We start from the raw sequence: 266,242 nt of genomic DNA, 5'->3' as shown, positions 1-266,242 counted from the left end.
GGTTTCAAATCCTCTTCCCCTTTCATCCTTTCCCAAGTGGGGATTGCTTTTCCTTCACCGATGGTATAGTCAATCATATTTAAAGAGCATTTTTTTGTTATATGATCCACCTCTCTACAGGAGGAACATGGTCGTTTTAAAGGGACTTGTGTCTTTTGTTTCCTGTAGAGGTATCGTCTCATCAGTATGGGTGTACATTATACTGGTACCAGTTATTTCTGGTTCAGATTCTTTGGGGTTTGAAGGAGGTTGGGGGGGGCAGCAGATGTTCCCTTCTTATACTCCAGGGAAAAGAACTCCTCCTCTTCCTGTTCTGAAGGAAAATATCCTAAAGACGGTTCGATCCATTCTCCTAAAGAATCGGATTCGTGTTAGTGGGAGATAAGGATCTTACAGATGGTGTTTCTGGGATGGGAGATTCATACACAGTTCTCTCTAGGGCTGAGATTTCTACTCCCTCCTTTGTTTGTGCCTCCATTAGCTCTTCTTTGCTATTTTAAACTCTATGCTAATTGTCCCAGTCCCCACAAAAATAACAACACTCTATATGGGAGGATTCTGACTTTTCAAAAGAAGTGGTAGAAACCACAGAAAGTGATTTTCTCCTCTTTTCTTGTCCTAGAGAATCATGCGATGGTTTATCCTGCAGAATCATTTCCTCCATCTGGGTTGTTGAGGAGATGGATGCTAGTGAATAAAACAGTAACTCTGACAGTACTTCATTTGAACCTCCTAGAGGAGAGTTCCCTATGACTGCTATTTCTATCTCTTCTTTCAGGTGGCAAAAAATTATTTTGGGACGTTGTCATCCTCCATTTCTCCCTTATTTTTCCAGTGGTTAGTTCCCATGGTATATTATTCTCTAGACTTTCCACATTCTTGCTCCTGTTAACTCACACAATGTTCAGGATTGGTACTCTAGCCACACACCTAACTTCCCTTTTTGTTTCTAAGGAAGGGGGCTTGTGTTCTTTGTGCTCAAGAGGATAGTTTCCCCTAGGGAATTTCAACTCCTGCCATGAGGGATATAGCTCTTCTAAGGAAATTAGTGGATGGTCAGGTGGTGCCTTTTTGTCTGATAAAAGTGTTAACTTAGAGACCTATCCCTCTTAGGGTAAGAAAACTCCTCTGACTTTAAACCAGTTAAGATGATAATTCTGGGGGTAGATCTGGACTTTCCACGGTCCTCTTGGATAGGGGTTCCCAAATGCTCTCGTGCTCTCGTACACAAGGTTTACCACTATCTCTCCCCTATTAATCCCTATAGGAGCGGAAGAGAAGTTGAGCAGAATCAAACGCAGCTCATCGCCACAAGAAAAAAGGGGTATTATTTTTAAGGTTCTCTTTCTGCAGGGTATTGCGGGGTACTACATAGATGGCTGAGCTGATGGAAAAGCTTATTTGTAAATCAGAGAGTTAAGGATCTTGTCTTTCCCTGGTACCAAATAATCTTGGGGACACCAAAGATGATAGATATTATCTTCCATCACTTTCCTTTCAAGAGGAATCGCCTGTGGGGTCAAAGGATGAAAAGTAACCCCCATTCTATAGGTAATTTCTCCAGAGAGCTGATTTATTTATTTAAGTGTTTGGTTTATATAAACCTTTAATTTCTCAAAATAAATACATCAAAAAACAGAAATCATCCTTCACTTAAAAAATGTAAACTAAATTAAAAAAACATCAATCCAAGAAAATACAGACTATCACACTACAAAATAAAAACATAAGACCCAAAAGCATAAAGGCATACTTATAACAATGCATACTAAAAGTTTCAATTTCTTTTGACAATTGTAACATAATATATCTCAGAGTGGACAACCCCGCTATCTACCATCTTTGCCTGTCTTCCATGTATCATCCAAATTTCAATGTTGGGGGCATTCTACAAGGGTCGCGCTTTTCACTGTGAAGGTGCTTTATGTTTAACTTTAGGCAGCCACTAGACTGATTCTGAAAAGAGCTCTTCCATGAACCCAAGTAAGGAGATGGTTTGAGCCAGATTATCACCACTTATGAGCTTGAAATTCAGCTGTTAACTATTGTACCCAAGTCTCTTCGTCAACCCTTCGCATAGCAATGTTAAATGGTAGTGTGTTTCGCTATTATCTAGCTTGTGACAGAATTGACAATTAATGTCCAATTCTTGCCATTGATTCCTGTTTAGGAGTACTTATTTTGTGGGGAGGAGGTTCAGTCTGAACCTTAACAGTTTTGCACGCTTGAGTGGGCATGGGAACAGTCCAAGGTAGGTTGGTATGGAATTCCTTCGTCTACATTAGAGCTTAAAATTTGTGTAAGATTTGTATCGATCTCTTGCTGTAATAGTATTGATCCAATCTTGACTCAATAACTTGATTTTAATTGCATCCGGATTGGACAATAGGTCTAATGCTGAAGAACCAAGTGTGTTCAACCTTTTATTACATGCTGCAACCCAGCTGTTTAGGCTAGGCTCGCCAGAGCTATTCAAGGCATCTTTCAAGATCTTAAACCCTCGGACTGGGGGTGGGGGGGTCAGTAAGGCACTTTCTGTACAATGACAGAGTGTTCTACTCCATCATTCCGCGTAGAGGGGTTCGACCCAATTCGTACCCAATTGCAGGTATTGGTGTACACATAGGTATGTTCAGCACTCTCCTCCAGAACCTACCCTCAAGAATTGGCCACCAGGTACCGTTCATAGCCATAAAGACCTCTGCACCTAGGTGACTATTGCCATCACTTTGGCTTTATAAAATTGAATGACCGGAAGCATAGAAAATGTGCCAAATCTCTTAAGCAAAATTCGAGCTTGTAAGGCTAAATGAGTGATATGATATGGCATTTATAACGTGCCTATACACAAGTGTTTCGAGCGATTTTCATATTCAGTTGGGCGCTCCTTGGGGCACCGTTCAGGCTGGTGTTTATCGACATCCCCAAATACACTAAGGTAGTTACTACCTCTACACGTTCTTTATTTAGGTGCCACAGTGGGCTGGATTTTTTTCTCCCAAGAGCCGATTCCAAAATTAGAATTTTCGTCTTTGCAGCACTGATCCTAAGTTTGTTTCTTTTGATATACTCCTGAAGTATGTTTAGCTGTCGTTGGAGACCGATGGGGGTTTGGTTGACCAAAACCAAGTCATCTGTATAAAGCAGGTGGTCTAGACGTTGCTCGCCGATTTTCAGTGGAAAAGATCTTACTTCAAGTAGTGAAGAGCCCACATCCGAAATATAAAAGTTAAACAACTCTGCTGCTAAAGGACAGCCTTGTTTAAACCCAAAACATGTTTCAATACTTTCAGAGAGATGGCCTTGGTTGTCGAGTCTAACTCTCAGACTGGTGTCAGAGTAAAAGGATTTTAGAGCTGAGAGTAGGCCCTCAGGGCAACCACGTGTCTTTAGTTTGTTCCAGAGCAACTTGCGGTCAACCGAATCAAACGCCTGTTAGAGATCGACGAACGCCAGAATGATGCATTTTTTGCGCACGAGTGCCCTAGATTTCAAAATGTACAATAAAAACACATTCAGGGAAGTCCCAACTTGTTTGACAAAACCGGCTTGGTGGAGGTCGAAACTTTCTGATTCCGAAATCCAATGCATCAGGCTCTTCAATACCAATGACGTGTATATTTTAACAATAACTTTGAGCAATGTGATGGGCCTATAATTGGAAGGGTTGACCCGAGATCCTTTCTTAAAGATTGGTACAATTATAGATGTTTTCCACAAACTTTGAAACCTTCATTGTATCTGAATTTAGTTAAATAGGATCCAAAGAAAGTCTGCCCATGCCCACGAGTCAGCTTTAAGCATTATATTAGTCAGACTGTCTGGCCCTGTGGCTCTAGAATTGCTCACTTTACTTATGAGCTAAAAGATGTCATCTTTATCAAAATCAAGCACCCATGGGATTGCTTTTAAAGTTTGGGCTGGGTCTCTTTCTTTGCCCTGGTTTCCAAACAGATCAAAGTAATGCTTCACCCATCGGTGTTCTGGGACTGCGTTGGTTTGGATCGCTCTTGGATCTGTCCCTGCAGAATTTATTCGTTTCCACATTTCAGCCACGTTTTATTTGTCATTTGAGCTAGCATGAGTTCAGAATCTCCCAGGCCCAACCTCCATTTGTACCTCTTTAGCCAATTGCGTTAAATCTGGCGACGCTTCCTCAAGGCGTCTTTCATTCCACAACTCCCAACTTTACAAATGGATCTCACATCCGCTCGCAGAAGTTTTTCTCATTTTGGATGGCGCAGTTAAACAAGTGTTTTGGGAGGAAATCTGGTTCGAATGATCGACCACCTGCTGCGACAAAGTGTAACAGCAATCTGGGGTAGCCAAGATCTTCTTTCTCAGACTATTAGTTTGAGTCCCGGTTGCCCCTTGAGTCTTGAGTGAAGACTCATGATATTATTAGAGGTCCTGCTCAATCTATTACGCCCTGTGGTAACCTCCAGACCAGGCGTAAACTTTTCTTTGGGTGGGTTATGCTCAGGTGGCCAATGAACATAAAAGATATTGTGGTCACTAGTTGCAGTCTCTCACTTCGAAAGTTCTAACAGACTTCAAGAGCCTCTCAGTGATGAAAACATAATCAATTGTATTGCACTTCCCCAATCCTTTCCATGTATGTCACCCTGGAATGTCACGAAGTACGTGGCCATTAGGTTTGTGGACATTTCTATCCCAGATCTCTTGTGTCCACAACCCCCTCTTGGAGCTCTCGCTCTTTTTTCTACCTCCAAGGATCTTGAAATCAGGCAGATTAAAATCTCCACAAACCACGATCTTGGTGTCCGGGTATGCTTCAAGGCATATATTTAAGGTGTCGGTGAATGTATCCATGAACAGTTCAACCCCCTCGACTCCAGGCTTCCAACAGAGGTTGCAGACAATAAAATGGTCATACCCTAAACCATTAACAAGTTTCAGAACTGCTATCTGAATATAGGGATCGGGGTGTTTGTGCCTTATGATATTCAGGTTGCTATACATATCCACCGCCAAGAGCAACTCTGAGGAGGGTCTCCCCTTACAGCTCTTAATCGGCGAGTTCAAAAAAACGGAAAAGCCCTCCATAATTGGTGGTGAACACAACCATATTTCTTGTAGACAAATAATAAAATAAAATTGTTTCATCTGCATAGGGAATGCCAATACCAAATAAGTGATTAAAACCCTGGGTGTTCTACGAGATTGTGTGCCTTGAAACACTTGTGTATAGGTGCGTTATAAATGCCATATCATCTCATTAGGGTGATACCTTCCTCTCCAACTACAACGTCATTCTAGTTCTTAGGCTTTTGGACAAACAGGGCTTCCGGGAGCCAGGCCCAAGGTGTTATATGTTCAAGCCCTCTATTTGATGTTTTCTCTGTGGACACCTTCCGCTGATTGACTAAACCTTTACCCACCGTTACGGTGCAGGTTAAAGGACAGGGCTTGTTGGCAGTCTGCGATTTAGGGGCGAAATTCAACTGTGGAGCTACCTTGGGCTTGACAGTACTCACGCACTCGAGAAAAAAGCTCATAATAGAAAGTTAAATGATAAATTAAAATTCATTTTACATATATTTTTGAGTCATGTGTTTAGCATCAGCAAGTATGTTGTTTTTCTTAATGGTTGCCCAGAATGATATGTGTTCCCATTAGGGTCTAAATAACCAGTGTACACTGAATTTTCCCTGTACACCTCCTAGATTTATAGAGGGGAGGACAACCCCCTTGTTATAAGTACTCATGCACTCAGCAGCAGGATGGGCTCCACGAATAGACGTCATGTCCTCCCTCACCTCCTGACCCAGAGCCCCCGCAGCTCCCACACCTCCCGCTTGTACAGCCATTTTATCGAGAGTAGGGCCGTCGTCTCATCCAACAATAAACATTTTGCATGGCTAGTTGCCAGATGTATATGCACTCTGTCCACACAATTATCATAAGGAAAGGCCACAAGATCGATATCCCAAGTTTCGATAGTTCTTAATTTTGGGATACAATGGAGAAGTCTCAGGATATTGTGTCTATTCAGGATGAGACCATCTGGCATCCCGAACAGGCATTCTAAACACTCCCCATGTTTAAAAGCTCTCAGAGACTTGGACTGATCAACATTCAAGCCATCTTGCTGCTTCTGTTGAAGAGGTTGATCTATCCCACCAACCACCGTTACATTCGCATTTAATACAGAGGAAGGAGGGCTAGGGTCATTGATCAAAATACATGTAGGTGCTTTTGTTGCTAGGGCTAGATCAATTGGCGTCACAGAGGGTTCAATTAACCGATATTTTTTCGTGCTCGATAGATTTAACTGTGTGGTGACTTTGGCAACTATGGCTTCTGAGCTAAATTATTTAGAAGCTTCAACACGTGATTTTGCCAAGGCGTGGCATTTCTGCTCCAGGGTCATGAAAGGTTTGTCATGAGGTGTTGGAGTGATTGAGTGATGGCCATGGTTACAATGTCCACTTCAGAAATTACACCATCTTTCTCTTTGTTGTTTCATTTCGATATGATACTCTTGGTGGTTACTAGAGTGACGAGAGGATTTAATCACCAAGGACTGGTCCTCTGCCACTGGACTACTCTTATTAGTAGCAAGGTACTGTACAGCTAAAGATGGCGCAACATGATCAGAGATGACATACTCTTCATTAATTTGCGGGATGATAGCACGGATAGTGTGCAAAGCTTATAAGCAGCTTGACAGAGTCTGTTGGTGATAGTTCTGCATTAATGTTTGTTTCTGATTGATCAGCTACAGGATCAAGGCGGTACGATCGACCAATGGTCTTTCTTGCCTCACCTCTGTCAGATATATTCTTCTGTGTCAAATAAAGGTAGCTGGGCAAGGATAAGTTCCTTAAGAATTTTCTAGTTCCATTAGATTTATTTTTCCTACCTAGGATTTCGTTTTTTGGATTTTTCCTAAAACAGAGCTGGGAGCGATTCAAAGGTTGTTTTGTCTACAAAGATGGGATATTCTTTCTGAGGGAAAACAGTTGATGCCAGCCTAGGAGAGTTCAAGACTATAAGCAGCTTGACAGATTCTGTTGGTGATAGGTCAGCATTAATGTTTGTTTCCGATTGATCAGCTACAAGATCAAGGTGGGTGATCGACCAGATCGACCAATGGCCTCTCTTGCCTCACCTCTGCCAGATATAGTCTTCTGGGTCAAATCAGGGGAGCTGGGCAAGGATAAGTTCCTTTAGAATTTTCTAGCTCCATTAGATTTTTTTTTCCTACCTAAGATTTCGTTTTTTGGATTTATTCCTAGGACAGAGCTGGGAGCGATTCAAAGGTTGTTTTGTCGACTTTTTGTGTACAAAGATAGGATATTCTTTCTGAGGGAGAACAGCTGATGCCGGCCCAGGAGAGTGCAAGACTTCAATATGATCAACAAGGTCACCCACAGTTGGCTTTGCAGTCGGGGCGGTAAACAAACTGCTCTTGGACCAACTTCTAGATCTTAGAGCTACTTCAATCCTTCTAGTCACACTGATCTGCTCACAGGAACAGCTCTTACTGGGCCGAGGAGTATCAACGATGGTTGGAGCTACGTGAGTGCTCGGGTCCTGTCCCTCACAAGAAATCGCAGTTCCAGGTGATGAGCTTTTTTTCTTCTCTTCAGTAGCATCAAGGCAACAGGACACTTCAAGATCTTGCCCGAGTAGTTTTTTCTTGTTGTGTTCTTGGAGTAAGGATTCTAGTGTGGTTTTAAGTGAGGTTGCTTTTGCTTCTATGCTTTCTCATAGGCCCCCTCGGCAGAGGTCAAAAGTCTTTATAAAAATCAACTTGTAATGCAGCATAGCCAGCATTGTAGACTGATCCTTTAGGGTATCATTCAAGGCCTTGTACAGTTTTATAAATGGCGCCAGCGAGATATTCAAAGCTGACATCAGGACCATATTGATGCCGCCGACACCTATTTCACCTTTTGGGTTAGACTTGCTAGTGTTGGGAGTTTGTCCTATTTCGCAGTCTTTTGCAATTTGGAATTCTCAAAGGAATGACAGGTTCGGAGTATTCAGAGCTGTCAGAAGAAGAAGATGTCGTTTGGAGTGGGGTCGTGACTGTCGGCCTTTCCTCATTCAAAATATCTAACGACTTTGTTGTAATTCATCTGCTTGTGTGCCCTCAGTGGTACTGTTCTTAACAAACTCTGGGTGCAGAACACCCTCTTCTGCATGCGGATCTTATGGGGAAGGTAGAGCTTCTCCAAGTTGACCATCTTTTTTGTCATTCAAACTGCTTGTAAACTGACCCACAACCAATCCCTTCACGGGAAGTGCTGGTGGATCATAGGCATGAACAATTGAAGTTTCAAATACTTCATTCGAGATGCCCATGACTCGAGATGCTATTTGTTCTTCACCATGAGAGAGTGAGGGGTTGTCACTGGGCAGTCCATTTGTGACATTCGCAAGGGCAGTTACACGATTAGTCAATTTAGAGCCACCTTGCCATTGCGCAACCTCCACTGTTCATACAGTGTGAAGGTTGAAGTTAGGTGGCAAAGAATGAACTTTATTTTCTTCTAAAGGAAGATCACCTAGACACAGAAGAGGAGCGTCATGATTTAGGTCCTGCTCCACCCTAGCAACAGACTCTAGCAGGATCCGATCAGCTATTTCATCATTCATGCGTTCTGTGGTGGTTTCAGCAGGTTTCCTAAAGAAAAGAATGTTTCTTTTTTATCCAATTAACTCCCTCAGAGAGGGTAGAGAGCTTTTGCTTCAGATGTTTCACTTGATTTTCTTGGGACACATTTCACGACTTGAAGTCAGCAGGGACCTCCTCCAGTTTCGGAGCTGGCTCTGGGTCTTGCTTCATGGACATTTCGATTTGAGAGTTTACTAATAAAGTTGCTAGACTCTGTGGACTCCGGTACAATGGCTAGCAGCGACATGCAAGGCAGTCTTGCCAGACCTTTTGGAGAGGTATATACAAATGCCGTGATTGTGGGTAAGGTCTCCAAGGCTGCCAAAGTCTCTGAAGTAGGGGCAGGTGGTTGCTGTGCAATATCTGCTTCATGAGAAACAAACTGAGGATCATTTTCCGTTTGATCTCCGTGTAAATACGTGTCAATAGGCAGTTTTGATATAGCACACCATGTAAAAGGGGCCACATCCCTTTGCAGTGAAATAACGCCCAATTCTTTCATAAGCGCTTACTCACTTTGTATGCGTAACTTGCCTCTTGTGTGTGGGGGAGGCTCATCAGCCATATAAAGCGATGGTTGGTTTGAAAAACTACTCTGCACACACACGGTCAAGGTGCGTGGCGTGGCGAGGCAGCTAGCTAGATGACTAAGTTGCACACTCAGGGTTATGTATGAGCCGCAACTCATTCAGTTGAGGAGGGAAGCCAGCTGGCATAGAATTCTGCAAGACCTCAGGAGGCAGGCGGGGAAAGGAACAGCAAACTGCTCAGTATCAAAATTGTAGTGACGAATTACAGTAGAATCAAGTGTCGGAAGGGGTTCAAAGACTAGCTGGCCGACAGTCACCCCTGTTTAACGTGCACCACTATAACAGATACGCTGATAGAGGAAGCACTCCTTCAACGATCGAATAACCGGTCAGAACATGAAGAATGAAACACAGCATTCCTCCCACCTCCGATTACTCACTGTTCTTAAAGTTGACTCCCGGTGTCAACTGTCCGCAGCCCAGCCCACAGTAACACAATAATACACGGTGCACACTGTGCGCTCCGCGCTGTGCAGGTTTATTAAGGAGCAGGTCACGCTGATTGAGGGAAAGTGTAGAAAAGACTCTGCTCCTTCCAACTTGGTGAAAAAAGGGTCCTCCAGCACCAGCAGCCACAGCACAATAACACACACCAAATTTCCTTCTCACAGGAAAAGGATCTGTGAGCGGAGAGGAAGATTGTGTCTGTTTCCTTATGGCCTACGTTTGTCAGTGGGCTTGGTTTTAAGAAATGGTGTTCTCTAATCTGGTGGGATCCCCAACTTTTATCAGTTGAGCTGAATCGCACCCTATGTGAGACAGGCATGGTATCGAGACACACAGACTCAAAGATGTTAGTTTCAAAACCTTTATTTACTACGGTTCCTGGGTTGGTGTAATGCCTAACAGGCCCTAACTCTAAAGGGACGGTTCCCATAACTGATGTTTCTATGGGCCGTCGTCGTCTGAAAGTCCAAAACAATAATCCATCTGTGTCTAAACCTATTCTTGCCCTCACTCTTTACCAAAATGTTTTAGGAATGCTTTCAAAATGAAAGATAGTGGTTCAACAGAACATAGGAAACCAAGGTTGGTTTCAGGTGGTGGTCTCGTCAGGTATGGTTTGGTCCATGTCACAAAAACGAGTCCAATCAAAAAGGGCTGTTCATAAGACCTTCTCCAGAGGGCCCTTACAATATTCTCAAATACTTTCAATGTCTTCGGTTCCTTGGGATTCCCTTCCCCAAGCTTGAACTTGTCCAAGTTCAAACACAACAGTGCCTCTTTCACCTTCTCAGGGTTCCCTTCCCCATGCTTCAATTTCTTCAGTATCAAAATTGTTTGGTCTCTCAGGGTTCCCCTCCCCAAGCTCAGGCCCCTTCTGTTTCAAAAACAAATTCAGTTTAAGAACACAGTTCTTAGGCCTATCAGGGTTCCCTTCTCCAAGCTAGGGCTGCTTTAGTTTCAAACACAAAATTCAAACTTGTTAGGATGTACCTTTTCTTCTATATACAATTCCTTTCTCAAATAACCTTCTCATGGGGTAGAATCAGAGACTTTTGAACACACCGGGTTCCTTTGCTCCTCCTAAGCGCAACCACTCTGATCTTTGGCCCCTCTCTATATTTCCTGAACTTGCTTTTCTTCTATCCCTCCATCTTCAAGTGCTTCCTGCACCCCTTGGCTATCCTTCACTTCACTGTGCCCACTGGCACATTCTTTGGCTTGCTCTTCTATAACCTTGTTGTGCCCCTGGCACCTTCCTTTGATTTACTTTACTTTCTTGCACCCTTGCACCGGTCCTTTTCCTTATCGTTCTTCTTGCATACTTATTTTGCTTTTGCACCATTCCTTTACTTTCGGGTCACTCGCACCCTTCTATTCACCTTCATGCCTTTCCTTGAAACAATACTGTATTCCTTTTGGCTGAACCAATGCTTGTGTTTCAAATATTTCTTCTTATTTATTACACGGGTCCCAGACCCCTTTAACTTTCTCATATATGCAGGTCACAGACCACTTTGGCTTTTTCATACAACTTGGCTCTTCACTACAAGTCCCACATTGCCCTTCTTCGTATGGACAATAGTGGACTTTAAGTTCACAAAAGGATGATTTTCTCTTGCGTTCCTGCTTCATGTCGGCTTAACACTGTTTTCACTTGCTTTCTGTTTCATGCCTCTTTGCAATCTATCACTTGTGTTCATTCCATGCCACTTTACAGTTTGTGCCTTTCTCCCTCTGCGCTGCAGTCACATGCAGGTGCCCGAGTTTCTCGCTCATTGACTTTCACGAAACTCACCAGGCAGCGTTGTATTGACAGGCGGTCCCATCAGGATACACAGGGTTGAGGTCAGGGTCTCACCATCTGCCCCTAAGGCACCCTTGGGGCCGTGACAGGTCCCAAGGGAATGAGCATTCCACTGAACGTCGCCAGCAGGAAGCCTCACTCCAGCTCCTTGGAGACACGGCTCCCTTGCCACGCTGCAGCCCCTCACAGACACCGGGCCAGCACGCTGTTCTCCTCCTGCCTTTAGCTTCTGCCACTCACTGCTCCTTGGCTTTTCTGGTCCAGGCAGCATCCCCAGCTTGCTCTGCTTCTGACAGAAATTGGACTGGGACTGAGCAGGGATCTCCTACTGGACTCAGCCTCAAAGCCTCCTTTCTGCTCTCACAACTGCTGCTGCCTCTGCTCTCTCAGCAGTCTTGTTTTTAACACCTGTGCTATATCAAAGGGCTGCAGGTGTGTGGTCAGGGCTGGGTTTGCCTGAGCTCCAATAAGCGGGACATGCCTGTCCTTCAGTCCTGAGTAAGTGAGTTCCTAAAGCTACAGTGTACCTTTTCCTTCCATGCTCTTTCTTTGTGATCATCTGTAGGGGAGAGTCAAGTAGAGTCAAATGGGCACAGTTGCAGTCAAGTGCCTGACCTTGCCTGACTCTATTAATGGGACAGCCTAATGGTGTAAGTAGGCCTCTTTTTCCCCTCTCCATGTTGTTCCTATGCGTAATCTTCATAGCCTTCGGTCGCCTCTTCCTCGTCCCAGTATTTACTGGAAATTGGGTGGGAGGGGGCTCATGGGATGAGATTGAAAATACCCCATAAAGGTTGAGGGAGTTTGTGATGATGTATAACTGGGAAGGGGGCGGGAAAGAGTACTGGGTCTCTGTAGTCATAGATGTTACATGTAGGAAAATGAGGGAAGGTGTTTTACCGCAACATAAAGAGGTCATGGGAGGGTTAAGGGTAGACTGTCCATCAGTAGGTAAAGGGGGAAAACGCATCTCGCCCGTGGATACCTCACTCCTGTTCCCCAAGGACGCTCCACCCAGGTGATCCTCCCTCACTTGCCACCCCCAGGTCCTGGATCCAACAGCAATGGCCTCTCCCTGGCCACCTGAGAAGATACAGGGGGAATAGGAGTGAGAATATCCTCAGTTGTCTCACATGGGGAGGTCCCATTAGCTACAGCTCGCTATGCCAGCCAACCAACTTGGGTATGTCTTTTTGGTCCAGTCCCACAAGGTCAGTCTCATCAACAGGGTGCAGATGTTCAGCAAGGGGGTGGCTAGGACAAGCCACCCTCCCCACCCTGGCAAGTTATTAGCACATTTTCCTAATGCCTTCGGGTCAGTGAATGACACCACCTTGCCCTCGTGGACGATCCTGAATTTAACCGGATAGAGCACTGTGTAACAGACTTCCTTTTTAAGCAGTGTGTTGTTGATCGCCTAGAAGGATTTCCTCTGGTCCTGAACTTGGGCACTGAAATCAGGGAAGATTTGTATTGTCGTGGATCCAAACGCCAGGTTCCCTTTCTCTCTGGCAGCTTTGAGGATCACATCTCTGTCCCTGTACTCGAATAGTCTCACAATGATGGCATGTTCTGGCTCCTCAGGCGGTGGTTTTGTGGCCACAGATCGATTGCACCCTTTCTACAAAAAACATGTTGGAAACTGGAGGGCCATCCAAAATGTCCAACAGTAGCTTCTCAGCACATTTTTCCATGCAGTCTATCGCCGTGGACTGAGGCACCCCTATTATAAGCAGGTTATTCCTCCTGGACCTCCTCTCAAGGTCGTCATTCTTTGCAACCACCTTTTGACCGTCTGTTGGAGGAATGACATCTCCTATTATAGACTTGCAACCTGATCCTCCCAATCACAGATTCTTTGTTCTGCTTCTGTCATATGACCACACAGCTTCTCAATCTGCACCACAGATATGTCCACTTTACATGTAAGGGAATCAATCTTTGTGCCAAGTTTCCCGTGCTGGCTTTCAGGGCCATTAGGGTCTGGTTCAGAGCTGCAACATCAAGGTGGTTGGGACCAGGCAGGGCCTCCGTCGTTTACGCTTTACCATACTCACAGGTCCACCAAAACACAGTCTTTTTCTGTGCTGTGCGCACCACTACCATGTCATCTGCTGTTTTACAGATCACGGGACACTATCCCACGCACTGATGAGGGACACAGCCGCTGCTCCCCTGCAGATTGCTGCACTCGCCTTGGTGTGATCACAGGTATGACACTATTTTACACCACTCTTATTTGGGGGTACACAGATCCAGCAGCCCGTAGCCCCTTGTTGTCTGTGTGCCACCTCCCAGTACCTATGGCCCTCACCTGCACCAGGCCGTGCAATACCCGCTTAACTGGAGTCAGTCACTGCAGGGGCTCCTTTTACAATCCACACTGGGAGCAGTCAGGGCCCGTGCCGCACACCCTGTGCGTACTCCACACTTTTAGGTCCTCCTCTGTGGGCCTGCTCATGCGGCCCCAGGCTAATCTCCTCACTGCGTTGCGCTGGCTCACTGCCTCTGCCCGATGGAGGCACTAGGGCACCAGGCCATACTTCAGCCACTTGCAGCAGCACCACAGCTCTGATACAGTCAGGGCGTGTAAATGTGCCCGCTTGCAGTTCCACCTCTTGCTCTACACCACTGGTGCACAACATACAGCCCACATTTTTGGCCCCCCAAATCACCCAAGTTTAATGTTGAAGTGTTGCGTGTCCTAAATGTGATGTTTATAAACACCAGAGTCACGTGAGCGAGGGGGAGCCCGCCTCACATGACAAGGGATGAGAGAGCGGGAAATAAATTAAGGAAGCCCGGAAGGGATTCCTGGTAAACCACTACAGCGACTGGCCGTGTCTTCCTTGAGGTCCGGCTCGAACAGTATACCGGCACACATACTAGGGCAATCCCAAACCCGAAGCCCCACCGGAGGTCAGTATCTCACACAACAAGGATCTAACTAGCCCATGTGTGCGCTCGCCATTCCCACTGGGCCCCGTGTCAGAAAAGAAAACAGCAACGGACAGGTGCCAGAATGTCCCCCCCCCCCACTCACACGGCAAAATAGAGGTGACGTGCAGAGGGGGAGGGGCGCATTTCCCACGGAAAAAATAAATATATAAAAAAAGGGAAATATTAAGCACAAACACAGTTAAAAAAAAAAAACACTGAGAAACTACGCAAGATAGGCGCACCACCTCCATGGCAAGCCCTCAGAACAGCCCAACAAGGGGTGAGTGCTAGCAGCAGCAGAAGCCCCAGAGACATCTCAGTGGGACTAGGAGGCCTAGGCCCAGAAGCTTCTCAAGCAACTTTCATGAGGCCTTTCGACCTATGCACCTCAGGAGGCGCCCTAAGGTCGAAAATATGGTTCCAACAGTTGAGCTCAACATACAAGCCAGGGAGATAACAGAAGGGAAAAGACAACGCACCCTACTACTACTAAACATTGGTGCCCTCGCGCTAAGGCTGTTTAACACTCTGCCAAATAGAGGAGCAGCGGACAAATATGATGCTGCAAAACTGGCGTTTAACAAATTTAAACCAGAATTAAACCCAGATTTCCCTGATGAAGAGTTCACCATCTGCCTGCAGAGCAGTGTTGTCAGAGAAAAGAATATTGCTTTAGACCGCATTCTGGCCCTGGGCAGGCTACAACAACGTACAGATGATCAAGTAGCTGTCATGGAAGCTGCCATGCAACGACTTCCACTTGGCAACATCGAGAAGGATGAAGAAATCGCCACAGTCTGACGGAGACCAGAAGGGAGACGACCCACCATCACTGCTGCAAGGCAAGCACCAAAGCGCTGGGAGTCCTGCAAGTGGTGTGGAGGGCCCTGGGATAGAGGAGAGCCATGCCCAGCCTTAGGGGTTACCTGTAGAAAGTGCAAGAGGCTGAACCACTTTGCAGCAGTTTGTCTAACTCCCTCCCACCCCCGAAAAGAACTGAACAACCAGAAACCGCAAACCCAAGGCGTAAAAGAAAAGACAAAGCAAGGGCCATCACCACTGCACAACGATCACGCAGCAGTAGCAACTCTGAGGATTCCTCCGAGGAAGAGATGTCCCCAGAAAGATGCCGCAGGAGACAGCAAACGGGTCCACATGATCTCTGCCTTTCAAGCCAGGGAGGAACAATCGGAAGAAGGAGACATGAAATGACCATCATGCACCATCCTAGCAGACGGGACACCCACCAAAGTTGTTATAGATACCAGTGCAACAGTGAACGTCTTGGCCCTGCGATTATTCAAGAAAATCGATCCTAAGCCACAACTTAGAAACAAGTGGGTACAACTATTTGCGCATGGATGTAAAAAGCCACTACCCGTAACAGGATCTTTCTGCTCCAACCTAACGTACAATGGAATTACACGTCGAGCGAGAATATATGTGGTGGACGCAGGTCTGGAGAAGCTAGTCAGCTGCCGCACAGCAGAAAGACTAAAATGTGTCTATTTTGCGTTCAGCATTAATACACCTGACATCGACGACATAAAGCAAAGCAAAGTATTCTAAGGCATCGGATACCTCAGAGGAAGAACAAGGAGGCTACATATCGACCCTACAATTGACCCCAAAGCTGTACAACACTGCAGAGTTCCCTTCCACATGCGGGAAGCAGTCGAGAAAGAACTAGAAATGCTAGAGCAACAAGGAATCATCAAAAAGACATTGGGGCCAACACCGTGGGTATCGCCCATGGTCGTAGCACAAAAACCATGTCAATCCAACGCTGTGAGGATCTGCATCGACATGCAGTTGCCCAACGTGACAATCGGCCAAGAATGACATGTTACGCCGACAATTGATGAAGTGATTGTAGATCTCACAGGGGTGAGGATTTTCAGCAAGTTAGATCTATGCTCCGGTTATCATCAGATACGCCTGGCCCACTAGTCACGCTACATAACAACGTTCTCTTCCCACCTGGGACTCAGGAGATATGAGACTCAACCTCGGGATATCATCAGCTGCAGATGTTTTCCAAAATGAAATACTCTGTGTATTGAATGGCCTGGCGGGCACCACAAATATCAGTGATGATATCCTGGTCTACGGAACAAATACAGAGGAACACCATGAATGGCTGGCAGCAGTCCTACAACGTCTAGAAGAGTCTGGCTTCACCTTGCATGCAGAGAAATGTGAGTTTGGAAAGAGCGAACTTAACTTTTTCGGATATGTGTTCAATGCAGAAGGGGTTTCTCCTCAGCCCGCAAATCTATCCGACATCAAAGATGCTGAACCCCAATATCAGCCTCAGAAGTAAGGAGCTTTATGGGGAGGCTACCTACTGTGCCAGATTCATTCCAGACCTAACCACCATCCCAGCACCCCTACGAAAGCTAACCCAGAAAGAAACAGTGGGAATGGTCTGAACAACACCAGGACGCCTTTCAGCGGATCAAAGACTCCCTATCGAGCACCACCAGAATGGCATTCTTCGACACAAATCTCGCCACAGAACTGCTAGTGGATGTGAGGACTCGGGGCATTACTGAATCAGACCGACCGGGAAGGTACAGTGTACACAGTCGCATTCGCCAGCTGATCATTGACCAAGGCGGAACTGAACTACACCCACATTGACAAAGAGGCTCTGGTGATACTGTGGGGTTGCCGCCACTTCCAAGTCTATCGCCTGGGACAACTGGCGAAGGTACTCATGGACCACAAACCCCTAGTGCCAATCTTCAGACGATGCGCTCCACATCTTCCAGCACGCCTGGAAAAGTCGATGTTTCAGCTGCAACCTTTCAACGTCGAAGTGCTATACAGAGCCAGAGCAGACAATCCAGCGGATTACCTGTCCCGCCTCTCTCGACCGGCCACTATCCAGGAGGAAGAACATGCCATTGAAACAGAAGCCCATGTATGCCAGGTGGTGGCATGAGCCCGGCCAAAGGCAATGACCCTACATGAGATAGCATAAGCGATAGAAACGGATGCGTGTTTGCAATGCACAAAACACACCATTCAGTCGGGGGACTGGAGAAACCTTCTATCAGCAGTGGCACATCAGAAGTTACAGGGCCTGTTTGGAATCAGACACAAGCTCACCATATCCAAAGAGGGAGTTATACTGAAGGGACATCAAATAGTTCTACTAGAGACACTAGAAGAAAGGGCCATACGGCTGGCACACGAGGGGCACCAGGGCAGCGTAAAAACTCAGGTGTCCCTGAAGTCAAGATCGTGGATGCCGAGAATACAGAACCGAGTGACAGAACTGAGAGAGCTCTGCACCGTGCCAGTCCTCACGGAGGCACGCACCGCCCAGACCCATAACAAGTGCAACCAGAAGCAACACGAGATGGGAGTCAGTTAGTATTGACTTCTGTACCATCACCGGAGAGGGATACCTGTTTGTCCTGATTGACGAGTTCAGCAGATATGCAGAGGTCGAGCACATCAAATCTGCACTATGTATGATAATGGCCCTAGAAAATGTAATCACCATACACGGCATACCGCGAAAGATAAAGAGTGACAATGGGCTGCCATTTACCAGCCGTGAGCTACGGCAGTTCCTATCCAACCTCAAAGTCAAACATCGGGAGATCAACCCCTTGCTGGCCGCAAGCTAATGGAGATGCTGAAAGAGGGTCCCTGAACAAGACTATCAGAATTGCAAAAGACCAACAACAACCGTGGTTACCAGCTGTGTACCGGTTCCTCCGGTTTCACCAGCAGACCCCACATACCTCCACAAGAGTTAATCTAGCTGCATTGATGTTTGGAGTGCCCATCCAGGATGAACTGCCACTGCACCCAAACTGGGTAAGTCCAGGACCCGACACACCACTCATCGAAGAGAGAAACGAAATGACAAAGAGAGCCAAGTCCGTCGAGCACAGCATAGAGAACTACACATCGGGGACACAGTCCTGATGAGGAACAGAGCACCCCCAAAGAAGATGACGCTATCTTATGAGTCCCGCCCCTGGACAGTGCTCAGGTCCAACCACAGCATATTGACAGCAGCCAGGGGGCATGAAGTGGTAACAAGAAACATATCCCACTTCCAGAAGGTACCCTCTGGAAATAACAGGCCGCACCCGGGACAGGAGGAACCGACCTGCCTGGATTGCCAGGGGACACACAGAGACAAGCAATGCCACAACCCCACAAGAGGGGGTACTGACACTTCTACCTTTTAGCGACGACGATAAAGAGAACCAGAACGACCCAGACATTCAAGGAAGAGCAAATACCAGATATGGACTCGTAGAAAGACCACAATCATCGACCCGGCTAAGACGGTACGTTCTACATGGCATATATTGCCGAGGAACAAGATGAAGTGACAGCCCACCAAGCAAGTGACGAATCATAGAGACACTAACAGTAGAGAACGACATTCATGTTCAAAAGATCTATGTTTGGGAGGAATGTGATATTTATAAAACAACTGAGTCACATGAGCGAGGTGGAGCCCACCTCATGTGACAAGGAACAACAGAGCGGGAAATAAAGTAAGGAAGCCCAGAAGGGATTCCTGGTAAAACCACTACAGCGGCTGGCCGGGTCTTCCTTAACCTCTGTCCCAAACAGTATACTGGCACACACACTAGTGGGATCCCGACCCCGGAGAGCCACCGGAGGTCGGCATCTCGCACGACATCACACTAAGGTCAGTTTTCCTTTGCATCCAGGCACCAATATAAAATATGATTTAAGTTTCATAATGCAAATAAATAAAAGTGGTACTGCAGTGCATCACAGTGTACAATAAAAAAAAAAGAACAATAAATAAAAATTGCCTTTCAAAACCCATGTTTTATGGTTGTTTACTCAAATGTACACACTGACACCACAACCATCTCCTCATCGCCAGTGACAGTCCGGACCACTGTATGAGACTTGTGTGGTACATTCGGGCCTCAAGATAAATCAGTTGTGCACTCCTGCCCTACACTCATATGGTGTCGCCGTCATCCACCACAGATGCCATCACGCCCCGCCTCACAGACCACTAGCACTGCGTTGTTGTGCCGAGGCAATAATGCAGGATCTCTTGCTTCCCGCATACCCAGACTGCCGCATATGAAGAATATATTAGGGTGTCTGATGGGTCCTTTTCAGGCCGCCCCGCCTGGGCCTGTACTGTTAACAAAGACCCCACAACATACATTACATTGTTGGCAACTGTCTTCATATGCATACATTTTTACACATTTGAAATGGTCATGGGATGCTAGCACTTGGGATATCACTTGGATATCAGGGGAGTGATTAGGGGAGGGACAGGAGACCGCTCATTCTCACAGCAGTCCTTCAGTGTCTGGTTTCAGAAGCTGAGGATTGAGTTAACTGCATTTAATATTGAAGCTTCACCAGAAGAGTCTCTTTAGAATGTGTACAGAAGTTAGATGCCCCCACAAAACTAAGTTTGCAGCTCCCCCACAGTCTCTGAATCCACCCACAGTCTCTGCAGTTACCCCCCCGTTTCCCAACTTTTGAAGTGTTTGCCGCCCCCACCAACTCCCGAAATGATAGTCTATAGTCATTGCACCCCGGTCTAACTGGCAGGCATAAGAGCAGAGGATAATGCAAACATTTAAAATGCGCTTTATTTTTCACCATTTTGAAATACCTTTTCAAGAAGTGTCCAGCCTTAAGCTTCTCGTGCATGCCAACATTATCCATTCCTTTCGGAGATAGTTCAGTCCTGGTGGTACGTGTAGTCCTGGATTTCCCCATTATAAACCCAGGAATACAAGCTCCAGAATGCAACTGTGAACAGACCACTCTTCTCCCGAATCAAGCCAATGGATAATGTTATCATGTATGCCCGCTTGGGTCTACCACAAAGAATTTCAGGTGGACCTTTTTTGGTCCTATTAAGGACAAACTGGTCTGCCGCCTGCTTCAAAGGCAATACAGACTTGCCATCCATGCAAAGAAAAGAGGCCACATTCATGAACGAGTCTCTGGTGCATCCAATAACACAGTTGAACTTTTCAAAATCTGCAGAGACCTAGCAAACCCATCCGCAGTCTACTCCTCCGCAGGCTCTCTGCAATGCACTGGGCTCACACTTTGCCACCGAAACCCAGGACATTCTAACCTGCCTCTCTAAATTTCCCTCACAACCCTTTGCACTCCCCCACCCTCCCTCGTCCTTCCTCTTTCTCTCCTGTCACACCTGAAGAAGTCACCAGAGATTTCCGTTCCATGAAGGTCTCTTCTAAACAGATCACCCCTGCTCTTCCAGGACCATCAAGGATAACTAACTCCCTTGCCCCTGCTCTCGCTGATTTCTACAATCATTCTTCCCCTCCTCCCTTAAGCACTCCCTGGTGCTGCCACTCCTAAAAAAGTGACCCTATCTGCCCTGGCAGCTATCGCGCTATCTCCATCACCCCTTCCTGTGGAAGCTACCTGAGAAGCTGGCTTTGTCCCAACTTAACTCTCACACTGAACTTGTTGGCGGCCTCCACGACTATCTATCTGGATTCCAAGCATCCAGAGTCACGGAAACTGCTTTTCTGAACACCTGTGAAGAACTGCTTGCATCACTTGACTCCACCTCCCTAGCTGTCCTTATCCTTCTCGATCTTTCTTCTGCATTTGACACAGTTAACCACTCCATTCTCATACAAAGGCTCCACGATACACTTAGTATTCAAGAGCGGGCACTGGATTGGATGTCCTCTTTCCTCCCTAACCGCTCCTCCCAAGTCATCCTGGTCACCTTCTCTTCTCCTATGTCCATCTCCACCTGTGGTCTCTCTCAGGGCTCCATACTCTCCCCCTGGCTTTTTAACATCTACCTTGCTCTCCTTGCATGTCTCATCTCCTCTTTCTCCTCCAACTTCCAGTGTTACGCAGATGACACACAGCTGTTCTTCAGACTCCCTGCTGACCTTCTTACACCCTCCATCATCGCAGACTGCCTTTTTGCCATCCAGTCCTGGTGCGCCTCTAACGATCTTTGCCTCAAAGCCTGTAAAACTGAGATCATTCCCATTGGGATCCCTGCTCCCTCCTTTTTCCCTTCACTCTGGCCTTCCTCTTTGGGCTCTCCCCATTGCGCCTTCAACTGAAGCCAGAAACCTTGGAGTCATCTTCGACTCCTCCCTTTGCTTCCTCCCTCACACTCAGGACATTGCCAAGAAGTCTAACTATCAGCTCTTCCTTCTCAAAGGAATTCTACCCTTTCTCACTTTCCTTCAGAGGCTCATTGTTACTCAAGCCCTTGTTCTCTCTAGACTGGACTACTGCAACAGCCTCCTCCTGAACTTTCCTTCTGCCACTCTGCGAACCCTCCAGTTTATCCAGAATAGGGCAGCAAGACTTATCATTGGCCTCAAGCCCATGGACTGCATCTCTCCTGCACTAAAAAGTCTTCACTGGCTCCTGTTTGCTGCACGGATTAAATTCAAATCCCTCTGCATCATCCACAAGGCTGTCTTGGCCGGGGGCCCACCATCTTCAACTATGTCTGTCTAAATACTCTCCCCATAGACCAGGTTTTTTGTCATTTCTCTGGGTCTCCGGGGAAGACCAGGGAGTCTCCGGGTTTTCGGGTTTGTCCAATCTTCCATCCGATTGGCTACCGGCAGCGGTCTTTTGCAGCCAATCGGAAGGAGGATTGGACGGGATCCGGAAACGGCGCGAATACAGTATTACTGTGTTTATTTTGCTTACACTTTTATTCTTTTTGGCCAGTTTGCCTTATGTTTTAGTCGCCCTAAATTGAAGGGTGACTAAAATATAAGATTCCGGATTGAAAGCAGCATTCCTATTTTTTCAGCTTCCATTCTTTTTGGCCAGTTTTCCAGCGCTCAACGTGAGGGTACACGCAGGTAGACAGAGTCCACCCACTTTTTTCAGAGGTTGGACTCACCACCACCCCAACTAAAATGAGAAAAATTGAAGGTTCTCTTTGAATGCATGAATTAGCCGACCTCCGGGATTAAACCACAGCCATCAGGTTTGCAGGCTGAACACCTCACCACCGCACTATATAACCTCATGAAAAATAAACACCTACGGTGAACTGTCCAATTTTGGTACTGCAAGTTCCAAGGAAAACCTTTGTATTGGTTTTTGGATTTTCAAACATGCACACATGTTAACGTTTTCAAAAACATCATGTGAAGAAAATATCCTCTCTTGGTTTTGTGTGTGTATTGCTTTTATGGAAGGCGAATGCCATTCGTCCTATGCAATTTGGTTGGTTATGCATGCCCTTGGACATTCACACTTATTGCATTCCACTGTAAAGCACAAACTGCAAACGTGTTTCTAGAAGACTACAACAGCCGAGTTTACCTTTTTGACAGATGGGCGGGGCTGTGTGCAAATGGAGGCAGGTATGTCTCAGACTCCCCAGCACTTAGCCCATTCCCTCTTTCTGCACATTCTGAAGTACTCACAAGGCACAGTAGGTTCGTCCTCCCTACCCCCTTAAATATGATATTGCAATGCTTAATGTATTTCCCTCTCTCATTCCCTGTGGGCGCTTTGAAACAGTATGTTTTCATTGTATAAGCGCCCAGCAAGCAAACAGTAAATACATATGGAATGTGGGGAGTTTGTAGACTAAATGCTCGCAACGCTGAACCAACCATTGCACGGTTTACACTTTTAAGCTTTGTAATGTCAAGGTCGCCATGTGATTTGAAGATTTGCGCGCGGTTATATAGCTTTCGCATCAGAATGCAGCTGCTCTTGTGGATGACACGGCATTTCATCATACATGAGTCACTAACTACGGAAGACCGCACACTTCCAAACTCCGTAACAGCAGCACAACTCACAGCCTCTCTCCCCACTGGTAATATCGTTTCAGAGAAATTCGTCCTTGGTCGTCTGTAAGATTCAGACGACTATCATGGCAGCTCCCAACAATCGAAGCGGCGCGTTGGGCTCAAGCGAGTCTTTGCGTTATGCTGAATATACCCGTGGCTCTGGAGAAGGAGGGGAAGCCGACATCGACCGGCGACTGGTAAGGGCGATACAGTAAGAGATTGGTTTAACTATAACACCAAACGGTCCAGACCTATTTTCTCGGAGATAAAAGTCACGTTGTGCCCGGAAATAATGGCATTACTCGGTCCAAAACGTACTTCAAAGATCAGGCTCTTGTTCATATAGTTACAGCTGACCGTTTTGCCTGACCTCAAAATGGCCACTAACGTCAAGTAGTCATGAGCATGCGCTATAAAGCAGGTTTCTTGGCTACGCTCACTTGTGGTTATACCCAATCAGATTTCAGTGCATTTGGGTTGTTGCGTAGGCTTGCGCACCATGGATTGTGTAATACTGATATTGATAACCATTTTACACTGAGCAAGCGGTGGTTCGCTCTGTGTCGTTTTTTTTTTTTTAAAGCACACGTTCTCAGCATCCACAAGGTCAAAATACTTCTGCGCAGTGCTTGGGTGAGGAGGGGAGGACAGGAAAACTCATTTATTTTCACCTTTGAAAAAGTGTTACTCTATTTTCAACAGAGATAACAGTAGACTAGACATTACATATCTAATGCCAAGACTGTTGTGGCCTCTAAGGACGACAGGACGCCAGAGTAATTGTAACTGCTTTTATTTGCTAACAGAATGCGGGATTGCAATAGTCCATGCATGGGGCGGGGCAGGTACTCACTGTCTTGACTAAGCCTTCCAGTTAACTGCACTGGAAGCAGGGTGTGCATTTGTACTGCATGCTGTGTACTTCCAGGGCCCCCAGGAGGCCTCCTATGGCATTGGACTTAAGCCCTGGAAGTGAGCTGATATTGGCTTGGGCCTTCAGTCACGTTGGCTCCTCATATGGAGCAGCGCTGTCCAGACCGACTTGTCTGGCGCTCCACCAGCCTCACACTCGCTCCAAAAGTCCCCGCTCGTGGAGCGTGGGTCCGCGAGATCACGTTGGGCCGAGATCTCACGAGACCGCGCTTCCGCGATCATGTGATGTCCCCACAAAGACCCTCCGTGAGATATGTCAAAATTCAATGACAAGGTGAGAAAGTATATACTACATAAGTAAAGGACAAGGCTGCAAGTACACAGCAAGGAGCCACAAAATACTAAGAAAATGATTAGAATGTTTAAAAAAAAGCACATTAATTATGATCTGTTGAACATAGACAGGCTCTATTACATAGTGTTGGTAAGGTCAATCAAAATACATTATTTAATACAGAGAAGTGTATTGATTATTACAAAAACATTAAAGATGTTATTTATATCTGAAAGTGCGCTTCAGTGCATACTAACAATAGAAGGTACATTGAAAACTGACTAATGTTACTACTGAAACGAGGCTTAAAGAAAGAAGAGAGAAAGAAAGGGAATAAAGTAGGAGTGGAAAGAAAGGAAAAGGGAACCCAACCTATGTGAATTACAATATGGTTCAGCTACTGACTCTAGAAGGTTCTTCCATAGCTCTCAACCATTTCTGTTGCAAAGGCGGGTGAAAACACCCAATTTTGTTTTTGGCGGGTGAGAGCCCATTGATATGAATGGGCATGCAGTAGGCTTGGCGGGTGAGTCAGCCGTTTACAAGGCGGGTGACGCCCGCCAAAAGCATGTGAGTTGAGAGCTATGGTTCTTCTGAGGTGGCAAAGGTGTGTGTTATATTAATAGGCTAACTATAATTTATTAAACCAGATGTGAGTAGCTCAAAGATCCATGTAGCTGATGTTCCAAGGGATGCAACATTCAGAGAGTGAGGGGGCAAGGGGAGCCCAGCCAGGATTGGTTACGGAATAGCCCAAGCTCTAGAAAATGTTGTGCTAGATGGAACTGTCAAGGGATCTCTATCTAGAACTTTTACTAGTTTTTAATTACAGAGGTTTGCAGACTTCTAGGAATTCGCTATTAGATGCGAAGTCGGGGAGGGACTTGATCACATATGCTGAAACTATTGCATTAGATTACACCTATGGAGAAATGGCATATGAGGAGGGACACAAAGCTTGTAGCTGTTTTTTTTATTTTTTATTCACCCATTGACTGCCTATGGCCATGCTAATCCATGTGGCCAATCCCACTCACTTCCTGTCCATCCACATCCTCCCGGGTTCTCTTAGAGCTACCTTTATCAAGCCTTACCATCAACCTTTGTGCTCCAAGGATTGCCAGTGTTCTTTCAAAGCAGTCTTCTGAGAGTTAATGACTTGATTGGAGCAGTAAATGCGTTACTGGTGAATAAAATGTCTTAACCAATCTGCCTTTATCCCAGGGCTTTAAGTGGGCTGGGGCAGAGCTCCGGCAGACTCTGAAAAATGGTTCTGAGACAGGGGCCCTGCAGGGGATCCCTAATGTCCCCTGGCTGCCCCATTCGATGAGGCTGCTGGAGGCCAAGGATTGTTTTCTACAGTCTGAAACTCTTGCTCATGTGTGAGAACTTCAGGCTTTAGAAAAATATGCTCTTTCTCCATAATGGTGGTACCGGCACCTGCCAGGCATCCCTTTAACCAAGCAATGCCCGTGGGCTAGCGCCACCATTATGGAAGAAAAGGTGAGCCTGCTGGAAGCCCAGGTCTTTTTTCCTAAAACCTGAAGCTCTTGCTCATTAACGGGAGCTTCAGGCTTTAGGAAAAAAGACCTTGCACATTCATCGTTAATGGGCATTCCTTTAACTAAGAGATGTTGTCATGCATGGTATTAGGCATTTGCCAGGCACTGCTATTATATGCCCAGGTACTGGCACCAGTGTGCAACTGCCTACCATTGATGGCACGTTAATACCACTACAGGAGTACCTGGCAAATGCCTTTCCCATGCCTACACAAAAGCAACAACTGTTGGCATTGCCAATGCTTGTTGATAGGGCATCTGTTTCTCTCAATGTCTGGTCAAAGAAGAGTGGAGCAAGACTAAAGAGCAATCTTCTTAGGCCTCCATCCCTACTACATTACCACTGCAGTCTAGTGGTGGCTGGTAAATTTGTAAGTGCCGGGGCATACATTTACCAGACCAGGGTAGTTTTAAGAACATTTGAAAAGAATGGATTGAAACCATGCATTATGTCGCACACATTTCTATAGAAGAGGGTAAAAGCCATAGAATTAGCACTTGGTTCTGTAGGGCAGCACATTTAATACTCCCAATAAATTCTAGGTCATGTTATAAAGTAGCATTTTGGAATACTTGTTCACGCTCGCTCCCTCGACCCAAAGAAAAACCATGAGGTTCAAAACAAATAATGAGGCATGTAAACAAAATATGGCAGCTCCCCCCAATTTCCCACATCTACTTTCATGCTACTTTTGTATTGTATTGTAGTCTACATTGATATAGCGCCATTTCCACATTTGTATGGCCTCAATGCACTTTTTGGTTGGAACGTTCTCGGGGACCGAAGTTCAGGTATGGGAAGTTCTAAGAGTTTAGTATAAGATACATGTGTGCATTCTGCCCAGATTAGGTTTTAGGAGGGCTGACTAGGCTCCAGTAAGCCCCCCTGAGGCCAGGCACATGGATAGGTGCTGTTGGTAGCTGAGGTAGAGTGCTAGTGCAAGAGACTCAATGTGTGCCCACCTAGACCGTAATTTGTCATAGGTTGTCGCTGCATACTAATGGCAGAGGTGTTGTGGCACGTCAGGGGTTTCAATGCGGACAGCTTTGCGTGTAGCTAGACCGGATTTGTCATAGCCGGATTTGTCGTAGCCGTAAGCTGTATTCTAGAGTGCATGGATGTGAGCCGTGCCTGTGGCATGTGCCCACATTAGTGCGATTTATACCTACCTTGAACGCCGATGGAGTTCATTTTCGATGTCGCTTTCCTAGGTCCAAGAGATTGGCTGGTCTGGCAAACAGAAAACTCCCTAGATTTGAGGACTTGAGCAATGGGAGAGACGCCTAAGTCTGAGGCAGAGCAGCAAGTGGAAGCGTGCCCAAATATGAGACACAGCAGTAAATAGAAAACAAGCCAGATTTGAGACAATTGAGCAGTGGGAGAAATGCCTACGTTTGAGACACAGCATTGGATGGAGAGAAGCCTAAAACATGAGGTACAGCAGTGAATGGCGGACCACCCAGATTGAGAACTTGAGAAGTGGGAAAAACTCCTACATTTGAAAATCAACAGTACATGCAGAAATGCCCAAACCTGGGACACCTGGTATTCGACACCGGGTTTGTTTTCCTCACATCGACACAAAGGTTGAGCAAATCATTGCATCCTGCCTCCCTTGTCAAATCACAGCAGCACCTCCAAACCCTGAACCTATACAGTCGGTGGAGCGTGGGTCATCAAGGTGGGACATCATCAGCGTCGACTTTTGCACAGTACAGGAAGGAACATACCTGCTGGTGGCCATCAACGACCACTCGAGATACCCAGAAGTGGAGATCCTATCCTCGACAGCAGCGGAGACCGTGATACCTGAACTTGAGAAGATGTTCGCTACACATGGCCTGCCAAGATGCATCAATAGTCACAATGGACTGCCATTCCAGGGGACGTAGCTCAAGAAATACTTGGATGACTTGCACATCAGACATCATCACATCACGCCCAGGTGGCCACAGGCGAATGGCGATGTGGAGAGGTTCATGTGGACCATAACCAAAGTGCTACACATATCCAGGGCTCAAACCAGCCCCTGGAGAGTGGATCTATAGATTCCTATGGAACTACTGAGTGAAGCAACCAGAGCTCCACAGGTCTACCCCCGGCAGACCTCATGTACGGGACATTGGTAAACTCTTCGATACCACACCACCCAGGCAGAGGAGTCGACACCTTCGACAGTGACCGCACTCAATGAAGGACAGTGGCAGCGAACAAACATATGAGTGTCAGGAGGCACGCAAGACGGTCAGGACACAAGGTCAGAGATCATGTTTTGGTGTTGCGAAACCCCACAAATGCCAAGCTTGAAACACGGTATGACTGTGTACCCTGGACAGTGACCCAAACAGAAGGAACAATGGTGAAAGCGACACAAGGGCACCAGTCGATAACCAGGAATGCTTTGTGGTTCAAGAGGGTGTCCCGACAAATGTGGACTGATGGAGACAGGCAGTCCCAGGTGGAGGCAGAGCCGCCACCAGACACTTCGAGCGCCTGGAACGAGGGAGAGGCGACCACAAGTCGAGAGCCAGAGGAGCAACCTGAAGGATTTGATGAGACGTCTCCAGAAGATGAAGGTGAGTCAGAAGGGGGACCTGGCCCAGAGACAGTTCCCCGGTCAAGGCCCGGCCAGTATGACCTAAGGGCAGCCTCGAAGGCTCCGTAGTGGCTAAGAGACTATGAATGGTAAAGTGACATTGGAGAGTGCGAAACTGTGCTGGACTAGATTGCACAGCAAAGTTAGCCATGCTGTTTGATGTGGTTATGTGTTTCGTATTGTTGTGTTTGGTTGGAAAAAAGAGCAATGTTACGTACGCCTAACGTTCCGCAAGTGCAGTGACGTGAGGCGCACAAAGAATAAAGGGTCCGCCCTGGCGGAAGGCAGGCAGCTCCGGGCATGAGCCAGAGAGAGTGTGTCGTTATTCCGCTCCTCGGCCTGGCCCGACGCAGGCCCTGAGCTTCTCTCCCTCCGCTGGCTGCACCCGCAGGGAGGGATCTAACAATTTTTTTTACATTATGGCATTCTATATTTGCACTGGCGGAAAGTGAGTTGCTGTGCACTGGCGGAAACTGAGTTGCTGTGCTGATCCTATTTAGTATTGAAGAATATTAAAGTAGGTGTATATTGGTGTCTGGAGCATCATTGCTGGGTGGGTAGATATCTCGTTGAGCACACGCTCTCAGCTTGGAAGGAACATGAATTCTAGACTCGCTCATTGATTCTTTGTGATCTCATGTAGTCAGTATGCAGGGCCTTTAAGTGGACGATGCATATCCTCACAGGGCTGTCGCTGGCAGGACTAGCTGATTTGTTAGGACTTGTGGGGGCCCATTCCAACATGACCTTTATGGGCCCACTTTGCCTTATATCTGAGAGGCACCTGTAGAGTGTATACATTCTAATGAAGTCAACAGAATGCAGTATGTGATTTAAAGTCTGCAGATTATCGTGGGACAGAGACTCAGCAGGGAGTGGAAACACTAAGGGCCTGATTCATGGAACGTTTTCCTATGGGATTGAGCCGTTATAAAATACTTCCATGAATCGGGCCCTAAATGTCAGGCTGAAAAGCTGTGAGTCGATCTATGAAAGGAAGGTTCTAACTGTAAGGGGAAAGTAACGGCCTGAGGTTGCCAGCAAAGGCAGACTGTAACGTGGGTACTGGGCACGTTTAATTTCCTGAATTAAAGTAATATGTTTTTGTGACAGTCAGCCGGGGGCTGCTGCTCGTGCCCACCACCCCCCACCCTCACACAGAGCCCCGGGCTAGTTTCAACTGAGAAGGTTGAAAGGCCCTGATAGTGGGCCACATTACAAGGTTGCCGCCAACCCTGTAACACCGAATCCGGCGCCTGACTTCCCGGTGCCACCTGGACATTACAAGCACCGGCGGCGCAGGAAGTCGGGCACCAGATTTTTTTCCCATAGGACTCATGGGGATGGGGACTCGGAATCACTGGCACCGTTGCTGATGGTGCCGGTGCTTCCATGGCAACTCTGCCTGCCGAGGTCGCTGCGCCCGGCAGGGTCAGACCTGTTGGGCGCAGCGGCCACGGCAGGCAAACATATAGTGTGGCGGTCCGGAAACAAGGGTGCCGGTGAACTTACCAGCACCCTTGTTTCCAGACCGCCACACTTGTAATGAGGCCCACTGTCTCTTGTTACAGGGTTTGGTGAAGCCTGGGGCAATAAAATTAGATAAGTCCCCCTTACTATTTTTTGTACGGCACCAGCGGCACTGTGAATAGGATATGAGAATACTCTCCCTTTGAGTTTGCGTGGAAGACATAGATATGTTGATGAGGCCCTCCAGATGCAGCTGTGCCTAGTAAAATATACATTGTTAAAATCCCTTACCTTCAGCATTAATAGGATCCTTTTAAAAAGAGTCTAATTAAAAAAGCCCAAACTTTGGCAGTTTTAAAATATACCAACACAAGGTTCTTGTAATGTACATGTTACGATTGTAAGAAGTGCCCAAAACGCGAATGATTGTTGTGGCACTGAGGGTTAGGGTCCACTGACAGGTAGAGAGGCCGAAACAAAAGTGAACTGGTGATGGAGGGCAGTGAAGAGTCACGTTGGTGCTTTGTGCTGTGACTCTGCAACAAGGTGTTGCAAAGAACGCTGGGTGACCAGGAGGGTAGGCTGCAGGCAAAGTCCATAGACAAGACAGGGAAAAGACAGGAAGGAGCCCTTAAAGGCATGGTCTAGTAAAAAATGTTATTTAAAAAAATAGATAGGCAACATAAAAAAAAAATACTAGCATTCTCTTTTTTCAAACTTCCTATGTAAAATTTTGAGCTATTCAAGCTCAAAATTCGCAAAAGCAAGCACATGGGCGCATCCATTTTGTGAAATGGAGGCCCTCCTGTGCTGGCTTTTGCTTTTGCGGCACTAATGAAGGAAAAGCCAGCCAGCTGTAGTAAACAAAAGCTACCGCTGGGTGGCTTTCCCTTCATTAGTGCTGTACGTGGAGGACGGGGACCGGAGACCAGAGCAGGAAAGCTGCAGCTGAATCTCGGTAAGTGCTATTTATTTATTTTTAAAAAAAATAAGCACTAGATGCGTTTTCTTTTCTAAGTTTTCCGGGCTGGAGGAGCCCGGAAAACTTAGAAATAAAACCACAGCTTTAAAAATGTTGTATTTATGTTTGCGGTCGCTTTTGAAGCGACCGCAAACATAAATACAACGTGATTGTGTTGGAAAACGCTGCAGTTTTTCTTTCCAAGTTTCTCAGGCTCCTTCCGAACTCGGAAAGAAAAACCGCAGCGTTTTCTAACACAACCGCGTTGTGTTTCTGCCTGCTGTGGCTATCACTTTGGGTCTCCGGTGCTCCCCTTGGAGCACCGGAGACCCAAAGTGATAGCCACAGCAGGCAGAAACACAACGCGGTTATGCTTACATGCCGCGTAGTGTTTCTACCTACAGCTGATTTCCCATTTGGGTCTCTCAGGCTCTCCGTGGGGAGCCCGAGAGACCCAAATGGGAAATGCTAAATGCTGCGTTGTTTCTGCCTAAATCTGCTCTCCCATTTGGGGCTCTCGGGCTCCCCGTGGGGAGCCCGAGAGCCCCAAATGGGAAAGCAGATTCAGGCAGAAACAACGCGGTTGTCTTGGAAAACGCTGCGGTTTTTCTTTCCGAGTTTCTCAGGCTCCTCCGAGCCAGAGGAGCCTGAGAAACTTGGAAAGAAAAACCGCAGCGTTTTCCAACACAATAACGTTGTATTTATGTTTGCGGTCGCTTCAAAAGCGACCGCAAACATAAATCCAACGTTTTTAAAGCTGCGGTTTTATTTCTAAGTTTTCCGGGCTCCTCCAGCCCGGAAAACGTAGAAAAAAACCCACAGCTAGTGCTTATTTAAAAAAAAAAAAATAGCACTTATCGAGATTCAGCTGCAGCTTTCCTGCTCTGGTCTCCGGTCCCCGTCCTCCACGTACAGCACTAATGAAGGGAAAGCCACCCAGCGGTAGCTTTTGTTTACTACAGCTGGCTGGCTTTTCCTTCATTAGTGCCGCAAAAGCAAAAGCCAGCACAGGAGGGCCTCCATTTCACAAAATGGATGCACCCATGTCCTTGCTTTTGCGAATTTTGAGCTTGAATAGCTCAAAATTTTACATAGGAAGTTTTAAAAAAGAGGATGCTAGTATTTTTTTTTAATGTTGCCTATCTATTTTTTAAATAACATTTTTTACTAGACCATGCCTTTAAGCGCTGCCCTTAAATGCGCGGACCCGGCTTCGCCTCACGGCTAGGTCGGGTCTCTGCATTTGAGGAGGGCAGGGGCCAATCAGGAGGCAGTAGAGGGGGACGTGCCTCCAGCACCGAGGACGGTGCAGAAACGAAGAAACGAAGAAGGAAGCACAGCGGCCATCTTGGCATGGCCTCGTCGGATGCTGCAGAGATGAAGAAAGCAGCATTCCGGGTCCCACGGTGGTCGAGGGGGCCATTCTTCCAGGTGGAGGGCACAGGGAAATAACATGAATACGTGCATGTACTTGTTGAAAGTCTTTCTACATATCATAATGAAAATCACCTGAAATGTACATAAAAGTATACTTATGTTATTAATTCGTCAATGTGTTATTTTCAATGGTTTTTTATATATTTTTTGTGTTGTTCTAGATTTTAATTTATAAAGTATAATGTAATTCTTTTTAATTTGTAGGATTGCCTCCAGATCGCTCCTTATGTCCGTCTCTTGCCCCTGTATTAATAAGGCTATTTAAAAATGTATTTCATTGAAAAAGCCAAACTTTTAATTGCCAAAACCTCAATTGTGTAAGCTTGATGTACATTGGATTTGGAGGAAAAACAATGAAAGGTTCTTTTTCTCTACATGTTATAGCATACTCTTATGCACTTGTTCAAAATAGTTCTGGTTATCTGTTATATATAGCCATAGAACTTGTAAGCCGAGGGCGAAGTATAAAGGCAGTTTCAGCTGGGAGCAAAGGAATAAAGGGGTAGCTGCTGCCCTACTAGATCTCCAGTGCTGAGAAAAAGGGGAGGAAGAGTGGCCGTTTGGTAACCCTCAGCGAAGGAAAGGGGGATCTGCAGTTCATATGAAGGAAAGGGGGAGATGCAGCCCATATGATAACCCTATAAATGCCAGGGTCCAAGTGCGCAGTGGTCCTGTAGAATAACTAGGGCCAAGAAATAGTGTTCAGCACCCAGTATATGCTAAATATGCTGACATGAAGTGGGTTGCCCAAGGAGAACGAGGAACTAAAGGGGGGCACTCGTGGCAAATGGTGATCGGGTTGGGTTGCCAGTGGAAGTCATTGGGAGATGAAACTCCGTTGGGCTCCGTGGTCGGAGTAGCTGTGATGACGTCACTGTAGCAGAAAGGAAGTATGGTGCATCAAACAGTAGGGTGGAGCTTGGAATTCTCCAGGGTGATGTGGCCGTTCCAGGAAGTTTCGGTGCTGACGAGGAAAGGAACCTCCAACATGCGAAGGGCGTCCCAGGTACGCCAGTAACCGGTTGCATGGGAACTGTGCGACCTCCTGGAAAAAGGAGGGATCACGCCAGTCGGGCCATTGTTGTTTATCTCCACTCATGAATAAAGTTGGGCAAGGAATTGCGTTCGTTTTGCAGGCACAATGGTTTCGAAAAGAGTGATGAGTCAGCGAGGAAGTGTGAAAATGACGGTTGCATACAAAGGGACAATGAGGAGCTGACTTGGAAGTGTTTGTTTATCTCTGTTGGTGGTGATCATCAAAAGAAGGTACATAGTCCCAAGGAGAAGGGGGACGTTTTGGATAAGTGGCTGATTGTAAGGTACTGTGTTCAGCTGGATTAGTGCTTAGTTCCCCGAGCATCGTATAACAAAGAGGTTGTACTGCCTGGTGTGTTTTATGCGATTAAGGCTATGGGCTAAACGGTTTCGGGGGAGTGATCAAATGGTAGTTATTGTCATTTATGCCTTCATGAAAGTAAAAGAGGTGATGGCCAACCTAGGTGCTGATTACTGGAGTCGGTCTGAAGTAGGCAGACAGAGGTACGGGATGGAGTTAGAGTAGCTCAGAGGAAAAATGTTGTCCAGAATCGGGTTCCACCTGTCATTTATTTATTTATTGCACTTATCAACAGCGCCAAAACCTGTAAGTATCACAGCACTTGTATAACTTACTTAGAAGAACAACAAGCAAGATACAACACATATGAATATACAAAAGTCAGTCACGGAGGGTTAAGATCAGGGAAGTCATCCAATGTCAGATTAGTCGTATTTGTCGAACATCCATGTTTTTGTTTTTTTCTGAAATGTAAGTAGGAAGGTTCATCTTGGCTGTGGGAAGGTAGGGTGTAACAAAGAGTAGGGGCGATGACCGTGAAGCTGGCTCCCTCTGCTCTTTTCCTGGTGAATATGGGGATGGCTAAAGTCAATGTGTGTTAACTTTAGAGTTAGTTGTAACTGTGGGAACGTAATGGCTCACTCAGTTTCCCCCAATACCACACAACAACTGGAGATTTCCTACCTTGTCTTCAATTGAGGCTATCAGGAGTTCACCTGTTACACCCTCCCTTCGCCTCTAACTCGGCAAATGAAGGATGCGGCAGGGAAACCCTTTGTAAAGGGGAAAAAACCCTGTGCCGCTTGAGAGCGTTGAGTTAATGGGATTTGACAAGACTTCTGCTGCAGCCTCGAGGTGGAAATGTTTCAGCGTGCGGGTTTCTCCCGGAGGTTCTCCGATAGTTCACCGATTGCTATGCCGATTCTCGGAGGTGGGTTTGTTGAGAGGTTCGGGACCGGCGGGAACTTTGGGAGAGGAAGAAAACAAGGTCAGTGATGTTTTAAGAGAAGACAGGTTATAGGAATATGTAAAGGATTTGGCTCCACCTACCCAGTCTGAGTACGAAGGGGGATGTGAGTGGAGATTCCCGGGATGAATGATGGGAGATGTAGTCCGGAGATTCCTAATGAATAGACACGAGGGGGAAACAATGAAAGGTAAGTATAGAACGAGGCTTCCTGTGTGATGAAATGTAAATCGAAGGGAGAGGGGAGGTAACCTACGGACTGTGAGCAGGTCTGAAGGCGACTTCACCGGTAACGAGCTCTTGAACGCTATGAAGCGACAGTGATTGGTCGCGGTCAGCCTGGGAAAGAGAAAAGAGGATAGACAAGCAGGTTTCAATAAAGGGAGGAGGTGGAAAGTTAGAACCAATTCGGAAACGAAATTACAGTATTTCTCCTAAGCGAAGACTTACGGAGCGTGACCACTAACAACAGTAGCAACGCGCTGAGTCTTCCATTCTGGCGGTTTAAGTAACGTGATCAAATCACCGGGCGGAGTTTCCTCAATGGATGGAATGGGTTCTAGACCGTCCATTTGATTCCGCGACGCCATCTTGGGAGTGACGGCGTGAATAGATGGCATGAAGCGCCACCGGCGCAGAAAAGACCACCGTTGGGAACGGTTCATAACAATGTGGATGCGGAGCGTAGTCTGTGGAGGTTTGATCTTTTGGAGATGCGTTGGGTGAGAGAGGATGGTGCGGTGGTGTGGAAGCTTCTATGTGTTAATGAGAGGATCCTGAACACAATGCAAGCTCTAATTGGCAGCCAATGGGCCTCACATCTAACATGAGGGATATGGTCCGAGAGTTTTAGGACCCAGATGCCCCGGATTGCATTGTTTTGAATCAGTTGCAGTTTTGAAAGGTTTTTTGAGGAGGTGCCTGCAAGAATGGCGTTGCAATAATGCAATCTGCTGCCTATAATGGCTCTGGCGACAGAAAGGCAATTGTTTGTGGATAGAAATGTCCTGCTGAGGTTGATGAGCTTAGTGGTGTAAGCTGCTGAAGAGGCGAGGGCCTTAATATGTTTGTACATGGATAGTTCTGCATCTAAGTAGATGCCCAGTGTTTTTGCGTGGTTCAACACGCTGGTAGGGTTACCATCTATGGAGAATGATGCAAATGTGGGGTCCAGGCATTTGAGACGGTGTGAGGAGTCTACTATGAGGATCTTAGTTTTGTCATCATTGAAGCCGAGATGGTGATGAGCCATCCAGGCCTGAATGATGCTGTAGACTCGATTGATGTTGGCGGAGTCAGTGGTTACCAGTACATTTTAGCAGGATTTGAGTGTCATCTGCAAAGTTTTTGTAGAGGATCCCAAGATTTTAAAGGTGGTCAAAAGGGGGTTTTGTGTACATGTTGTACAGGGTGGGTGAGAAGCAGGAGCTCTGAGTGATACCAAACGGCACAGGAATGGGTTTGGTTGCTGCTGCGCCAGCAAAGACCCTAGAGGATTGCTTGCTGAGAAAGGATTTGATCCAGCTAGTGGCTTCTGTGGAGAAGTTGAATTTAGTGGTGAGGTGTTGGCAGAGTATGTCATGGTCGACAGGATCAAAGGCAATAGACAGGTCGAGAAGGAGGAGGGTGGCTACTTCACTGGAATCGCAGCTACCATCGAGTTGGATCTTAAGGTCGAGGAGGGCAGCCTCAGTGCTGTGCCTGGGTCTGAAACCAGATTGGCGAGAGCCCAGCAGGCAATTGTCTTCCAGGTGGGCTTGGAGTTAGGTGTACACAGTGCGATCTAGGATTTTGAGGAGGTAGGGAACCATAGTGATGGGGCAGTAGTTGGTGAGGAGAGAGGGTTTGAGTGACGGTTTCTTGCGTAAAGGAGTGACCCATGCTTCCTTGATGGCCATGGGGACTGAGCTAGACTCAAAGGAGGCATTTATACATTTAGAGATGGTGGGTGCCAAGGGCGCAGCACACATTTTGATGATATGGGAAGGGCCTAGTTCACCCCTGCAATTCAAGGGTTTAAGTTGTTGGATGATGGTGTGGACATCAGAGGGCAGAGATTTGGGTGAAGTGGAACAGGGATGGTGGAGAGGGGAAGTTCTTCTGGGAGAGTAGAAGAGCCATCTTTGGCAGCAAGCAGGGTTTTCTTGAAGATGGTTTTGTTTCCCAGTTTGTTAGTTTTGTCAGTTACTGCAGATTGGACAATGGTGCATCAAGTTGTGTCCTTGGGGAAATTGATGATAGGAAGTGCTAGAGCTTCAAGTTCCTTGAAAATTATATCGAGCTTCTTGGTGTTGGAACTGACCTCGTGGATTCTGGTATTATAGATCGAGGATTGAAGGCTTCTTTGTCATAGATGGCGGGGTTTTTCCTCCAGAGGTGTTCTTGGGCCCATTTGTCTTGCATAGGAAGATAGGTTCTTCAGTGAACCACTTGTGGATGGAGGATTTGAGGTCAAGAGTGTTAAGTAGCAAGGTTATGAGGAGATGGTATGTTCGAGCAACTAGGCTGTGAGTTTGCCAATGTGTCTGGAGGTTATGGGGAGGTGAATTGTGTCTTTGCAGGCACTCAAGGGCTCCAGTGGAAGGAGGAATAGGATCAGGGAGTGGTCGGTCCAGGGCATAGGGACAATGGTAGTTACAGTGATGGATAGACTGAGGTGTGTGACCCAGTTAACGGTCCGGCCCTTGACATTTGTGGGGGAGCTGACTGCTTGCGCAAAACTCATCTCTTTTAAAGAAGTAGCAAGGGTTGTAGCTTTGGTGTCAGCCATATAGTTCAGAGGTTGAAATCACCAAGAAGTAGGAATTTGGTTTTCGGTTTGATGAGGGGTGTGAAGAGAAGGGGAATCTCGGTTTACGGGGAGTTGGCATGTTTGGCCTGGCGATGGTGGAGGAGGAGCTTGATGGTGGTGTGGGGGTTCGGTTCTAATTTTGTGATTTAAAAGTTCGTAGCCTGGCAGAGTCTGCATGGGGGATGCTCTGATAGGAATGGAGGAGGTAGTGATGATGGTGACTCTGCCACCTTGTTGAGCTGATTTGTCAGATCTAAGGATGTGTACCCTGGGGGGATAGCTAGAGATAGCGCGGGGGTGGCAGCATTGTGCAGCCACATTTCAGTGATGGTGAGGATGTTGAGGTTATTTTCCAATAGCAGGTCGAATATGTCTTGTGCATGAACACAAAGAGAGCGCGCATTAATGAGGGCACAGGAGAGGGTGTTAGGTCGTGGAGGGGGTGTTGGGGCTCATAAAGTAAGGACTTCTGTGGGATGGGTGAGGACTGAGGGGGAGCACTGTGCTTGAGGAGATGGTGGTGGACTGGTGCGGGCAAATAGTCGCTAATTTCTGATGGGGTCACATCATGGTGGGTCAGTGGCAGTAGGAATGCAAGTGCGTAGACGCTCAAGTCTGGAATGGCCTCGGCAGGGTGAGGTACTGATGGTGGCATGGCAAGCAGTGAGCTTGGCAGGTGTGGGGGTGGTATGCCTTAGAGGTCCTAAAGCTGTTAGGGCACTTGGTGCATGAAGTGACGCAAGTGGAGGGTGGAAGTAGCCAAGGGAGTAGAGGTGGGAGCAAGGTGGTGGGCATGGTAGTGATAAGGGATAGGGGAAGAGAGGGTAACTGCTGGGCATCAGTGTTAGGCAAGGCAGATGTGAGCCTCAGAGGAGGGCGTGGTCTGTAGTTGGTGAATTGGCAAGAATACATCCCAAAAAGCGTTGGGAGTTTTTGCCGGATGTTTTTGAGGCAGTTAACTCTAAAGCCTGGTGAGGAGGGTGTGTCCAAAGTATTTTTACAGTGGGGGAGGGAGGGGAGTGGCAGTAGAGGGTTGCAGACCTTATGTGTTGATGTACATGGAATGGCAGCCATGCTTTAGTAACATAGCCATGCTGGTGTTGTATGCTATCCTGCATCCCATTGTAGCTTGTGAAGGCAAGTGTTCGGCAATCTTCGCAGCCAGCTCACTTAGATGCCCCACCCACCCACGGATGGCTAAAGCCATACAAACAGCATAAACATGAAAAATGAGAAAATACAGCCGCCTGAAAGCCCACCCTCCAACAGCTCCGTTCCTGGGATTGGCCAGTGATGCTATTAGACATTATGGGTGTGAACACATTTTAAAAGGGTGCTTTTATTGTGTTGCTCACTTTAACTGTAACTGTTGCCCCAATAACCACTCCAGCAGGATTTCTTAAGTGGTTTATTGGAAATTAAAATACATCTATTAAAGACCCCCAACCAGTACAGCAGCCCACATCAAACTGATAAACTTTGAGCAATAACAAACAGGCTGGGAATTCTAACTCTGGAATACTCTGACCTCATAAACTCAACCAGATAAAGAGCATTCTACAAGGAATGACATGCCATATTGTAAACATATAAAGCATTTACATAACACACCCCCCTCCCTTATTTAAATAAAAATAAAAACATATAACTGAACAGGTTTTCCAGAAAATGTTCAGACCAGTTGTGACATCAGGATGAAACCTTAATAACAAATGTCACAGTACATTTACATTTCCCTTACCCTTTTAAATTTGCAACTCTAGACATATTCCAAACTTGCCCACTCTCCAATCTTACAGCATTTTCAAACACTTGAGTAACTCTAACCGGATCAGAATAAAGAATAAAGAGGATCACCTTTCTTAGGTATCACGGCTCTCCTTATCCTAATGAGATCTCCTACTTCAACCATGTTTTTTTTTTAGGAAATCTCTCATTCATCTTTTTCACCCATTTGTCTTTTCGAGCATCCATCCTCTTTCTTACATCATCCACAACAATGTCAGTCTCTCTTGCCCTACCCAGCCAGGCAGGTGACAATAGTGTGTTGCCCTTACGACCTCTCATAAGTTCGAAAGTACTAACTCCAGTTTCGGCACACGGTGCCATTCGCAAAGCATATAAGCGTTCCTTCACTGCCGCCTTCTTATCAGTGCCACACGCGCTTGGCCCTCTGATAGCTTCCATTATGGACCGTTTTACTCTTTCAATCATACCATTTCCCTGAGGATAATACAGCGCAGACCTTTTGTGCTTTATCCCACACTTTATTAAATACTCTTCAAATAATCTCCCAGCAAATTGTGGACCATTGTCCATAAGCACACTCGTGGGTAGTCCTTCCCTCTCAAATATATCTGACAGGAATTCCACGATATGCTGACTTGTTACTTCTCTAAGTACTTTAAATTCAGTCCATCTTGAAAATGTGTCTACCAAAGCAAGAACAAATCTTCCTCGCCCCATTCCCAGATCAACTGGACCCAGAATATCTATTGCAAGATCTTGCCACACTCCCCTGGGTCCCTGAACCTTCTTCACTGGCTGAGACACAGCCGACAATTTTTTTCCCGATTTGATACAATCGACACAACCTCCAACCATTTTCTCAATTTCACGATCTAGGCCTGGCCACCACTAGTCAGCTTTTATTATTTCTTTAGTTTTGTACACACTTATATGACCTTGATGTGCAGTTCTTATTAGTTTTTCCCTCAAACAATGCGGAACAACCAACTTGTCCCACCGATACACTAACCCATCCTTCACAGACAGTTCAAACCTCACTTTCCATAATGCTCTCTCTTCACCAGACAATAACCTTTTTTCTGGCCATTCCTCCTTAACAAAACTCGCTAACGTTTCCACATTTCATCAGACTCCAATACTCGTGTCCATTCATCTTTCTGTGTAATACCTTCTACAGTTGCAAAAACCATATTTCCCATCTCAACAAGCTTCTCTCTTTCTTCACAATTAACCTCTTCCATTCTCACTCTGGATGCATGATCGGCCTGCACATTTTCTTTACCAGAAACAACTTCTATAACGAATTTGTGACATTTTAACCCAGTCACCCAACAGGCAACCCTCCTTGACACTTTATCAAGTCCCTTGGATTCAAATATAGCCTTCAGAGGTTTATGGTCGGTTCTCGGTGTAAATTCTTGTCCCCACACAAAGTTTTTGAGCTTCTCTATGCCCCAATGACATGCAAAGGCTTCTTTCTCTAGGACAGAATAGTTAAGTTCCGCACCTTTCAACATATGAGAAGCATGTAACACAATTACCTTAGTTCCATCTGCTTCCAATTGTGACATCACAACCCCTATGACTGTATCACTGGCATCTACAGCAAGAATAGTCCTCCTTCTTGTGTCATACATGGCTAAGGGCTTTGCCATGTCAATCTTCTGTTTAATTTCATTGAACTCTCGCTCACACTCTTCGCTCCACACAAACTCTACTCCTTTCTTCAAGATTGCCCTTAAACTGGTCACACTATCAGCGTAGTTTTCCACAAAGCGATGGTAAAACTCAATTTTTCCCAAGAACGATCTCAATTCCGCCTTATTCTTTGGTGGTTGCATCTTCACAATACCATCCACCAGATTTCTTTTAGGCCTCAACCCATCCTCTGAAATTTCATGACCCAAATATTCTACCACACGGGTTGAGAAGACACACTTTTCCCCTCACAATGTTATACCTCTTGCTTTGAAAATGTCCAACACCACCTCAACCCTATCTTTCAATTCCTCCTCACTCTTCCCGCATATCAGGACATCATCCTGAAAACACCTTACACCACTTACATCCTTTAACAGTTTATCCATAACTTTTTGAAATACAGAAGACGCTGAAATCAGACCAAAGGGCTTGCAGCGAAACTGGTAAATTCCCTCGTATGTAATAAAAGCAGTGTGTTTTCTAGACTCCATATCCAAATTTATCTGGTGATAAGCACTCGTCATATCTAATTTGGCGAAGAACTTTGCATTTCCAATACGACTCAATAGTTCTCCCATATTTGGAAGAGGGTGTCGATCAGCTACCACACACCGATTGAGTTCTCTTAAGTCAACAGAAACTCTCAAGTCCCCATTGGTTTTCTTCACCACTACAACCGGGGAAATCCATTCAACAGCTTTGGCGGGTTCAATTATTCCCGCTTTTTCTAACTTGCTTAATTCTTCGCGCACTGCCATGCGCATCGACAACGGCAAAGGTCTAAGTTTAGCCGCAACCGGCACACTTCCCTCTTTTACTACTATTTTGTGCAACATCCCTTTAAGAAATCCTACACCCTTGCTAAAGACTTCAGGATATTTTACTATCATGTCATAACCCTTGTAGGCATTTTTATCTAACACAGTTGTGTTGGCTACATTCAGAACCTGTTCTTTAGTGTTAGGGCCAAGTTTGATACAGAGCCCACTCTGCTCCCTCCACCCAAGTAAAGTCTCACCCTTCTTAGTGACATACATTTTCCCATAAATTACCCACCTCTTGCAAATGCTGCAGTTGGCCCGTCTCCCCGACAAACGGGAGACGTGGATAGATGGCGTGCACTACCACAACGGAAACACAATCTATCATCCCTCTTAGCACCTCCTTGCATGCTATCTTTTTGAGACCGCTTATTACCCAGTTCATTCACACCCCCTCTGCCTCGATTGGGATTATACTGCTTGACTGGTTTGACCTTATATCTCTTTTTCTCTTTCATACCTTCTTTCTTTTTGTCACCCACTCTCAGGACTTCTGTGGATTGGGTCACTTTAGTTACATTAACAGACAACTTAGCAACACATTGCAAAGTGTGTTCAATTCTTTTGGCTATACCAATAACTTCCTGTAAACTAGGATCATCTTTGAGCCACACCTCCTCACGAATTTTGTCGTTAGAGCAGTGCAACATAAATTGGTCCCTTATATGTTCATCCAACCCCCCGCCAAATCTACAATGTAATGACAAAAGTCTCAGGGCAGTAACGTAATCCTCCACCGACTCACCTTCATGTTGGTATCTCATACCAAAATGGTACCTTTCAAGCACAGTGCTTATTTTGGCTTCAAAATGCTTATCTAATTTAGCAAGAGCCACATCGAAATCATTTGCTCCATCTTCCAAATCCAGCTCTACGGCACTAGGGAGAGTATCGTAGATCCTTTGGCCTTCATACCCAAGAAAGTGCATTAACATTGCTACTTTACGTTCCACCGACATGCCATTACCACACGTGGCCTTGACATAATGTAGGAAACATTTTTTCCAGGGGGCCCACTTGATTCTAGGTGGGCCTGGTGTGGGCATGAACACTTGTGGGCCAGGTACTGCTGATAGTGCCATTTTCTTGCTCAGCAGTCAGTTGACTGCTAACTTCCACTGGTTCCCTAGATGCCTTTAAATAAATCCGCATGAGGAAGCTATAGGCAAACAAATGGAAATGATACGCTTCCCTCTCCACATTAAACTGGGCTCTACCAACGTGAGAAATTATATTTTCAGCACCCTTCAGAAAATTCTCACCTGTGGTTTGATTTAATCCACACACTATTATGCAGAACGTGCCTGTGCACAGCTTTGTGCACAACGCGCAGGGAAGGGAGAGGCTGCGGATGCCCATGTTCACACCGCCTTCCCGTTAGGGCCCCGGGCGGGTAGCACAACAAGTGACTCTCTCTGGGCTCCACCTAGATGCCACTTCCTGATTGCAAACAATTAGGCGTACGCCCGACAGCAGGACGCGGCGCCGGACACGTGACTCCGCTCACGTGACGATCGGGAGGAGGGGGCGGAGGCTCTCTTTGGGTCGCGAGAGAGCTCCTTACCTCCAAATGCGGCACAACTCTGTATTTTCACTTCTGCCTTGGAGCTGACAGAGATACATTCCAGTCTGCTGTGCACACACCGGCTTTCCTGCTTCCAAGCTGGATGTCTGGCTGTCGCCGCTTGCCGTCCGTGTTTTGCTACGAGAGGGTCACTCGCTCGAGGAAACAGCTGCTCTCCTTCTCACTCCGTGAATTCGGGCATCAGGGCGACACAGCGGCAATCTGCAATGCAGGAAGGCGGCACCCTCTCCTTGCCCGCAGGTTGGGGGTCTTCGGGATCTCGACTGACCCCAGATGGGAGGCACTGGCATTAGCATCCCATCCTCGTCGCCAATGCTGCACCAATAACCACACCAGCAGGATTTCTTAAGTGGTTTATTGGCAATTAAAAGATATATGTTAAAGACCCCCAACCAGTACAGCAGCCCACATCAAACTGATAAACTTTGAGCAATAACAAACAGGCTGGGGATTCCAACTCTAGAATACTCTGACCTCATAATCTCAGCCAGATACAGAGCACTCTACAAGGAATGACATACCATATTGTAAACATATAAAGCATTTACATAACAGTAACAGATTTGCAAGGTGCCTGGTGGTCTTTCAGTTGGAAAGTCACCATTATGAATAAGCAAGCCGCGGCTGCCCATGACAAAAGAAAAATAAACGTGTTGTGTTTATTACGCATACTGTGTGTCTCGGAGGGGCTGTGACACTGTGAAGAAACAAAATGCTCCCATGTTTCTGATCCTTTTGTTAGCAGCTAACATTTCGTTGCGTGCCTGTCCTTTTTATGATATTCTGCATCCCCACAGATGACAGGAATGGGCAGGGGCGGAGCTACAAAGACATCACTGGCCAATCCCAGAAACGGAGCAGTTGGAGGGCAAGCTATCAGGCTGTATTTTCTCATTTTTCATTTTTACGCTGTTTGTATGGCTGTAGCCACCTGTGGGTGGGCGGGGCATCCAAGTGAGCGTGGCTCCAAAGATTGCCGAACACTTGCCTCCCACAAGCCACCATGGGATGCAGGATAGCATACAACACCGGCAGGCGAGGCTTTGCGAGTAGCAGTATTCAGCAGAGTGCCTTGTGCCTGGGATCCGGCGCAGCGTTGATACAGAGATCCGGTAGCATTGATACAGGGAAGTGGGAGTAGAAAGTGGGTGGGCGCCAGAAGGATGGAAGCATTTAGGCACTCAGGACGGCTATCCCAGGGTAGCGTGCACAAGATCAGAGGGCTCATTACCTTGATTTTTGCCGTCATGATTACATCTCGACACCTTGGTGTCCCAGGAGGGTACAACTTCACCAGGCTGGGCTACCGTGCTGCGAGAATGGAGGAGAGCCCACAACTTAGCCCCTCTCAGCTCCAGACAACACAGCAGCCAGGAAACATGAAATCCCATGAGATTACGACCTCTCGTAGGGTTTGCCAAATCACAGTGGCATCTGGGTTGAGCAGGGCTTTATAAACTCTGCCCAACCCAATGCACTTGCTCAGCGTTCGGAATCTAGACGCTGCACCTGCTATCTGCATTCAGCTGCTCCTGCATTGAAACTTGTCTGGACCACGGCACAGCACGAAACAACATCTCTCCTGCATCTCACCCAGAGTCTTTATTCCTGGAATCCTGGTATCTCTCAAAATAAACAAGAGACATTAGTGATGCACGTTAACAACAGGCAAGTGTCACAGCAAAGGGGGTCTTACCTCCACATCTGCGCCAAAATCCTGGACATAAATTTCCTCCGGGAGCGGTCTTGCAAAAAGAGAGGCAGAATTAAGACCAGAACTCGGAAACAGACACAAGAATAGCATAACGAGGCTTGTAAACACATATGGGCCTATGCAACACTGCATCCCACTGCATTTAGACACTGGAACACAGAAGTAAGACGTTTTTGGACACTTTTTTGGAAGAGGAGACAGAAGCCGACCACACCGGGACTGGATCGTTCGCACCAGTGACGGAACTGGGCTATGCAGCTTCCAGGCATCCATTTCTCGCACAACGGTAATCCCCCAGCCTGCAGGGGTCAGGAGTGCTGCGAAGGAAATGTGGGAGAGTAGATATTGATGATACCCCTTGTTTTCTAGACAATCTCCTGTCATGGATTCCGGGAAGAGATTTGCCACTATACTCAATCCATACAACCACACTTCTTTCATTATGTCCGTGTAAGTGCCTACTTAAGTGCCATACGTGGTCAGGGTGAGAGTGGTGGGGACAGACATTGGAGGAACCACAGTGCCCCTGCAAGACCCAGGCAGGTAAGCATTAGAGTATCTTAGATTTTGCTGGGGCTCCCTAAACTTCCTTTCCCCTGCCCACTTCTTCCAGACAGAGCACTCTGTGTACGACCTCCACAGGCAAAGGACACTTGTTAGAGCAGCCAGGATTGTACTGATTAACATCAGTCTTGATGTGGACCAATCCACTATAGCATCCTATAATGGTGGAAACCCTCTCCTTTGTTGCTTCATCTATGGACATCAAGACAAGAAGTATTCACCTTCAACGTTGTTGGGGATACAATCTATTCAAATGCCCTCTGCTATAGAGTTGAAGACAGAAGGCTCCAGCGAAGAGGAAAGATCTTCTCCCTACCTACTAGGCATCCCATGGTCACCTTTGGGGGTGAAACTGCTTTGTGGGCAAGGCATATTGCAACAGACCCACTGGCACCCAGGACTGTGCCACTTGAGGTGACAGAACCCCAGCATTTGCCCTCTACAAACTTTAATGGTTGGGAAAGGCCGAAGAAAGGACTATAATGTATACTAGATTAACTGACTGTACTAAGACTTTTTTGTGCATGTTGGGAATTTCTCCTGTGTCACACCTGAGAACTATATCAACTATAACGATTCTTTGGGTGTGTTGTTATCTCATCTATGTGTTTTTGTAAAAAAAGATGTTAGCATTGTATTATACCTTGTTCTACCTGTCACATGTATTTAGCACAACTTTGTGTGCACTACAATTTGTGAATGTTCTCTTTGTCAGGTACATTTAATTATACCAAATAAATGTTAATTTGACAAACTCTGGAGACATAGCACAGCGTGCTCTGTTCTGGTAAATACAGAACTAATAGGACCCTCATGTTTACTAAGGTTCTAGAGTGTTAAATCGTATTACCAAATGTTTACACTGATTTGCACACACAAGTGATCCAGTTAGCTGGAACTAATTTGTAGCCTTACCTGTCGGGACACTTTTGTTGCATTTAGCGAAGAAAGAACTCACCTTACCCTTGAGATGCTGGACTGGGTCCCCCAGCAACCACTGAATCAACCTAGGCAGCAACCCATAGTTCTTCCTGCATCTCCGAACTACATCTATTCCTAATTGGGCACCTTCATAGCTGTCCAAGGTGCTTCAAGGGAACCGCTAGAGTCCTCTCCAAACTCTATGCTCAATCGCCTTGCATCTTCGAATTTCCCCTGACCCTGAAGCTGTGCTGTTTTCACATCTGAGACCTGCTGAGTCTGTTAATGTCCCAACCCTACATGTCCCCTGGTGCCCAGCTTCTTCAAGCTCTAAGCTATTGCTGCTGTAGTGCCCCAATGGCATGTTGAGCCAGCAGAGCCTGCTTGCTGCTGGAGGCCAGTGGATGCGTCTCCACATCCCAGGCCGCAAGTCCTCCAGAGCCACTTACCTGACGACATCTGCCATCCCCAGTGTCTCCGATCCACAAGCTGTCACTGCTGCCAATTAGCTTTGCATCTTTATAACCTGTGGCCATCACTCCTCAACTTGATTCTCACTTGGACTCCGAAAAGCCTTGCTCAATGCTGTTAAGCCACAAAAACAAGAAGATAAGCACTTTGAAACACATTGTGTATAGGCGCTATATAAATAAACCATCATATCATATCGTTTGAAGTGTCCCTGTCTCCGTGGTCTGCTTTAAAGGACCTTATTGACATTTACACCCCCTTTCCTACCTTTTGAAATACATCACCTTCATTTTGCTGCTGAACTATTTGCCTGAGCACCCCTGTCTTCCAATCCAGAGTGTCCTTTACTTTAAAGTCTGCCTTCTGTGTGTTTTCCCATACAGGTGTGGGCTGCTAGTGCTTGTATTGTAGTGTATTAAATGTGTGAATTTGTGTTAGTTTAATGAAAGACCCTATTTATATAGAACACTGGTTGGACATTCTGTTATTTTGGTACCATCATACTGTTATTGTTTGCGTTGGATCTGTGATAGATCAGGCTACCACTGAAGAGTATGGTCTGCCCTTGGGTCATGTTACCAAAAGATGGGAAGGAGGTATACCTGTTGCACTGTGCCCGTTTCACTCTTATGATTGGGATTACGGTTGGTTTAGTAATAGTGTGGGAGTACGCAGGCTTTTAGCCAACTACTCACCCCTGTACTTGTGCATAGCAGTAGTCATTTAGTCATAATGGGCATTACTAGTATTAAAATATATCTATCACAGATATTAAAAACTCTGCTTCCCCTGATGGACAAATAGAACAAGTTTGGTAAACCCCAAATAGCACTTGAGCTGAATACACATATATACCTACATGTTAAAAACCTTACCTGTGTAATGTACCACTATAAATAACAATAAATATTACCAGGAATATTGCAATAAATATCACAAATACAACCTCCCTTATGTAAACGCAAGTGTTAAGTAAATGATCTCCTTTGTGTCGGACCCTTTAAATACATGACACCCCCCCCATAAAGAATGTTTACATGGGTCTTATTTCCTACCACTGCCCACTAAAACCCACCAGTCTGCTCCCTAGGACGTCTCTTCCTCTTTACTCTCTAATGCTCCACTGAGCAGTTTTCTAATGTTTCTATGAGATATGGGGGCACTACTCAGTATTTTATCAACCAACACCCTCCCCTGGATCAGGACTGTAGGAGGGGCTTGTTGATTTGAGGGAGAATGAATGAATCCTGTGTTAGATTAGATACCCATAGAGTAATGTAAAGTGGTCTCACATATCACCCTTCTTCTATTTTAGTTCCCCTTGCTGCACGTGGCTCTGTAAGAAAAGTAGGGTGTGGGAGTTCAGTGGAATAGCAGGACAAACACCCTAGTTCTGGGATTGATCTGTTTCTATGGATTTGACAGAGAACCTTGTGGATGTGTTATCTGAAGGGGAAACCCTAACATCTTGTAGGTCGAAGGGCTTTGGGTGTACCCAGTAATGTGAAGGAATGTAATAGGACTAGTCATTATGTACCCTGCTTTCCCTCTACACTACAATTTGTGCTGTACTGTGATTTTGCTCACTGATGCCCCACATTAATTTGACTCTCTTGAATCCCACAGTAATTTTGCCTATACTCTGATTGTTTACTCTTGGTGCCACACTGTAATGTGTGCCCTATTGTGATCAGCTCCCTGGTGCGAAGGGCCATTAGTGCCCTACTTTGATTTGCTCCCAATGTATTTACTTGACTACCTCTTAGATATCACACCTGACCTCGTAGTATGCTGAGTGATTTCAATGGTCCCCACCATGACTCTACCATCTCTGGAAATGTTGCTTTAAACTCTACTTGCAAATAATTCTCACCCACTTGCTACTTTGCACCCAATGCTGCATGCTCTCCATGCCCCCTCACATGCCCGTGTTGCAGCACTCTCATGCAGGACGCTGGCAACTCCAGAGATATCAGCCACACTTGAGTGCCTCAGGGCTATTTCTCATAAGGTCCTTACCAAATGACTTCACCCAAGCCCCCCCCCCGCTCCCCGACTGATACATTGCCCCTGATGCATTGGATGTCACACATTGCAATTATTGTCCCTTCCAACAGACGTCAACATCTAAACTCGACACAAGGGGTTTGAAACGGATAGCTCGCCAGGTGCTTCGGACCATTATCAAATACCATTCACTATAGACAGTAAGGCTGATGAGAATTGTAGTGCAACACATCTGGCCAGCCTTCTTCCATACAATTCTACAACCAACTTACATACCACACCCCATGTCTTTGCATCCTTGCATCAAGGGCACTCAAGTCCTCCTCCTGGACACATATGCCCCTATGTTCTTGACAGAGAACACCTAAGGAATAAATCTGCACAGAAAGCTCAGGGTACTTCTAGTCTGCATGCATCAACGCAGCAGCAAAGCTATGTTGTTTTTTTCCCTTTTCCCCACTAATGTAACCCACGCACATCTGCTTCAGACCTGCCAGAGCACTTGGAACCCATTTAAATAGCATCCGCGCCCTGTATAAAACCCAGTAACATAACATAACACAGCAAAACGAAAACTAGCAGGGATGGTTCTCACCCAATTAAGATGAGTCTGTCACAATCTACACTCCTCTACACCAAGTACCAAACACCCACAAATAACGGCAGCCTTTATCTGAGAAACATTTCCAGGACTAGGCTAATCAATTTGTAAGCCATGTGACATAGGAAATAATTAGCCCTGCATAAGCCACATTTTAGATGGGCACCCCAACACTGTTGATGGGCGATACCACAAACATGTTAACAGCACATGCTTTGCTGTTTGCACAAGCTATTGGTGTAGTAATTATTCGAGTTAGTTAATGTTTTGTTAGTAGCATTTTAACCTTTGCTTGACCACTGTCGTAAAAGGGGAGGGCTCACTTTAACTGTTAAAGTGGATCTGGTCCTTTTTCTGTTCCTTTTGTAAATCCTCCAAAGGATGTCTCTTTAAGGGCTCATAAGGATCTTTTAAAAAGGCAATGCGGGCCCTACCAGGAGACCCCTGAACCCATGGTCCCATATTTCCCTTTAACATGCACAGTCCAGGTAAGCATGCATGCACAGTGCTTTTTGAGAGATGATGGCATGGGGTGATGCACATTTGGACTCAGAACCGGACGTGGGGTCAAGATCACCGTACCACTCACTGCAGTGTGCCCTAGTTCTGTTTGTGCCATCTCCAACATGTTATAAAGGGAACACCAAACACTGCTACAAAAATGTGTGAATCCTTGCCTAATAGGGGTTACTTCCTTTCTGTTCCCCAAGACTCTGGTCTTCTATAATGCATACTATTTCTAGTACTACTCATTTTAAGCATGTTTAGCAATTAAACCCTATGCCTTTCTCTTTCAGGGTGGCACTCTGGTAGCAGTTGGATTGGGTGTTGCTGCAGCAGCCTTTGCGGGTAAGTTGATTTAAAGTAGACGGTTTAGTGGGTATCGTACAAGAGTTCCAGGCTTATAACTGAGTCAAGAGTATGTTCACTTTACGTGTCACTGAAGAACATATACGCTTTACTTAACTTAGCTAAATTAGTGTAAATTCTTCTGTAGTGTGGTGTGTGTCCCTGTAACATTTGTGACGTGGGAAGTCATGAGGTGTTGTGAATAAATAGGAGCCGCCCCTGCTGGGAGTTAGTTAACACAGGGGCCTAGTGAGTACCACATCTGTCTTTGTGTATCTGTTATTACATGGGGAGGCCCAGCCCTGGACCGGGCTGTCCACTTCACTTAGCGTGAACCCGCTTCTGCTCCGTGAGGGTGGGCCACCTCCTCCCCTTAGAGCACGCTTCCAGAGCCCACATCGAGGCTTGGCGCCGGTGACGGCTCCACAAGGAATGAAGGCCCACCCCGTCATAATCCAAGCTCGCCGGTGAGGCAAGCTATAATGAGGCCTGCTCCCAAAAAAGAACAACAAATAACGTTGGAGGCAGTGTTATAGAGACCACGTGTAGACCTCCATCCCCTAGCATATACATTTTGTCCTGAGGACAATCATCTGCACCACCTGCAGCAACCAAATACAAGGTACGGCCAGTACACAAACACCTATAAAACTGGGAACCCAGTTTGGGCACCAAGGACAAAACAGAAGCGTGGGTTGCATCTCCCAGTCTGGAGTGCTTGCGTGCCCTTACCCTCTGAAAGGGAAGCCTGCCCCACATATGTTAGTAAACCATGACAACTGCACTACTCAGAACTATCACTGCCCGAGCACGAGTGCTTGTATGCCTTACTGGCTGAGGTCTGCATGTGCACGGCATTAAAGAGTTTACAGGCCAACGACCTGCCTATTTCATTCTGCCCACGATCACTATGCAATTGACCGTTTACAATGGTGGACAAAGCTGCTGCTGCAGCCTGAGTGCTTTGCACATCTCTATAACTCGCACCTTTGCAGGAATTCGACGTGTCCAGAGCTTCGTTGGCCCATGGTCCTATATGGCCCGCCTGGGTGAAACGTCTGTACATGTTTTTATCCACCGCCGGCAAAGATAACGATGAGACGAGGAAATCAATTGTGCTGTACTCAGCTGGCCCTGCGGTCTGTAACATTTTCTAGACCCTCCGATCTTCTGATGTAAATTTGACCAAGAAGGCACTGCAGGAATACTTTGCTTCCATGGCAAACTTCGATTGTGAGAGGTCACTGATGAGAAATGATCTACAAAAAGAGAGTGAGTTCCTTGACACGCATCACTGCAGACTAGAGAATGGTGACAATGTGCACGTGGCCAAAATACACCAGCAGTTGATGAATAGTTGCTCGTCGGTCAAGCTACATTGACAGATCCTGCGGGAACCTGGATATAACACTGGTTCACATCCTGGAACTCGGGCGCTACCACGAATTGACAGATGTAAGAGCAGAGAAAATGTGTGCCGCTATTAAATCTGTGAAGCTAGAAGATGGCTGAACCATAGGAAGACAACAATTTTGCAAGCCAGAGAGGGGCAAAAAGGAGCAACGTGGGGCGGAAGTCATGCCATGTCCCAATTGTGGCTATGACCTGCCTGACACTGCTGACTGCCCAGTTAAGGACCTCACCTGCAGGAGATGAGTTGTAGAAAATCAGTTTGTCAGGGTATGTTGCCAGGGTATGCTGCACACCGGCACCCATCTACACGCACACAGGGACCCGCAGCATCGAAGCAGTACTCACAAAGACAACCCCGGAAGGTGGTGATAGCGGATCAAAATACCCCAAACTGAGGAACAACAAGCCGAAGAGGAAACCAACGAAGAGGATATATATTTTATTTCCATTGTGTCAGTGATGAAAGCATCAGGAGGACGGCAGCCGAAATGCACGATCGAAATATGTGGATCCCATATACCAGCATTACATGACACCAGAGCATCGGTTAGTGTCATGGTGGACAATCATTACCGCAGTCTGACGGAGCACTGCCACTGGAAGGTGTTTTCATCGCACCAGTCCGTCATGAGGACACCACGAGGATACCACTATCAAAGCGAGGTTCTTCGTTACCAAACTGAGTAAGGTCACACTGCTAGGGTGTGCAGCAGCAGATGTGCTGCATAACGTGAACTTTGCATTTGGGGTCTATGTACAGGGCATACAATCCCTACTGTCCAGGTTTCCTGGTGTCTTTTTGGGTATAGGACGATTCATGAGTGAGCCGGTTTAACTGCACATCGATCTGACAGTACAGCTTGTGGCGCTAAAGCACAGGCGAGTGCGTTTTCACCTTTGTGTGATGGTCGAGAAAGAACTAGACAACCTAGTCAACATGGACATCATTGAAGAGGGAGAAGGCTCGACCCCGTGGGTTTCACCCATCGTCATTGCCAATAAACGGAGATAACCAGACTCCATCCGTATTTGTGTAGATATGCGCCTTCCCAATAGGGCCATAGAAAGGGAAGGACGCATCACTCCAAAGCTCGACGATATTCTGGCCAAGTTCTTTTCAAAGCTAGACCTAAGGTCTAGTGGTGGACCCTGCCTCCCACAACATCACTATGTTCACCACCCACAGAGGACTTTATAGATACAAGCGCCTTAACCTTGGCATATAATCCCCAGCGGAGGTCCTTCAAAATACGATCTGTGGTGCTCTTGCTGGTCGGAAAGGAGCGATCAACATCAACAATGATATCATGGTATATTCAAGCTTTGAGCAAGAGCATTTGGAAAGGCTAGTGAAGGCACTGGGCCGTACCCAACAACTCAGACTCCCTCTGCACAAGGACAAGTGTGCATTTCTACAGAAGAAAATCAAAAACTTTGTCATATTTCAAGAACATGGACTCTCTCCAGACACAGAGAATGTAAAGGACATCCAAACGGCAGGACCACCCTGAACGCCTCAAAAGTGCACAGTTTCCTGGGTATGGTTACCTACTATGGGAGGGTCATTCATAATCGGGCCAACCGTTCAGAACCTCTTGGCAATCTCACCAAGAAAGGGGGGAGCTGAAAATGGAGTGCTCTGGAGAAAAACGCTTTTGATGACATTAAGAGTGTGCTCCCTGCAGTGGACACCATGGCATTCTTCAACCCAAACAGTACGGCAGAAATAATCGTGGATGCCAGTCCGTTTGGCCTAGGGGCAGTGCTGTTACAGCCGGATGAGGCAGTGGTGTTGCACGCCTGGTTGCCTTTGCGAGCAGAGCTCTCTGGAGCATGGAACAGCGATATTTGCAGTTTGAGCAGGAGGCGTTGGCTGGGCTGTGGGGCTGCAGGCACTTTCACCTCTCTGTGTACAGCAAATCAGTGGCTGTGGTCACTGACCAAAAGCCTCTCATCCCAATCATGGTTGGATCGTCCTCCTAAACCCCAGCGAGCATCAAAAGTTGGCTGCTGGCCCTGCAGGAATATGACCTTAATCTGGTCATCCGCCCAGAGAACACCAAAGCAGCACACTACCTTTCCCGACATCCAGAGGAGTCAAGGTCCCAGGAGGAAGACGACACAGAACATGAGGTTGAAGAGTTCCTGCACACCTTGTCAGAGGCAACCGCCGCCATATCCATGTCACTCGAAGACATTCAAGAGGCGTCAGCCAATGACGCATGCTTCTGACTGCTGAAATCGTCTGAAACCAACGGTGCGTGGAACCGCTTCCTCGACAAGTTGAACGGGCGTACACAGGATGTAAAGAGAGTTCTGGAGAAATTGTGGCATGTGCAGTCCGAACTAACATTCCTTGACAGCAGACTGGTCCTGAGAGGATCAAGAATGGTCTTTCCCTCCTGCCTGATGCCACGGGTGCTGGACCTGGTACATAGAGGACATCAAGGAGTGGCAAAAACTAAGACTTCACTCAGAATGAAGGTCTGGTTTCCTGGCCTCGAGGAGAAAGTGGAAGAGTTCGTACATAACTGTGTGTGGTGTCAGGCAGCATTGCCCCACCAGAGGGAACCATACATATACTCCATGGACCGAAGCAATGTTCCCTGGGGCACAGTGCACATAGATTTTGGATCTACCTGCCGGGAAACCCATTTCCTAGTGCTAGTGTACCAGTGGTCGAGATACCTGGAAGTGGCGTTTGTGGAGTCCACCTCGCTAGAAGATGTAGTGCCTATTCTCGAGAAAGTTTTCAACTCTCATGGACTCCCTGACAAAGTGTGCATGGATAATGGCCCGCCATTTCAGAGCGGAGGGTTCTCGGAATACCTCCATGCTTTAGGGATCTGCCACTGGAATATAACGTTGGTTTGGCCCCAAGCAAATGGAGAAGCAGATAGGATGATGAGGACACTTAACAAAGTATTTTGCATCGCACATGGACAGGGGGAGTGCAAGCAACGGGCCCTGTACCAATTCTTGTATTGGTACATGGCCACACTGCTCGACTAGGTGCCACCAGCAGAGGCCATCTCCCAGTGATGCCCGAGGGGACTGCTACCTGATCATTCCAGTCGCACCACAGGGTTGATCGATGAAAGACAGGTACTCGAACGGAGGAGGTAGTCAGTTATTCCAGAAGTAAGATAAATCCAGATGTTTCTGGTAGTAACACAGTCTGGACATTCCAATTTTAAAACACATTGCTACATTTATTTCAGATGCAGCTTTAGTCCCATTGTATGAACTCCGGTTTTGCTACCGCCATTGGTTCTGGTATAAAAATCCATGCAAAGGTGATGGAGGGGTGGTGAGTAACTGATCATAGGTAAAACATCTATTTGTTGCACACCTCAGTGGATTACTTTGTCTTCTTATTTTTACTTGATAACACAATCTTACTTTTTGGTGTTTGTGTCCCTTGTGCTTCATAACTTTGAAAACGATCAATCATAAATACTGACAAATTGTAAACACGTCAGCCGTGTCTATACTGTCTGAACATCTTTAAGAGAATACTGTCAATGGAAGATGCTGTTTCTGGGGTGATGCATATTTTCTAGATGAGGCGTTTATCGCTGCAAAACTTGTGGTTACTTCCAGCCCCTCCCAGTCTTAGCCTCTTAGACTAATCATGTTCATAGGACTTTCCCTGAGATATTGACGTTGCCATAAGCAAATAAATGGTGAACTGGCGTTGACTGGACTGTTTGCTTTGGACTAATTCCTTTGCAGCATGCAATCAATCACTTATGTGTAAATCTGTAACGCTGCAATCAGAAGGATGGGCTTAAATACTGCATAGGCTTATCTGTCACCTTGCACTGCCCTTATCTGTGATCCAGACATAGCTGTACTGTTGGGGTAGACGTTTTAAGTCCCAACATGGGAAAGAGGTACACACTGCATAAATTGTACTAGGCCATGGTGCGACTGGGTTAGATGCAATGTTGCAACTAATTATGAATTCAATGTAGTTAGAAGAATTGAAATGAGTGTTACTTTGTGTTTTAGTTGGGTACATTTTAGTGTCACATTAGGCAGCAACATGATTAGTGGTAGCATGGATAAAATGTATTGTGCAATGTACAATTTGTAGCTCTGATAAGTATGTAATGGGGAGCTTTATGCATGTGATAGGGGAGTTGATTGAAGGGGAAACTAACATGTAGGAATTCGACAATGGTTTAGATTGCACACACATTTGGGGCATTGGAAAATATGGGGTTCATTGTGGGTACATGGAGACATCGCTTAATGCAAGTTTCACCTATTTGGAGTTTTAGCAGGCCGAAGAGCCCCTGGATTCACAAGAATGGGATTTTACCAGATGTGAAGAGCTTGATGACCGAGGTCATAGAAGGAGTAGGAAGCAAACCACATATGGGCAATTGTGATAACATTGCAGGGGGCTGAAGGCGAGAACGGGTTGTAAAGCCATTTGTTAGATTTTTATGGCCGGATTGGTTTTTTTAATGCATAGGCTAATTTTCCTGGGAGCACCAAGGCTTGTTCTTTGAGGACCAGAAAGGTCCAGTTACATGGAGGGTTAAAATGAGAGCTGATGGTTTGTGGGCTTTCAGGGAAATTAGTAGAATGTATGCCGAGGGCTATATGACTTGAGATGGATTACGTGAGGGAATGCAGGACAAATAATATGGGACACCACAGCATCTGGAAGGATAAGGATTTGCAGGAGTTGCAGGTGAGCAGCAGTGACCCTCTTCCCTTCCCTTGTGTCCCCTCACCCACCTTCTTTCTTCCTTCTTTCCTGGTTGTTTATTTTTATTTTTTGCACCCCTGCACTCTTTCTCCCCCTCCTGTCCTGTTTCTTCCCTATATTGTTTCTTTCGTTTTCCTCCCCCTCTTTCCGCCTCCCATTGGCTGCCGACCTCACCTCTGCGAGGGTCTGGCTTCCTGTAGGCCCACCTGCACTCCACTTCTATCTCGGAGTTGCAGGTGAGTGGCAGTGACTCCCTTCCCTTGTGCACTCTCTCCCCCATTCTTTCATCCTTCTTTCGTGGTTGTTTCTTTGTATTTTCTGTGCCCTTGCATGCTTTCTCCCCTCCTGTCCTGTTTCTTCTCTCTATTGTTTCTTTCGTTTTCCTCCCCCTCTCCCCACCCCCCATTAGCTGCCGACCTCACCTCTGCGAGGGTCTGGCTTCCTGCAGGCCCACCTGAATGCTTCTTCCATCTCGGAGTTGCAGGTGAGTGGCAGTGAACCCCTTCCCTTTGTCCCCTTTCCCCCATTCTTTCGTCCTTGTTTCCTGGTTGTTTCTTTTCGTTTTCCGTGCCCCTGCTCCCTTTTTCCCCCTCCTGTCCTGTTTCTTCTCTCTCCTGTTTCTTTCATTTCCCCCGCACCCCCACTCCCATTAGCACCCCAAAAAGATGGCCCATAATCAAAAATATATCTAAAAAATATTTTTAAACAAAGTCCGTATGTAAAGTATTGAGCAAATGAAGGTCAAACTCAAAAATGTGAAGCACTAGGAGGCATCCATTTTGTGAAATGGATGCCTCCTGTGCTTGACCTTGTGGCACTAATGAAGCAAAAGCCAGCCAGCGGTAATAAACAAAAGCTACCACTGGGTGGCTTTTGTTTCATAGGTGCCGGAGACCAGAGACTGCAGGCAGGAAAGCTGCATTTGGGTAAGTGCTTATTTCTTTTTTTAAATAAGCCCTAGCTGCGGTTTTCTTTCTAGGTTTTCCAGGCTGGAAGAGCCCGGAAAACTTAAAAAGAAAACCGCAGCTTTTATAACCTTGTATTTATGTTTGTGGTGGCTTCAGCTTGGAGCCCTCTGGGCTCCAAGCTGAAGGTACCGCAAACATAAATACAACGTTGTTGTATTTAAAAATGCTGTGGTTTTCTTTCTAAGTTTTTCGTGCTCTGAGCCGGGGGAGCCCAAGAAACTTAGAAAGAAAAACCGCAGCATTTTTAAATACAACAGCGTTGTGGTTCTGCCTGCAGCGGCATTCACTTTGAGTCTCCTGGGCTCCCCCAACACATGGGTGTGTTTTGAAATGCCGCAGTGGTTCTCACTACGGTGGCTTTCGCATGGAGTCTCCTGGGCTCCCCCAACCCTGAGGGAGTCCAGGAGACTCCAAGCGAAAGACGCCTTAGTGAGAAATACAACGTTGTTGTATTTGTAAATGCTGCAGTACGAGACTCCACGCGAAAGCCGCCGCAGTCAGAAATACAATGTTCTTGTATTTATGATTTCCGTGGTTTTCCAACCACGGCAATCACAAATACAACAACGTTGTATTTGTAATTGCCACGCCCTTGCTTTTTGCCTTCATTTTACGTTTTCTGTGCTTCCCTGGGCTTGGGGAGCACCAAAAACGTAAAATGAAAGTGAAGGCAGCCCCCTCAGCTCATGCAGCTCTGCTCTGGCTGCAGTAAGCAAAAGCGCCCATTAGGGGGCTTTTGCTGCTTGTTTAGTGCCGCCAATGCAGAGCTGAGGAGGCTGCCGGAAATGGCAAAATGGATGCTCCCATGTAAACGCTTTGAGCCTCGTTTGCTCAAAGGTTTACATAGGAACTTTCATTAAAAATATGTTTAAAGTATGTTTTAGACTATTGCCCATCTTTTAAGGCAATAATATTTTAGAGCGCACTATTCCTTTAATTATTTCCTGCCTCAGTCAGGAAACAAAAGTGAAATGGAGGTAGTTTATGTGTAATCCCATTTCTCTCACTTGTGTAACCCTTCTTCGTTTACTTAGCTAGAAAATCAACTTTGTGATGAAGTAAAAGAAATGCCCAATGTTTTTGGTTAGAACTCTGAATGTAATTGATAGTTTAATTCTTTCAGGTCGCTATGCATTTCACCTCTGGAAGCCTCTTGGGCAAGTAATCGCAGAAACAGCAAAGAAGTTTCCTGCATCTGTAAGTGTTTTTTTACTACCATAAAACATGTGCATAAATTACTTCTAGTAACCACAACAAACCCCACTGAATATGTAAAGCCCAATGTAGATTGTGTGTCTTTAAAATTCAGGACTATTTACAATCTAGAATTAGGTTTTGTTACTGCTAATGGCAGCTAAATTACCTCATAGAAATATGAAGCTTTAGTTATTTCTGGGGGCGACCCATCCTGAATTTTATATTTTGAAAGGCCAGTGGTTGTTTCTGCTTCTCTTCCTGATAGAGAACAGAGTTCTGCTTTCCTCTCCACCGTGGCCTGAGTCCATGCACGCTGCACAGACCATAGTCCTTGCACAATATCCCATTTTTGTGGAGGTCCATTCTTCTCCACTCTAATCGAGTAAATGTACTGCATTTCCAAAAATACTAGGATCCATGGAAGAGGGTTTGGAACCACGCAGTGGCTTCCATGGTCATTGTCCCCTATAGGCAATGAGCAGGAGAACATGTCTGCCGTGCAGGCCGCTTAATGTTAAACTGAGTTCTGGATGCTTACTGTCCATGGTCTGCCCAGTTGTGTTCTTTGGGAAAGAAACCTATACAATCTTAAGTAGTCTGAGTGAATGCCTGCTGTGTTATGAAGTATCTTTCATTTTAGTTGTTATTCAGACACTTATCTACTAAAGAATGCAACGTTTTGGGGAGAACTCCAGCCACAGAGACCTATTCCGTTTCACTGTATTTCTACCAAGTGTTTTTTGTACCCAAACAGAGTCTTTCATCATACTATAAGGGAGGATTTGAACAGAAAATGAATAGACGAGAAGCAAGCCTCATTTTGGGTGTAAGGTAGGTTTCAAAATACATGCGGTTTGTTCCTGTGTACCTGTTTTAGTGTTCCACTCTTTTGGTCTAAGAGAGAAAACTTCAAGTGCACCGCTGAAGCTCTTTTTCAGTTTTTGATGTTGTCTGTTGTGGGATCTGTGCTTCACATTTCATCTCAGGTGTTTTTAGGCAATAAATCACTGCTACAAGCCTAGTACTAATTAACGGATTACTGTGGATTGCCTTTAATGGGCGGTTAGTACCCACATTAGTGGGTGGGCTTGGCCGTTATCGGGCTGCCAACACAATCCAAGGCTTTGGGGAGGCATGAGGGCCATTAACTGCCAAGACCACTTGCAAACGTGGGTATTTATTAACGCTATTATCATTCCATGTATTTGTGGGCTCAGATGCGGATAATTGTGTGGCTTCTATTTTGTTTTTAAGGAAAGCAGACTTTGCGTGACTCACACACACCTGTTTCCCTTCAAACCAAACTCTGAGGTGTTTTATCCGATCTCTGATAGCATGCAGGGAGGTCGGGATGGCGCATACACACTTTCACTCGTACCGTTATACGGAGCTCTAAGAAATCATGACCAGCCAGGAGTTGTGACAGTGAGTAATCCCCTTCCGGGCATTGCTGCTTGCTTTATTGTGCTTCATCCTGTCCCTTGGCTCTGCAGGTTGCAAATGCGACCCCTTCAGGAATTCCTGATGCCTGCTGGGTACAGGTGTCCGGGAGCTTCACAGACAAGATCTTGCCCAATGACGAGTTCTGTCGGGCGATAGTATGGTGGGGTGTCTGCTCCAACATCGCTCAAGGCACAGGATTTCAAAGCCCTCCATACCAGGAGACGGTCACCACGGACACCTCCCTAGAGGAATGGGGAGCGCACACCAAACATCTGCATGCCAGAGGCCTGTGGCTCTTGGAAGGGAAGGATCTTCATATCAACATCCTGGTGTTACGGGCAGTGTTCTGGGCCCTCAAGTCATTTCTACCGTCTCTGAAAGGCATGGTGTTGATGATCTTTATGGACAACACCACCACCATGTTACACATCAGGAAGCAGGGGGACACTCGATCCCCGGCGCTCTCCAAAGAAGCGCAGGACTTGTGGCGCTGGGCCATGGAATAGGGGATGTTCCTTGTCCCCCTCCACCTGGCGGGAGTCAAGAATACCATCGCAGACTCCCTCATCCGGGAGTTGCACTCCTGCCATGAGTGGGAGCTTTGTCAGGTTCAGGTGGACTGCCTGTTTGTCAAGTGGGGCAGGCCCCAGATAGATCTCTTTGCAACCGTGGCAAACTCCAAGTGGCAGAAGTTTGCCAGCAGGTTCCACCAGCTGAGGAGCCTTGGGGATGCATTCTCCTTCCTGTGGGAAGGGCCACTCCTGCACGTGTCCCCCCCCCATTTCCTCTCCTGCTATTAGTCATCATCACATTCAGACAGTGTCCATGCAAGATGATACTCATCGGCCCGGCGTGGCTGCAGCAGATTTGGTATCTGGACCTTCTCAGGGTCACCGCCAGTCAAGCTGCCAGTGGTTCCAGACCTTCTCACCAGAGAAGGAGGCACATTCGTGCATCACAACCCAGGTTCGCTGAACTTCAGGGCTTGGCTCCTGCAGCTCTAGAATTTCGAGGATATGCGTTGCCTGCAGACTGCAAGGAGGTCCTTGCCAAGGAAAGGGGGTCGTCGACTTTGAAGTGCTACGGTCACAAGTGGAAGTGTTTCGCTACGTGGTGCAGATCTCAGAAGATTACCCCTTTGAGGGTCACGGCCCCACAGGTCCTTTCATACTTGTTATCCTTGGCCTAGGCCAGACTGGCGCACGCCTCTATCAAAGTATATCTCGTGGCTATCTTCCGCTACACCAGATCCCCAAGAAGATTTTCACTTTGGTCCCATCGACGCATCAACGAGTTTCTCAGAGGACTTTTTTGATTTTTCCCGTCAGTGACTGCTCCTACCACGGCGTTGTAACTCAACGTGATTCTGACGAGGCTCATGGGGCCCCCCTTCGAGCTTATGCATCAGGCCCCTCTCAAGTTCCTCTCATGGAGCAGCGGCTTTCCTGGTGGCCATCAACTCTGCCAGAAGAGTAGGTGCGATCCAGGCCCTATCCTGCAAGCAACTATACATGACTTTCCACGAATTGAGGGTGGCCCTGTGTACGCACCCCTCTTTCATGCCAAAGGTTCAGTCGGAATTCCACCTCAATGAGCCTTTGGTGTTACCTGTGTTTTTTCCGAAACCTTTATCGCCGACGGAAAGGGCCTTGCATTCGCCAGACGTTGCTTGTGCCCTGAAGTTCTACGTGACACGCACAAAGAGTTTTCAGAAGAGCTCACAGCTGTTTGTGAACTTTGGTCCTATGAACCATGGGGAGGCCTTGTCCAAGGCTTCCATTTCAAGGTGGCTCTCTGGCTGCATCACGCACTGTCATTGGTTGTCAACCGACTGCTGCCCGCCACCGAGTGCCCACGAGCGGTCACTGTGACAACGGCGTTCCTGTCTGGTGTGCCCCTGCTCTGCAGGGCTGCTACATGGAGGTCCACGCACACCTTCACAAAGTTCTACTGCGTCAATGGGAATTCCAGGGCAGAGTCCAGAGCCGGCCAAGCAGTGCTACGCAACCTGTTCGCTTGAGGTGAGACTGTTCCAGAGGTAAGAACGTATTGCTTCTGTTGAGCCTTGCCACCACCCGTGGGTTTGTAATGTTGTACTGCTATGTATTAGTTATTCATGAGCATGTGAGTCCATGCCAGACCCCATGCTGGAGAAGGTTTAAGCTACTTACTTGTAACTATTGTTCTCCATCATGGGTATGGCATGGATTCACATGCAAACCCTCCCTCCATCCCCTCTGCAGCTCTTCTTGATCATACTTCCACTTTACGTGCTTGCCAAATCTGAAGATGGCTGCCAGAAGAGGGGCTTAGGGAGAGGACTGTCATTGGATGGGGGCAGTATGACCCAGAGGACAGTGATTGGTTTAGAGGAGAAATACAGTTTTTAAGTGAAAGTGGAACTGTTTTTTCTTTTACCAAGGATTCCCAGCCTGACGACAGGGAATATTCATGAACATGTGAATCCATGCTGGACCCATGCTGGGCAACAATAGTTACAGATAAGTCACTTAAACCGTACACACTTTTTTCTACAAGAGATAGGGCAGGCAATAGGTTTTGTTAGCATAGGCCATTTTGATTTGACGGACTCCAATAGGACTGTTTTGTTCATCGTTTGATGGTTGAGACTACTCCCATCTTAGTTATAGGGCGAAGTAGGAATTTTTCCAAACCCGGAATCTTTACTAAAGGTTTTACAAATTGTACCTTTTTTGTCAGTGTCATACTTGTGATACCATGCCTCCTCTACACAACATTATGAAACCTTGTCTGTTTAGATCTGCAGTTTTATCTAGCATGCAACAATCACATAATAAGAACCACTGTGGGCTATGCCATTGGGCCTCATTACGACCCTGGCAGTAATGCAACAACAGCGCCGGTAGTGCTACCAGTGCTGTTGTTGCCTCACCGCCTCATTGCGAGTTCTGCTCGCGGGGCCGCCCTGTACGCCTGGTCAGACCAGACGTGCAGAGCGGCACCCGCTAGCAAAACAGGATGCTAATAACAGTGCCGTCATTAACGGGACCGTTGTTAGCATCCTCCCCATTCCCATTGAGCTCTATGGGGGCTGGAATGGGAATGGGGATGTACTGGGTCCGGGTCCCGCGAATGGGAATTACCAGGCCCGCAAAGGTCGGAATGGCCCGGTAATTCTCATTTTTCAGGACCCGGACCCAAGTTTGAGGGTAGCCATGCCGCTAAAAACGGCATGGCTACCTCCAAACTCGTAATGAGGCCCATAGACTTTAATTAGCCCTGCTTTTTTTTTCTGTGTATCCATTCCTAATCCATTGAGATTAAGAGTAGTTTTGAAATATGCACCATCCCGTAACCACTCAGTAATGGCCCGGATATTGAATAGCCTGCATCAATATAGGATCAGAGTGGTCATATGAGGCTATGTACGTGCACTAACACTTAATTTCATGGCACTTGGTACTGCATACTAGAAAGTAAAGGCAGCACTGGAAATAGAGAGAAAAAATACTCAGTTCGACCTACAGGGTCCATTGGCTTTGCTCCATCAGAGTGCACTGGTAAGGACTCCTCACCCTGCTTTTCGTCCCAGAATGACAGTGGTGTTTAAGAGAAGGACCTGATAAAAAGATGTCGGACCTCATTTGTTTTTGTTCGGGCATTTGCCCGTATAATTATAATTGTTCTTGTATAATGCACTTAATACCAACAAGTAGTTTCTAAGCACGGGATCAGGATTTGAACCTGTGTTGCGCTGCATTGTCTTGCTTCCAAGACAAACAGGTTGCCCCTGAGCTATCCTTCCTCCCCAAGATCACGGGCACTGCAGAATACACTAATGTTGTACTTAGTTGGTAAGTGATAAACACATATCTCACTCGAATAGTTAAAATAGCAGCAGCTTGGGCATTAATTATACTATGTATTGTCTAAAATATAACATTTAAGAATCCTTTTGGGTTTATATTTGTAAGTTGTTAGGCATAATGGCAGCTAAGGACCAAGAGGCCTACTAATGAGAAAGTAGATGAGTATGGTATGTAAAACGATAATGCAGGATTCACATAAAAGCTGAATGTTTCTAGCAGGTTGTTACCAGCAAATATTATGTTATGAGTCCTCTCTGCAGGTACCTGACAGCTGCTTGTTAATTGGAGAATGGACCCTGCAGCAGCCCGGTAGGCAGATTCTTCCAGGAAGCGCCAGTACCGTTAGTAAAGAGTCCTATCGGAACCTATGGGAATGGGAAGTTACAAAAACCTGGGCCTGACCTCGCGCGCCGCCGGGTTTTGTAATGTCCACGGTGGCGCCGGGAAGTCAGGCACCGGATTCAGTGTTACAGTGGTTGGCAGTGGCGGGTAAGCACCAACCTCCTTTGAAGCAATCGCAGCACCGCCTTATTTTAGAACTAATTGCTTAATAGTGAGTCGTGAAGAAAGCAGCGCTAATTCGTTGGAGCGTCTGCTGAAATCGGTTTACCAATAAGAGCCTACGGTTTATATCTAGACTCTGGACATCAAAGAGTATTGTGGTTGTCTCAATAGAAAGACAATGGGCCTCATTACAAGTGTGGCGGTCCGGAAACAAGGGTGCCGGTAAGCTTTCTGGCACCCTTGTTTCTGGACCACCACACTACGAGTCTGCCTGCTGGGTCTGCTTTGCCCGACTGGTCTGACCCTGCCGGTTGCAGCGGCCCTGGCAGGCAGATTCTTCATGGAAGCGCTGGCACCATTAGCAACGTGCCAACACTTCTGTCTCTCCACTCCCATAGAGTCCTCTTGGACTCTATGGGAATGGGGAGTCACAAATTCCGGGGCCTGACTTCTCGCTGGGAAGTCGGGCGCCAGATTCAGTGTTATGGAGTTGGCGGCAGCAGTTAATCGCCAACCTCGTAATGAGGTCCAATCTATTAAACTTGACTTTACCTACTTACCATGGGTTTTTTAGGAGACATACAAGAGGGAGCAATACAGTTGTTAATTTTACCTCCCCATTGTCAAAATTCTTTACACATTGTGAAGCTTTTTCATGAATTTTTGCTTTATTCATCACCAGTTGATGGTCGGGTTTCAGAGAATGTTTAAGTTCTCCTGTGCAAACATATGTTGCAATTATAGGCTGAATTGAAGAATTAGGGTCCGTGTCTTTAACTATCCCCTAACCTAGATAAGCTGCACACCAGCACTGCCTAGGGAAACATGATATATTATAGGAGGGATAGTTATTGATCTGAGTGAGGGTGACATAATGAGCATAAGGCTGAATTAAAGGAAGACATTTGAAGCACAGATTGTCATCCTTTTTGTGTTAAAAACTGCTGCAGAAGGGATGTTTTCTGACCGCTCATGTGGCCTTTTTTGTATTTTGTTAGAGCTGCCACTACTACACAATGGACTAACGTCAAGACAAACTGCCCTTCAAGGTTACTCTGGCTACCAAACAATCTAAATCGGCCACACATATCTCCAGACCATTGTGGTAGGGCGACAAGTAGGCAAATGGTTGCTGACCCCTCATCCAGTCTAAAAGAGTTAATGATACAATTTCAAGCTGGGATTTAACAAGCTGGACTCTAAGATGGATGCCCTTGCTGGTAAGGTAGACCTACTGCAAACGGCTCAATAAGCATAGGACTAGGCTAGATAAAAGCAAAAACAGAATCTCAGAGTTACAGGACGTATCTGAGTTAACGACCTCCAAACTTAAACGTTACCTTGAGAGTGGTGGCGGCCAAAAATTAAGATCTGGTGAACTGTGCAAGGCGGAGCAACATACGGACAATTGGGATATGTGAAAAACAGATACAGGGGCAGATGGAGCGGAATGTTGAAACTTTATGTAACAACCTGTTTGGCCAGGAAGAGCTTTCAACAATGTTTATCATTGGAAGTGCCCACAGAGTGCCAGTGACCAAACTAATCCCAGGCACACAAATAACAATTGGCAGTTAAAGTCAGTAATATCCACAGCGCTTATACAGGTGACTTTCAGTTAGAAAAGAGGCAGAGGGTGTCAAGGAAGTTTGGGTGGACTGCCAATCCACTGCCACGTAGTAGGATGCAGACTAAGAATTGCCCAGACACACTGCGCCAAAGATGCAAAGGTCTTTGGAAAATACAGAGTTGTATTTATTGATGTAGAATAGTCAGCCTGACACGTGTTGCACATGCTGGAAAACATCCACACTTACGAAATCCATTAGTACGAGCTAAGTGTAACCAAGTTGATAATCATCCCTTCATAATTTTAATAGGGTTGCATCCCTTAGATCAACACTTGGATATTCACTGTCTATAAAACTGGCATTATGTGAGGGTTAATTGGTAATTGCTTGGTCTTGTCCAATTACTTTGGCTATACATGGCTATGATTTACCTTTCTTCTCCATAGTTTCCCTTGCCGCAATTGTGAAGCTTTAGAGGTATGATTTCTTTACTGTTTAAATCTTACAATTGAAATTCTTTACGTGTATTTTTGGCACTTTACTCACTGGGGCTTAGCGCTCCCTTCTAATTTGGTTTTTCTTCCTCTCTTCCTTTTCTGAAGTACATTGGCAATTCATGCCTTTATGTTTTGCATCCATCTTCCTCCAAACAAGGTACCTTTAAATTAATCCACATTCCTTGGTAATTGGCATTAAATGACACTGCTCGCGCTGTATATCTTATGTCTTAATAACAGATTGTTGTATTTTTCCCCTTTTTTTCCCCCTCCTTGTTTTTCTTGTCAATTCCCCCTTCCTTAATTCCATTTATTTGCACCCTATTCTTTCCCTTTGTCCATTTCTATTTTTTAGTACTTCATTATGTTGTGTAAACTGTTTGCTGCACTAATTTAATTTGGAACCTGCTGTTCAATTGGAATTTTTGAATGGCCTTGTTTGACTTACTGCCCCCTGTGCCTCTTTGTACCTGTTGTCATGGCATTTATGAATGTTTGTTTTACATTATTCTCTGCTGCAATATGTGCAATGTAAATTTGATTTGATATTTATCAGCCTCAGATGAAGAGCCGGGTTTGACTCGAAACACGTGTCAGGCTGACTATTCTACATCAATAAATACAACTCCGTATTTTCCAAAGACCTATGCATCTTTGGCGCAGTGTGTCTGGGCAATTCTTAGTCTGCATCCTACTACGTGGCAGTGGATTGGCAGTCCACCCAAACTTCCTTGACACCCTCTGCCTCTTTTCTAACTGAAAGTCACCTGTATAAGCGCTGTGGATATTACTGACTTTAACTGCCAATTGTTATTTGTGTGCCTGGGATTAGTTTGGTCACTGGCACTCTGTGGGCACTTCCAATGATAAACATTGTTGAAAGCTCTTCCTGGCCAAACAGGTTGTTACATAAAGTTTCAACATTCCGCTCCATCTGCCCCTGTATCTGTTTTTCACATATCCCAATTGTCCGTATGTTGCTCCGCCTTGCACAGTTCACCAGATCTTAATTTTTGGCCGCCACCACTCTCAAGGTAACTTACATTGGTTTAAGTTTGGAGGTCGTTAACTCAGATACGTCCTGTAACTCTGAGATTCTGTTTTTGCTTTTATCTAGCCTAGTCCTATGCTTATTGAGCCGTTTGCAGTAGGTCTACCTTACCAGCAAGGGCATCCATCTTAGAGTCCAGCTTGTTAAATCCCAGCTTGAAATTGTATCATTAACTCTTTTAGACTGGATGAGGGGTCAGCAACCATTTGCCTACTTGTCGCCCTACCACAATGGTCTGGAGATATGTGTGGCCGATTTAGATTGTTTGGTAGCCAGAGTAACCTTGAAGGGCAGTTTGTCTTGACGTTAGTCCATTGTGTAGTAGTGGCAGCTCTAACAAAATACAAAAAAGGCCACATGAGCGGTCAGAAAACATCCCTTCTGCAGCAGTTTTTAACACAAAAAGGATGACAATCTGTGCTTCAAATGTCTTCCTTTAATTCAGCCTTATGCTCATTATGTCACCCTCACTCAGATCAATAACTATCCCTCCTATAATATATCATGTTTCCCTAGGCAGTGCTGGTGTGCAGCTTATCTAGGTTAGGGGATAGTTAAAGACACGGACCCTAATTCTTCAATTTAGCCTATAATTGCAACATATGTTTGCACAGGAGAACTTAAACATTCTCTGAAACCCGACCATCAACTGGTGATGAATAAAGCAAAAATTCATGAAAAAGCTTCACAATGTGTAAAGAATTTTTACAATGGGGAGGTAAAATTAACAACTGTATTGCTCCCTCTTGTGTGTCTCCTAAAAAACCCATGGTAAGTAGGTAAAGTCAAGTTTAATAGATTGGACCTCATTACGAGGTTGGCGATTACCCGCTGCCGCCAACTCCATAACACTGAATCTGGCGCCCGACTTCCCAGCGAGAAGTCAGGCCCCGGAATTTGTGACTCCCCATTCCCATAGAGTCCAAGAGGACTCTATGGGAGTGGAGAGACAGAAGTGTTGGCACGTTGCTAATGGTGCCAGCGCTTCCATGAAGAATCTGCCTGCCAGGGCCGCTGCAACCGGCAGGGTCAGACCAGTCGGGCACAGCAGACCCAGCAGGCAGACTCGTAGTGTGGTGGTCCAGAAACAAGGGTGCCAGAAAGCTTACCGGCACCCTTGTTTCCGGACCGCCACACTTGTAATGAGGCCCATTGTCTTTCTATTGAGACAACCACAATACTCTTTGATGTCCAGAGTCTAGATATAAACCGTAGGCTCTTATTGGTAAACCGATTTCAGCAGACGCTCCAACGAATTAGCGCTGCTTTCTTCACGACTCACTATTAAGCAATTAGTTCTAAAATAAGGCGGTGCTGCGATTGCTTCAAAGGAGGTTGGTGCTTACCCGCCACTGCCAACCACTGTAACACTGAATCCGGTGCCTGACTTCCCGGCGCCACCGTGGACATTACAAAACCCAGCGGCGCGCGAGGTCAGGCCCAGGTTTTTGTAACTTCCCATTCCCATAGGTTCCGATAGGACTCTTTATTAACGGTACTGGCGCTTCCTGGAAGAATCTGCCTACCGGGCTGCTGCAGGGTCCATTCTCCAATTAACAAGCAGCTGTCAGGTACCTGCAGAGAGGACTCATAACATAATATTTGCTGGTAACAACCTGCTAGAAACATTCAGCTTTTATGTGAATCCTGCATTATCGTTTTACATACCATACTCATCTACTTTCTCATTAGTAGGCCTCTTGGTTCTTAGCTGCCATTATGCCTAACAACTTACAAATATAAACCCAAAAGGATTCTTAAATGTTATATTTTAGACAATACATAGTATAATTAATGCCCAAGCTGCTGCTATTTTAACTATTCGAGTGAGATATGTGTTTATCACTTACCAACTAAGTACAACATTAGTGTATTCTGCAGTGCCCGTGATCTTGGGGAGGAAGGATAGCTCAGGGGCAACCTGTTTGTCTTGGAAGCAAGACAATGCAGCGCAACACAGGTTCAAATCCTGATCCCGTGCTTAGAAACTACTTGTTGGTATTAAGTGCATTATACAAGAACAATTATAATTATACGGGCAAATGCCCGAACAAAAACAAATGAGGTCCGACATCTTTTTATCAGGTTCTTCTCTTAAACACCACTGTCATTCTGGGACGAAAAGCAGGGTGAGGAGTCCTTACCAGTGCACTCTGATGGAGCAAAGCCAATGGACCCTGTAGGTCGAACTGAGTATTTTTTCTCTCTATTTCCAGTGCTGCCTTTACTTTCTAGTATGCAGTACCAAGTGCCATGAAATTAGGTGTTAGTGCACGTACAGAGCCTCATATGACCACTCTGATCCTATATTGATGCAGGCTATTCAATATCCGGGCCATTACTGAGTGGTTACGGGATGGTGCGGTCAAGAAAATCAATTTTGGATTGGCTGCAAGTAGATGTGAACTGAATCCCCCAATCATTGTTATTCAGAAAATCTACAAATTGTTGGAGAGTATTAGACGTACCAGACCAAATCAAAATGACATCATCGATGTACCATTTCCAAAGGCGTATATATGGACAGTAAGTAGAATTTCTGAATATAACAGTTTGTTCAAAATGATGCATAAAAGCATTTGCCAATACTGGCGCAAAACTAGCCCCCATTGCAATGCCTATCACTTGCTTGAAGTACACATTATTGCAGAGAAACACATTATTTTACAATGTAAATAAAGAAATTCTTTGACCATTTCCACATGATCGAAATGAGATGCTGAAGATTCTCGAAACAAATAATCAACAGAGTCAATTGCTTTTTGATGGTCAATAGACGTGTACAAGGCTTTCACGTCAAGAGTTACAAGCCAACAGTTAGAGTCAAAATCCAGTTTGTGCAAAATTTCCAGAACATGCATAGTATCTCTAATGAAAGTAGGAGTCAAGAGTACATCTGGCAGTTAAAACGTATTGATCTAAATAGAAATGGGTTCCAAAACGCCACCCCCTCCACTTACAATTGGTCTCCCTTCCGGAATATCCACGAAACATTTATGTATTTTAGGAAGGAAGTAGGCTGTGGACATGGTTGTACCATCCACCATAAGGAATTCTCTTTCAACATCAGTAAGCATGCCAATTTTGTGCCATTTAAGTATAAGTGAGTTAGCCATGGATTGAATTTCATGTAAGGGATTATGCTGAAGTATTAGGTAAGAATTGCCTGACTGTAAGTGACGCATACCCATGGTAATGTAGTCCAAACAGTCCATCACAACCACATTGCCCCCTTATCTGCTTCTTTAATAATCAATGCAGTGTTGGTAGCCAAATCTTGCATAGCCTGGAATTCCGGTTTGGATAAGTTATAAGTAGGTGGAACAGACTTATAAGATCTACTATCGGATAGTTTATGAACATCTTTAACTACCGCTTGATAGAAAGTATCAATAATGTTATCTTGTGGAAAGACAGGCGTGAACTTGGATTTTTTTAAGTTCTTTAATATTCACATTATGTTGAACAATGTCCAAATCTGATAGAATGTCCTTGACACAAGAATGTGGTTGAAGATCTGTGTCTTCCAAAGTCATAAGAACATGAGTACTTAACAATGTTTGAATAGAAATTTGAGATGGTGTAGGTGTAGGGGGTGTCGGTTTGAATTGTTTAACTTGTGTAGCAATTTATTTTTTAAATTTAAGTTTACGGACAAATTTGAATAGATCGATTTGGATATCCACATAATTATTGAGGGCAGAGGCTACAAAAGAAAGTCCTTTATTGAGGACAGCTGTTTCAGCCGGTGAGAGTATGTGACTGCTAAGGTTTGAAATAAGGTTCAACAATTTTGATTCGACAGTTGTTGCTGATAAGTTGCTCGAGTGAGCCTGCGAGGTGGAGGTGCGTTTCCGCTGCCTTGGCCTGACACTCCTTGTGCCCCTGACTGTGTGCCTGGGGTTACAATATTTGTGACTATTGGAGTCTGGAATCAAACCTTTTTTGCTGCTATTCGGTTCCCCTTTTTGTAGCGCCTTAGTTGCTCTAAAAAAGGAGAAGGTCCAGCGAGGACCGGTTGGTCAGGTTCAGGAATTTCCGAATCATCTTGTAATTCCTCATTAGGTAGACTGGAATCACCAGTGGTTAAGTTAGAGGTGCCTGGGGTTGGTCTATCAGAGTCACTCTCAACATCAGAGCTAACAGGAGTTGAAGCAATGCTGCTTGAACACGATCTAGATACTTCATCGTATTTGGCCTGATATGTGTAAATACGATTATCACGATAGTCTTTGTCATCTCGTGAAAATGTTCCTGACTTGCGCATTTTTACCTCATCTTGGTGTTTTCGCAAAATCTCATATAGTGGGCCTGATCACGACTTTGGCGGTAACCCTTAAATCCGGCGGTAGCGCTAATACCGCCGGATTTAAGGGTCCGCCGAATCAGGGCTTCGGCGGATTTCGCCCCAGCTCTGAGCATTCCAGCATTGAGCATGGGGCATTCCCGAATGGGCTCAATGGGGAATGGGGAATTACTTTACCGCTGAACTCGTGATCCGGCGCTATTAGCGCCGGGGAGTTCAGCGGTAGGGCTATTACCGCCGGCGGTAATACCGCCGGCGGTAACGTCCAAGTCGTGATCAGGCCCAGTGTCTTGTAGTTTTTATCGATTGTAGCACTAGGTGCATCGAATAGGTTAATTTCTTCCTTTACTTTATATATTTCTACAATCGTACGTGCATGTTCACGGGTTGCATGTTCGACAAGTAATTGTAACATATTGTTGGAACTGGTAGTAAGGTTGGTTTCCCATTCCGAGACAAGATCAATATCAAGTGGTTCTTCAAAATCCGGTAATATCAATATTCTCAGACCACGTGGGATTTTATGTTCTTGTAGATAGTGACTCAGGGTAGTTTTTTCCCAGAATGTATTCATTTCTTTCACACTAAAATTCTCTAATTTGAAAAACAAAGATCTTCAATTAGCTTTTGCTGTGCTGATCCTTTTAAATGGATTGAGGGTAGAACCGCGTGGGGCGAAAAGAGCTTTAATATCATCTTCTCTAGCTGATAGATACTCTGCGGAGTCTGACATAGTACAGCTGCTGGGAAGTATGACAATAGATGCAAGCAAATAACAATTGGCAGTTAAAGTCAGTAATATCCACAGCGCTTATACAAATGACTTTCAGTTAGCAAAGAGGTAGCGGGTGTCAAGGAAGTGTGGGTGGACTGCCAATCCACTGCCACGTAGTAGGATGCAGACTAGGAATTCCCCAGACACACTGCGCCAAAGATGCAAAGGTTTTTGGAAAATACAGAGTTGTATTTATTGATGTAGAATAGTCAGCCTGACACGTGTTTCGAGCCAAACCTGGCTCTTTATCTGAGGCTGATAAAATATAAAATTTAAATTGCACATATTGCAGCAGAGAATAATGTAAAAGAAACATTCATAAATGCCATGACAACAGGTACAAAGAGGCACAGGGGGCAGTAAGTCAAACAAGGCCATTCAAAAATTCCAATTGAACAGCAGGTTCCAAATTAAATTAGTGCAGCAAACAGTTTACACAACATAATGAAGTACCAAAAAATAGAAAAGGAAAAAAGGAAATAATAGGGTGCAAATAAATGGAATTAAGGAAGGGGGAATTGACAAGAAAACCAAGGAGGGGGAAAAAAAAGGGGAAAAATACAACAATCTGTTATTAAGACATAAGGTATACAGCGCGAGCAGTGTCATTTAATGCCAAGTAGCAAGGAATGTGGATTCATTTAAAGGTACCTTGTTTGGAGGAAGATGGATGCAAACATAAAGGCATGAATTGCCAATGTACTTCAAAGGGTTAAAGTAATTTTCGGCCATCGCATTATTCACGTAGATCCAACCAGACATATATTAATGTATATGCGCAGGCACAACATTAAAGTCACATTTTTACAAGAAACACACCTCACCCACCAGACGAAAACCAATTTTGCCCACCAATGGGGATGTCACAGACATTATTCCTCCAATTTGTCGCATGTTCAATAGCACTACCCGAGCTAGACTAAGGGCCTCATCAGCAGAATTAGCGTTACCGCCGGGTCGTGGGGCGGTATTAGCGCTGCATAACAACCTGACATGAAAGTGTGCCCCACTCCGGCGGTAACACTAATACCACCCAGCAGAAACTGTGCTGAAACAAGGTACACTGCCGAAATATTGGTGCTAATAGCACTGCTGCCGCTGTCCACGGCACTATTAGTCCTGGTGCAATTAGTGCTGGCAGAAGTTGGGTCATCGCTGCAGCAGGAAGGATGGCAGCTGCTATCTTTAAAACATCTCAAACCAACCAGAATCACCCACTTCCTGTAGCCATCCGGACCTGAAAGACAGCAAACATGTCACAGGAGAGTACCCGTGGCAAGGTGCCTGAAAATCGTCTGCGCAAACCTAAATTCAGTGAGGGGAAAACTGGTGGTACTCACTGGTGAGGTTGTGGCCCACTGCGATGAACCGTACGGCAGCAAAAACACTGGGCCAGCGCAGGACTGCCATCTGGCATGCCATCAGCCAGAAGGGAAGGTGAATGCGGTGTCCAGCATCCCTCATGATGGCGTGGACTGCAGAAAGCAGTGCAACGACCTCAGGGTCAGGGTGCGGGGACTCCTGTCCCAACACCACCAGAAGTCCCTGGCAACTGGAGGTGGCACCGTCGATCCACTGGTCTTGACAGCCTGGGAAGAAAAGTGCAGCACAGTCCTTAATATGGAGGGCATTGAGAGAGTCAGAGGTGCGGAGCGGAGTGCCAGCAGCCAGGAGGTAGGAGGTGAGTGAACCCCCACAACACAGCAAAAGACCATGCACAATTGTCAGCTTAGCACAAGACGCCATAGTGGACAGGAATACATGTCAGCAGACCCAGCAGCTGGACTGGCCAATCAGGGTGAAGTGACGGTGTGTCACATCAGCCACCCTCCACTGCAGCCACGGGGCATGGCATCAAGTGCACCCCCGAGTGGTACAGCAGTGTGAAGGGGTGGCAAATCACCAATCCAAGTGCCATGCACACCACATCCCTGCTGGTGCAACTTGTGAAAGTGGGATTGTGGTGCATGAGTTATAATGAAACCGTGCAGCAGTCACACATGTTGCGAACCCAGTTGGCCTGCCCCATTTTGGTATGGCAGACGAGACCCATGGAAGTACATGTCCCCCTACACTGACATGGGCACAGCTAGCCTATCACTGAACACCACAGCCCAACACTGCTGGCTGCACAGAAGCGCCCCAAAGACCCATGGCAGTGCCATAGACGAAGCCACCACACCCACTCCCACAAGGTGCATGCCAACTGGGGAGGAGATGTGGGGGCACAAAGGACCAGAAGCATGTATGCTATACATCAGCTGCCCCAGCATGGACACCCTTCCTCCCTACACACAGGCCAAAGGCCACCTGGCCATGTATCACACACACGGCTGCAACCCCATCCCCAAAATGCTGTGCCCACATGCAATGTCCCCTGACCAACCATGCCCATCTGCCCAAATGTTTCGTGTGCCACTGTGAACCATAGCAAATGTGTCTTGTATGCCAACATGCGTGAAAGAACCATACCTGACAACATTTCCTGTGTCTCCTACAGGCACTCACGCATCACCAGAAGTATCGGAGGAGGACGAGGGGCAGACCCATTGGGAATTGGCACCACCAGGCCCTCAAGGTCAGCCACCACCACCCCACTAAGGCGCACACAAGCCACGCCTAGGCACATGGACCGCCATGAAACACCTCGACCCAGCAAGGCCAAGCCTGCAGGTGGCACCGAAAGACCCTGCGCCAACACCACAGGTCACCAGGAGCACCTCCAACCCCAATGCAACCACTTCTGCAGCTGCAGTGTCAGACACAGAGGCCACACCTGCTGGAATGGCCACTGTCGAGACACAGGGGGACATCATCCCAGCGACACAGCCTGATGAAGGGCCACGAACCCCCGAGCCCTTACCACCGCTAGTGTTCTCAGACACCTGAGCTGGATGTGAACATGCCTTCCTATGGCTCACCGCCTTATAGCCCTGAGCCTGTGCACAGCCCCCCTCTCATTCAGCACACACCACCTAGCAACACCATTCTACAGAGGCTGGATAAGATGGAGAGACGGCAAGGGGAGATGGAGGTCATTGGCCACCCCCATTCTGAAAACCTTCAGACAATCTGTGATTGCCTGCAAGGGGCCACCCGCAGGATTGTGCGAGCAATGTGAATTAACCAGGCAGAGGCAGCTGCCAGTACTGCAACCCTGACTGTGTATGAGCAAGGAGTCAGGGAGATGACAGAAGGGCTCTCAGCCTTTGCAGAGGCTCTCCGTCAGAGCACTAAAGTTACCCTTCAGCACATTCGGGGGCCGGGGTCAATACGCTCAAGTTCCACAGCACTCACTAAGGGGTCACAGTCAAGCACACCCAGGTGCTGGTCTGAGCACCAATTGGGTCCTAGATCACTAGGGTCTGTCTTGGGGGGGGGAAAGAGGCCACAGCCATGACATTGAGACACATTTGGCCCTGAATTGGGGAGTTGGTGGTGTGGGGATAAGAGCGATAGTGTGCTGGGGAGTTGGTGGTGGGAGGGGGCAGAGGGAATAGTGGGCTGGGGAGTTGGTGGTGGGAAGGGGCAAGGGGATAGTGTGCTGGGGAGTTGGTTGTGGGAGGGGGAGGGAGGATAGTTGGTGCACATTAATTCATTAAAACCATTGAACTTCATCAATGCGAAGACATTCCTGTTTGTGTCATTGTCGTGTTTATTAATAGAAGTGTCACACAGTGGTGCATGGCTTGTGCCATGTGAATGTGTCAGAAGAAATTGTCTATCAGTCCCTGGCGACCCAGTTTCCCCCATCCCTCACGTCATCTCTGGCAATGTGTGCAGTTGCCTCTGCCACAGGCACTGCATCCTCATCCTCTGGGGGTGGCATGTCCACAATAGGGAGTAGCAGAACATTTCTCTGTAGGCAGATATTGTGCAGCATGGCACACACAAGCGCAATTCTACCCATTTTCTCAGGAGCGTACATAAGGGCCCCACCAGTGCGGTCGAGGCAGAAACGCAGACCTGATGTGAGCGTGGTTGTTGGCAATATCCTTCAGTATTTGTGGATCACCCACAGGCGTCATTAGCCAGGGTAGCTGCGGATATCTGGAGTCACCTGCATGGGGAGAGGCACAGCCATTAGTCACAGTGTGATGTGTGGGGGTGGCCTTACACAGTATTGGGGCAATGGACATCATGTGCATGGATATGGGGCTTCATTCCATGGCATGTGTCTGTGGAATGCCTGTGCACACTGTGTCACTCATACCATGCTTTGTTTTTACATTATATGCACCCTGTTCACTTGCAGCAGATGTTACATAATGTGTCTGTCGGTGAAATGTGAAGCTGACGTGGTGGTTGTCTTGTGGCAGTGTACTGCTGTCGTGCATGTGGCATGCTGGGGTTCCAGCAATCCCTAGGCTTCTGGGGCCAGTAAGTCTGCATTGCTTGCTATGTGTACATGGGTCCATGGCTGTCGCTCTGGCAGGGTTGATGTGTGATGCTATATTGCATTTTCTTTTACATTGCTTTGAATTATGTATGTTGCATTGTGATACCTGTACTCGTGTGTGTTTGGAGTTGCTACTGTATGTGTTTGTCAGCTTCTTCGACCAGGTATGTATGACATGTGCATGCTCCCTGGGCTGTACTGTGACGCTGGTGCGTTAGGTGGTGAGGTATGTCTTTTGCATTCGCTTGTCATGCCATGCTTTGTGTATTTATTCACACAACCCAGTTTGGTCAGGTGCTTCGCAGCGCATGCATGCAGGCCGTTTTACTCACCCACTGTCCATGTCCGTTGTCCTCTGTGCCTCTCCATGTATCCTGGCAATGTGCTGTTCCGTAGGACCATGGAATTGTGGGTGGAACCAGGGTAGCGGGCACAGCAGTGGGTGATGTACAGGTTGGGGTTGCAGGTCACTTGCACATTCAGGGAGTGGTAGTACTTCCGGTTATGGTACACTGCTTAGTGGGCCTGGGGGGCCCCCAACATAACACGGGTACAGTCCAGGGATGCAATCACATTTGGCATTTGAGCAATGGCATAGAACTGTCTCCTCCTTATCCCCTTCCTCGCCCCGTACTCCATGTGCCCTGGGCTGGTTGTCCTGCATCTCTACTTCCAGGTGCCTGAATGAGCAGCTGCAGGTCCCAGCTCACAATGGCTAGTGACAGCATGGTGGTGGGAACGGTGTTTGAGCAAGGGGTGTGCCCGATGTAGCCCTCTTGAGTGGATTGGGATCACCGGTGGCTTCATTTCTGCCACCTGTGTTCATTTACCTCCACCTGAAGGCTGGGGCTAATTGCACTGTGCTTTTGGCAATATTAGTGCCAGTTTTTGGCGCTAATACAGCTGTAAATGAACTTGTAATGCAGCAGTGATTGTGCTTCATGTTATTGTCGCAGATTCTGCCGGCTGCAATAGCGCTGGCTGTTTTATATGGTAGAGTGGTGTTGGCGGTGCTAATTCTGTTACAGCCACAGTTAGGGCTTACCGCCCAACTCGTGAAGAGGCCCTAAGAGTGCTGCACACTTGTCACGTGACTAGGTAGCAATCGGCCGTAAGCTCAGTGCCAAGAAAACGTCTTTTCTCGTCCAATTACAATGCCGAATTGTGCTCTGCTACAATGCATAGATTAATTGGGTTTGTTTGTCCACCTCAAAGGACCTTCAAGCATATGTTCCTCCCTAACCCACCAGAACATACAACCCTTGCACCTCACTAGGTAGTGTGACGAATCCCAGAATGTCATCACTGCTTCCGAAGGGAGAGTCCCTGCCCATGAGGACAGGAGGTGAGGTTGCTACCCGATAGTGCCCCTGGAGGTGTCACTCATCGGGAAGCTTATATGGGAGGTGAAAACCTCTTTGGGACCAGTGACCACCACATTCAGGTGAATGCTATATTTCCACCAATCCCATGACCCTCAACCCCCTTCTGACAGTTACTCCACTTCTCAATCACCTCACTCCTCTTCTCTCCTACCTTCATACCCTACGTACTACGCAAAAGCAGTTCATGCAGAAAGTACTCAGACGAGGGAGATTCATGGTGAGTTACCAGACCAGTACTCATTTAATACTGAGGCGAGGAAGATTCCTAGTGAGTTTCCACATCCACACGCCTTTAGTACTGAGATGAGGAGGAGGTGTGGAGCAATACCGAATCACCATTGGAACCACTTTTACCATTCTACTGGTTCAGGGACATTGATTGGCAGAAACAGGATAAAAACCAAAGAGGGACTTGACAGAGCATCAAGCCCTCCCTGGAGGACCGCGAGTGCCAGAAAGAACTTGATGTGGAGAAGAGGGGAGAGTCCGAGGGTGGTCCAAGATGCAAGGACCACGCAACACGTGAGCAGACTAAACCTCTGGGTGCCTCAGAGACCCAGGGAGCATGGGAGCCTGAGGCCACGCTAGCCCAGAACAGTGGAGGACTGCATAGCGACCATAGAGCAGAGGAAGCTCTGAGAAGGCACCAGAGTCCTGCGAACGAGCCCATCAACCTCCAGGGAGACTACAACCGTGCAGCACACAGAAAGAGGTATGCAGGGAGTCTGAAAGATGGTGGAGGCTTAATCAAGTTGTCGCACAATTTGGAAAGCAGGGTGTGGCACCCGAATACAAGAAAAGGAAAGCAAAGACGTACAGAGGGCTGTACTACGGCTTGGCAGGAGAGTGAACGAAGCCTTGGGAAAACCAAACCAAGGTCAGAATTGTGAGTCTGGCACTCGCACCCAGATAAAGAGTACTGGGACGTGCTGTACAATTCTTACAGTGCTTGGAAGGTTAGTGAATCAAGCCTGTGTTACCTACCACAGCCTGGAAAGCCTCCAGGCCACCTTTCTTCATCGCAGTACCTGGTCAGAGGGAACCAGGTCTGCCCACCAAGATCAAGGACCCACCACAGCATGGGAAGCCTCCAGGATACTACTCTTCATTGCGGTACCTGGTGAGAGGGAACCAGGTCTGCCTAGCAGGGTCAGCAACTCAGTACAGCTTGGGAAACATCCGGGCTACTCTTCTTTGTTTTGGTGCCTGGTGAGAGGGAACTAAGGCTGGTGAGAGGGAACTAAGGCTGCCAATCACGGTCCGGGGCCCCAGAGAACTGAACCAGAAGCCTGAGGAAGGCTGGACAAGGGAGACGGTCCCCCAATAGCTGAAAAGTTGATGAGATCACACAGGAAACCTACAAAGCTAAGAACTGCCTTTTGTCCAGGGGAAGGGAGTCTTTCCTCTGGACCAAGAAGACATCACTTTGATTTAGTTAGCTTGGAGTGTAAGGGACAGACTTAGGATTTTGACACTGGACATTAGAACTTTTACTTAGGCCATTCTGGCACTAGTTCTTTCAGTTTAGGCAGGGAAACCCCTGTCGTAGTTAGGGCAAGTTTGGGTTTTCTTTTCCTTTATATCTTCTAATAAAGGTTTATAGGCAATACTATAACGACTCTATGTCAGAGTCTTACCTCTGCACCCTTACAGTAAGGTGTTACCTCATGTACTCACTGGCTCTGTGCAACACATTCATGATAGCACATACTTTAACAAAAGGGATAGAGAAGAACAAAACAGAATGGCATAATCAGAACAGAGGCATAATACTTTAACACAACACAGTGTTTTCAAGAACCCAAGTCAAAAAATAACTCTCGTTATGCATAGAAATGGTATTTATTTCACAAATATTAGAAAGCCCTCAATGTGTTCTTTCGACTGATTCATATAGTTCCAACGAATCAACATTTAGAATCTCTTCAAAAACCCAAAAGGGCCTGTTCATCCCCCACACAGGGTAGAACACAATTCCCTTCAAGCAAGGCCCAACGCACTCTCCATGCTTTAACACCAACTAAGTTCGAAGAAAACTTGCCAATGCGTAGTTCCAAACTTAAACTAAAAGCAGGTATCACAGAGACCTCATTAAAATCAAATGAAAAAATGAAAACGCATCATACAATTCATTAATCATCTATCAGAAAAAAGGATCAGCATTATAGCATCAATAACATGAAATGCAAAATGGAAACACATTATCCAATGCACTTATCATCTATCAGAAAAAAGGAAAGAACAGCCTTATAGCACAGATTTAAAATCAAGTTATTCCCAAGCAAAGAAGGTGCAAACGTCCAAATGAAGTATAGAACCCCTTGTCATCTGTCTGTCTTCACAGGTCTGTCTGGCAGTAGCTCCTACTCCTCCTCTGCCTATCCCTCCTGGTCAGCTACCCAGATGGGCATCAGATGGGGGTTTATATAAGGCCCAAATGGAATTTATTATCTTGCATGTCACCTGATGGGCAGTCTTTCAGCTTCTAATGCACAGCTCTGTTACCTGGCATTAAACCCTGCCTCACACGTTATCATGCATGTAAGTATCTTACAAAGACACCCCCCGTCAGCAGGAAGCTGTAATAACAATTCTTTAGAGTCTGGTGTAAAATCAGTTGTTCACATAGTGCCTAATTTTTCTGGTCAAATTATCAGTCCCTTGTACGTTGCTTCAGGGACAAGACGCTCTAAGGGCCTAATTCACAGAGCGTTTTCCAATGGGGTTTTTCCATTATACAATGCGTCTGTGAATTAGGCCATAAATGTCATCATTGCTATATCAAATCAAATTGTAGCTTTGTGCTCTGAATGTCATCAAGCTGTCACTGCAAAGCAATGGGTGAGAAGTGAAGGCCCTGAATGCTGGCCTGGCTTCATCAGCAAATTGCTGTTTCTTAGCCTTGGCTCATGCAGGGAATACAAATGAAATTGCTTGCATGTCTTGCTGGTTCAATGTGTAAGTAATAGGATTCTATGCAGAACTAAACACATGTTTGCATATATATTTCAGTAAGCAATCAGCCTTCTAGATGCTTTTCTATAATAAATGGTAACATAAGTTCATACATTAAAAGTAACTTGAAATACATACCCACTAAGAGGCTGCTTTACAAATGTGAAGCTATTCTAGGCCCTTAAGAACATAAAGTGCTTTGAATGCTTCTTGCTGTTTTGAAGCACTACAGTTGCCATTCTAGATATGTAATGTTACACTGCTCGTCAAGTATATAGCGTTTCACTAGTCGCTAAGCACTACATTCTACTAACAGGCTTTGTCCGGCCTAAGCTAGGTTACATATAGGAGGGGAATTCTAGCATGTCATGGTATCTCATATGCAGCTTTTCTACCCTATAGGGGGCAGACTGGGTGCCTACACATGAAAAGTGTGTCCTATGCAAGGAGAGTAGCCATACTAATTCATAGCTCCCTTAGGTTTCGATTGCACACGAGTTGCAGGGACACAAGAGGGAGGTGCCTATTAGTGAGTGGGTTGATAGAGAAATACCTGGTCATGTTTATCAAGTGTTATAGCCCAAACTTGGATAACTGGTTGATGGATGCCATTGCTGAGGCAGGCACCCCTATGGTCATGTGCGGCAGAGACTTTAACACAGTGTTGGACTCGAAGGTGGATAGGTCCAAAGCTACTATGCACCCAGACTCTAGATTGGTGGCCAGAATAAAACAAATTTGTGGCACGCACGACCTGGTTGAAATATGGAAGCAGCAGCAGCAGCCTCAGTGCAAGGACTTTGCATTCCACTCATGGGTACACCATACAGCCTCACGTATAGATTATGTATTAGTATCAAGAGCAATGACAAATCATAGTGACAAGAGTGAAATTCTTCCCTGCATGCTATCGGACCACACGCCTGTGGTTATGGAGACAGATTTACCAGGAGGCTTACATACGAGACAGAGGTCACCTTTTAAGCTGGATGCCCTTAAAGATATAGTATTTGAACGAAACCTCTGTGATGAAATAAAAATGTTCTTCGAGTGAAGAAACATAGGTACGGTGGAATCCCGAGGGACACTGTAGGAGGCCTTTAAGTGTTACATAAGAGGCATTTGTATCTCTACAGAAGGAGGACATGTGCGTACGATTAGATCTAAACTCAGGGTAAACAAACAAAATCTTAAAGAGCTAGAAAAGAAATATGAAGATGGACAGAAAAAGGAAACCCTGGCCGAGATACAAAAGGAGTTGGGGGGCCTTTAGAGAGAACACAGCAAGGGAAATTAAGTTTCTAGACAGGCACCGCCAGGTACGCCAATATGGAGGGTGCCAAAAAACAGGTGCAAAACTAATCATGGGAGGGATAAAGCAGGACTATTGAGACCATTCAGGGCCAGCATGCAACTCATAAATTTAGCCGGTCGTAATTGCTGATCCATTAGTGCAATATTATAAGAAGTTGTACTCCCCCAGACCTATGAGAGTGGTACTCCAAATGACTCAATACTTGGAAGACACCACGTTGCTTTGGATGCTGCAAGGTATCGGAGAGCTACTGGTTAGAGAAATGACGGTGGGGAAATACTCGAGTTGTATAAAGAGCCTGCCTGGGTTTAAGGTAATGGGCCCAAATGGGTTAGTAGTGGAATTCTACAAAGCAGACAGCGACATGGTGAGCCCACACCTGATGAGAGTGTATCAGGAGGACATGCAGTCTGGCGTCTTCCCGGAAACAGTGAGGGAAGCCACAATCACTCTGTTGTGTAAACCGGGAAAGAGTCTGGACAGTTGTTCCTCATATTGCCCCATCTCTCTTATTTAACGTGGATAATAAAATGTACGCTAAGATACTAGCAAACAGGCTATTGCCTGGTAGGCGCGGCTGCGTGGTGCCGGACCAATCAGGATTTATCCCAGGAGAAATACATCATATGAGCTCACAAGATTATTTGGGTTGCTAAAAGTGGTGAAACAGGAGATTCCAGTGATAGCTGGACAATATGTTGACGCAGAAAAAGCATTTGACTCCATTGAGTGGCCGTTCTTATCTGCGATGCTGCAATACTTAGGAGTGGGGACCCAGTTTTTTGCTATGCTTACAATTCTATATACTCAAACCAAAACCGCGATAAATGTCAATGGGCAGCTTTCGCAAGTGTTTACATTGGAGAGGGGCACCATGCTATTCGACCTGGTGCTGGAACTGTTAGCGGTCCTACTAAGAAAACAACATCAACATAGGTGTCTAAGACTGTATGTGCACAGACTACTCATATCTTTGTACGCAGATTATATGATGCTGTTGATCAAAGAACCAAGTGAGAATCTGACTCCATTAATGCGACAGATAGAGAGATTCAGGGAATACTCCCGACTGCACATAAACCTAGGGAAGTCTGTTATATTTCCTCTGACAGAAAGCACCCAAATGTACTGACATGGATTTAGATTTAAATGGGAAACTGATAGCACTAGATACTTGGGAATAGAAATAACAAGAGACCCAGAATTATTAGATGGAGAAAATTAAGGCAGAGCGGTAGATAACTTGTAGGTGCAGTGGCAGAGGTGGTTAGGATTACCACTAACATTGATGGGCAGGGTGGCCCTGATCAAACTGGTGTTGCTCCCAAAGTTACTGTATTTATTCACAAATATTCCCCTGATATTATTGGGGCCCTTTTTCTCATGCATCACAGGGATACTGACTGAATTCCTTTGGGCGAGGAAACATGCAAGGGTGAGCTGGGATAAACTAACAGCACCCCTGGACAGGAGTGGCCCTGCATTACCCGACTGAACAATACTATCTGGTTGTGCAGGCCCAATATCTATCCTTCTGGTACTCTAATACACTGGATAGGCCCCACGTGCAGGCTGAGAGACCCATGGAGGCACCCTCTTTACTCTGTTCAGTAATTATGTCTACTGAAATTAATCAAGTCAAAGAGGTCAATATTGTGACATGCACAATGAAGGCATGGACTAGGGTGGCAAAAAACTAGGGGTAACATATCTATACTCCCCATTAGGACCAGTTAACTATGTGGAGGAAATGGAGATAACCCATGATAGACTGTGCGTAAACACAATAGCAAAATTGGGATTCAATGCCTTTGAGGATTTCTTTCCCGACTACACCTTTATACCCCTGAAAACATTCAAAGAAAAGGGGGGGATGACATCATTGGATATATTTATGTATTTTAGGATCCAATATGCCTTTAAAGCTATGTTCTTCACATTTCTGGCACAACCTCGCACTTTCCAGATGCTACATGACATGATCTGCGCAAGGGGAAGGCCATCTGATTGCCATCTTGTATAAGTAGGTCCTACAGGGCACACAAGATGACGGACAGAGGACAGAGCGCTAGGTGAAGATGGAAAAGAGACCTGGGAGCGGGAATGGTACCAGATGAGGAATGGCCGTATATACTCAAGCAGCCAAAGAGGGTCTAATTTAATTCAAGGTATAAACTATCTACACGAGACCTAGTACACGCCTGAAAAACTGCATACATATTATCCAGAATTCAGAGAGGAAGGCACGCACCGCAAGCAGGCACATGCAAATTTCCTACACTTGGCGTGGGCATTTCCTGCAGTGCTGAGCTTTTGGGCAGAGGTGTTCCTTGCTGTGAGCAATACGATTAGGGAAAATCTGGATCTAACACCGGAGGTAGCATTGTTGCGGTTAACCAGGAACATCCCAAGCTTTGTGCTGTTTGTTGGTCTCCTGCTGGTTCTGGCTCGCAGGAGGGTTGCAATGACTTGGTGGAGGGCTCGGGCACCGAGAATAATGGACTGGTTAGCTGACATGACCTATTGCCATGACATGGAAATTGACTATATTCGATTGCTACCGACAAAGGCCCAGCCACCAAACATCTGAACTATTTAATATCAACACCCGAATTTGTAGAGGAGATGGTAACGTAGGATGAAGGTCAGGCATATGATGATTGTGCAGCCCTTAGGCTCGGGCAACCGGGAGGGATATAAAATGTATTTAGGACATTGTACATTGTATTAAAATCATGTAACAATATTATTAATAAGATGTGGAGGCACAGCCAAGCCTGGTTTTCTTATTGATACAAATTGCTAAATACATATATCTTTTAAAAATACCAGTGTTCAGCAAGTGGGCAGGCCTTGTTCAAGCCACAGGTTACCCCATGTGTGCCTGTGGAATGGGTGAGGGAAGGCTCTTGCTCCCTCCCTGGCAATCTTTATCTTCAGTTATTTGGCTGAGGGCTTTAGCCAGACTATACCTCAAAATTCCATGTGAGACTTCCTTCTCCTGATGTCCAAAGATGATTCACCTAAGGAGGATGGGTTCTCCCCATTACAAAGTCTATTTGTCATCGCGGATTGGTCCATTTCAAGCCTTCTGTAAGGGTCCAATCCTGGATGCTGTGAGTCTTTTCCTAATGAAGTCAGTCCCAGAGTGCAGCCTGCAGAAAGTGAAGATGAGGCACAGGGGTACTAAGTGATTTAATCGATTTATGAAAATCTATCAAAGAAATGACCGATTTAGAAAGACCGCTCAGAGATCGATCCGAGCAGTCTTTCTAAATTGAACTGTCAGCCTCTGCTGTACACGAGTGCGCGCAGGGGATGACAGGCTGACGGGCACAGCGAGACACAGACGAGACATCACCGGGGAGTATGGTAAGTGTCTGTCTGTCTGTGTGTGTGTGTGTGTGTGTGTGCATGTACGTATGGTGTGAGTTATGTGTTAAGCTGGGAAGGTGGTGGTGGGTTGGCAAATTGGGGGTAAAAACCCCCACCCCCCATTTACATAAGAACCAACAGGAGATGTTTGCGGCGGAAAGGGATCACCTTGGGGGGTGGCGACAGGGGGGCAGCATGTGATTTTGCCGCATTTTAAGACTCACCTTAAAAAAGGCCAAAAAAAGGGTTTTTGTGTACAGCCTTTAAAATGCGGTAAACATCACATAGAACTGGCACAGGACATGTGAGTGGCCTAAGAAATCCCAAGATGGTGGAAACACTCGATTAGAGGAAACTATTCTCTAGGTACTCTAACTACTCCCTCTCCCTCTCCCTTGTCTGCCTTGCATCAAAGATATTCCAGTGAAAACCAACCTGGTGTGAGCTCTCCATTGCCATGGTGTGAGTTGCCTTGACACCCTGGTTTCCAGCTAAAACCCTGGGGGTATATCCTTACTTCCTGGGAAGTTGACAATCTTTCCCAGAGAAAACAAAGAGCTATTCAGGGCCTGGAACAAAATGGTTTGTTTTGAGTAAAAATCAGCCCCAGACAGCTAACACACAAAAGACCCTGGCAGTTGATGCTTTAGTAGAAGCTGGATTGACAATCAAATGAGATCCAAATGTTTTTTCCCAGTATAATTGTATATTCCCATAGACCATTATATCAAACCAAATAGGACTTATGTGTATTAATCAAACTGCTAACAGGCCTTGGGAATGTGCAGGTCTATAAACTCCCAGTTACTTTCAAAGGGATTCTCATTTTGATTCCAAAAATCACAATACAAAATTTAGAATATCTTTGGTGCTATACATGCAAACAAGACCTCCTTAGCAGGGCACATTCCTGAAGCAGGTGTGGATGTGCACTGCCTCTTTTGTAGTAGATTTGGCAACCAAAATACAGTTTACACTTCTTGGTGAAAATATCAGTTGGGACAGTATCTATACGTGAGGCTCAATAGGTTAACCCGATGCTGGCATGCCAATTACGCATTTGCAGCAGCAGGTAAATAGGGACCGTCTTATATATGAATGTTGGTAAGGACAGTTTTGCACCCAATGACCAGCAGGCCCATCTGGCAACAAACCCACAAACACCAGTTTGTAAAACACAGTACGCTCTCTGAAAGTGAGACCTTTTAGCAGTTCTGACTTTCATGGCAGTATCCATTTACTGGAGTTCCTAAAATTTAAAAATAATCTGGGAGGTTCCACCTAACAGATGAACATCTCCACAATATTCCATTCCCATAGGCCAACTTGTCTGGATGCGTAGCACAGCTCCTACAATGGCCTCCTACCTGGACCCCCATCTTGGGCCAGTAGAAATGCATGGATAGCTTCTGCTTGGTTTTCTTGATTCCAAGGTGACCAGCTAGAGGAACTTCATGAGCCAGTTGTAGGAGGAAGGGTCTTACTTGAAGGGGGACAACCAACCTTCTATGGTCACCATCAGTAGACTGTGTGGTATCACTGTACAACCCAAATTCCCAATAAATCTTATGTTTCCCAGGAGGTTCACCCTCTAGCTGGGAACAGGCCTGTCTCCTTAGGCCTTCTAAAGATAGGCACTCAGGTTGGCCCTTACTAAACTCTTCCCTATCCGGACCACCTTCAACCAATAAACTTTGGAGTTCAGGATGGTCATGTGGGTTGAGAATTTCAGGCAGCACCTCTTCCTCGTCAGGTTCAGGTGCTTGGCCAACTACCTCCACCTCAGTGGTAGGTGTGTTAGGGGGAATATTCTCTTTCCCTCTTCTGAGTTTTTTGACTCCCTTAACCTTGGGCTTCCCCTTTGGCTTTGGCTCAGCCTTGGACTTGGCCAGGGCAGCCTTTGTTTGTGACCGGGTTCATGGTCTTTCTGCTGTGTCCCCCACAATACCTAAGTCTCTGAGGTCATTTCCCAGCAGAACCTTTCCAGGGACTTGCCTCTGTACACTCACAGGTATCCTTACTACGTACCATTAATGGTTACATTTACAGGTATTACTGGGAACCTGACAGGTGTGTCATCAGCTAGCTTGGTGGGCATCAAGGGAGCTCTGGCAAGCTCTTCTTGGTTTACCAAAGTGTAATCCACCACAGTTCTGCTGGCCCACTAGCCCTAAGTGCAGGAGTGTCAACTCCATTGATTAGCACACTGTCTTTAAAGTAGTGCTTGGTATTATTAGGAATACTGGCATAAGCCTCTGAAACTCTAGGCTCCCAGGAACCCAGGAATACTTAGACTACTTCAGACTCTAGCCCACTGGAGAAGGAGTCTGAAGAAAAGGATGCCCCTGTGACAATTATTTAGAGTAGACCCCGAAGGTTTTGACCTTACATCTGAGGTCCCCCTTCACGTGGTCACTCGCTCCACAAGCCACACAAGATCCACTGGGTTTTGAGACATAGTGAGGCTTACTGTAACCAGAGCTATGCTTGGGAGGATGACTCTCACTATTCTGAACATTCTCATGTGACTTGATTTGGTGTTGAATGTCCGAAGCCGAATTGTTTGAGGGAGAAAAGACAGAAGATTATTATTTCAAAATAATCTTTGGTATTTTCTCCCCTGAACATCACTGACTTGCCCAAACCCCTACCTACAGTCCTACCATGCCCCTACCCACCCCCCACGCCCCTACTTACCTTGCATTCCATCTTGCTCTGTCCCTGCGACGCCAGTTCCCTTTCACTTCCCTTTTTTAAAATGAATTCCTTTATTTTTGGGGGGACTGCGGGGGACACCCCCGCACCCCCCTCTAACAGTATAGTGAGCAGGAGTCGCGGGGGACACCACTGCAGCCCCCATAGCCCTAGACTGAATTGAAAAGACCTACCCAACCAAAAGTTGAACTTTTAGAAGGTAGAACATTTGGCAGTACCTTCTTTTTGGACATTTGGTTGGGTAGGTCTTTTCAACTGGGTCTTTGTACGAAACCTGTGACTTACCCCTGTGACTTCTGTTTCTCTGCTTTCTCCAGTTCTAGCTTAGCCATCCGGAATTCAAGCTTCTTCTGCTCAAAGAGCAGCTCTCGTCTTTTGAATTCTAGCATAGCCTCGGCCTCAGAGCCAGCAAACGAAACATGGGAATCCACATCATCTCTATCACCATCATTCTCCTCTATGACGGAAGCAACAGTCCTTTCAGCACTGTTACTGGGAGCAGCCCCAGTACCTTGTGCACTGTCATAAGAGGGAAAAGCTGTGATTTGGCTTTCCTGCCATTCCATGATCTTCTGGATCATTTCAGCTCTTGTACAAGAGGCTGAAAAGCCTCTTTCTGCACAGATGTTCCTTAGCGTTTCAGATTTGGAAGCACTTAAAGTTATATTCACAATCGCTTCCATGCTATAAGGGAGGCAGGTGGCTTACAGTAAAATTTAAACTAAGGACACTGTGTTTCTTGTTTAAGTGTAACCTGGGTATTTCACCAGTGCACAACACTGGGTACCTCCAATCTTATCCCACCGCTGTACACCAATTTGTTAAGATGACTTTCTAAACTCTGACCTGGTGGGCAGAGGTTTAGGAGGCCACCCTAGTTTAGTGGAGCAGGGGAACCTTCTGGACAAACCAGACCAATCTACGGTAGCTTGGCAGGCAGTCAAGACAAGTCTCTGGACGGGTGAGAGTGATCGGAAGCCCAAAATGAACACACACAGTAAAACTCCACAGAATACTCTTAGACAAGCGTATATCAAAAATACATTTAGTATAGGCCGTATAACTAAACACGAATAAACCACAGTAATAATAAACAGTTACCACACACGCCTTACATTATTTACCAAATATACAAATGCGTTTCGCCTAATGCGGATAAGGGGGAGAACCCAAAAGTTAACAGAATATCACATTAGGCAGATCTTTGGAGTCGATCCCTAACTTATGCAGTCCAGCCCTATGAAGTGGGGAGCCTTATGCTCAAAAGAACAGCAGTGCATTAACGCGCGGTCGTGCGTAAAAGTGAAAGCGGATCCTCTTCATGGCGTTGTAGCAGTTCAGGAAGGGGCTTGAGCTGATGAAGAACAGTGTCCTATTATTCGAGGAGGGTCTACCCATGAAGGTAGAGCGACTTTTCGAGTTTTGGAAATAGCTATGGAGCGCAGGATAGCCCAGCTAAGGTCAGTATCTTTTCAGAGATTCTTGTGCATAAAGAACAGTGGTTGTGCCCATGGGCCACTGGTAAGTGATGCAAGTACTCACCGACCCTCGACACAGTCGGGCCAAACTTTGCCAGTCTAGTCGAAGTCGCATGTAGGTATAACTGCAACTGGGCCACTCCCTCCGACCTCGGTCCTTGGCCCAGCCACTCTCCACTTGCACTGCCTCCCTGGCAACCCCTGCACTGCGGGACTGTCTCTGTATCCCTACAGCCCCCCCTCCCCAGCACTTGTCTACACTTACCTTGCACTTGCCACCAGCTGGCCCTATTATTTATTTTTTATTCTACTTACCCTGTACTGCACTTCCCCCCTCCCCTTCCCCTTGCACTTTTCCCTCCCCCCTACCCCTGCACTTGCGCGATCCAAATGACACCTGTCCTAGTAGGATCGTTGTCTGTCTTCCCCTTGTTTCCCCCTCCCTGCCTCATCGCGCCTTGAAACACTTGTGTATAGGCGCGTTACAAATGCCATATCATATCATAACCCCTGCAGTTAGACTTTGCTCTGGCTCTCAGCAGCTGTGGGACTGGAAAATTGTTCGTGGCCTTTTCTCAGCTCTCACTGAAGAAAGGAAGTTAGTTCCAGTGCAGCACGTCTCAGGGTAAAGGAGGGCAGGTATGCAAAGCTCCTAAAATGACCGTCGCCACAGCAAGGTGACACAGGGACTGCAAATGCTTTTGGCGTGGCGCACACTCATAAATCATGACCCGGAGGAGCCAGGACAATACGTTTTGGTGGGAGAGGGCCAGGACCACAAGTTGGTGATTCCCAAAGTCTGGAGTGTCAACTCGGGACGGCAGCGCTCATATACGATACCCAGGGTTTGAGCTGGTCAGTTTGCTGGATGGCCCAGGACCACTTCTGAAGAGGCTCTTTTCGACGGTAAGCAGGAGGTGCCGAGAGTAGTTGGTCCCACTACTCCAAAGGGTCGAAGTGCCCGTGCAGGCCTTCTGTGATCGATACAAAGGCAGTGGTCCAACAGGACAACATCAGGGTCAGGGTGCCAAACCTTCCAGCACATCTCTGGCAGTTCGAAAGGTCTGCCGTTTCATTTCAGGATATTGGGCTCCTTCTGTAGTTCGGTGTGAACTTCCGTTGATCGACTTGGAATGGATGCAGAGCCCCTTCTCTTATCCAAGATTCGTTTCAGGCTCAAATCTGGCATAGGCACTGGAAAATCTGTTCTCTTGAATTCACGCCAGGCGTGGGCCATTCATGGCCCATGGTGGTTACAGTCATTCAGGCATACCAGACATACTGACACCAGTAGTGTGGATTGGGACCAGACAGTCCCAACCATCTTCCTGGCCACTTGCACATGTGACATTTAGAAGGCCACAAAAGATGTGGTTTTTTTGGGATGCTGCATGCCAAAATAAGGAACACCCAGGGCACTTGGCCTGAGGGAAGGCAAAGGGACAAAATGGCCAAAGGACAGAACAAAAGACTTCGTGGCACAGCCATTTTTGGCACTGGCCACAGTCTTCAGCCAAACACGGTAAATGCATTTTGGTTCATTAAAAAGAAGTACAAATACTTTAAAAGTAAACTGCTGCCACCAGTTTGTCCTAGGCACACTTGTACAGTCACGAGGGTGGCTAGGGCCATAAAACAAAAGGACCACTATACGCTGTACTGTAAGGTACTTGGCACATAGATAAAAAGTTACCTAGAAATGGCAACATAGTCAGAGACTAAGGGAAACATAGTTTCCCAGTACTGACAGCCTGAAGGATGTGTCAGTTTCCACATAACAGATGAGCAAAACCCCATAGGAGTGCAACAGAAGGCTGCGCTCCACTGGAAAAAGTCAGGTTAGGTAAGCCAAACAAAAGCAGAAGGTTTGGGGGGGGGGTCCATAAATGTAGGGGAAATTGCACCTAAGGGAAATCTTTCCTAACAGGTACTATGAGACTGTGGGTGTGGTTTGTGTGGTTGATTCTGCGTACCAAAAGTAGACAGGGTTCAGTCCCTATGGGATGCAGGACCCAGGTGCATCTGTCTTCCATCGCCACATTGCATTCTTCAATCTCCGACGTTGAACCACTTATATAATCTAGCCCTAATAGGAGGTTGTTCTTTTTTCTTTGTTTGCTCTGTTGCACTAACCATGACCGTGTTTTGAGGGTTAAGAATAGACTTCACTTTTGTTACCTTGATGAATGGTTATGAGGTGGAATTTTACTACTTGATTACTTCTGTAGTTGTACTACTGACTATCTTTGTTGTTGTACAAAGTAGACCTCTCTGGTCACATGACGCAGGCGGAGTAATAGCACACCCGTTTGACATGAAGCACTGCAAAGTGGCAAGGAGTTCAGTTTCTGGCAGGATAGGCTGCGACTTTATATTTTCCGCAGTGGAGTCAGTCAGCGTGCTAAGCTGGTATGCTTTACATTACTAAGGCCCCCAGGAGGCGGCCTAAGGAAGAAAGTTCAAATGACCCTTTAACAGTGGTGGACCTCGGGCCACATGACATGGGAGTACTAATACGTCCATTCGGCACCAAGTGCCATGAAGTGCAGTTTGTGGCAGTTTGTGTCAGGGTGTGGTTGGTGGTTCACCTCAAGCACTGTTATGGTACTGGATGTAATATCAGTGCCCAGAGTGTTTGCCTTTGGAAGAAATTGGTAGCCTCCTTCTTTGATTCATCTTTATTGATTGTTTACAGTCACTCATGGAAGCCTGGTTATAACCTACGGAGCAAAGGTAAAGGCATAGGGAGCATACATTACGCTATCTACAGTCCTACTCTGATGCCTGCAGATGTAACTCCTTTGACTGGGTGCCTACCTGACATGAACTCCCCCGGCGTGGGTTTGAGTGGTCAGGAAGGATGGTCTGAAGTAGAATGTGAAAATCTGACAGAATTAGGCTATTAAATAATGGCGCCTATGACTTTGACACCTTACGATAATTAATTAAATTGATGGTAGTTATGACAGGATCTCTAAATATTTGGCAGATTTAATATCAAGAAATAAACAATAACGGACTACTTTCCAACTGAGAATCATATGTCCTCTGACAGTGTAACCGCCCAACCCATTCGCTCACAACAGCTCTCTCCAAAGGGTGATGATATAATCCCGTTTGGGGATGTAGACCCCTGCAACGTTGTTCACTTTTCTATCTGAAGAAGAGAACTGGGGGATTTAAGTGCATCACTAGAAACGATTTTAGCCTTCAGAGGGTGTAATTGATGTCTTTAATTCCCCAATATTATTGGAGGAAGGATGGGGAAACCATCTCAGGGGGAGAAGAGGGAAGCTGAGGAACTCGCTCCTATTATGGTGCTGAATTTTGTTCTGCAATAATATTCCTGGCTTTATGATATCATTAGTATTGATGTGCGTAATCAAGGCAGTGGAGTACATTTCTAACGAGTATTTTATGAAACCATTAAACTGACTGAGTTTTGACATTTTGGAATTGGTCCCTTAATAAATTCGATAATTTCACATCTAAATTCAAGACTTAAACTGAGAATGTTCTTGAGCTGGGTTACAACATCTGAGAAGCCTGAGGGTATCCTCACTCTAGACCCCCTGGATCCTCTTCTCAGATGGCCAGGGAAAGGCTATCATGTTTGGATCCCGACCCTGGGGGTGGAGAAGCGAGGGGGGATCATTTGGGTGGAGGGTCCTCGAGGATTGGGAGTGGGGTACCCTCAGGCGAGACATGGTATCCCCCCCCACCCAACCCACCAGGAACACCTCTTCTACAGCGCATTGCTAGAATAAGTAAAAAGCACATTTTTGAATACACAGATTTCTCGTCACCTGCATTGGAGCACCCACCATCCAGCCTGCATTGGTTGCTGCTTTCGTTTTTGTGAAGAATAACTGTTTCAAAGGCGTAGCAGGCCGATTAAACGCCTGCCCCGAGTGCACGTTTCCTCCTGTACCTTATGTGTAAACACAAAGCACCAAGCTCTCACTTCGAGATCCGCTTTTGCCAGGAACTATGCAGTGTTGGGTTTTGTCCACAAGATGGTGCTTTGCCTATTTGATGTCTGAATTAAATGAACCTCTAAACTGGGTCGAATTTGGAACTATTCATAATCCTAAATACTGGCTTTTATTTTCACAGCCCCTCTGCTAACAAAGCAAAGGTTAGAGCAGCGCACAGAAAAATGATGATTTTGAATCACCCTGATAAAGGTAAGGTTCTTGGAAGTTTTTTGATGAAAAACAAAGTGCAAAGCAAGCGTGTTTGTAGCATTGAACTTTATGACCATCGCACCTTACTTGCACTAGCGGCACATTTTCCGATAATGTAGTCATGTCAAAGCTTAGTCTGGTTGGAGTAGATTAGAAAATACAGTGCGTTAGATAAATATGTTTCCTTTTTTTCAGAAATACAATGGTGTTAGGGGCAGGGGCGTTGCTAGGTATGGAAAAGATCCAGGGCTACAGTAATTTTGGGTCTGTCGGGAATCAGCGCTAGCTAGCCTTTTGGTTGTAGCCCCTAAGCTTCGTTAGCCCCTTAAGCCCCCCTAGCAACGCTTTTGGTTAGGGGGCCAAGGGTCGCCGGCCTCCACCATGTGAGGATACCCTATCGTGCAGGACGGCCCGATGGGCCCATTATCAGAACGCATCTTATGGTGCATTGAGCACCAGTGTCCGTTTGCAACTGCTGAGCTGACGCAAGTGACCCCCAACATGTGACTCAGCGCAAGCTCAGTGGCTCGTTGCTGACGTCACAACATCCCATGCCAATGGTAAAAACAAATGGCATGTGTTACAGTGACCGCTAAAACTCACCCTCCACTCATGGGTCATTTTGGCACACTACTATACACACTCTTTACAGGGGGTCCACTACCAAAGTTTGGGTGGTTCAGTGTATTATCTTGTGAGTGATGGTGGTAAGTCCTTGACCCACTTGCAGTTCTAGCAAACACTGATGACATGCTATTTTACTGGGCCTACTTTAAGCAGGAGAGTCATACGCAGGATCAATACACACTACTACTGAGTCCACTTTAAGCGTAGCACATTTACAATAGCACTGCATTGTAAACAAGGCTCGTTATCATATTATGAACTTATAAATATATATACATTGGCCTGTAACACACACCTGTGGAACCTCAACACTTCATTAGTCCAGCAAAGATCAGGGAGAGCCCCACTAGGCGCAAAAGCTGCGCTGGGGCGACAGGGGCCACATCGCAGGTTGGTCATGGGGCAGCCCCTCATTCTTAGTCCACAAGAAAGTGGGGATCGCCCCACTGGCTGTAAAAGCTGTACCGGGGACACCAGGTCCACATCGGCAGGTCACCACGGGGCAGTCCCTCTTTGTCCATTCACCATATGTGGAGTGCGCTCCACTAGCTGGCAAAGCCGATCCCTATGATACGGGGGGCCACACCGGCTGTTGTCTCGCAAACAAGTCACTGCTCCGTCTGGGCTGAGCGTGCAGGCTGCCCTTACAGAGCCGATGGAGGGTCTTTGCATCCCCCCGCTCCCAATACTGCAGGATGGTCCATCCGGCGGGGCCTAGGTGGCTCATACACCTTGCGGCAGACAGTCTGGAGTCTTTCAGGCCCCCTCTCCCGCATGAGGATGGGGCCAAGGGTATGGACACTCTCCTTGAGTCCCCCATCATGTGGAGAAAAGCTGACGGCAGTGGGCATGGGTGCACCCGGGTTGCCCCAGGCAGGCGTTCTTTCTCGCTACTCCATTGTGGCTTGCAGCACAGGAGCTGTCACGGGCAGCAGTCATGGCCGAGCAGTGCCCAGGTACCCCCAAGTGGGATGTCATCCCCAAGCATTGCGACAGCGGTCAAGTCCCGTCACGTCTTCTATTGCGCCCCGCTTTGCCTCCCTCAGTGCGGCAGCGGGCCGCTTCTTCACTCCCCCTGCGGGAGCTTCCTTATTGATGGGGGTCCTCGCCACTTCTTTTCCTGGATGCCGTGCAAGCTGCGCATCCATCTTGTTTTGCCCCTCCCCCCGGCGGGAGATGGTGGCCAGGAAGGCCGGAGCTAAAACAGTCCCCAGTGTTAATGGGGTGAGCTGGCCATAGACATCGCACCAGCTCCCCCGTCTGATGCTCTGGGACACCAGTATCAAAAGGCCCAGTGCCTCGGGGGTCGGAAGGGTGGGGGCTGGCCATGGACATCGCACCAGCCCCACCCTGCAGTGCTATGGGACGCCAGCACTGGGGAGGCCATGTGCCTTTAGGGGTGCCGGGCTAGAGCTCCCCCAGCTCCTGTGGACCCTAGCTGCCTCCCTGGCAGGGTAGCCCCATGGCACCCTGGCCTGCAGGCCCTGATTGGACAGGGTGGGCCTGCAGGCCACAATAAGACAGACTCAGTTTGCTTCTCTCATGGAGTCTGCAGCCGTACTGTTGTACGTGCCTGCAGGGCTACCTTTTATTAGCTTGCGCCATGACAAAGTCATGGCCCATCTTAAAAGGGCAATACACGGGGGAGGGGCGCACCCCCTTAAAGGGGCAATACACACAGGAGGGTTCACTATACAACACCCAGGTGGCCAAGTGCTGTGCCGCGGCTCGCAGGCCACGCTGGGCACGGCCTGGCTCCCCCTTCAGGGCGCAGCGATCCATCATTTTCCTTTCCTTCTTTTTTTTGCATTTTCACCGTCAGCAGCGCCCAGGCCCAGTGACCGTCATCACCAGTTGTTAGGGGGACGGGGGCCACAGGCCCCGACAATGTGAGGATGCCTTGCCGTGCAGGGCGGCCCGATGGGCCCATTGTCAGGGCGCAGCTCGTGGTTGCAATGAACAGACAAACACCATTGCCCGTGTGCAACTGCCGAGTGGAAGCCCGCTCAGCACCTTTATGAGCATGGGACCCCAACATGTGACTCAGCGCGAGCCCTGGGGCTCATTGCTGATGTCACAACATATGTTTCCTTTTTTTCTGAAATACAATGGCATATGTAAAATCGTTTTTGGAAAGAGTGCTGTGCATGTTGGTCGATTAGCTCTAATTTAAAACCCGAAACGGAAACATTGAGAAGGCATGACGTACCTTAGAATATGGGTCGCCGCGCATCCACACCCATATCCAAACAAGACTGGAACACGTGTTCATTATATTGTGCAGTAAGGAGAAGAATCCGATATATGCCTGTGCAGGCTGCATTCACGTTCTCTCGAAATCACCCCCTCACAAAAATATACACGAAGCTGAAGGGTACATTGAGAGAGTACATAAAGCCAGCATTTAGCAGCGAGCCTGCCTGACGCCTGCTGACAGGTTATAGTCAAACAAAAATACCTCTTACTAAAAGCTAAAATCCCAGAGAGCTCTCGCATCAATAGCGATGCCTGCTCGTTCTCTGAAAGTACCCGGATATGAAAAGTATGCAATGCACACATCCCCGTAAGTGCACTGTGAGGATCCTTCTTTCACTGTGATTCCAGTGCTAGCAAACCTAACACGTTCTATTTGCTTCCACATGAAAGGTAACGAGGGGCCATGGGAGCGGCTGAGGCAAGGAACCTTTCCCCGAGGCATTGCTTGGAGAATTGATCATGTTATACTCTTGGTCCTGCTACATCTCTTCTCAATATCTGAGATTAAAGCCGCCTTGTGGTCAGTACCAGAACAGGCGCCAAATCAACTCATGGCAAGGTCTACAATGCATCCTGCACACACACACCCAGTGGTGAAAGTGGAAAAAAGGAACTAGTGGTCCTCTGGCTGCATACAAAAAGGAGGGATTGGGATGGTCGGGCAGATGTGGGTTAGGGGGTGGTGTACAGGTGTCGAGTGGGGGAGGGGTGGCCAGCATCACCAACTTTGGCTCAAATTGTTGGATTTCAAGTGCTACAGTAATAATGTCTTATAGCGTTTACTTACAAAAAACACAAATTGCTTAATGAAGCCACATCACAACATGTACATCCTTATAGCAATATGTTAAGCCAAAACATATTATCATTGTGGCTTTAATTTTCCCATCCTGAATGGTAACCTATAAGTCCCAGAATGCAAGATAATGCCAACCTGAAAAATCTAGTTAAACCCACTGAACTTTAAGCGATTTAATACGTAATAAAAGTTGTGTAAGAAACAAAGATAGATATGCAGGTTCTGTGTCACAAACTTCCAGCTTGTGGTGATGTTCATGATGTTGAAAACATTTGATTGGTGACTTAATGTAACTTTATTTTTTTGTATATCATGATAGTAGACATCATGGATATTAACAAATCTTTAAATGGGCGCTTTGTATTGCTCACTTCAATGATCACAGATTTGCAAGGTAACCAAGCTCTTTGAGTTGGAAATGTCCGATCATACATATGAAAGGCTCTGCCACTGATAAAATAAATAATGTGTTTGCAACCTGAGCACCTTAACGACCTGCGGAGCCACGGATGCTGTGTGTGCGTGTCTGCCTCGCTGCGACTTGGGAAACTGGCACTGTTTGAATGTCCGCCCCGAACTGATTCTGTATTTCGCTCATGGGAAAGAAAAAGCATCAAGGACGCGTTTCTTGAGCCTTTGAACCAGAGTCAGCCTTAGGGGCGGGGCCGCTAGGTGTCCGCCCGGAGTGCCCTGCCATTAGCCCCCCACCACGCCAGTTTGGTGGAGTTTTTCATGGTCTCCCCGAGCGGGCATGGTGGGAGAAGGCGTAATAGGCGCCCTATTGAATTAAATGTGCTCCATTAATAATAACATTGGGGTCTGATCAGCACCTATTGAAACATCTGCCGGGCAGGGCACTGCGGCCGCTAAGGTCTGCCCTGCTGTGAACTAACGGTGCGCTCTGTAAAAAGCAAACAAACTAGTGGTACGGTGCACCAATGATTTATATTACACTTCCATCTCTGGACACACCCTCAATTTTCTCTCACCAGGTCAAAACAAAAAAGGTGCCACAGATGCATTTGCCCCACAGACATGTAGCTTAATGCTCTTTTACTGAGAGTGCAAAGGAATTACTTCGGTCCGGCAAGGGCTACTGTCTTCCATCAGTGTTTCATGCAGCAGACGGATGCGATTTAAGGAGGATCGCGGTTCCTCTAGTAGTTAGCTAATGAGGTCTACCTCCACAGGGCTGTGCCACTTGCCTCCGACACCTCAATCTTTTTCTATTCACTCTTTTTCATGAATTGATCACTGCGTGTGATCTCTACAGAAACAGATTCACCACATTTGTAGGTGCCAATAGCAAAGTCATTTGTCCTAAGTGTTTGGGAAGCCTTATCTCAGTGTTGTTGGACCACGTCTCACAACACTGCTTGCCTTTATGTTCTATTGCTATAAGACCCTGTGGTGACAAGGTTGCCATATTGTAAATGGTGCATAGGAAAAATGATTAACGAATGACAGGCCTCAGATTTTTATAAGAACAGGTGTCTCATCGCCCTGAGCTAGTACTCAGGGTGAGATCACGTCCATGCACTAGACACAGCTTCGGGTATTGTGAGGTGCTGAAAAAAGTACACACACTTCAGAGACAGTTTTAAATAACACCACATTTTCGCATTACATTTGACGTTTTGGTTTATGCACAGTTTTATGAATGTATGTTTTTTGTATTTCTTTGTTTATGTTTGAATTGTTTATGCACAGCAGTGCAGGGGATTGGGGTGTGAAAAACAATGAAAAAAGGGAGAAAAAAGAATTGTAATGAATTCTCAAAATAATTACGATTGAATAAATAATAAATATTTTTAAATACAAAAAAGAGGTATTGTTTGGTATGAAACAATGTCCATCCAAGCAAATTCTAATGAGTGTAGAGAGTCTAAAAGTAAATTACATTGCTGTGCCAGTAGACATTAAAATAAGAGTAAAGGAGGCTCTTGCCAAGGTTCTGTTAGAAGCAACATTTTGGTTGTGCAATAGATTATGTTCTATTGGGCCTCGGGATATGTGCTGTGTCTTTTCATTTGACACAGCCCTGTGGAGGTAGAGAGCAATAGCTAACTACTAGAGAACCCTCAGTCTTCATAAAATGTTTCATTTGATCCGCTCAAGCGGGGTATCTCCAACGGCAGGTTGTTCTTGATATTTGGGTCTCATCTTGGATTTTTCAGTGCCATATACTGGAATTCTGCAAACTCTAGAGTGTTCTGGAAATATCATACTGCAAGCTTATTGGAATGTCAAGCTTACTTGAAATGTCCAACTGTGAGCTTCCTGGGTGCGTGCAGCTTGCCAAGAATGCCCAGCTTCCTTGGAATGTTAAACTGGGATCTTCCTAGGAACTTCCAACTGGGAGCCTACTGTGAATATCAAACAGGGAGCCATCTGGAAATGACAAAAACGGAGTTTACTGGAAATGTGAAACTGGGAGCTACTGAGAGTGTCATGCTTACTGGAAAGCAGTTCATATGGAAATACAGAGGATCCCCATTACCCAGAAAGGAGATGGGAACAACTTAATATACAATAGAAAGTTCCTCTTCCTGGGATAAATTAAACCACACTTGGAATTTCATTAAAAACAAAAAGAGTGATCGCCTACATTAACTAGCCTATAAATCAGCGTTAACGGGTATATAAACATGTATGGATCAAGTAGGGACAACTGATTTGTTGCCTAGCCATAAAATAATTTGTATTTATACATTTGTATTCAATTATTGTAACATGCTTGCCTGTTATTGAATTTCGATTATTTTATTGCAAAAAATTACATGCATGGTTATGTATTTACTTGAGTATTGTTTATGTTGAACATTTTGTTGTTGTTTCATCTTCATATGATATTTGTATTGACGTGCCATTTTATGTATTGTCTTTAATTCTCTAGTGTTTATTCGTGAATTTGTGATATAGTTGTAAGTATTCTGGTCTTTTTGTGAATCATTGAAAGGCAAATGCAGGGGAGTGAGTTGTCGTGCCTTGAATTTCCAAGTGTTATCCTGGCAGGAGGTGTCTTCTCTTACTGGAAACGTGCATGGAGAGCTGGGACCTGTTACACACCATTGCAAACTGTTTTGTGGTTTATTTAATCAGAATGGTTATCATTTTTCTTTAGGAGACATTTAAATTGTTCCCTACGCTGAAGCAGTACCTTCATGTCTTGTTTTCTTGTTCTTTTTGTCTTCTCCATGGCTTAGTGCCTTGGCCATTCTTTGGGTTGACTTCTCCTTGTATTGGTATCTAGTTTACTTCTCCTTGTTTGGATAAGGGTCCAGGCCTCTCTCCTTTACTCATATTTGCCCAGGGTTAGGACCTCCTCCTTTTTTCCTTCACCTCAACGTTAAGTCCTCTCTATTTTCCTTGGCCAAAGCTTCAACCATGTAGGCCTTTGCTTGGTTCAATTTTCCTTATAACAGGAATTTGATCTTTTCTGTTTCATCTCTCTCATTGTCAGGTGCTTCTGTTCTTTCGCTTTCGTGGTTTTCTTTGTCATTCACCTCAATCCCTACTCATTCTCAGGGACTTTATTCTGAGTGCCTGCTTTTTACCTTGGACACTTTTTATGGCCGTTGTCCGAGTTGGCTCGACCCTAGTCTTCTGTGTTCTTGCTCTCTTTTCTAAGAGCCTTTTTCTCCTCAAAAGGTTCTTTTTTCTCCTGCTTTGCTTCACCACCCCAAACCTCCTTGTGGAGTGGTTCCTTGGTTTTACAGTCCTTTGGGTTTCCCTCCAAACCTTTTCTTCCACCTCCTTTCTTGTCTATTTTGAGATGCCTTGCTACGTGTTCCTCTCGGCTGAAGCCTCTCCTTTTTGGCTCTCTTCCTTTCAGGCTTTCTTCTCCTCTCCTATCATATAGCCCTCTGATTTCTTCTGATCTCTATGTCTCTGCCATAAACTGTATTTGTGCTATCCTTTCATTGCCCCTCTAGTCTTCCCCCTGTCCTTCTATGCTTCCCTCGTTCCTCTATTGTACCCACTCAATACACGAGCAAGCATCTTCTCTTAATTCTTCCTTTTTTTGTGCTGCCAGGATTCCAATCTCTCCCTCCTTGTGGTTTCGCAAACGTTCTCTTTGTCTGTCTTTCCTACTTCTTTCTTTCTCTCCAGCCTTATTTGCCTCACTCCCTCCCCCTTTCCCTCTCTGGATTTTACTACCTCATCAACCCACTTTGCCACAGTGTTTCCTGCATTTTATCTTTCCCTTTTTCCCGAATCCTTACTGTGCAGAGGTTTCGATATCTTGAAGGAAGAGGGAAGCGACCTCTACTCACAGCATAAACCTAGTAGTGTATGTTGTAGAAACTGGTTTGTAGCAAAATGCCAATGGGGCATCTCTTTGCAGACAGTGCTAGTTTAATTGTACAACTCCCTGGCCTGACCTGAAGTGAAGAGTGAAATACTGGCTAGGATACGCCGCTTGCTAGAGAGGATCTGTTTGCCAAGAAAACTGATGAGGCCCTCCAGACCATCAAGACAGAAACTGATACTGCATGTGTCTTGGGAGCAGTATAGAGACGGGAGGGTCTTTAGGACTTTTTGAGGGGCTAAAGGAAGAAGCACTGCAAACAGGAGTTTGCTAGCATATAGCCATCAGGGATACCAACAAAACTCTCAGTCTTACAGGAAAAGAAAATATTTTTGATTATGTATAACACAAAGGCCTGTGACTCAGCGGTCCACGTCAAAGATGGCAAAACAAATAAAAGACGGCATTAGCAGATCTCACAAAGAATTAGGGTTTTGAACATGCAGGTCAGTAGTTCAGTGGCTTCAACAACCGCTAACACAGCACACACACTGATTGAAGGCATTGATGCGACTGCATGTCTTGCAAGCCTGCATCTGCTCCATTCATCCATGTAAAAGGCAAAGCACTTGCAAATCCAAATCCGTCTGGCAGTATGATTCTGGACAAGGTGGAGTCTCTTGATGAGCTTTGGTGGTAATTGCAGCAGTCCAGGTGAGGAACAGTCAGTCAATGCGCCAAATTAGATTTCTGTTGATGATCCAGAAGTTTTGTGAGGTTTTTCATTAGGAGGAGATCTTAACGGTGGTATCATAAGGGCAGCTGAGTGGCCTGCTGTCATCCAACCTTCAAACAAGGTTCTCCCTGATGAGGTTTAGAGGAATACCTAGCTTCAAAGGGTATATTTCTTACTTGTCTATATGGTGAATATTGTGGGATCTGCATTACACATTTTCAAGATGGGTGATGCAGTCTTGCTTAAATGCTGATGGGTCTGATCCTGAATTAAGAGACCTGTTATACAGGATGGTGTTGGATGGAAACAGATTTTATATGTTGTCTAATAAAGGCGAATGGGCTTCAGTCAATGTGTAGAAGGGAGTTAAATCTAGTCAGTTAACACAACTGTGCATGAAGATGTAAAAGCTGTTTAGTGGTATGACTCTAAATACGCCACAATATGGCATTATTGATCGAACTAGATTTTGATTGAATCATCATACTGGATCATTAGGCATGCCGTCAGAAGACATGTGCACAATTGCTTATATGGATTTAATAAGCTACATAATGTGCATATAATTATTTACCAAATCAAAAGTTGCGCCAAATGTCCAAACATTGATTTAATCCTGTCAGCTAACGCAACTGTACATGGTGTAAAAGCTTTCTGATGTATCCTAGGTGAGGTAATAAGACAAGGAGCAGGAACCAGACTGACCCAGGTAAGTAATAAACAGAAACAGGATGCTTTATTCTTCAAGTTACAGCTTAGCAGTATAGAGGTGAGGGAGAAGGTAGCTTACATCCACTTATCTCCACGTCCATAACTGACATTCCCTGGAACCTCCAGTTGCCCAGGGTTCCACATATCTCACAGCATTCTAACAGGCCTCTCACTGCAAACACTCAAGACTCATACACTGTAGTCACAACACGTCTCCTTCCCTAAAAAACAAAACATTTGTGAAGGACACTCCTTCACATGCCATAACAAACAACTACAACAAAACTAAACTCCTCCTACCCTGGCCTGCCACGCCAGGGTCTCTGTACTGCCACTACCAAGCACACGCTTGCCACACATGGACAAATAAATAGACCTACAAAATCAACCATCAGAAAGAAACTGGAATTCCTTCTGCCAGGTACTGCCACTCCCTGACCACAGGTCTGTTACACCTGAGTACTGACCTAACCCCACCACCGGGGCCAAACTCAATGGCCAAACCAACGTCCTGGGCAGCCATCTAAAATAAACTAAAAAACACAACATCCAAAGACAATCTAAACCTCATTCCTTCTCTCCCAAGAACACACATAAAAGAATGAAGTGGATAGAAAAATTACTTCCAAAACAAAGAGCACACTAAACAAATGTGTGCAACCACACAGACATGGTGTGAACAAATACACAGACCTTGTGTGAGGCCCACAAGTGTACTGTGCAAAATTCATGCAAGCACAAAATAATAGGACAAATGCAAGCAAAAACACTAAATAATTTTTAAAACAATTTTAAACAAGTTGGGATGTCTAATAGTTCTTACCAGTGTTTAAAACGTCAAGGTCTAACATGAAACACATGCCACCACATAAACTTCACTAGTACACCTCAATTACACTAGTAAACTACCTTGTGTGCCAAATAGGAACTCCCTCTTTTAAATAACGGAATTCTAATCCAATATCTACTAATCAAATTGGCAACACAAACCCTAACTCTGCTCTTCAACTAGATGGGTCCCTCCGATCAAACATACGACTCGTAACGCAACTAACTTGAATGCTCCCACCATCTATGCATCTCAATTTCTACATACACGTCCACTCTGATCAAACACACGACATATGTAGTAACTACATCTAAACTGGATGCTCTCACGCTTGCATCTCAAGCTTCACCTCTAGTGAATTATTAATTTACTGACACTCTAACCTCTTGATTTCCATGTGGGCAACACATCTGGCCAGCATGTGAGCCACTACTTAAACTTCATGCACATTATCTCACCTAAATGCACACACTTCCACTCATACTGCATAACTCATCATGCACATCATAAACTGCATTACATTTCATATTACTAAAAGTGCTAATATTTCCTAAAAACTTCATGCACGTTTCTACCTAAACGTGCACATTGCACATTTACATGTACTGTAGATTCTGCACTATAACTCTACACTCATTATTCACTTTAGAAACAAATGTGCATGCATTTTGGGACTAGCACTAGGCAGAGCAGTATGGATCCGGCACTGCTCCGTCTGTTTACACTGTGCATGTGGTTCAACATCATAGTAATGGCATCATTACTAACTATTAGCACACATCTTCACTGCTACTCATTAACACTAAATTCACAGCTCATCACAGCACTGAATGCATTATCACAACCGCTGTGCACACGACACTCTTCATTTAAAACACTACAACATCTTTGCAGCATTTGTTATGCATGTCAAGATGCACCATTACCCTGCATTTTTACTTCATTATTTGTTGCTCCAAACTCCTAACTTTATGACTCTATTTATGCAGCAATAGCACAATCCATCCACGGACGGGGCTGCCGTCACTCTGTAACTATACATAAATGCAACATTCACTGTTGCCATGAGAACTTCCCCAACGTGTTCTCGCATACGTGTCATATAAACTGCTTGTTGGACTCTTCATGTCCCTCCAGTCAGCCGGCACCTTTACCAAACAACGTTTCATTTTAGTAGCTCTGCTGCATAAACCTTGTGAAAAACAAAAAGAAAGGCAGCAATCTGTAATCCTTTTGTTGCTCTCGCCATCGCTGTGCCAACATAGCTTCAACCCATTACCTTGCCTGCAACAAACTCATGTGTTGTTTCCCTCGTGGTATCAACAAGAATCCACTTCGAAGCATCAAGTCTCCTGGGGAACACACACGGCTGCTGCAAAAGCTATGATGGATGATACATGATATGCTCTTCTGCTTGTCACCACGTCCAGCGCGGCATGCGCAATAAAGTTCAAACTGCATCTTCTTAATGCCGACTACGACATTGACGGGCATACTTCCCAGTATGTCATCATGTTTAAGCACGCTCGGAGGGGCTTTCTTCTAATGCACATTCTCTGAACACAACAGGGAGAGGAATGATGGCGTCGGGTCTTATCTTTGCGTTCTAACGGCATGGCTGCAATGCAGGGCCCATTCGGCGCGTGCGACACCGATGGGCCCCCTTCACCCACTCCATGAGCCCCAAACTTGTTCGCCCATTTTTTATTTTATAAATCACAGTGCCTTCAGGCAAACTCATCCACTCATGGACTACATGTCCCACAATGCTGCATTTCTTCGTAGGGCAACAGCGCTCAAACCAGCAGCTGACCGTGGCCTCTCGATATAATCCAGCAGTGTGTACACTTTTCTGGTTGCCTGCATGGGTGCGCCTCAACCCAGCCATGTATCTTCCATAACACAGGACCTACAGTGTCCTGGTCCTCTCTTCGTCTTCACACAGCATGGATACTTCCAGGTTTCTAACACCATATTGGAGTAACAGACACAGAGCTACAGTTGGGAACCCATGTACAAGTTTAAGGTGACATGTCCCTACCATGTCGACTCTAGGAAAAACAATATGCACTCAGGCAGTCATACAGAAGATACCCTCACGTGGAAACAATGGGAGAAACTCACCAAGAGGGATGTTCCTTGCCCAGTTGTCGAAAAGCTGCCATGCATAAATTGTGCGCAACATCAATGTACATTAAACAAAGTCTTATAACAGAAAAAGAATGTCCGAAAGAAGATACATGACCCTTTGCTGAAATGATATGAAAATACTTAAGAATAATGATGTAACTGTTACAAATACAAAGAAGAATGAAGTGACCGCTTGGGCAAAAACTCTAAGAGGCCGATTCATGGAATAATTAGCGCGGCGCAAGTGGGCAAAAACGTGCGATTCGCAGTGGAATAGCGAAAATCGCAGTGAACGTGCGAAAATCGCACGAAAAGCAGCGCACGTCGATTCATGGAAGGCCGTGCGCGAGAAAACCAGCGGATGTGCGAAAAAAAAGTGCGCGGCGCACGTTGGCGCACGTTGGCGCACAGGCCATCTAACAGCGTGCGCCAGGTCACAGCGAAAATCGCACAGGCCACAGCGAAATTCGCACATAGCGCGGCGCACGCAATAAAAGTAGGCGGAACACGGGCGTAACACTCGGAATGGGGAACAACTTGCCAAAACGTGGGCGTCACGGGGGAAGTACAGGGCACAAGTGCGCGGAACGCCCACACGCTCGCCTACAACACGTATTCATGGAATAGAATAGGGGAAAAAAGCGCACGCTCAAACCAGCGCACAGGCACAAACACGACCGCCACAAGAAAGGAGGCGGTAGCGTCTCTGCGGCTGTAAGAAATGTGCGCCAAAAGGTGCGCCAACAAATAGCACCTATATACTGCCATGATGAATGTCCCATACTGTGGCCCTCCAGGAAAAATGACGTGCAAAGGGGTACCCACAAACACGGACACCCGCTGACAAAAAATACGTGTGCATGTATACCGGGATGCGCGGGAAGTGTCACATGCGATTTGCAGGGTACGTGCATCACAGGGGTTCGCGTGAAGTTATTCACACGATCGGGCCTGGGGGAGCGGGCTACGTGTATTACAGGGGTTCGCGTGAAGTTCCTCACGCGATCGGGCCTGGGGGAGCGGGCTACGTGTATTACAGGGGTTCGCGTGAAGTTCCTCACGCGATCGGGCCTGGGGGAGCGGGCTACGTGTATTACAGGGGTTCGCGTGAAGTTCCACACGCGATCGGGCCTGGGGGAGCGGGCTACGTGTATTACAGGGGTTCGCGTGAAGTTCCTCACGCGATCGGGCCTGGGGGAGCGTGCTACGTGTATTTCAGGGGTTCGCGTGAAGTTTCACACGCGAATAGCCTGGGCGCGTGAATTTGAGGGGTGCGCGGGAATTTCCACACGCGATCGGGCCTGGGGGAGCGGGCTACGTGTATTACAGGGGTTCGCGTGAAGTTCCTCACGCGATCGGGCCTGGGGGAGCGGGCTACGTGTATTACAGGGGTTCGCGTGAAGTTCCTCACGCGATCGGGCCTGGGGGAGCGGGCTACGTGTATTTCAGGGGTTCGCGTGAAGTTCCACACGCGATCGGGCCTGGGGGAGCGGGCTACGTGTATTACAGGGGTTCGCGTGAAGTTCCACACGCGATCGGGCCTGGGGGAGCGGGCTACGTGTATTTCAGGGGTTCGCGTGAAGTTCCACACGCGAATAGGCTGGGCGCGTGTATTTCAGGGGTGCGCGGGAAGTTCCACACGCGAATAGGCTGGGCGCGTGTATTTCAGGGGTTCGCGGGAAGTTCCACACGCGAATAGCCTGGGCGCGTGAATTTGAGGGGTGCGCGGGAAGTACCACACGCGAATAGCCTGGGCGCGTGAATTTGAGGGGTGCGCGGGGAGTTCCACACGCGAATAGCCTGGGCGCGTGTATTTCAGGGGTGCGCGGGGAGTTCCACACGCGAATAGCCTGGGCCCGTGTATTTCAGGGGTGCGCGGGAAGTCCCACACGCGAATAGCCTGGGCGCGTGTATTTCAGGGGTGCGCGGGAAGTTTTACACGCGAATAGCCTGGGCGCGTGTATTTCAGGGGTGCGCGGGAAGTTTTACACGCGAATAGCCTGGGCGCGTGTATTTCAGGGGTGCGCGGGAAGTTTTACACGCAATTTCTGCACGGTACGTGTATTTCAGGGGTGCCGGGGAGTCCCACATGTGATTTGACAGTGTGGGTCCTCCCAGGTGTACCCTGTACACCCTCCACGGCCCCTGCAGGCAGCCCACACCACAGGGGACTACCCTGCATCCCTGGTCATGTCCCGCAGGCAGCCCACCCAACATGGGCATGCCCCCCAGCAAAGGCACATGTCTCCTTGAACTAATGAACACCAACACATGTCCCCTTGCACCCCCACCCCCCAGCACTGTGGGGCACATGCCAGCAGTCCCCCACCCATGTCCAACTCATGTCTCCCACCACCCCCACCCCCCAGCCACCAGGGTCACCCTCCACCAGGGCCCCACTCATGTCTCCCACCACCCCCACCCCCCAGCACTGTGGGGCACCTGCCAGCAGGCCCCCACCCATGTCCAACTCATGTCTCCCACCACCCCCACCCCCCAGCACTGTGGGGCACCTGCCAGCAGGCCCCCACCCATGTCCAACTCATGTCTCCCACCACCCCCACCCCCCAGCACTGTGGGGCACCTGCCAGCAGGCCCCCACCCATGTCCAACTCATGTCTCCCACCACCCCCACCCCCCAGCACTGTGGGGCACCTGCCAGCAGGCCCCCACCCATGTCCAACTCATGTCTCCCACCACCCCCAAACCCCAGCCACCAGGGTCACCCTCCACCAGGGCCCCACTCATGTCTCCCACCACCCCCACCCCCCAGCACTGTGGGGCACCTGCCAGCAGGCCCCCACCCATGTCCAACTCATGTCACCCACCACCCCCAAACCCCAGCCACCAGGGTCACCCTCCACCAGGGCCCCACTCATGTCTCCCACCACCCCCACCCCCCAGCACTGTGGGGCACCTGCCAGCAGGCCCCCACCCATGTCCAACTCATGTCTCCCACCACCCCCAAACCCCAGCCACCAGGGTCACCCTCCACCAGGGCCCCACTCATGTCTCCCACCACCCCCACCCCCCAGCACTGTGGGGCACCTGCCAGCAGGCCCCCACCCATGTCCAACTCATGTCTCCCACCACCCCCACCCCCCAGCACTGTGGGGCACCTGCCAGCAGGCCCCCACCCATGTCCAACTCATGTCTCCCACCACCCCCACCCCCCAGCACTGTGGGGCACCTGCCAGCAGGCCCCCACCCATGTCCAACTCATGTCTCCCACCACCCACACACCCCAGCACTGTGGGGCACCTGCCAGCAGGCCCCCACCCATGTCCAACTCATGTCTCCCACCACCCCCACCCCCCAGCACTGTGGGGCACCTGCCAGCAGGCCCCCACCCATGTCCAATCCATGCCCCCCTGCACCTGGGTCCCAACATTCCCCAATCATGTCCGTAATGCCCATCCTCCCCTGCCAAAAGGCCCAACCAACTATCACACCCACCCACATATCAAAGGCAATTACATGTTACACCCCCAATGTAAATAATGCAATTTAACACATGTCTGTCACACACAATGGCTGCAAGTGAATGTCAAAACACCCAACATGACATGCCTGAAAGCAATGAGATGATACCACACATTGAAGATTAAAAAAATAATATGTATTGAACAGCAAATAAGAAAAAACACAAAGCAAATCAAACAAAACAAGATGAATGTCCATGAAAAAATTTTGAAAAAATAAAATAAGCCAATCAAGAAGATAATCCTGGGTCCATGAGCCCTACCAAATTAAACCTAACTGACTACTAACTAAAAAGGGAACTATATACAAAAAAGTGGTGCATTGTCCAATCGCAACCCAAAAAAAATTCAAAAAAACAAAGGAAACCTAACCCTAACTATACAACTATATACAAAGGCAGCGGGCTATTCGGACGGCTCACTGGTTGTTGTCATGGGCCAGGGCATCCTCGAACTCCTGCTCAATGGCTTGGAGGCGGGCATGTTCCCTGGCCCCGAGGTCCCGCAGGGATAACGCAGTGTCAAGCTCAAACTCCCTGCGAAGACCCTCGAGGCACTCAGCCCGCCTCAGCGCCCTCCGCATGGAGTCCTCCGCCCTGACCATCGTGAGCCGTTCCTCCTCTGCCCGCTGCCGCTCCGCACCTATCCGCTGGCACAACCTCTCCCACACGGAAGCCACTCCCATTCCAGGGTTCTCCTGCCCTCCGGCCGATGCCTGCACCCCTGATGTTGATGGCCCCGAGCCATGATGCCTCCCACGTTGAGCCTGCTGCTGCCTCCGACGCAACTGCCTGTGCCAGCACGACGGCATCCAGGCTGATGGAAACCACCGACGCCGTCGTGCACGTGCCCTGCCCGATGATGCCGTCACATCCTCCATCTGCTGGGGTCCAGTTGCTCTGGTGTCCACCCCTGCTGGATCTCTGACTCCCGACTGTGGCAGGGATGGGATCCCCACCGAGCTGGCTGCATTGGTCGGGGCAGGTCCACAGGGGGCCCTGGTGGCATCTGGGCTGGAAGACGGCAAGGAGAACGACTGGTGGATAGCCTGCACAGAGGAGGAGAGGGCCGCCACATTGGCCAACACATGCAGGAAACCCCCGAACATGGCCGATCCCAATTGGGCCACGTCGGCACGGTGCACTTCGTGATGACGTGCGTGCTCCTCCCGGGAAGCACGCACGGCATCACGAATCGCAGCCGTGCGCAACGCGACCCCAATCAGGACCTTCTCCGCACGGCCAGGGGTTCCCACGTCCGCAGGTGGAGGGGAGTCAGGTGACATGGACATCCCCTCTACCTGCGGACAGGCCTGGGACGGGGCATCCCTGCTGGTGCATGGTGGTGCACTCACAGGGTCAGGGACAGCGACATGCACAGGCCCCTCCACGGTGACCTGTGCTGCCTCCTGCCCCTGGCCCTGGACTGCACCACTTGCACCAGCAGGGATGCCCCCACCAGGCCCCATGTGTGCCCCAGTGGCGGCCTCCTCCTCCTCTGTGCAAACCACCAACCTGGATGGCTCCTCACCGTCTCCCACCGTAGCAGGCCCCTGTGGGGGCTCACCCACCCCTTCCGCTGCAGCCGTGGGGGCATCCCCGCCGCCTTGCTCCACAGCGCCGTCTCCGCCCTCTTCTTCACTAGCCGCTGCGTAGAGGGAGACAAAGAACACAAGCATCAGGGCACTGTACAATGGTCCCCTAGACAGGAAGCAATAGCAGATGAGCACCACTGTCAAAGTACACGTCCATCATGTCCCTCCACAACACATGGGCCAGTCCAGGCAAAACACACACAGTAACAGGCATGGTGCATGCCATGGACATTTCCATGCATGTCCAATGGACTCTTGAAACATTCAATGATATGTAACTCACATGCATCATGGCTCATGCCCATCACATGCACACACATCACCTCAGTCACATCCATCTGGCCCCAAACACACCAAACACAGCGGATACAAGGGTAATTTTGCTGCTTTACTGAATCTCTGCATTGTCACACACATGTGTCATGCATCCATGGCATGCACAAGTCACAGACACGCAGGTCAGGCACACAGACATGGCTACCATATATGTACCTGGCATCAGCACCCATCCCTCACCCCCACCCATGTTCAGGTACAGAGACTGGCATGCTCTCATGTTCATAATCTGATTAGGGCTCCCCATGCGGCATTTCAACACATGCAACAACCATGTGCATCACACATCACTGGTCGCACATGCATTACCATGATGTCCCTGCACACATACATGCATACATGGGCTATGGCACACATACAGGCAAGTATCATAGAACCAGCACACCGCAACATGCCCTGTCACACACAGTAATGCATGGACACTTACCGCTCAACTCCAGACGGGCCTCCCTCTCAAGGATCTGGGCGTGGAGCGCTGGGCGTACGCGTTCCAGGACCCTCATCTGGATGGTACTCATGCGGCCCCGGCCCCCCTCCACGAGGCGCCGGGCCTTCACAAGGGTCCTGGACCTCAAGTCCTCCCAGCGCTTCTTGATCTTCAGGACGTAGCGGGTTGCCACCCCCTCCGCGTTGATGGCAACCACACAGTCGGCCCAGATCCTCTGCCGTCCTTCCTTGCTGGCGCGGGACGATCCAAAGAGGGCATCATACTGCCCCAGGACATGCTCCACCAGGACACCAACTTCGGTGACAGTGAAGCTGGTGCCCCTCTGCCCCTCTGGCCTGGGGTTGCCACTGGTGCCAGATGTGGAAGTGCCCGACATGGCAACCCCAGAGGCAGGTGTGGGTGGGCAACTGGGTCCTGGGGCTGGGCTGTGGAGCGATGTAATACCAGTCGGGAGTCTTCAGTTCCAGCAGGGGTGGACACAGCAACTGGACCCCTGCAGATGGCTGATGTGCAGGCACCAAATGGCAGGGCACGGTGGCAGCAGGCAGGCAGGCAGGCAGGCAGCAGCAGATGGCACGTGGGAGGCTGCTCGGGGCACTGGGGGGCAGTTACTCGGCCTTCTGGGCAGGAGCGTGGGCTTCCGTGTGTTTTCGCGTGGCCAGCTTGATACGGAGTGATTTGGCACGTGAAAATCCTGCACGTCAGCGTGAAATCCGAGGAAAGGCCCTTAGCGCGTAAGCGCGTCAGCACGCATACGCGATTCTATTGGACCAGAGTCCCTCAGCGCGTAAGCGCGTCTGTGACGTGACCCGCACGGGTGTTCCCCACTCAGGACGTGATGACGGGGCACACGTGGAGATACTGCACGTCAGAGTGTCATCGCGTGTAATTGGACAAAAGTGCGCGTACACGCGATTGGCCTATGTACGTGTATTTAATGGGTGCGCGGCCACTTACACACGCAAGTACGTCAGCGAACCGGTATCCCGTGGTGCGTGTGAATTTCCACACGCTATTGGACTGGCAACAGGATTCCAGGGCTGCGCGGGTCACACGCTGTATCCCGTGGTGCGTGTGAATTTCCACACGCTATTGGACTGGCAACAGGATTCCAGGGCTGCGCGGGTCACACGCTGTATCCCGTGGTGCGTGTGAATTTCCACACGCTATTGGACTGGCAACAGGATTCCAGGGCTGCGCGGGTCACACGCTCGCCTAGAACACGCGCTAAGCATAAATCGCGGACTTTAACAATAACAAGCTCAGACGCCAGGATGAACATACCGTTCCTAGCAGCAGTGGCAGTGGGCTACCAAAGGAGGAGGAGGATAGTCAGGGCCAGAATATTCACACCCAGAACCAGCCTTTTCGGGATGCCTGATGACCAGGTGTATGGGAGGTACAGGTTTCCACCACACATCATACTGGACCTGGTGACTGAGTGGGAGGATGACCTCACATCACCCACCCTGTGCTCCCAAGCACTCAGCCCCCTGGAGAAGGTCCTCAATGTACTGCACTTCTTAGCCACTGGATCATTTCAGCGGACAAGTGCCATAGTGGGTGGGGTGTCACAGGCCACCCAGTCACGCTGCCTACACCAGGTCTTGAACATCATGACTGCACGCCCATCAGTCCGCAGGCACATATACCTGCCCAGAACACCTGCAGAAAGGCATGCAGCCGCCCTGGATTTTTACGCAGTGGCACGATTCCCCAAAGTGCTAGGTGCCATCGACTGCACCCATGTGGCTCTACGTCCCCCCAGGGCATCTGAGCACATCTATAGGAACCGCAAGCACTGGCATTCCATCAACGTGCAGGTAGCATGTAATGCCAAGGGAATCATCACCTCAGTATATGCCAACTATCCCGGCTCCACCCACGACAGCTTCATTTACCGAATGTCCACCCTAAGCCGGGACCTAGAAGCTGGGCGGCATGGCGATACATGGCTGCTTGGTGAGTATGTATGCCACTGCACATGCATGCATGTTGGATACTGAGCAAGGTCACAACCTCACCAATGATACCAATCCCCACCTCCACAGGGGACAGTGCCTACCCTCTCAGCCCCCACATGATGACGCCAATTCGGAACCCCACCACGCCACCCCAGGTAAGATTTAACACAGCCCACATCACAACCAGGGGCATAGTGGAGCGCACATTCGGAGTGCTGAAGTCACGCTTTCGCTCCCTTGACCGTTCTGGCGGGCAGCTGTTATACGCTCCCCCAGTAGTGTGCAGGATCATAGTGGCAGCATGTGTCCTGCACAACGTTGCAACACGCCGGGGCCTGGCCGTGGACATGGTGGTGGCCCCACATCCCCAACCACATGCACAGCCGCTGCGCATGGGAGGGGAAAGGGCACGGGGGGAGGCAGCCCGTACACAGCTAGTGGCTAATTACTTCACATAGAAATCACACCCCTGTGGAGTGCACACTGCCCTGGCACATTCCATCTGACAATCAATGATGACTCAACCTGACACTGATCCTGAATGTGTGGAGAATGAACCGGGAATTCCATGTCAGCCTGAGATTGTTCACCTGGAAGTGTCACAATGTGTGCATCCCTACCCACACAGACACCACCAATGCAGTTTTGTGAAGTTACACATTGAAGCAGCTAAAATGAATACCCACTTGCAAAATGCAACAAGAGGACAGTGCCATGTCAGCCAACCCAACCCCAGCACTGCCACACGACACACCGTGCCATGACATGCTAATTGCAGGTAAACAAAGTAATCCACACAACATGACATCACTCTCACTATGTACAGTGGCACTATTAGAAACCTGCAACACCTGAAATGCTCACAGCAATGCCGGACCAACAACATACTTGAGCACGTAGTACCATTAACATGACATCAAAAATGTAACATATTAGTAGTCTCACCACCTGGAAATGCCTGCACTCCCACCACTACCAACTGTGCAGTGTTGGCGCCATGTAGAGTTGTAGGTGCACTGCTGCCAACATGGTCCCCATCGCCAGACTAGAGGTCCTTGTGTGGACTTGAGGAAGGGACCTGCAAATTGGGAGGTAGACACAGAAGAAGAGTTACACATCAATGCAACATGCAGTGTACAACACAACAGCAATATGCACTAGGAATGTATACACAGTATTGACTACAGACTGGCCACACAGTTAATGGGAGTCCAACGTCACTGTGTAATTCACTGTCACTTGGGCACACCCTTTGCAAGCCCATGGAAACGGGAAGCAGGAGGGGTGTGTGTGACTCAAACCCAAGCATCTGAACCAAATACATTACAAGCCTGCATGTGCCCAGCCACAATGCAGCGTATGCCCACAGGAACCACGGGAGCCAACAGATCGGAGCCAACAGATCGGAGCCAACAGATCGGAGCCAACAGATCGGAGCCAACAGATCGGAGCCAACAGATCGGAGCCAACAGATCGGAGCCAACAGATCGGAGCCAACAGATCGGAGCCAACAGATCGGAGCCAACAGATCGGAGCCAACAGATCCTCCCAAAAAAATTGGGAATAAAAGAAATCAAAATAAAAATGAAAATAAGAAAAAATCAAAAATGGCCATTGATGGGCCCGGGGGGGTTGGGGAGGCCACCCAGGAGGTCCGAGGACAGGATGCACACCAGAACCCACCTGCGTGGATCCTGGGAAAATAAAACACCTCCATGGGCTCATGGCCCACACGGCTACCCTATTGTGGGAGTGTCACTGCTGTCGCTATTGTCACCCTGTGCAGCTGCATCCGGAGGTGGTTGCACTATGGGAGGCAGCCCACGCAAGGCCCTAGTCTGCTCCTCCATGGCTGCAAGCATGCGGGTGTGGTAGGTCTGGTTCTGGAGGATGAGTGTGCGGAGGTCCCCATGCAACAACTCACGGGATGCCCGGACCTCCGCCCTCGTTGCCTGCATCTCAGCTGAGAGCGTACGGGTGAGACGCTCCAGCTGCTGTTCTGTCCTTTGGTGTGTGGAAGCCTCAAGCTCAACAAGAGTCGTCCTGAGGTGTAGGAGCTCCTGCCTCAGGGCTTCCCTGTGGCCCTGGGACTCAATGGAGATGGCCTCCTGCAGAGTCGCCAGTGCCGCCCGCCTGTCCCTGTTGGACCCCAACATGTCCTCCCTGTGTGACTGGCAGATGGAGTCAGTTGCCTGCTCTAGTCGCTCCATCAGCCTTTCTGGGGGGACAATGGAAGTGGCCACCCTATCCATGGCCTGAGCCATCATCTCGGATGATGCAGCCTGTTGGGTAGCCATACCGTAAATGGATTGCTCCCATGCGGTATTGCCAGGTGGCGTACGGCCACCACGTCGGCGGGCACCACACCTGTCTGGGGCAAGGCGAACTGCGCCTTGCTGTGCCGGCACTGCCTGAGGCTGCAGGACTGCATTCCCCCTCTGATCTGCTGGCCCAGGAACAGGATCAGATGTCGCGGAGTGTGACCCTGCATCCGTAACCACCAAAGGCGTAGCTGCCAACACTGACATCCCCATGGAGGGTACTGACCCTGGTGCAGGTGGGTGAGACAGAACAGAATCCCTCCCTGGAACACTCACCAGCGACGGCACGTAGGTCTCATCCGAATCAACACCTGAGTACAGCTCGGGGGAGGTGCAGCCAGAGACACCCCTTGAGAGCACGACCTGCAGCACTTGTGGGTTCTCCCCCACCACCACACCACGTCCCTCACTGGTGGTTGGTCGGCCCTGGGACACCTCCTGGGTCTGCACCATCTCCACAACCCCAGCAGTATCAGGTGCGTCTTCCCCTGCAAAGACATGAAAACAAAGTAATGGAAACAGGCATTAGCACCATGGCACACATTGAGGGCTGAGAAGCAAGAGAACCAGTACTTGATTGACATGTCCCACATGACTAAAACCCTCCCATGCATGCACCCTCACTGCGTATGAAGTGCAGGCAAACGGCACACACTGATGACACCAAGATGGAAGATGAACAAATTTTCTGCATGCTGCCTGGCAGTGGCATCACACATTGGCCTGTGATTGGCAGGTGAAACACACATGCCATCACACAGATGGCATGTACCATTGCTATTGAGTGAAGATGGAGAGGAGGGCAGCACCTATTCATTCAGTCCAGTTCCCGCATGTAATAGCTTTTCTGATTCTGACAGGTCAGATTTTTCACCTGGAGCTGCCAGTCTGTAATGGTCAAATTGCACAGGGACATGTGTGTACAAATGATATCCAGGTAACAAAGTCACTCCCCTTTACCATACCCATGTCAGACATGTGACTAGTGGACAGCGACATGCCTAGTGAAAGTGGTGGAATGCAAACAAACTGACTGAATGAACAGTGAAAAATAAGCAAATCTGTTGTGTCAAGGTGACACTTCAAGGGCAACTGGCGTGCAGTTGTGCTAGATGTCTACTGTTGGCAGAAGGGATACTGCTATGGCCAAATGCAGCTGCGCAGGAAGTATTGCATGAAGCACATGGCTGACCCATACGACTGAGGCGCACACACTCTCTCCTGGCACCCAAACAGAAGCCCTCACACACACACCATGCACATGTATGACACACACATGCATGTGCACTCACCGGACAATGCCTCGTAATCAGCCAGATCTCCCACGCCTTGGATCTGTTCCTCCGTGACGTAGGTCCCAGCGACTGACTCATGTGGAGTGAGTTCCATGTCTACTACTGGAGACCCACCTCCAGTCACTAGAGTTGCGGCATGACTTGAGGCCAGCTTACTCTTTGCCCTGCGCTTTAGGTCATTCCAGCGCTTATAGCAATCATTGGCTGTGCGCCTCACGATTCCAAGGGCACTTACGATGTCCGCAACGGTCTGCCAGTGTGCCTGGCGTTGTGCAGGTGTGGTCTTGGATCCTGCAACAATGACCATCTCGTTGTCATGTCCGGACACATACTCGACAAGTGCATTCAGTTCGTCATCCGTGAAGCTGGGCTTCCTGGACAGGCCGGACTGTGTAGCCGTGTCTGGGGCATCAGCCTGTGCCGGACGAGCACTCTTCCTCTTCCGCTTGGAAGGTGGTGGTGATCCTGAGTGTCCTGCGCCGCTCTGGACACTAGGGGCAGGAGCCCTGGTGGACTCTGTATCAGGAGTGTGGGATTGCACACTCAGCATGGGAGTTGGTGCAGGCATTGGCTCGAGTGTGATGGTGTCAGGGGGAATGTCAGCAGCATGGACTAGGACCGACACTGTCCTGGCTGGGTGTGTGAGGGCTGGGGTGGATGGAGCCGCAGCTGCCCCTGCAGCCACTCCGCCCTGCCTCCTTGGTGCAGTAGATGACCTTGCAGCCCCAGATCCACGTGGCATGATGGCATCAACGTGCACCAGCGCACGTGTCGTAGCCCTGCTGACCTGGAAGTCAGCCATGGAGTCAGCCAGGTCTGGTGCCACAATGGGCTGGTCCAACAAGGGCTGAGCATGGATGGTGTCAGCCACTTCAGCCTCAACGGGAGGGGGGGAGGGGGGGGAGGGGGGGGGGATGATGGGTGCCCTTGACTGGTCCTCCACACATGGGGGGTCAGGCTCACCCTGCAAGTTACGACCACGTCCCCTACCGGATCCACCACGGCCACCACTTGTGGCTCTTCCACCTTTGCCACCCTTACGGAATCCTCGCCTCCCAGCCATGGCACTGATGTTAATGTGCGTATGGGAGTGGCTGTAGACAATTGTCCTGGGCAATTGGGGGTCAAAGGGGTTGGGTACCAGATGGTAATTGTACCCTAGTGCTCTAGCACGGCTGATTGTAACCCCTGGGGAAAGATGACGGGTCACGCAACGCACAGGAGGCCCAAAAAAGGGAGATGACGTGCACGCAACCCCTCCTAGACCACGTGTGCAGAAAGAAAAACCTGCACTACGCTGTGGCACCCAGTAACACAAGAATGAACGTATGCGTGTCACACGCAGCCTAGAATGACCTCTGAAGGGGTAGGCAACACACGGGGCAAGCACAGAAGTTGGATACGTGCGTGACTCACCGTCTGCCAGGTAAAAGAGCGTGAAGAATGAGCGCGTTTGGCTGGCTAAACCCCCGCCAAAAGAAGATGTGTGCGCTGTCTGAGAAGACAGGACAACAGTAGAAGGGGACACTGTTTGAGGGAACAGGCCCAGGTAAACCAGTAAAAGAGAAAAAAGAGAAAAAGCTGTCAGAGGTAACAGGGAATACGAACTGGAAACGCCGTGAAGTAAATCGCGTGTGAAACGACAAGAAGTACAGATTTCACCCACTCGCTCTCCACGAAAAGCACGTACAAGGAAATGGTGTTCTACATGTACCTTATATACAGGCCCACACGTACAGCGTCACTTACGCGGCGTGTACGTTCACCAATCACACGCTTTGTCAGTCCTGCGTGTAGATCCATTTTCACCAATCACACGCTTTGTCACTTCTACGTGTACATCCATTTTCACCAATCACACGCTTTGACACTGGGACGTGTCACGCAACAATTTCCTGCACGTGCAGGTGACTATAGGCGCGCATATGCTGTTGACGGGTTTACGCGCTAAGGCCCTTTGCTGACGTGTGGGATTTCACTACCTATCAGGCTGTCCACGCGTTCACACACGAGAGACTACGCTCCTGGCCAGGAGGCGAAATTACTGCCCCCCAGAGCCCTGAGCACGCTCCCACCTGCCATCTGCTGCTGCCTGACTGCCTGCTGGCCACGTGCCCCACAGTGCTGGTGGGTGGGGGTGTTGGGAGACATGGGTGGGGGCCTGGTGGAGGGTGCCCCTGCACTGGTGGGGGTGGTGGGAGACATGGGTGGGGGCTTGGTGGAGAGTGCCCCTGGTGGCGGGGGGTGGTGGGAGACATGGGTGGGGGCCTGGTGGAGGCTGCCCCTGGTGGCGGGAGGGTGGGGGTGGTGGGAGACATGAGTGGGGGCCTGGTGGAGGCTGCCCCTGCACTGCTGGGGGGGTGGGGGTGCAGGGGGACATGAGCAGGTGTGCAGGGTAGTCCCCTGTTTTGTAGACTGCCTGCAGGGGCCGTGGAGGGTGTACAGGGAACACCTGTGAGGACCCACCCAGCCTAATCGCGTGTGATGATTCCCACGCACCCCTGTAATACACGTACCCTGGCTAATCGCGTGTATAACTTCCCGCGTACCCCTGTAATACACGTACCCTGGCTAATTGCGTGTTGAACTTCCCGCGTACCCCTGTAATACACTTACCCTGGCTAATCGCGTGTTAAACTTCCCGCGTACCCCTGTAATACACTTACCCTGGCTAATCGCGTGTTAAACTTCCCGCGTACCCCTGTAATACACGTACCCTGGCCAATCGCGTGTTGAACTTCCCGCGTACCCCTGTAATACACGTACCCTGGCTAATCGCGTGTTGAACTTCCCGCGTACCCCTGTAATACACTTACCCTGGCCAATCGCGTGTTAAACTTCCTGCGTACCCCTGTAATACACGTACCCTGGCCAATCGCGTGTTGAACTTCCCGCGTACCCCTGTAATACACGTACCCTGGCTAATCGCGTGTTGAACTTCCCGCGTACCCCTGTAATACACTTACCCTGGTCAATCGCGTGTTAAACTTCCAGCGTACCCCTGTAATACACGTACCCTGGCTAATCGCGTGTTGAACTTCCCGCGTACCCCTGTAATACACTTACCCTGGCTAATCGCGTGTTAAACTTCCCGCGTACCCCTGTAATACACGTACCCTGGCCAATCGCGTGTTGAACTTCCCGCGTACCCCTGTAATACACGTACCCTGGCTAATCGCGTGTTGAACTTCCCGCGTACCCCTGTAATACACGTACCCTGGCCAATCGCGTGTTGAACTTCCCGCGTACCCCTGTAATACACGTACCCTGGCTAATCGCGTGTTGAACTTCCCGCGTACCCCTGTAATACACTTACCCTGGCCAATCGCGTGTTAAACTTCCCGCGTACCCCTGTAATACACGTACCCTGGCCAATCGCGTGTTGAACTTCCCGCGTACCCCTGTAATACACGTACCCTGGCTAATCGCGTGTTGAACTTCCCGCGTACCCCTGTAATACACTTACCCTGGTCAATCGCGTGTTAAACTTCCAGCGTACCCCTGTAATACACGTACCCTGGCTAATCGCGTGTTGAACTTCCCGCGTACCCCTGTAATACACTTACCCTGGCTAATCGCGTGTTAAACTTCCCGCGTACCCCTGTAATACACTTACCCTGGCTAATCGCGTGTTAAACTTCCCGCGTACCCCTGTAATACACTTACCCTGGCTAATCGCGTGTTGAACTTCCCGCGTACCCCTGTGATACACGTACCCTGGCTAATCGCGTGTTGAACTTCCCGCGTACCCCTGTAATACACTTACCCTGGCTAATCGCGTGTTAAACTTCCCGCGTACCCCTGTAATACACGTACCCTGGCTAATCGCGTGTATGACTTCACGTGTACCCCTGATATGCACGTTTCCCGCTTTGCGTTCCTTGTTTGGCAGCCCTGTAACTGGTCCAGGGTTAGCGCAGCCCTTTGCGATGATTTAGCGATTTTGATGGCTTTTCCTTGCGCAAGGGCGTTCTTGGGGGCGTTACTGGCGCTGCTGCAGGGTCGCTGCGATACTCTGCGCCACGGCTGGTTTGGGAGCATGAAATCCATGAATACGCTGTGCGCGGAAATCGGTTTTAGCGCACGTGCCTGGCGCAGTCAATCGCACGCGGACACTCTGCGCCAGCCGCTTGCGACACTTTTCAGCGAAATTCTATGAATTACCCTGTTAATATGCTGAAACGCAAGGTAGAAAGAATGCAGAAAAGCTTGCTTATGAGAGGTATGTATTCTACCTTTAGGAATAACATCAGAACAAGATGGACAACTGCTCATGTAAATCAACCCAGTTACCTCAAAATGTGAGCCCAGAGCTCAATATGGAAATATGATGAAGAAGCTGTTTTTCTTGCGAAATAGGGGAGTACATTGGCCTAGAACCAAGGATGCTATTTCGAGAGATGAAGAAAGCATGAAGGGAGTTCGTGAGCAGACAATATGCAAGGACATATTTTCTAAAGATTAGGAGGAACACGAACATTTACTGATGCCAAATATTGGGCGATTAAAAGGCACAAAATCAATATGGGATAGAGTGAGCAAGTATCTAAAGAACAAAAGAAGAACTGCACCGAGCAGTAATGGAATCAACTAAGGATAAAAACACTGTTGATATGGACAAATTCATGGTCTTACAACACGCAATGAAGAGCTTGCAAACAAGGGCTAATTATTAGACCTGAAGCTAAGATAGCGGTGTACCTACACTCCCTCGGATGTCCGAGACTGTGCAGACTGGGAAGGTCAACCATCACATAGATGACACTGGGATGAGGCCTACTGATGAAAGAGGATGTCCTAATTGGGAAACAAAGAAAGAACTGTTGTATTTACAACCACCTGGCTTTTGTTTCTATGTACGTGCTGCTAGCAAGCCGAATGTCCAAGGTTGGCTTTGGGTTGCCAACCAATTAGAATAGCCTGCCATGTACTTTTACATACAATGTTGCAATTATTCTGCTGCTACATTTTCTGCTATGGCGAGTGCTGTACACCACGTGTTTAGAAATAGCTCAGGGCCGGTCTCGCAGATAAGAAACCACCAATGAGAGATTAACATGCACATTTGTTATAGGTAGAGATGATCCCCTACGGTCCCGGGAGGATAGCTCAGCGGCAGCGTACGCGTCTTGGAAGCAAGACGACACGAAGCAACAACAGGTTCGATCCCCGGGTCCGCGCTTAGAAACCAAGCGCGTTATTAATACGTAACTAAGACCAATAAAAAAAAAAAAATACGCATCTAAGAAAAACAAACAATTCCTGTAACAGCGCCTCGATGCCTGCGGGCTGTGTGAGCGCTTTATAAATGTAAAAAATAAAATAAATCCCAACCCTTGATAGGTTTTTACTGTTTGCCATGTAGGATGACGTCCTAGATGACGCATCTAGCATTATATAAGCTAAAAACGAATGATAAGACAGTGTGACCCTGCATGAGTCGAGTTGATGAGTGTATATTCGCCCTGCTTTATTTTTTGAGATTAAAGCAGTATTTTACCTTCGAGGGGATTGGGTCCTCCGACGTATTCCATATCTATGACAGGTAATCACCACAGCTGTGCTGCTTCGGAAACTTTTCCGGCGTCTGCGTCCTGCGTCGATGACGTCGATGCGCCGCCGTCGAGGACCTCCTCCGACGTCCGACGTCATCCGATGTGATAAGTAGGACGTGGGTCTGAAGTATTTTGCATGGTAATTCCACCTAGCGCAACAAATGCTTCAAGGTGCTAGAGCACATTTGGTAGCAGAGGATGATTCTGGTCTAATCAAGCTAGAACTCAGACCCAGAACCCAGACCCAGGTTCCTGGACAATCGACAACCCCGCCATAAGCCAGACAAAAGCAGAGCTTCCTGCAGTGAACACTGCTCTGTAATTGAATTTATGTGATTGATATATAGTCGGCAGGTCTCCCTTTGAAGAAATTCCTGTTGGGTCCCTGCAGGTTCCCCGCGGATGAAAGGATGAACTGGTTGATAACAGGAGCGTTGATGCCGGGGGACTCGATCTGAGGACCAGATGTAAGTAGAACATTGTAGTTAGTAAAAGCATATGGGGGGAGGGATTGTAATTGTAACATTGTAAATAAAAAGTAACTTGAGTTGTGGGGATTATACGAAGAAAAAGAGATACGGATACCTCAGATTAATGGGCTCAAGAGAGACAGAAAGGGCACACACTATAGTTCTATAGCAGAACGTTAAGGATTCCTACTGGCAGAGCCAGGTAGAAGAGTGAGTGTCAAACCCCCAGAGGGGGGAAATAAAAAGAGAGGAGAATACACCCGCTAGAGTAGTGGGAAAAGACAGACGTAAAAGGGAATATATATGTAAGTGCACATATATAAAGGGTATAATATGATTGTATAAAAATGTATGTGTTAAAAATAAACTGTAAAAACAAAGAAAGAATAGATTAAGATAAAATAAATTAAATTATTTTTTTCTGCCCACTGTTTGACAAAAGGATCTATGCCGATCAAAAAGTTAGAATTCGATAAAATCAAAATAGAAGTAAAGGAGAAAGTCTAATGATAATTTTAAAAAAATAGTGTCAAATAAATCTTATTTAAAAAGAAAATTACAAAGTTTGGGTAAACAGTTTGATCTTTTGGAATATGAGTGATGATTGATAGTGCCTACTCAAAAATATTGAAATGATATATTTAATTAATTTGGAAGTAAGAACACATTTGAGTAAGTATTGACAGCATGAATCGGTGTAATATTACAACATTTTATGACTTATCTACATGACACATATAAGGAAAATAAGCTAGAGAAGCGATTGGCATATTTGAGTTCTGGAAAAGCCCCGTATCAAAGGAGGCCCAGCGTTCGGTAAACCAACACCAGGACAGTTCTTTGGCACAAGGATCCGAGACCTTGACAGGCCAGGGATCAAAGCAGTCAAAAAACAAATGTGAGGTACCTACCTCTGCATTTGAAAGCTGGGACTTAGCAACAGCTGAAGGGCTCTGACCACAAGGAACTCTTTTGTGTCACCAAGCTTCTGGAATTTGGTCAGATGTGGCCCTTTGTTACCAGTTTTTCATGAAAGGTCTGCAAAGAACTTCAGTGAGACACCAGCCATCTCAAAGCCATGTGGTAGAAAGACAGCCTTCTGAATTGGTTTCAATAGCCATTGTGCACAGAATGGGACAAATTCACATAGGTCCAAAGCTGCGGTGTGATATACCAAGTGCACTTACATACTTGGGGGAGTGACTGGTTGCATGTGCACAGTGACTCCCAGGCAGCCCAACATGCATATTAAGTTGTGGGGCTTAATCCAAGGACCTAACCAACAGAACTGAAGAGCCCTCTCGGAAAATGACCTGCCAGCATTCAAAAACCTTCAAGCTGAAAATGGGCCTATTTAGACAGACTATGTGGGTGTCTTTATGCAGTTGAAATCCACAGAAAGCTAAAACAAAAATGTAATTCAAGTGCAGATTGGAAAAGCAGATCACATTGCTAGCTGAAATATGAATGCAGCATCTTTCACTGAAACTGTCACCCATAAAAAGGTGGTGCACTGTAGCAATTCAGACCCACTTTTCAGCAGAAAAACCAACACCAGATAATTAAAAGTGTATTTTATTAATGACTGAAAGAAACAGCTGTGTGCTTTCAGCACAAAGAGAACCCTGATCAGTAAAACACACTGTATGTCATAGAATAAAGGCTGATGCTAGAAAATGCAATCTGTGAGTTCCCTTGAGCCAAGGACAATCGGTGAGTCTCTGGGCAGAATTTGCAAATGGCTTCCCTCACTGCCAGCCTGGTTTTTGCATTCCAACTGGTTACAACTGCAAAAATATGTGGCCTGCCTGAATGGTTTTGAAATCAAACTTTCCCCAGACTTGCTGTCTCTTGGCTTTGTGCAGGACAGATGGCCCTAGCCAGTGCATGGCTGGAATGTGATGAAGACTACAATCAAGAGAACTGGAAGCTATGAAAAAAATACAGAAAATAGAAGCCTTTCTGATCAAAATGATGGTCCACTACGGATAACAGGACAGGACGCCAGGTGACTGCAGGGCCTCGTGACATCACAGGGCTGGCTTAGCTCATTATCTGCAGTGGGGGATCTCTGTTTGACTGGTGCATCCCACGTATTTACCACCTGCAGCCTACCAACTTCAAACCACAAAGAGGCTAATAAAAAAAACTCTGGTCACAGGCTGGCCAGGAATGGCAACTGGCCTGGAGGAAGGGGAACTCAAATATGCATAGCATGAAGGTTTCCCAGTAATTTAAAATGCACAACTATAGGTTATGCACTTTTCTCAGAAACCATAAGTCGTTACGTTCTTTTCTGTGTCATTTTTAGATAATTTCCAGGCAATTTTGTTGAAATAGAATTGATCCACCTGCGATTTAGGGAATTGTAATGGCCAGCTAAAAGGTGTTCCTTGCTGCTTTGAACATGTCCTGAATTAAGAGTTGACAGACGGGTGGAGGGTAAAAGTAGGAATGTGGGGAGTAGATTGCATGTCCATGACTCTTATGCTTTTTGTGTAAACGGCAGAAAATTGCCAAACACCTGAGTAATTTGGTGCAAATCCGGCAGTCGTTTTATGTAATTCCCCATGATTAGCTGACACAGAATATATTTATATATATTATGGCAGTTACTAGTACAGTATGAAGATTTGCCACATAACTTGTTTTTGCCAAAAATATGACATGGAAACAAAAGGGGATTTCAAAATGGGAGTTGCCATATGTCTGTTTCAGGCTCCTAAATCAATCCTTAGAGAGAGGCTCGATTTGGGAGGAGAGAGAAGGGTAACTGTCCAATCCTGGTTGCGAGAACTCTTGCAGGGCACTGCCCAATATTGGAAATCTTGATGATGTCATTGCTGGTATATAAAGTGGATGCACTATGAGAGAAGGGAAGAGCTTCTAAAATGACCACCTGACATCCGCAAGGAAACAACAAAAGCAGATTTTGCTGAAATTGCAGCTCGGTGGAGATGTCTGTTGACTGGGTCCTATGGAGAGGAGCTGGGGACCATCCTTGAGAGTGAAGTTACCAGATCACTGTTCTGGTCCTGGTCCTCCCAGAGGGTCCTGAAATGCAGCTGGCTTTCCTGAACTTTAAACAAAAGTTTTTAATGTAAGTAGAATTGAGCCAATTGAAACTAAAGGTGGGGGAATCTGCTTGCCTTAAATCCTTGCCCTTTATAATGGGTGGGGGCACAAAATGGTGTAGATACGTAGCCCATTTGATTGAATATAATTTAATTAATTCCTATTTTGCAAAAACTCTGGGGTGATTTTTTTGTTAACATTCGAAATTAGCAAAGCTCATTTCCAGTGTACGCTGAAAACTATAGCCTATAATTTAACTGGATAATCCTATTTGTCCTGTGGACCCCGACTTCTTTAAGGAAGAGGGGTGTCTTTGTCCTTAAACTAGAACAATGCCTAAACTGCCAACATCCCCACCACTGGCCTTTAAGTGGAGGGGGGTCTGAAAATCAAAAATTCTTAAAATTATCCCTATTGTTTTTGCCTAGCTTCCCTAACACAGGCCTTTACGGGCGGGGGGAGGGGTCTGAAAATCCAACATTCTTAAATGATCCCAATTATTTTTGCCCAGCTACCCCAACATAGGCCTTGAAGAGAAGAGGGGGTTTGAAAAGCAAACATTCTAAAATTATCCCTATTAGTTTTGTCCAGCTTCCCCAAATTCCAAAATTCTCAAATCATCCCAATTCTTTTCTGTCCAGCTTCCCCAACACAGGCCTTAGTAGGATGGAGTCTGAAAAACCAACTGCTAAATCATCCTATGTATATTGTAAAGCTAAAGTGTGGGTGAAATAATAATTGCCATATGCATTTGTACAAATCTGTAAACCAAACTGCTAGTCTTTTAAGCGTGCAGGAAAATCGAAATTCCACTGCATTGTATATGTAAATTGATTTTGTTAATTGATCAGTGTATATTATTTCTTGAATTTAAATCAGGATAAAGTGAAGTATTGTGATTTGTGTTTTTCGCAAACAACTTGTGTGATTTATTTGTGTAACAAGAAGTTTGTGAACCACAAAGAAGGTGACTTGTGTAGTTTAGTGCGATTTCCACTAGGTATCATCCAAATAAATACAAATATATTTCCTGTACACCGCCCTGTTTCTTGGCTCATTGGTAGCTCAGGAGGAGGGATCCAAGGGGTATGATATGAGACTGAAATAGGGCTGAGCAAAGAACTGACATTAAACCGTTTATAGTGTGACACCTAGATTGGGGAGGGAAGGAACTCCGTGTTGAGGGTGGCCTCTCAATAAACCATTACAAAGTGCACATTCCCCACACCTAGCTATGCACGGGTCAACTGACCCTCCTTGGTTGGGGGCCCTGGTTAAACCCCTACCCACAAGTGGCCACTGCAAAAAATGTTAATGACGAGTCTTAAAGGGCACATTACTTCAGTTGCAGTTTTTACATTTCCATCCCTGAACGAGTCGATACCAGAGGTTAAGCCAGGATTGTATTACAAGTGGTGCCTGAAGCAAAATCTAGTTTGACCCACCACAAGAGGAACCTGCAGAAGAAAATGGGTTTACTCTTCCATCTGAATGTGCAGGAGTGAATGAGCATAGCAAGGGGGCCCAAACCAACCTAGTGGGCTTCGGGGGGTGGGGGGGTTCTTTTAAATGATGGGTCAAAATGGTGCACTTTACAGTGCACTTTCACTGAAAAAGTAGGTCAGAAGCCACACAGTTTACAATCAGTTTTGTATAAGAAATGAAAAAATGCACTAGATGCCAAATTAACAATAGTGCACAGGAGCATTGTACCCATACAAATCCATTCTGACTACACCTATATATGGCAATATACCCACATAAGAACATATTCATGTTTGCTGTACTCTTAATGCCATTAATGATACTATACAAAAACATGTCCGAGCGGCCTCTGCCAATATATGCCAGTATACTCCTGTAAGAGCATACTCTTGTTGGCCATACATAAAAAAGCCATGCCACAGTAAGAAAACATTTCCTTTCTGGCTGAACATATTCTCCCTCCCACATGTAAGAATACTCATCATGTTCACTTTGCCGTTAATGTCCATAAGAAATGGCATGCTACAGTAAGAAACAATTTCCTTGCTGGCTGTCCAAATGTCCCCCCTCCCAACCCACATGTAACAACGTTCATCATGTTGCCTTTGCCCGTAACAAAAACATTTAATTTGACACTATAAAAAATGTCTTTGTTGGCTTCATAAATGCCCTCCCCCTTGTAAGAACACTCAACATGTTGCCTTTGCCCTTATTGAAAATGGTAATATGTATTTGTAAAGCACCTATACACAAGGCAAGTGTTTGAAGGTACTCAAAGAGGGAGGGAGCAAAGGAAAAAACAACATTCAGAGCCCTTGAATTTCTGAACGATACAGGTCTGGCCACGCAGACTAAGTAGTACTTAACAGTGTAGATAACAAAAAAATGTCATTCCACAATAAAAAAAAACACGTCTTTGCTGGATTCATAAGTGTCCCCTGTGAGAAACCTGAGGGTATTCTCCCAGGCAGACCTCGAGAATACCTTATTCAGGGGGCCTGTGAGCGGTCGACGCTCTCAGACCCCAACCCTAGGAGCAGATGAATGAGAGAGGATCACCTCGGTAGGGGAGCCCAGGGTTATGCTCAGGGGAAGGCCCCAGTTGAGACGCAGTACTATACAAGAGAAAGGGACATGGAAGACAAGGTCCTCAAGACTTTTATGGGCTGTATCAACTCGACCTCCCTTCCACCTAATGAACCTCCTTTTCTTGAATCCACCATCCCCTCTGCATCAAGTGAATCCATTAGACACCCTGTTACACCTAGAAACCACCTGCCCCACAATCTCTGTTTCCCTGTTTCCTACCTGAATACCCTCAGTCATTCTTCTTCACGTCCCTTTGATTATTCTTTCCCGAAACCCCAGTATACTGTATTGACAACACACTACCATTCCCACTGTTTAGGTCACAATAAAAACTCTGGTAACTTTACTTCATTCCACAACCCCTACCCATTTCATCCTTCTGAGTTAACCAGTCAACCCCTGTCTTACAATACCTTTTTCCCATCTTACCATGTAGAATACTCAAATACTCTACACCCCCCCTTTTCTGACATGAGCACTTTCACACCTCATGAAAGACAACGGACTAAGTCCAAACCTGTTTACCTGACATGCCCAAATACAAGGGTCAGGCAAAGTTAGGCAAACGACCAGAATCACAAACACCTGACAGCCTTTTCCCTTCCCCACAGGGATAACAAGTGGAGCACAAGAAGAGCAAGACAGAACGCACGACGTGAGAGCTAACTCAGCATTGCAGTTCAAGAGGAGGAGAAAGATGGCGCATACCGAGAGGGTGACGAGGAGAGAAGCGACCTTGCCCTTTTCGACCAAGGCCCGTGAAACCTCTGCAGAAGGAATCATAAGAGCATGAACAATAACCAGCGGGGGTTGCAGCAAATGTCAACGGTACACGCGATCCTCCTCCGCTGATTACCAAGCCGAGGAGAGACGCTTGTCTCTGTGGTACCAACCTTGACTCCAAAGAGAAAAAAAGCCAAGTGGTTCATCACAGCCAGTGAGTTGAGGGGAGAGTCGATAAGAAATCGAACTGTGTTGAACCAAAAGTAGTCAGTGGCTAAGTTGAACTTTGAAAGGTTTCAAGAAACTATTGATGAAAGAGGGGAAAGCCAGCAACAGGGGAGTACGGCACCACGTGGGTGCTCACGCAGGAAACTCTGGGCAATTACACAATGGTAAAGACTACAGTAACCAGAAGGCCTTGGGAAAAGGCGAGAAGATTTCAAAGTGGTTATACAGGGGTCTTGGAAAATCCTCTACTGTTGAAAGTCTTTGACCGACAGATAATTGTAAAAGAAAGGAAGATGAATTCCGCTTGGTGAAATAACTGCATTAACAGTGTGTTGCAAAGGTTGGCAAGAGTGAACCCGGCAGAGGGATTCTAATGAAAAGGGGCGAAGTCTAAAGACCCGTAGAATATTTTGACAAGAGTGAATCCAACCGAGGGATGTCCATAGCGAACTATTTGGTGAAAGATGGCAAGAGTCAACCCGGCAGAAGGATGCTAACCAAAAGGAGCAAGGCCTGAAGCCTCTATGAATAGTGTGTTCATCGAAGTGAACCCGACCGAGGGCTGTGTACAGTGAACTGTTTGTAAAAGATGGCAAGAGTGAACCTGGCAGAGGGAAGCCGACGCAAAAGCGGCAAAGCCTGAAGAACTGTTTGAAAATACATCAAGATTTGTGAATGCAAGAAGTATTGGAAGACCAGGGAAGTGAATTGTCCCCCTTGTCATTTGGGTCCGAGCCCGGCCGAGGGACATCCAGGGGTGAAAAGCTATCACCCAAACTCCATTTGGAAAGGAACTTTTGTTTGTTTGTTGTTGAATACATCAGGCCCTTGAAGGCAAGAGACTTAACCATCGAAGAACCTGATAGCTGGTACGGAACTGTCGGCTCGTGCTGGGAAAGCTTCCACTTTGTCCTGTGCTCAAGACGTGAGGAAGGGAAACCCCTGGCAATCACATCCTGACTTATCATTTGTGAACACTTCTTTCTTTATTGAAAACCCTATCCCACACTCTTTCTGTAATTAGCTGTAAGGATTTGGCAATCGTTTTTCTTTAGTATAGTACTTTTTACTTTGACAAGATGCCACAAAGACTGCCTTATTTTTCATTTGATGGTCGAAGTTTGCAGCTTGCTTCCATCTTAGATTTATGTTTAGGTGAGGCGTTTTTCCACCCTGCATTTACAGATTAATAAACACCCTTGAACTGTGATCACTTGTGTATGTCTTTACTGTTGCCACCATGAGTTCTTTACACCCCCCGTAGGAACACTCATCAGGTTGCCCTTGCCCTTAACATGCCATGCCAAAGTAAGAAAACATGTCCTTGCTTCCTGCACAAATGCCCCTCCTCCCTTATTAACAGCAATCATCATATTGGCTCTGCCCTTCACGCCAGTTAAAAATACCATTCCGTGGGATGAAAAGATACAGACTGTCTGCCCCATTGTAGCACCCCCCCACCCCAACCACTCCTCCACGTAATAACACTCATCAAGTTGGCTTTTCATTGCCCAACAATGGCAATAAAAGATGCCATGCCCTTTAGAAACACCTGTACTTCAAAGCTCCCCTTGTACCTAGCATGCACCCACACATGTATACACATTCACCCACCAGACATGCACCCATACATATTTTCTCTTTGCCATTCACTTGAGCTCCCAGAACATTCACTCTGCAATCTCGTTTACATGAGCATCCATACACAGCATTCGCACCGCATTCATTCATACACCCGCACTCCCACAGACACCGCCTTGCATGAATGCATGCATGCATGCATTGGCCCCCGTGCTCCAAGCTGACATGAAGCAGGGTGAAGTTCCTGGTTTTTGACATGCCCGCCGTAGCCGGAGAGCCTCCCTATTGCTGCCAAGTCTGCTGTTCAGCTGCTGACAGGAACATATCTCAAATATTTACGCCCCTGATGGATCCCTAAATAAGTGATGTCAATGCTCATGCTTTGAACATTTCATTCTGCAACAGGTCGGTGCTGTCTGTTGTTTGAAAATACCCTGTTGGCATTTCACTTTCCCCTGCCATAAGAGAAATATGCTGTAATGATAACAGTCTCAAGGACTGTCACACTATAAGGTCTGCAGATTCACTTTCTTGCTTATCGTGATTCCCAGAAAATGCAGGGTTTTTCCTGACTTTTATCTGCAAATTGCACACGCAAATTAGGACACTCTTTTGTGACCCGTGGCGTATGTACTCAAACTGACTATCAACAAAGTCTATAATAACTCTAACAGTGTAAATACCGTCCTCATTACGACCCTGGCGGTAGCCGTGCCGGTTTTTCTACTTAGTTTTTCTTCTGGCACCTGGCATTGGGGAATTACCGGGACATTAAAGCCCCGGCGGTCCCGGTAATTCCCCATAGCCAGGCACCCTGAAAAAATTCCCATTAGAGTCCCATAGGGCGTGCAGCCGACGCGTGTGACATTAAGCAGAAGGATTATTGAATTTGGGGATTTGTCCCAGCTATTACTCACCTGACAATTGTCGTATGGATTCTTTCATGTTATTTACGGCCCTGATTTGAAAAAGGCTTGGGCGGGCCGAAACACGTGTAATCACCATGGAAAGGGCATTTGTTGTATGATTGAGCATTAAATCAACTATACATTTACTCAATGGCGCAGAGTCCTGGAGGGATCTTTCTTTACTAATTTATCAGTGATGGTTAGGGCCTTACTACCATCCTTATCCAGTGACCTGCGACACCTTAGAAGCCAAGGACAAGTATCTTTTATATATTTTTGGGCCACTATCTATATACACTGCGTATGAGAAATCATCAGGGATTGTAAGGAGTCGCCTGACAGAGCAACTTGCAAGAAAGCCCAATTTCAAACACTCAGTGGGAATGGGCCGGATGGATGCACCGGCACAGTGTGCAACAGTGCTGGTGAATCCGTCAAGGCCTGCAAGCGGGTGCCTGCCAGGTCAAATATGCAGAACTTGGAGTATGCTGGTCTGGTAACAACGGTGCCGATAGCTTACCGGCACCGTTGTTACCGGACTGGCATACTCGTAATTGATTGCACGCCTTTTTACTAAAAAAATATGACTTCGTTTTGAATATGGTTTGTAAAGTCATGTTTGTCATATAATTAAAACATCTTTGACTTTCAATATATAATAGTATTTCATAGCATTCAAAGTTTACGGCACTTCAGAGCTAATTCGTCACTGAGGGCTTTTGGATTCTTGTTCTTAATCAGACTGTACAACCTACCATCACACCAATAGAGTATACACTTTTGATACATTTTCATAATATGTGTTCTCTTTTTTTATTTGGCTTGAGGCTACAGAGTGTTGTGCCACTGAGATTGTTGTCATGTTTTCGGTGTGCTAAATTTACCTTTCTGAAAGCCTATGTTATACCTCGTAAGCACGTTGCAGCTGTTTGGGAAAGCTGGCCCATATACTTTTGTTTTTTCCAAACAGATGGCCGCATTTTATAGAGCATTTTCTTCTGAGAAAGGAGCCGGAGCTAGGTGGTAGAGGAAAGATCCTGTGACATGTATGAAAAATGTATGAATGCTTGTCACAGATGAGCCCAGATCGTTCAAAGGCATTCCTGGATCAGCTTTGCCTCTTAGTCTCTAGAAACGGCTGTTTCAGAAGTTGGCTCACAGTTTTCCATCAAATCTCCCTAGAGAAAACTCGGCTGGGAAAATTGTGATTCTCAATGACTTCAATGAGCCTTTTGTTTACAGAGCACCTCTTCCCCCTCTTAACTGTCTTGCTACGTGTGTTTTCTTTGCATTTCTCCAGGCATTTCTCCAGGCAATACAAAGCTTCCCTAGCCATGTGATTCCAGTGGCATAACTAATTGACTTATCTTCTGATTTTATAATATCTCATAAAGGTTTTGAAAGGAAGCATAGAACAATATCTCTAGTAAATGTCTTTGTGGCCTGTTTTACGCTATAACTCGCAGCTCCGTGCACTTTGTATTGTGCTTATTGTATGAAAGTGTTGTGATGTACTTGGAAGGGTATGTAGAAGAGTGTGATGTACAGCGGAATGTTATGGTGTGAGTGAGAGAATGTTTGTGGTGAGGGTTCTAAGCCCAAGTAGTTGGAGAGCCCCTCCCTGGGTGATGGGAGCCAGTGTCTGTTCCTTGTAACTGTTCCTGATAAGCTTACCTGATGTAACTTAAGAAGGTATAAATAAAGCATGCTGGAACTTACCTGCAGCCTAAGGAAGTCACTTTGTTACACTGGCGACGAGGATGGTCTTCCAGAAAACAAGAAACAGACTTGCAGCAAGAAAGAGATTTTATTGTTTCGTGCTTACAAACGCACACGTTGGTCAGCATTCATGTTTCTAGGGAAATGCGATTTTGTGCATGCGCATAGTGCGCATGCGTGTCTTTGGGGATGTCGCGCTGCTTTTGTTTGAAGCCTCTGTCCCAAAAAAACAATTCCTGGTCTCCTAGGGCGTTCAGGGGACCACACAGTGCTCACGGTCACTGAGCCTCGGCACACCTCTTCATGCACACCTCTTGATACGCGCACAAACCCTGATGCTCGCTCATTTCGTTAGTATGTGGAGCGGCTCCCACAGTGGCCGCTACAACGCCTGGTGGCAGAGCAGCTTTGTGCCTTACGATCCGGATTGCCGGGGGTTTGTATCCTCGTATACAGTTCCTCGTTGTTGTAGTGTAGTCTTGTCTTGCCACTGGCCTGGGTGCTTGCTGTAAGAATGTTGGTGCATGAATGCAGCTCAGGAGAATGTTGGGTGGATCTGTGTGTGAATGTTCTGTGACTGTCAGTTGGGGCCTGAGCTGAGGATGGTTGGATGGCTGGTGATCCACTCCTTTGTTAGTTATGTTTATACCCATCCATGTTCCTGTTAGTGTCTATACGTGACTGTACATATATACAAGAAAAACTGGAGTAATGTACATAATGTACATATGTAAAATAAAGCCTTGCCTGGAACCAAATCTAGACTCCACAGCAGGTCTGTGCTTCAGTGATGCATCCTAATGTCTAGTGAAAGGCTTTACAACATTGGCGACGAGATTAACTGGAAATCATAAAGGACATGGAGTAAAGGACTGGACAGCGTGCATACTAAGGAGCTGCAGCAACTAAAAGTACAGTAAGGAGAGCTGTGGGCGGGGGGATCAGCATTTAGAGTGACCCACCGTTCCCCCAGTGCATTTATATTAACCATCCTTCCCAGGATAAAGTGGGGAAATTGAAAAATGGCACTGGACTGGACTCTGGGAGGGAGGTCCCCAACAATGAGAAATTCCCAAGAGATCTAAACAAGAGACATTGGCCCCGTGTTGGTGAGTCAAAGTGAAAAAGAGAATGAAACTGAGGGGCGAAAATGTGAACTGCCTTTGAAACTAAAGCATGTGGGTTTTCAAACTAAGCAGGAAAAAAAAGTTAATGGATATGTCCGGAGCGCCGAGGCACTTTTTAAAGTTAAATGCTGTCAAATATGGAAAACAAATGCAGAGCGCTGCGAGAGGCTCACATCCAACGAGAATGGCAGTGCTGAGAGTGCCTGTTGAAAGCGAGACTGTTTTAGTGTCTGCCAGGATTACGGATTGAGCAGCGTGATGTGCTGCCAGCTACAAAATGTGCGTTTACGGAGAAAGTCTGCCCTATATGGATAGAGGCAACGTCAGAGTGGCGGTTGCTGCAGGGGAAGTTCTCTCCCTGTTGGAGACACTGCTGATAATGAGGACGTGTTTGCGTTGCTGAGGGAGTTGGCGGACTGAAGAATGTTTGTCCCACAGCATTCTAACTTTATCAGAGGAAAGCACCAGCATGCATATGAAACCGTGATGACGTTTCATGTGAGAGACCACTCTGATGCTTGGAAGCTTATGGAGCACACTTGTTGTTTCCGGCAATGATTTCAAACTGAATGTTTCATCACAAATTCTAATTTCATTATGATGATGTTGTGCCGTCCAAGGGACGGATTTCCAAACGAGGAAATGGGAATCCCAATCGTGGAATTGGTAGTGTTATGGACTGTGTGTTTTCAATAATCAAGTCAAGCTCTCTTGGGAGGCGAAAGTGACATATGGAAAGTAAATGCACTGATTTTGAGAATGTTGCATTTAATTCTACATACTGCAAAATTGACCATGAATCATGCAAATCACTAAGTCAATGCAAGTGCAGGTCGTATTGCCACCCATAACGTGACTATAAAAAGAAGTGATGAGTTTGTTTCATCGTTGTTGATTGTAATAATTTCTTGTATTGGGAGTGAAACGAACATCTGTAATAATGAGAGAACTAATGCAGTGCATTTACTGCGAATAGAATATGATGGATAGTAGCACAAAAGAATTAATGTTTTGGTACAACACTCGTCGTCATCTGTGAAGAAGGAGCTACACACAGGAACACCTTTTTAAAGGTATGTATTCATGTTACAGCTACACAGACACCCAGCACTTCCTCTCACCATTACAAGGAAAAAATGACACTCAATAGAATCTATTCAAAGCTAAACATTCCATATGGATTATTACCCGCATCATACCCTGACATCACTATACATTCTAATCCATGTTTATTTACAAGAAGTACATTATAACACTGCCTTTCTACAGAAAGATAATTTTTACCCTGCAGCATTTTATGAAAATATTTTAGATATGAAATGTACAAGTGCTGTATGTAAAGATGATCTTTTATTCAGTGTGCCCTCTCTGAAATAATTGATAAGACTGGCTTGTCTGGCAGGTACAAATTTTTTTGAAGGCCTGCCCTTGTGCCAAAGAATACAGTGCTAGTACCCGTCCTGCCTGGCTAACTACCTCTCTGTCTCCATTACCCCCTTCCTGGACAAACTCCTGGAGAAGCCGGTCATCTCCCAACTGATCCAGCACACTGAATCTGCTGGTTGTCCTTACGACCACCAGTCTGGCTTCAGAGCAGCCAGAGGCATGGAAACTGCTGTACTGAACACCCGTGAAGACTTGATCTCAAATCCCGATTCCAACTCTCCATCTGTTCTTATCTTTCTGGATCTTTTTCTGCCTTCAACACAGTCAATCATGCCACCCTTGCAAATTTGGTCTATGACACCTTCGGCATCACAGGCCTGGCACTTGATTGGTTGATATCATTCTTCTCCGACCAACCTTCCCAGGTTCAACTGGGCCCTTTTCTCTCCCATATCACTCTCCCCACCTGCAGCGTCCCTCAGGTCTCTATCATCTCACTGTGGCTCTTTAACATCCACCTTGCCCCTGTGACCCACCTGATCTCCTCCTTCTCTCCTCACTTCCAGTGTTATGCAGACAACACAAAGCTCTCCTTCAAGCTTCCCTCTACTGCCCCTCTTCATCCTCTCTCATCCCTGACTGTCTGACTGCTATTCAGGCATGGTGTGCTGCCAATGGTCTCTGCATAATTTCCAGTAAGACTGAGATCCTTCTCATTGGGACCCCATTCCCTCCTTCCATCCTTCCCTCTGGCTGCCCTCTTTGGGTCCCCACTCACCCACTTGTGAGGCAAAAAACATTGCTGTCATCTTTGACTCCTCTCTCTCCTCCTCTGTTCACATTGCGGACCTTGCCAAGAAGGCCTACTATCAGCCTCACCTCCTCAGAGGTATTCTCCCTTGCACACCTTCCCCAGACACACAATGTCTCTGGCCCCTCTCTCTGCAACAGCCTCTGCCTCAGTCTTCCCTTCGCCCCCTTCACCTAATCCAGAATAGGACTGCAAGACTTATCCGTGGCCTCAAGCCCAGGGACCGCATCTCCCCAGCCCTAAAATCTCTCCATCTAACGCATCTAAATCTCGGATACTGGTCTTTTCTAAAAGAAGAAAGATTCAGACTTATAAGTGGATCATGGGTGACGGGCCACAGGATCAGGTCCAGGCCATTACATATTTAGGGTACAATCTTACAAACGGGGTTAGTGTGAAATTATGGAAATAGAGCCTTAAGGAGAAAGCCTGCAAACTTAAATCTCAAATGAAATTTTTGAGAGTAAAGGTTTGCTTTGCAGATTCTCTCTGATTCCGATAAGGTGATACTATCTTGCCAAATGTGAGCCCATTTTACTCTACGGCCTGGACCTATGCACCCATGATATGAGTCTTACTCTTAACATCGTCCATGGAAAGTTATGGAAAGAGTTACTGGGTTTATCTATGACGGTGCTCAGTATCCGCCATGAGCTCTGCCTTATATCACTCAAAGCTAGGTATCTTTGGAAACAACTTTCCTTGTTTGGGAAAATAAGCGACCCTCGGAAAAACACTTTGTATGAAACACTAGGAGAGGTTGTGAGCTCTGATTCAGAGGTTTCTCTTCAGGGCAGTTTGGGTGGAAACTGTGGATTGTGTTAATTATTACTCCACCTATAAAGAATATTCCAACTTTGGCCATGCTCGGGAATGTTTGCCTCTATATCTTCTGAGGTTTCCTTGTGATAGGGGAAGAACAAGTTATATGCGTTTTAGGCTGAATTAGGTACCAACTCTCGAGAGGTCTTGGCACTGAGGTAATAAAGATGCTCAGGGGACCAGTCCTCTAGATCTTCGGTGTCGTTTTTGTGGAGATAACAACTCCCAAGAGACACTGAAGCATTTAGTGCTTATTTGCCCATACTTCGAGCCTACGTGTGACTTGATTCTCAAAGATAGGTTTGAAAAAGATTCAGAGCTGTCAGTGAACCTTTTTTGGAGTAGATGTATGTGGGGGCTAAATATTTCTCTAATTGTGGCATTGAATGCGTTTCTGCAAGGTGTAACCAAAGAAATGGAAAAAATGAATTTGGTCATTTAATGCTATTAATGGATGTTGGAGCTTTACTTCGAGGAACCCGGGTTAGCGTGATATAAGATTTGTTCATTGTTTCTTATATTCTGGGATGAATTTAATGTGACAGGCTAATGTTGATGTAATTGTTTTTTTTTAATTCTGAAAGGTGAATGGATTATTGTTCGTATTATGGATCTTAAGGGTTATGTATATTTATATGAGGTTTTATGTGCTCTACATGTTGTGTAAGGTTTTTTGTAAACTAAACACACAACAATAAAAACAAATTAAAATAAATCCCTCCACTGGCTCCTGGTTGCTGCTTGGATCAAGTTCAAGACCCTCTGCATCGTCCACAAGGCTTTCTGGGACCAGGACCCCGCTACATCCAGTCTCTCTCCCTAAATACCTCGCTGCTAGAGCCCTTCGGTCATCTAGCTCCAACTCTCTGCAGATCAGATGCATCTCTAAGCAGAGAGTGGGGGGTAGATCTCCCTCCTCTGTAGGAGCCTCCCACTGGAATGGTCTCCCTGCCCATCTCAGGCTTGGGCAGGATCTCCTTAAGTTCTGGAAGCTTATCAAGACCATAATTTTCTCTTCTTACTTCCCTCTCCCCCTCCCCTGCTAACACCCCTGTCTGCCACAGTGAGTGGCTGCATGGTCCCCTCTGAGTTCTACAGGGCACCCATCCACCCCCCTTCTCACACTTAGCATGTGGACCCCACCGCCTGCACCCCATGCAATTCTTTGCACTTGCTCTCCTGGCTTCCCCTTAGCACTCGCCTAACCCCGGTGGCTGCCTTTCACCTCCCCCTTTTCACTTGCACTCTCTCCTCTTTACCATTCCCTTCCTTTCTCACCCTAGCACTTCGCATTTGCACAGAACATTACACCCATCTCCCTTGCACTTCTTGTTACTGCACTTGTATGATCCGAATGTGACAAGGCCTAGTAGAACCGTTATTGTTATCTTTTTCCCTTGTCCCCCCTTTTTTGCCTTGTGGTGCCTTGAAATGCCATTTTTTGTATAGGCACCTTACAAATATTAAATAAATAAATACATGTATAGATAGATGGGACATCGTTTCAAGGCACTAATGATTTAAAGTGAATGGTGAATTGTGAAAGAAAAATCAATCTTGAAGTGATCAAGAAAAGTAAAAAAAAAAGGTTCTTGAGAAGAAAGTTACCATGCATTTTCTCATGAAAAGGGAAATGCCACCAACATGTATGAGAGCATTTTTGTGGGACCTGTGAGGAGTCAGGAATGAGATGTGGATACAGAGAACTCATGTTTGGTTATACACTTTTATTTAAAATAATAAAGGGGTTGGGAAATGCCTCACTCTCCCTAATCTATGTGCTATTTCCCTAGCTCAACCAAAACTAATGGGTCTGTCCTTTGTCAAGATGTCCAAAGCAAAAATAAGTCATGTGTCTGAAATCCTATCCTGACCCTCACACTTAAAACTAACTCTAAGATACAAAGGATATTGTCTCTGGTTCTCAAAAAGTGTGCAAATGTTGGAATCCAACACAAAACGGATAAAGCCAACAAAAAGTTCCAAGTGGACAATATTCACTGTTCTGGGAATAGCTCCCTTCCCCAGATTCCTTTTTACCAAAATTAAAAGTTCCAACCAAGAATAACCAAGTTCCTCGTAACCCAAGAGGATAACTCCCTTCTTTTGGGATGTTCACAGTTCACAGGAAATGGCTCCCTTCCCCAGATTTTTCTTCACATTCGAGACGGTTCAAAATCCTAAGGGCATGTTTCTTCCTTGAGTCTCTTTTCACTGTGTTACAATTTGGGTGTGGGCCCCAGACTCGCAAAGCACCTACTATGCTCTACTGCCAGGCTCTCTTTCCACCTTTATAACCCTTCACAATCTCAAGGGCATGGACCTTCCTTGATATTCTCTTCTTATTGTAGTTTACTACACACGCTTGACTTTTCTAGGACTTCCATACAGTCTTTCAAACACTCAGCTTGCAGTTTCTTTGCAAACACTTGGGTTCATGTGTTATACTCTGCTGCCAGGACTTCTGTACAGTTACCTTTCCTTTTATCTACAAAATGACATTTGCCCAATGCTCGCTTATCAACCCTTGTTTAACAAAGTTTGTATTGATATGTGCTTCTTTCTTCATATTACTGCTCCTTCTCTCAAACCATTTACATTTACTTTGCTTTCTCCTTTCAGATATGGGTTGAGCGACCTTGTCAAGGAATGATTCATAAATCTGTTAACCTCTTCACAGGCTTCACGTTGCATCTCTCGCATTAATTTTACGGAGTGACAAACACTTTAAAGTAACCTAGTAACCTGTCCATCTTCTCTTGGCTTAAGTGCCCTTCATGTCTCTATGTGTCTGTTTCACTCAATCTGCTGGCTCGGTGTGTGTCCTGTTTGCCGCTGTGCCATTGCTGTTCCCTTCTCTGCCGTGTATGGTTCCTGCTGCCTCTCCCTTTCAGGCAATGGGTTATCTGCATTCGGGTTCCTCTTCTCGCCATCTGCATTCGGTCTCTCGTTATTTTCCCTGGCTTGCTTTTCCTCAGCGTTCTCGTACAACTCTACATCTCTCTTCTGCGTCTGTCAGTTGCTGCAGTTTTAAAGTTCTCGGCATAATTGAGCAACTTCCAAAGATTAGACTGCTGTGTTGGATTACCAGTCTTTGTCATCTTCATTGTTTCGTCCCTCTTTCTTGTCTCAGTTGTTCGCACATTGTTCCTTCTATGATGTTGACGAGTCTGATGTTGGACTTCGTTGGGAGTAATCATTGCTGCTCCCTGCCTCATCCTCGTCTCCGTTACTAACATGCCATTCCTTGTACGATATTGGGCAATACGTGAGGTGGTCTTGGCAAATTGTTGAGGGAAGTGTTAGAATATGTCATGAGGAATGAATGAAGGGAGGGAGGGGGGTATGTGACATTCTCCAATGATGTATCATCCCCCTGAGGGTCCCTTCCCCCCATGTGGTTCTCCCTCATATAGCCGCCCCCAAAGTCAGGATCAGGAACCGGCTGCGATCCCCCTGTCCACATGGGGAGAAGCCACCCTTGGGAAAGGAGTGATGACATCATCAGATTCATCACCTGCCTCATATTAGGCAAACATATGCCTAGGATGTCAGTAACGGCTGGTGATTTTGTTTACTACGCTTTTACAATCATCCTTCCTAATATACAGCTGCTGTTGCCCCCTGGGCAGTGCATAACTTTTTGATGTTGTGCCGGTATTACCCAAATTGACCTTTTACAATTGACCTTTTGCACAATTGACCTAATTATAGTGGTCCTAATTGAACTTCTGCACAATTGACCTCTATATTATTTTAGTTATTTTATATATGTATTGGGTTGGTTTTGGATTATAAATAATATAAGGGGATTGGGTGGAGGGTTGTGGGGGGTTTTCTCTGGCATATACATTCTAATTGATCTTCTAAATTAGGTCAATTCTCCCGGGGTCAATTGTGAAAAGGTCAATTAGTATACAACCGTTGTGACATCCTGGATTTCAAGATGGAAAGAGCAAATTTCACTCTCTCGAATGAACACGTCAGCTCTTTACAAATGAGATGCTGTCTTCTTCAAATGGCAACAAAAATGACTATATTTTATGTTGACATGTTTTTGACTCAGGAACATGCCTAATGGTTGCCACTGAGTAACAGAATTGTACCTGTTTTACAACAAACCGTTTCTGTCGCCATGACTCGAGTAGATCTCTATTTTCTTAATGCCCCTCCCTTCTGTCAATGTGATGGAGACACTTTTCAATTTCCGACTGCTCCCTATGCATGTTATTGCTGACCTCACCTAAACGATTGTGAAGACTTGGTAGATAAACATTAGCGAGGAGGAGAGAACCTCGTGCTGCAAATGGTTCTAAAGGCAGGCACTGCCTATGTGCTGCATTTATTACAACCCGTTTCCCAGTTTGTGTTACTGAAAACAAAGAGAATTCATTTGAACAAATCTTATTTTTTTATTGACCTTACCAGCTTGTGATGGGCACATGCATTTTGTTTTAGTCTCCTTAAATACTTGCACCCAATTATACTGCTTACATGTATGCTTTATCTAAGGTTATCAAGCCTTGCAGGAGAACACAAGCTGATCTAAATGAGTCCAGCCTTGTACAGTTCTAGGCGACAATATCAGACTCTTTCAAATGTAATGTTAAAGTGATAGGAACTTAAGCCTGGGATCACACTATGTGGCAAATTGTGGCGGTGGAGCTGGGAGAGGATACTAGTCACCTGTTCCTAAAGTAGGCCATTTAGATCTTGCTGCTCTAATGGGACCGTAAATGTCAGCCATTCATCGGATTTTGAGATTGGGTACGCCAAGCACATCTTGTGCCAATTTCATCTTTGTTTATGAGATAACATACATTCATGAGACGACTAATCCTGTGAGTCCCAGGAAACTGAAACCGGTTTACCTGTTTTGATTTAGAGATATTTGACTCATCCAACATCACCCATCCCTCGAATGACCTATCCACCCGCTAAAACCCACCCATCTGTGCAGATGCATCAATTCCATCCATGCTATTTCATGCATTCACTTATGCACACAATTACAACCATGAACCCACCCATCAAGGTCTATTGGCTTTTCCAGTGCTTTTTTAAATTGGCATTACTATATTCTGTGGACAACTTACACCCTCATGCCCCAGAAAATGATGATGGCAGTTAATAAATTCCTATCCAAGTGTTGCCTCATTTAAACACATTTCCATACGGTTATGAGAATGTGTTTTACTGGGTAAACACTGACATTACATTGCTTATACTGGCAGAGCAAGTAGGTAATCCTCATCGTAATGTGTTTTGCTTTGGAAATACTGCATTGGTTCATTGAGAATGGAATTGAATTTTCTTGGGGGAAAGGTAGATGTCACTGTGACAATGTTTTACTGCAGCAACACTGGCATGCATGGCACGTTTAACAATGGCATGATGAGGATAACACTTGTTGGGGAGAAGCTGGACCCCCACCAGGGCTGTGGGGGGCCAGCAGCCATACCCTCACCAGCTATGGGAGACCCCAACACCTCCCATATGGCCCACAGAAATGCAACAGAGACCCCAGCAGGCAGCCACATGTTCCAAACTGCGTTTATTTCTGGGCAGCAAAAAAAGAAAAAAACACGCAGAGCATCGTGCACATCGAGAGTTCAGGCGCCGTCTCCCCCGGGGCTGGCTTGCAAGCCAGCTTTGTAATCACACTGCAGGCTGACCTCACAGAATTGGATCAGCTCCCAGAAACCTATCTCCTCCTGCTATTGGCTGCTAAGTGATAGGTTACCCATGTAGCCCTTATAGAGAGTCTGACAATTGGATGTTAGCCTTTTGCGTCAGTGGGTTGGTTTAGCTGTGCCAGCCCCCCATTACCTAATTCTAACTTGTTGCATTATGACTTTGTTCCCATAACTTTTTAGCTGAAGCAAGCAGTTCGCACCTGAGCTCTGAGCGCTGATTGGCTGGGCTGAGCCATTCTTGTTACAATTATGTTTCAAATGTTGTGCGAGTCTTTGCGAAAATGTCTTTCTTTCCCAGAAAGAAAAGAAAAAAAAACACACTGGGTTGCCGTGGTTTATTCGCATTTGTGGAGAATTAAAAATGTTTGTCTGCAGAAAGCAATCTTATCTTGAATGCGCGACCTTGGCTGCTTGTGGGTTTTGCGAGGAGCATTGCTGAATGCTTCTGCAGCCAGTGTTCAGTGAGAGAAATGAACTTGGCTGTAATTTTCCTGAAACATGGCTTTACACTGTGCAATTAGACCATGTTAATTCATATAGGCATTTGCAAGCCTTTAAACAGGGATTTTTGTGTTTGTAGATTCTGATATTGCAGCATTGATTCTAATGTAGCATGGAAGTTGCACTGTTGGTGAAGTGGGTGGGTTTCAGCATATTTGTCACCCATGGGTGCGCTGGGGCCTGGTTCAAATGATAAGTGCGCTCCTTGTTCTTCCTGCTGTTCTTCTGTATATGCGCCTGGGGTGAGGGGGCATGGGTTTGATCTCGATTTTCCCTCTTCAGTCCCCCCTCTGGTCGACTTTGCCGACCACACCACCAAGCAACATTCACCTCCTTCCGGTCTGCATATCTTTGTCAATCCCTTGAAGTGTCCATAACTTTTTGCATTGTTGTTGATGAACAGTACATATAGGAGTGTTCTCCTTCTGTGTTCCACCACACTCACTTCCCTTCGTACTTCCTCTGATCACAGGGAGTGGCCACCTTTATTACTGCTGGAACCATGTTGCACACCGCTATCTTCTCCCTTAGTCCGGCTCTTCCTTTCACCATGTCTCTTATTTGCATTCCGATGTCTTCTTCTGTTGTTCTCTTACATCTTGCAATGTATCTCTATCTTGCACAATGATGCTGTGCTCGGTACTAGTCCTTCCGTTATCACCTTCAATCAACCAGGCAGTCATGATGTCATCCATTACCATGCAAGCACTAGCTAGTTCTTTGCTTTCTCTTTTCAGATGCATTTTTTGCTGATCATTCTTTAGTATGCTGGTACTTCACCCAATCATTCTTCTGTCTCGCTCGAGAAGTAATTCCCCCCTCTTTTTACTCCTCTGTCTGTTTCTCTTCTTCCGTTGTTTTCCATCTTGGTGAATGTGTCATTCTTCACATCTTCCTTGGTCATCAGCAACAAGGGCATGCTGGTGCGCACCAATGAACAGTCTCCTCCCCAATTCATTGATAGTTTCTCTTGCTCTTTAGATGCATGTGCTCAATAGTAGTCCATAAGCAGTGATGTTCCTGCTCTCATCTCGCAACTTCTCTCAACCTTCTTGCATCCAGAATGATTGTCCACTTCTTGTCACTGTTGTGCTGGTAACATAAGGCTGGTACCTTAACAGTATACGTCCTTCTTCATTCTCCACCCAAGTCACTATCTTCGCTCTTTTGTCTCACTCCGTTAGGCACTTATCATATTTTTGTCTCTTTTATTTTATTTTTTCTTCTCTCTTTTTGTTTTTCTTTCTTCTTTTATTATTTATTTATTTATTCTTTTGTTTTTTTTCTCTTGCAGCTTGCTCACTTGTGCATTTGCTCGTTGTTTCTTCTCTCTCTGGTCACTTTCCACATACAGTGTTCTCCAATTAGCTGCTTTATGTAATCATCTTCCATGGGGGATTACCCCCCTTTTATTTTTATCAGTCTCAATGTTGCTGTCTTCCCTTACAATCTTCTTCACACCTTGGGATACACGGGCGTCGTGCTCTGCTGTAGTAATTCCTGTTGTAATCAATTCTCTCACGGCATATGTTAAAGAGCAGTCAGGAGAACTCTCTCCAGTGGTGTCCCTACCAATTTTGTACATGTGTGCATGCTGTTGGTCACTTCTGCTATGTGTGTTATGTGTATGTTTTACTCCCTTTGTGTCTGCCCTTAACTATCCTTACTTTAGCAGCAGCTTTTCCTCACCCACTGACGCCGTAACTCTTCCTGCTTAGGTTAGGGAATGTTAGCAGGGGATACAGCGGTAATGCTCACTATTACATATAATTTTCAAATTACCACCCCCATTATTTCGTTCATCATTAATAGTCCCATCGTGGAGGTAAAAGTCCTTATTTGCGTGCCCATAACCACTTACGCTGCTGGGTCCTTGCAGCTGATGAGATGATAAAGTTGCCCGCCTGAAAATCGCAAGAAAGGCGTTAATACATTAGTACTTGTTAGTAACCTCATGCTCCGCGAATTAACAATCACTAAGGGCAAAAATGAAACCTCCCCCTGGACATTTCGTGTTTTCAAAATTTCTGAATATGGGTAGGGAAAATCTTGGGCAGTTTATTCAATGGAAGCAAGGAAATATACTTCAGGGAAACATGCTCTAAGGGGTCTGAGGTTCCTGATAGGGTGGGCAATTGAGTGGGGAATGCTTCACGATGTTTTAATCAGTAGGCCTCACAGTTTCTAATGGAAGATAACATTAAGGAAATTTCCTACACATTTCTAACAGCATACATACGCAACAACCTGCATGTGCGGGGAAAAGAGAAGGAACAAAACAGTGTTACAGCTGTAGGTGCACAAAATGTAATATGAAACTCAATTAAACTTTGGACATGCGTCTGTCAGTCCCTATTCTAGTTGCTAGTGTGCGTTGGACCATAGGATGGCCATGTTTCCCTAACTCGGGAGTGTTCGTGCTATTTTGCAGTTCATGAAAATCACTTCCTTTGGCCCTGTTGATCGTTGCTCCCTCGTTGCCAGGGTGGCCACCGCTTTGTAGGGCTTGACGCCTCACACATCTAACAAAGTCTGTCAGAAGGGGAAAATGTCCCACTGTAGTCCCATAGCCATTGGGTGTTGGTTGTCCGTTGTCTTCAGGCCTGCCCTGGCTCCTTTATGTCTGGCGAGAAATGAAATGGAAGCGCTTGAGACCTGAGAATTTACATATTCTTCAATTTCTTGACCTAACCTCTCTGCACTACTCTCACACTATTCAGTGTCCTAGTGGGAGGAGCCAATGGTACACCTATGCACCATCCTGTCACCACCTGGTGGCGTTCAATGGCGGTCTGACTGTAAATTGTTACACAATTCGAAATGTACCCGGAAAATGGGTAGGCACTTAATTTATGTGAAGATACTCATTACACACTTGGATCATATATACGCAATTTAGGTGCTAGTGTACAAATGGGCCTTTGGATCTTTATATTTACTGTGCTTTTGTTGTAAGCTGTTTATAGTGCGTGCCTTTGTCCCGTGGGGCATCAGGCACTGACAAGCTAAACAGGGAAACATCAGGGTGGTAAATTTGTCATATAGGGTGGCTGTGTTTCTAAATTAAGTGGACCGTGTTACTTAGTTAAGATAATCGCAGGATTTTTAAATCTTTTTTTCTATGGCTCCTCTCTCAACTTCTCAGGGCGTGTCTCGCAGTGAACTGCAGGCACTTTAAGCTGATACTAATGAAATTTGCTACCAATTATTCGCTACCTGTCCCTCCCCCCTCTTTGTATTTATTTATTTATTTATTTATTTCCTCTTTTCTTTCAAACCCAACCCTCACAATTTACTCCCATTCTCTCTATCCCACCCCATGTCCACTTTTTAAACCCTACCTACTCTGTTACTCATTTAGTCTAGTATTTTATTATTCCACTACTGTAATTACTGTTACATTTAAACAATATATTTATCCCCCCATTATCTGCTCTCAAATTTTAATACAACCATCATTCTCCAGTTCGTGCAGCAATGACCTCTTTCCCTATGTGTGTTGGCTAATGCATTTGTGCCAGTGCTATTTTCAAAAGCGCTAGTGGCATTACCACTTGCACTGTTATTTTGTCGCCAAATTCATTCTGTTGGGAACATGGATCATCCACCCTTTACCCCTATTTCTCTCCTCCCGTGGTGAACTGTCAATGAAATGTAGGCCTCCCCCCTCAAGTGCACCTTCTTCCACCTTGTGTGTCTCATTTAATTGTTCTGTGTTATTCGTGTATTCATGAGCCCAGTCTCCTCGCTGAAAGATGTGTGCTCAAAATGTAGCTAAATGTACTCTCTTGTGATGCGCTATCATTATGCACCCCCCTCTGTACCGTGCACCCCCATTATGCTTAAACAATCTTCCTTACTTTCAACATGTGTATGCCTGGTGTTTAACAAGTTATGGATTTCTCTGTTAATAAGGTGGTCATATCCACATCGCTCATGATGTCACAAATGTCTCTTCCCTAATGCATGGCCTGGTCGCCCCACTGTCACCCAGAAAAGAAAATGTTTTGATACCTATCACCACCCCTATGCAATTGTCCTCTGCATTATTGAGTGTGCGTGAGTGTGTGTGTCGACGTGCGTCTCGCCCGCTCTGTCGGGGAGGTGGAGCATGAGTGTGTGTGGCAGAGTGAGTCAAATCAAGTTTGTCTTGGGCTGTCCTATTAGCGGTATAATGTCAATCTATGTCCTTTGAAAGGTTTGTTCCCCATCAGGAAGACCCCTCCCAGTCATGTAACCGGTACCGTTGCTATTGTGTCAGTGTTCTGTATGGGTGCTTACTGCTGTGCAGTGCCCCTGGGTTGTTATTCTTGTCAGTCCTGGTGTAGTGGTGCTGTCATTTGTTGTGTCTGTACATGTAGTGGTGACAGTGCCTGCTTTGGTGCTTGTGGTGTCTGCTGAAATGATCCCGTCCTGCCCCATGTATCCTCCCCACATGGGTGGTGCATATTGTGGTGGTTGTTGACACTGCTATTGTGATGCTTGTGCGTGTGTGTTGAGGCTGTTTTTAACTGCCACTCCCATTGCATACTTTACCAATTTATTTTGTGCCTGCTTGTCCTCATCTGCCTTTCTCTGCCTCCGCTGTTCTCTTGCCACAATCTACAATGCACACAGTCAATGTCTAGCGCGCTATCCTTCCTTCCTCCCTTCCATAACCCCATGCATGCTGCACCACCCCTTACTGATCCTCTATCATGTTTGGCTGTGCTGTCTCGTTCAGTCCTTCTCTCCTCCTCCAATCCCTTTCTTCCCTTTCCAGTTCCCCCTCTCTGTTGCTATTGTTACTCCTTGCACCTCCCCCGTTATCTTCCCTTTAAATGTAATTCCTCTGTACCTGTGCCTTCAAATCTGCTTCCATGCACTGCAGCCCTCCCTTGCTCGCTCCTGTGCTGCTAGTGGGTTGTTCTGCACCTTCCTGTTTGTTCTCTTTAGTGTATTGTGATTGTGTGTGTGTGTGTGGTGTTTAAATGTCCTTCTGCTGTTTTCAGTTCTCTCATGCAATTCATTCCTTTCTTACCATCTGTGTCATCAAATATTACACTCCCGGAGGTGCAGAAGGGTGAGTCCCCTCTTCCCTCTGCTCGTGCTGGTTCAGCGTCTGCTGACGCCTCGCCACTTCCCTTCCCTTCGTGCACACCGTTCAGCTGTAGCCAAGTGCTTTTCCCCCAACTTCTTTCCTGTGTAAGTGCTATGCATGTGTGTCATTAGCGATTGCTGCACGCTTCTGGAGAAGCTGCCTATGGGCAGCCATAGTCTCATTTATTTACCTTCAGTACTTTTGAATCTTTGCACACTATGTTTTACTGACTTATTTCGGCATGGAAGCTGTGTGCTACACAACAGGTGAAGGGGAGTCATTTCTGTATTGTGTGATACATTTTACCTCTATTCAATTTGAAAATGTCGATAGTCCGCTGTTCAGGGAGCAAAAGTTAGAAGATAATTGAACATTTTTCAACTTCTGTGAGCCTTCTTGGCTCTGCACCTTAGCCAGTGCACTCCACGTGCAGCCCATCTTCACCAAACCATTGCCTTCTCCGGCACACCCCCACAATCTTGCGCATGTGTCTTCCACACACCGCCTCTGGGTCACCTATTCTCCAAATCCAAAACCACACCACTATCTCCTCACCATCAAAACTCTGTGTCCTATGCATCAATCTGAAGGTGACGTCACCAAACTAAAAACACGGTGCAAATGAACAGACAAATGTGCATACACAGAACAATAACCCATTTCTCCCAACCCCACAAAAATCCCAAAATAAAACCCCACAATCCCCACAGCTGTCTTCCTGTCTCAACTGGAACAAGGTAAACCACAATAAAAACTCTTATAATTGGACTGCACACGCTGCGTCGCCTCACGTGTGATACGCTCCTCACCAGGGGACCTTAACCAGCCAACTATCTTCCGCACTCGGGAACAATCTAGCTACCTCCTGCGGGGAAACATCATCCACTCACTGAACTAAACCGCTCAATTAGCAGGGAACCTCATCTACTCATTGATCTATAACGTCAATTCATAGGAAATCCACACCCCTGTACATGAAATCGCCATCCGGACCAACCAGCGCGGCACTCCTTTCTATATGTGGGGAGTCACTACCCCACCCAATATCCTCATAAACACAAGAAGGGGCAACTGCCACCGCTCCAGTCCCAACAATTCACGTGCCGATCACCACCAATGTGCCGAATTTTGCGACAATGTACAATCACCCACCACCCAATTTACAATGCCTCCCCCCAGTTTCTACCCAAACAAAAGAACTTAACATTTCTGCAACATACTGATCAACAATACATTATAATACTTGAAGCATTTCCCCCCCTCAAAGCCCATGTTGCTGGTTGACTTACATTTCCTATGCTGCACTGGCACTTGCTCTGCTGCTGGACACCCCCTCAAGGCGCTTCACCGGACCCCTTCTTCTGCAGGGCTCTCACCTGCCCTCAAGCGGGGTATTTCCAAGTGGCCCCCGATGCCTTTAGCCGGTTACGCGTTTTCCGGTGGTCTTCAGGTGCAGGCGAGGGTCCCACAGCTTCCTTGAGTCGGCGGCAGGGAGTGCAGTTCAACGCAGGACTTGCGCAGGCAGTGCTCATTCACCCATGTTACAATGAGCAATGCGCCTCACAGAGGGCACCAACTTGTTGGGGAGAAGCTGGACCCCCATCAGGGCTGTGGGGGGCCAGCAGCCATACCCTCACCAGCTATGGGAGACCCCAACACCTCCCATATGGCACACAGAAATGCAACAGAGACCCCAGCAGGCAGCCACATGTTCCAAACTGCGTTTATTTCTGGGCAGCAAAAAAAGAAAAAAACACGCAGAGCATCGTGCACATCGAGAGTTCAGGCGCCGTCTCCCCCGGGGCTGGCTTGCAAGCCAGCTTTGTAATCACACTGCAGGCTGACCTCACAGAATTGGATCAGCTCCCAGAAACCTATCTCCTCCTGCTATTGGCTACTAAGTGATAGGTTACCTATGTAGCCCTTATAGAGAGTCTGACAATTGGATGTTAGCCTTTTGCGTCAGTGGGTTGGTTTAGCTGTGCCAGCCCCCCATTACCTAATTCTAACTTGTTGCATTATGACTTTGTTCCCATAACTTTTTAGCTGAAGCAAGCAGTTCGCACCTGAGCTCTGAGCGCTGATTGGCTGGGCTGAGCCATTCTTGTTACAATTATGTTTCAAATGTTGTGCGAGTCTTTGCGAAAATGTCTTTCTTTCCCAGAAAGAAAAGAAAAAAAAACACACTGGGTTGCCGTGGTTTATTCGCATTTGTGGAGAATTAAAAATGTTTGTCTGCAGAAAGCAATCTTATCTTGAATGCGCGACCTTGGCTGCTTGTGGGTTTTGCGAGGAGCATTGCTGAAGGCTTCTGCAGCCAGTGTTCAGTGAGAGAAATTAACTTGGCTGTAATTTTCCTGAAACATGGCTTTACACTGTGCAATTAGACCATGTTAATTCATATAGGCATTTGCAAGCCTTTAAACAGGGATTTTTGTGTTTGTAGATTCTGATATTGCAGCATTGATTCTAATGTAGCATGGAAGTTGCACTGTTGGTGAAGTGGGTGTGTTTCAGCATATTTGTCACCCATGGGTGCGCTGGGGCCTGGTTCAAATGATAAGTGCGCTCCTTGTTCTTCCTGCTGTTCTTCTGTATATGCGCCTGGGGTGAGGGGGCATGGGTTTGATCTCGATTTTCCCTCATCTCATTGTTAACTGGGAACGTTTCAAACTGGCTTGGCAATGTGGAAATTGCTTAGACTGACAGAGTACCACATTGCAATGATGCAATGAAAGGACTACTGCTCTGCAACAGTAGTGGATAAAGTGCTTACTCAGGCTCACACTACTAACCAGCAGTGACCCCAATCATAAAGGTGAAACAGTCACAGCTCGACAGGTATACCACCTGTGTCCTGTTTGGTAATGTGGACTGAGGGCAAGCTATACGCTTTAAAGCGTTTTGTAAGTTTGTACAGAAACAATCCAGGCAACAATAGTACTGTGGTACCAAAATAAAAGAATGTCCATCCACTTTTCCATATAAATAGGAACATTAATTAAACGAGCAAAAGTCCACACAACTAATAAAAACACTACTGATCTGCCCATGTAAGGAAAAACACAGAGAAGCAACTTTCAGAATAAAGGGGTATTCTGGATTTTTAGACCTGTGTGCTCAGGTATAGGATTCCAGCAGCAAGTGCCATGGTTAAGAAGCATGTTTTCCAAAAGGTAGAGAAGGGGGTGAAAAAGAAAAAAAGTCACGAGGGACCTTTAAAGCAGACCAGGTTGGAAAGGGCTTATTCACATACCATGTTCTTGTCTTTAGAGCTCAACAGTGTTGAACTGGGCTTCTAGGCACTTTATGAAGCAAGAAAATGGGTTGCCCCCAAAAAATGTGGTACAGCTATTGGTGGGGACTAATATAGTAAAACATGAAATCCAAAAAGCTGTATGGAATTGTATTCAAACCCGAATCCTGAATAATTTTAATTTAAATCTGGTATCAAAAGATATCCCTATTTAGTAACCCTTTAGAACACTAAACTCTGTCAGAAAAGTGGTGGAAAAGAAACAACAATGCTAATATGGGAATTAATGCTATATTTCAATAATTCTGTATTACATAAAATTTGATGACTTACATATATTGAAAGAAAACACAATCAATGGTGCTTAGCAAAGATGAATGCAACAAAATTCAACGTGACACAGAACAATAAGTGAAAAATAATTTCACGTATTGTTATGTGTCATGTTGAATTTTGTTGTATTCATCTTTGCTAAGCACCATTGATTGTGTTTTCTTTCAATATATGTAAGTCAACAAATTTTATGTAATACCGAATTAATGAAATATAGAATGAATTCCCATATTAGCATTGGTGTTTCTTTTCCACCTCTTTTCTGACAGAGTTTAGTGTTCTAAAGTGTTACTAAATAGGGATATCTTTTGATACCAGATTTAAATAAAAATTATTCAGGATTCAGGTTTGAATACAATTCCATACAGCTTCTAGGCATTTTATTGCAGGCGATCTCGTGTTGATATGGTTAAGTAGTGCTTCCCCGCTGGTGCATCAGCTTTGAGATGGTCCAAGGCTAGGGCTCCTGGTGGATCGAGTCTGTGTTTGAGATGGATCAAGTCTATGCCTTTGAGCGGTTTCAGTTGGCGGTGACATGATGCACTTGAGATGGGCAAGCCGATGGCTTCCAGCAGGCCGAGTCACTGCTGAAGTCAAGTCGAGGTGAGACTTCTGTTGGTTCGGGTCAGCGAATCAGTTTCTTCCATAGAGTTGAGCCGGCGATTCGGTTGAGTCAAGACTATCTGCTTCAGTGAGTCGGGTGGGCATCTGGATGGCTCAAAGAGCAAGTAAACAGTTTGAAGTACCTGTAGTGCCAAAGGCGGCACTGCAGGTCCTGTAATGGCTCAAAGGGAGTCGAGCTGAGACCCAGTCAATAAATCAGTGGCAAGCCAAGTCCTTTCTTCTTCCCGTCCCAGTCAGGAAGGTTTGTAAAGGGCACTTGGAGAGGTTTTGTCACCTCCAGTGGAAGGGACCTGGCTACTAGAGCCTCAATTGCAGTAGGCTTTGTACACAGTAGTTTCTACTCAAAACGTGTCTTTGGGATGGCTAGTGAGAAGAGTTTTCCTCTTCTTTGGGTTTCCTTACCTTCACCTTTCTGCTTGAGGACTTTGGGATAGACTGCACTCCCAATCAGGTTCTAGTGAATCCTTTTTCTTTCAGAATCCAAAGATGAAGCAAATAACGGGAGGGTTCCTCCCACCCTGTCATAGGCAAAATGCTTCACTGAATTGGTCCTCAATGAGCCTGCTGTAAAAGGTATAATCTTAGCTGCTGTAGCAAATGTCCTTTGCCTGCTGATTTCATACCTAGAAAGTCTTGTCTGCAGGAAGTAAGGTAAGGGTAAAGGACACCTCCTAGCAAAATCCAAGGTAGTGAAAACCCTTATTTGAATAAACCTCTCTTTAAGGCTACTGTAACTCTGCCCCGTTCTCTGTCTGCTTACATCAAAAGGTCTCCAGTTATCAGCACCCCTGGTGTGAGGGGGCCATTGTGATGACAGGATTGTCTTTGATGCACTGGTTTCTAGGGGACGTCCCGGGAAGGAATCCTGCATCCTGCAGGAAGGTTTTGACGCACGCATGGGGATCAAAGTGGGGCTTCTTCGGCTGGACCAAACATAGTTGTTGTGGGGACATCCAGGTCAAACAGCGAATTCACACCAGGCCCTGTCATGACTGAGTCATTGCTCACCAAGCAGAAAAAAAATGGCAACACATGCTTGTGGCTGTATGATTGTGTAAAATCAGTAGTTGCCATGTCAAAATCAGACACGATTTATATTTAGATATTAATAACTACTACCAGGATGCCGGGGTACACAGTGATAGTATTTTGAACCATGGGTCCAGACAGTTAAAAAGCAACCTTTGCCTGTTGTAACTTTGAGGTCTAGCAGCTGTGTTCATTCAGGAACGCATATGCAAACTTTGAACCTGCCCTTCTGACACTGCAGGGCAGCTGCTAGGGATGTCAGGATATGGTCACAGCAATGTACATGTGTGCATTATGTTTTTTGGCATGGAGCATTATGAAAGTTGGATCTTATTATCAGATCTTACTTTCAGTAACAGAATTACCCACATCATTTTATTATTAAAAATCAAAAAAGCTCAGGCTATCCCTCTCTCACCAGATGGCATTCTATTTAGATGAGCATTGACATTTTACAAATCCGGCATGTTGTGACTGCATTCCTGCAGCTAGCTTTGGCTGTGTTCATGTGCCAGAAATTCTGGTTGCATTTTGTTGACAGAACACAGAAACAATTAAGAGCATTAAATCTACTGACACAATATTTAAAACTGATGCCATTTCTACTGCCAAATAATTTGATTGACCTTTCTTTCATGTTAGAAAGTTAGAATCAGTCTCCAAGCACCCATGTAAGATGTAAAAGCATGGGTGTCCCCAAAAGAATATTTTAATGGCTGGTTCTCTCACAAGCTAGGCTCTCAGGAAAGTCGACATACATGGCTGTAAGAGCAGTGCCCCAGGTTCAGAAATCCAAATGAAAATTCCACTTATAAAAAACTATTTTGTTCAAACAAACAGCTCACTTCTTGCTAACAAAATTCAGAGGACAACTAATGTTATCAAAGAACTGTTCTCATTTATTAAAAAATATGTGCAACACTTGCTGCATCCCCAACAATAATTCCTTCTCAATTAATAGGAGATAATGTAGCCGGCTATTTTGATCCAAAACTGGTGAATATTCAAGCAAACATATCAAGAGATGGTTGTGATCAGCTGCAATCAGAGACTATTCTTTGTATTTCTAGCATGGACACTTTTGATATTTTATCTGATAATGAGTTTGAACAGCAGCTGCATTCAGCCAACTGCACTGGCTCTCCAGCAGATGGTGTTCCTCCAAAAACCTCAGAAAGAATCATATGATTGATTATTTCATTGATCACAAAAGGCCTACATCTTTCCGTGTCTGAGGGCCAGGTACCTAAACAGTGGAAAGTGTGATGGTGCAGATGAGAGTTGCACCAGGTCTGGCCACACCCCACCCATTCCCAAGCATGAACGAAAGTACAAATTAGAGAAAGGTTATATAAATAGTCAGTAAAACACCCACGGTCACACAGCCGCCATGAAGAGTAGAATAGGTTGTGCGACACAAATAGGGCGAGAAGTAGTGTGCATTCACAAAAGCAATGAAAGGTTGCCGGATACCCAGACAGGGTTACACAAGTAGTATAGACATGGGAGGTAGGAAGAGGTTGCAGCATACACAGGCTGGGAAGAATGAATGGCGGCATGCAAGACACGAAGAACACTAACATGGTGCAGGAAGAGCAGAAGTACCGCCATTACTCGGACTGAACTTTGCCTCAATTCTGAAATATTGCAGCTTAACACAAAGTTTCAGGCCTAACTCTGCCCAGGCAGCAGCCCGAGCAGCAAGGTCAGTGTGCCAAAGGGAGTTGTATTTAAAGGCTGAAACCGCACCAGATAACGTTTCTCAGGGCATAGTATGCAATTATTAAGTTATTAGTTTTTATTGGTAGCAGCGAGAAAACAGACATATCTTTGAATGTCAGGTGCATGTAGCTGCCATGCTAAATGATCCCATAACGAATAAACATATAGCGCCCCAAGTGGCCACTGAAGCACACACACATTAGGACAGTAGAAAATCCAATAAATAGACGAAAATGGTTTTAGCACAGCAGTCTCATCACATGGCCAGAACAGTGACCATTTATTTCATGCCCAACTAGATAGCGCACCTGCCTGGCATATTGTGTATCTAGAGAGGGGGACGAGACGCCAAGGCCACGAACATGTCTGGAAGAGAGAACCTCAGCCTTGGAACGAGGTGGGAGTAACTTTCAAGGCCAGCACACAGTGATTCGCCCATCTCTCCTTCCTCACCACTTACCTCAGCACCGCATACCATACATAGCCAAGGCTGGATGAACAAATAATTAACCAATCAGAACCTTCTTCACCTTATCGACTAGTGTAGTAGAATGCCAACCAATGGCAAGTTAAATTGAAATGTATCATTTTTAGAAGGATGAACCTAGGAGGAATTATTAGTTGTCAAATAACCAATAGTAGAAGTTTTACTTATAGATAATATATGTTCTTTATTCCACTAACCAATTGAATAAGCGAACAGATGTTTTTTATGACAATTACTAACAATGACATCAGCTGTGATATTTTTCTAACTTAAAAGCTTGTTGTTCCTAACTCCATTTTGAGATTGTTTTTGTACGCGGTTTTCTCATGCACTTGGAGTTACTCTGTTATTGAGTTGTTTCTCTTTATTGGAATTCTTGGGCCTATCATAACAAAAGCAGAAGTGATATGCCTGCAATTTCAGTGAACAGTCACAAAACAGTTAAATGCCTATATTAACCAAAACTATGTATTAGGTCTGGCCTAATTGGGCATTAGACCGGGAGGTAATATGGAGATGGTACTACAACCCTACTAGATCAGCTCAGCGGCGAGCAAATGGATGATGTGGGGACCATTGCATCCACCCTATTGGACCCGTTGGCCATTGCTGACACCATGGGCCACAGTAGTCTGCTGAAAAGGTTGAAATCCTGTGGTGTTGGTTGAATGGCGCTGTGTGGTTGACCGCTGTAATTACTGACAGATCACAATATTCTCAGATCAATCATTTTGTGTCTCATCGTAGACCAATAAAATGTGAGGTGCTGCAGGGATCATCTCTGTCCCCCTTATTGATTAATCTTTACATAAGTCCTTTAAATAAATAAGCTGTTCAGACTGGCTGCTTTCCTTTTTAGGAACTATGCTGATGACACTCAAATTCTAGTCTTATTAGGAGGGCACAACATCATCAGGACACAGAACAGACATCACACTCAAATTTAAGGAGTGTTTATTCTCAATTAAGACTTTGACATGTGCTAATTTTCTGAAAAATAACCCTGCTCAAACTGAGGGGATTGCAAAAAAAGCTGTGATTGTTCTTTGGAGTTCAAATTTGTGGTCCAACTAGTTAGTATGCAACCTGGGCATTGTTCATGGAACCACAAATAGCCCGAGTGGTCATAACTGTTTTTATTTCAACTAAGGATACTAAAACATGTGTCTTTTGACCGTAAGGCGCTAGTTCTAAAACACAACCGCTAGAATGTTTTTGAAAGACCGGTGAGGAAGAGAATAGTCTTTTAGGCCGTTTTTATTGCGCATAAGGCTTCTGGAGTGCCAACCAAAGCGTTCTGTCACAACGTTTTTCAAGATAGCCGGATGAGATTTTAGGGTCGAGATGTAAGGATAAATTAGCGAATCAACGAAATCTAAAATAGTGGCAGGCTTTTTACGTTTCTAGCTGCCAGAGCTGGGAACTGCTTTCCTCACACTCTAAGAAGGATGGCAAGTTTCAGGAAAAATGAAAAACCTGCTGGTTTTAAAATCAGCTAATTAGTGTTATAACTCTTATGCTGGATCTCTGAATGGAAACTCCACAGTGCCATGACCTATCATGTATAGTAGTGGCAGACTTTATCAGCCACTGCTTTGGTGAAGCGACACACTTATGTATGTCTCTGCTATGCATCCAGTGTTTTTTTGGGAACACAATTTTCTGACTAAAACATGATTTGTTTGAAGTTAAATGCTGCGTGTACTGCTGGCAAATGTGCAGCTGAACACCTGGTAGTGGAATATTTCATGTGTTTCTACCTTTAAAAAAAAAAGATTCTTGTTGGCGATGTACTGCCAAATCCTTCTGGATGAGTTTGGCTCACTCACGCCATTTAGGGGGAATATATAGACAAAAAGGACCAGTGAAAAGGATGTTAGCCCCTCCAGTTGCAAAATTTGCCACCTGGTACTACTTGTATAGAAAACCATTGAGCAAAAAGGACCACTTTTGCTGACTCATAAATTCCACTCTTGTGGGCCTGAATGAATTTTAGTGCCAAGAGTCCATTCTTGTTGTATATGGCATACATTATGGGAACAACAGCATACTATTACCCTCTTAGGCCACTAGTGGTGATTCTTTTTAACCCCAGTAAAGTTCCACAAATTCAACATATCGGAGCTAGTACAGTAGCATCGCTAGAGGAAATATGCTTTTGTGGCATTACTGAGACAAAAGTGGGACTGGTTTTGTGTCATCAGAAACAAAGCTGTAGGTGAATAATGTGACTCTGTGGTGCATGGTAAGTAGTATCTCTTATTTATGGACACATTTTAATTTCCAGAGTCTCGTTTGAAAGATAATTAGTGGCCAAAAAAGTGTTCCTAACAGCATATATTCTGAAGAATATATATATATATATATATATATATATATATGGACACTTTTGAGACACCATTGACTCACCATTGATATATGTATTTATATATATATATATATATATGTGATCAATCGGTGTGTGAACCGTGAATCGCGTCGTTGCTTGCAGTTTTCTTTTTCCACGACACGTCAAGCAAAGGAAATTATGCTGCTGTGGACTTTGTGGTGACGTTTCCTTTGCTGTAAGGTCACTTTGACCTGTTAGCTTCTCTTTGGAGTGCATTCCACACATCGTACAACTGTACATTGGTTTTTTCAAATATATATATAACATGGCCTGCGGTAGCGGCCATGTAGTTATGGTTAAGTTGCTAAACCCATTGAAAGAGCACTTATTGGCCAGCTTATAACTTCACTCCGCCTGGATGAATCCTCACCAAACTTTGCAGAAAAGGTATATGGCCCACTCTGAATTGTCTTGCACAGTTTGTTGTGGTTTGGTCAAGGGAGGGGCAAAGTTACAGGGGGGGTCCAAAAATGTAAAAAAATTCCTCCGTGGACACACTTCTCTGTTCGCTCCGCGGACATAACAACGATTGGCTAATGAACTTGCATCATGTCCGAGAACACACAACCAGTTTGCTGATTTGTTGGCATGAAGCGTGAGGTGCGTCAGATTTTTGGAAACGCCTGCCATCTTGGATTCACGGACATCGCCTAGTGTCCGCGGACATCGTGGTAAAAACATATTAAAAAACACAACATTACACTTGTCAAATTTATAACATAATCTCTGGGGAGGTGAGGGGTGATGAGGATGGGATGGAATATGGCTGCAAGAAAGAAAAAAATTGGTGTTTTTCACTGCGTAAGTCTGCGAACAGTTCGGATGTTCGCAAACAGTCCTGTGAAAGTTCGCAGACACCTCTACATTACTGGTTTGGTGAAAAGCAGTTCTTGGATGGCTTATAACATTGGCGCCACATAATGAAACTGCATGTAATTTTGCAATTATATTCCTGACCTGATCCCGAATGAATTTGCAAAGTTTGGGGGGATTCTGACAAGAGGGGGCAAAATTAGATGGGGGTCCAAAAATAATGTAAAAGCTTATAAATGAGATGCCATTTGCTGAATATACCCTTAATTTGGCAAATTGATAATACATGTAGATATAAATGTTTTTGCAGAGTTTGGTGGGATTTTGTTAAGAGCGGGCAGAATTAGAGGGGGGTTCCAACATAATGTAAAGGCTTATAAATGAGGTGCCATTTGACAAATATACACTTAATTTGGCAAACTGATAATAGATCTAGATATAAAGGTTTATGCAAAGTTTGGTGGGATTTTGTCAAGAGGGGGCAGAATTAGAGGGGGGGGTCCCAAAATATTGCAAAGGCTTATAAATGTGGTGCCATTTGACAAATCAAGGTTTGCAAAAAGATTATAGATCTAGATATAAATGTTTTCGTAAAGTCTGAATGGATTTTGTCAAGTGGGGGCTAGGTTATATCACGATTGTATGTGCATCATTTGACACTTTTGAAAAAAATAAAACATGGGTGGATTTCCAGCAAACTTGTGTAAGGAGCATTGAGAAGGACTTGAAAGCATGGTTTTGCAAATGTGCCCGTGTTTTATTTTTTGACAAGTGTCATAATGTAGGTACAAAAAATAGTGATATACCTTTGGTGACTAAGGTGTAGCCTGTGGCCATGTGCAGTGGCCAGATTGTCTGGGTCATGGAATAAGGTCATGATCCGGACGATCTGGCTACTGGCCATGACCACGAGGGACAAAACATGGGGTTAAAGTGGCCATGTCCATCTGGGACTGGCTTTGTGGTAAAGTTATTCGAAACTGGGATAGATTTGAAAAGGAAGAAAAATGTGCTTGTGGTAATATGGTAATAGAGTTCTCTTTTTGCCTTCTGCAGGCTGCCATGGAAAGCAAAGAGGGGCCTGTATGGACCCCCGCCTTCCCTTTCCATGGTGGCCATCCTGGGAAAGGATTTTCCTTCCTGCACCGTGTAGGAAGAAAAATCATTTTTTTAGCACCCTGGGTTCCCGCTTTGGGAACCTAGGGTACTAATGGCCTTCATCCCCCATTCCAGGGATTGGAATGGGGGGATAATGGTCCAGAGATCTCGTTATCCACCCTTGCTTCGCTTGGGCTGATAACTTGGACTGCCAGGCCGGTATTCACCGTTCCATCCCTGGAACGGAGGATAAACGCCACAATATTGCCATTAGCATAACACAAAATGCAAATGGAAATGTTGGAAAATCTTATTGAGTCTATGTACTTTACTAAGAAATATAAAGTAGATGGAGTGTATATGTTTTTTTTTTTTTTTGGTTCTATTTTTTAACTGTGAAAGGTGGTTCCTAAAGGAACATTTCTTTGTTTTTGGATGCATTTCTTTTTTGGCATGAGAGCTTAGAACGAAAGGTGGGGAGGGAAATGAGGGAAGAGGCACCAAACACTAATATGGAGCGGCAGGTGGACAGGGAAAAATGTTGCGTGTGTGTTATTTCTAAGGTAGGGGTCAGTGTTTCTCATGCTCCTTGATTACAGCAGTGGTGGTGTCCCTTGGGGAGGAGGAATGGCATTAGCTGATTCCATTTTAAGATAAATAGCAGTTTTGCTAAAATTATGTACTGTGTACAAGATTGTTAATGGATGAGTAGGAATAGGTTTTGGAGCTGTGCAAGGGAAATTTTTGATGTTGAAAGTTCCTAGATCAGTAGAAAATGCTGTTCCGAACTGTCTGCGAAGCACAGATCTTATCGTGAAGTGTGGACGGGTTCTCGGACACGTCAAAATGCTGCGCGCCAGCATATGGTCATATGGCACTGTCTGGAAGGTCCGCAATGAAGTCAGATGTTCGTAGACGTTATGGTTAAGTTGCACTAATATAACCCTATGAAATTCCATTAAAAAACTGTGTTAAGGGGACGTTAAGGTTAAGTTGCACTAATAAAAACCTATGAAATTCAATGAAAAAACTTTGTTAAAGGGACGTTATGGTTAAGTTGCGCTACTAAAAACCTATCAAATTCAGTGAAAAAACTCCTGTGGCCTAGATATGTCAGTGAACAAAAAAAGAAGGGGCTAGACATATGATGTCATGAGTGATGTCATCAATCATATTTGTGATGCCATCTTTGATGTCATGGGTGTTATTCTTAGCAGTGCACGGTGGTGGCGTGAGTTATGGTTGCTTAGCTTACCATAACTGGTGAATCTCAGGGGTTTTTCGGTTTTACTTGTAACCATAACGTCCTTTTAACAACGTTTTTCACTGAATTTGATAGGTTTTAGTAGCGCAACTTAACCATAACGTCCCTTAAAACAAAGTTTATTTCATTGAATATATATATATATATATATATATATATATATATATAGCACTGATATGCAATTACAGCACTAGTGTATATATTCAGTTATTCATTTTTTTTCAGTTATTCGTTAGTTTTGGCACCTTAGCACCTCCTGTAAACTGAAACTATTGCCATCTCCCCCGAGTTGTACTCCAATGTACAGCTAGGGGGAGATGGTACATGTGGAGGGACAAAAAGCAACAGCATTGTCTAGAGCTCAACTGCACACAAAGTCCCTTCTTTAGGGGTATACCCCGATTGTGTTCCTAGAAAAATAAATTGCATATGATAGATTCGAATTTCTTCAATAATGGAAATACTACCATACAATTTCCCCTTCCCCACAAACAAGTAATTCGCAACCTGTCAGTAATCAAGAAGCATCTATTCTGATTTCAACACCGAATAAATACACAACAGTCCTGTTGAGTATGATATCCATCTACTGCCTTCGTGAGACGATAGTATCTAGAAGAAAGTACAGTAGCATAAAACAGTAACCAAACATACCAATTGAATGGTAGTATTTTCTGTATTAAAGAAATATTAACATTATATTTGAACGCTTGTGTATAGGTGCGTTATAAATACTATATAATATCATATCATATGTGATTTGTTTTTCTATGAACATAACAAGGATGTACCCCTGGAGGAGGGACCTTGTCCCAAAACGTGTAGGTTTTTCCCCTAGAACTCTTGTTAGGAGACATTAACGGTGTGCCATGTTTTGGCCATTGTTTTTACAATTGTGTATGCTTCATGTTTATTAGTAATGCTTCTAATGTATACATGGGATATCGTGTGGTCATGGTGAGCTTATCATGTGTTTTTAATTTGTGTTTAAACAAGGCCGGTGGCCAGATTGATGAATAAGGAATTTGTATCAAGTGAAATTTAGTAAATTGATTCACTACAAACAGATCTGATTGTGAGTTACGCATCAATTGTCTTATTATATTTGACCTTTTTTGGTCTTCCTTCACAGAGCACAGTTGAGCTCTAGACAATGCGGTTGCCTAGACATGTTTTTTGTAGTTGCAACCGCATTAGGGTGTACCCTGTTTCAACCTTGCACCTGTACATTTGAGTTTTACTGAAATGATATTCTGTATTGAGAATGTTGCTTATGAAATCAATTGGCCTGAGTGCAGTCCCTATTCTTTTGTGTTATGTGGAGGGACACACAGATTGTGGGTATTTGGTTATTTACCCACCCACTGACTGCCAATGCCCATACTAATGCCAATGGCCATTTCCGCCCAATATCTGCCCTGCCCGCCCAAAACACATCCTCCTGGGATCGCTTCAGCTATCTGTTTCAAGCAGCAACATCAAACTTTGCCCTGTCATTATTTGTAAGCTGTGTGCTGAGAGTTAATGGCTTAATTGCATTTGCAAATGCACATCTGGTGTCATAAAAATGTCATAACCAAGTGTGCCTTCAGCCCTTTGTTCCTTACACTGAAGCCCTGTTAAAAACAAGCATTGATAAAGGCAACCGTTCCATCTGACTTTCTCAGACTACTTGCGCCTAACATGAGGGAGGTATGATACCTCTAAAGTCATGTGATTTAATGTGACTATTATCTGAGGCAGATACCCCACCTTATAATGTGCTGACCCAGACATGTTTTCTGGCTACAAGAACATGTTCTGATTTGTGATTGCTCATGATGAGCATTGCACACCATCATTACGTTTTATTGAGTGAATGTATTCCTTACATGTAACTCTTTATTAAGTGGCCATCATATTGTTTCTAAATAAACAAGCTGTATCCAATGAAATATGGAAATGTTTTCAAAAGCGAATTTTTCATTTGTAACAAGGGTTGTTACTGTGATAACTGGGACATTTGCACATGGACAGCTTTGAAAAGCTACATACTTTCACATCCTTGAGTGTTTCATAGTTTAATGTAAATGTGTTTGTGGCGTGTTGTGTGCTCTATTCCTTGTTTGTCTTAGCCTATGCATACCTTTCTCTGTGACTGCATTTTAAGTGGCTACAAGCCATAGCCTTACATTTCCCATAACCTTTCCTGAAATATTTACAGCCACTCCTTTTGTTTTCAGTTTGCCTTATTTGCGGGACTGGAATGGGGGGTGTGGGTGGCTGGAGGCTAAAAGTGGCTAGCGGGCCGGCATATCACAAAATACCACCCTAACCATTGCTTTGTAGACGGGGGCAAATCAAAATGCTTTCTTGATGTATATTTGAGTTCACTGATAACATTGCAGTCCTACCTCAAATGTTTTACACCCCGCGCGTGACATAGAGGCAGGAATCAGAGGAATCACAGAGCTCTCAAGTTTCCTGTGGCCTTGTGCTAAGAAGGCCACCAAGTCCTGTTTTTTCTTGGAATACTGGGACTAGCAGTTTGCCTAAATTTCAAATGGGAAAGAAAACACAAAAAGTGCCAGGATGAATGGTAAAAATACAGAAATGAACGGCCTTCTCACACATGGCCACCTCAAACATGAGAGTTGTTCTGGAATAACACGTTTAAAACGTAGCCTAATAATGAGAGAAAGAATGTAGGGTAAAATTCACAATACGTTTTTTAAGTTTTGGCAATTTTGTGGCACTTTAAGCGCTGCCTATAATCTGCAATTATTGGCATGGAAGTGAAGCTAGGAGAGAGATGGGATGTGGAGGGGGGGGTCGTGCTGTGGGTATTGTTTGGATTTGTATCCACCAATTGACCTTTCATGACCATTCTCAACTACTGCCTGCTCCTCACCATCAAAACACCCTTCTCCAGGATCTCTTTGAGTTCGCGCTGTGTTTCAAAGGGGAAAACAATGTTATTTCTAAGCCGTCTTTTGTAAGGTAATGGCATATTTCCAACTTTAAACCAGCTCCTGGGGTAATTACAATGTCTTAACTAAGTGTGTCTGCAGGCACTTTATTTATAATCAATATGTGTGTCCTTGCATCTGTTAGTTGCACTGAATCCCTGTTAATAACAAGCATTAGCAAATCAATCGTTTTGGCTCTTGTTTGGTCATAAGATAGGCATTTGCCAGGTGCTGTCATCATATACTGAAGTGTTACCACCACTTGCCATTTGTTGACAATTTTTTGTTTCTTTTATTGTATTTATCAAAAACTGTTTGGTTTTAACAACGCTGGGAAGTCATTTGTCCTTATAGGCTTTGACCTTTTGTTTGCTTGAGTTGTCCTTTTCGTCACATGTCGTTTGCTTAGCCTTTTTCTTCCCCTTGCGCTAACAGCGTGAAGGCGTGTTGCAGAATTTTTACTGTGGCGATTGTCCACAACGTTTTATATCCGCTTATTAGCCGTGGCCACCATGTCTCCTCCTCGCGTAGAGATGAAGCTTCCAAAACAGTTGACAAGTATATGTTTCTCAGCGTTTCCAGTGCTGGACATGATGTAAGTAAATGTCAAACCAATTCCATTACCTCCTCGTCTTTGCACAGCCTGCAGGAGTTTGATGAACTAAGGCCTCTGATGTGTAAAATCTCATTTGTCGGCAACATATTTAATCTTGCTTTAATAAAGAGCTGTCTCAGAGGTTTACTGGGAAATTTTTTGTATATTACCCCAGGATCGTATTTTCTTTGTAGAGGAGGTAGGTGGCTCAGGAGTTTGTTGTTTTCGTCATCTCTAAGGTGGTGATCCAATCCAATTCCTCCAATTTCTTCTTTATTTTAAGCGGGTTTGCAAGCAGATCTTTCTGTGAGCAGGCAATTGATTTTAGTTGTTTCTTTTTCTTTATCGCCCATGATGTTAACGTTTTTGAGCCCCCTGTTTTGATTTCACTCGCCATCGTTTTTGAGCCCCCTGTTTTGATTTCACTCGCCATCAAATTCTACAGACTGGGAGACTCAGGTAGGAGGATTTTTCTGTATAGGGACATGCTGTTGTTTTCCACTACGGCTTTTAACGAAATCAGCCCCAGTTCTTTTCTAATTGCCGGTAGCGAAGTTGATTTAGGGACCGAGAGCAATGACCTCCAAAAGAAAGCTTCAATCTTTGGCCAAATTTTGTCTGGGAGCATGGGCATAGCCTCCACACCGTACGTCAGTATTTTAATACCGGCAACAGCGAGAAGCGCCCAAACTTGTTGTCGAACATTCTTGCTTGTGTGGTCATGGTGAAAGCCTTGGACAAGATGAAACTTTGCATGTTGGTTTCCTGTTTGGTTTTGTCGAACATAACCCCCAAGTATTTGAACTTTGGGACTATTTCTATCCGTGTTTTCTCCAGATGCCATGAAGCTCCCGTGGCGCACTTATGCTTTTTGCCCATTATCATTATCTTTGTTTTTTCTGTGTTGATTTGGAGCTTGTTTCTGTTGATGTACTCCACCAAGTTTGCCAGTTGGCGTTTAAGGCCTACCGGAGTCTGGTCTATTAACGTGATGTCGTCAGCGTGGAGGATTCTAGGGACTTGTGTTCCCCCGACCTTTGGTGGAAAAGCCCTGACCACTTCCGCAGACTCCTTATAATCTCTGATAAAGGCCGTAAACAGTGCCGGTGCTAAGGGACATCCCTGTTTTACTCCCCTTGTGATAGGGCTACTTTCCGAAAGGGAGCCATTTCCATTTAACTTTACCCGCATCAATGTTTTTGAGTATAGTGCTTTTATTGGGTCCATGATGTTCGTAGGGCAATTTGCTGCAGAAAGTTTATCCCAAAGCAAATGTCTTTCCATCTTGTCAAAAGCCTGGGTAAGGTCTATAAAGGCTAGGTAAGTGTTTAAAGCCCCTTCTAATGCTTTACTTTTCAGCAGGATAAGGATCATGATGTTGATTGAGGCCCCTGAGTTCTTCTGAAAGCCAACTTGAAAAGGGTCGTTTAGTGGAGAAGACTTTGCCATGCTTGAAATTTCTTAAGATATAGCATGCCGAAAACTTTCCCTATGCAATCTAGAAGCGCTATCGGTCTGTAGTTAGATGGATCAGCTCTGTTTCCCTTTTTAAAGATTGGTACTGCCACGGATGAAGTCCATGAACTCGGCACTGATTTAGCTTCGGCACAGTTTTGAAAGACTTTGCTAATAAAGGGCACCCACTCATCTGGGAAGGATTTAAGATCCATGTTTGTCATGCCATCGGGCCCTGTTGCACGCAAGGCTTTTAGTTTCTGTATGATTAATTTAATGTCCTCTTCGTCAGAAAGGTTATGCCATTCGGTGTTGCTTACTTGAACTACTGTTTCCATCCTCCCGTCTGGCTCTTGAAAGAGGGCTGAAAAGTGCAATAGCCATGCTTCTTCGCTCACACAATTCGCTTGAGACGGAGTTGGATGCGCCCCTGATCCAGTGTTTTTGCTTCCTAGTTTGTTTAGCATCTCCTCCGCGTCTTTTTGATACATGGAAATCCGATGGTTTCTCAGCCACGCCCTGTATTCTTTTCCTGCCTGGCTTGCTTCTTTTAAAGCTATCGTGGTATTTGTTTTTTTGCTGTTCTTTTTAGCCTTCTTACCAGAGCTCTTTTTGCGACTACGGTCTTGTTGTATTAATGGATTTTGGGATTCGTCCTGGCGCCTTTTTTCTTGTCATATGTATTTTGTATGGACTCAACAGTGGCTGGTAATCTGGGGTTGCTGCTGTCATTGGACCGTTGCTCTGCCCTTTTTTTCGATAGTTGAAATTGAAAGTTTTTATTCTTTCCGCTGTCAGTTTAAGTCGGTTTCCTTGACCCGCTCGGCTCGGTTTGAGATTCGCAGTAATATTGCTCACGATTAGGTAGTTCCCAGGTGGCTTTGAGAAGATTATGATCGCTTGCTGCTGTTTTGATGATTTCAAAAGATGTGGCAAGACTGAAAAGATTGAAGTGAAGATGTAGTCAATGGTGGCACTGAAAGTATCTCTTTCCCAAGTCGGCAGTCGGTTGGAATTGGGGAAAGCCTTGTCAAAATTGTAACAGCCACGTGATTCCATTAACTCTAGCCATCTCGCACCTCTTTTTTCGGTTGGAGTGTTAGGTTGTTGTTGAGTAACCGTGCTGGGGAAGCATCTGGCATTTAAGTCTCTGCATTTTATAATATGCCCCACTTTTAATTCAATTAGTAGATGGTCCAGTATTTTTTCTATATTCTTTAGAAAGTCATCGTCTGAGATGTTTTTGGGGTTCCAGTACACAGAGATTATTGCAACTGATAGCTCTATTGTTGCCTTGGTGTTCCGGTTAAACTTAGTCCATTTGGTCAGTACTGCCAGATGGTTTAACGATGACGACAGGTTTTTTTTAATACTAACGCCGATTCCTGATCGAACCGCCAGAAGGATCCCAGCTGATGGACGCCAGTTCGCTTTTTTTGGCAGGCGAAAATTCAATGGAAAAACCATTGAGGTGCGTTTTTTCCGTCAACCACGTTTCCTGTAAAGCTAGGATATCAAAATAGCCCAAGTTTACATCACCCTTTTCAAGTAAATGGTGGTAACCCCGCGTGTTCCATGAGCCCATGTGCAAGGTGGTAAATGACTGTGAATGTTCCTTTTCCCTCCCCTTTGCTCCCACCTCCTTACCATGGGGTGCGGGTTGCTATTTCTTGGCGTATGCTGATAAGGTTTTTGGCAACCATACCCATAGTTGCTTCATCGGAGAGAGGGCCGATTCTGGCTTAGACAACTGTTGTTTCTTTATGGCTGGTGTTGATGGATTGACTCGTGATTTGGGGATTTTTGGTGTTGATGAAACTCTTTCTTCCCTGTTTTTGGGACTCTTGCCCGTTTTTATGAAGATGGTTGTAGACACCTTTGATGAGTCGTATCTATTTCTCATCTCTTTGTTTTTTTGAAGACTTGGCTCTTGTGGATTTCTTGTTTCTTTAGCACTTTTGTCTTGGGGCTTTACCTTGTGCCGCGATAATCTTTGAGAGCTGTATAAATCCTCAGTTTTTGACCTATAACGGGTTGGTTTGTTGCCGTGTATGTTCCTCGGCTCGCCATCCCTTTTATCTGCCTTGGAGCTGATATCTGCTATTATGGACAGAAGAAAACTGCCTTGTGAGAGTTCTTCTAGAGCCTTACTGATCGAGTAAGCCATGGCTGCTGGCTTTATATGGATATAGGCCTTTGCAGTTGACCCTCTGTGGTACGGTTCCACCCTCACATAGTCTCCTGCTCTCAAGCTTTTCAATGTAGACATGTTGCTGAAGATCTTTCTTACTGTCCTTCTGTTGAGCACCACCCTTTCCCGGTTAGTGTACAATTGTTCTAAATTCAGAATTAAAGGTTCCCCAGTTGGCTCTTTCGTACTTTGTTTGAACGGGCTCGCTTGCTCCTTTGATGCATGTCTCCTCCAATTCTGTTTTCTCTCACTCGCCTCTGCTTCTTGTTGCTGGTAGGTTCGTGCTAGGTTGCGATTTGACGATGAGTCTATCGACTTATCTTTTTTCTTAGGGGGTTCTTCGTTTCGGTTCTGTATTCCTCTGCTCCTCGCAATTGTCGGAGAATGTGGCTGATTTTGCTGTTTTTCCCTTGCGTGCACTCTACACTGATGTTCTAATGATTTTTTGCTTTTTATTACTTGTTCGCTTTGAGCATCGTTGGGTTCTTCTTCTAAATCGCTGTGAGAATACTGCGAAAAGTTCATGGCAGATTGATCCACTAAAAATGTGTTAATTGTTCTGGGCGAGTTTGCAATGACATTTCTCTGTCCTTTCTCCCCAGTAGCCCCGTTGTTATCGTTACTAGTTCCGGGCCTCTTTTTCTTTCTTTCCCTTTCTTTTTCTGCTGCTGGCATCCATTTCTTATTGTTTTCAGTTGCCGGGCACAAAGTATTCTCTGTCCTTTTAGATAGTTTCAACACAACTTCTTTGTGTGTCCTGTCCGATTGTTTTTTTTTCTCCTTTTCCCTTTGCCACTGTTCTTTCGGGATCTTCAGCTCTATCGGCCTTGCGACAAGTACCAGTTTCCTTCTGCCTCTCTACCGATATTACACATTTCTTAGGAGAGCTTGCTTTAAAAAAGAAGACCTCGGGTAGGTTAGGCTTGCCTCCGTCGTTGTTTTTGTGAGAGTTGGATATGCTGAAATTGCTTCCGTTCTGGTCCTCCCTCGGAGAGGCATTAGAGTGAATTTGCTCTGTTTGCGTTGATTGCACAATCTGCCCCCCTTTTTGCGATTCATTTGTTGTACTGATTTTAATGATTTTGATAGGACTAGTCAGTTCGCCGCTCACAGATTTAGCAGGAGTTTTCTCTCTGATGTCACTCAGTTTGTTCTGTTCTGCAGCTCCCACATACCCTTCTATGTATATAAGTTTGGTATGCATCATGGCTATCATTGTCGCCTGATCCTTTAAGCTTTCATTGATCGCCTCATAGAGTTTGCAGAAGGGGTTCAGCGCTATGGTTATTGCAGACATTATCGTAGTCATATCAGATTTTTTTGTAGGGGTATCCTGTGGCATCGACGGCCATTGATCTCCATAGCTCTGACGCCTATGTGATGAAATCAAGGAGGCGTCCTGCACAGTCACCCTCGTAGGTGAGTAGTGTTTTGGTATAGTTGTAGTGCTCTTGCGTGGTTTCAATATGATTTCCTCTACGGATTGTTCCTTACTTTGTCGCTGTGGTGTTGCGGTTTCTGTCTGCTTATGTAGATCTGGCATTAGTTGTTGGTCTTCATTGGTACTCGGGTCTTTACCTGCTGAGCCGATCTTCGGTGCCGAGATATCATTACTTGTGTTGCAAAAAGGCCAAAGGTTGCGGTCCGGTGATTTATGCAAACTTGGCCCCTCTTTTAATTCAGATGGTGCAATTTTTTCCAGTGGCAGATCTTTGGGCCTAGTGTTTTTGCTATTTAATATCTCTGCTGGACTCTCATGAGGGGAAATGGAGTCCCCGTTGAGTTAATTTTTTTGTTTCCGTTTTTTGGGGAGGCTGAATTTACTGTCTTCATCAAAGCGATGGTTTCAGACTTTTCAAATGAAGGTTGTTTTGCAATCAGTGAGACACATGTTTTTCTCATTTTTGGTGCTGATGAAGGTTCCATTATAGCTTCCAGGATCTCAGCGTCAGATTTCTTGACACATAGTTCACCGGGATACGTTGTGCCGTTTTTTTTATTTTTTTTAAATTGAGGACATTTGTAGTTTTTTGTGCTTGGTCAGTCGCCTATGTGCTGAGTTTATTCTCCCTGGCATCCGGGCGCTGGAAGGTGGTTTTTGCAGCCTCTGGGGTGTCTCTGTAAATTACTTTTGGAGAGTCGTCGCTGTCCGTAGCTGGATTATTTATCTTTTGTGGCTGTTTTGGATTAGAATTGGCCACCTTCGGCGTTGTGCCCTGAGGTACGTTCTTGGTGGTGTGGGGTTCTTTGTTGCCGTCTCCAGACTCGTGCTTGTGTATTGTTTCTGAGTCTGGAACGGCAACACACCCATTTCTCAGTGCTCTCGGGCCTGCTCGGCCCGCCCTCGCCCCTCCCTGCAGACCTGAGACACTGGAGCCGCACCCATCGAGCAAACCCGCGGCTTGCGAAACCGCCACGGGGCTGCAGAGCGGGGACCCCCGCCGCAATGAACGGGACCATCGGGCTGGTAAGTGGAGCATCAGCATCCTCTTGGTTGTTACAGCTTGTGATTTGCTGGTCTTCCACAATCGCCGAGATAGTAGGTGGCTTTGCTGGACACATTGAAAGGGTGGATGGTTTCCCGCGGTGTTGAGGCCTGCGGAATCTCGAGTGCTTCTGCTGGCCCGGCCGCAGGGTATCTCCCCGCCGTCGCCCCTCTGGCCGCCGACGGGGAGGATCTACCCGAACCAGTCGGCACTCAAGTTCCTCTTCTCCCGCGTGTTGCAGAGACTGCAACTGGGTTCCGCCTCTTCCGCTTGTAGCGTCCAGACCGCCATTGATCTGTGCCGTGATTAATGATTTTGTGTTCGGCTGTGGTGGAAACAGCGCTTCACCATTTTGTAAATTACTTTTTACACATAGTCTTGGTGGTGCTGATTGAAGTTGGGTTCTGGCTGCTCGCTGACCCTCTGTGAGTTCCTTCATTTCCAGGGGTAACTTGGAGCTTCTCAGGCGGCGTTTGTCACCCTCCCTTTCACTTTGTAGATGTTGCATATTTGTGAGGGGGTTGTTTACTGTCACGGTTGGAGACATGTCCAGCAGTCCTGCCGGCCTGACAAGGACTGCAAAGACTGCTCCAACCTCAGCGACAAGCTCCGTGGCTGCTCCGCAGTTCCCGGAAATACTTGTAGGTCCTTCCACAAATGTTTAACGCAGTAGAAAGCAGACTGGAGTGGAGCTGGAAAACGCTGGGTTGGGAGCTTACTGCAAAGACTGCTCCAACCTCAGCGACAAGCTCTGCGGCCACTCTGCGGTTCCCAGCAATATTTGTAGGTCCCCCCACAAATGTTTAACGCAGTGAAAGCAGACTGGAATGGAGCTGGAAAATGCTGGGTTGAGAGCTTACTTCAAAGACTGCTCCAACCTCAGCGACATTGACATTTTGATGACCTTGTTATGGCCAGACAGTACCATTACGGCAGTGCCTGGAAAATTCTTTTCCCATGCCAACACAAAAAGCCAAAACTGTTGGCTTTCCAAATGCTTGTTTTTATTATCTGTTTCATGTACACCCTCTTGACTGAATTTATGGATGGCGTAATGCAGTCAAATCAACCATAGTTGTCCAAACACAAGCTCTCAAGGGACATAGCCTTTACTTTGCATTTATTGTGTCGATGGCAGCAAAAGGAAGTTTAAGTGGAAATACTTTGAAATCTCCTGTTATACCTGTAAACAACAAAGACCCTTCTTTCAGTTTACTGGTTTCAGGTAATGCTGAACTTCATCTGAAGGCCATAATCAAAGAAGATGGACTCAATGCTGTCTGTTTTAATGACGCACATTAGAGCAGCACAGGCTCCGAATGGAGGAGAGACTTCTATGAAGCAAGAAGTGTCCTTGTTACGCAGAGGTGAGTCTCTGGAGACTCCGTCCTGGAGGGTTGGAGTGATGCAGAGCCAGCAGTGGCGTGCAGACATCGAAACCCACTAGCAGGAAGCTGCGAGGCAGGCTATCTAAGCAGCTCCCGTCAGGAGTGAAGCAGAAATGGCTGGCGCGACCACTAGAAAGCAGTGGTGGACTTGGCGCCTGGCAACTGATGCCTAGAGCAGGAGTGAGAGTGGTGCTTGGGAGCCCGAGCACCAGTCGGCTAGTGTGTTTGCTGAAGAGACAAGACGAGAACCAAGAGGGAAGTGAACGCTCCCAATGTGAGGATGCTCGTGAGCGATGCAAACTCCGGCTGTCAAGAGGGCCGAAGACAACTGTACGAAAGCCTGGGAGAACGGGACGAAACCGCATACCAGGTAAAACCAGATGAAAGAGATACAAAAGCTGCATAGCAAGGCAGAGGAAGTTGCCAAAATTACGAAAACCTAAGAGAACCAAAAGCGCACACCACCTATGTAAAGAGGAGTAAAAAAGAATACTCATGCTTCATACCAAGGCTGGGAAAGCCAACGAAGGGTAAAGCAGAGTGAAATAAATACAAACGCTAAATGTCGAGGCTGTTGAAGCCACCAATAGCATGGGAATATACGGAAATCGACGGGCACGCGCCCCATGTTTATTCATTGGACTGAAAACCAATACAACTACTAAAGAGCCACAGGACATTGGGCAGTTCTTGTGCCACGAAGTAGGATACAGAGAAGTGTGTTCAAAAAGGATACTGGAGGATTTGACTAATGGTAAACTCTGAGAAAAGTAAAGAGAGAAGAATTATTTTTCCAAAGGGGGAGGGAGGGAGAGAAAACAACACTGAAAATATTTTGTGTTTTGAACTGATAAAGCCTATAAAAAAGTTGAAAACTGTGACAATCTATTTCCAAGGAACTTTAAGACTGAGGATAAGTCAAGTACGAGTTGGGCCAGGTCGACGCTCACTCCAAAGCTGTTGTACAAGCCTCCCTTTTTCCTTTTAGTTAGATTTTTTAAAGTGGTAGGGCCAGTTAGTTACCTAGGATTTGGACCTTGGACTAATTTGATTTGGACTTCGACGAGCACCCCTAGTTTTGGTTTAGAATGCAGGGAACTTCCCTCATAGTGAGTATGTACTCCGGATTTACCGGCAGATCTGAGGCCAGGAACTCGAGAGGTTGCCTGATTATTGTTGAGGTTCTTCAAGAGTGGGAACACACAAGAACTACGACAGGTAGAGCAACTTTTCATGGAATTCCTTATAAGAATGAGGAATATTGTCATTGGCTTTACTTGACAAATCCTTGTCCTGCAGGTCGGAAATATCCGACGTCGAAGCAGATGACTGCTGAGGGAGCAGAGCGGCTGTTGTTGTGTTGGCAGAGCCTGGATGGGTCCGACAGTGCTGGCATGGACGGTTATAAGGGGGCAGGCCCTGGGGTCTGTGGGAGGCTTGACACTGCTGTGTTGGTGTAGGCGTGCCTAGAGATGTAGGCGGCTGAGGCATCACCTCACTAATAATCCAATTAAAATACTCTGTCATGGCTTTACATCTCATGAGGGTTTGAAACCTGTCGAAGAACCGTTCTTCGGGACAGGTCTGAGACTGGGTGGCTGTTGGAGTCCATATGGTCGTTGGCAGCATAATCAGATTATGGGAGTACCCTTTCAGGAAACAGATCCTGAGGACTCCTCCCTTAAGGGCTGAGGGGTCACCTTGGGAAGTCGGAAGGCACATCGCTTATGGTCCCAGCAAGAGAGCCTTCTCCATAATAACATCATCATGCTTTGGGTGATTTTCAGTGCTTTTCCTTCAGTCTTCAGAAGGAAGAGAGTCCTCATAGAGACCGACAGTTCAACTTCGTGTTTTATCTGAACAAGCAGGGATCAGGGAGGTGTATTGCTAGGAGTGTCTCCTAGCAATACAATTTTGGCCATCAAGCATCATATTTTGCTGAAGACCCTCCATCTAGCGGGGGTGCTCAATACGAAGGTTGACCTTCTCAGCAGGAAGACGTCACCATAGAGATAAAGCACTCTGTCTTGTGGGCCATTTATGCACAATGTCCTCACCCACATGTACACCTCTTTTCCATGTCTGAAAACAGCAAGTGCTTTCTCTTTGCCTCCAGGGGATGAATGGGCACAAACTCTTTGGGCAATGTCCTTTTGATCCTTTCCAACTCTGTGTCCCTGTATGCCTTTCCTTTAATTCCTCTTCTTCCCAGGTTCCTGGAGAGATTCCCCAACTGCAGGAACACCACTCTCATTCCAATAGCCCCCTCAGTGGCTTTCCCACTTGTGCCTGGTGGAAGCCTGATTCCCTCTTGCAGCAACATACAATCTCCTGCATCAACAGCAGGGCCATGTCCACTACTTTTCTCCTCGATTACTCAGCTTAGCTGCATGGTTTCTGAGCAGCTCACCCTAGTCCATCTTGTTTATCTGCTTAAAATATAGAGATAATTCAGGCAGCCAAGAAGGAATCAATCGGATCCAGGACAGAAGAAATTGGACATGTTCTGTTACAGGGCTCTGGACAAGTTAATTCGTTTACCTAACCCTATGAACGATATCCTTTCCTCAGCCTGGGGAGGCTTACCATGGTGGAAACCAGAGATGTTCCTACCCCAAAGAGGGAAGGTGGCAGTTGGGGATAGGGCCCAGTCCTCTACCTTCCCTATTTTCCCATGTAATTGATTGTGGTACCACTCTTGATTATTCCATGCCTTTGCCTTCAAATGCTGGCCAGTCTTTTCCTGTTCTTTTTAGAGAGCTACAAGAACCAGCAACCTTTAGAGGTGAACCGGTGACAGAGCAGTCCAAGAGAGATGCTCCAGGGACTCCCAATATTGGAGCACCCTAATCAGCGATGTAATTTCAGAGAACCACTACATGGCATGAAAGAAGGAACTATCGCGGATGTGGAATATTGCCATCCACTCCCCAAGGCAGCAATGCTCACCTGTATCACAGCCTGCGAATCAGCCGTATGAAACAGACTATCAGCCACAACCACTCCCTACCAGCAACTGAGCCATGAGGCAGTGTGTTACAGGGAGCTGTCACATTTCCGCTTTGGCTAGTAACATGAACTCAAACTCTGATTCTAGCAAGCTGTCATTATCGAACTGCGACAGGCCCGCATGAGAGAAAGGGGCAGCGCTTAGACCCTCTTTTATGTACTTTATTGTAACACCTCCGATGCAGGGAAGGCAAGGACAAATTGGCCTGGGGAACCAGAAGAGGAGAGTCAATGGAGACAAGAGGGGGTGGATATAAGGGACAACAGGAAAGGGAGTGTTTTTTTTGTTTTAGGCCAGAGGACAAGGAGGTAGCAGACTAACAGACTAGAAGAAGGAAGGCCGGTGTTGGTTAGCATGAAGGCGATTTCTAGAAAAGGAGATGTATTGGTTGCAGAGAGAAAAGATTACTGTTTTGGAAATGTCCATGCAAGTTGTGAGAGTGGTAGAAGAGTAGGGTGTGAGTGACAGGGTTTGTAGGGTGTGAGTGACAGGGTGAATGAAGAAGTGAAATGGGAGTGACTTTGAAAAAGGTAGAACGGATGCGGGAGTAGTGGTGATGTGGTGGTGGGAGTAGGTGTAGTGTAGATTGGGGGATAATACTTAGGAGACTTGTAGGAAGTAATATCTAAGGGTAGCGGTAGATTGAAGAGAAAGAAACATCAGAGAGATGGAGGAGGAAGAACCAGAGCGAGAGAGGAGAAACTGTGGGAGGGGGAAGAAGGGAGAAGAGTAAGAGGAGATGTAGGGAGAGGAATATCCGAGTGCCCTAGAACAAGAGGAGGTGAAGATTGGGGTTGCCTGGAAGGCACAACCCTTATATCATACCTTAAGGACAGTTAATGGATAGAAACCCTAAATTGTTCCCTGAGGGGGGTTAGATAGATCGTTTTTTTAAATACTTTATTTTTGCATTTTACCAACAAACAAACCAAAACGAGGCTAGATAGATAAGGCATTTGCATTCAAGCCATCACCAAAAGTTAGACAGATATGATATAGTAGGGTTTATCGAGTACTAGCCCTAATACGGGGTCGAGGGAATTCTGGGTTATCGCCCATCCCTAGATAAGAGAGGGAGGGATGGCCGCTAGGTCCATTGCAAATCTAAATAAAACCCCTCAAACCACATCTGGGAATTGGTGTGTTCCTGAGTTGCAGCCTTGCTGTTAACATTGCAGCCCTCAAATCGGACATTTGTGCTGATTCTGTGTTCATAATATCTGTGACACATACAAAGAAAATCCAATCAAGAGAATGACAAGGCAAAAGAAACTACAGGGAATTTTGTTAACCAGCTTCAAATCATTGACACCACACGCACATAGCTAATGCCACTATGAAGAAGCTATTTTCACATATTAAGACCAAAGGTGAATTCACTTGTTACATTGTTTCATCTTTGTGTAGGTGTGGCTTACAGAAGTGGCCAACTCACATTGTTCTTTGGATTGACTTGGAAGTAGACAAAAAAGTCTTACACAAATAACGTTCTTCATGCTCTCAATGCCACAGGAACAGCACAGCTACACAACTCTATATATATGCACAGGGCACTTATGTTTTCATTCTTGCTGAATAATGCATCCAAAATGCGCCCCTAGGTCTTCCTTTGTGTCTGCTTCAAAACACATCATTTTAATTTCAAAGCTATTCCTACTGCTGGGCTCCCTGAAGAGTTCTTCATTACCTGCATTTCATGCCTTGTCTAGATCTGATTGTATGATAACTTTGTCAGGGAAAGGTAACATTTTATACTGGCAAGCATTCAGCAACTGAAGACACCCTTTGGCTACTAAGCTATGATCTGAAAGCAAGATGACCAATGTTACACAGCAATTCTAATTTTCAATGGCCATGGATGGAACATGAAGGATGTAGAACTAGCTCCCGTTGTTAGAAAAAAAGCTATGTGGTCTAGATACTGCAGGTGATACGTTGTTCATGTGTGAAGAATAGAAGAAGTCTATCATGCAAATGTTTAGCAAACAACCTACCTTGTACAGACATGTGTGACTGTGTGTGATGTGATAATTTTTCTCACAGTGTTCCGAACATAGTATACTCTGACATTGAAGAAGATGTCAACAAAGGTGACGTTGATCACACTTAATGACCTCCTATGGTAGGGTGGTATATAATTGCTATCCCAAGGTAACCAATTTCAACAGTTCATTCCTGATATGGACATTTAAAGACATCATTGACTTCAGAGTAAATGTTGTTAGGACCACCTTTTTAGGCCTGAAAATAATATTCAAATGAAACCATAGAAATGTATATCCATCCAAACATAACATAGATATTGAAGATTTGTTAAGCTCTGCTGCCATTTTAATGATGTCATCATTTCTACAAGCCAGACACCTCAGTGACATGATACAATAATTCAACCATTGGTACTTTTTCATGACACAAGAGCAGTCCCACCTTTTCCTCATTTAGACTGCCATAAACTTCCAAATGCCCCCTACTAAGACTAATAACTATGGGAGATGTTGGACAGAAATAACAGAGAATGTATGTTATAATTGTCATTTATTAGCCTTATAATTGGATGATATATTAACAAGAGTTAAAATGTGGCTTAAATCCTCTCTTTGAAAAGATGAGTCTTGTATTTTTAACAACATACCCCAGCGCCCCCGTTAAAAGCAAAGTAGCAAGTCTTTGCATGCTTACACTTTTGATAAGGACATAGGTACATTGAAAGAAAGGAAAAAGTGATAGCGGAATAGTGGGTTCTAGAACGGTTATTACTGATTTCACTGAGGAAAGTTTCAGCCAAGCAATAAGGAGATCAAGAATAGTTTAATATGATATGTGTGACGAATCTGGACTATTTGTCCCTTCTCCCCAGAAGGGAGCCATCCCATTTGGGGTTAGGGAGGTGAGCCCACTAAGCAAGTCCCGCCCTAGGGGTCTGGGAAAGTGGAACCTTAATGGGAGTGACTCCCCTCTTTGGTACAAGGACTCCCATTCCCTTAAGGAACTCGCTGTCCAGGGTACATTGCCTACATTGGAATCGGAAGACTGTTGTTACTTCTGTTTTGGACTTTCCAAATAGTGACGTTTTTTCAAACTCTTTGGAGTCGGGTAATGCTGTATCTTGCCTGAACTCTACACTCAGTGGAGCAACACACCCCTTTTGTTTGTGTGAGACGTACATAAAGTAACAAGTAACTTGGAATGGAGGAGAGTGAATCCTAAGCAGAGGCGGAGGGGCGGAGCCACACTAGACTGGAGCCGGCGGTAGCCTGGGAAGCGAGCTGATCGCTAGCAAGACGCCAGAAGGCTGGCGTCCTGGACAGCAACAAAACCGAAGTTGAGAGAGAGAGAGATGGAGACGGTGTTGAGACTGTCTCGCCTGCTGGCGTTACCGTTAACAGGTGCTCAGACAAGACCGCAGCAGAGAGTTTGGAAGCCCCGATCTCCTCAAGGGAAGTACACCAGCTGGCAAGCAGGGCAGAGGAATGGAATCTTTGGGGATCCCTGGAAAGAGAGACATTATTACCCAAGGCTGGGAAAGCCAAACCGGTTACAGGAGCCTGGAAGACCATAATGGGCAAATGCCCAACCAAAGCCCTGTTAAAGCAGGCACAATTGAGGACCAAAGGACTTTGGGGAGTTCTGGAAACGTAAAGCATATAAAGCCAGATTGGGAACAGAGAGGACCAGGAAGGTTCATGTGCCCAAATCAAAGAAAGAAACATTTTCCAACACCAAGTCGGAAATGGTGGCATTGCATTAAAGAGAACCTTTTTTCCATGCAAAGTAGGAACTGTGGTGGAACTGTATGCAGATTAAGACTTGCCATTGAAAGCCTACAGAGAGGCTGGGAGACGGCATTCTGAGAAATTGTAGAACTTTTAAATCCATCTCTTGGAAAGAGATCCCAGTAGTTGGGCGGAGCAAATCGCAAAGATAGAGGCCATTGCTCCGGTCCATATTTTTGTTCTGTTTTTCTAAGTGATAGGGCCAAATAATATATAGGGTTTGGACTAAGGACTATTTCTTTTGGACATTTTGACGAAACACCTTTGACCATGTCACATCTTAGTCCAACTCCTCCTTCTGGTTTGCCACATATGGGACACATGAATCATCTAAATGCTTTGTATTATCTTTTTATTTGTAACTTTGGGATGTGAAGGCAGTAACCTATTTATTTTCTTTTCTTTTAACAAAATCTGTGCATTCTTAAAATAGTTAACCTTATATCAATTATGTCGCATGGACTAATATGAATAAAATTAAAGAAAAACACATTATAATAAGAGGTTCCATGGGTCATGTGATAAAATGACTACTGGCCTGCAGCAGTAGAAGGATTAGTAGTGTCTAACCAAAGTTCTCAGCCCTCACACTACCTCAAACCAACAGTGGTCCCAATCATTAAGGTAAAACAGGCAAAGCATGAGATATACCTCCTTTGCTTTTTGTGGTAACATGGGTTGAGGGAATGATATACTCTTAGTAGAGGTGTGAATATGAGATAGTAGCAACCCAAACAGCAATAGTACACAAGTTCCAAAATAAAATATTGTCAAATCAAGGTTCTATAAAATATATATACTTTAATTAAACAAATCAACCATAGAACTAACTATTAACAAGATTACAAAACCAACCCCTGAAAAGGAAGACAGAAAATGCAGAACAAATGATTGTAGGCACTCTGGATACTGTAGCAGGGACAAAAAGGCAAGAATTTCAATATTTGTCACTCAGATATTCTTGAAGAAAAAGGTGCAGCCAAGGCATTTTTTAACCAGTCACTAAGGCCCCAGAAATGGACAAAGGGAACAGGGGCACTCACTAGTAGCTTATTCCAGTTCCTATGCTGTTCGACATTTTTAAACCAGGCTTTGAGATGTGATGCCAGTGAGACGATCCAGGTTCGAGGGTGGCTACTCCCGTTGATCTCAGGCGGTGAGTCAGCAGTGAGTGGAGTTTGAAACTGTGCTCCATGCTTTTCACAGGTGCCATCGAGCTGGTTTGAAAAATAATTAACAATGGTTCTGGTTGAAGAGTGATGCAATGCTTCAGTAGTTCGAGTTGAGCTGCAATGCAAAGACTTGGTCGTTCGATGCTTGGTTCGTAGGTGCAGTGGTTCAAATTCATCTGCATGGTGCTCCGATGCTCGAAGAACCAGGCGTATGATGAGCCCTGCTGGGGTGATGTGGCATTGGACTAGTGCAATGGATGCAAGACGCATTTTGAAGTTTAAAGGTGAGTGCCAACGGCAGCTCCACATGGCCTGGTGGTTCGAAAGCCTAGAACACAGTTTTGAATGAACTTTGAGCTGGTTCAAGCAATGCAAACAGGAGACTTGCCTGCTTTGGCTTCTCTTGACGCTGTGAGACCCACTGCAGAGGACTCTCTAAGACATGGTGAGTAATTTTCAGTTTCTGCTGTCCTGGCCTAGGGAGTTTGTTTTTAGCAAAGTTGTAGGCCTTGGTTCTCAGCAAAGTCTCACACAATATGCCATGGGGATGGATAGGGAGCTTTGGAAAAGGATACTCTCCCAACAGGGTTCTGATAAATTCTTCCTGTGTCCTTGAAGGGTTTAAAGTCTATCAAAGAAGGTGTGGGGGACCCTCTATTTTAAAGGTCAATTGTCACAAGAGAATTGAATGAAAGCAAGCCTGCTTTAACAAGTCCAATCCCTGTCCCTGAGACATCTGACCATTGCCTCCTCATTTCATACCCAGAGTGCCTTGTTCTGCTGAAAGTGAAGAGGACAGGAATAAAAGCACGATGGAGGAACCCTTCCTATAGCCCCCTTGTGCTCGTTCACTGCTCTAACTCTGCCCCCTTCTCAAACCAGGCCTTTGATATTGAAATGCCTCTTTGAAGAGATTCTCTCAAGAGAGGGCTCCTGGTTGGAGCTACCAGGCCTGGCAGGGAGGAGTTACCCAACCTCCCAAGGTATCAATAGAGGCAGGCATCCTGCCTTTTCTCTCATTCACTGGAATGCACACAGTCAGGCTGCCTGGAATCCACATAGCCTCTCATAGTTGGGCTGAGGTCACAGAGTTGACACTGGTATGTTACAAATCAGATGTGACTTTAATAATTATGTGAACGACCAGCCACATTACCAAAACCAAGATATAGCTTATACTTCAGGATTACCCTGCCACAAGGCGGTAGTTTATTGTAGTTCTTTTTTTTTAATTCTTTTTATTAGTATGTAGAAAATCAAGTGCAGCACATACAGGGATATCAAATGTCAGTAATACAAAACAAACATGTAACGATAGCCGTGCGGCAGAAAAGCATAATCACTATACCTCTGTGTATAGGGCAGTCACATAAAAGGCACACAAATATTAAATCTAGAAGAGAGGAGAAACGCCCAGATGCCTCTGGGCATTAGTTTGTGCTTTACAATTTTTAAAATAATAATAATAATAATGACGAACAGGAAAATATGCATTGTGTAACATAAGATGGGCTACATCACCTATCCTGGTGATACCCTACTACTTACAGATCCTCTTATTTTTCCAAGCCAATATACTAGCCTTACTGTTGTTTCAAGGGGGTCTGTCACCGGAAGGTAGAATATCGCCTGCAAAAGGGATTTCCATGCTTCAAGATTTGTTGTAGGTTCTCCGAGACCTCTTTTCAAGGCTCTGTACCACTCCACTAATTCGTCTGTAGACCATTTCTCCATCTCTCCCCACCATAACCTATAAAGTGGGCCCGTTTCTGATTTCCACAACATGGCAGTCCTCCTTTTTGCTAATATGCAGGCTAGGTACATAGGGTTTACCACATGTCTAACCTTCTCAGGGTGGGGGTAGATGCCTAGCAGGCACTCAGCAGGGGTCATACTTTACCTATACCAATCTCCTCTAACATCTGTCTTATCTGTTGCCAGAAAGTATGACCAATCAGGCACTTCCAAAACATATATAGGAAATCTGCAGGCTCATTGCCATACAATGGGCAGTTCAGGGATGTCTTTCTATGCATAAACATCAGTTTATAAAAGTAATGCATATGTGATCATTTGTGTAAAGGCAAATTACACAACAGAATAAACAGTGGTGCCCACCTCTTCTCCATACTTGTCTATTGAATTTTGCCATTTTGTGTGGGGTCATGTAGTTTCTATATAGTACATTTAATTGTGCTAGTCGGAAGCGTGCATTTCTAGAAAACCATATCAGAAAGAATAATGCACAATCCCATTGCTTATCATTCAGTTTGCAGCCAAATCTACTTCCCATAATAGCGTGGCACACAACAATCTGACACTGGCTTACGAAACCAGATTGTGATACATCCTGGACACTGGTTTCCAGCCATTGTCCAAATCATACCAAGGGGACAGTGTATCATTGGTTTTGGGTTCCTATGGCCACACCGACCATTGTACCTTTGCAGTTATGGTAAGCCTCATATATCTGAGAAATTGCCCCTTTCTTGATCCATAATCATCAACTATTTCTGGGAATTCTCTGAACACATCATCTTTGAAAACATCCCCCCATGTGGCAAGGCCAAGTTCCTCCCACTTTCTGAATGCTTACACGTCATGTATAGCAAGACTCATAATCTCGGACAAGGGGAATGGAGCAATATGCCTGCTCTGTGGATCTTTGTTAATCAATTCCATATTGTCCTCCCTAGCGTTAAAAGTTAGGATCTATTCTGCAAGCAATCCACAGGGCCTCCTTAAGTACCACCGGCTTTATAGCCCCATACATCATAGTGGCATCCAGTGTCATATTGTCCGTCAGCCACCATGCCATGTACTGTGATTAGGCAGCCAGGTAATATAATTCAAAACATGGTAGCTGCACCCCCAATATCGTCATATTTTAAGCAAAATGTTATCATTGCTACTCTTTCGCCTTCATTAAGAGTTGGCTGGTACACAGTAAAAGTGCCAGTAATCATTTTTACTGGCACTTTTAACAGACCGGCCAACTACAACTTTGCTAAAAAATGTCTGTATTACCGGCATGGTAATACCGCTGTCGGTAATGGCGGCAAAATCCCCCATTGGAGTCCTATGGGACTTAGTGTGAATACCTGCATTTGTAATCTGCCCGTATTACCGGCAGACAAGTGCTGGTAACAGTATTTTCAGATGCCGGCAAACCCGCAATGAGGCCATGTCTCTTTTGGCCCCCTAGAAACCACTTAATAAGGGAATCCAAGGTCCTAAAAAAAAGAACACAGGATAAGGAACATGCTTAAACAAGACAATACAACATTTTAATCAATTCCACTCTTCCCATCATTGAAAGCGGCAGTCGACTCCACAAGTCCATTGACTTCTTTATCCCATCAAGAGTCCTGATGTATTATCTGTGTGCATGTGCTTAGCCTGGTGCCAGATGTTTACACTAGGCATCAAAATGACTTCTCATCTGATTACATGCATCGGGAGACCATCAATGCCATATGTGTACATCGTTGCCTAGTTTATCGTAATTAATGTGGTTTTGGATCAGAGGTGCAGATTTAAATGCAACCTCTGTCTGCAGTGACTTTGCTGTCAGCCGCAGCTGTCAAATAGGGTACCTGTGACCGCTGAATCTGCTCGGTGCCACTGGAGAGTGCTAGCTGCAGATCAGGAGAAACTCATGCCGCAGGCCATAGGTGTATGCAATGCTTTTGGCAGGGATTTTAATGTTAATTTAATGAAAGTAGGGGTTTAATTAGCAGACCACCTTTTCTAAAAATTGACTACCTCCATCATTTAATTATTAGTAATGAAAAATAGAAAGGAACGAGGGATTTAACACACGAATGGCAATGCTTCACACCAGTGTGGCTTTGAATACTGGGGCAGCTACAGATCAATGCAGGTTTTTAGCTCAGTCTATGCAGGAAAGATACAGTAAATTCAACACACTGACTGTGCTTTCCTGCACGACCCCTCGCAGCCTTGACCACTGTCATTCCAGTCCTAGTACTGCACCGCTTCTGCAGAAGAACCCTGCCACGTATGGTCCCGCAACACTAATGGCTGGACGTCACACCTGAACATGCACCCTTCTTGCTCTTGGACTACACACCTCATTCACCTGATTCGGTCCATAAATCATTGGCCACACGTTGATATCAACAAACGGTCCTTTTACATCATCTTTACAGTGAGCCTTAAAAAGGAGGTCGGTCTACTCACACTCTTGAACCTCCAGCTCTTTAACCTTTTTCTCCTAAAAGAGCTTTTCAAGATTGTCAGTCCTGCACTGATCTTACATGCCCTTCTCTTCGGGGGCTGCTTTGAAAATCACCTGTTTTCCTGCCCAGATAATGTTGCTTAAGGTGGCATTGCTTATCTTGTGGTGACGGCCTTGGCCCTGCATGAGAGGGTAGCATCCTGTCCGGACATGACGCATCACTTCTTGGCTCTGTCTCTGCCAAAATAGTTTGATGGTCCCAAGGGGTGGACAGCCCTAATGCTCTCCTGTGTCCAGGTGAGCCCTTAAGTCAGACTGAGGAAGACGGTGGTTTGTGTATCCTGCACGGAAAGCAGGTGGATCACCTCCTACTGTACCTACTTTATCTCAAATGGTTCCTTTTCCAAATAGGGGATGATGGATTTGGAACGATTGTCATTCCAAAAAAATATATTTGATTGCAGACCCAGAATTGTGCGGAGCTTTGGGTTCAACGTGTGTGTTATTGTGGGCCCCATTATGGGTCTATTGGAGGTCGACAACTTCCTGATGCAGAGAAGACAGGGGTCTTTGTATCATTAGTCACTGGCGCGTCAATGCCACGGGATACACTGAACATGGAATGGCTAGATTCCGAGCCATACCACAGTGTAATTCTATGTACGCATTTGCGTGCATCGCGCGCCGGGTCTGCCAGCTTCCTCACTCACCGCTCCATTCATTACTACCGCTCAACTAGGCCCAAAATGGCACCCTGTTGATCCATAGTAATGAAGCAATACTTGCGTTCTACTCTTTCTTGAATGAACGCACTGCAACGCCGCTTTTTTCAACCGGCAAAATAAAAGCCTATTAAAAAAACGAACAACTCCATTAGTATCCCGGTGCTAAAAAACCCGGAATACTAATGGCAATAAGCCCCTCGCGGGCCATAACCGCTTAATGGTAATGCCCCCCGGGCCTCCGTTAACTATGGGCCCCGGGGGAATTACCTTAGGTGGTAGTAGCCCACCGGTGAGGGGCTTATTGCCACAGTACTCAATGGCTTATGTTGAGCTAATAATGTGTTATTTATATAGCGCCTTAATCCAAAGCGTTTTACAAAGCACATATTTACATACAATATCACCCAACCGAAATTGGTACTCATTTATCGACCTCGGAACGATGAAAGGCTGAGTTGGCTTTGCCGGGATTCGAACCTGCGACCTGCAGATCATGCTCAGATCGCAGCAGCGAGTGCTCAACCTGCTGAGCTATTTTAGCATTTACATACTAACCCATTCACATAGAAGGGTATTGGTTTAATTAATACATTTTGTAACCCCTTGTTTATTTGGGACAGTTGTATGTGACATCACTGAAAAAAACATTTTTGGGTAAACAATATTTTTTCACCAACTAAATACCCTTGGCAACATATACTAGGCCTGGTACAATTCTATAAACAAACTCCAGTACTAGAATATGTGAGGAAAGTGCTGGATAGTGTAAGGAAAAAATATTGTTCTCCCAACAATGTTATTTTCTAAGGATAACATCACTTGATACGATTTTGGACCATACAATCTATTTTTGTTGTTGTCAATAACATTTTTAAACGAAGGGTGAGCAGCTGGCTGGGTGACAGGAGGATAACCTTTTCCTGACTCTGCCACTTGGGCAATGCCATTTAATTGTACTATATGCTTGGAATATGGTAGGTAGTGTTTCACGCTAGAGGGCAGTGGGGGGTCTGCAGTTGTGTAACAATGGACCTTTTACTGAGAGAAAGAGGAGTGAGGAGTGAGAAGAGACGGGCCAATGACAAAGCCGCAGATTTGACATTTAAAATCTGACAGTGGGGAATCGGGGGAAAGGTGTCTGGAGTTTGAAAGGAGCAGCCTTTTTTCAGCTAACGGAAGAGTTTAATCATGTTCCAGTTCGAGCATCCGGCCCCACCCAAACTAAGGGCTAGCCAGGGACTCTGTCCATCACAGGTTAGAGTATGCAAGGACAGGCTTTCTGTATTGTGTGGCTCCCAGCTCTCCGAAGGAAACCTTCAGAGAGAAAGACTTCGAATGGGCTAGTCACGGTAGAGCCCATGGCTTGGCTTTGGTAACAGAGAGCTGTGTTTTTGTACCTGCCAGACTGATTGGTAGGATGATAACAGGTAGAAAAGCATTTATCGATCAAATAGGTGAAGGCATGACAACCTTTGCTCCAAAATATAAACAGACCACTTAAAAGAGGTTGCGGATTCTACATCTCAAGACCCCCTCAAATCTTAAAAAGGCACTGATGCTTTATTTATTACTAGAGCACTAATTATGGTGAGGCACACAGCCTCCAAAGGGTCCACCGGAGAATAAGTGTATGTTAGGAAGCCATCTGGCAGGGACCTCTGAGGGCAAAATAACACTTCACCTTATGGCGAGTTTATCGCCTTTTTGCTCCGGCATTACCGGTTCAACGGTGGTCGCCCCATGTTGGTTGCTCAGGAGATTGAGGTGCCTCACACCAGAGCAGCACAGGAAGTTAAGGCACGCCACAGGTGCACCACACTAGAGCAATTCCAGAGAATTAAATGCCCTCACCTGCCCCTTGTAAAACTACTGACAGCACTTAGAAGCCTGGTGGGTGGGTGGATTAAAGTGTTTTATAAATGAATTGCAGTGAACTCCTAGTGCAACCCACCTGTGTTAACCGACCGGGCGATACGTCTGAATGCTGTTTCGAATCCTGCATGAATGTATAATCCTGTCAGTATTCTGTGAGTGCGATATACATTTTTGTATGCATAAATAGTGAATGCTAAAGACTGCCTAATAGATTATTATTTGGTGACCTGCAGAAAGGAGAATGTTGTGTGTATGGGAAGCCAGTAACATCAACATTAGACTTTTACTAATATGGCAGATTGAAATTAATAATATATGTATTGAAATCAGTAGGACATACATTGAGATGGGAATAACGATCAATGAAATGAATATGACATGCATTGAAAATCAAAGAATGATCTGAACAACATATACTGAATTGAATATGATCATACACCGAAATGAATATCAACCAGACTGAAATTAATGTTAACCTCAGTGGAAGGAATGTATTGCAACTTATTTATTTATTTATTGTGTATTTGTTAAGCGCTTTTACATCACGTAAATAATGTTTCAAATCTCCCACAGGGCAGCCGGGACGGAACATGGGAATGAAAAGAAATAGACAATGACAGAAGGAGGCAAACCTCCTATACCTTGTGAGCATTCAGAATGCGCAAGTGCAGAGAGAGAGAGGGAGAGGGAGGGTTTAGTTGTATAAAGGTAAGTGCTGAGAGGGAAGGCCGATGCGGGGTAAGTGCTGGTTGTACAAGGGGGAAGTGCTGAGAGTAAGTAGCTGTAAGTGCATAGGTGGGGTGGTTAGCTGTAATGCGTGCGCGAAAATGAGCTAAAAAACATGGCACTGGTGGGCGGACATTTTAGACATTCACTTCCAAACCGCAATGAAAGCTGTCCTTTTTGTGGGCTTGTTAGAAGGCAGACATGGATTCTGCAGTGGTAGCAAGATTACATTATAAAATGGATGAGCTCACTATGAAGGATCGTTGTTGTATTGTTTGCTCAAGGCGGAGCCGAGAAGGGAGTAGGAGTTGTGCAGGTGCATTGATAAAGGGTGCCGGAAATGAGGGCGCGAGAGACAAACTGGGTTTTTCCACTGCTAACCAGATTTTTCCACTCTGTGCCTTCCGTGCTTGCTGTATGTCCTTTGGCTGGGGACGGTTGGCAAACAAGGAGGGGCGGGGTATTTTTTAACCCATTCGGAGAAGTATCCTGATGGTAGACAGATAATTGGATCCCCAGTGGTAAAGTCTCGCAGAGATGGAGGATGCTCCATTCTGGACCCTGTTAGGACGTGTGATCTCTCTGCCTACTTGCCTAAGTGTAGGCCAGTAGTGGCATCGTCCGGTCAGTGTCAAGGCAAAGTGCTGGGTGGAGTGAAGGCTGTAGACGAGGTGAAAAGGAATGTCTTAAGGAGTTTCCGGAATTTGAGGAGAACGGCCACCAACTCACTGTTTAGTGAAGCGCTTAACACACAAAGAGTTGGTGTTGGAGGAACCTAGAGGTCTGGAGGGAGAATATTTAGTGACAGCAAGATGTAGGTAGCAAGGTCACCGGCCCCAGACAGCCTTGTGGATGATGCAGAGGGATTTGAATTTGATCCTTGCAGCAACCAGGAACCAGTGGAGAGTTTTTAGGGCTGGAGAGATGCGATCCCTGGATTTAAGGCCAAGGATACGTCTTGCAGCCCTATTTTGGATTAGCTGGAGGGGTTGTAGAGAAGAAGAGGGTAGATTAAGGTAGAGGCTATTGTAGTAGTTTAGCCTAGAGAGAACCAGGTCTCTAGATGTTGCATTTCTGGGGGAAAGGGAGGAAAGGAATAATTCCTTTTAGAAGACTGAGCTGAAAATGGGACTTCTTGGCAAGGTCCTGAATGTGAGGGATGAAGGAGAGAGAGGAGCCAAAGATGACATCAAGGTTTCTGGCCTTAAATGAAGGAGAAGGGGGAGAGCCCATAGAAGATGGCCAGAGTGAGGGACTGAAAGAAGAAGCAGGGGTCCCAATAGTAAGGATCTTGTTCTTGCTGGCGTTGAGGCAGAGGTCATTGGAAGCACACCAGGACTGGATGGCAGATAGGCAGTCGGGAATGAAGGTGGGGCTAAGAAGAGGATCAGCGAGAAGGTTGAAGAAGAGTTTTGTGTCTTCTGCGTAACACTGGAAATTTGGGGAGAAGGTGGAAATGAGGTGTGCAAGCGGACCAAGGTAGTTGTTAAGGACCCAAGGGGAAAGGTTGGAGCCTTGAGGGACGCCACAGTTGGAGATAGAGGTGGGGAGGAGAAATAGCCCAGAACTGGGACGGATGGTCACTGAGGAAGGACGTCAACCAGTCCAGTGCCTGCTCGGAGATACCTAGGGTATTGTGGAACCATTTTATGAGGATGGAATGGTTGCATCAAATGCAGAGGAGATATCAAGTAGGATGAAAACAGACTGAGAGTTGGAGTCAAGAGATGCAAGCATTTCCTCACGGGTGTTCAGGGGAGCAGTTTCCGCGCCTCTGGATGCTCGTGTTGAGATAAACGTACCATGCACAATGAATAAGTAAGACATGAATTGAAATGAATATGGTGTGCACTGAAATGAATATACCAGGCATTGAAATGAATATGACACCCACTAAAATGAATTTAATGTGTTGAAATTAGTATGACATACACTGAAATGAAAATAATCAGTTTAGCATGCATTAACATGAACATGGCACCTATTGAAATGAATGTAATGTGTTAAAATATATGTAAAAATTATGGAAATGAATTTGACGTGGATTAAAATGACTGTAAGATGCATTGAAATGAATAAGACACCCACTGTAGTGAACACAACATGGATTTAAATGACTGTAACCTGCATTGAAATTAATATGACACCCATTGAAATTAATATACCATAGATTGAAATGAGTGGAACATGCATGGAAATTAATATATAATTTAATTATAAAGTTTGTGAACTGTGTGATTGACCATTTTAGCCACTTTATTTTCAAATCTTAAATGCCTTTCGCTGCATGAAGTTAGGGTGAGGCACTTTTGTTATCTATTTGGCACATTGGATCTAAGGTCTGGGGGGATTCTTTATGAAATTCAATCAGTGTATTCCATGCCCAACTCCTGTTTTCCACAGGCAGCACCATTCCCTTTCATCTGTAAGGGCTAGAAAGGAGAATACATGTTAAACATGGGTTAAAACTCTATTGCAAAAAACATGGGATGAGGTGCACTATTTGTTTTCAGGTCGTTCACTCAGAAAGGATAGTTACTTCAGAAGTTACTCTTAATTCCAGGTGCATGTGGGTGTTGCCCCCAGGGTTAAGGGGACACAATGAAACTATCCGAAAAAAAGCTTGTTGTGATCAGCAGGTAACCCACGGGCATTCTTGTCGCACTCAGTCCTTCAATACAATATCTAAGCCTTATTAATAAAGTCGATATACTTAATTACGGAATTAGTTTTAATAACCACTTCACAAATAATGATCGTACAATAGCTCCGTCCTAGAACAATAACAGGTGTTGTGTTCAGAGAGCATAAGTAATCAAAAGCAAAAATGCAAAATTCATGGAATCTTTCAGTTCCTCATTAGAGATGCAACTTAAACAATAGGTACAGCTTAATTGTACACATCAACTACAATGATTCTCCTTATATAAATGCCTAATTATTTTATATGCCAACGCGTTTCGGATACATCGAAGTATCCCTCTTCAGGGCCTTAAACTGTACTTCTCTGTTGTATTTTGTCAACGTAAATTCTCCTCTGTCTCCCTACAATAGTAGTGTACTGTTATACATATATGTATTGTATTATCTTACATAACTATTCTTTAGCTACAATGATAGTAGGACTAACCTCTTGTTGTCCACAAAGTTCGGGGTTCAAGTGTAACCTGTAACAAAATGTGTGCTGTTACTAGATAAATTCCTGACAACGTCTAGCTAATGTGTACATGTTCACCATATTCCTTTGTCAAATTAAAATCGGTCACTCATCTAGTTCCTAGGTGACCAGTCACACTGGGCCCTCCTAGGTTTTCACTCCTCCACAGGAGCATAGGACTCCAACTCTCTGTGATGTTTAGAAAAAAGATTTTCTGTCACTCATGTGGCCTGATGTTATTAGCCAGAATTAGCCACATGCAAACATTACATCTCTATTTAGAAGCCAAGTAGGTTAGAGGACTACAAATTTCATGTCCCAAATCTTCAGGTTAAAAGGGACTAAGCGTCCATATAAAGCGAAACGTTTATCAGGGTAAACACTTGTGTTTAAGTCAGGCACCATGTTAGTGTGCATGCCCAATGTAGATCTTCCCCCTCTCCTCAATCCCTTCGGTAATGGTGTGGCTCAAGGAGTGATTACTTACTTGAGTTGTGTCGTATATACGGACCACGGGCAGCCGACCGGCATCACTGGTCGGATGCCCTGCGTCTGTATATGTTAGATAGGTCACAATGGAAATGCTTCTCATCTGCTCACGCAGCAACGCGCTAATGCAGCAGCCATCTTAGAGTTGGATTTTCAACTGTTTCGCTTGCGGTGTTCGCACACAGTTTCATGTGATGGAGCCTCCCTCTAGGGTAATGACCTGAATTATGGTTAAACAAACCCTCATTGATATATTAATAAGGTGTCTGAATTTGGGAAAACGTCATGAAGTGAAGTGTAAAACTCTATTGTATTCATCAAAGAAAGCTTAGTTACCATTCCTTTTCGTAGAGAAATTCTTTGACAGAATATAAACCATGCATTTAATGTGTGCTTTGAGATTGTGTGTATTGCTCCTGATGTTTCTTGATTTTGGAAAGAGCAATGCGAGCACCACAAATAATTGTAAGCATACAAAAAGCCATGAGATAAAATTTATATGAGTGGAAGCTTGCAATATCTGTATGTAAACCTGTAACGCAATGGGCAATGGGAACGGATGGGCTTTCAAACATTGTATTGAAGAAGGATCATGCCATGTGGGCAAAGTTACTGAAAACCCTCTATATATGAAAAAACCATCATATGTAAAATGGGTGTTATCCCAAGCTCATGGCATACATCAATCTTGATCCCTGTGCACAAACAGGGCCCTCCCACTGACCCTGGCTGTTATAGACTTCTTTCAATGATGGATTGCAGTTCTAAAATCTTTGCCGGTATTTTGCTTGATATGCTTACCCGTTTGTAAGAAGAAAACCAACTCCTAAGCGAGCACCATTTTGGCTTCAGAAAGGGTTTTGGCACTAATCATGCTCTATGGACTCAACAACCTAATTTCTGATGCATATAGTTACCCTCATACTCCACTATGTTTGACTTTAGCTCAGCTTTCGATACGACCGTAGTAAATTGTGGGAGAAACTGGGAAAGCTAGGAATAGACCCTTGCCTCATATATTACATCAAACAACTGCACCACAAAAAAACAGTGAAGGTACGATTATCGCAGGATGGTAGCTTATCACAGCCTATTGAGACTAATGTGGGCCTGAAGCAAGGCTGTGTTTTGGCCCCACTATAATATAACCTTTATATGGCTGATATGGATAAGGGCATGAAGGCAGCCCACAACCCTCCCACGCGATATGGGCAAGAAGCAGCAAACACACTTACATATGCTGATATTGTTATCCTCTCTATTGGCCTACAACATTCTCTGAATGCTTTAGAGACATATGCAGTTGAAAATGGGCTAGGATAAACCTAATAAAAACTAAGATAATGACAATCGGCAGGAAAATACAGGGGAGAGCCAAGTTCAACTGGCATCTGGGCCCTAACAAACTGGAAATAACAGATACATATAGGTACCTGGGGATACAGATAAGGGTGTCCCCGTCTCACACATATCTATACGATACCATAAAACCAAAGGTGTGGGCTAAGTGGCTGGCTATTAAGAAGGTGATTGACATGTGGTGGGGACGATAACTGGAGGCTAAATTAATTGCCTATAAAACAGCAATTGTGCCTGGGTATACCCTGGAGACCTTTCCTAGGAGAGCAATTAATTGGCTCCCAAAACTGGGGGGAAAAATATTGAGGTCCTTGTTGGGTTTACCGGGCACCGTACCAGTGGGGGCGATAAGACTGGAACTTGGTCTCCAATCGCTCGTCTCAACCTGGATGGTGACAGCTTGTAAGTTATGGGCCAGCCTTATATTTGGTGGAGGCAGGTACCTATTGCTACTGCACTCTAGCATGCCCCATGCAAAATGCTATTCTCGCAGCGTATACTTTAAGGAATTGGAGAGCATGGTTCAAGCTCATAGCTCTGAGATATCTCTGACATGTTCTTCTGGGTGTGAGGTGCCTGTTTTCTTGGGAAAACTTGACGTCGTGAGTAGGAACCATGACAGTATTCTGACCCTTGCGTCTTTAGACAGTAGAGGCAAATAAGCAAACTTCAGCAAACAGGGGGGTTCTCTCTGGGCCAAAGGCAATATTTAATCAAGTGGCGCTTTCCTGCCTTGATTTATTTTGTACTACAGCTGCGCCTCAGACATCTTGCCAGTTTTTGGTGTTAGGGGAGCTTGGCAGGGTATCCCAATTGAGCAACGCCTCTGTCGGCTTTGTGAGCGGCAAACTGAAATGATAAGACATATCTTTTTTTTTTTAAACTTTCTTTATTGGCATTTTGGTTAACATGTCAAAACATATACTTGAACATACCGTTCAAGAAGAAATTAAAAAGACAAAGAAAACGGTCCAAGCCAGTCCCCGGTGCCTTCGGCAATCTCCACCCCCATTCCTCCCTCCCCTCCTCCTCATGTCCTCCTCTCATCTGCCCGATAGTTAGTGCCTGGCCAGAAAGTTTCATATGTATATTATCTGTTTTGTTAGGTTTTTACTCTGCTATAGGCCCTTGACTATTTGCCTGGGACAGTGTTTGTGAGTCCGTCTCATCCGCGGATGATATCAAGTAGGCTATATATGGTCCCCAGATGTCTGGAGGACGCGCATGGAGAGGTAATGTTTTAATATAGCTGGTTTCTGTGTCTTGACAGTACGTTATGTATTTTAGCCAGCGTTGAAGGGTCGGTGGTGGGCCCTTCGCCCAGCTGCATGCGATTCTTCTTCTAGCAAGGACCAGCAGAAGGTCTGTTAGTTTCCGGGTAGTATTTGGGAGGTCTTTCGTCAACCCCAACATGTCAGTTTTGGATCAGGGGGTAGCACCGCGTCGATTATTGCAGAGGTTTTTTCCAGGACTGCATTCCAAAATGTAGTACTTGCGGGACAGCTCCATGCCAGGTGTACAAAGTCATCTTATGGGTATTTGCATCGGGTGCATTCAGCTGAGACCGATTCGTGCATGAAATGGAGTTTTGCTGGTGTGTGGTATAATTGATGTAAATAGTTAAAGTGAGTTTGCTTAAATTTGGTGTTAATCACCACTCTGGGTAAGACGCAGTATGCAGTTCCATTCTTCTTCAGTGAGCTCAGTGTTCAGTGACTTTTCCCATCTTTATTTTGCTCTCGTGTTATGTGAGTCTGCGTTTGATAGTAGAGATTTGTAAATATTGGCTGTTAGATGGCCTTCACCATGGGCTTGTATTATGTTGTCTAAGAGCGGCCATACTGGGGGTTGCTGCGGGAATGTAGGGAAGAAGGCTTGTAATGTGTGCCTCGTTCTGAAGTAGATGAATATATCTAGTGCGTTGTCGTCCCCCGTAGCTTGCGCCTGTTGTAGTGAGAAAAATGTTCCTTCTGGGAATAGGTAGTGCATCAATTGGATATGCAGTTTTTCTGTCCATTGTTGGTAGACTTTTTCCCCCGTGATGGGGATTCCTGGGATGAACTTCGCAGGTAAGAGCGGGGAGTATCTGGTCTGTATTGCTCCTTCCTTCACCATTTTCTTCCAGATGGAGTGTGTCGTGTACACCACATTCAGTGGTGTTCAGGGCGTTGTGAACGTGCCAAGGATGACAGCGCGTAGTAGGTGTGGAGTTGCCAAAGCAAAAACAAAGAGGTGATGGCTGGAAGGTTTAGAATTAATCTTAACCACTGGCATTGCTCTGGGTAACCCTCCAGACCACCGTTCTTCGCCTGCCAAGCCATTACAGAAGGGGAAAGACCATATGCAAATCAGGCTTGGCCACACCCCAAAAGGGGCAGTCCATCCTGAACTGCTAGGCCACATCCCTTCTGCACGAGACCACAAGCATCCCCAAACATGTTTCGCCCTTGTTGGGGCTCATCAATGAGGAGTAGCTTGGGTCTCTAGGCCTAGCAGGCACAGGACCCACGTCTGGGCATACCCGTCCCACTCGGGGTGACAAAGCAAAAACAAAGAGGTGATGGCTGGAAGGTTTAGAATGAATCTTAACCACTGGCATTGCTCTGGGCAACCCTCCAGACCACCGTTCTTCGCCTGCCAAGCCATTACAGAGGGGAAAGACCATAAGCAAATCAGGCTTGGCCTCACCCCAAAAGGGGCAGTCCAGCCTGAAATGGAGTTGCCAAAGCCCTTTCAATTTGAACGTGCAGCCTGACAAGGTCTTTGGTGTACCAGTGGCTGAGAAATGGAGCCTGCTGAACTGCCCAGTAATAGTGTTCCTTGTCTGGTAGTGCCAGGCCTCCCCGTCTCACCGGAAGGGTTAGGATGTTGTAGGCTACCCTTGCCACCTTTCCTGCCCAGATAAGGTCAAGGATCATGCTCTTGATGCGTCGCAGGAATCTTTGTGTTAGAATCAGTGGAATATTTGTGAAGAGATACAGCAACTTGGGCAGGATGACCATCTTAACTAGTGATACTCTCCCCCAGAGTGTGAGTGGGAGTCATTTCCATCTGTTAATTTTGTTTTGTAGTGTGTCGATTACTTTTTCGTAGTTGTCGCATAGGATGTCCCTGCTGGATCTTGACATAAAGATGCCCAGGTACCTGACCTTCGTGTGCTGCCATCGAAAGCCAAAGTCATTGTCAAGTTCTTTGGTCGAGGCGGTTAGGCGGAATATTATTGATTTGGAGTTGTTCATTTTTAGCCCTGAGTAGTGTCCAGATTTTAGTACCGCGCGCATCACTGGGTTTAGGTTTTCGCTGGCATCACGGAGAAAGAGTGCAACATCATCGGCGTAGAGCAATATGATCAATTTGTGGGGGCCGAAGGTTAGGCCTTGGTGGATATGGTGTAATCTGAGGTCTGAAGCAAGAGGTTCCATCACCAAGGCGAACAGCAAGGCGGATAGCGGGCACCCTTGCCGTGTTCCTCTGCGCAGGTGTATGCTCATGGATTGGTTGGCTCCTAGAATAATGTTAGATGTGGGGGATTTGTACAGGATGGAGACTAGTTTTGTGAATCTTTTGCCGAGGCCCACACGTTCTAGGATTGCATATAGGAAGGGCCATTCGACAGAGTCGAATGCCTTTTCTGCGTCTAGTAGTATTGTGGCAGCCTGCTGTTCCAGGTCGAGGGCTTCAATTACTCCAAACATTCTCCTTATTCCAAAGGTGGTGTTTCTTCCTGGGATGAACCCTGCCTGGTCTGCGAGGACTAAGGCAGGCATTAGCGGGATTAGTCGTTTGGTTAATATTTTGGCCAAAATTTTGTTGTCGAGGTCTATTAGTGATATTGGTCTATATGATGTGCACTCGTCCTTAGGTTTATCCGGTTTGTGAAGGAGAATTATGTTGGCCATATACATGTTGGGTGGCAGCTGTTCTTTTTCTAGAGCTTTGTCATATGCTTGTAGTAGTATTGGAGCGAGGAGATTTGCGAAGTATTTATAGAATTCTCCTGTTAGCCCGTCTGGGCCTGGTGCTTTTGTAGTCAGGAGTTCTTTGATCACTTCTAGGATTTCTTCAAGGGCAATGGGTGCATTAAGTGGTTCCCTGAGTCCTGCATCCACCCAGTACAGTTTGATTGAGTCTGGGTAATGCTTCAGTTCCAGAGGATCAGCTGTAAGGTGTGAGTCATACAATTTTTGGTAATATTGCCAGAATGTTTCGACAATGTCTTTGGTCTCGTAGACAAGTCTGTCAGTCTGGTCCTTGATCGACTCGACAGTTGTGGGCTTTCTGTCTGCGGATATAAGCCTGGCTAAGAGTGTTCCAGGCTTTTGCCCCTCTCCATATTGTTGGATTCTGTGGTTATTAGCCAGGAATTTGATTTCCCTCTTGGCGGCGGCCCTGAACCTTCCCAGTTCTTCTTTTACTTTTGCGTGTGTTTGGGAGTCGTCCATGAGTGTGAGTGATTGTTCAAGGTCTTTGAGACGAGATTCGCTTGAGTCTAGTTCCCTCCGTATTAGCTTGAGAATACTGTTTTCCTTAGTTAAACAGATCCCTCTGATGTAGCACTTTAGGGTTTCCCAAAGTGTCCCTGCTGAGGATCCCGATCCTTGATTGGTCTCTATGAAGGATGTTAGTTCTTTCAAGAGTTCGTCTGCGAAAACTTGATCCTGCAAAGCTCTAGGCTTAAATTTCCATTGTGGTCTGGCATTAGTTATTCGGTTTGGAATGTATTCCAGGGTCACCGCCGAGTGATCAGAGAGGGATCTGGGAAGAATTTGGCAGTCTCCCCACTGTGAGCGAGCCTCATCTGGCACCAGGAGATAGTCCAGTCTCGAGCTTGATTTATGGACCCAGGAATAAAAGGTATAATCACGCGCGTCTTGATGTTTTTCCCTCCATATGTCTGTGAGGTGGTATGCTCTGCATATTTCTTTGATTTGCTGGCTAGCTTTGGAGCAGGGATGCCTGTTATTGTGCTTTTCGTCTTTGTTATGGTCAAGAGGGGTATTAAGGTCTCCTCCCCATATAATTATGGGTCGTCGCCCTGTTTCTAGATGAGTTGTTACGCAGTCGAAATTGTTGGTGCCATCGACATTGGGTCCATATAAGTACACCAGGAGAATTTTTGCTCCGTTGACCATTCCATGCACTAGTAAGGATCTACCTTCTGTATCTTTCTGGGTTGGGTTAAGTTTGAAGTGTGTAGTTTTACTGATTAGGATTGCTACCCCTCTGGCGTAAGAGGCGAAGGATGCAAAGTATCTATGGCATCCCCAGTCTTTGTTCCAGTGATTTTCAGAGGTGGGTTGCAGGTGCGTTTCTTGAATGAGGGCTACATCGATTTTATGGCAGCGTAGGTATTGTGTCATCTGCTGTACTTTGGCTGGTTGATTGCCGCCTTTGATATTCCACATGGCTACTTTGAACTTGCTTTCGTTGTGATTAAATGTTTGCCGGGTTTGAGGTGAACTTTCCCATTCTTAGCCTTGGGATGTGGGCCAGATATACGAGCTGAGGGTTTCGACAAGGAGGTGCGGGGTAGGGTCCTGTGCGGGCTGGTTTGTTCGCGGTCGGCACATGTGGGAGCTGGTGGGCTTTTCTTGGCTTGACGTCTAACATAAACAACTGTTTCCCTCCCAACACATGAGCAACCCCCAACTTGCTTGTTTCTCATTTCCCCTTCCATTAACCTTAACTGGTGAGTGTTAACTTTGCTGTGCAAGGGGCCCTGGGAGCTTCCCAGGGTGCGCGGCCCCGCTGTCTTAAATTCTGTTTGTGTGTTCCGTTGGGACTGCCATCGGATCTTGAGGCTTTACCTTTTCAGCCGGTTATCTATGGTGGATTTCTCTGGGCTCTGTCTCTCTGGGGGCACGCTTGGTTAGCTGATATGCTGCATCCAGCTTGGTTGAGGTATGAATTGGCGTCTTCGGGAGTTTGGAAGAATTGGAGTCTCCCGTTGTGTTGTATCCTTAGCCGTGCTGGGAAGAGCATTGAATATGTTATTTGATTGTCTCTGAGCCTTTGTTTAATGCCTGTAAAGGATCTTCTTTGGGCCTGTACCATGGACGAGAAGTGAGGGTAGAAGTGAATCAGATCTCCATCATGTTGCAGGTTCCCCTTTTCTCTAGCGAGTCGAAGTATTGTGTCGCGATCACGGTAATTGAGCAACTTTGTAATAATTGGCCAGGCCGGGGCTCCAGGAATGGGTTTTGTTGTTGGAATCCTGTGAGCTCTTTCTATTACAAACAGGTGCGAGAAGGCTTCGGATCTGAAAATTTTGATATACATTTCTTCTACGTACTCTTCCATTTTTGCCTGTGGTTGGTAATCTCTTACTCCCACAATCCTAATGTTGTTTCTCCTTGATTGACCCTCTAAATCCTCATTCCGAGCGTTAGCTGATTTCATTTGTGTTTCTAGCGTTGCCACTCTGGCCAGCATGCTCGCCGCTCCGTCATCTAGACTAGATACGCATTGTTCTACTTCTTGTAGGCGCTCAGTATGGTTATCCAGCCTATGGTGGAGCTGGTTGACTTTGGAGGAGAAGCCGTCCATTTTGTTGTTGAGGTTGTCTATCCTGGTTTTTAGGTCGAGAAGGAGCTCTTTAATGTCTGTGGAGTGGGAGCTGTCTTCTTCTTGGTTTATGTCGCTTACTGATGGATCCTGGTCGCTGGTCAATTTGGGGGTTTTGGGGACTGAACCCGCCTCAAAATTTAGCTTCCTCTGAGATCTATTAATTTTCCCTGTTTTCTTTTTTGAGGGGGTGGCTGGCCTCGTGAGTTAGCTAGTCTTTTTAGTGTAAGCAAGGTTGCTGCTTGTTCTTAACGGAATGTTTGATCTCTCGCCGGTTGCCGAGTTTTCGAGTATGGATGGCTATCTTGGTGTGTACTATTGGGTTTGTTGGTAGCTGATCTTTCCTTGTTTCGTGGTGTTTTTCGGCATAGTGTCTGTTGGCATCAGCAGTCCTGCGGTGTGTTTTGCGCCAGTGAATTTAGGAGCCTTTCTGTGCTTGTCTCTTGTATCGCCTTCTGAAAGATATTCTTACGGCTTGGGGGCTCTTGTTGGTTGTGGTGTTGAGAGCTAGAGGGGGGTCTATTCACTGTTTCTTAGAGTGTTGCGGGAGATAGTGCTGCCGATACTGGCGGTTAGGGAAGTGTTGGTTTAATGTTCGCTGGGCAGGTGTATGTGAGCTAAGGACTTTGCGGATTCAGGATGTTGCGCACTTGTCTGGCTTATTGATTTGCTATTTTCTATGCCCGGTACCTGGATCCTGACAGCAGAGATAGTCCTGCGACGAGGGGAGCTGCCGCTTTGCACCGTTCATCAGACTCTCTGCGCAGGCGTTCCGAGTGGGCTCTTGGCGTGTGGGGACTTCAGCTGTTGCTCTGGGGGGTGCAGCTGCCTGGCCGTGCCCCTACCGCGTCCCCCCTCACTGCTAGGCCCGCCTGGGTTTCGAGTGGCTCCTGGGCCGCAGGCTCCAGAGGTGCCGGTCCTGAGCCGGTCCGTCTGTGGGGCCTGCGAGCCCTGCCCGATGCTGGGTGCCTACGCCGCGTCTCCCTCTCTGCTGGGCCCGCCTGGGTTTCGAGTGGTTCCTGGGCCGTGGGCTCTGGAGGCGCCGGTCCCGAGCCGGTCCGTCTGTGGGGCCCACGAGCATCGCCCGATACAGGGCGCCTCCGCTGCATCTCCCACTCTGCTGGGCCTGCCTGGGTTTCGAGTGGTTCCTGGGCCGTGGGCTCCGGAGGTGCTGGTCCCGAGCAGGTCCATCTGTGGGGCCCACAAGCCCTGCCCAATGCAGCACGCCTCCACCGCGTCTCCCACTCTGCTGGGCCTGCCTGGGTTTCTAGTGGTTCCTGGGTCGTGGGCTCCAGAGGCATTGATCCAGAGCCGGCCTGTCAATGGGACTCACGAGCCCCGCCCAGCGGCACACACTTCCTCGCGGCACTGGTGCGTTCAGCCTCACTCGCGCAAGGGGGGAAGCCCAGCCATCGGGCGCAGCTCTGCTCCGCTGTTTTTGTTTGCTGTGGGGTCGGTGCATTGTCGGAGGTCAAGCCATGCCCGACCGCACCAGGCCGCGAGGGGGCTGCCGGATGCCTCGTCGGATGACTGGGCCTCATTCACTGCGGTGGTCGTTCTCGGTGTCCAGGGCCTCTCGGTCCGTTTTTTCTTCACGCTTGCTGCTATTTCACCTTTAGTGAGTGAAACATTGTAGGATGGGTGTGGTAGTCCCGCGGAATCAGGAGGATTTTACAGGATTCATTCGGTGCCGCGCTGGAGCTCACAAAGATGCAGCCATCTTGGTCGGCTCTCTAGCGCCCTCTACTATAAGACATATCTTGACGTCTTGCCCAAACTTGAGTGCCAACTACGATAAGGCTTATGATAAGTTTAGGTCATGTGAGAGCGACCAATTTTGGAGCATGCTCTTTGACACTGAGTCATAAGTCGTGGTTTCTACCACACATCATGTTCGGCTTAAGGCAGAGATTATGTGTGAGGCCAAGGGCTGATCCGCCCGGGCAGTGAGTTCACATAGCTCTCTTACTGGTATTAATTGATGGTGTAGCGAGATTGTGTGTCATGGACAGTATTACGGTTTAACAGAACTAATGATAAAGGATCATTTTTATTGTGTGTTTTCGATGTACTAAAGTTTAACTGAACTAATGACAACGGTTCTTTTTTCTGCTCAAGGAGCTCTTGTTATGTATTTTAAATGTACTATGGCACTCTAAACTATCTCCGCAGGTGATGATTCAATTTGAAATGTATGAAGTGTAAACTGACTTGTAAATGAATTTAAACAAATAGTGTAAAAATGTGTCAATAACTAAATACTTGAATAAAAAAAATTAAAAAAATGAAGTAAACCTGTACATCATTTTCTTATTATAGTCGATTTGTGTCACCACTAATCAATCACCTGTAGTAAGAAAATGACATTACTACCCAACTGAAAAAAAACTACAAATGTTAAGGCACAGAGCAGAATTTGGGCTGCCACCAGAGCATTTAATTAAAGATGTGTCAAGCATTTCAGATTCCTTTCTTCTGAACTGTGACAAGTCATAGCCATTGGTTGATAAGGAAATATTAATAGCTAGTATGTTTTTTGTTAAATGCAGGAGCTTAGAGCAGAACTACCTTCGTTACCACATTTTTTAAACCACAAAAGCAGCATGCCGTCGACACCAAGTGTTTTAAGGGGATGACAGTGATTATATCTTTAACATTTGGCGGATGAGGGGCACTTCATCCCATAAATTAAGCACACAATAGGACAAGGGGAAGAATATGATCTGTTTTCTTTAATCGACTCAGAGGATTTCCGTCATTTTATTTTTTCATCTAGGAATTTACTTATTTTCTCTTATTCTTATTATTTTGAAGAATTGTATATACTTGTGGCAACAAATGTTACCATACATTTTAGTTATATATTTAAGGGTCCCACTAACTGAGAAGTGCTCGGAAATGCCCAAGAGCTTTGTCATGTGTCAAGTATTCTACTGTCAAACAAGGTAATTAGCATTTGAAAGAACTGAGCATTGAAATCTTTGACCCAGATGCACGGCGCCGTGTTCTTGATGTTAGAAGAAGCATCTTGTTATGTTCCGTTTTACAGTTTAATAGTGCCCATGGGATGGTGCCTCGAGACACACAATACTTAGTAATACTTTGTGACCGTCTGACAGAGAGAACACAGTACCCTCAGGGAGAGTACTGTTGTTGGACAGTGTCCAGTAGCCTGACTAATCTCTGTGCAGGCACCTGTAAATTTGGCTACTCTCCCAGACGTTTTGGCGCTCCATGTGCTATTTATGTAATGTGACCCTAGAGGGTGAGGGCCTTGTACTTCCTACTGGCGCGGAACTACTCACAATTTTACGCAGCTGCCTAGACCTTGTCAACCTTGTTACTATTTTCTCAATTTTCACAGTGTGGGAGTGGACGGGGCTGTGTCATTTAAAAAATACAACCCCATGGCTGTAAAGGGTTAAGATTAGAAGCATGATCTGTAGACACTGTTCTGTGCACACACTTCTCTGCTACAGTCCATTTGTGCATGCTGCCTGTCATTTTTCAGTGATCAGGGATTACTAATGCAGACCCTGCAATGCTGTTTCCAGTGGCTGCGGGCAGATGGTCGGCTCATGAGGGAAGACTTAAGAAACCAACAAACAAACAAAAAAAGACTGCCGAAGTGTAATCAGATTGTTTGATGGGGCGTGAAGCAATGACAGTGTGCAGAACGAGGAGTTAGAATGCATGTCGTGTTTAAATAGCTTTAATGTGACATGTTCTGGCTTGTCTTTTTCAGCACAGGAGTCTGGGGAAGAGGGACAGACATGTCGTGCTGTGTCAATTTTCTGATGATATAGCTTGAATTATTTGCATGCACGTAACAATGTGCTGTTAATTATTTGACAGGGAGGCCTGTTCGTTTTCTCATTGAATTATAAGTGGAAACACCTTGTCCAAAAAATGATGTAAATCAGCAGTTTTCATATGTATCATTTAGCAGTGTTATGCAAATGTAAATGCCTGATATGGTCGCTTTGAATGCTAACCGCGATTGAAGCAATCTACATAAGCATTTTTTGTTCATTAAGTGTAACATGTTGATATTCTTTACTTGTATGTCCAGCTAGTGTACGTTTTATTAGGCACCTTTCAACAGATGTATAATTCAGATATAAAGATAGTAACCAAACTCTAAAAAAATGACTCCAGAACCAAACTGAATGAGTAGATTCAATAAATACCATCGATGTTGCACATTTGCATCTCCGCATGTTTCCACCATGCAAAGTCCAGGATACTTTAACCTGAATCTGTCTACTTTTTTTTCTGATTTTAGGTGGATCTCCCTATTTGGCCATGAAAATAAATGAGGCAAAGGACTTGTTAGATTCCAGCACCAATCAAAGACCTTGAAAAGTTCAAATCTTTCCGCTAGGCAAACACTTTGCATATATGCTGTGTTTCAGGTTTTGAAAAAAAGAAAACGGGGACTACATTTGCAGTGTATTTATTTACCTTTGTTCATTAGAGGAATATATCAAGAGATTTAAATGATCACATTAATATTTGTGCTGCATAATAGAATATTTCAAGGAGCATGTAATGTCTTTTGCATAATTCACTTTCTGAAGTTCCTTGGATGCGGAAGTTTTATTGATAAGGACGATGATGGTTTGTGTTTTTAAACGCCCTAATGCAGCAGACGTCGACATACATGATATCCTACCATGACTCGCTATAATTGTGAACCCTCGTTGTGGCAGGAATTCTTGCAGCTCTTGCAGAAGATAACTAAACGTTGGTGCATTGTTGTGAAGTGGTATCCCCAGGTGTATATATGATCTGCGTGTGTTTATATATTTAACATTTTATTTTTGTATTCATGTACAGATTGTTTGCAACACATACAATCAGTCAAACGTATATAAAATAAATGAATGAAATTGAGAACAATTTTATCCAAACTCTATTTTAATTCTGAATATCTATTTTTCAGAACCAGGAAAGACAGATTGACCAATCAGAACCTGCCTTTCCCGGATGCGATTGTGCTTTCACCGCCCGCACCGCTGCCATTTTGGAGCATGTTTTGTATGGCAATAATTTTTTCTCCTATGGAAGATGGGCTTGCGCTGCGCTGACCTCCCATCTGACACCCGAGGAAATTCTGGGGTGCAAAGAGCTTTCACGTATCGGCGGGGCAGGCGGACATGGGCTTCAAAGGCTCGCAGCCCGAGCTGAGGAAGCTCGGTCCTACCAAAGCTCGGGCTGGCAGGCAATTAAAGCCCATGACTGCACCCTGCCGCAGAGTGAACGCTATTATCTTTCATAGGAGTATTTTTCCACTTATACATTTGTGTACTATTTGAACATGTCAGTAAAACATATGATAACAAAAAACATGGCATGCTTCTGCTGCCACATACTGTTCTCATAAAGACATTTGAGAAGAAGCACTGCAAGAGCAGGAAGTGAGAAAATGCATGAAATGTGCTGAGAGAAGCACTTGTCTTTAAGGCTTTTCTTGTAATAAGGGATGTGTTGCAAGTGATCATATGATCCGATCCAAGATATTGCCTTCTTAAAGAAATTAAAACACATCTTCTGTCTTAAGGATTGCTGCTTTATCAAGTTACCATTTCATGAGCCTTTTTCTAACTTTTCAGCTTGATGGCTACCTTAAATAAAGGAAATGCCCGTTTTTTTGCACATCTCCACGAGTTCATCAAAACACAGATGACCTGTGCATCATGCCTCATCTTCCCCCTGGAATGTACCTAAGTGGCATATTTTCCAACCCCTCACAATTGACTCTCCACTATAAGTTCCTACATGGCTCACACCTTTCATTCTTCACAATTATTAATTTCTCTCACTTTTCTATCCTTTACGGAAACTAACCAAATACTGGTTAGTCCTTAAACAAGCCTCCATCTAGTTCCTGATATCCTCGTCAACAACCAGTTTATGACATTCCTTTTTGTTCCTGTATATGAAATGAACAATCCTGTTAAGTGTAGAAAAATCCTAACGTACTTGCACATGCAGCAGGTAGATGTTAGCCCTCTTAAGCCAATGGATCTTTTCACAAAAGAACACATTACATTTGAAAGAGTGGAAGGGCCAATTATTAATTAGTTCTGCTCACAACCGATGTGGTGCTGCAAATTAACAGGTTCCATCTGTAGCAGAAAAGATGTGACGACCAATCTGGAAGATGGGTATGTGTCTGTGAAATTTACTTTGCAGTCCTTCACTTTTGGTTCTATGACCCTAATGAGTTTGAAAAATATTTAAATAAGGTCATAAGTGCATGTTCAGATCACATGATCATTGGTTGAGACTGGAATGACTTTACTGTTGACAGATCCTTATCAATCCACATTCTAATACCTGAGGCATCTGCTAGCCCCACCCACCTTCTTAGCCCTGCCTCTTCCTTTCTGCTCTTAACTCTTAGATCAAGGGCGTCTTGCGCCCGGGCGTCTTAAGTGAAGGGCAGACAAAGAAAAGCGCCCAAACTCCTGCTCGGACAACCAGTAGGCATTCACTGACATGTGTTTTCTCCCTCTGTCCACACAGTACATCCCCACAATCACCAGGCAATGGCAATATCAGTGACATTACCCCTCCTCTAGGGTATGGACTCTGCAATGCAGCAACCTCACCCACATCAGCCCCAAGCCCATCAGCATCCCCTCACCACCCGGATGTTGATGCTCGCCAACATCCGCTCAGCTATCACCCATTCAGCAGACATTGCCGACCTCATCACTGCATACAATCTTGACGTCATATTCATCACAGAGAGCTGCCTGACACCCACCACTACCTACACACTAGATGTCCTTGTCCGCAATGGCTACAACATCCAACACAGAGACCAGCCAAACAAGACCGGTGGAGGCCTTGCAGTCATCCTCAAGAGCTTGTGGCCCCGTTCCAGACTTGATGTCAACAACATTGGCTCCTTCGAAGTCCTCTCCTGCCACTTCCCACTCTCCCCGATGGACACAATCACCTTCCATCTCATCTACAGACCACCCAAACCCAATACCGCCTTCATCAGATATATCTTGACACCCTCAGCCTCATATAGCACATGAAAGACCCAACACACAAGAAAGGTAACATCCACAACCTAATCGTCACTGCACTGTCTTCCCTCCACTACAGCCCTCCTCTCCCGCTTGACTGGTCTGACCAACTAGCCATGTCTTTCAGCATCCTGCACACCACCCCAGTCAAGCACTCGCAGCAGAAACCCATTATACAAACCTTCAGATCCTTCAAGAACTTCCCAGTGGAGGTCCTCAAGGAAGACCTCACCAGCCTCCACCTTTCATTGACCGAACACCCCCAACTGAACTGCGACTCTCTACTGGAAGCACTGAACACCACCCTCTCAGCCTCCATCGACCGACACGCGCCTCTGAAACAACGCACCTGCAAACCGAAACCATCAGCACTGTGTCACATGCAAGAACTCAACCTCAGCAAAAGAGTCAAACAAAGGGGGGGTCTGGGAATCTCTCTACCAGCACGAACACAGCCCAATGACCTGTTCTTGGGTGAATAACCCCTGGGAGAGACTCTACCAAGTCTTTAGCTCACTGTCCTTTTCACAGAGAAGAAATTTCCCCGCATATCAGCCTTTGTCCTGCCCAGGGGCAGTCCAGCGCCGAAATGCTAGGCAATTCTCCTCTGAACAAGAGTACCATCAGTAACCCCATACACGTGTTTCAGCCTTGTTGGGCATCATCAGTGAGGTGAAACTGTTGCCTCTCTAAGAACAGTGAGCAAGGGGTCCACGTCTGGATTGCCCTGTTAACTTAGGGTGAAACCCAAAGTTAATGTATGCAAACAAAGGGGGGGTCTGGGAATCTCTCTACCAGCACGAACACAGCCCAATGACCTGTTCTTGGGTGAATAACCCCTGGGAGAGACTCTACCAAGTCTTTAGCTCACTGTCCTTTTCACAGAGAAGAAATTTCCCCGCATATCAGCCTTTGTCCTGCCCAGGGGCAGTCCAGCGCCGAAATGCTAGGCAATTCTCCTCTGAACAAGAGTACCATCAGTAACCCCATACACGTGTTTCAGCCTTGTTGGGCATCATCAGTGAGGTGAAACTGTTGCCTCTCTAAGAACAGTGAGCAAGGGGTCCACGTCTGGATTGCCCTGTTAACTTAGGGTGAAACCCAAAGTTAATGTATACAAACAAAGGGGGGGTCTGGGAATCTCTCTACCGGCACGAACACAGCCCAATGACCTGTTCTTGGGTGAATAACCCCTGGGAGAGACTCTACCAAGTCTTTAGCTCACTGTCCGCAAAAGAGTCATCAGGAAACAAGAGAAAACCTGGTGCCGCTCCAGGACAGCATTCGTCTTGGCGCTCCTCAAGGAACTCTGAGGAATTCGCCATCAAATAATCAACAAAGCCAAGGCCTCCTATTATCAGAACACCATAGCAGAAGCTGACAACAAAAGCTGAGCCCTCTTCAAAGCGGTCAAGCACTGCGTCAACCTGCTCGCCGCCCCTGCCATACAACATTCCATCAAAAAATCCACTGCCATCAACACTTTCTTCATTGACAAAATCAGCAAGATTCGCCAGCACATAGACACCAGCTCTGCAGCCAAAGACCCACTTCACGTCCCTTCTTGAGAAATCTCCACACCCTGGACAACATTCAAGACACTCTCGACAGAAGACCAGGTAGAAACCCTGGCCACCCTCAAAGCCACATCATGTATAGACAACATCCTCCCAGCATCCATCCTCAAGACCCTCCCTGCAGGAGCTCTCCTTCCCTACCTGGCAAACATCAACAGCTACCTAACTCAAGGCACTTTCCCATCGACCCTCAAAACAGGACAAATCATCCCTGTACTAAAGAAACTTACTCTGGATCCCGACATCCTAGCTAACTATCGCCCCATCACAAATCCTCCTTTCCTAGGTAAGATCATTGAGAAAGCAGTAGCTGCACAACTGCAACAAGACATCGACACCAACAATCTCCTCCAAACTACCAATCCGGTACAGACCCAGATACAGCACTGAAACAGCAACCATACAGGTCGTCGACGACACCTTTAACATCCTTGACAATAGCCACCCCTGCCTCCTAGTTCTACTCGACCTCTTGGCCGCTTTCGACACTGTAGACCACAAGGTGCTTACTGACATCCTACAACAGTGCATGGGGATCAGCAACCTTCTCCTAGGCTTGTTCAACCGGCAGCAGTTTTTTCGGATGGACTCCTCTAGATCGCTAATGCTACCCATCATCTGTGGCGTCCCGCAGGGTTCCATCCTCCCCCCAGTGATCTTCAATCTATGTATGGAGCCGCTGAGAGCGCTCCTAACCACACACATCCACATCCATCAATACACCGACGACACACCGCTATACCTCAAGATAGACTCCATCAAGGATAGATCTTGCTGATCTAGTCTTAGATGTCTAATGCATACTTTTAGCTCAAACCTTCCAAGACTAAATTCCTATGCCTCACCGACAACACCGAACACCCAGACATACAGACCTGGCTATCATCCATGAAGGCGTCACACCCAAGCTCACCTCCTGAGCCGAATCCCTCAGTTTCCACATCAAAAAACACCTCTCCTCCAAGACCAACATAGCTAAGAAAACTCAGACAGCTTGGTAGCAGCTCTCCCGCTTACGGAAAGTCAATCACATTAGAAAATGTATTAATTAGAATCAATAAAACAGTATTATGTAGAAAAATAATACACAACTCTTAAAACATTATTTATGTGCTAACTATAAAACCTCTAGGTATTTTCACAGGTAAATTAGCCTAGTAGGGCAAAAATACATATACCATATTACTAAACAGACAATCTATTAACAATTCATTCAATCACAGGATTAAAACATTACTATACATAACAATTCTAGTGATGAAAAACAAACAAATGAATCAATCATTACCTTTCTTTTTTAAATGATTAGCCTTGTATTATTGATCAAGGTACTTATATCTCAACATGTTTCTTTCCTTTTAAACTTGTTCTCAATTAGTTAAGAACATTCTTCAGGGGAATGTTCTGATGTTGGATGTTCTGCACATATGGCAAATAGGGGGCTGTCAATCACTCCCTTCTTTTGTTTCCTGTGTTTAGAGATACAGATGAACACTTTTAATTAGTTGTTCATAGCATTGAAATAAATCTCTAATTTCTTCATTATTTGAAAGATAATTAGTCTCAATCTAACATTAAGTCTCCTCTCTATTAAAAACTTACCTATCCTACTCATTGCAACTCCAATTAGGTAGTGAAGAAGATCAATTCCTTCTTTATCTCTCTTCCTAAAGGATGACAAAGCAATGCGATGGGAGGTCACTAGCTTATAACGTTCCAATATAGGCATGTATGTCGACAATGTTTGGTTAAGAATGGCTGTTCACTTACTTAATGTGTTTCACTCAGTGTCTTGTAAATAACAACAATGTTTTCCGGCTAATTAGATTCTAGTCCCTCTTGAGTCGCGTAGTGAAATTAAGCAGCTTACTGCAATCAAATGATGAGAACATTGGGTAACTAATCATTTTCACAACGCTAGTTGTAACACACTGAATTTATTTGCGTGGTATGGTTTTAATAGCATCATGATTCTTAAACAATAACTTACTTCAGTCGTCCGTTATAGGCAATCTGGATTCTTTTATCTTATGGGTTTTAGGATGGCTTCAGGTGATCTTTTTCATTCACGAGTCTCAGTTTGTTTCATCATTCTATCATATTTGCATTCCAGGGAGTACTTAACTATCTGGAGATCGTTGTAGTGAAACAGGTAATATCAGCACGCTGTTGTTAAGCATCACTTTACACAACTTCTAAGGTAACTGCCTAGTTAATTTCTGGTTGTGAAGCGTTCTGTGCTTACCTCTGTTGTGTGTTCCCTTCTCATAAATGTGTTGCTTTGCGGGACAGGATCATGAGTGAGCATCAAACGGCGTCTCTCACTGTTAGTATAAATAGTCCAGCTTCTATCTCTATGGAGTGCTGAAATCTGGTGGCCATCTTGTAAAAATAGTTTTGGTACTGGCTTATAATGGTATACATCAAGGTATAAAGGTGGCTGCGCAACCGTTGGTTACATGTATAGGTTATGCATTTCATTAAATCCTAAGTTTACCAATAGTTAACTGAGTCTGGTTAAACGAAAGACGTGAAAGCATAGAGTTAAGTATGTGTCATTTATATACTGGCACTGCGCCAGTCCAAGTGTTCGTTTAGCCCTATCACGTACCTTTAAGGAAAATTAAGCACATTTCTTCTTTACTTAATTTATTTTTATCCAAATGTTTGTTGTTTGTCACGTTGATTTTTCTTAGTACGGACCATTTAAGTTCTTCACTTTTATGATTGGCAATCATAAAATGGCCAACCATCAGGGCAGTGGGGATGTTATTTTGTATACAGCTCATGTGTTCAACCTATGCGTATCTTAACCTTTCATTCTGTTTTTGCATATATATATTTTCTTACATGGGCACCATATTATTTAGACTACCCACATTGTGTTACAGTTTGAGAAGCTATATTGATGCTATGGGTCCTTTCATCCTTTGTTTGTAACCGTTGTTCTCTCAGTTTTTGCACAACATCGGCAACTGCCACATGCACTATATCCCACAGGCTTATCCATACCCCATTGTTCAGTAATAGTCTGTTGCCTCATTTTACGTTCACAGATAACGTTAGATGTTAACATTTCTTTGAGGTTTTTACCTCTTCTGTATTCACATCACGTGCTTGTATTGGATTGGATCCTTCAGATAGGATATGCCAGTTTTGAGATTTTATTTTTTTGATTTTATTTTTTTTTCGAATTGTATGTACTTACTAAAACACTTTCTTCATTCTTTCTCTTATCGTGATGGTACTCTAATTGAGTATTACAATGGTTGTTAGAGGTGCATTTGAATGCTTGTTTAATTATCTTTCTCAGGTAACCTCTCTTTTAGATTATTGCTCAATATCACTGCTTCTCTGTCAAATTCTACCTTATTGGAGCTGTTCGGTTTCAATTGTAAATATTGGGCAAAGGTAAATTATTGCGTAGATGCTTAGGTTGCAAGCTATTGTACGCGAGCAGAGAGTCCTTATCAGTTCGTGTATGAAACTGTTTAACTTTTAGAATTTAATTTTCAATGTCCACATAGATGGTGATATCTAGAAAGTCTATTTTTTCTTTACTGTTGTTATTGGTAAAATTTCAAAAATTATTTTGGGTTAGGATTGTAAACTGTTATCATATCTGTGCCAAATCAATAGCATATCATCAATGTATATTTTCCACAGTTTAATGGACTTTTCTTCTCTCTAAGCTATCTACATATAAGTTGGCTAATGTCAGAGCAACAGCCGATCCGATGGCTGTACCATGAATCTGTTGATAGAAAGTATTGTTAAACATAAAGCAATTTTCTGTCAAAACCTTGTTTGTACTCCATAAAATAAAAGAGTTGGGCGTCATTCCTTCCTCTCTTTAACTTAGTAATAATTCTTCCACCATATTAAGTATAGCCTCAGACGGGATCTTAGTATACAGAGAGACTATGTCCAATCCCACTAATGTGTCTTTTTTTGTTGTCAAATGGGTATTCTTCAATAAGGTTGATTTACTAATAATCACAAATAAATAAATAATAACTAGTAGTGTCTTTTATGTATATATTTTCCTTCAAAAATAAAGAACTTGAAACAACCCCGTAACAAAATAGATTGTTATATTCAGGTTAAAGCAGGGGCAAAACACTAGGCCTGATAGCACATTTCACTAATAAGAAGGATACAACTGTTCAAGTATGTAGGCCATGGTGATATCTTCTCTTGTATTACAGATAGGTACAAGTGATATATACCTTATTTTAAAAACACCTTCACCTTGCATGCCATTGTGTTCCTACAAATAGGAATGAGTGTTGAGACACTAGGTCTGCACCTTGATGCCACATCATGCACAATTGCGACCCAATTCATCTGCTAGTGCACTTCAGAATGCGGAATGTTCAGCTGAATTTATAATAGTTGAAACCTCTCTGATTGGGTGTATCTGATTACAGTTGTACTCTCACCTTACGTAAGGTAAATTGAAATGTATCTCATAATCTAGTTATTCTGGTAGCAGACACTTTGTGAGATAAAATACAAAATGTGCATATTCATGAGACCTGACTATTCCTTAGGTGTCGTTTTGCACCTGTGTCCATATGGTTAATATTGGGGCACTTGTTAGCTAGGTGAAGTAATTGCTCACCTGTGGAGGATTCAAATACTCTTTCCTCCTTCATACATCACCCGAGTCTGGCGTTGATTCTTCCTTCATATATTGCCCCAATTGGGCGTTCTGAAAATTGCCCTGTGAATGAGTCCATGTAACATTTAGTTGGACCCTCTTGAATACTTATTTCCCATTGGCTGGAAAATTCCCAAGTGCATAGAGTAGATGATAATATATCTCACCAGTCTTCCTTCAATATATGTTTGTAAACACAGCAGTAACCTCAATGGTTATACATTCTGATTGCCCTCACTGTAAATAAAAGGATGTAACAGAAAGATGCATGTCATGCTTTACAATTGTAAAGCTTTGAACTAAAATGTCACTTGACTATAATGTGGCAATGAGCTCAGAGACGGCAGGCCAATACTGCCTCAGGTAATGCCCCCGGGGCCCAGAGTTACAGGCCGAGCATAGGGAGGTACTTAACGAGGCTCCAGGGGCATTACCGCGGGTGGTATTGACCCGCCATCAAGGGGCTTATTGCCATTACAACCCCGGCCTGTTAGACCGTGGTACAAATAGCATTTTTTTCTTTTCTGAAACGCAGCTGCGTTTCGGAACAAAAATTAAAATAAAATGGCTGCCGGGAAAGGGAACATGGAGTCTGTTTTCCCTTTCCATGGCGGCCATCGGGAGCTCCTGAGAAAAGAAGAAAAAAAAGGTAAGGGGGGTGGGGATAGTTTCCAGAGGAGGGGAGTGAAGGAAAGAAAAAAACATACCTGAGTCCACGGCAGGCGACAAAGGCAGCCTCCAGCTGTGAGGAAGCTCGGATCAGGGATTGCCCCGTTTTGAGCCTCCTCATTGGATAAGGGGCTGCCACGCCCCCCACCGGGAACAAACGCAGGCACGTACGTGCGTCCACGGGATTACACCGGAAACGAGCCAATCACATTAAGTGTATCTCGTGGATGCACATACGCCGGGTACTAATGTCCAACAATGGTTGAGATTGGGATATTTTTAAGGTAGGTGAAAGTACTGCTCACCTGTGGAAGATCAGATTGCTTGCCCTCCTTCCTTTATTGCCCCAGTTGAACAATGATGCCTCCTTCATATATTACCCCAAATTGGCATTCTGCAAGATAACCTGTAAATAAGTCCATATAATATTATATGAATTGCCCGTGTAGTAAAGTGTTCCACAGGGCATAGAGTAAATAATAATGTATCGCACCAGTCTTCCTTTGTTAGGTTAATTGTCATAAGGATAACCTCTGTGGTGAATATTAAGAGATGCACACTGAAATAACAATGTTATTACAAGTAAATGAGTTAGTTCATTTGTTTTAATAATAATTGTTCTTTTATAACACTCCTAATACTGGGAACCAGTTTCTAAGCGCAAGCCCAGGATTTTAACCTGTGTTGCAATGCGTTGTCTTTCTTCTAAGATGAACATGTTGCCCCTGAGCTATCCTCCCGGCCAATGTCATACCATGCATGTTAAATTAGAAGGCCTTAAAAACGACTTAAGTATTCCTCCTCTATATCTAGAGGCTTAGCTTTCTATCAGGATATAAGTGAGGACTTCAGTGAAAGTGCACCTGTATGCATCACTCTGGCGGCCACCATTAGTCTTGTGGCCGCCATTATGTATTTGTGTGTATATATAGTGGATGACATCATACGTCTGACAGCATTGCTTATCGCATCATTGTTCACTAACACAGTGATATAGGCCTCTCGCGCGTATACCGCATTCGTATTTACTTGGGTTGAGCCTGTCCATTGCAAGCACGTTGCGTTTGCTGCTACAAACTGTAACTCAGTCTTGTGGCTGAATAGTAACAACATTTCATGTCTATGCGGTCGCGGCCAACCTTTAATGTTAGAAACTCCAGTATTATATAACTGTGAAATATTTGCTATTTATTTAATATAGATATCCATCAACTTATCCCGGCTTGAAGTATTTGCCCTTGCAAGGCCATTTACAGTATATTGCTCATTAGCCACTCCAGTATTAAATAAAGTAATTGGTATTGTCATTGACAAACCAAGTGCAATATTTGCTATTTCTTTGATAAAGATATCTATGAACATGTCCCGGCTTGAGCTATTTAACCCTTACAAGGCCATATAAAATATATTGCTTGTTAGCCAAACCTGAATACGGCAGGTACATTAAGAGTGACACAGACCACCATTCCGGGGGACTGACATAAGGAGATATCTGGACGACCTACACATCCAATATGACCACATCACACCCAGGTGGCCGCAAGTGAATGGAGATGTAGAGAGATTCATGAGGACACTCAACAAAATATTACGAATCTCCAGAGCTCAAAATAGCCTGTGGCGAGTCGACCTGTACTGGTTCCTGCAGAACTACAGAGTAATGCCTCGCAGCTCCACAAACGTGTGCCTTTGCAGACCTCATGTATGCGACAATGGTAAACTCATTGATACCACATCACCCCAACAGTATCGTGGATGACCTTGACAGTGAGCGCACAGAAGCCAAGAGGGTAGCAGCGAACAGGCACATGAGCCACAGAAGGAACACAAAAGAATCCAAGCACTAGGTGGGTGACCAAGTGCTGGTACTACAAAACCTCACAAAGACAAAGCTAAAAACCCGCAACAACCACACACTGTGGAGAATCATTTAGACACAATGAATAATGGTGACAGCAAGCAGAGGGCATGAGACAATCTCCACAAATGTCCCCTGTTTCTAAAGAGCCCCAGAGGAGATGTGGACAAATGGGGAAAGACAGCAGAGAGAGGACCCTGGACCTACAGGGCACATCCCAAGGCAGAGAGTGGAGGTGGACGCTACCCAAAGCAGTGACAGAGGTGAGCTGTTGGAGAGGGAGGAGGCGTACCCACAAATTGAAGGTGAGCCGGAAGGGTTAGATGAATCAGAGACAATGCCTCGGCCACGGCCCAGCAGATACAACTTGAGGGAAGCCCCGAGAGCTCCAACAAAACTGAGACTGTGAGTGGTGAAAGGGAAAAAGACTATTTGTGTTTTACACATACGTAAAGGGGAGGCAGGTACCTGTGCCGGACTCAATAACACAGGGAACCCATGTACAGTGGTACAATGTTTGCATTACGTTTTTTGTTAATTAGGATAAAGGAGGAATGTTAAATTGCCCTTACATCCTGCATGCACGTTGATGTGTGGCATCTCTTACTTGCTGCTGGCGCTGCGCATTACCAGGGCCCATGCATGGTTTAGCTCTCTCACATCCCCCGCTGGCTATCACAGCAGGGGACTCAACACTTACCAAGTGTGTCAAACTAAGTTATAGCTAAATGGTTTCCCTTACACTGTCAAATCAGTCAATGAACAATGGTACAGCACCATTTGAATCCTGTTTGAGTTATGAGAACATATGGTAGTCCTAGCTCCTGCAACAAGTCCTTGTTAGTATTTCTAAGCAGTACTTGGTCTCCTCCGAAATACATGTGGATTTATATCATAGTTCCAATTATAATAATATGTCAATCCATTGATCTGTTCACTGATATCTCTCATGACAGGGTATTTATCATGAGGGCATATTTTCTGCAGGATTTTCAAAGCGTAAGGGTCATCATTACAGGAACTTGATAAAAAATTAAACATTCAACATATAAATACTTATCATAGAAAAACTGTCATTTCATGTTCCATTTTGAGACCATAAAGTGTACTTCGTAGTTGTTGGCAAATTAGTTTTGCCTCCATCCTTCTCAGTTGTTGTTCTAAATCTCCTCCTCTTTTGCCAATTTTTGCTTTCGAAAGTCCAATAAATTGAATGTGTGGTTTGCCTCCCCATTGATGCTGTTGTTGCCAATGCGATGCAGGTGGATACCTTGGGTCTTTTGTCATATAGTACTGCCCACATAGATTTTCTTACACACAGATTATGCCATAAACAACTTATTTGGAACGGCAATTGATCAGTTCTCTTATGTCAATTTTAATCCTATTGTGATGAACATATGTTTTACAGTTGTTGTGAGCATATTTACACATTGTGCATGAACCATATTTGAAAAAAACAAGAGGTGGGTGGTTGCAACCAAGTCTTAACAATATTAGAACCATCTTGTATTCTGTCCATGAAGGAAGGACTCAGACAATTCCTCAGTGTGGTGGCCTTAGTGTTAATAATGCCTAGCTAAGAGTCAATACATTCGCCTAAGTCTGGATCTAATTTCAACAAATGCCAGTATTTGTTGAGCACTGAGTAGATCATATTGGAGTTATTACAATACTTGGTAATGCATTTGGTGGGGCGTATATTCGCATCCCGTGTCTTAGCTTTACTTTGCAAGGTGGACTCACAATCAGTGTGTCCTAGCATTGTGCACACATACATCACTATATGCTCTTGCTCTAAATCTGTTAGTAATCAGGGTACATTCTTGTTCATACTTGTCAGATTCACTACAGTTTCTGCAAGCACTGATAAATTCACCCACAGGGATGTTCTTGATGACACTCTGCAGGTGACAGCTTAGTGCGTGCAAAGTAGAGTTAACCTCTGTAGGTTTATGGTAAGTCCTGGTCTCCAATCGCCTTTGGTTGGCATAAATATGTAGGTCTAAGAAGTCTAACTCCAATGCATTTGCTTGGTAGGCAAATGTAATGCCAAAATAATTTCTTTTGACATGTTCAACGAAAGGCTGTAATTGCAAATCATTGCCCCTCCAAATCATGAGCACATTGTCTTTGTATCACTTCCATAGCACAATATTGTCCAAATAAGCATGATCTTTGTATACATAAGAATCTTCAAAGTGGCCCATAAATAAATTGGCTAGCGATGGGGCATATCTAGCCACCATCGCTACGCCCTTTATTTGTCAATAATATTCATCATTAAATAGGAACACATTGTTATCGAGTGTAAACTTCAGCATTTCTTTTATCATTTCAATATGAGTCAAATATGATGCTGAATCAAACTTATATGTGTGATCTATTGCCTTAATTTCCAGCTCATGTCCAATTGAGGTGTATAATGCCCTAACATCTAGGGTCATCATTAAAAATCGTGTGTCCCACTTGATATCTTTCAAAATATCTAATACTTGAGTAGAGTCTCTTAGGCATGATTTCATAATACAACCTTGGGTCTGATTCCTGTGTCAGTATAATGACATATTCTCTGTAAGCCAACCAATGCCACTCATAATAGGTCGAATTTCCAGCAGATGAGTGAATGGCTTGTGTATTTTGGGTAAGAAATATATATGTGGCATTGTTCCTAGGTATTGCCACATACAGAAATTCTCTTTCTTGGTCTGCAAGTTAACCTTGCCTGTGCCATGTGCTGATAAGTTCTAGCATACACGTCTTAATTTCACTACTGGGGTTAGACATTTGTTTGACATAGCATCCTGGTGTATTCAGATGCAAGGTGCCCATCTCAATATACTCCCTTCTATTGAGGACAACAATATTGCCACCCTTATCTGCCTCATCGATAAAAATGCTAAAGTGTTTCTTGAGCATTTTAAGAGCTGATTGTTCATCTGGTATCATGTTGTGTGAAGTGTGTTTCGTCTGTGGTGAGTCTATGATGTTGTGTATGTCAAGAATCACAGCTTTATGAAATGTCTCAATTAGGCCGTCACTTGCTGTTGGCGGCATGAATTTAGATTGAGTTCTAAATTCCTCAATATCTAAGTTTCTATTAGAGACTTCAAGATCCTTCAGGATGGTTGCATGATCCACATCTGTTTCTTATTCCAAAGATAAAGTAATTTGGTATTCTCTATATCGAACATAGTGAAATCACTAATGGGACTTGGTTCAGCCATTCTAGGCCTCTGGTAGGTTTTATTTGTTTCCTGATAAACTTAAATAGGTCTATCTGAAAGACAAGCAAATCACATAATTTGGATGCTGTAAAATACAATTTTTAGTTAGTTTAGGGTTAGATTTAAGATTATAGATAAGGTTAGGACTAGGGTAGGCGTTACAGTTAGACTCATAGTAAGGGTAAGAGTTTAGTTTAAGGTTAAACATTTCCTTACTCAACTCTTAAATATAGAGGTAAGGGGGGTGTAGTAGTAGGAAGAATATGGATAAGAAATGAAGGGGGCAGGCAGTGCTTAGTTTCTAAAATAAATAAGTGCCAGGGCTCAAAATGTAGATAATGAGACTTCCACTATCTACCACCATGGATGCCCCCTTGCAACACCCACTCCCGGTTGTCATTGCTGCAGCTGTGAGCTGGCACTGTGGAATAATGCCACTACTAACCTCACCTACCACCATCGCATAAAACATCACTTCTGCCAGTCAGAGGTCAGGTCGGAAAACGCATATGTGTGGAAGGAGGAATTGTAAGCTCAAGTGGCTCAAAAATGTAAATTCAAGGTCACTTATATCAATTGATAGGTTTAGAGCTACAGTGCACATACTAATGATAGTTATGCATGCACCACCCAGTAAATAAAATGGTTGTGGCATTTAATTGTGTATTTTTCGTAACTGGGTATGCAGTGCTACCCACTGCACACTGTTTCAAAGATGCAACCTCATCACATACTGCCCAGTTTGAAAATATAGCCAAATTCAATGCCCGATGCATAGGACAAGCTTAACAGTATAAAATATAACGTCAAGGTCCAGGACAACAACATTATATGATCTTTAAAAAAATATATATATCTACAAATCAATGACACTGCCTCAGCTTGAGGGACAGTCAATCTCCTGTCTTCGTTACTTTCTCCTAGTGCAACTTGTAGTGTTCCTTTCTCATTGAGCCTCAGTCACCGTCTCCCGCTTGTCGTTCAGATCTCCATTTCTTCTCTTCTGTTTCTTTTTACCAGTCCATCCCTAACTACCTTATTCTTCAAACAACATCATAGTATTTGCCCTTATTCGCAAAATCTGTGTTAAGGTTTCCCTTCCTATCTCCTCCCACTCCGATTTTGCTGCACTTTTCAGGCTTCAGGTTCATCTCCACCTCCCGCGAGGTTTCTCCACATCACCCCTATTGCAATACTTTGCTCCAAAACCCTGAGACATTGTCCATCTGACCTCTCTCAGGCCAATCTCCTCTCTGTGCCTATCTCTTTCACACTCGACTTTGCACCAGTCTTTCACACTCTCTGTGTTGCACCCAGGGCTCGAGTCGAGGGTACACACGGGGGGGGGGGCAGAGCCCACCCACTTTATTCAGAGGGTGGACTCAGTCCCCCACCCCAGCTAAAATGAGAAACATTGAATGTCCTCTTTGAATTCATGAATTAAAACCAACCTCGGGGTTCAAATCACAGTTGGCAGATATGTAGGCGGGACACTTCACCACTACACTGTATAACCTGATGAAAAATAACAAACAACAAAAGGTGAAATGTCTCATTTCGATACTGCAAGTTTGTATTGGTTCTTGGAGTTTAAAACATGCACACCTTTTAAAGTTTACAAAAACACTATTGGAAGAAAATATCCCCTCTTGGTTTTGTGTGTTTATTGATTTTATGAAAGGCAAATGCCATTTGTCCTGTTCAATTTGGGTGGTTATGCAAAGCCCATTTAATGATATGTGCCTATTTCTCCTTGATATGCTAATTTCTGGCGATGTCACATCTCATTGTGTTTCTTGATGAGTCCCCCCACTTCAGTTTTTATGACTTGACCCCTGGATGCACTCCTCTTTACTCCCATATAACCCTGTGTGTCTTTTCATTCACTGGCATGCAGGAAAATTGTTTGAAGGCGGTTGACGTGTGAAAATACGGCATGCCTTTATATCAGCGTCCCACACATTAGAACCCTTTGTCCTTAGCTTGGGCTTCTTCGAATGGGCTTCTCTGCGCAAAGATCTGTCATTTAAACAATTCACCAAGCCCCCAATTAGAGAGCTCCCTCGTCGGATCATCCTCTATCCATGCCCTTGCATACAAAGTAAATTATTTTGCTGACACATCCCCCGCTTATTCCCACTGCCTAACTTTCAATTAGTGTCTCCTTCTTGCTATCTCTGAGTTTGATCACCATGCGTCACTCTCTCCGAACCCATCACTCTCCTTGGTATATAACTTGAAGGCCAATGATTGACATGCCTGCGTTTTTTATGAATGTCAGGTCAAGGTCACTGGGTTGGGACCGAGAAAGAGCGAGATCTAGCTTTACAGACACACCTCTGATGTCCTTTACGTTCCAGAAGAAGACTGGCAAGCTCCTAGCACTGCAACCAGGAAACACCTCATTTGCACTGACGCTGTGGTTGATGGGCTACAAAAGCGAAGGCATAGCTGATTGATTGGCCTTCTGTACCATTTACACAACTAATCTGACAGTGAGCCAATGCTATGTGTTTTTGCTATCAGCCGCAAGCAGGCTGCCACGTGGAGTTTGGAACGTTCATAAATAACACCTGGGTTTACCAAGGGACCCCCGTGTAACCCATGCTTGATCCTGGACTGCTTTAAGCTAAGAAAAAGGCCACTGTGTTAATACTGCGGCGTGGATTTTAAAAGCATACATTTTTCGGTAACCGTGACAGGGTGTAATTAATAGAAATGGGCGTCCTGTCTAGTAGAGCGTGTATTATGAACCAAGCCTTTTCTGACGGTTAAAGGATAGTTCCGGGACTTTTTTTTTATTGTCCCTACGGGTCGGCCATGTGTTTGTAAGCATAAATCGGTAGATCGTAGGAAACTTTCCTATGGACCTTACCCGACTTTTCGCCCATTATCGCACTCGAAATCAGCCTCCATTTTGTGATAATCCTATCATTCCGCCGCATCGACCTGGCTCACCTGCCTTTGCGGCACTAAATCAAATCCCCCGCCCCTGAAACAGACTTTATCAAAACATTCATATTCCCCGCCTCTATCCGTGACGTGACTGAGCTGCGTAGGCAAACGCGCCCAGGCGTCTTCTACGCGACTCCACACAGACCCCGGAAATCAACACAGATCAGCTCACAATACAGCGCACCACAATTCGGAATATGAAACTGTACTTTGAAATCAAACCGCAAGATTGTAAATGTGGTAAAGTACATTTATTTGACATCAAATGTTTAGAGAATATTCAGCGATTTGCATTTTTATTTGCTCATGTTCCAAAAAGTTCGTATTGAGGAACGCGATGGTCCTTTGCTGTACACAGGGTCTTAGAGCATCTCACAATACAGCGCCACAATTCGGAATGTGAAACCGTGGTTTAAAAGCAAACGGCAAGATTGTACATTTGGCAAAGTACGTTTATTGGACATCAAATGTTTAGAGAATATTCAGCGATTTGCATTTTTCTTTGCTCTCGATCCAAATTAGTTCGTCTTGAGGGAAGCGATGTTCGTGTGCAGTACACAGGGTGTTGGTTTACGATAAAAATAAGCTCTTCGGTCGCACTGATAATCGCATGGCTGTTCCAACAACGAGGCACTAGGCCACCACAACGGTAGGTATGTTGCATCTAACCGTTAGTGCCGCGTAAGGGCATACTTGTACTTGGCGATCGTCCCATAAAATGGTCAGGGTGGTAACGTTGTTGACGCGGAGAAGCAACTGGCGGCTGTAGAAGCCGTCCGCCGGTGTCCGGTACTCGTGACACAGACAGTAGTGAATGATGTACCTAAAAACATAAAAAATGAAATTAGTCTCACCATCAGATCCTTATTAAAATCATAGCGAGGACAGCGCTACTGGGTGTACACAAGTGTTTAAAGGCGTGGCGAGGCAGGGAGGGGGGGGAGTGGAGTACAAGGTAAGTAGCATAAAATAATAAATAAATAGGGCCAGCTGGTGGCAAGTGCAAGGTAAGTGCAGAACAAGTGCTGGGAAGGGGGGGCTGTAGGATACTGAGACAGTCCCCCAGTGCAGGGGTTGACAGGGAGGCAGTGCAGGTGGAGAGTGGAAGGGCCCAGGACCGAGGTCGCAGACAGTGGACCAGTTGTAGCAGGGGAGAGGGAGAGAGAAAGCAGAAGCAAAGAGGAAGGTTTTGAGGTGCTTCAGTAAAAGCAGATGTTTCTCCTCAAGATAGTGCGCGGTAGAAAACAATATGCCACATAGAACGAACAAGTACAACTGAACCCGTCTTTAAAGCCACTGTATAGTAATGAAATTGCGGTATAAACTCATCAAAAGTTACTTACATTATATTTGCATTTTCCATTGTGTCTCTGTGTAGGGCAGACCCGAAACACCACTCCTTCTTTGCCGACGTTACTTCTTCTAATGAACGTGGCTCATCGTTTCGTTTCTGAAATTTTATTCATTATCTTTTCTTAGTCTTTCAGGATGGTCCCGGCCTGTCAAGGTCAAATCACAATAGAACCTTATACTGGGTCGTGGGCCGTTCCGCCACCCGAGCAAAACATCAAAGCAGCTGACCTTCACTTTGAGCGAGCACACATTTCTAGTTAGCTCCAGTTAGTGTAAGGGCATCTTGTCTGCGTGCCTTTTTTTTTATTGTCCCTATGGGTCGGCCATGTGTTTGTAATACGGAAACATTCTATAATTTTTGTAAAAATGATTTATATTACTGTTTGGTTTAATTGCAATGGGCCTGCAACATGAGGAGACTCGAGAGAACAGACAATCAAATTACAATCATTTAAACCGTGATGTGTATTTCTCAATGAGCTCTGCTTTAGGTGGACATGGAACAGAGGCAATGTTGGGTGGCAATGCAGTTGTCCCCTGCATAGGTTCGTTCACCACTCCATGTATGTGCCTATCGAGGACATCTACGATAAGTCTCTCAATAAACTCATATTGCATATCCTCAAACACTGGTTTGATCACCCATTGTTTACTTCTTTTAGTGAAGGCCTTATTGTAGCGAAGCGTCCCTAAAGTTCCGGTCGTCCTACTTTGTTGACGGCCAACATTATGGTTATGTGCCAAGACCGCTAGAAGAGTCCGATTTATCATGCCTTCCATGCCAAAATGCAATCTTTTGGGCCTGTACTTTAGGCACATATTGTGGAACACCTCCAAATCTCCTGTGTGGCAGAATTCCGTGAGTCCCCTCAAATCTCTTGTTATAGTTTTATCAAATACAATCTTTTCAATGGCCTTGTGAGTGGGTGATGAAGGAATCAACCACTTCTTCTTCCGTGCCTCCTCTGTGGACAAATGGCCATGTTCACATTTGTGGAAATGCTCATTTGTCGACCATCGATGTACGTTGCTACAGTGCAACATTACTGACCGCCATTTTTCCAGTAGAATTTCCAACGACCCTTCACATGTTTTTGAGCTCCACCAAAGATGGTTGCTGATTGACTTGGACCACTGTGAAATACCTTGCATATCTTTTTTTTTTCCTGCAGCCGACAATTTTTTATTGATTGTTTTTGCAAGATGCCATACGTCAAATTGGTGATTTATATTTTTGTACTCTTCTCTCATTGTCTTGGCAATTGAAACGTGTCTGTCCGTGGCTATCAGGTCGATCACCATTCCCCGCGATTGTAGTTCTTGCAATGATGCTACAAAGCCAACTTTCTCCATGGCCACTGAGGATGTACTTTGTGACACCTGCACGACCACCGAACTCACAATTTTCTTACTTTCCATGTCCTGAAAGTGGTAGGTGCAGTACTTGGCTGAAAATCCTGGGCTGTCGCACTGTCCATCACCGGCTAGCCTGAAGCGTTTGCCCGCGAATGTACTTTCCATTGACATTTTTTCCATTCTCCAAGCTTCGCTGATGGCTGGAAATAGATAATCGGTTTGGTATTTGTAGAACTGACTTTTCGCAATGAAATGGATTCCCACAAACTGAAAGAAATACTGTAACTTTTTAAAACTTGAACCACTAAAAAGTGCGGCCGCTGCACAAAGTAGATTGCCTGCTGGCAGTTGCCCCAGCATGGGTTGTGCAGACCATGCGAACGGATGATATTGTGTACAGGTGGCATGTATTTTAAGGTTAGTGCCTCGAATTGCACGAGTCACATTAATCAATGGCTCCCCACATACTTCCCCACCAACCCAATGCCCACATTTCATCATCATCATAATAATATCCATCAAACAGCTATCGAATACAATGAATTTGGCCTCTTTCCTTATACTGTCACTCTGCATCCCAGCTGGTTCGGCCTGTAACGTTGAGGACATGTCACTCGCATGAAAGGTACAATCTCTGATATCGTCTTCCGCTATGCTGAGTGATATTGATGGTGTTTCATTGTCGTCCACTTCATTCTCTTCCATTGCAACATCTGTTCCTTGTCCGGAGATGGGAGAAAAAAACAATGTCTTCAACTTTCGCGCGCTCTTATTTTTTGCGGGTGTGGATTCTGTGAATTGATCTCCGACTGCATCCAAACTACCAGGAGGACATTCACTATCAATGGCTGGTGGTGGTATAGCTCCGTTGTCAATCACTTCATATTCTTCCCATTGGCACGATGCATCTCCAGTCTCAAGTCCCTGCCAAAAGGTTTGACAAGCAACATCTCTCGTTCGCTTCACTGTCTGTGTAGATCTAGTTCTTACACCCACTCGCAACTAGAGGACAGATTAGAAAAGGGATGTTCAGTTTAAACACAACTTACAGTATTGAACTATTGACAGTGAAAGACAACATAATATAGTGAACAGGACACTAACCTTCTTTTGCTTTCTTTTCTTTGAAACTTTCTTGCCTCGAACTTCAACATCTGGACGCTGTTGCTCCGACTCGTGTGTGCATGTCTCCACTTCCTCTCGCGCTGCAACGACTATATTTTCATGATAAGCACATCCATCACTCACTGAGGCTCCATCGACTCCCTGAAACATAGAACTTTCATTAGTATGTATAATAATATTGAAAACACAAAATGTACTTGGGGACCAATACCCATACGTACATCTCAATAGCAAAACACGAATGAACGCATTGTGTAGAACATTCAAACGACAATAGTTCACGCATTGTTGATCTAGTTAGATTGAACTGTCAAGATCCATACCTCGGGCTCCGCATAGACTTCCATTGATGATATTATTGAAGATGACGCTTCAGCAACTCCCTGAAACACAGTAATTGCATTAGTATGGTTTTCTATTTTGTTTAAAAGAACATAAACTTTCTGCAGGCGTCAACGGCTCATCTAAATAGACCTGCACAAATGATCAGTTGTCTAAAATAAATAATGGATATCTAAATATGATTCGATTTGCTCCATCGTTGGAAGTGTCACCACCCAGAGATCTGCATCAACTACTAGGGGTGATGTTCTTGTTGAAGAAGCTCCGTCAGCTCCCTGAAACATAGTACTTGCGTTAATAAAGAAGGAAGTATAGCGGATGTAATCACGTCATTTGATCTCGCATGATTGATCTGTCAGTATCCATACCTCGAAATGCATAAGAACATCAAGGGACGCTGTAACTGCGGTGCACACTTCTGCAAGCTGTTGCGCCGACCCGTAACTGCATGCTCCCCCTTCTTCTTGGACTAATGCTCCATCGACTCCCTGAAACATAGGACTTTCATTAGTAATGAACACAATATTGAAAAAAGAAGACACATAGGAGGGCGACGACAGAAGGACATACCAATGGCTAAAAACGAAAGAAACATTGTGTGTAACAATCACGCTACAAGAATGCAAGATCTGATGATCTCCATCGATGGAACTGTCCGGAAACGTACCTCGAGCATGTGAGTGACATCTACGGTTGTCGTCAATGCGTTGGACTCCTCAGCATCTCCCTGAAAGACAGTACTTGCATTATTTTGGATAACAATAATTATAACTGAAAACAAAGACTAGAGGACGAGTACTGTGGTGTACCATTAGGTAAAATGATTACACGATCAATTAAAACTATTGATTTACATGCCTAAAACAAGTCAGTGTCAGAATAGCTAAGTAAGATTACCCGATAGGCGCTTGAAGTGGCTGATGACTGCAATAACGACACGGATGGAGAATCTTCCGCCTTCATATTGAGTGGATACATAAATGGGGAAATTATTGTTAGCTAATGCTACACACTACCGCAAGGCCGAGAGACAAATACGTAAACTTGACTCACCAGTGGAGGGATGTGGACGAATAGAGTGGGAATAGCGGTTGAGAGCAATTTTCGCCTCGCTCGCAGTGTTTTCTTCTTTATTAGCAATGATGTGGAGTACATGTCTGGGCTAAAGTGCCTGCTGCAGATGCGGTATCGATCACCCCTCTTGTCCGCAAAGACTTCAAGGACTCTACTTTCTAGCTCAGAGGCTGGATATCCGCAATATCGGACCCATTCTCTTATCTGATCTATTGTCTTAGGGAAAACATGCATTATAGTATCTTCAGATTTGTTATGGGTCTTCGAAGGGCAACCGCCAATGGAACAGGCAGGCATTATGGAAAGTTCTGAAAAGTAAAGATCAACAATTCTCTATGAATACCAATGTGTTAAAACATTAAATGACACATAAAAGGTTCAATGCAAGGTCCGTTTTGGTTCTTGGAACTATACACGTTATTCACATGCGGATAAGTATTTCAATAACTTTCAAAAAATAGAAAAAGTAATTTGACTAAACTCAGAACATGTGACTAGTTCCTTGCATGTACTGTCGTGAACGAAAAGAAAACATGGATGCAATTTGATGACTACTAGCAAATAGATATAAATTAAAAAATTGGACGCAAAATGATTATGGTACATGGACTTACCTTGACGAACAAACAGTTAGATGCAGGGATCAGAGTAGTTTCTTGTCGTAGAACAGGGAGCAGTTCACAGGTTGCAAACTGACGAGTTTGCTCAAAGTGGTCACGGAAGTTCACAGAGACGAAGAGCAGATAACCAGCACCTTCACGGGTTGACTAGCAAAGCGCAAAGAAGTTCTCATTAGAAATATGAAGTGGGTTATAAAGAATTCGAAACAGGGGTGTGTTTGTGAATGAATGACGTGTATATGTCGTGGCATTATGCGGTCTGCAGGGGGCCGTCCAGCGTGAGGGGGGATGCTTGGCAGGAGACACAGGGTCTGGAGGTAGACATGGGAACAACAAACCCATGCTCTATAGACCACTTTGAAGTGTACATGGTCTTTGGCACCTCTTGGCCTTTATCGCTCCCTGACAGCTCCACTTGCCAGCAGCGCAAGTACCCCGGTGCGAACTGCCTTTGATAGGGCGGGGGGTGGATCGGGGCGTGGCCGTGCAGACAAGACACAGGAAGACTCGTGAATGGAGACACACTTATGTGGATTGCAGGGGGCCGTCCAGCGTGAGGGGGGATGCTTGGCAGGAGACACGGGGTCTGGAGGTAGACATGGGAACAACAAACCCATGCTCTATAGACCACTTTGAAGTGTACATGGTCTTTGGCACCTCTTGGCCTTTATCGCTCCCTGACAGCTCCACTTGCCAGCAGCGCAAGTACCCCGGTGCGAACTGCCTTTGATAGGGCGGGGGGTGGATCGGGGCGGTGGTCGTGCAGACAAGACACAGGAAGACTCGTGAATGGAGACACACTTATGTGGATTGCAGGGGGCCGTCCAGCGTGAGGGGGGATGCTTGGCAGGAGACACGGGGTCTGGAGGTAGACATGGGAACAACAACCCATGCTCTATAGACCACTTTGAAGTGTACATGGTCTTTGGCACCTCTTGGCCTTTATCGCTCCCTGACAGCTCCACTTGCCAGCACAAGTACCCCGGTGCGAACTGCCTTTGATAGGGCGGGGGGGTGGATCGGGGCGGTGGTCGTGCAGACAAGACCCGTTTGCCGCAGGGCCTCACCAAGGAGAGGCCATCTAACTGAATGTAAGAGGATGGCTGCAGGATCTACTACATGGAAGGCAGGGGGGTGAGTTTATAAATACCTCACCCTCCCAGGAGAATATATGGGGGTCATCTCTGTACCCGGTGCCCAAAAAGAGGATTTATTATGATCAACCATATTTATTATTTACCTATAACCATGTTTTGTATCAATAAAATCCAACAGCTTTTTATTGCCAACGCTTGATGCCAACCCACAAAATAATATATGTATGACTGCTGCATATATGGGTTCAACGGTTATGTGGATTGAAGGTGTGCGGCCAGCGTGAGGGAGGATGCTGGCCGGAGACATGTGGTGTGACAAGACAAGGCACTGGAAGGCTATTCAACGGAGACACACTAGATTCATTTAAAAAATCAAAACAACCATTGCTAAAATATATGTTGGGCTTTATTTTAGATTTTAGTTAAACATAAATAATAAACATTACACATTGTAAAGTTGAGGTTGCAGCACATCGAGGGAAAATCCGCGGTATTGTCCACTGTCACTGGGGAAATGTTGTCTAATGGCAAGTACCGCACAGGCAGGTATTACTCTCCGAACGCGGTGTCCGAGCCTCCCGTGAAGCCACCAAGTGAAGCAACGATAGGCCACCAGCCTGTACCACCTGTGAAAAAAAAAGATGCAAACTGTATTAAACTGACCAAACTTTCTTATCAATGTCGATTCAGGTAACACATGTCATTTTTCTTAGAAAAAAATTATATCTAGAAAATGCACTATATGGAACCAATTTACATGCGTTCGAATGATATGTAAATGTAATTTTATATGTGGGAGACGACCATGAAATAGTGGTGGCATCACTGACATCACAAACAGAGTATACTTACTCGTTACTCGGATTACGCGGACGAACAGTGCCACGAAGTTCGTGCATAAGCACCATCATCATCCTCAACACTGTCCGTGAGAGGCAGGCTTCCCTGAACTCTGGCAGCTCGGTGATGCATTGCGGACTTTGCTCGCCTTCCTGCAGACTTTGCTCGCTTTCCGAAATGTAGGCCAAGCACCCGGAATTTTCACGGCAGCAGCAGTTCTCCTCCTCAGTTGGCATTAGCTCGCACCGATTGCACGTGCACCAGGTGGAGACGCCGTCCATGCGACATGGTCCAGGCTCTTCATCCGTTGACTGGTCCTCCCAACTGCCGTCCGAATCCCCATCGTTTTCGCGTGCTTGCCTTTCCAGTAGTTCCTCCTCGGTGTACTCGGGCTCGTACATATACGGCATTATTGTGGCCATTGTGCGGTAAAGATAGTAAAATAATTTACAGAGATGGTACAGGTGTTCACACGGGCTACAAGCGGCGAAGGTAGCTGACCAGAGCACTGAAACGAGTCACAGAATACTCAAAGTAACACAGAGAGAGGAATGGAATCGAAAATCTGCTGCTGTATGTTGTGAAACGGTCTGTTTATACTTATTGGGGAAAGAGGCGTCCTGCCATTTCCATGGCAACACGTCAATAGCTGAGGCGCAGCGATTGTTGACACGAGACGTGCTTGAAATGGGCAGTACGCGTCTGCTGATGTCAGGCTCAGGGGCGGGGGATTTGATTTAGTGCCGCAAAGGCAGGTGAGCCAGGTCGATGCGGCGGAATGATAGGATTATCACAAAATGGAGGCTGATTTCGAGTGCGATAATGGGCGAAAAGTCGGGTAAGGTCCATAGGAAAGTTTCCTACGATCTACCGATTTATGCTTACAAACACATGGCCGACCCGTAGGGACAATAAAAAAAAAGTCCCGGAACTATCCTTTAATGCCCTGTCCTCACTGCTTAACATACTAAGTTAGTGGACAGTGTTGCCGTTTCAATGGCACATTACCGACTGTTACTTTAACTGTTATTCTTAAACCCATGGGGGGATCATTGCCTCTGGAGGAGGGTAAGTTTTAAGAAAATGGTCTTTGCTGCAATATAAAGCTATATAGCACACTATCTTTATTGACCCTTAATGCAACCTTTGGAAAACTGAGCCTCAGACAACAATTTGACCGTCATAGTCTAAATGCTCTACGGCTGCCCATCCCCCATTTATGGAGACTAAACACTTCCCTTTTACTGTTCTGGAGTCCTGGGTTTCATCAATGCTCTGATCTGTGTGTTCCACAGTGTCTGTCGAGACCCCCGTGACCCACCCTGCCTATTCTCCGCCACTGCTGGGGGATCAACCAAGCTCCATCCTCGGTTCACTTCACCCTCAACACCAGTCTTCATACCCACACACTGCTGCTTCATTTCCCTGTGGTTATGGGGGGAGGGGACATTGTATGTGTTTGTTCACTGCGAATACGTGTGCACCTTCATTAAAGTTTCACTACTTAAGGAAAATGTCTCTTGACATTATTCTCTGTGGATGCATGAGCCACTAAACTTCTTTCCTGGGCGATAACGGCCTCAAGATAGATACCTAACTAATAAGCAGGTGTCTGGAGAGTAACAACGCCTCCTTACTGTCTAGGTACTCTTGCATTATTCTGGCAAGGGAGAGAAGGGAAAAGATACTACCGGTGAAGGGAGGCTTTCAAAGTCTTACTTTCTCCTGCAGAAGATCAGCTCAGACCAAATCCACACTGCTCCCAAGTGCTGAAGCTAGGTAGAGCAATTCAAGCAGATTGTGCTCCTGTGGTAACTCCGCCCACAGCTTCATGGGCTCCTGCCAACCAATAGCAGGCAACTGTTTTGAAATAGGATCACTGGGGTTGACGTCAGATGAAACTAACGTGCTTCAATATAGAGGGGGAACCTATTTGCTTAAATATCCACTTCTTTGTCTATTGTTTTTTAGGCACAAATGGATGTTGAATTGACTTTAACTAGTCGCCGGACATCCAATGTAAATGTATCAAAGATGTATGGTACACTAGTTGATGCACAGCAATACTAAAGGAAGTGCCAGTGCTCAGCTCAACTTCCAAATTAAGCACTGGGTACAGGGTGTCTTCCCTCTGCATTGACAAAGTGAATTTTAGAAGCACAGGGGGTTGGGGTTAGGGCTAGGATCAGGTTTAGAGTTACAGTCAGGCATAGGGAAAGGGTTTAGTTTAGGGTTAAACTTAAGGTTAGATAGAAGGTTAGCCCTAGGTTTAAGGCTATGGTAAGGGTTTAGTTTAAGGTGGAGTACAAGGGTGGTAGGTAAGAAAAGGGTTAGAGGAAGGGGGAGGTGTAGGGTTGGGGTAAGCTTAAGAATATGGATATTGCTAAGGTTAGCTCTAAGGTTATATTTGTGGTGAAGGTTGGGGTAGTGGAAAGAAGGGGGCATATGGTATCTCTCCCTGATAAAATGATGTGCATTTTATAAGAAATAGAAGACATATGAGGTAACAGTAAGAAGAGGTAAATGCAACAACATGAGTATATGGCAAAGTGTCTATAGAAGAAGCAAAGAAATAGATCCCTTGGGGGCGTCTCTCTCTTCTCTCCCGTTTTTCATTATTATGTTGAACTGTACCAAATCACCCTTAAATTTGAAGTATAATACCTTTTCTGATATACACTTCGAACTTTAGGAATATTTTGGGGAGATATTACCGTTAGATAGATGGTATGGGATGCTGCTAAAGCTGTAGTTAGGAGAATAGCTATGCTTAATGTTTTTTCTATAAGAAATCACCTCAAAATACACTCTGAACCCTTTTATCTGCAGATAGGGTCCTAGAATCTTTGTATATCCAGGCACCATCTGCAGAACATGTGCTATTTGAGAAATATAAGCTTAATAAACTACATACTGCAAAAGCCTTGTTTGCATATAAAAGGTAGTTATTTGTTTTATGCAGAGGCAAATAAATATGTCTGAATATTAGCTAACTTATCACAAAGGCAACTGCCCCATCATATCTCTGATGTGCACACAACATAGGGCTTGATATTGTCTAAACATAGATCTAGTAATGACAAATTCCTTCTTATAGGGAATTGCTGAGCCAGGAGGTTGACCATAGAGATTTACTCTCAAGAACTTACTTGGTCCACTCTTCACCCTAACAGTGCTGAGCTGATGATAGGCCTAATTTTGAAATTAGCTATGAAAGACACAATACAGCCTCTTAAAAATACCAAAGTCCCGGGTTCAGACAGCTTACTTTCTGAATATTGCAAGAAATTATGGGAGCACTTATGTCGCATCCCACCAAGATTTGTAATCCGACCTTGATTTCATACATTATTTCTCATACTATGTGACAAGCCTAGATTTTTCTGATTCCGAAACCGAGGAAAACCCTCTGTCCTGTGGGGTTTATCATTCCATTTCTCTTCTCAACACAGCTTTTAAATTTCTCCTGCAGGTTGTCGCAGGTAGGATCCAGTATTGCATACACAAGATTATGTTGGAATTATTAATAATTGCATGTTCTCCAATGATCTAAAACTGAAAGCCAATTGAAACTGCCAATTAATACCAAATAGGAATTTGATTGTGGCAAACGGTCTTTTTTATGCCATTGCCTATTGGGATTTGTTTTATTATCTACTTTTTTCATGGATAAGTATATTTCATAATCTGCCTTTCCCCTACTGGTATCCTTCAATCCCAAACTTTTATCCTAACACAAGGAATTCATCAGGGATGTTGTTTGTCCGCTCATGTTTTTGTGATTACCTTAGAACCTTTTGTCACCAAGATTCGGGCATCTCTGGACATCATACTTGAAATGGCAAAACTAAAGATCATTTAAATGCAAATGATGTCTTGTTTATTGCCAGCAAGCTCGGGGAAACCTTTTCAACGTGTCTATGTTTAGCAGTACAATATGGGCCATATCCCAGATCTGAGATCAATTGGCATAACCAGAACTGCTGCCATTAACTCATAAATGACCATCTAGACAGTTTCAGGAGACAACATGCCTTGACTATGCAGAAACACTTAAATATGTATACACTAACGTTCATACAATTTTAAAATCGTTTCCTGACCAGAATCCCATTTTAGATTATCTAAAGAAATATCGGTATCTTTTTCCAGGTTTCTAGTCCCTCTACCGTATCCATAATATATTTCAAATTCTTGGTTGAATGATAATTTTAGGATCAGTCGGTGTGTTTATTTATGGAACAATGGGTTGAGAAAAGTCTCTTACTACTGAGGCAATGTTTTTATATTGTTTCTTTTGTTTCTTTAGAGACATTACAATTAACCTTCAACATTGACATGCAATATGGAAACATTTACAATTAAGGCATTGTTAAGGATTTTGGACAGGCGACGAACACCTTAGTCTCGGTCTAGTATGCAGCGCGCAATTGAAATGCTTATATTTTTATGTTAGATTCAATATTGAGATGGTACACCACTCATATCACACCCCCTTTTCAAATACCCCGGGTCACAATGGACCATGAACCAGGCTGGTTGGTAAAATATAATATTTATTAATTTATTTGAAAATGAAAAGAAATCATACCGTTTTTAATATGGGGAAGCAATCACCAATGGGGTGATAAGAACAATAGGAATGTATGCAATGCACTTAGTTTAACCTTCTATTGACACATCTACAAAACACCAGGGAATAGGAGCACTTTTTGATTTGAGGTAAAATAGCACTTGAGTTAGAATTTCCCCCTGCAAGGTTGCCCCAACCCACAAATAATCAATTGAGTGGATAAATAGAAGCAGCAGGTAATCAGGAATGACAAATGGAAAACAGAATTGCAATCCGACCTTCCCTCCACAAACAAGAGAGAAAAACGGATTTTAAACCCTGGCAATGCTAAAAATGACACTCAGAAATGGATGAATAAATGAATGAATATTGGTAAAAACCTTTAAACAAATATTATTCCTCACTACAGCATCAATGTACACGTACTAACAATCACAATCAATGTACAAGCAATAGCATACAGTTCGAAAATGAGTGGAAGGTTTTAAAACATGTTTGCAGCAAATGACATGCTGGAAAATTAGCAAACTTTGCAAATCCCGCCTGAAATTACCAAAATGGTTTTTAATGAAAATGGGTGAAATATTGTATGGTTTTGGTGTTGGGGTGTAGCTATAGGTCATAGGTAAAATATGGAAGTGAATTTAGGTCTCTAGCTGGTAAATTGAGTGAGTTATGCAAGGTAGAGTGAGGTGCATTTTGAGTAAAATCGAGCGGTGAAAAAGGAAAGGAAATCAGTTTTGGACAAGAACAGTTTTACTCTACACTAGAGCATTCAGCCTAGGATACCAAAGAGGAACAGAGTAAGCTCCAGGGTTGATTCGCGAACTTGACCCTAGTTCCCCATTGCCCGCCTTGGAAGAACCAGTCCGATCACTCGAAATTGGATTAATAGTTTAGGATTTTACAAGACAAAATTACAAAAAAAAGCTGGCACTAGCACTAGAAATCAATGGCAGTGTTTCAAGAATAATTCTGACAATATTCCAAGTTATCAGGATAAGGATAGGATGACTTAGAGAGGGGAACTAAGGACAAGGCAAGGCAAGGTATACTATGGTTGTCTATGGTTCCTATTGATACTCACAGTCCACTTTTTAGTTTTTGGATTTTGGACAGTCAGCGGTTCTGGTCGTCACACGGATCTTGTCTAATAAAGGGCAGCGGTGCATGATCAGCTGGGCAGGGACTGGTTACCGGGTAGCACTTCTGGACTGGCTATTCTGGTCACTGGATAATATAGGTCAGGGTAGCAGGATGGCAGCAGCATGCAGTGAGTGGCGGCAAGCCAAGCTGGATCAGGATGCCAAAGGTACCACAGTTTCTCCTGGTTAATGGGAAATTAGTGGGTTTCAATATTGTAGGGTAGGCCTTGCTGGAGCAGGATCAGCAATGCTTGGCCCTGTAGTTGGAATCTGGAGTCTGGATACATGAAACAGGAGTCTGTCTTAGAGTCTTGTCAGGGACCCTTATTTATAATGCCTAGTGACATCATCCAAGTATATGACTGGTACAGGCTTCACTAAACAGACCCCTAACAAAGGGATTCGACAAGGGTGCTAGTCTCCGCCTCACTCTCAGTTGGTTGGATTTCTAAGGGAATGATGTCTGGTTTATGATGTGAGCTTTACAATGTCCAGAAACTCCCACATTTACTTTACTGAAAATCCGATTTTTGCCACAATCATACATTTCTTCAATGGCACTCTCTTGGCAAATTATACCCACAGGTTACATATTATGTGCAGCACAGTTCAGTCCAATCCTCAGGTCTGTGTGACCTTGTTTCACCTTTCTTATACATTTTGCTAATTTTAAACATGAAATAATTGGCCTAAAATTCCACAATTTTATACACGGATGTATGTACAAAATGTTATGTTTGCAACATTAATACTTTCCTTGGAATCTATCATATTTTGTAACTTCTGTTCCCCATGCGGTAATGAGTTCTACCAAGTTTTAAAAGACAGCACGTAAAATTAGATTTGAAACTGCAAACTTTTTACATTTTGACTAATTCTTGCTGCAGAGATAAAAAGTCTTTAAAGTTTCTTTATAAGATAGTCTTTGTAACCAAAAGGCAGTCTCTTTGTTACTAGATCCTGTTTTTTTCTTCCTCCAACTGCAGGCAACTGTCATTTCCTACAAGGTAAGGGGGGTTTCCCATCTTAATTGAAGGTTTTATAGCCCCTTACACTTGACAGCTCAGTGTCCCAGGACTTCCATTGTCCCAGCCTGGAGCACAGATGAATGTCTGATGAGCGTGTGAACTTGCTTTGTCCTGGCCCATACAAAGTTTTTCAAGCTGGCAAATTTCACTTGCGTGTCCTGGATTTATGGTGTGTCTCCCTTCCTTGGGGAAGTTTCATAGCTGGAAACTGGCATGACTGGTTTTTCTGAGAGCTTGCAAATCCAGCCCATGTGTTTATTTTGAGTCCTGAATTAAAGCAAACCTGTGAAAGAAGATAACCTATGTGTGTATTATCACCACTAACATAATCCCTTTACATTGCTAAATAAGTAGGCTTTTATTCAACAATTTATTTTTAAACAGGCCAAGTTTTTCTTCAGTCAGCAAAGCCCATTTTTCCACATGTGTTAAAACTGCTAGCATTTCTTTCTTTAAATTCGGTTTTGTAGCTGCCTCAGATTGCCCACACTGTCTTTGCAGCTGTAGTCATTTCCTTGAAGCAGGAGTCTTATTTAAAGTATAGATGCATTTGCACTTGACCTGGCTCAGAGAGTTAAAGTCTCTTTGAACTGCTGTGCCTGGATACATTTGGAAGGAAAATAAACACGTGTTCCTGTGTGAGTGAAAATTAAGTTGCTTATTGGTTTCTCTAAGAGCTGGTTTGACTGGGCCTGTTACTCAGGAATTATGCCTGGTTCTGGTGAAGCACAGTGAAATATCCTGGGCATGACAGGGCCTTTATACTCACAGTGGTTTCAACATGAACAGATGAGATTGGCATCAAAGCAGCATGTTTAAAGGATGAAAAGGTTTCATTTTGAAGGTGATTTTTGAGTTTTGCAGCAAAGCAGTGCTACCTGTTCACTTGATTCCGTATATGTTTCAGAACACAATGGCATATATTTTCGGTGTGTCCCCTTGTTCCATTTTGCCTGAAGTGTGCTAGGCAGGATGGTGCAGCCATTTTTTTGTTGCTGCCAAAACGCAATTTTGAGGTCCTGGTGCGCACAGGAGCCAGCGCAGGCAGGTTGCTGTTTCTTGTACAAATGCCGCTTGGTGATGTGGTGAATGTCGTTGAGTGGGTCAATATATCCCACAGCATTGCATTTATTCAAAACTGTTACCAATCACGATTCTGGGCAAATATCTTTGGTCTATAGGGCTTTCAAAGCAAAGCATATCATGGGCATATGTAATTGTCCAACCGTACCCAAATGTCAATTGGAGAGTTTGCAGAAAATATGGGCAAGGGATTTATGCCTGGACCTGAACCAAAGGTTTTGGAGCAATGGAATGGTGTTAGGGCATTAGAGACACAAATTATATTGTGTAATGTTTTGCATAAGACTTATTGGGATTCCTTTCAATTCCTTTCAATTTCACAGTACTACCAGATCACCTTTGCAGAGGGGCTGGCTGGGATGCACACAGGATGATACATATGGGCATGTCTTTGCACTTACTTTGGGATTGCCCAGTTGTCTGCTGATTTTGATCTGGAACTTCTTGTTGATCAAAAATATGATTTACTCTTTTTGGGCCTCATCTCATTGAGTTTTTCATTAAATTAAATTTGACCAACATGTCCCTGGGAAAATAATATTTTGGTGGATCTAATTCCCTGACCCTACCCTCATAGGAGACTTCCCCGTCAGGGACATCAGCCTGAATGTTTGGGTATCTATACAGGGATGCCCTTCCATCAATTTCTGTGGGGTGCTGACCTATCAGTTCCATCATGCTGGGTCTATTGAATTCTGCAAGCCTAATGGTTTCTGGCTCATGTGAACAGGTAGACATGAAGCTGGCAGTGTTCACAGTATTAAATGGGTTGGAGTCTCTTAGCATAGAGGTCCTTATACTATGATCTGGGGTTATCCTGTCCCTCTCTACCTGTTCGGGGTCTCTCCAGTTAAGATTAAATCTAGCACCCTCTTGCTCCAACCTTGCTAGTTTCTACTTTTCAGCCCCTGCTTCTAGATGAGAAGCAAAGATCTGAGCTTTTTGTTCAGCTATCAAGGCTTTACTGCCCTCTATGACCTGCTCTTGCGCTGCCACTTTTGTTGAGCCCATCATTCTTTTCACAGAGAGCCTCATTATCTCTCTGCGCTTCCTGTATGGTCTGGGAATACTGGAACAATTTCTGCTGCAGGAGACTCACCTCCTGAGTTTTAGCATCTTTGGTCTGGGTGTTCTCTTCCAGAGCACCCTCTACCCGTCTGGTGTGCTCCAGTAGCTTCCCATACTCTGTTTTCAGTTCCTTTACCTCCTGGAGGGCTAACTCTCTTCCCTCTAACTCACTTTCTAACTTGCTTATTTCCTGGCCTAAGGCGTCTTTCTCTTGATTTAGGGTGTATTACGCTCACCTGGTCTCTACGGGGGCATTGGGGCACGGTTGGAGCCCTCCCTGGATTTGGCTCCCCTGGAATAGACTCCTTCCCCAGCTGATGTAGTGTGGGCTGCTCTGGTCGCTGCCACTGGCCATGAGTACGAGAGACAGTGAGAATACTGTGGTTGGATTGTGATTTCCCTCGAACCCTTAGTTCCAGAATGAGGTGAGCATGTGTTAACCCATATAGTCTCACCTGTTTTCTTGTGAGGATGAGCTCTCTGTCTTGCTTCTCTTCAGCAGGGGCGCCTCTGATGGACCTAGTTGCTTCACTGGTCCATGTGTGTTTCGGACCAGACCGGCTGTGACCATACCACTTGAAGGTAAGTGTTCTTAACAATGATTATTGTCTGTATTCTTATGCAATGATTGTTCGTAACCTTTTGCAGGGTCTTTTTTCTGTGATTAATGTCCGTAACTCTTGTAATGTCTTTTCTCTCCCCAATAGGTGTGAAGATGGCCACGCAGAGTCACAATGTTTGGAGCGAGGCCAAATGGTGCCAAGGGGAATTGCAGAGCTCCCAAATAGGAGGTACGTTGGTTTTCAAGGTGGAACGCAAGGCATAGGTGTTGCGTGGCCAAGCATTAGATATTTATGCAGTTTCTAACCTTGTGTGTCTTTATCTCTTGCAGTGCTGGCCTGGCGGCGTCAGACGGGAAGCGGCTATCCGAAGACCTGCTAGCGACTACTGGATGGATGGATCTGTGAGGATGCTGGGCGAGAAGAAGAGCTCCCACGTAGCTAGACGTCTGGAACAGGTGAGGATGCGCTCTGACTCCGATGACAATGGGAATCAGGTAAGATGCGGTGCACTGCCGGCGATGGATTGCAGGAGACAGGTAAGATGCGCGTCTGGCGATGATGTTGCTGGAGTCAGGTAGGCTGCGCGTCGAGCGGTGGTATTGCTGGAAGCAGGTAAGGTGCGCACCTTAGAAGAAGAGTTGAAGTTAAGTCAGCTGCGCTTCAAGCGGTGGTGTGGCTGGAGACCGGTAAGGTGCGCGCTGAAGATGATGTACTGGAACCTGGAGAGATGCACGCTGAGATGATGAGCTGGAAACAGGTAAGAGCACTTCAGGCAGCGGTAAGCGTTACGCTGCAGAAAGCAGACTAACGTGAAGCGCTTGCATGCGGGTGGGGCTGGCTTAAATAGCCTGGCCCTAGCCACTCCCTGGGACTGCTGCACATGCTCCCCAATGTTCTCTAATGGCCACGCCCGGCCTGGATACATGTGCCCCAGACACAAAGTGTGCAGAGCACACTTTTACATGAGCCAAAGATGCCAGGACTGGGTCCATTTGGACCCTTTGGATGAAAAAGATAGTGGTCCTTGCCTTGTGGCCATGACAGGGTACCCCTCTGTTCAGTCAGGTCATACCTTTGTTTTCTGATGGCATTGGATTTCTGGCGCTCTTCATCAAATTCTGTTTGAGAGTGGAGGTCTCTCAAGATTAACTTATTATTTTACTTTTTCAATCTGTCTGATTTTGTAGAGTAACTATCTGCTCTGTGCAGGCCCGGTTATAGGTTAACTGTTGCGTCAGCTTCCATTGACTCTTTAGAGAATCAACCTTCTCATGACACTCTCTTTTTGCTGCTTCTAGTTGGGCCTCTTGGTCTGCATTATTTTGCTGTTGGCAAGCCAACTAGGCTTTTAATTTTATGATGTAGTTTGCAGATTCTACCTCCAACTCTTGGCTCTTTTTTAATGCTTGTTCTGCTAAACTTAAATCAATCTGGATTTTATTTAACAGTTCAGATTGATTCTGCGCTAACATTACATTTTCCTCCTGCTTTTCCCGCATCACTCCCGTGTGGAGATATAGATAGGCCATGATTCTGGGAATTTTGCTTTGCTCCTCTTTAATTTTTGGGGTCATATATAGCTTGCTCAGAGCTTGGTGTAATAGGCCACCGTCCTGCCATGTATCCAGGTCCAATGACCTGTTGGGTTATGTCTTGTAGTCAGACTTTCCCATCCTGTTCTGGCCACTCACCTCTCACAAATAACTTGTGCAGAAGGTGCTCCTTAGAAATATTGATCTCTACTGGAACAGCCATTTTGGAAATGTTCTTTCTTTATTAATTATTTCAGGGTTAATTTAATTTTACGTTTATAGACAGGCCTGCTGCTTAGAGTATTTGTTTTGGGAGGCGCTTGTGCAGTGTAACAGAGTATTCCCACCACACAAAGTATTACTAACTTGCGGGTTAGTCTGCTGTGTTAGACTGTCACGGATGGCAACCAAACTCAATCCCCGGACTCGAGCCCCCATGTTTGTGAAGGATTTTGGACAGCTGACGCACACCTTAATCTCGGCCTAGTATGCAGCGCGCAATTGAAATGCTTATATTTTTATGTTAGATTCAATATTATGATGGTACACCGCTCGTATCACACCCCCTTTTCAAATATCCCGGGTCACAATGGACCATGAACCAGGCTGGTTGGGAAAATATTATATGTATTTATTTATTTGAAAATTAAAAGAAATCAAACAGTTTTTAATATGGGGCCGCAATCACCAATGGGGTGATAAGAACATTAGGAATGTAAGCAATGCACTTAGTGTAACCTTCTATTGACACATCTACAAAACACCAGGGAATAGGAGCACTTTTTGATTTGAGGTAAGATAGCACTTGAGCTAGAATTTCCCCCTGCAAATTTCCATCAACCAACAAATAATCAATTTTGAGTGGATAATCAGAGGCAGCAGGTAATCAGGAATGACAAAAGGAAAACAGAATTGCAATCCGACCTTCCCTCCCCAAACAAGAGAGAAAAACAGATTTTAAACCCTGGCAATGCTAAAAATGACACTCGAAATGGATGAATAAATGAATGTGTGTAAAAACCTTGAAACAAATATTATTCCTCACTACAGCAACAATGTACAAGTACTAACAATCACAAGCAATGTATAACCAATAGCATATTGTCAGAAAATGAATGGCAGGTTTTAAAACATTTTTGCAGCAAATGACACGTTGGAAAATTAGCAAACTTTGCAAATCCCGCCTGAAATTACCAAAACGGTGTTTAATGAAAACGGGTGAAATATTGTATGGTTTTGGTGTTGGGGGTGTAGCTATAGGTCAGAGGTACAATATGGAAGTGAATTTAGGTCTCTAGCTGGTAAATTGAGTGAGTTATGCAAGATATAGTGAGGTGCATTTTGAGTAAAATCGAGTGGTGAAAAAGTAAAGGAAATCAATTTTGGACAAGAACAGTTTTACTCTACACTAGAGCATCCAGGCTAGGATACCAAAGAGGAACACAGTAAGCTCCAGGGTTGTATAGCGAATACAACCCTAGTTCCTCAGTGCCAACCCTGGCGGAACCAGTCCGATCACTCGAAATTGGATTAATAGTTTAGGATTTTACAAGACAAAATTACTTTTAAAAAACTGGCGCTAGCACTAGAAATGAATGGCAGGGTTTCAAGAATAAGTCTGACAATATTATAAGTTATCAGGATAAGGATAGGATGACTTAGAGAGGGGAACTAAGGACAAGGCAAGGCAAGGTATACTATGGTTTTCTATGGTTCCTATTGATACTCACAGTCCACTTTTTAGTTTTTTGATTTTGGACAGTCAGCGGTTCTGGTCATCACACGGATCTTGTCTAATAAAGGACAGCGGGACAGGATCAGCTGGGCAGGGACTGGTTACTAGGTAGCACTTCTGGACTGGCTATTCTGGTCACTGGATAATATAGATCATCAGGGTAGCAGGATGGCAGCAGCATGCAGTGAGTGGCGGCAAGCCAAGCTGGATCAGGGTGCCAAAGGTGCCACAGTTTCTCCTGGTTAATGGGAGATTAGTGGGTTTTAATATTGTAGGGTAGGCCTTGCTGGAGCAGGATCAGCAATGCTTGGCCTTGTAGTTGGAATCTGGAGTCTGGATACATGAAACAGGAGTCTGTCTTAGAGTCTTGTCAGGGACCCTTATTTATAATGCCTAGTGACATCATCCAAGTATATGATTGGTACAAGCTTCACTAAACAGACCCCTAACAAAGGGATTCGACAAGGGTGCTAGTCTCCGCCTCGCTCTCAGTTGGTTGGATTTCTAAGGGAATGATGTCAGGTTTATGATGTGAGTTTTACAATGTCCAGAAACTCCCTCATTTACTTTACTGAAAGTCCGATTTTTGCCACAATCATACATTTCTTCAATTGCACTCTCTTGGCAAATTATACCCACAGGTTACATATTATGTGCAGCACAGATCAGTCTAATCCTCAGGTCTGTGCGACCTTGTTTCACCTTTCTTATACATTTTGCTAATTTTAAACATGAAATAATTGGCCTAAAATTCCACAATTTTATACACAAATGTATGTACAAAGTTTTATGTTTGCAACATTAATACTTAGCTTGGAATCTGTCATATTTTGTAAATTCTGTTCCCCATGCGGCAATGAGTTCTACCAAGTTTTAAAAGACAGCACGTAAAATTAGATTTGAAACTGCAAACATTTTACATTTTGACTAATTCTTGCTGCAGAGATAACAAGTCTTTAAAGTTTCTTTATAAGATAGTCTTTGTAACCAAAAGGCTGTCTCTTTGTTACTAGATCCTGTTTTTTTTTCTTCCTCCAACTGCAGGCAACTGTCATTTCCTACAAGGCAAGGGGGGTTTCCCATCTTAATTGAAGGTTTTATAGCCCCTTACACTTGACAGCTCAGTGTCCCAGGACTTCCATTGTCCCAGCCTGGAGCACAGATGAATGTCTGACAAGCGTGTGAACTTGCTTTGTCCTGGCCCATACAAAGTTTTTCAAGCTGGCAAATTTCACTTGCGTGTCCTGGATTTATGGTGTGTCTCCCTTCCTTGGGGAAGTTTCATAGCTGGCAACTGGAATGACTGGTTTTTCTGAGAGCTTGCAAATCACGTCCATGTGTTTAGTTTGAGTCCTGAATTAAAGCAAACCTGTGAAAGAAGATAGCCTATGTGTGTATTATCACCACTATCATAATCCCTTTACATTGCTAAATAAGTAGGCTTTTATTCAACAATTTATTTTTAAACAGGCCAAGTTTTTCTTCAGTCCGCAAAACCCATTTTTCCACATGTGTTAAAACTGCTAGCATTTCTTTCTTTAAATTTGGTTTGGTAGCTGCCTCAGATTGCCCACACTGCCTTTGCAGCTGTAGTGATTTCCTTGAAGCAGGAGTCTTATCTAAAGTATAGATAAATTTGCACTTGACCTGGCTCAGAGAGTTAAAGTCTCTTTGAACTGCTGTGCCTGGATACATTTGGAAGGAAAATTAACGCGTGTTCCTGTGTGAGTGAAAATGAAGTTGCTTATTGGTTTCTCTGAGAGCTAGTTTGATTGGGCCTATCACTCAGGAATTATGCCTGGTTCTGGTGAAGCACAGTGAAATATCCTGGGCATGACAGGGCCTTTATACTCAAAGTGGTTTCAACATGAACAGATGAGATTGGCATCAAAGCAGCATGCTTAAAGGGTGAACAGGTTTCATTTTGAAGGGGATTTTTGAGTTTTGCAGCAAAGCAGTGCTACCTGTTCACTTGATTCCATATATGTTTCAGAACACAATGGCATGTTTTTTCAGTGTGTCCCCTTGTTCCATTTTGCCTGAAGTGTGCTAGGCAGGATGGTGCAGCCATTTTTTTGTTGCTGCCAAAATACAATTTTGAGGTCCTGGTGTGCACAGGAGCCAGCGCAGGCAGGTTGCTGTTTCTTGTGCAAATGCCGCTAGGTGATGTGGTGAATGTCGTTGAGTGGGTCAATATATCCCACAGCATTGCATTTATTCAAAACTGTTACCTATTAGCAATCAGAATCACGATTCTGGGCAAATATCTTTGGTCTATGGGGCTTTCAAAGCAAAGCATATCATGGGCATATGTAATTGTCCAACCGTACCCAAACGTCAATTGGAGAGTTTGCAGAAAATATGGGAAAGGGATTTATGCCTGGACCTGAACCAAAGGTTTTGGACCAATGGAATGGTGTTAGGGCATTAGAGACACAAATTATATTGTGTAATGTTTTGCATAAGATTTATTGGGATTCCTTTCAATTTCACAGTACTACCAGATCACCTTTGCAGAGGGGCTGGCTGGGATGCACACAGGATGCTACATATGGGCATGTTTTTGCACTTACTTTGGGATTGCCCAGTTGTCTGCTGATTTTGATCTGGAACTTCTTGTTTGATCAGAAATATTATCTCTGATGCCCCTGTACTTCCCTACATTGGAATTGCTGATAATAGCTAGGCCACCAGACCCTCTTTTGGGTGCTGAAGAAAGGTGCAGATCCTTGACTGTGGAAACTGGAAAGTGGATAGTCTCGATACGATACACTATAAACGGAACATCTCTTACTCGTTGCAGGAATTGTATTGGGAGAATTAAAGGCAAATTAAGACTGTCTAAATTCAAATTGAGAGATGCATGAATAGTGCCTTTTTCTGCTTTAATTGTGTATACTATGCCATCCATTGCTATGAATAGGGTGTAGTCACCTGCACACCTGAGAGACAGCACTGGACATATGGTACGGATATTGCCACAAACTAAACCATCTCAGGAACAATATTGGCCATTGAGTAAATTTCGTCCAAAGACTGAGTTTGAATAACTTGAAATTGAAAGCAGTAAGATCTGAAGAGGTCCAATGTAAAAGCAGTCTCTATTCATGGAGAACTGTGCCTACCAATCTTGGAATTGTACATCTGAAAATAACAAGGCACAAATGTGTCCAAAATATAATTCTGCTAACTGTAGAAAATTGCATGTGTTATCGAAATCTTCATTTTGAAGTGAAGTTTCCCTGCTGTGCCTGAAGCATGAAGTCAAAATGAACCATCACTTTATTTTCTCTAATGTAACAGTGGATTGATATATCCATCAGCTGTCTCATTATTGTAAACTATTTATAAAGAAATAATATATCATAGTGTAAATATGTTGAAAAGTAATATTTGTTTGCATTTTTAACCCTAGGGGGTCCTATAATCATTAACATGTCATACTCAGGATGGGATGCAAAATAACTCTTACACCAAATAATAACACAGACTCAGGAAGTTGGCAAAAAGTCTCTCCTGAGTGTTTTATTTTCAGTTGTCTAAAACAGGGAGTTACAATGGACATCAACAGACGTCGCACAGCATTCTTTCAATGCACTTCATAAAAAATGATAGTGTTATAGCAAAAACTTGTCATACGTGATGTCATACTACGTGGCAAACTAAGAAAAATCTATGGGGGGTTGTGATTTGCTTAACATCTAAGTATACTTTGTATATAAGAACGTGTTGTGATTGGGTCTCTACAGTCAGGTGGAGAACTTATGCCCACCCATAGTCAAGTCATCTTCATCAGTTATTAAGTACATGGCATATTATTGGCTCTCAAACTATAAGGCCCTTTGTTATATGCCCCCCCACAATTGGTTGGCACACTTGTACCCTTCTGGAACATTCGGCTCACTAGCAGCACATAAGCTGGTACCCCAGGTGTCAGTGGGTGGACTTGACCATGTTTCCCCACCCAATTAGCCCAACATCTCTCATCGCTCATGCCGTCTGTCATTCGGATTGTCTTTGAACTTGTCCTTACAAAGTATTGTCGCTCCTGAGAATAAAAGGGAGTATAGGCACACTCTTATCATAGTTCAGGTCTGCATGCCCAACTCCTGTTTCCATCCTTGACCCACGTGACAGGAGACCGTATATTGGCCTGTTTTGCAGCATTGAATTGTCTTGAATTAATAAGCTTGGCACTCATGGTGTTCTTTTTTGCATCTTAACAAGGGCTGATTCAGCTTCTCACGTTCACTGTTCTTCAAGGATAGATAACCGGTTGTTGGCCTCTCCATTCTTTGACCTCAGGCCAGACAGTTATTTCAGGCCTTTCCTCGATCTTCAGCTGCTTTCTTACTGCGACACAGCCCTCTGATCCTTCTTTCTTCAAGGGTCTGAGCTTACTAAATGTGTCACACTGTTATCCAGATTCTATATAATGGCGGCACTGCCTGCAGTCTATTCACTATATATAGCTAGCCTTTATGATCACTAAGTCTACGTACGTTGCTGCATCTGTACAGTTATAAAAATGGCTTGTATTTTCTGCAGTGCTCTTCACACGTGCAATCTTCATTCCGCATATGAATGTTACTCAATTTCTTTACTTCATCATCAGATTCTATAAGGTCTATGCATCTTCTTCTTTGACCACTCTTCTAAGTGCATCACGCTCATTTCTTGTGATGTCACCAGCCTATTTTCCTCTCGTCTTCATATTCCTTCAGGGATCAACTCCAAGAGATTGTCATCTCTACAGGATACATTGTATAGGGTTTTCTCAATGGATACCTTTTCTCGAAGTCTCTCAGTGGAATAGGCACCATCATTGGTGTTGTGCATGTCGCGATTTGCTTTTTCCAACATATAGGAAGAATAGGGGCAGGACCTCCTGCATAGGCATTCAGCTGCTCCTTTACACTCCCCCCTCTGGTTGATTCTTCAACCACTCCTTAACCAGTCTACACATCCTGGGACCTTCTCTTGAAGAAGTGCTTCTTTGTAGTCCAGATCTTCACCACTTCCTTCACGGATCCTGCTGATTTTACATGTTCATCAACGCCCCAGGTCATGTGGCTGCACTGTCCATAGGGATTACAGTAGAACCATCTTCCCACACACTTCTTGTGATTTCTTGGATGCAGGAACTTTGCTAAGATGCTGGCCTTTATATATTTTCTGATCTCTTCATCTGTGAACTCCTTGGGTCCAAACCCTGACTCGACATAGATCATGATCTTCATTCCTACTGCCTTCTTTGCTGTCTTCTTGCACTGTGTAATTATTATCCTGATCACACAGCATCCAAACATCATCATTACTAATACTGCTCCCAAGAACTTGAAGATATTCACAATCCATTGTGGAACCCATGAGAAGATAGACCCAAACAAGCTGTCAATTTGTTGTGTAGATTCTTCAGCAACGTTATGGCCTCTGTTAAGGACCCATTCTCGTCATCATGGGAAGGTATGAACATGCAACATGATGACCCAAATTTGGCGCAAACTCCTCCTTCCATTGCTGTGATCAAATCAAGGACATTTCTGTTCTGGAGGGTCATCAGTCTTATGGGCCTCAACTCCTCCCTGATAGCATTGAATCCCTTTATGGTGGTGTTGATTGTCTGCCGGAGCTCCCAATAAGTGATTTTCAACCACTTTGCATTGGCCATCATCTGTATACCTGGCATAAAAATAGTTGTGAAGATCTAAGCAGTTTTGTTGAAGAGCCTATGCTCATAAGAAATAGCATCAAAGGCTTCTATTGATTTTGCTGAAAAATAATTCTCCCACCTTGTTCAATTGAGGAATTCGAGAGATCTTCTCCTCCTCAAATGGGCATCTGCCTTTTGAAACTCTCCAATGTTCAGGTCACTTTGAGAAATCACTAACGCTGGAACATGAATGCGTACTAAGGAACACGTTCCTCCCCAATCTTTGGGCAGCTTCATCTATGCTCTGGACAGATAAACCCAATATCGATCCATAAGGATGGCTGTTCCTGCCCCCATTTGGGAGACATCAACTGTAGTTTTGCAACCCACGTTAGTTCCCACATGCTTCTTTCCCTCTCTTCGAAGCACAGTGTTGCATTCGTCAGTGGAATCACAATCATTGGGCCTGTTTAATCTTCTACCCATGTCCGCAGTTTGGCATGCTCAGCCCATGACTTTAAACACTCATCATTCATCTTTTGTACTTCCAGCACGCATTCTGACTTCAGTAGATGAGTTTCACAGGACATCAAACCTTCTTCCCATCTCTTCTTTGTCTTCACTCGTCCATAGACTAGCAGCTGAGATTGTTCCCAGCATCCAGATGCCCACGCTGTTTCTACTCTACGAGGACAGTCCATTCTCTTCATTTCCTTTATGACCACTTCATCTTGTCCTGCCCTAGGATATGTGAGCATCTTGCTTTTCTATGCAGGCTCCCTTTCCATCTGTGTAGTCTTAATATAATCACCCTGGAATAGAAACACCCATTTAGACCTCCATGGCAGAGTGGCCCAAGTTCCTTGGAATTGTCCTCGAGTCATAAATGCAGCAAGATGAGCAATGAATCTAGCATCGTATTCTAGAATTTCTCTAGAGATGAAAGTTTGGGCAGCGTTCATGACATAAGGTATGAGAGCTCTAGAGATGAAAGTTTGGGCAGCGTTCATGGCATAAGGTATGAGAGCACAGACGTAGACACTCTCCTTAGACATCCTCTCTCCCACCTTTTTCGTGTGCTGGTACCACATGATGTGGCCCAAATGTGCTGCACTATCTAGATAACTATTTATCCCATTATTGTCTTCCTCTGTACTTCTCCTGTGTCTCCTTAGAAACATATTTTCAGCCCTTGGAAACAATTCTAAAGCAGCTCTATGCTGGGGGAGACAACACAAGGGGCCTTGGCTCATTGGTAACAGGCATTCTACAAGAGTTCCTGTAGTGGGGAGAATCAAAGGGACTTCTACCTTTTTTGGATCACAAGTATAAAAAAGGTGAACCATGAAAAACAAAAAGACACAAAGCATAACTGTGCATATGTATATCGTGAACCAACATATCATTGCTCACCACTTGTGCCATTCTGGAATCTCTTGGGCTTGCTCATTCTCTGAAATCGTACCAGTTTGACACATCCTGTTTGCTTGCGGGTGATAAGTAGAACAAAACTTGTGCTTAATACTCAACAATAGTTATATCTGTTCAAAAACTTCATTGACAAAATGTGGCCCATTATCGGATCTCAGCACTTCACACACTCCCCATCTTGGAAAGACGTCACGTAGTAAAAACTTTGTTGCGTGGCATCAGGGTGTGTACATGGACCTGCTTCAATCCACCTACAGAAGGGATACACCACCACTATCAGATACCTGTATCCACTAAACACCTACAGCATATCAACAGAGTCAATATTTAAATGCAAAAAAAGGACCATTCAGTCGAGGAGTTACTCCTCTAATTGTTCACAGTGTATGCCCAGCGATAAACCTTAGACATATGATGCAGTTTACTACATAAAATGCAACGTGTTCTGACAAGTTTGGAACAAACCAGTCTTCCGCAATATTTGCAGCAAGATTTTCCCTAGTTATATGCGCAGGATAGTACAGCTTTCAAGCGCTAGCCTTAACAAGGCTACTAGCATCACCAGCTTTCCATTGCGGTCGCCATAATGCTTCAGTTAGGGATAAAGAACACCCCCTCCACTTCCACAATTCCTGCTCTTCCTGTGGTGCCCTTCCTTGAATCTCCAGTAATTGCATTCTCAGTAAATGATGAATCCTTCTTTTACTACCATAATCGTGACTACTTTCTCCTTGACATCTGGAGTATCAAAACTTGAAATATCTGGTGAATACACAACCCTTTTGGCTTCTTTGTTCCCACAAGAAATAAAGTCAGTTTTCTTAGTATGCACTGCCGATTTAACTATCGCTATGGCTACTGGGAGTTGCAGTGCCTTAATAAGCCTGTCCAATAAGGATGCGTGCTGCACTGGAGTGTCGTCTGCTCAGTGTTATCTCCTCCTCTTCCAACATGCTACCCCTGTGTGTACGGTTGATGTCACATAGGGAGTCACTGTACACTATCACTTCCTGCCCTTCATGATTCCCGAGCGCGACAATAAGCACTAAAAATTCTGCTGCTTGTGCCAAAAAGTGAGACGGTAGTCTTGTACTTGCTACAACTTGAAACTCTCCATTTGCTCTGTGCCTCACTAGAGCTGTGCCAGAATGTCTTTCTCCACTCATTTGATTAATTTTTGAAGAACCATCAATAAAGAGAATTTCCCCTCCTGAAAATGCATTTTCTTTTACGCGCGGTACATCATCATAAAACTCGACATAGTTTGCGCAGTCATGCACATGCTCACCCTCTGCCACTGGCTCAGCTACAAAGGTGGCGAGGTTCACTATTTTACATCTGACAATTTTAATTGCTGGGTTCGAAATGATTACTTTGTAAGCAGATGCTCTCTGGGATGTCAATGTACCTTTGGGTTTCTCTAATAGGGCAAACAAAGCATGTTCCACAAAAAGCGTCCGGGAGCAGCCCATTACAATGCTTGCAGATTTCTCAATTGCGAACGCAGCAGCTGCCAATGACTGTTCCCAAGGAAAGTGTCCCTTCATAACTGGATCTAGAATTCCACTATAATATGCTAGAGGCTTGTACTCCAATGTGGTCCTCTGTGTATGCACTGCAGTCATGACTGTCCCATTTGTGTGCGAAAATAAGAAAAACTCCTCACCATAATTGGGAATTCCTAAAACAGGAGCTGTACACATCACTTTCTTCAACTCTTGACAACCTTCCTCCATTTCCTTAGTCCATTCTAGATTCTCCTTGTTTGCCTGTGCTTTCTTTAAAGCCTGTAAAGGGGGTCTTGTATACAAACTGTAGTCAAACATCCAGGCTCTTACATAATTACATAGCCCCTAAAACTGTTTCATCTGTTTTAACGTGTGCGGTTTTGCAGTCTTCATCATCACCTCAGCTCTTTCAGGTGTCACTTTCTTTCCCTCATGTGAAATTAACTGGCCTATGTATAACACCTCTTCTTGACAGTACTGTAGCTTCTCTTTGGGCCTCATTACGACCCAGGCAGTAAGGGGTTAACAGCGCCGTAAAAGGTGTCAGCGCCATTAACCCCTTACCTCCTAATTACGAGGTCCCTTTGCGGGTGCCCACCTTAACGGCTTAAAGGCTTAAAGGAACGCGCAAAGGGACTTTTGAGGTAATTACGGTACCGCAATTTGCATAATTACCGCCTTCCCCATTCCCATTGAGCCCTATGGGCCAACAATGGGAATGGGGAAGGGCCAATGGTGAATGGGGAATTACCGCCCTGCCAACCTTGGAATGGGGCAGTAATTCCGCGATCCACCATGGCGCAATTGGTAAAATACCGGCGTCAACCAAGCCTGGGTCGTAATGACCTTGTCTACTTTACATTATTTGCAATGGCAGCATGTTTGAGGTAGACTTGCAGGACCTCAACAGCCACCCATTTTTACACAGCCTACTGAACCACCACGTTTAGGGAAACTTGTCTATCCTCTTGACCAAACTCACTTATTACAACACTGCACAACAGTGAAGCAGGGTTGAAAACCTTTCATGCCAGGCCACAGGCCACTCTAAGGGACTCATTAAGGGTCCGGTGGTAACCGTGCCGGTGCTACCGGCGTGTTGCTGCCGGACCCCTAAATATTTACTGGCACCTGACTTCCTGCTGCCACCGGGAGATTACAACCCCGACAGCCCGGAAAGTCAGGCGCCTGTAAATTGTAAGTCCCCATTGCCATAGAGTCCAATAAGACTCTATGGGAGTGGGGACACAGAAGCACCGGCACCATTGCTTCTGTGACCCGTCTGCCTACCATGTCTGCTCTGCCCGGCAAGGTCAGACCTGTCGGGTACAGCGGCTCCGGCAGATAGACCTGTAATATGCTAGTCCGGAAACAACAGTGCGGTGAGCTTATCGGCGCCCATGTTTCCGGATCGGTAGGGTCGTAATGAGGCCCTAAATATTTGTTTACCGCAGTTTCTGAGTGATGGGGGATATATTTACAATTTTTTCAATTTGAGTGCTGAATATTTTGATGAAATGAATGACCCATTGACTTTCTGAAACTGAGGAAACTATACTCAGGCTGGGAACGGGCAAGGGCGTTCATCATATATCAGAATGATCTACGTCTTTGTTTCTCAGCACTGATAGCATTTTCTCAGCGTCTCGCTGGCAGTTCAGAGCACGATTGTTTTTCAGCCAATTTGTATATGATTGTTTTACACTTTTGGATTGCAAGATCTTAGAGGGTGTACTGAGGGACACATCAGATCCTATAGTTTTAAGCTGTAGACGCATTGCCTTTTTCTGATTAGCCACGTTCAGGTTAAAGGTATGAAGGTGCTTCCTGGAAAGACTGTCACTCCACTGAAACCTATGTGGGCTATATGAAAGGAGATCCTCCAAAAACTCCCTGCAGGTATCCACTATAAAGTGGAATACTGTCAATCCAATGAAGAGGTGATCAACCAGGCTGAAGCAGTCTTGTTTACCTAACATATGGTGCCTCTGTTCCAACATACTCGATTACCCGCCTACTTGACTCTTAGATTAAGGGAGATTGTGGCTGCTCCCGCTTAAGCTGGTTGAAGTGAAAAACCAGATAGCTGTGTTCACTATAGTCATTTGGGACAGTAAAAAGATTATGAGTACAGATAGATCATACAAGCTCCTACTGGTGAAAATGTAATCTAAAGTTGATTAGACCAGGCTATTCGTCCAGGTGTATTTGCCAGGAGCATCTCCATGAATGAAGCCATTTAACATAGCCAGAACCATGTCTTCCAGAGTATTCATCCAGACCTGGCCATGGTGTTATTTCCCAGAGCCTACACAAGGGACAGCCGCCATTGACTGAATGGAAAGACAGCAAGCATTTAAGTCCCCCAGTATGATGATACCACTGCTAGGATTGGACACTTGCCATTCGTCAGCATGAGCTGTGATTATTTCCAGGAACGACTCAATTTGACCAATGCCAGTATGCCAGCATATGTTGAGAATCAGGATGTCAATGAAAGACACCAGAGCTAGCCTAATTTGTGTTCCAAATGCCCCAAATGCAATTTCAAGTGAGGACACTATACATAAATCCCAATAAGAATGAACCAAGGTAAGCAGACCACCAGAAGAAGCCCAATAAACCCTTTTTAGCAGCTTGAAAGGACAAAGTATAGCTGTCGAATGTGGGACATGACATCATCGCTGTTTCTGGAAGAGCTGCTAGATGATGATTTTTTTGTAATCGACCTACTATCGGATTTGTCAACAATGAAGAATGACCCCTTGTGTTCCACGTCATGAGAGTTACCAAAATGACCAAGCATTGAGGGTTAGGGAAACTGCGTGATGTTCGGGTTCCTGGCCCCCGATAACCATGACCAGTCTTGTTGGTGATCACCAACTGGTAATGTACTCCTTGCACATATGTGACTATCGGCAGTGATTGTTGGCTCTTCAAAGGGAGGCTATAATCTTCCTTGGAGATTGATCATTTTATCCTTCATCAAACCACTGGGAGTCTTATATATGTTATAATAAGAAGGTCCTAATCGCTTGTAATTCATTCATTAGTAAGTCATGGAGGATTTTTGATTTTATAAACAAAATTGATTGGTCCGTTCTGTAATGATCTATGAAGTCCACTCGATCTATGTCGATGCTGACTACAGAGTTGAGTGAGGGGATTAGACGAAACAATCTCAGTATATTTGTACGATTAAGATTAACATTTATATTTTCTGTTATATAAGGAAGGCATGGCATCGAGCAGTAAACACACACACAATGGATACAAGTTTGAAAACCTTTATTTAGTATTTTGGTTGGGTTGGTAGAATTCCTAACATGCCCTAACTCTAGAATGGGAGTAATCTCAACCATTAAACAAATAACAAACAAGTCCCAGTCAGTCTAGTCAAAATAAAAACACCTATACTAAAAAAAACTAACCTTGCCCTCCTCAAAATGATAAACGTGTTAAGGGAATACAAAAGGAAAATAATGTCTCAAAAGAAATGTCAAAATATTTTCCACCCGGCGTCCCCAGGTTAGCTACTGTGGCCTGTTGACCCTCCTGGGCCTTGATTTAGGTGCCTTCATCTGTAATTTGCGCCCCTAGGTCCTGTGTGCTGCGTTGTTAGTCCCCGACCTCTTCCGTTCTTCTCCTTGCACTTCCCCTCCCTCCTCCCAGCCCACCCTCCACCCGTGATTGGCCAGATTATTGGTCTTCACTGACCTCCCAGGGCAGCCCTCTGCCCGGCAGCCCCTGCGGCTAAGGGCCCCAAGGCAAAGGGCAGCTCCTACTGATGCGGCTCCAGGTATTGTCTGCAGGTGTCAGCAGGTCAGTGGTCAGTCGTCAACCAGCAGCGACTAAATAAGGTAGGAGTGCCAGGGTTAGGAATAGAGCCTACACTTTACCCTGAAAACCCTGCCACATAGCAGACTCTCAGACTTAGGTGTGTTTTTCTCCGGTATTTAAATTACATTGTGAAAGTATTTAAAATTGCATTGTGAAACCTAGGCCTTTTTCCCAGAATTGTACAAACGGACCGAGAAAAAAAAGTCAGAACGCACAAAAAGTCTGAAAAATGCTACCACTAAAGGTTTGAACACCAAAAGTTCAAACCTTTGGTGGTAGCATATATTGAAGGTAAGTTAAAAAAGAAAAAGACTGCAGTGATGTCCCCCGCAACGCCCCGCTCACCATACTATACAGTTTAGTGAGCGGGGGTTGGAGGGGACACCCCTGCTGCACGCCCAACATTTTAAAAAAAGGGCCTGCGGGGGAACACCCCATTCACTATACTGTGTTCTCATGGGAATTGTATGAACCTTTTGTGGTTCGTACATTTCACATGCAAACTTTTCCATCGCGGGAAAATCAGCCGCGGTCGGATCCCGTAGATCCCTTTGTCCCACTATACAGGACTCTCAGACTTAGGTGTGTTTTCTCTGTTTTTTAAATTGCATTGTAAAAGTATTTTAAATTGCATTGTGAAACCATGGCCTTTTCTCCCACTATACAGGACTCTCAGACTTAGGTGTGTTTTCTCCGGTATTTAAATTGCATTGTGAAACTATTGAAAATTGCATTGTGAAACCTAGGCCTTTTTCCCCACTATAGAGGACTCTCAGACTAAGGTTTGTTTTCTCTGGTATTTAAATTGCATTGTGAAAGTAGTGCTGTTCTATGTTTTTTTGCCTTCTTAACAAAGCATTAATCTAGCAAACCTTTCTACCATTATCTGAGCTCCTGCCATCTTGTCCAATTGTCTACTATTGTCTCGTCTCTCTCTGTCTGGTCTGCTTGTGTCCCTCCCTGTGTCCTTCCCTAGTGTTCTCCACCCCTCCCCACCCCCTTCCTGTTCTCTCCTCTCCCTACCTACTCTATGGTGCTCTCTGTCTCTCCCATCTTTTCTAACTTTTTCTCTATTGACTAACCTGCTATTCTCACTATATCTGGTAGAAAGAAGTTTAAAAAGGACATCCTGGTCTCCAACCCAGGCCTCCCTATTGCTGACACCTATACCAGTGCTTCCTCCAGGCAAACCCTCACTGACATCCTCTTTGTCGTTCCCTCGCCAGACCTGTGGACTCTACATATGGTTGCTGTGCTCTCACCTTTCTCTTCTTCTCCCATTAATGATGGCACCTGTTGGGAGGCCCTCCTGGCCTCCTTCCACTCCTCTAAGGTCATCATTAATGTTTGCTCGAATGGTACTGTCTTGGTCCAAGGCCCTCAAGCCAACCTTCTTCTCTTTGATAGATGCTTCCCGTGCCTCATCAATTTCCTTTCCTCTTCTGCTGTCCCCTCTCTTCCCTGCATGGCTTCTTTGCCTCCCCCTTCTGTCTCCTCCTTGGCACCCTTGCCCTCTCCTTCTTCTTCTTCTAACCCCCCTCAGGCTTCTTCGACACCTCTGCAGAGAATACCTCTGATTTGTACCCCTCCCCGGAAAGTATTTCAAGGACGGCAACCTTCTCCATATTGCCACTCTAAACTCTTGTTCACCTGTCAAACACTCCTCTGACATCTGCCGCCTCCTCGAAGAACTTGACCTCGATGTCCTCGGTCTCACTGAGGCATGGTTCATGGCCAGCTCTGTCAGAAGCTTTGATACTACAAGATCCACTCTGCGCCCAGGTACAATTGTTCCGGAGGGGGTGTAGCCCTGATCTTCTCTGAGTGGATTCCTTCCTCTGGCATTCCTACACAGGCCTACTCCACTTTAGAATGCCTCGTCTGCAGGATCTCTCTCTCTTTGCTAGCCATTTCCTTAGTGTGGCTACCATCATCGGCCACCCGATCAGATCGCCTCCTTCCTCTCTGAGTGGGCAGACCTCACCTCTTCCCTCCTGGTCTCAACCACTCAATAACTCCTTCTGGGAGACTAACATCTGGCCCGACTCACTCTTCTGGGCACACTCTGGATGTTCTGATCTCTACAGACATTCCCCTTTCTATCCCTCTCAGCACTCCTCTCTCCTGGAGTGATCACTTTCTCCTTCCCTCCAAGCTCACTCTCTCCACCCTTGAGGCAAAGCCAACTCCAGCACTGCCACCTACCTTCTTGGTTATCTGACCCATGAAGCGTGTGTCAATTGAGGCTTTTGCCACCACTTTCTCACACCCTCTCCCCCTTTGGCTGACTCACACCCTGACTCTTTTTATGCTCCACTCTGCTATATCTGATACTCTTGAGGTTCTTGCCCCTGTCATGAGGATTCGCTTGAAGCCCAAATCCAAGTGCAATTCCTGGAATGACCCAGACCTTGTCAACCTTAAATGCAAGTGTAAGGTGGCTGAGACGAAATGGTGTGCTTCTTGTACACCCTCTGACAAACTGGCCTGCCTCCTGCTCCAAAGGCAATACTGACTTTCTCTCTGCACCAAGAAGAGAGCCCTCATCCAAACCAGCGTCTCTGCAGCATCCAACAACCCGGCCAAACTCTTTAAAATCTGCAAGGAGCTGGCCAATCCTGATGAAGTCTCTACCTCGCCTGTCTTCCCCCAGGCAATCTGCATGGCCCTGGCTTCTCATCTCATCTCTAAAACTCAGGATATCATGTCCTCTCTTTCTTCCTCTCCCCCTCCTCCCTCTACTCCCTGCTCTTCCTCTGGCCCTTCTTTGGCCTCCTCTCCTCCCTCCTTCTCTGCTTTTCCCCTGTTCTCCCCAGACAAAGTTTCTAGACAAGTTCGATCTATGAAACTCTCATCAAAACAGGTTCACCCCTGTTTCTCCAAAACCATCAAGGACCACATTGACACCCTGGCTCCTGCTTTGGCTGACTTATGCATCCACTCCTTCGCCACCGGAGTTTTCCCTTCCCCCCTGAAGCACTCTCTTGTGCACCCTGTTCTTAAGAGACCCTCTGTTGACCCGTTCTGCCCGGCTAACTATTGCCCAATCTCCATCACTCCTTTCCTGGGCAAACTCCTGGAAAAGCTGGCCATCTCCCAGCTTAATCTGAACACTGAATATGTTGGTTGTCTCCATGACCATTAGTCTTGCGTGCCAGAAGCACGGAAACTGCTCTCCTTTTGAACATCCGTGAAGACCTGCTCTCCAACCTCGATTCCAACACCCACTGTGTCCTCATCTTACTTGATCTCTCTTCTGCCACTGTCAACGATGCCATCCTGCTGAACCGTCTCCGTGATAAGCTGGGTTTCACCGATCATGCCCTGGCTTCGCTGACTTCTTTCCTCTCTGATCGACCCTCCCAGGTCCAACTTGGGTCCTTCATCACCTCTATCTCTTTCTCTACCTGTGGTGTTCCCCAGGGGTCTAACCTCTCTCACTGGCTGTTCAACCAATACCTGGCAGGTCTTGCCCATCGCATTGCCGCTCTCTGCCCCAAGTTTCAGTGCTATGTAGATGACACTCAACTCATTTTCAGGCTCCCTTCCACCACCACTTCTCCTTCTCTCATCTCTGACTATCTGCCTACTATCCATGAGTGGTATGCTGCCAATGATCTCTGCCTTAATGCCAGTAAGACTGAGATTCTCCTCATCGGTACACCTGTCACTCTCTGGCTGGCCTCTCTTGGCCCTCTTCTTGATCCCACCTGTGAGACTAAAAACCTTGGGGTCATCTTTGACTCCACACTCTCCTTCTCCCCTCACATCTCTTACGTCTCTAAGAAGTCACACTACCAGCTGCAAACCTCCTCAGAGGTATTCTTCCTTTCCTCTCCTTCCCCCAGAAGCTCACTGTCTCCAGAGCACTGGTTCTCTCTAGGCTGGACTAGTGTAACAGCCTGTTTCTAAATCTGCCTGCCTCTACTCTCTGCCCTTTGCAACTCATCCAAAACAGGACTGCAAGACTTGTCCTTGGCCTCAAGCCCAGGGATCGTATCTCTCCAGGACTGAAATCTCTGCACTGGCTCCCAGTGGCAGCGAGGATTAAGTTAAAAACCCTCTGCATTGCCCACAAGGCCTTCTGGGGCCTCTATACCTTCAGCTCTCTCTTCCTAAATATCTTCCTTCTCAAGCTCTTTCGCTCCTCTGCCTCCAACTCCCTCAGGGTCAGTCGCTTTTCCAAGCAATTAGTTGGTGGTAGATCTCTGTCTTCGGCTGGGGCCTCCCTCTGCAACAGCTTCCCTGCCTCTCTGAAACTTGTGGAGGACCATCTACGGTCCCGGAAGCACCTCAAGACCTTCTTCTTTGCTTCTGCTTTCTCTACCCCTCTCCCCTGCTGATCTCCTGGCCGAAACTGAAACTGCACTGGTTACCTGGCTACCCTCTGATCTCAGGCCCAGGTCACCTCTCTGCCAGTTGCACACCTGCACTGCCCCCTGGCAACCCTTGCACTCTGGGGCTATTTATGTATCCCTATAGTCCCCTACCAGCCCTTGACACCTGATGTCTGCACTTACCCTTGCACTTGCCACCAGCTGGCAGCACTTATTATTTATTGTTTAATTTATTGTTTTATTATTTTTTTTTACTGTTATCCTATGTACTGCGCTGCCCCCACCCTCTTTCCCCCAACACTTTTCCCCCTCCTACCTGCCCTGCACTTGCGTGATCTCAATGTCACCTGGTCCAGTAAGATCGTTGTCTCTGTCTTCCCTCTGTTCCCCCTCCCTTGCCTCGTCGCGGCCTTGAAGCACTTGTGTATAAACGTGTTATAAATGCCATATCATATCATATATCAATGGCTTAAGTAACAACTCCCTTCCCCATGTTCAGCCGCACAGGGGTCTAGAGAGTTTCTTAACATGAATAGGTGGATGGCACGGTTCTATCAGTCTTGCACACCTGGGGTTACTGGTGCCATTCAACAGTTCAATCTTGGGTTTTCAACTTCTGGTAGTTCAATCACTTCCTTAAGATTCGTCGGCCTTGTCATCAGTACTCTGTTCACATTCACTTTCTCAATTTCTCACACTTCTGCACAGTTTTCCCTCTGCCGGGCTCGAGCATGTCTCTCGTCACTTTATCACACAGTTCTGCACAGGCTTCCCTCTGCCGGGCTCAAGCCTGTCTTCTTTGTGGGGGCTCCCTTCCCCACATTTTACCTTAGTTATATTTTTCACTGGCAAAGACTTTTGAAACTGCAAGGATTTTACATAGACCTCTGCATGACTTCTTCGACCTCTCAACAATTTTGCAATTCACAATCTTCCTCATCTTGTAACACCAATGCCTCGTCGTACTTGTAGTTCTTATTTTCTTTAGTTTGCCCTCTTGGCCTTTTTCATAGTTCATATACTTTGCCTTCTTGGCATATTCACATACTCCACTTTCCTTTTATTCAATGTTATTTCTTTATCCCGGTTACTTTCTTTCATTTGATTCCTGCTTTCAACTCTCATAACATTTGCCAGAGACTTTCGAATGTGTGACTTTGCCTAACAGGATCATTCTGTTACTTTGTATCCTTTTCCATTTACAATTCAGCAATTGTCCTTCTCATTCGTGTTTTATTGGCACACACGCAACCACCAACTTTCAAATTACAGTCACTTCTGCTTTTAACACAAACCAGACATTTTTTGCCCTCTGATAACTCACTGGTCGTGTTAATTGGTTTTCTTTCATTGTAGTCATGCAGCAGTTAAAGCCGTTACCAACGCCTGCTCTGCTCCTCCTGAACTCTGCCGTTCACCCGGGAGGGTCGCAAGCCACTTTCATGCAAGTTGAAGTTTTCTTTCCTCTGCTTACTCTGGTTCAGTCTGGGAAAGCTTATGGCTTCCCGAAAGTGTGGATTTCTCGCCTGGCTCTCTCTCGATCCTTGCAATTGTTGATCAACCTGTTGGCCTTCCAACTCCCACAGCCTGGTTCGCATCAGCCCCGAAAGAGCTGTTCCTCCTCGTGGCTAGGGTCCCTCAGAGTGTGCCAGCTTTTATTCTTAAAGGGAGTGTTAACAAGTGGCAGGTGTACATTTTTAGGACTGCATGCCTGGCTCTGCCTAGCCTCATTATAGGGACAGGGACAATGCAAGTCAATGGTGGTAATCTTTCTGACCTCATTCCTCATCTTCCTCTGCTCAGTACTGTTGTCAATGTAAAGTGGGAGGGAATTATGGGAGCTGTAGTTTCCCATAATATAAGCAGGTATAGGGGTTAGATGGGTTGTGGAAAAAGGGGGATACCATGTCTCACTATTGGGTGTTTCTTCCCCACTTCCCGATGACCCCGCACCCAGGTGATCCCCCCTTGCTTGTCCACCCCCAAGCCTGGGAGGGATCAAAAAGTGATGGCCCTTCCCTGGCCACCTGAGTATGGGATCCCTGAGGACTAGGTTGTTTAACACCCTCTGGTTTTTCATAGTTGAGGCTGAAAGCCCTGCAGATGATCATTATGTTTTACCGATGCTGGGGGAGTCAGAGCAATCTGATTACTGGTGGGTAAATTCCATGTGGTTAAGTCAAAGTGAGTGACCTCCAAGGATTCTCTTCCCTTAGAGCCCCTGAGTACAATCTGTACTGGATTAGTTAAAAGGGTATTTGGTCTAGAATCCCAGTTCAACTTTGTGAGAACGTCGTTGATAGAAGGCCTTACACATGATGACAAATCATGATTTACAATAGACCTAGAAGGGCTATAGAGGGCTTCAGGCACTGAGCAACATACATGAGGCAACTTAAAACAGTGATATCAACAATATGACCAAAGAGGATTTGGATAGCTACATTAGCAGAGACAATATTTGCTCATACCAACAAAGTTGACTCAATTTGGATCAACCCAAACAGACCATTTACAGAACCACGTAAACCTTAGTGTCTCATACCACTGGATGACCAGGGGAAAGACAACCCTTATAGGGAGTACCATTCAACAGTTAAAACATGATGAAGGAGAGTACGAATTAAGACCTTGGAAAAATCAATTTATGGATTGGACCAAAATGTAATAAAATGATCTAGTAAACCTAACAAAATCTAGTCAGAATGTATTCTTTCTTCTAGATCCAGCAACAAATCTGGCCACACAACTGTCAAAGATACATGGTGTGGGCGCAGGATATGAGCCTATACATATCCTTTCTTAGATCTATTTTCTTATTTTATGTATTTGTAGTGCGCCGATAGCCCACAGGCATCAGGGCGCAGAGAGACAGGACCAGATACAGGATGGACAGGAGAGTGCTAGTACAAAGTCTATCTGAGCGGGAGTTTATTTAAAAAAGGTGAGTCTTCAGGTTCTTCCTGAAGATTTAGTAATTCGGTTACCTAGAAGGTATTGTGAAATCTAAGGTGGAATTTGTTGACACAGAAGTAAAATTCCTCTGTTGTTCAAAATGTTTGATTGTTGGTAAAGTATCAGTTGTGCCAGGGGGAAGGAGTCACTGTGATGTCCAATCATATGAACCAGAAGTGTTAATCGTATCTGTTTGTCACTGACATACGATGTAAATATATTCCCTTCCACAGATGTATTCCCCTTGGCAGAGTTGACCACAGTCTGTGTGGTTGACTCAGCTTGTTCTGTAATTAGATCTGCTAGACAGCCCATCCATGGTATACTAGAGCTGGGTGGCTCATTCAAACAAGACTTATTAATTGATAAAGCTGGTTCGGATATATGAACTAGGGAGACCGGTGTTATATTTCATGGAGGAGCCTTCTTCGATGGTTCGGATCTTGCAATGCTTTCTAATTGTTTGGGTTGTGGGACCAAAATGCCCGCTGTATCCAGCATTAACGATTCTTCAGTCAACACGGACATAGGCAAAGAATGATGTTTAATTGGAGGATTCTGTACCAGAGATCGCAAAAAAGATTTAGAGATCTGCCTGTTCTTTTTACTTTTAGGTATGTTTTTTGTTTTTTTAACATGATTCTGGTTAAGGGGTTTCTGTGTAATCTTAAATGGCGTGGGAGACTCATTTCCACCTAGAATATTCACAATAGGTGTTGTATCATTTGATGTTTGAAAAAATGCAAGGGTAGAATTGTCGGCTTCACCCGTCATTATAGTTGACCCAGAATCAGAAGTTAAGTCAACCACCAATAAAACGGAATGTGATTTTGTTCCTGTTTTCAACCCTTCATATAATGACAGTAATACAAACAGCACTTGGTTAATTTCCAGCAGTGCATCACAAACTGAGAGGTCCGTATTCACTTTTAAATTATGAAAAGCAGAGGAAAGGCGCTGTGATGCCACAGGAGCCGTAGTTGAGTTGAAAGTTGAAAATGATGAATCAGAAGAATGTCGAAAACCCGGGGAAGTTACAGCGGGGGTGTTCAGCACCCGCTTGTATAACTCGATGGATGCGCCGGCACCATTCATGAATGGTGCTGGTGCATCCGTCCTCCCCATTCCCATTAAGTCCAATGGGACTGAAATGGGAATGGAGAATAATATTTTCTGGCGCCCGGGAATGGGCAATTACCGGGTCTGCCGGGGCTGTAATGCCTCAGTAATTGCCCATTCCCAGGCGCTTGAAAATTCATGACTCCTGCTGCAGCCGTGCCAGTATTTTATAGTGTAAAACACAGTTATTTTGCCTTCACAAGGGGAAGAAGCTGCCTCTGCCGATGGAGAAGCAGAGCTCTGACCACCTAAGTGAATGGCCTAAAGAGGGACCGGTAGGAGATTGGCTTCAGTTCGGTCGATTGATCAAAAGGGGCATGGGGCCCATGAGCCTGTGTTAGGGGATGGTGGTAGGGGTAGCAACACTACCAAACACATATCTTGAAATCGTGGCAAGTTTAACAAAGGCATCAGGGTATTAGTCTGAGATGAAGACTTTAGTTGATTTTGAAAGTCACACTTGGGACAATGACACTGATGAAACCCGCCTGATGAACGGACTGTGGATCTGGCAGATTGTGATCTAGAAAGACAACCCATGCTCACAAGATGCCTCTAGTCACAGGTTCTTGTGGGCGAGCTATGGTGCTTTGTTTGTAGCTAGCGACCACACACCCGCCGTGGCCGCAAGACAGCCGGATAGCGCATTAGGCAGTAGTAGGCCTCCAAATCAAGGAACACGAAATCAAGCCTGTAGATGGGCTTCCAACGCACCAGTACACCAGAATGCCAGCCAGCGTATTTGAAGCCCACCGAGCTGGGACACACAAGTACGCAGCCAAAAGTGGTCGAAGAATCAGATAAGCATGTGAGACGGTGCTGTTTCAGAAGTCAAGACGAGGAGGGTTGAGCAGAAAACAAACTGGCGCTACACAGAGACACGCGATTTGATGGACTCAACCCCACAGTATGGGAAACAGTTTCTTTTAGGCTCTCTGTGTGTTGGGTGCTCCGATCGGTCAGCAGGCCAGCAGTCACAAGAACCAAAGTTTATAAAGGCTGGAGAGAAGTTTCCGGCCTCAATGGATGGCAGCTATTACTTTAA

General features: G+C 45.4%; 1 protein-coding gene across 1 annotated transcript; it reads left to right on the top strand.

Moving 5' to 3' along the window:
* The first annotated feature begins 23,199 nt into the window (after positions 1-23,199).
* DNAJC15 (DnaJ heat shock protein family (Hsp40) member C15) lies at positions 23,200-206,732 on the top strand. Its single transcript, XM_069639241.1, has 6 exons — positions 23,200-23,438; positions 50,501-50,552; positions 58,780-58,853; positions 59,608-59,684; positions 94,590-94,660; positions 206,111-206,732. Exons 1-6 carry the CDS (start codon positions 23,325-23,327, stop codon positions 206,185-206,187), a joined length of 465 nt encoding a protein of 154 aa, XP_069495342.1. The 5' UTR covers positions 23,200-23,324; the 3' UTR covers positions 206,188-206,732.
* The last annotated feature ends 59,510 nt before the right edge of the window (positions 206,733-266,242 follow it).

Source organism: Ambystoma mexicanum, chromosome 7q (assembly GCF_040938575.1).
Source record: "Ambystoma mexicanum isolate Mex_15411 chromosome 7q, UKY_AmexF1_1, whole genome shotgun sequence".
In the NCBI taxonomy this organism is placed as follows: domain Eukaryota; kingdom Metazoa; phylum Chordata; class Amphibia; order Caudata; family Ambystomatidae; genus Ambystoma; species Ambystoma mexicanum.
Note: the sequence above shows the minus strand (reverse complement) of the source record. Positions and strands in the feature narration are given on the sequence as shown.

Bases quoted from the DNA above. Each gene is read 5' to 3' on its own strand.
- DNAJC15 (XM_069639241.1), top strand. From the start codon at position 23,325: ATGGCAGCTCCCAACAATCGAAGCGGCGCGTTGGGCTCAAGCGAGTCT. The intron at 59,685-94,589 runs GTAGGTTTCAAA...TTATTTTCACAG, and splicing joins AGCCTCATTTTGGGTGTAAG to CCCCTCTGCTAACAAAGCAA. The intron at 94,661-206,110 runs GTAAGGTTCTTG...TTCTGATTTTAG, and splicing joins TTTGAATCACCCTGATAAAG to GTGGATCTCCCTATTTGGCC.